Genomic DNA, 245540 nt, shown 5'->3' on the forward strand with positions numbered 1-245540 from the left:
CGTCACTCTATCCCATTCAAGCGTCCACCCCGTAGAGTAGCGCTAGCGTTACCGCCTACCACGCAGGGGGCCCGGGTTCGATTCCCGGCAGGGGAATGGGTGTTGTGTGTCCTTCACTACCATTTGTATCATCATCGACCCCATGTGCCGTCACCTGAAAAGGACTTGGAATACGGCGGCCGAACTCCCCCGAATGGGGCCTCCCGGCCAACAATGCCACACAATCATTTCCATTTTCATCCTATTCAAGCCTCTTCACCACTGCGTAACTACTGCAACCTCCACTCATTTGAATATGCTTACGGTAATCAGGTGTAGAATACTAGGGGGACTGGAGGCTGGCCAAACACAGCAGGTCGTAGCACGGGCCCTCCGTGTGCCACAAAGTGGGATCTCAACGATTAAGGCAGCAATTCCAACACACAAAAACCGTATCCAGGCGCTACAGTACGGGATGTCCACAGCGTATAACACCACAAGAATACCGATATCTCGTCATCAGTGCCCGCAGACGACCACGGAGTACTGCAGGTAGCCTTGATTGGGACCTTACTGCAGCCACTGGAACAGTTGTCTCCAGACACACAGTCTACACACGACTGAACAGACTTGGTTTATTCGCCCGGAGACCTGCAAGGTGCATTCCACTGTCCCCTGGTCACAGAAGAGCCCGTAAAGCCTGGTGTCAAGGACACAGTACATGGTCATTGGAACAGTGGTCCCAGGCTATATTCACAGACGAGTCCAGGTATAGTCTGAACAGTGATTCTCGACGGGTTTTCTTATGGCGTGAACCAGGAACCAGATACCAACCCCTCAATGTCCATGAAAGGAACCTGTATGGAGGTCGTGGTTAGATGGTGTGGGGTGGGATTACGATTGGTGCACGTACACCATTGCATGTCTTTGACAGAGGAACTGTAACAGGTCAGGTGTATCGGGACGTCATTTTGCACCAGTATGTCCGCCTTTTCAGGGGTGCAGTGGGTCCCACCTTCCTACTGATGGATGATAACGCACGGCCGCACAGAGCTGCCATCGTGTAGGAGTACCTTGAACAGAAGATGTCAGGCGAATGGAGTGGCGTGCCTGTTCTCCAGACCTAAACCCCAACGAGCACGTCTGGGATGCTCTCGGCCATTGCACGTCTTGAAACACCTAGGATACCTCAGGTGTTCCAACAGGCACTGGTGCAAGAATGGGAGTGTATACCCCAGCAGCTGCTCGACCACCTGATCCAGAGTATGCCAACCCCTTACACGGCCCGCGTACGTGTGTATGGTGACCATACCCCATATTGCTGTCGAGGTACACGCACAGGAAACAGTGGCATTTTGTAGCACATGTGTTTCGGGACGGTTTTCTCAAGTTATCTCCAATACCGTGGACTTACAGATCTGTGTCGTGTGTGTTCCCTATATGCCTATGCTCTTGGCGCCAGTTTTGTGTAGTGCCACGTTGTGTGGCACCACATCCTGCAATTATCCTTAATTTATGAGCATTAGTGTACATACATATTCCACAAGCCACGGTACAGTGCGTGATGGAGGATACCCTTTAGTAGAAGTAGTCATTTCCTTTTCTATTCCACTCGCAGACAGAGCGAGGGAAAAACGACCTTCTATATGCCTCCGTATGACCCCTAATTTCTCGTATCTTATCTTCGTAGTCCCTAAGCGAAATGTATGTTGACGGCAGTAGGATCGGTCTGCAGTCAGCTTCAATGCCGGATCTTTAACCTTCTCAGTAGCGTTCTTCGAAATTAACCTCTTCTTCCCTCCAGGGAGTTCCACTTGGCCTCCCGAAGCATATCCGTAATACTTGTATGCTGATCGAACCTACCGGTAACAAATCTAGCAGCTTGCCTCTGAATTGCTTCGATGTCTTATTTCAGTCCGTTCTGATGCGGATACCAAACATTCGAGCAGTACTCCAGAACAGGTCGCACTTGCATCCTACATACGGTCTTCTTTGCAGATGAACTACTCATTCCTAAAATTCTCCCAACAAACCGATGTCGACCATTCGCCTTCCCTGCTACAATCCTCACTTGCTCGCTCCATTTCATATCGCTTCGCAACATTACGACTAGATATTTAAACGTCGTAAGTGTATCAAGCATCCTACTAATGCTATATTCGGAGATTACGAGTTAGTTTTTTATACATAGCCGGCCGTTGTGGCCGAGCAGTTCTAGGCGCTTCAGTGGGGAACCGCGCTGCTGCTACGGATGTGTGTGATGGCCTTAGGTTAGTTAGGTTTAAGTAGTTCTAAGTCTATGGGACTGATGACCTCAGATGTTAAGTCCCATAGTGCTAAGAGCCATTTTAACCATTTTTTTCTATTCATACGCATTTTTCTAATGAAATTGTAAAATTCATCTATTACTTTTTGTACCTCATTGCCTACTTTAACTGCCTCAACATCGCCTCATTTAACTGGACTACATTGCGTCACCTGGCTTGACTTTGGATGATGTTCATTCTATAAGCTCTTTTCAAGACACTAACGGGAGGAGGAAATTAGTGTTTAACGTCCCGTCGACAACGAGGTCATTAGAGACGGAGCGCAAGCTCGGGTGAGGGAAGGATGGAGAAGGAAATCGGCCGTGCCCTTTCAAAGGAACCATCCCGGCATTTGCCTGAAGTGATTTAGGGAAATCACGGAAAACCTAAATCAGGATGGCCGGAGACGGGATTGAACCGTCGTCCTCCCGAATGCCAAGACACTAACGATTCCGCTCAACTGATGTTCCAAGTACTATACTATCCGATAATCTTAAAATGTCATCGACAAACTTCAGAATTGTTCTTTCTTCTTCTTAAACTTTAAATCCTATTCAAATTTCTATTTTCTTTCCTTCGCAACTTGCTCACTAAAGAGACTGCATAACATCACGGAGAAGCTACAACCCTGTCCCACCCACTTCTAAACCACTGCTTCTCTTTCCTGCTCTCCGACCGCCGTAAGTGTTGTCTGGCTTCTGTAGAAGCTACATCCAGAATTTCAAAGTTCTGGGGAAATAAATGCGTCGGAGTAAATTTTGCGGCAAAGCCGTAATAAATATGTATTGAACGATGCCAGAGTCATACAATTTCATGTTTAAATTTTTAGTTATCGACAGTGCTGGATCAGGAAAGTCGTGTTTATTGCACCAGTTCATATAACGTAAATTTAAGGACTAAAGTAGTCACACAATCTGTGTTGGGTTTGGATCAAAATTGGTGAATGTCGGAGTGAAGCTACAAATATGGGACACGTGCACGGTGCAGTTATTTTTACCTAGGGGGAAAGGAATAGACTGTCCAACGGACATCGTGGAGCCAAAATTGAGCTTGCAACGGGTTGGGATGCGTTGGATCTTCTCCACCTACGAGAATTTTTTAGTAGTAGCAAGTTGTTTTGAGTAGGGAGTATCTGCAGAAGCGAAACGTATAGAGCTCGAGGGGAGCGGAATTTTAATCAGTGGAACTAAGTGTAACATAATAGGACCAACCTTCCACCAACCTTCCACTTGCCAGCATCAGTTTTAGATGTCACACAATTGAATGTTACGCAGCCACAGCTGTACTGGTCAGAAGCCACTTTAGAGTTTTACCAAGGCACAATCTCATCTTGTTAAATCAAACTCTGTAGCCAGGTCTATTTAGGTCCGTAAACCAGTTCATTTTAGAGCAAGAGGGGCGCACGTCAGCCGAACAGTTTGTGCAACATTTCGCTCACTATAGGGAAAGGCAACGGCAAATAACAATCACTTTAGGCACCTGTGTGCCAAGTGTCATAGCAGCCTTAACTTTGTTATGTGTTGGTTTCTTTTTGATCAGGCGGAGAGGTTATTCCAAAAGGGAACCAAGGGCAGGCCAAGTACCAGTGGATTGGATACCGAGGGTGTGAGACGAGTAGGTAAGGGGTTGATAGAGCAGTGATCGTCCAGTAAGGAATTTTTACGTTTTGTTTTATGTCATGGTTTTAATAGGACACTAGACTACATTTGAGTTTTATAGTAGGAAGGAAATATGCCATAGGTTCAAAAATGGTTCAAATGGCTCTGAGCACTATGGGACTTAACATCTCAGGTCATCAGTCCCCTAGAACATAGAACTACTTAAACCTAACTAACCTAAGGACGTCACACACATCCACACGCTCGAGGCAGGATTCGAATATGCGACCGTAGCGGTCGCGCGGTTCCAGACTTTAGCGTCCAGAACCACTTGGCCACACCGACATGGGACTTAACATCTGAGGTCATCAGTCCCCTAGAACTAAGAACTACTTAAACCTAACTAAACTAATGATATCACACACACCCATGCCCAAAGCAGGATTCGAACCTGCAACCGTACCAGTAGCGCGATTCCAGACCGAAGCGCCTAGAACCGCTCGGCCACCGCGGCCGGCTATGCCATAGGTGCTAGTTAAGGGTAGACCCAGAGACCGGGTCAATCCAAAGAGGGGAATAACCACCGTTTAGGATACGGAAAGTTAGTTTTGTGTGATGTTCGGAGCACAAGTTACAGCCAGGTGTGGGCCGGATTGCACTGAGTTACGCATACCAGTAGTTGCGAAGGCGAATAAAAGCCACAGGGGCGTAGAACTGCCGGAGAAGGCACACCCAGCAGTTTGCATGGCGCAAGTCACAGGCAGAAGGGGACGACTGGCCAACCTAGCGTGTTGTAAGTGCGTGACTCGGAGCGACATGTTAGCACAACAGAGGCTCAAAGCTGCATATTAATAGGTGTGGGTTTCTAATGAGATCCATTCAAGTGTGGCAGCTCTCCTGGATGGCGGGGTGTAGCACACCACTGGGCTACACACAGCAACAAATGGGGCCCCTCGTCCCAGTCCACGCCGGGTCGCTGGTTCGACCCACTGACGCAGATGCGGGGTCCGCAGCCAGCCAGGCAGGCCACTCTTCGGCTCACTTCCACAGACAGTCGTATTGGCTCCCAACACACGCTGGAGACATCCTGAGGCGAGGGCCACAGATTCGGACACCGGATCACAGGCGCTCGTTGTCACCGCGTTCTGAGCTGTGCCGTCGAGAAGGGTACAGCTGGCCACCTGCAGCTCACACCGAGAGGTACTGAGTCGGCAGGGACGCAGACTGCTGAGCCATCTCCCGGCATCCTAACAATGACACAACTCCGCTGGCGTACAATGCCGGCTCGACACAGCACTGCATTATACGGGACGCTGGGAGTGCTTCCTCAGCATTGCGGGGCCCTGTGACACAGAGCAAAAGGAACAAGGGCACTGTAGCTAAAGAACAACAAATCACTTGGAAAGTTCTCGCCAAGATTTAATATGGCACCTCCTGGCTCCACCTACTACAGTACCTTTCCTTGAGTTTGTCATTTAATATGGTACATGGAACTGTGTATTGCTCTGAAGCTTGCTCGCTGCTTAATTTTCCTGATTTGACAACTTTCACCACATTTAGAAGAAATTTGGTTTGTTGTTAGATTTCCGTGTTGGTCCTAGAACCTTCTGGTATACTCACATGATCAGATTCACCCTATAAAAATGCAATTTTGTAATTAGGCTTCCATAGTGACTAATCAGTATTAACAATCAACAGTCATATGAAAGCAATAATACTGCAAGTTTATAAGTAATGGGCTACAGCAGAAGTTTTCGCACTGTATCATTGACTACATGAGAGTAGCACAAGAATTACACACCTACTGACAGTGCAATTTGCTGGTTGCGTGCACTCCAATATGCCATTGTTATTGATAGATTAGTCGAGAATTCATGACAATGGTCAGCTGCAATGTAATTGTTAAAATTCTATGCTCAATTATCCAAATGTGGGAAAACCAGTAAATGATTGGACTGACACAAACTGATCGGATTCACCTCATTTTATGGTATACATCTAGATATTTAGATACATAGTTTACACAATAATTAGTTTATAAGTACAGAAACATATTAAAAGGACATATACCTCCATTAAAAGGGAACATAAGCATACACGTAGAACATAATGTATAAAAAGCAGGAAAACAATACAAATGTAATATCTCCTACTTCTCTTCCTCGTTTATAAAATCCTGCACACTGTAGTAGCATTTGCTTTTCAAAATTTTCACTGTTGGGTTCTAGCTTGCAGTCCTTCAGCTTTAAAAGAATTTTATTGCTAAGCTTCAAAGCCATGTAATATGAAGTATTTTCAAATAATGATAGTCTGTTCAAGATAACATGTAATCTTGTTTGGGCTTTGTTTCATAAGCATGTGTAAATGAATTTCCCTCCAAAAGATGTGGGTTTTTTAACTCAAAGAGAAGTGTTTTGTACATAAACAGTGAAGGAATTGTCAGTAAGTCAAGGATTGCAAATAAAGGTTGACATGATTGTCTAGTGTTTGTTTCAGTCATATCTCCAATAGTTTTTTTCTGTAGCTTGAACACTCTGAGAAGGCTTCCTTTTTTAACTCCCCCAAAAATTATGCCATATCTTACAACTGATATAAAATATTCTTAATGCACAATTTTCTTAACAGCTAAGTCAGATATTTCATTTAGAACCCTCATTGTGCAAACAAAACTATTTAACTGTTTCAATAAGCAATCCATACAATCAGTCCATGACAAGTTTTTGTTTATGGTCACTCCCAAAAATTTAACAGATTCTGCAGTTATCAGTTCTCTGCCTTCATAACTTAACAGTTTGTTTGGTACTGAAGTGTACAATTTGTGTTTTTGCTGGGTTTATCTTGGTAGCATTATTATTTGCCCAATTTTCTAGTTCTTAAAGCTTCTGTTTCCTTTTCTGTGCTAATTCTTCAGTGTTTTTACAGCAGACTACTGCTGCTGAGTCATCTGCATACAGAATTGCATCTGAAGTTACCTTACCTGGCATGAATTTAAATAATATAAAAATAGTAATGGGCCTGGTATGGATCCCTGGGGTGCAGCTGCTTGTATTTCCTTCTGACTAGAGCAAGATTTTTCACTTTTATGTTGTATGAATACCCTCTGTTTCCTATTTTTGAGATACAACAGGAACCAACTTAAAGTTTTAAGATTTTTCATGGAAGCCATAAAAAGCTAATTTGAGGAGCAGCTGCTTATGGTTTACCATATCAAATGGCTTGGGTCACAGAAGATACCAGACATGCTCTCCTTGTTATCGAGGCATTTGCTTATTTTAGTGATTAGTTCATTAACAGCATGCACAGCACTTCGGTCCTTGCTAAACCCATACTGATAATTAAGAATAATGTTATGTTTTATTTATATTTTATAATTGGTTAAACACTAATTGCTCAATTATTTTAAAAATCGTTGGTAGTATTGATACTAAGTCAAAATTTCCTATCTTCTCTTGTCTGTCCTTTTTGTGGATATGTCAAACTTCCACATACTTCAGCCTGTCCAGAAAGCAGCCCTCATCAAATCATTGATTTATAATGAGATAGAGGTGGGGTAGTGAAGGGAGACGAAAATTTAATAGTCATGGGTGACTGGAATTCGAGAGTAGGAAAAAGGAGAGATGGAAACATAGTGGGTGAATATGGATTGGGGGAGAGAAATGAAAGAGCAAGCCGTCTGGTAGAATTTTGCACAGAGCATAAATTAATCATAGCTAACACTTGGTTCAAGAATCATAAAAGAAGGTTGTATACATGGAAGAATCCTGAAGATACTAGAAGGTATCAGATAGATCATATAATGGTAAGGCAGAGATTTAGGAATCAGGTTTTAAGTTGTAAGACATTTCCAGGGGCAGATGTGGACTCTGACCACAATCTATTGGTTATGAACTGTAGATTAAAAGTGAAGAAACTGCAAAAAGGTGGGAATTTAAGAAGCTGGGACCTGGATAAACTGAAAGAACCAGAGCTTGTACAGAGTTTTAAGGAGAGCATAAGAGAATAATTGACAGGAATGGGGGAAATAAATACAGTAGAATAAGAATGGGTAGCTCTGAGGGATGAAGTAGTGAAGGCAGCAGAGGATCAAATAGGTAAAAAGATGAGGGCTAGTAGAAATCCTTGGGTAACAGAAGAAATGTTGAATTTAATTGATGAAAGGAGAAAATATAAAAATGCATAAATGAAGCAGGCAAAAAGGAATACAAACGTCTCAAAAGTGAGATCGACAGGAAGTGCAAAATGGTTAAGCAGGGATGGCTAGAGGACAAATGTAAGGATGTAGAGGCTTATCTCACTAGAGGCAAGATAGATACTGCCTACAGGAAAATTAAAGAGACAGTTGGAGAAAAGAGAGCCACTTGTATGAATATTAAGAGCTCAGATGGAAACCCAGTCCTTAGCAAAGAAGAGAAAGCAGAAAGGTGGAAGGAGTATGTATATAGAGGGTCTATACAAGGGCAATGTACTTGTGGACAATATTATGGAAGTAGAAGAGGATGTAGATGAAGATTAGATGGGAGATACGATATTGCATGAAGTGTTGGACAGAGCACTGACAGACCCGAGTCGAAACAAGGCCCCAGGAGTGGACAACATTCCATTGGAACCACTGACGGCCTTGGGAGAGCCAGTCCTGACAAAACTCTATCATCTGGTGAGCGAGACATATGAGACATGTGTAATACCCTTAGACTTCAAGAAGAATATAATAATTCCAATGCCAAAGAAAGCAGGTGTTGACAGATGTGAAAATTACCGAACTATCAGTTTAAGTCACAGCTGCAAAATACTAACGCAAATTCTTTACAGACAAATGGAAAAACTGGTAGAAGCTGACCTTGGGGAAGATCAGTTTGGATTCCATAGAAATGTTGGAACATGTGAGGCAATACTGACCCTACGACTTATCTTAGAAAATAGATTAAGGAAACGCAAACCTACTTTTCTAGCATTTGTAGACTTAGAGAAAGCTTTTGACAATGTTGACTGCAATACTCTCTTTTAAATTCTGATGGTGGCAGGGGTAAAATACAGCAAGCAGAAGGCTATTTACAATTTGTACAGAAACCAGGATAATGGATTGTGGTCAGATTAAGTCAGGTGATGCTGAGGGAATTAGATTAGGAAATGAGACACTTAAAGTAGTAAAGGAGTTTTGCTATCTGGGGAGCAAAATAACTGATGATGGTCAAAGTAGAGAGGATATAAAATGTAGACTGCCAATGGCAAGGAAAGATTTTCTGAAGAAGAGAAATTTGTTAATATTGAGTATGGATTTAAGTGTCAGGAAGTCGTTTCTGAAAGTATCTGTATGGAGTGTAGCCATGTATGGAAGTGAAACATGGACGATAAATAGTTTGGACAAGAAGAGAATAGAACCTTTTGAAATGTGATGCTACAGAAGAATGCTGAAGATTAGAGGGGTAGATCACATAACTAATAAAGAGGTATTGAATAGGATTGAGGAGAAGAGGAGTTTGTGGCACAACTTGACAAGGAGAAGGGACCGGTTGGTAGGACGTGTTCTGAGGCATCAAGGGATCACAAATTTAGTATTGGAGTGCAGTGTGGAGGATAAAAATCGTAGAGGGCAACCAAGAGATGAATACACTAAGCAGATTCAGAAGGATGTAAGCTGCATTACGTACTGGGAGATGAAGAAGCTTGCACAGGGTAGAGTAGCATGGAGAGCTGCATCAAACCAGTCTCAGGACTGAAGACCACAACAACAACAACAGAGCTGGGGTGCAATATTATCACAACCTGCCTCCATTATTTTTGTTGGAACTACATCTTAGCCCACAGATCTGAGATTTTTTAGTGATTTTATAATGTTAGCCACTTCATAGCAGGATACATGAGTGAATTTGAATTCTAATAGTCTGTGTCGCATTATACTGCAACTTATGTGTGGAGGAGGGAGATCATCAATTTTGGTAGAATTTATGAAATAACTGTTCAGTTCTTCACAAATATGTCTGAAGTTTGTAATCTTTTCCCATCTATTTCTAATTTGATTAAAACTTTTTTTTCAGTGCCTATTTCAGTCCTGACAATCTGCCCTACAGCTTTTGATTTATTTGTGGCATCTGATAAGTATTTACTGTTTGCCAATTGTTTTGCCTGTTTAACTACTCTACCAAGTAATCTTTTGTATTTGTTTACACAGCTAACAAACTCTACTTCATGGTTTTTATTGTATCCATGTGCAGTTTCCACTTTCTAATATTAGAGATCCAGATGCCTTCAGTTATGCCTGAGTTCTTTTTGCAGTTTTGTCACCTGCTGTTATGAAGGGGAAGCATCCTTTGAAAATACTCAAGCATTCTGATACAAAAGCATTGTAGTTTGTTTACTGAGTAGCACTTGCTGAATGACCAGGACATTTCATTTAGTCTTGAGACAAATGTCTTCACATTGTGTTGGCTGAAGCTCCTGACTTGTTTCACTGGTACAGTTTCATCTAAATTTGGCAATGAGACAGAAAGGGCTGCAAGGTCAGATATACCTAATTCTACTTTTCTGTAGCACCACAATTGATGCTGCTCACTATATTATCTATACATGTTGGAAAAGACGCTGTTATTCTAGGGTACTTGCTAAAGTTTAATGTTAAGCCATTTGTAGATGACATGTCCTTCAGAGAAACAGTAAACCTGTCATCAGCTCTTACATTTATATTGAAGCGATCACAAATTATGACCTTTTTACATAACTTTTCTACCTGCAACCTACACAGCAAGGTCTCAAATTAGTCTAAAAATGCACATATAGCTGAATAGTCAGGGATATTGTATATAATAATAATTAATATGCCATAATCCATAAGTTTAGTGCAGCAGCTGTCAAATAATAGTTCCTCTTTCAAGCAATTAAAAGTCTGCCTGACTTCAAAGCTTAGCGATTCTTCTATTAGAATACATGATCCTCCAAAACTGTTTTTTCTACAAAAACTCACTGCTGAGTTGTAACCTGAAAGTGAGTTTTTCAAGTTTATATTTTCACTTTTAAGCCAGTACTCATTTAAGCATATAACTTTCACAGAACTTGTGTTCTCCAGAAATACTTCTAGTTCATACAATTCATTCATCATTCCTACTGATAGACTGCCTATGTTAAGTAAGAATCATTATGAAATTATTACAAACTAAATCAAGCAGAGAATCATTTAATTGGTCATTAAATGTGACACCTGAGTGGGTCTATAAATCTAAATTGCATTCCATTATTGTGTTTCTCATTGACTAAATTCCATGGGAATTAGCCCACTCTGTTAGATTCCCTGTGAATGATTGCCCAGCACAATAACAGACTTATTTCTACTTTCATTGACAAGAGAGATCTCTTAAAGAGCGTTGTTTATCTTAGAAGCTACCACACTTTTTCCATATTTGTTGAGATGCATTCTATGGTATGTGACATGTGATATTATCTAAAAACAACCAATTCACTTGCGAATGGATCCAATGGACACAAAATAAATAAATGATGAATTAAAATATGGAATAATGACATTGGTAATCACCAGACAGACTCATCTGACACATATCACATGAGAAACCAGCATCTATGTTATTTGTGTGCCTAATGCTTTATATGACACAGAGACTGTCATGAAAACAAAAATAATATGGTGCAAGCCACTTGACTTAGCAGCTAACTCACGAAATAAATGACACCCACATGGGAAAAGTGATAGTATCAAAACATGCTCACTTTTGGGCAAATACAATTAATCAATGAAAACTGAGCCTGCAACTACAATTAATCACCAAAGAATGAAAGACACACAAGTGCATTAAACAAATCAAATTGAATGACATATGGGCATAATAAATCTATGAAACTGAGACCCATCCTGGGTGTCAGGTTATGTAGTTATTACTTTACCAGGCCAGGCCTCAACATGAGAAATAAATTATGTACTATCTCTTTTGTCCAATTAGACATTTTAATGATAGCTGGGTGCCAGACCACGGAAACCAAAAACAATCAAAATAGTTCTTGGGGACATATTCCATGATAGAAAAGTGGTTAACAGGAAGCAACACACTAAAACAAGTAAATGCATTATTAATGTCAATAGTCTATAAACAAGGAAATTAAAAAAATGCAAGGTAAATCTCAATAGTCACGTGGTCAGTATAAGAGATCAACTATACGTTAATTATTCAAAGTGAGCCCCTGAAAACAGGTGCATGAAACTTCACAAATGAAACTTTCTGGTAGATTTAAACTATGTGTCATACTCAAACACATACACAGAACCTTGCTTACAGAAAACAGTACTGTTACCAACTACTTGATATGAGTAATGATACAAAAGTAGGAGATGGTACTGGACGGACTGAATCTCTGAGAAGGGGTCATGAGTCATGCCCTTATAGCTTAGACGGTAAGAGCATTGCCTACAAAAGGGTGGGGTTTCAGTTTAGGGTGCAGTCTAGTACACAGTTTTAAAATATCAGGAAGTTTCAAAACAGCACACATTCCACTACAGAGTAAAAGATTCATTCTGGCTATACTAAAATGTTTACCTGAGTGAGGTGCAGGACCTGTGAGACTATTGCAAGCTGTGTTTTCTGACTTGCTGAGATTATAATTATAATTATTATGGTCTCTATAGTTCAGATGGCATAAGAAGATTCCTGACAGTTGCAATGGGTTGAGCACAGCAATTTTTCATACCTGCCTGAGCATCACATAATTTTATTTTGTAAACATCTCTTTGGAAACATCTCAGTGTGATCACAGCTCTATGGAAAGCAGTTGATTGCACTTCGTGGCTGAATGCTGGCAACAGTGCTGCCAGCTGTCAGGGATCTTCTTACACCAACTTGACTATAGGCAAGGACCATCAGATGGTAAAGATGAATGGAGACTTCTCAGACAACTGTGCAGATGGATGATGACCAACTTGTCAGATAAAAGATAAGTGCTTCTGAATGCAGGCAATTTTAATAGTTTGATCTGCTAGCTTCTCTACTATTTGAGGCATCCATTCACATTATTTTGTGTCGTTGGTCTTAAGTCATGCAGTACTCCACCAATGGTTGAAGCTTAACCACTTGTTAAAACTTTTTACTTCATTCCAGTTTATCAGTGATTCTTTTACACCCCCAAAGTTTGTTATTTTTCATCCAGGCATTGAACAACCATCATATAAATTCTAGTACAGTGAACTTGGACTTGTCTGAGAACTGGCTTCAGTTACAGTCTTTAGTATCTGGTATCCTGATATCTGCTGCAATTAAATGCAGTTGTAAAAGTCTAGGGAGTGTAGCAGTCCTTACCTTCAGAAAATCATGGATGTGGCAGGTACTGGGAAAGGAAAATTATCTTATGAGCCTTGTCATAGACACATGTCCTGATATCTACTCACTATAAAAACAGTTGAAAGAAAATAAAGATTTAATTGTATTCAGAAGTTGTGAGTTTTGGAAGGAATATTGACAGATGATGATTGTATGGCTGTCTTGAAAGATTTATAGCTTTCTCAATGAAAGCTAACAGCACTCAACAAAACAGTCATCACATAATAGTAAGGGTTTTCTCCATGCATACTATTTTCTCAATGTCAAGCTGCATCGTACATTATGTTAAACGTGACATTGGGGAGACTGATTCTTAGGTATTTTAAAGGTCTGCCCTTTCTGTCAACAAAACCAATGCCACATGGTCTGAAAGTAATGTGTCTATTACCTTTGGTTCACTTTTGTTTTTCAACTGGTTCTTATTTCTTTATTTTTGAATAACTGTGCCTTGTGGTATATGTGCATCTTATCTTTCACGGTCTGTTAAGAGAAGGCCTAGTCTGCTGACATTTACTTCAATTGCCACAGTTGGTCCTTCGGGGGCAAGTAGTGACTTAGTCGCTGTTTACTACTGTCTAAGTCACTCAATTACATTTTCATTGGAATGTTATCTGTTTGTGCCACCTTTTGAAAATTATTGCAAAAGAAGTTGATAATGAAGGTAGCTCCAGTGCTTCAAATACCTTCTACATCCTAATCTATATAGCATGTATAATAACTTTAATATTGTGCTTCTTCCATTTGACAATGTAATTTGTTAATACAATAGAGGCGAAGCATATCCATTCCAGCTTCATGTGCAGACTGTACATGGAGGGCATTCACAAATAACAAAACAATATTCTAATGCCAAAATCGTTTATTCACATGTGTATCTTTTGTTGGCCATAGATTTGTTAACAGTGATTCAGAAGAGATTTAAAATTTTATCTCATCGCAAAGTACATGCCTCACTAGGAATCACTTTTCAATTTGACCTCAGTAAGTATTGACTTCAGTGTTCTTCCTGTTATAAAATTATGTGATTTCTGTAAACACAGAATACATGCTGTAGAAATGCTAAATAACATATATTTTCTTTAAAACTGAATTTTTAAGTGATTACAACATGATATCAGATTGACAGAAATATATATTCCTCTCTGTGGAAAAAAGAGAGGGATTTGAATGAAATGAGAGCTCTGAGAAATTAAAAAGAAGTGATACTCAGGCAAGGGAGGCACAAAGGAGCAGGATGGGATTTATATTTCTTCGGACTATGCATGGTCCACCAGAACATAGTAGTTAGTTACTAGTGGGAAACTTACAGGTTTTATCGATTATTGGTCTCATTTGTCATTTTATGTTCAAAATTTTTGAAAAATTCTAAAATCTTGTTATTAATGAACTGTTTCATTTTTAGAAACTTTGACGTTGTATATAAATACAAGTTGTCACTATAACAGAACAGGTCACCTCAGTCTATGCTTTGTATTGTACATACATAATAAAACTTTCAATGTTAACTGCCAGAATTCATTGCTAATGCTTTGCTCATATTGGTACAAAATTCACATACAAAGTAATGAAAGTATTAACTTGAGAAGTTAGAAGTTACAGGGGAAATAGTCAATAAGAATAAGACAAAATCACCCATGTGGTGGGAGAATAAAAGGGTTCTACACACATAAGTTGAAAAGTAATGCATAAAATGAAAACGGAGAGATTGAGCTTGACCCTTCTGCTTTTTCTCACTGATCATTTAGCTATTTAGCTATACTATGATCATTTTGCTGTGCACAGGGCATGTTTGAAATTGCTATACCACTCTGAACTGCCTTTAGATGTGAACAGCTGATTAAAGTGGTTTCTGTGGATAAAAAGTTAACACATACTTAATAGTTACAAGGGCAAGGTATCTGTTTATGGTAATGCTGATGATTGTAATACACAAAATTGCCTGGAATCATTCTAGATGTATCTATTGTAATGCTTACAGTATCTATTGGTTGTTGCAATAAGATAAAAATAACTGTACATGGATTCAGTCACAAAATATTATTGGATGAATATAAAATAAACAGAAAACTTTTACCTCTCACATGTTATCCATGGAAAATATGTTTGTTGGTGAATAATCGAGGCTTTAATTTACTACTCTCCTTTCCCTGCAACAATCAATGGCATGACAACAACAATTTCAATAAAGAAAGGCATGGCTGCTGTGGTCTTAATGGCCTGTTGTTCATTGTTTCATTAAGAGCAAATATCAAAGTTGTTCGTTTGAATGAACCTTGGATTAACAAAGGACAATATCAAAATCTTAAATAACCTTGGAAAAATCTATGTTGCCAGTAGATTTTTGTAGGAATAATGTATCATGAGGAGGAGCCTATATACTCATGGAAAGGTCAATGGAATACAAAGCCAGATACAATTCTGTTTCTCCTAATGAAAAATGTGTATTTGAAACTGCTTTGTAGAGTTATTGCAAAATGTAATTTTATATGTGTATAGACTTCTCAGTGCAGAAATAACAAAAATATTTTATAGAAATTTCAGAGCCTATTGCAGAAACTTAAAAAAAACTAAGAAAAACATCATAATAGCTGATTATTTCATCATAATTTAATTAGTGAAGCAAACAGCTTGACATAATTCATACATATGATTAAAAAATAAGGTTTCAATTTACTTGAGTAAATGAACGGCCAGTGACATGTATAGATAATACTGAGTGTTCAGAAAGTAACTATGCATTGCCATGTTGCAGTGTGCTAAGTAACGACTGATGATCATCATCTTGGACAGTTTCCAGCGTCTGTCCGGGTCTCTACGGAACTTTGACCTTTCCATTGTCTTCTGTCTTGCCACCATTGCTCTGTCTCGACCTTAGTCCAGTCTTCTCCTTTCTTCTGGACACATTCCTCTACTCCTTTCATCCATGTGTCTCTTGGTCTTCCTCTTGGTCTCTTTCCTTCCAGTTTCATCTCGTGTGTCCACCAGGGTATCCTCTTCTCCTCCATTCTCTTAACGTGTCCATACCATCTCAGCCTTGATTTCTCTACCTCCTGCTGTAATGGTTCCACCTTCATTAACTCTCTGATCCTCTCATCTCTTAACCTGTCTCTCTTTGTCACTCCAATGCTGTTTCTCAAGAATTTTGTCTCACTAGCACGTACTTTGCTTTTCTCTCTTCCTTTCATAACCCAGGTTTCTGATGCATATGTCAGGATTGGGACATAGTATGACTGGTATATAACCTTATATAACCTTTTTACTGATTTGTGGTATGCCCTCGCTCCATGTCAGCCTTCTGACACACTTTTGAACGGCTTTTGCCTTTCTGCCCCCCCCCCCCCCCCCCCCCCGCTCGTTTATTTCTCTGTCGTTTTTTTCCATTTTCCTGTATCAGACTCAGGCTTCCAAGGTACTTGAAACTCTCCACTCTCCTCAATCATTCCCCACCTATTGTTCCTCTCTCCTTCTTTTTTGTTGTGATAATCATAAGTAATTACTGATATGACTGTCAATTCTTAATACATTTACCATTGTTTAAGATACTTGAACCATGAGGTATGGGTTCACAGATCCAGTTTGATTGAAGGCCGTCATCTTGCGTGACATCATTGTGATTCAGGTCATCAAGCTGACAATCGAATAAAGAGTGTTTCTTGTGGATCATGTGTTCTGCAATGGGGACAAGTTTACCTCAGCAGTAGAAGCTGCATTTGCAACAAAGTTCCCAGGAGTGAAGATGCCTAACCACAATGCTACATGGAGCCTCATCACCAGCTTTTGAAAGACCAGAAGCATTCATAATGCTCCAAAATCAGGTAGGCCATCCACATCCATGTCCGAAGAGAAGTAGGTGGAGGTGCAAGACATGATGCTGCAAACTCTAAAGAAATCAGCTAGACGACTAGCTCAGCAGTCACATGTGTCCTTGGGTTCTGTTCACAAGATTCTCTGGATGTCACTGTCCATGTATCTGTACAAAATGTTGGTCATGCACGAACTGAGAGACCAAGATTGCAGAGCGCGTGTCTACTTTTGCAACTGGTTTCTGTCCTTCCTGCAGGACAATGGAGAGAGGATTCTTAACACATTTTACACAGATGAAGCATGGTTTCACCTCTCCGGGTATGAAAATAGCCAGAATAGTCATGTGTGGACTATGGAGAATTCGCTGAATTGAAGGTGACCCCACTGCATGGTCAAAACGTTGCTGTTTGGTGCGTCATGACTCATACACCCAACATTGGGCCAATCTTTCACGACATCATAAATTCAGAATGGTATTCCACCTGCATTCTGGAGCCCTTCCTAGGTGAATTGAATGAGGATGAAATAGGGAATGGCTTGTTCCAACAGCAGGGGGCAACTGCACATACCGCCCACAAGGCGATGAACTTTTTAAAGAACATCTTCGGTGACAGCGTCATCTCTCAAGGGTTCTGGCCTCTGCATTCACCGAACTTGGCTCCACTGGATTACGTTCTATGGCGTATGTTGAAGGGAAAGACCTATGAAGGCAATCTGCACACCATACAAGAAATCCAAGCTGCACTGACACATCACATTCAGAACATCACTCCCGATCTTCTCCACAATGTCTTCAAGAACACGCAGCAACATGTGCAATTGTGTCTTCAAGTTCAAGGGGATCACTACCAGCATCTCTTATAACTTCCATGACTTTAAGATGTCACATTATGAACTGCATAGTTACTTATTGAACATTCTATATGTTAACCAATTTTGCTTATAATAGGTCTTTTTGATTTAGAACTTTCTGATCATTGTGCCCTGTTTATGGAGTTGCCATAAGCAAAAAACTTGCTTAAGTAAACCTACACCAAATGACAGGTAAGCACAGCAAATACCAACTTATTCGATCATAGATCAAGTAAGGCAAAGTAGACTACAGACCAAAGTGTTCCATGGTCTGAAATTGTTTCTGGAATGCTTGCAAAACTTCCTGCCCTATTGTAATGAACCTGTCCCTCTTTCTGTACACCACAGAAAAGTAAGAAATGAAGTAAAATGAATAACTAAATATATAAACATCTTGCGCAAGATAATGACAGCTACAAAGGGAACTAAAACACAGCAAAGGTCCTGACTTTGTTATCTAAAATTACAAAAAAAGTATGTAAGAAAGTTGTAAATGCATCAAAAGAACTGGCAAATAGTGACTTACTCCATAATATTTCAGTTGACAGTCCTTCAGCCATCTTCTGGTCAGTGTTTTGCAGTGGAGGTTGCTAGTTCACATCAGTACCTTTATACAAAAAATACACGAGAAGACACATGGCCAGAGGCAGCCGCTACATGAGTGACCTTTCTCAAGCTATGCCCTCTTTTCGAATACTGCTACATCTATGGTGTGTGTGTAAAGTGATACTATGTGCTTGCTCTCTGTCGGAATGCACATTCACAGAGTTAAAATTCATATTTCAAAGTTAAATGTCAAAAATGTGTCACTGCTCATAAAATTTTTCTTTCTGAAGAAATTAAAGAAATCACCAGGTCCAAAACCTTATCCAGCTAAACCCGCCATCATGATTAATAATATCTTGTACTAAATGTACTTTTAGTCCTTAATAATTAAATCCCAGAAGGATCTCATTGAGGTCAATATTCCCATGGCCAAGTCATCTACATCTACATTTATACTCTGCAAGCCACCCAATGGTGTGTGGCAGAGGGCTCTTTACGTGCCACTGTCATTACCTCCCTTTCCTGTTCCAGTCGCGTAAGGTTCGCGGGAAGAACGACTGCCAGAAAGCCTCCGTGCATGCTCGAATCTCTCTAATTTTACATTCGTGATTTCCTCTGGAGGTATAAGTAGGGGGAAGCAGTACATTCTATACCTCATCCAGAAATGCACCCTCTCGAAACCTGGACAGAAAGCTACACTGCAATGCAGAGCGCCTCTCTTGCAGCGTCTGCCACTTGAGTTTGCTAAACATCTCCGTAACGCTATCAAGCTTACCAAATAACCCTGCGACAAAACGCACCGCTGTTCTTTGGATCTTCTCTATCTCCTGCATCAACCCGATCTGGTACGGATCCCACACTGATGAGCAATACTCAAGTATGGGTCGAACGAGTGTTTTGTAAGCCACCTCCTTTGTTGATGGACTACATTTTCTAAGGACTCTCCCAATGAATCTCAACCTGGTACCCGCCTTACCAACAATTAATTTTATATGATCACTCCACTTCAAATCGTTCTGCACGCACACTCCCAGATATTTTACAGAAGTAACTGCTACCAGTGTCTGTTCTGCTATCATATAATCATACAATAAAGGATCCTTCTTTCTATGTATGCATTTCTAACAATACATTACATTTGTCTATGTTAAGGGTCAGTTGCCACTACCTGCACCAAGTGCCTATCCGCTGCAGAACTTCCTGCATTTCGCTACAATTTTCTAATGCTGCAACTTCTCTGTATACTACAGCATCATCCGTGAAAAGCCGCATGGAACTTCCGACACTATCTACTAGGTCATTTCTATATATTGTGAAAAGCAATGGTCCCATAACACTCCCCTGTGGCACGCCAGAGGTTACTTTAACATCTGTAGACGTCTCTCCATAGAGAACAACATGCTGTGTTCTGTTTGTTAAAAACTCTTCAATCCAGCTACACAGCTGGTCTGATATTCCGTAGGCTCTTACTTTGTTTATCAGGCGACAGTGCGGAACTGTATCGAATACCTTCCGGAAGTCAAGGAAAATGGCATCTACCTTGGAGCCTGTATCTAATATTTTCTGGGTCTCAGGAACAAAGAAAGCGAGTTGGGTCTCACACGATCGCTGTTTCTTGAATCCATGTTGATTCCAACAGAGTAGATTCTGGGTTTCCAGAAACGACATGATACACGAGCAAAAAACATTTTCTAAAATTCTACAACAGATCAACGTCAGAGATATAGGTCTATAGTTTTGCACATCTGCTCAACGACTTTTCTTAAAAACTGGGACTACCTGTGCTCTTTTCCAGTCATTTGGAACCTTCAGTTCCTCTAGAGACTTGTGGACACGGCTGTATAGAATCGAATTGGTATCCCGTCAGGTCCAGTGGACTTTCCTTTGCTGACTGATTTCAGTTGCTTTTCTATTCCTTGGACACTTATTTCGATGTCAGCCATTTTTTCGTTTGTGTGAGGGTTTAGTGAAGGAACTGCTGTGCAGTCTTCCTCTGTGAAACAGCTTTGGAAAAAGGTGTTTAGTATTTCAGCTTTACATGTGTCATCCTCTGTTTCAAAGCCATTATCATCCTGGAGTGTCTGGATATGCTGTTTCGAGCCACTTACTGATTTGACGTAAGACCAGGACTTCCTAGGATTTTCTGTCAAGAATTTTACTTTCGAATTCACTGAATGCTTCACGCATAGCCCTCCTTACGCTAACTCTGAGCACTATGGAACTTAACATCTGTGGTCATCAGTGCTTACACTAACTTTGACATCGTTTAGCTTCTGTTTGTCTGAGAGGTTTTGGCTGTGTTTAAACTTGCAGTGATGCTCTCTTTGCTTTTGCAGTAGTTTCGTAACTTTGTTGTTGAACCACGGTGCGTTTTTCCCATCGCTCACAGTTTTACTTGGAACGTACCTGTTTAAACGCATTTTACTGAAATCTGCCTTATCTCCATGAGTCAGTTCTCTGTTTAATTGCTTGAGGTAATTTTCGGATAGTACACTCAGTATAATGTCACTCAATGCTCTGTCCCTACCACCCATCCTAAACATCTGAGTGTCCCAGTCTATATCTGGTAAATTGAAATCTACACCTAAGACTATAGCATGCCGAGGAAATTTATGTGAAATGTACTCCAGATTTTCTCTCAGTTGTTCTGCCACTAATGCTGCTGAGTCGGGAGATCCGTGGGATATCCTGTGGAGGTACAATGCTCGGCTATGGCTGACCTACTGGGCTGTGAAAGGTGAGTGTGGCTATCATTTTCAAAGCATCTTTCACATACTTTGCACATTGTCTGACTAATGAAGACTTTGCCACAATGAGAAGGTACTCTGTACATTCCTACCTTCCACAATCCCAGATCGTTCTTTGCTGTGCTCTTCTCAGAGCACAAGTCTTTGTACATGGGTAAAAATTTACTTTGACGTGATGTTTTTGTAAGATTTTTTCTAAGTTTGATTAAATATTGCCAACATATGGGAGAAACACCCTCGATTTAAACTGCTCCTTCTCTTCATCTTATGGGTGATCACTTTCTTCTTCCTTCTTCCTTAAAGCTGTGCTGATCTGACGTGGACAATATCCATTAACTTTGAACACTGACGGCAGGTGTTCCCACTTCTTTGCAAGGCTGTTTCCATCAGACACAACATGTACTCGGTGCACCAACATTCGAAGTGTACCAACAGTCTATGATGGTTGGTGGCAGCTAGACACCTGCAAATACAAGCCTGTATGTATGGGTTTATGGTAGATGGAATGCCACAATGATTCCTCCATTTTCCATCTGACCAAGACATCTTGGCGAACAGACCCCCTTCTCTATATCCATCATCAATTTGATGTTCTCGTGTATAGAATTCAGCTACTGAAAGAAAAACTTAACAGTTCTTCTTCACCACAGAACCACTCTACAAAAGCATAATTCCACAGATCAACAGAAAGCTAAAAGTTCTGCTGAACCAATGCCCTCGCCTCAAAGTCCCCCATAAAAAAACTTAGCTATCAGAGGAGAGAGGGGTATATCCATGAAAACACCATCAATTTTCTCAAAATATTCACTGTTGCATAAAACGTAGGGTGGGGAAAGGGCATAATGAAATATCACTGTTATATCAGCTTTGAACTTACTGCTGATAAGTGACAAAGAATCCTTGAGAGGTACCCTAGTGAGGAGTGAGACAACATTGAAGCTTACTAATAAGTCCAACTCATTGAATTAAAGTGCCTTCAGTCTTATAATAAAGTCACCAGAGATGTGAATATGATGTGAACCTTTCACTACATAATGTATCAGCCGCTTGGGATAGCCATGCGGTCTGAGGCGCCTTGCCATGGTTCATGCAGTGCTTGCCATTGGAGGTTCGAGTCCTCTCTCAGGCGTGGGTGTGTGTGTGTTGTCCTTAACATAAATTAGTTTAAGTTAGATGAAGTAGTGTGTAAGCCTAGAGACCAATGACCTCAGCAGTTTGGTCCCATAGGAACTTACCACTACCATAACAGAATGTCTCAGTAAAGACCCAAGATGTCTACCTAAGTCACACGTTGGAGTTTTTATACTGCTCCTAACAGGATGTAATGGAAGATCCTATTTATGTATTTTTGGAAGCCCATATAACCGTCGTGGAACAAAGGTGTGGGATCTTAAACATTTTGCAGCTTCTTAAAATCTTAATTGCCACACTTTTTGCAGCATCTGAATTCTATCCGTAAGAATATCAAATTTATGATGGAAGCAGAGACAGGCGGCTGTCTGCCATTTCTGGACATCTCAGTCAGACAGAACGTGGATGGATCATTGGGACATTCCATTAACTGTAAGCCCACACATGCAGACCTGTATTTGCAGGTCTCTAGCTCCCACCATCTGTCACAAACTATGGGCATCCTGCAAATGTTGGTGCCCAGGCACATAGTGTGTCTGATGGAGACAGCCTTGCAAAGGAGCTGGAACACCTCCAATCAACGTTAAAAGATAATGGATATTCTCCACATCAGATCAGCACAGATTTAAGGAAGAAGAAAGTGACCACCCATAAGAGCAAAAGGAGAAGGGCACTTTAAGTCCAGGGATTCCTCCAACACATAGGAAAAATTTCATCACAATTAGGAAGAATCTTACGAAAACATCACATCACAGTAATCTTTCTCCCACCTACAAACACCTGTGCTCTTCTTAGTTTGGCAAAGGGCATATGGGATTGTAGAAGGCTGGAATCAACAGAAAACCATGTCAATGTGGCAAAGCCTACATTGGTCAGGCAATGTGCACAGTGTGTGAAAGATTCATTGAGCATGATCACCACACTCACATATAGCAGCCCAGTAACTCACCCACACCCAAGAAGTGTATCTCCACAGGACACTCTGCCACACAGACCTTGGTCTCACCAAGATCCTTCTGGGATTCAGTTATTAAGGCATTGGTGCAAATGTGTTAGCAGAAGATGTTATTAATCATGATGGTAGCTTTCAACTGGATGTTGTGGGACCCATCGATATCTTTAATTTCTTCAGAAAGAAAAATTTTATGACCAATGACCCATCTACCGACATTTAATATTATTAATTTTTACACCTGAATTTTAACTCAGAAGTGTGCATTCCAACAGAGAGTGTGCATCTATTATCACATTATGCAGGTGCCATAGATGAATGCTCTTGCTCTATTCAAAGAGAGTGCATAACTTGACAGAGGTTGCTCACGTAGTGGCTGTCTTTGCACTGGTGTCTTCACACCTATTTTTGTTATAAAGATAGCAACATGAACTAGCAACCTCCACTGAAAAACACTCACATGTAGGTTGAATGGTTGTTAGCTGAAATATCATGACAGGAAGTTGACATTATCTGGCTGAAAACCTGAAACTTCATGGAATACTCTTTACAGCAGGAAAATTTCAAGAGCCAAATAATAGCTTAATTTTGGGTAGTGAATACAAGTTAAAGGCATTATAGCCAGTGATCAAAGCTGAAAGAGACACTACTCCCAAGGGCCATGATACTTCCAAAATTAAGATAGAGGACAAATATATTGTAAATCTTGCTCAAATTTCACAACTATTAATTTTTTTTTTAATCTAAAAAAAAGACATTAATGTGGAAAAATACATAGCTAAGGTAAATTTCTTTGACATTTAGGAATTTGAAGCAAAATTTTCAGTACATTCAGCAAAAGTACTGCAAAAGATGTAGAAAAATGCAATACTACCACTAAAAAGTAAAACATGAGCATGTGGGATGAATACCATCAAATGTGTTAAAAGCAGTATCTAAAATAATTGTGCAGCCACTGCCCACAATAGTTAACCAATCCTTTGCAGAAGGATGTTTTCCTGGTACTGTGCAGTATGCACTAGCTAAACCAATGTTCAAAAAAGGCACAAAAGAATGTTTGGGAAACTAACATCCAACCTATCTTCTTCTATCACTATAAAAAATATTTAAAAAGGCTGTTGCAACAAAAATTTGAATTTTCATACAAAAACTTAATATAATTTCAAAAAATCGATTTGGGTTTCATTAGAATATTACTCACAGACAGCACTTCTGATAAAGGTTGTTTGCTTTGCACACTTCTATTTTAGATTACATGGATTATAAAACTTTGAGTCTAGTTATTTCTAGTGCAAAGAGTATATTTAGATGAAAATTAAGTTATTAGTGCCACCCTAGTTGTTAATTTCCAAATAAAATGAATGTCTGTATTTAACAAGGCTTAGACTCTTATCTGGAAATGCAGTATCTCTACTAAATTGTGAGGCTTGCTGTTGACAACATCAACTCATTTAAAAGAAACAACAGCATCCATTTATGTCATGCAAGACAAGGGATGTTGGTTTGTTAGGGAGTAATATTCCAAGTTCAGTTTATTTAATCCACATATATTAAAATTTCTAAATTGTATCACATAAGATGATCCTCTCAAAGGAATATCAGAGGTAAATGTATGCCACCATCCTGTAACTTCCATGGAATACCCGAGGGCACAGAAAACGATTGTAATATTTTTTGGAGTTTTTAGTAAGAGTGAAGATAGAAGTTAATTTAACATGGGAGTTGATGTAAGAATTTTTTAGTGTGAGTTAGAATTTGTTAATATTTTGGTAGGGTGTTGTATAAAAGCAATATTTGTTCAACTCATAAACTCAAGTATATGCACATTTACATGAAACTGATATATGCGTACAGTGGTTTGCTCAGTATGGAAGTGAGGGTGTGTGTAAAAGATGCAAATGAGTAATTCTGATATTCAAGAGTTTTTTTGCACACTGAATTGTTGATTTAGTATTAAGTGGTGATATGTCACTAAGAGGTGATGAGAATTACATGTATACCATTGTGTTAGAAGTCTGAAATCAAAAACATTAGGTGTGATCATATAACAAGAAATTAAAAAATAAAACCAATTAAAAAGGCAAATCATCCCTTATGTACAATTCAACAAAGTGTGCAGCAGTGCAACATATATTTTCAATAAGTATACATAAGAGTTGAAGACTAATATTGATAAACGTAAGATTTTCAACCCTACATAACAGAAGACAAAGTAAACTCATTCTACGCCCTATAGGAAACTTCAAGTCTACTTAATTCTTTTGTGGCATTTGCAGTTCAGTGAAATGATTGGAAAATTAGGAAAACTCTTTTCATGGATTAATGTAAATAATTGCTTGAGTATATTATAACCACAATTCAATTAAATTAAGGATCAAGAAAGGATTTAAAATTGTTAACCTAATGCAGCTGTCAATGAGATGGTGAAACCTACATTTCCTTGTGTTTTCCCAAATCATTCTGGATGAACACCGGAATGGTACCTACTGATATGCTGTAACAGTTATTTTCCCTATTTCTAGCCTGTTATTAAGATGTGTAGTGTAGGATAAACTTGTATGATAAATATTTAACACTTTTATTACTATTATTATTGTCATATTTTCAGTTTGTTACTCTATTGTTATGTGTTTGGATACAGTTGATTTTACCATTAAATAATGTTCTGGAGAAGTAATATTGTATTCTATGATCTTATGTTTTTATATTCTATGATCACATGTCACTATAAACAGGAGCAATAGACAAAAAAGTAAAGTTAAAATTACTCATAGTTATCCCCACAAATCAACAAATTCAAGCATTCCAGCAATTTCTTTGCCTCTGTTTCCTATACAGAAAACAACATGGCCCCAATAATCATCATGGCCCAACAGAAATGCATAAAGCAGCTCTACACATACCCTCCCATATTTTAAACTCAGCTTGTGGTACCACTAACCCATCATTGAAGATTAACTTCTCTTCTTAATCACCATAAATGTAAAACAAAATCCATATATGTTGCTCAAACTATACCTTGAAGCATCTCCTTGTATGCTTTTCGGGCAGAATAACCACGGAATATTTTCTGCAAGAAAATCAAACAAATAAATACATAGGAAATGTTGACTGACACAAAAATTTTACTCAGGTCTTGAAGTAGCTTTTGACAGTGAAACTGTTTGACCAACCTGTATTAATATACAAGCTACATTGGCTTGCTCCCTTGTTATATTGTGTTTGTTTAAAAGATTATCTGTGGCAACATCTGAAAATGAAATATGTTATCTGTTATATTGTAGTTACTGGAACCAGAAATATTTGTATATTTTAAGAACTGAGGGAATATAAGACAAGAATGACTTTGTTACCTGTTTTCAGTTGTTTCACATACTTTCTTGCAGCATGTCCTCGATAAATGCGCTGGAAAAGAAATACTTTTTAACAGCTAGATAAAGTAGATGTAATACAATGATTCAGAAATATTAGTGAATAAAAAGAAAAAGGCATGTGAGAGAACTGTAGAATTTTTTTTAAAAATGTCTAGATAATACTGATGTTCAGGAGGATAAATTCCAGTTCCTGACCCAGAAAGAAACAAATAATAGGTTTGTGAGGGTGGGGAATGAGGAGCAGGTCATTCAGACTTTGGACTGAAGGGCACTGATCCATTGTGAGGAGAAGAGGTGACAAAGATTAAGTACTCACCAACCATCTTGTCTCCTTGTAATTTAACAGAAACTTTGAGACAGTCACTTAGTTGAGACAGTTCTACATGGAAACAACTGAAAATTATATTGAAAGGTTGTGAGCATTTCACTGTAGAATGTAGCATTTTTCTGCTAATCAATTATGGGTAGTGGAAAATCAGAATCATTAACAAATGAATTTTCAGTCTACTGGTTCATTTCTCAATAATTTTTATTGCTTTTAGATTTGATCCATTTCTCTTTTTCTTTCCAATGAAATCTTCCGATGCTTAAATTTTCTCAATTATGAACTGATTGATGTTTTCAAAACATTTTAGAAAAGACGTTACACATTATTTATCAAACACACTCAACTACTCTTATCTAGAAGCAGTCATATGTTTCAGTGGCTTGCTATTGTAACTGTTGAAGTTCGTGTTGAAAGCTTCCATTCCATTCTGATATAAAAGGACATCTCCACTTCAGCAGACGCTATGGTTAAAAACAAGCCAGTTCTATGTTTTAGACTGAATAAATGCATAAACAGAAATAGTTAATAATGAATATATTTTTGAATGAAAAACAAAACTGAAAGCTATTTATATTACTTTGCTATTACACTATTTAATTACTATCATCATACCATCTACCATGAAGCACATGAATAGGTCAATATATATCTGTTTCTTCAATTGGAAAGTCTATGTGTTACAGGATAATACGAGCACACAGGCATGGATATTAGACACTTCTGTGATCTGTTTTAAACTACATGTTTACAAAATAATGAAAAAAATGTGAACATTTTAAGTGGCCTTGCATCTTGCACAAAGCAAGCTGAGAAAAAATTATACAAACAAGAACCTCAAAGAAATAATACTTTGTGAGGTTAAAATAAAATTTGGACAGGGCATTAGATTTGCATCTGTTGGATAATTCAACAAGATCAAACTGGAATACTTCTTAACAGAGACCTTACAAAAAATGATATTAACCAAATGCCAAACTAAAGGCAATGGCTACTACTTTAAGAAAATCTACCAGAGTTAACGGTCACGATTGCTTGAGGTGTGCATCCTTGTGGGAATGTATGTGTGTTTTCATATCTTTTTTGAAGAAAGCTTTGGCCAAAAGCTTAGTGTGTAACAGCCTTTTTGTTGTACCTTTCTACAACTCCAAGAGTCATCTTTACAGTGACCAGGAATCTACCCTTCTCATAGGAGTTGATATTCCGACCTGGACTTTCCACTGTTTAACAGCCATTTGTATATAATAAAAGGCAAAAAAATCATTTTACTAGCATTAGAAACAGCAAGCTTATAGTGGAAGTATATGTTTCAATCTCTATGAAAACTCATTGCCAACCTACTGATACCTCTACTCTAAAAACAAGTTATCATAAAGAAATTTAAATACAAGAAATTTATTTGGCTACATAATTCTATTATAACTGCAAGTAAAATTATCTGAGTCTGGGAAATAAACCCAAAGAATAATAATACCAAGACTCCAGGAACATGGTAGTAGCAGTGTCAGTGACAGATATATGTTCAATTGCATGAAAATTAATTAACAGCATAACTCACATCTCCCCCCATGAACCATGGAGCTTGCCGTTGGTGGGGAGGCTTGCGTGCCTCAGCAATACAGATAGCCGTACCGTAGGTGCAACCACAACGGAGGGGTATCTGTTGAGAGGCCAGACAAACGTGTGGTTCCTGAAGAGGGGCAAAAGCCTTTTCAGTAGCTGCAAGGGCAACAGTCTGGATTATTGAATGATCTGGCCTTGCTGTGCTGGTACTGCAAACGGCTGAAAGCAAGGGGAAACTACAGCCGTAATTTTTCCCGAGGGCATGCAGCTTTACTGTATGATTAAATGATGATGGCGTCCTCTTGGGTAAAATATTCCGGAGATAAAATAGTCCCCCATTCGGATCTCCGTTGTTATAAGGAGAAAGAAAACTGGCGTTCTACGGATCGGAGCGTGGAATGTCTGATCCCTTAATCGGGCAGGTAGGTTAGAAAATTTAAAAAGGGAAATGGATAGGTTAAAGTTAGATATAGTGGGAATTAGTGAAGTTCGGTGGCAGGAGGAACAAGACTTCTGGTCTGGTGACTACAGGATTATAAATACAAAATCAAATAGGGGTAATGTAGGAGTCAGTTTAATAATGAATAGGAAAATAGGAATGCGGGTAAGCTACTACAAAAAGCATAGTGAATGCATTATTGTGGCCAAGATAGATATGAAGCCCACACCTACTACAGTAGTACAAGTTTATATGCCAATTAGCTCTGCAGATGATGGAGAAATTGAAGAAATGTATGATGAAATAAAAGAAATTATTCAGATAGTGAAGGGAGACGAAATTTCAATAGTCATGGGTGACTGGAATTCAAGTGTAGGAAAAGGGAGAGAAGGAAACATAGTAGGTGAATATGGATTGGGGCTAAGAAATGAAAGAGGAAGCCATCTGGTAGAATTTTGCACAGAGCACAACTTAATCATAGCTAACATTTGGTTTAAGAATCATGAAAGAAGGTTGTATACATGGAAGAACCCTGGAGATATTAAAAGGTATCAGATATATTATATAATGGTAAGACAGAGATTTAGGAAACAGGTTTTAAATTGTAAGACATTTCCAGGGGCAGATGTGGACTATGACCACAATCTATTGCTTATGACCTGTAGATTAAAACTGAAGACACTGCAAAAAGGTGGGAAATTAAGGAGATGGGACCTGGATAAACTGAAAGAACCAGAGGTTGTACAGAGTTTCAGGGAGAGCATAAGGGAACAATTGACAGGAATGGGGGAAAGAAATACAGTAGAAGAAGAATGGGTAGATTTGAGGGATGAAGTAATGAAGGCAGCAGAGGATCAAGTAGGTAAAAAGAAGAGGGCTAGAAGAAATCCTTGGGTAACAGAAGAAATATTGAATTTAATTGATGAAAGGGGAAAATATAAAAATGCAGTAAATGAAGCAGGCAAAAAGGAATACAAACGTCTCAAAAATGAGATTGACAGGAAGTGCAAAATGGCTAAGCAGGGATGGCTAGATGACAAATGTAAGGATGTAGAGTCTTATCTCACTAGGGGTAAGATAGATACTGCCTACAGGAAAATTAAAGAGACTTTTGGAGATAAGAGAACCACTTGTATGAATATCAAGAGCTCAGATGGAAACCCAGTTCTAAGCAAAGAAGGGAACGCAGAAAGGTGGAAGGAGTATATAGAGGATTTATACAATGGCAATGGGCTTGAGGACAATATTATGGAAATGGAAGAGGATGTAGATGAAGATGAAATAGGAGATACGATACTGCGTGAAGAGTTTGACTTAGCACTGAAAGACCTGAGTCGAAACAAGGCCCCGGAGTAGACAACATTCCATTGGAACTACTGACAGCCTTGGAGAGCCAGTCCTGACAAAACTCTACCATCTGCTGAGCAAGATGTTTGAAACAGGCGAAATACCCTCATACTTCAAGAAGAATATGATAATTCCAATGCCAAAGAAAGCAGGTGTTGACAGATGTGAAAATTACTGAACAGTCAGTTTAATAAGCCACAGCTGCAAAATACTAACACGAATTCTTTACAGATGAATGGAAAAACTAGTATAAGCCGACCTCGGGGAAGATCAGTTTGGATTCCGTAGAAACACTGGAACATATGAGGCAATACTGACCATACGACTTATCTTAGAATAAGGATTAAGGAAAGGCAAACCTACATTTCTAGCATTTGTCGACTTAGAGAAAGCTTTTGACAATGTTGACTGGAATACTCTCTTTCAAATTCTAAAGGTGGCAGGGGTAAAATACAGGGAGCGAAAGGCTATTTACAATTTGTACAGAAACCAGATGGCAGTTATAAGAGTCGAGGGACATGAAAGGGAAGCAGTGGTCAGGAAGGGAGTAAGACAGGGTTGTAGCCTCTCCCCGATGTTATTCAATCTGTATATTGAGCAAGCAGTAAAGGAAACAAAAGAAAAATTCGGAGTTGGTGTTAAAATCCACAGAGAAGAAATAAAAACTTTGAGGTTCGCCGATGACATCATAATTGTGTCAGAGACAGCAAAGGACTTGGAAGAGCAGTTGAATGGAATGGACAGTGTTTTGAAAGGAGGATATAAGATGAACATCAACAAAAGCAAAACGAGGATAATGGAATGTAGTCAAGTTAAGTCGGGTTATGTTGAGGGAATTAGATTAGGAAATGAGACAGTTAAAGTAGTAAAGGAGTTTTGCTATTTGGGGAGCAAAATAACTGATGATGGTCGAAGTAGAGAGGATATAAAATGTAGACTGGCTATGGCAAGGAAAGCGTTTCTGAAGAAGAGAAATTTGTTAACATTGAGTATAGATTTAAGTGTCAGGAAGTCATTTCTGAAAGTATTTTTATGGAGTATAGCCATGTATGGAAGTGAAACATGGACGATAAATAGTTTGGACAAGAAGAGAATAGAAGCTTTCGAAATGTGGTGCTACAGAAGAATGCTGAAAATTAGATGGGTAGATCACATAACTAATGGGGAAGTATTGAATAGGATTGGGGAGAAAAGAAGTTTGTGGCACAACTTGAGTAGAAGAAGGGATCGGTTGGTAGGACATGTTCTGAGGCATCAAGGGATCACCAATTTGGTATTGGAGGGCAGAGTGGAGGGTAAAAATCGTAGAGGGAGACCAAGAGATGAATACACTAAGCAGATTCAGAAGGATGTAGGTTGCAGTAGGTACTGGGAGATGAAGAAGCTTGCACAGGGTAGAGTACCATGGAGAGCTGCATCAAACCAGTCTCAGGACTGAAGACCGCAACAACAAACAACTCACATCTAAAAACTATTATCTACATTTTCTATCATCTGATTTTTCTCTTGTCAAACTTGTGATTGTGTCATTCATCACTATTTATATTCCTGTTCTTTTCAGTTAATATAAAAACATTTCTTTCTCCATTAATCATTGTATTATTCTAAATACTTTCAAATCCTCATCATGGAAGATTATCACCTTTAGTTACTGTAGTACATATCCAATATATGTTCCACTATGAATTGTGTGGATGGATTTTTGAAGCTGTAACACCATAAAAGGAACAGTCATAATGTGTATGTAAGAGTATAATATAGTCGATCTGCTATTACAATCACATCATATGTTATTGAAACTCCTGGTTCTTATAACTCTGTAGCAATGACATTGCTACAATATTTCAGTTAAGTAAACACCCTTAACCAACTAAACACTCCCAACATGAGGCGATGCATCAACTTTTAATAATTTTTGTGACTTTTTGTGGTTAGTCACTTGAACAGTTTCAGAGTTAATTTGTAAATTCTCCCATTCTGAACTTCACATTCCAAGGTCCTCCAACAATAAAATTGTCTCTTTAGCATAATTAGCTTCATCTTACTCATTAGTTGTTATAACTTCCACCATATATATCTTCCCGACAACTGCTTCATTAATCCATTTAAATTTCTCCTTAACTGTTACTTGTTCGATAAACACTGACTTCTATTCAATATTACACCATTCAGTGAATGATAAAAGTACTGTATCCTTGTCAGATTCCATCACAGGTTACAAAATTTCTCAGCCCCTAAATAGCTCCTACCTCTATTCACTCTAGGAAAAATCGTATTTCCTTCCAAGTTACTCTTTCCTTTAATTTTCTCTGTATTTCTGATATCTTCTTCACAAACATTTATTAGTTTTTCCCTCTTTTTTTAAAAAAATGTATTGCTTCAGAAATTAATTAAAATATCCTCAGAATTTTCTGATTACAATCATGAAAATCTGAATTATTTGAAGTGTAACAAAGCTCTAATTTCAAACACTTTTCTCAAATATTGTATGAGATTAGCCATTTGTTGTCTCTTGCTTCTTATACCTTGTGCATTAATAAGGTCACACAATAGAGATGCCTATACCATTTGCTAACTTTAGTCAAACTTTGGAAACTATTCTGAATAAAATGCTAAATTAATGCAAAGTATAGGGCAACAAGTGGATCATGACCTATGAAATGATCACATTGTGCTTCCTTATGAATCAAACTAATATAAAGTGTCAAGATTTTCAGTAGGATGAATCAATCACAATTGCATGAGGTTTCATTGAGCATTATTTTCTGGCAAAATGTCAAATGGCATTTTGATTATTTTTATGCAGGGTGTTTTGGTAAGAGCATAATAAAATGTAAGAAGACACAGAGACTGCTCCACTGAACAATTTGAGGTAGGGAACCTAGGGTAAGGAACCTAGAGTCAGAGAAGTCAGCTTGAGGAAATATGGAAGTAAACTTGTCTACCACTTTGTCTAGAATTATTGTTTTCCAGCTTATTTACAACTAACATGTGTGCGAATTTACACATACTTTGCTGTTTATTTGTATGTAAATTCTTTATTTCCTGCAAGGAAACAAGGAGGTACCCTTCATATCTTCTACCTGGCTGTCTGAATGGTCGCTTGTACTTGGGGTTTGCGCAAAGAATTTTACCTGAGTTGTTGGAGAACGTATCTTTGGCTGTTCATAAGAGGTTGGGGATACAACATGACGGTGCACCACCTCACATTAGTGTGGATATATGCAACCATGTCAGTGCCATATTTTCTTAAGATTACTTCTCCGACCCTCGGCTCCCTACCTCAAATTGTTCAGTGTCCTCCCTACCTCAAATTGTTCAGTGAAGTCTGTCCTGTTAAATTTTTGCACACTGTCACAGAAATATTCTGTATAAGCAGAGCTACAAGCTGATTTGTCCCCTCCGAGTTCCATGAGGTGGGTGGAGGGAGAGAACACAGTTGAGAACTGGCATGATCTATGGTGCTCCACCTCAAATGCCATGTGGAAATATCTCAGTGAGGAGTGCTTGCAACATATTGGGCTAGTAACAGGTCCCTTGTAGAGCTTATCTGACAGTCACAACATTTGTGTATGAGACTTTAGTTGGTTATAACTTTGATGCCTTCATTATGCAGACCAAATTCCTCTGGCCCTGTACAGCACTCAGGTCCATTCAAAGTCAGACATAGCCCAAACTTTGCCACCACCAATTTGTCTTTCCACCTGAGATCAGCATATCTCGTATGCTCCAAGCAGCACTGCAAAATGCAAATTTATGACTAGCCTATACACTGTAGCCTGCACTCAAACTAAAAGCTGTAAATGGCAGGTGTGCACAATCACACTGGGTACCTGGCTGTTACAACTATACCATAGGTGTCCTGCTGTAGTTGAATGATTGTTTTTATATCACGTTTCTTCAACATTTATCTGATCTTTGTTTTTAGTGGCTCCACATATGGTGGAACTGCCAATTGCGATATCTGGCTTATCTGTTTTGTTGCATCTGGTTTTAATGAATCTTGAAGTCTCATATCTCATCAAACTGAAAGAATATACTGAGGACTAATGCCTCGCAGCAGATTTTCAAGTGATGGATACTGGTCACAAAATATGTTTTATTATAGTTGGCAACCAGTTCCAGTATCACAATTCACAATATATACAAGTAAATGGAAATGCATCTCCTCCTTCATAATCCCACAAGTAAGGAGAATCACTCAGCTACTGAACACCATCATAGATCTGAACAGTGGCTGAATAAATGGTGACAGACGTATGATTAAAATGCAGTAGATTGGAAGAGAAATGTCTTTTGCATGCTGTACATGAAGGCTTTTTTGCATTTAACTTGTGCACATAGACACATTTCACCTTGCTTACAAGGCATCTTCAGTGGTGTCCTGAAAAATTACATGATTTCTTTTTCCATTTTCACATGCAGGTTATTGTTTGCACATGCAGGTTATAAATTTAAAAGAGTTCACCTAACTTTTTATAATAAAATGGAAAGGTACTTACGGAGCAGTATCTAATTCATTACTTATAAGCTCTGTCATGTGGCAAACTGGTTGAAAGTTTGTAGTTTTCCTTTTGGTCACCATTTTTGAAATATAGTGCTGTAACTGTCGTTTTTGTGTCAGGAGTGTCATTCATTTCTGTAATTTTACACACCTAGGAGAGAAAGGGAATTTGTGATCATCTAACTGGGACTTTTGTCTATTATATGATCACTTTGTGTTAACACTGGGTCATTACAGTACTCATATTCACTTGGGCATTTAGTACTAATTTCTTTTCAGCTTTTCTTTCTTTGTGATAATATTCTTGTAAGGTTAGGTGTTGTCTTTCAATATTCATTCTAACTGTTTTCATTTTCTCTCTTGTAGCAGATTTGTGATTAATTTCTCTTAAATGTTCTGCAGAATTTGAGGGCCTTGTCCCATATTTCCATTCTCTGATACGTTCTTTGTACTGGGTGTCAAATGTTCTGTTGGTTTGTACTAGATGTCTTCCATCACATGTGTTGTACTGTAGTAGACACATTGATGCTTTCTGGGGAGAGTAAAATGCTCTATGTTCGAACAGCTGGGGTTACTCAATCACATGGAAGTATCAACAGCCACCAGCTGGGAAGCATAAACATTCAACACCAAAAACATTACTCCTTCACGAAGACAGCAGCCTCAAAACTCTTGTGTGAGACTGCGAGTGGGCTCAGCAGAAAGAGATTAGAAGAGCACAGGCCAAATTGCCTTTGTTCCTCTTGTAACACTATGTATGACACAAGACCATGTAGCAGGAGTCTGACTAAGCAGTAAAGACATTGTGACAAATTCGGTAAGGAAATGTAGCATAACTGAAGACCACTGACAGCTCAAGACGAGCACAACTAATTCAATCATTACAGATTATATTGGAGATTGGAGCCTCCCCTTGACGACATAAATATTCCACACCTACTAGCTTAGAGCACTCAGCCAGTAAGATTGATGGTGTTCATGAGCCAACTGATGATGAGCAAGCAGAGATGCATATACAGCCAACCACTGATTTTTGTGATTTTGGTTTAGAGCAAACGGTACCTATACAACCCATTTTGGAACCTTACCCACTGCATGCACATGTAGCATGATGGTGGAATGATTGCAGCTCATCACATTTGCCAGTTCTCAAGTACACTGACATGGATTGTTTTCATCTTCGTTACACCCTGAAGGTCTTCCTCAAAGTGGAGAGTCACTAATGTCAAAACGATCCTCCTTAAAATAAGAAAACCATTTTCTTGTGTGCTCTATTCAATGGCATTATCCTCATACATGACACAAATGTTTCTGGCTGCCTCTGCTGATTTCATCCCTCTATTGAACTCAAACAGAAGACTATGTCAAAAATGTTCCAATTTCTTCACTTAACACTCCATTTTCTACCATCCACAGTTCCACTCACTATCTCTAAATGAAAAAAATGGCAGTATGTTAAATAAAAACAGTGGACTACAAGTGAAAAATGACAATTGATAAATAAACCCATAAGAACCAGAATACCAATATGCAAAACAAAAATCCTACGAACTTATACACCAATTTCATAACTAACATAAATGTTAGATGTCGAACTACATTTTTATATTTAGCTAGTAATGAAAGACAGCCTTTGAGCACATTTTCATGGGTTGCTGCTCTGGCTTGCGCAATGAACCTAGGTGATTACAAATTTACAACATGATTAGAGATGTGGCACAGCGAATATCAACCTGAAGCTCCATCTTGATGTTGCTGATAACTAAAGTCAACAGGGCTGGAATTTTATCAACATGGATACTGGTGTGTTAATGGTGATATGAGCCCTAGAAGATGGCTGAGCCATAAGACATGCCCTTTTTCTGTCATGAACAATGAATTACATCATGCTACAAGCAATTTTTCCCAGCATGCCTGCAAAGGTAATTCAGTCATGCTTTCTGGGGCTTTAAGCTACCGGGTTCGATTGACAGCAATGACGTGGAGGACTGGCTTCTATCTGCTACCACATAGGTTGGATAAGATCAATGTCACCTCTAAGCTCACTTTTATGAGCATCTACCAATGATGGGGCACTGTTTCCTAACTGCTGATGTTGCTCATATTTGCTGTACTGTCAAGTGGTAGTGAGACAGAAGATGATTACTTGAAATGTCATGAGATGCACACCAGTTACAACACTGACTTATGGCCATTTGTGCTCCTACTAACTCATCACCCAATGCTTGTTGCCCTGAGAATGCTATTTCAAATGCCCGAGCAATTTTAAAAATATCGCCAAGTGTTAGGTCTCATGATCAAAATGTCTTAGCGCTGATGAGAGGCCATGCAAATCTTGGAGCCACACTATGAGTTAGCTGACAGAAATGGTCAGTCAAGAAATCACAAATGAAAGACTAATAGATTTGATCAACATTCACAACTTATGAACTACATAATATGACTGACTACTTGAAGACAATAACAAAGTACTTTGACATTCAGGTCCTGGAATGTTACTTTCCTTGCAATGGAGCTGGAAACCACACAGGCAGATAATGAAAAGTTCTCAGATTTTCAGCTTGTTGGTAGTGTTTAATGACTGTGATGTTTCAAAGACTGTCACACTCATCACCTTCTGAAGAAGTATTGATATACTGTGGTTGTTGAAATAGTGTGCTCCATCCAGCATGTGGGTAGGGAGATGAGGCTGCAATGGTGGGGGAAGTGGGAACGACCGATGCGTCTTGTACACAGAACAGAGCTGGGCAGGCTCTGCTCATATTGCCATTAGTGTGAGATTCCATGCCAAACTGAGTACATATCCTTTGTCTCTAATGACCACATTTTCATTTATCCTTATTCTATGGAGTCCTTCATAATGCTCTCTCAATAGCTGGTTGCTCGTCACAGTACCTTGGTGTTCTGAAAGTCTTCATGCTATGCTCTGCTATCACTATTTGTGTGTGTGACCGAGTCATGCAGTACTGACGTGCTCCTCACTGAGATACAGCAACGCATTTGTCCAATGAACTAGTGACCACATTACAAGAGATGCTGTACAACCCAGACATGTCCAGAAAGTGTCTTTCACAGAGCCAAGATACTCTTTCATTTTAAGTGGTAGTCAAGAAACAGTTCTCATGTTGTATTTTTTCGAGCAGCCTCAAAATTTTGGCTGAGACTGATCCCAAATTAAGAAGGAAAATAAGTCTCTGATCTTCCTTCCCCTCTTCGGTTTGCTACGTCTTTCCTCTTCTTGAATGACCTACTAATCTGTTCTTCAGTGTACCTGTTTTTCCCAGAATATTTCTTTCAAGTGCAGTATATACCAGTGTGGTTAGCACTGTCTGCCATTACAATGAACAATGGCTACTCATTGCCTGGAGGTACATATCTATGTAGATTTTCTTTCTACATACTGTATGGTTTCTTCTTTTTTATCATGTCCAAGAAAGAAATACAAATGTTCTCCTCTATTTCCATAGTAAATGCAGTGTTTTGATGGATGTTGTTAAGGTGGTCAAGAAACTCGTCTAGTGCTGCCTACATTGCTTCCACACCATGAAAGTATTGTCAATATATTGGAAGAAGTGTTCATGGTTTTTTGAGTGGTTTGAATGGCCACATCCTCAGAGTGTACAATGCTGTGATCCCAGGGGCCAGTGCGGCTCCTATGACCACTCCGCACATTTGCTCACAAACTTCTCTGTTGCTCTTGAAGTAGGAGGTCATTAGTGCATGTTCAAAAACTTTAACTATTTGTAGCTTGAAACGTTGAGTAAGTAGCAATTGTTTGCTGATGCTGTTGAGTGCCTGTGGGATGATACAAGATGACTTAGACAAAATGTCTGGTTGGTGCGCTGAATGGCAGCTAGTTCTAAATGTGGAAAAATCAAAGTTAATAAGGATGAGTAGAAAGAACAAACCTGTAATGTTTGTATACAGTATTATTAGTGTCCTGCTGACACAGTCATTTAAATGTCTGGGCATAACACTGCAAAATTGCATAGCAATATGAAATGGAACGAGAAAGTGAGAACCGTGGAAGCGAATGTGAATGTTTGATTTTGGTTTATTGGGAAAATTTTAGGAAAGAGTGGTTCACCTGTAAAGGAGACCACATAAAGGATGCTGGTGAGATCTATTCTTGAATGCTGCTCAAGTGTTTGGAATCAGTATCAGCTTAGATTGAAGGAAGGCATCAAAGCAATTCAGAGACAGGCTGCTAGATTTGTTACTGGTAGGTTCAAACAACACAGGAACTCAAATGGGAACCCCTGGAGGGAAGGCGACATTCTTTTAGAGAAACACTAATGAGAAAATTTAATGTACCGGCATTTGAAGCTAGCTGCCACATGACGCTACACGCGCCAACATACATTGTGCACAGGAACACAAAGACAAGATAAGAGAAATTAATGCTTATACAGAGGCATACAGACAGACGTTTCTGCCTCACTCTATTTGCGAATGGAAGGAGAAAGGAAAGACTAGTACTGGTACAGGGTACCCTGTGCCATGCACCATACTGTGGCTTTGCAGAGTATTTATGTAGATGCAGAGAGAATTTTCAAGAGGTACTTTGGTGAACAGCAATGTAATAATAAAGCTCATGAGCATGTTGTCCTTTTGTAGTCACATGTCCTTAAGGGGAGATGTTGATGATATTGACCAAAAATGTCAATTTCCGATTTACTTTTTAGTTGCTAGTACAACTCATGGACAATAAGTTCCTAAAGTTTCATTGTTGAAATTGCATCTGAAGTGCCTGAAAATTAATTAAAAGTGTGACGCGGCCTCCCTGCCACACCCATGTTTTGAAGCAGCACTTCAGTACCAGCTCAGTGAACAATGATTCTGTGTATTACTCTCAACCAAATGTGTGCAGGATACATCTAGAAGGCTGTGATACATACTCTTTGGTTTTATAGATCATCTTTGGCTGATCCTGCACTTCTCAAAAAGAGTGTTTATGGTAAAACCCAAAATCCAAATGAGTCTCTAAATTCACTCATATGGAAACAATGCCCTAAAAACACATTTACATTTGCTACAGTTGTCAGAATAACAACTTATGATGCAGTTACTGTATTTAATGATGGGAATATCAGGAGGATGAAGGTATTAGATAGAATGGTCTTCAAGATAGGAAATTTTACTCAAGACCTATCCTGAGAAAAATAGATTTACATCGCGTCTCTGCAGCTGAAAAGTGAGTTGAAGACCTGGTAAAGGAAAGATGACAGACAATAAGAAACCAGAAGTGAAGCCTTGAAGGGAAAGACAATCCAGGGTACAAATGTGGTGCATTCTGAAGAAGTGAAATAAGGAAAAAAGTTAGGCTGAACTATAAACTGCATTTCCTGAAAAGTTTGTTTTTTAAAGTTTATGTCCCATTCCTCAGATTCTATGAATGTTAGAATTATGAAAATTTGTACACATATTTCTGTAACCCTAATAAACGCTGTCTCAAGAGCAAGCTGAGGTATGGGGTAAAGTGCTTGGAATTTTGCCTGGATTTAAAATTGTACTTGTGGAATTATAAATAAAAAATTATGAAAATTCTCCTATTTGACCTATTCCAAAAACCTCATGAGAGAAGCTTACAACATATAAAGAGATGAAACAGACAAATCTTTGTAGAAATCTCTTGAATACTTTCTGAGAAAAAGCAACATACATTATTTTTTGAAAATAAAAATTCAAATTTTATTAAAAAAGAATTTGAATATATATAATCAAAGGATTTTATATGTAAATGTGTTACTTTCATGTAAAGTGTGGTACAAAATTTCATTGCCATATCTCCAAAACTGTGGATTTGGTGCATTTTTGAAATAGTGTGTGTTTCTCATCAATGCCCCCCTTAAGTACTATCACAAAATTGGCTGAGTTCTTCATGTGGTGACTGCAGTGATTCACAATGGGTTTTAGAAGCATTGCCAGATATTTACTTAGTCCTTAATTGTGAGGTCTAATTGTGTCAATTACGGCCCACAGAAGCACACATTCCTTGTATAGTTTTGGAAGTTCGTCAAGGTGTGGTGCCACTTCTTCACTTTTTCTGGTAGATCCAAGCTTTCCAACAAAGCCACATTTTCATGATTGTTGTCAAGGTTGGATTCTTCCTGTAGCACTGAGCCAATTTTATGCTGGTAGTCATAAGTGCACATCAGTACATCTTTATCTACTAGAAGGATCATAGTGTCAGATTATTTCTCAGTGAATGGAGAGCCTCCAGTTCTGCCAAGTCATGTTCATTTTTAGGAGTTAGGACTTTTTGATGACACTGTCAGTTTCCCGCTTGCTCTCCTCTCTTCTTCCTTTGGCAGGCCTCAAATTGCTTCCTCCATGCCACTAACCATGTCTCATTTCAATTTGGTCTTCAGTACAGCTGTAATGTTAGCCCTTTTGTGAACGCCGAAGCTGTAACTGAATCCAGTACTTTCTCTGTCAGATTGACTATTGCATTACATTATTTACCTCCTTGTTGATCATCTGAGCTCCCAAGAGTCTGTTAAATTTTCTTAGCTGCTTTGCAGTAGTGCATCATTTCTGCACCTCACTGTTGGTGCAAGAATTGCAATCTGCCACCTCCCAAGTATGTGTTGGTAGTGCCATGGCCAAGCGGTAGTGACATGCAATCAGGGTACGTGCTTTCTTGTCCAACTCGTTCTGTATGATGAGAATGTGCTCCAACAGTGTAGCATAGTCTGTTCATCATAACAATGCGAGTCACTCTTCTTTCATTTAACTGGATGTCATAGTTCCACAAACCTCAAAAATATGTTCTCACTTTGACACCAATGCAGGAAAAGTAATGTGCTGAGTAGTTTTGCTTTCCTGATGAATTATTTCTGCACCTGCTTGAAGCTGTAGAGAAGCTGGTGAGAAGCTCTTGGGTTGCCAACCAGGTAGCAACCGTACATCAGGTATGTTGCCTATGACACACAGAGAAATCAGCAATAGCAGAGCACAGCACAGATAGCGCCAAGGTTCTATGCCGAAAAAAGGTCTGCAGTGGCAGCTTTAGAATGGAATCCATAGAAGAGAGGATTCATGAGAACTTGTCAATACGGATGAGAATACTCAGTTCAGCATGGACTCTCACGCTATCAGCATTACAATAAGACAATAAGAGCATGACCAGCACCGTCCTGCGTGCAAGACACTTCTGAAAGTTCAGACAGAGACTCTAGCACAGCCTCCAGCACTCCTACTACAATCACCACCACAAACAACATCCTCTCACTACCCACTGGCTACACAGTATCCTGTTGCCCAAAGCCAGGTGGGTGGCACAGGGGTAGAGGGTGGCACAGGGGTAGAGGGTGGCACATCAATAGCATAAATATTGAGACATCCACAATATCTTGACAAGTCACCAAGAGACTATGAGTACGAAACTCTACAAAATAGTGTTGTTCTTTAACACTGCCATTCAGCTGGAAACCTGAGAGGATTTTATCAATAAGTTTCATTTGCCTCCTCAAAACAGAAAAAGCCATCAGTGGAGGCACTGACAGTAGTGTTATATTTTTTATAAGAAGTTATAGCTATTCATGGGCTGCTGCTGTTGTTCTTGTAGTCACCATTGTTGTTGTTGTTGTTCCTGTTGTAATGGCTGATTTTGTTTTAAGGTTAACTACTGTTTCCACAAACTCATAAACTATAGATTCGACATTTGGCCTTGCAGGTGATCTGTGTCAGTGGCCTGGCAGGCAGACTGTGCCACACAGTAACCACATGAAAAACTAAGAGAATCATCAAGAAGATTTTTTTTTAATTTATTCTCCATGGACAAATACAAGGATCTGTTTTGGATGGTTAAATATTGATTATTTCTCCTTATAACATTGTGGGAAACAATTATATACAATAAGCCTACAGACAAAAAATTATGTTGCTTTTTTTTCTTTTGGTACATGTAAATACTATTTATACAAATGAAAGTATTCTACTCCTATGAGAGGAATTCCTTAACACTATAAAAACACTTATTGCTGAGGAACTCCTTCAAGGCAGTTTCAAAGCAGCTTCCACTTAAGCTTTTTAATTTTTTTGGAAGTTTGTTATAAAATTTGATCCCCATGTAATAGGGGCTCTTGTCTGCACTTTTTGTATAATTCTTTCCAGGCATGCATAACGATTAGCTTCATACAGAACATACTGACTTCAGTGCAGTGTACAGTCAGTTCTATACCCTGGCAGAGAATGTCTGTAATGTAGTTGCATCTTCTGCCTCCTTGCAGTACTGGTATCAACCCTAGACAGTCGGCTGTGGTGGCCGAGCGGTTCTAGGTGCTACAGTCTGGAACCGCATGCCCACTACAGTCACAGGTTCAAATTCTGCCTGGGGCATGGATGTGTGTGATGTCCTTAGGTTAGTTAGGTTTAAGTAGTTCTAGGTTCTAGTGGACTGATGACTTCAGAAGTTAAGTCCCATAGTGCTCAGAGCCCTTTGAACCAACCCTAGACAGTTGTAGTTAAAAAGCATTATTGGTAACAACTGTATTGCTTGCAGTGATACAAGACACAGTCTTGGTGCTCACGGTAAACCTTGCTACACTGGTGGCAGTAGTGGTGGTAATGTGTTAGAATAGTCTCACCATCTGTTGTTTGAAATGTGTCACCAATATCAGTAAATCTTTCACAGACATTTGGAACAATAATTATGTTCCTTTAAAGCTTACCAACAGGTCATTGTTGTCAAATCACAAATCTTTCAGCAATTTCCCAAGTTAGTACATGCTCTTCTTGTAGGGGGCTTAGTTCCCCACTAAAAGTCACAATACTTCAGACAGATATTTGCCCAGTTCATACATTGGATTAGCTGATGGTTTGCTATTAGACTTATGAGCATTCCTTCCTTATGTAATTTTGAAAGCCAGCACTGGCAGGGAGATACTGGCATCTTAGATTTAGTTGTTTTAGCCTTTTGGTGACAAGTTTTTTTCCCAAAAGACTTGGTCACAGCTGACATCACATCCTTCTGCATCCCTTGTATACTACTGGACCCTGCAGCATCATGCATAATTTTGAATGATATTGATATCTACATTTATACTCTGTAAGCCACCTTACGGTCTGTGTTAGAGAGTATTTTCTGTATCTTGGTCACTTCACCTTTTTCTTGCTCCAGTTGCAAATATTCACAAGAAGAATGATTGCTGGTAAGCCTCTGTGTGGGCTCAAACCTCTCTCATTTATCTTCATGGTCTTTTTGTGAGAAACAGATGGATGAAAGCAATATATTGGCTCACTGTTCTAGGAATGCATGCTCTCACAACTTTAACAGTAAACCAACAATGTCTGTTTTGTAATGTCTGCCACAGAAGTTCGTTGAGCATTTCTGTGATGGTTTCATGATTTCTAAATGACTCTCTAACAAAATGTTCTGCTCCTCTTTAGGTCTTCTCTATTTCCTGTATCAATCCTACCTGGTATGGATCACAAATGACAAACAACATTCTAGTATTGACACACAGCTCTTTTTGAAGGGCAACTGCAACTACACATGTCCATTTTCACAAAACTAAAAAAACTGAAACATTGTTCCTTAAAATAAAATATTATTCACCCAACAACTGCTGTGGTTTTCATTTTGTGAAAATTCAAGTACTGGTTGAATGAGTTTTCATTAGCTATTTCCTTTGTTGATGGACTACATTTCCTGAGGATTCTTCCCTTATATCTCAGTCTGGCATTTGCTTTACTCACAATCAAACTTATGTAGTTGTTCCACTTGAAACTATTCTGTATGCATACTCCTAGACATTTTATGAAAGTAACAGCTTCCAGTGGTTGTTCTGCAATTGTATAATCATACAAGAAAGGGTTTTCTGTCTATTCATTTGCAATATGTTACATGTGTTTATGTTGAAGGTAAACTGTCACTCTGTGCACCAAGTATCAATTCTCTGCAGATCTTCCTGCATTTTGCTACAATTTTCTAGCACTGCGGCTTCTCTGTTTACAACAGCTTCATCCAGGAAAAGCCTCATGGATTTTCCTACATTATTTTCTTAGTCATTTACATAGAAGCTGAGATGACAAAAGCAATGGAATAGCAGTATGTATGTATGCAGGTGGAGGTACACAAGGTATGAAATGGCAGTGTATTGGTGGAGCTGTCATTTGTACTCATATGTTTCATGTGAAAAGATTTCCACTATGATTATAGCCACATGATGGGAATTAACAGACTTTGAACACAGAATGGTATTTGGAGCTAGATTCTTGGGGCATTTCACTTCAGAGATCATTAGGGAATTCAATACTCTGAGATCCACAGCATCAAGAATGTGATGAGAATACCAAATTTCAACAATTACCTCTCACCATGGACAACCCAGAGGCCTTCATTTAATGACCAAGAGCAGCAGCATTTACACAGAGGTTTCAGTGCCAACAGCAAGCAACATTGTGTAAAATGACCATAAAATCACTGTGGGGTGTACAAGAAATATATCCATTAGAACAGTGGAGCAAAATTTGGCATTAATGTTCTATGGCAGCAGGCACAACCCAACTATCTTCTAAACAGCACAACATTACCTTCCATGCCTCTCCTAGGCTGATGATAATGTCAGTTGGACTCTACATGACTGGAAGATGGAGGCCTGGTCAGATTAGTCCCATTTCAGTTGGTAAGAGCTGATGGTCAGGTTTGACTATAGTGCACACCCCATGAAAGGCACTGTGAAAGCTGCTAGTGGCTCCATAATGATATGGGTTATGTTTACATGCAATGGATGAGGTCCTCTGGTCCAGCTGAACTGATCATTGACTGGAAATGTTATGTTTGGCTACTTGGAGACCATTTGCAGCCAGTAATTTTTATGGATGACAATGCACCATGTCACCTGGCCATAACTGTTTGCAACTGATTTGAAGAAAATTTTGGACAGTTCAAGAGAATGATTTGACTACTCATTGAACATTTATCAAGCTTACTCAAACGGTCAGTCCTTGTACAAAATCCTGCACCCACAACACTTCTGCCAATATCAGGAAGTATTTGATGACTTTTTTCACCTCAGTGTACTTCGAAAAGCAATGGTCATACAACACTGTCTTGGAACACACAAATAGTTAATTTATGTCTGAAAACTTCTCTCTGTTCAGAATGACATGCTGCATTCTGTTAGCTAACACTCCTCAATTCAATCACACAGTTGGTTTGAAATCTGTATGCTCACATTTTGTTCATTAGATGACAGCATGGAGGTGTACTGAAAGCTCTGAGGATACAGGGTACTTTTCCAGCTCAATATTATGTAAAAATCAACACCTATTTCTTTCAGGCACTGTTTATAATTTATATGTTTTACAGATATTTTGTTGATATGAGGTAATGCCGCACACTTTCTAAGCAAATTAGAAGTATTTTGAATATTTTTGAACCTGCTTAGGGTTATTAAAAAAATTACAAAGAAACTGATGCAATTTTTCTTCCCAAAATGCTTCCTCAAATTGACGCACGATTTAAACCAATGTTATACATTTGAAGGAGACCAAATTTTTACCAAATATGCATGACATTTTGGCTGAGACACTAGACCTATTAAATTCCACCTATTCTGTATATTACAAGAATAAAAAATATTGCATCTTAAATTTTAATTTTTATAATTTTTTCCTAATAAAAATGTTAATTTTACTATAATTTAGTTGATTCTGCAATAAAGCTTAGATCTACTACATAAGTATCGCTTATTGCAAGTTACAGAAAAAAAATTAGAGCAATTCTTTATAAACTTTGGGAAATATTTGTACCTGAATTCTGAAAAATACAACTTGAGGGAAACTGCAAATGAAGATATGAATCCAGTTAAACTATGCCTCAGAACATTTCTGAAGCATAGTCTTCATCCTGCAGCATTTCTTCACCTTCAAGGTTCCACTTCGTATTCCTTTTAGCACTTCTTGCTTCTTTGGTAACTTGAAGAGAGAATCTTTCAGCTTCATGCACCTGTTGTCTGTCACATGCAAGCAATTGATCTTCCACATTAGAGCCACATTTTATACCTAAATTTCTCAGGACTTCCTACCTTCCCATCACTCCATCATTGAAAACTGTCACTGCATCTAATACACCAACTTTTAATGTATTTCACCCTACAAAACCATTCTTGGGTAATCTTTCCCATATGCAATGGTTGAAACTTTCATTTGTATTCTTAGTAGCTTCCTCAATCTAGCACCCATCCTCTTTTGCACATGTCCACAACACTCCAGTCTTGTTACCACGGTACCACCATAAACATTGAACTCATTAATTTCGTTGAAAGCTTTTGAGTCCCCATCACCTAGATACTTTGTATATCTTATGTTATATAAATGGGCACTGACCTCTGAAATATTTTTAGAGCTCCATCACACTCCATACCTCCACTGCAGCCATCAAATTTCTTAGAAAACTGATGTTCAATATGTCCTTCAGTGTTACCATGGCATGTGTGGCAGTACTTAGTTAAGCGCTCAACATCAACAACTTTTCCTTTATCAGGAGAAGTAGCACTTAACAACAGCATTCAAGGAATGATGTCCTCAATGTTGCCATGTCTCATCAAGTGCAACAGCAATGTCCCTGGTTCCACAAATATTTACAGTTTCTTCTACTGCACATTTCATAGATGATTTAAACACAACCATCAAGGTACCTAGAAGTATTTTTATGTACTTGCTGAACCTAATGGAAGGAGGAGGAAGGTCATCAAACCACAAAATTTTTGCACAGACTTCTTTCCTTTTCCTATTGCAAGCATTGCATACACTAACTTCATATTCACATCATATGAATTATACACACTGTTCAAAGTCATTTTTGAGGTAGATTTATTGCACGATCTACACAGAACAACTAATTTTGACACTAAGCCCTTCTTCTGCTTTGTTGTTCAGTTATTTCCAGACAGCCTACATCGTCACATTGTTTACATTTCACCACTTCCTTTATCAAAGAAGGTAAGATGCCCACATCAACAACAAATTCATTGCAAACAGCTTCACTGTTAACACAAAAATTTGAATCACCAGGAGGTGTATCATCTGGGAGTTTCTGAACTGATACATATGTTACTTTCAACAGTGTGGCTTGCTTTGTTTGTGAACTGGTTACCACAGAGTTTCCTTTTGTTGAATTTCTTGATGTGTGACATAGTTCGTATTTATTGCACACTAAAGGATATGTACTTCCAGAAATATATGAAGCACTTGAGCAACAAACATTAAGTAACACGTGAACAAACTGCTTCAGCAAAACAAAAGTAAATACTAACGGTAAACACTAATGAAGATAATCATTTACAGACACTAGAAACCTACACTGTTAGCAACATATACAATGTATCATACTTATAATCACTTGAAACAGAAAGTTCACAGTTCTTTCCGAAATATTACTGATTTCTGTAACAGAAATAAAGGGGGGTATGGCGGCATACATGACTGTAACTTTAAATTTGGTATATATAGGTCATTTTTCATTTGAAACCCTATAATGTATACATCAATGTAATCAGGAAAGACTATAGAATTTAATAAAGTCATTAAAAAATTTCGATTTTTCCACCAATTATAAGTAACCTGCATCCCTGAGGAAGTCAAGGAACCCAGCACTGCTTGAGTGCCTGCATCTACTGCTGTATAAGGTCTACTACTTTCTAGGTTCCACACAACTGTTGTTTTGGAACCCATGATGATTCCTACAGAGGAGATTTTTGGTCTCCAGAAATTTTATAATACACAAGTGTAAAACATGTTACAAACTTCCACAATAAACCAGCATCAGAAATATAGACCTGTTGTTTTGTGCACCTGTTCATTGACCATTTTTGAAAATGGTAATGACCTGTCCTATTTCCAGATATTAGGAACACTTCACTCATCCAGAGACCTACTGTTCACTTCTGTTAGAAGAGGGCCAAGGTCTTCCACATACTCTATGTGGAATCACATTGATAACCCATCAGATCCAGTGCACTTTCCTCAGATAAAGGGTTCCAGTTGCTCAAACAATAACACTATTGTATGGTGTCTTTATCATCTTGTGGGGTGTGAAGTGCTCTTTGTTCTGTTACTGTAATGTTCATTTTTGGAACTTTTAAAATGTCGATGTTTTTACATACTTCCCACTATATTTCTTCAGCTGCTTCCATGGGAGATAATGAATGGCCTATTCCACCACCCGATGAGGTTCTTGTTTTTGCGCGTTTTTGTACAGCACTGATATTGTTTCTGTATCCAGTTCATGATCTGAGAGGTTTATTATGGTTTTGTGAACACAGAGATGTGAAATCAGCATTTGCATCACTGCACGTTTGCCATACTTATTTCACTGACTCAAATTATATTGCCTTTTATGCAGCTCACTGTCAGCAATGAAATGGTATGTACTGACTACCATGTCTCTGTTGAAAGTACATTACAGATGTGTATGTGAGTCAGATTCAGTGTTCTGACTGCTAGAGTTGAAGAACTGAATAAGAAGATATTGATTAGTGACTATCAAACAGATTCTAGGCCATATAAAATACCTTGGAGATAATTTACGTGAAACTGGGTCCAAAGGCACACCTTAGATAGTCCCTTACAATTACAATGACAAACAATAATATAAGAAATATAGATAACACATCCTTTGCAATGACCGTTTATAGTGAAAGCAAGGGTGACAAATATGTACCTGGGAAGTTTGAATAAGGAGTAATATGTTACAGTGACAGTGCACAACTCACACACACTATATTTACAGAGTAGATTCAACAAACAGACAATATGTCAATGAGCACATTGGATGTACAGTCACCAAAACAAAACTGTTTGATTATCTTGATAAGATTGGGTAAATTTGGTTGTGTCTGTGTATGTGCGGATGGATGTGTGTGTGTGTGTGTGTGTGTGTGTGTGTGTGTGTGTGTGTGTGTGTGTGTGTGTGTGTGTGTGGTGTGTGTGTGTGTATGCGAGTGTATACCTGTCCTTTTTTTCCCCTTAAGGTAAGTCTTTCCGCTCCCGGGATTGGAATGACTCCTTATCCTCTCCCTTAAAACCCACATTCTTTCTTCTTTCCCTCTTCTTCCCTCTTTCCTGAAGAAGCAATCGTTGGTTGCAAAAGCTTGAATTTTGTGTGTATGTTTATGTTTGTTTGCACACTCACTATAAAACTTACTTTTATTTGTCTGAAATATTGAAATATTGAGAGCTGGTATGTTGATAGACACAATACAAAATTTTATTGTGTCTATCAACATACCAGCGATCTCTCATTTGGTAAGTTACAGCATCTTCTTACTTTTATTTGTCTGAAATATTGAAATACCGAGGTGATCCTGCCCTGAATACACAAATAAAAGGAGAACTGTAGAGTTATGTGGTAGCCGTTTGGCAGCATTTGAGGCTAAAGATTTCCACTGAAGTGATTAGGGTGTGCATCAAATCAGTACCATTCTTTTTTTCAGTTTTTATTGTTTTTTGATGTTTATGAAGCATAACACAAATTCAGCCAAGGCATACTGAGCATGATCAAATGATCACACACAAAAGGGTATATATGACAGAGAGTCGTTTACTGTCATGATGTCTCTGCATATGTAAGCCACAAGAGATAGTGTGTAGGCACTCATCCTGTTAGACAGCTTCCATGCACATGAAACATTGGTCAATTGTGGCAATCAGCTTTACTGTGTCCAGAAGTGGATAAAGAAGTGGCACAAGACAGGGGTAACTGGCTTACTTAAAGGGTCACGCTGACGAAAGATGTCAACACCTCAGCTACACAACATGTTAGTTGACACCAGTATGGAAAGTCCGTTTTTAAACTCAAAAATAAGACCAATTTCCATGACTGCTTGTAAACCGTTCACAACCGCTTATGGGATGCTGGCGATTGAGCACATAGGACTGTTAATAAAGACGTCCACTCTGATAATTGCCGACTATATAAGGCTTGCCTTCACTGAATTCAATGTAGGCATGCCATCACTCACTGAGCTAAATATTGACTCATCTGAAAACATGATGCGGTGCCAGTCAAGGTCTACATTGAATTCAGTGAAGGCAAGCCTATACAGTCGGCGATTATCAGAGTGGACCTGGTCCACAGACCATGGGGAGCACATTACAATCCCCAGTATGTGATGCAACATTTGTTTGTTGGCCACATCTCATGCTCATGCTGGGGGTGGATGTCATCATACTGGGCAGGGGTACTGCACCAAATTTATGCTCACCTCATTGTAGATCAGTATGTGCATATCTTGAAACACATTATGGTACTGAGTGTGAAGATGGGTTATCCTAATGCAGTGATCCAGTTCCAGATGGACCACTCACCAATTAATATGAGTCAAATCATTCAGCAATGGTTTCCACAAAAGGCTAACAATGACCTCATTGACTGGCCTGTTTTCAGTGGAGGAGTTAGATCCCACAGAAAATTTGTGAGCCAAAATGAAGCATCATATAAACATATGAACAACTGTGGATCCTATGTTTGATACATGGGAGAGTCTCATGGGTGATGAGTCATATTTCCATAGGCTGACTGCATCCATGCCTCATCAGATGAGCCAGGTAGTCAGTGCCAGTTATGGGAAGACCTCATACTATACTCATTCCTGATATGACACTTCCCTCATTCAATATTGAATCACTTTATATTACAACATTTGATTAAATATATGTTTTTTAATTGGAAATCTACACAAAATCATTGTTCTTTACATTTTATTTATTGAACACTTAGTACATGTAAATTTGAAGAAAGCACAAATGCTTGAATTTGAATCAAAATAGAAATGTCCAAATATAAAACAGTCAGAAAAACCACTCAATAATATCCTCACTCAGTAACACTCTGATCCTTACTGCCTCTCCAATATATTCTGTGATTATTGTGCAAAAGGAGTGCACACAGGGTACACAAAAGCTCTTTTCCAAGTTAACATTCTTTAGGAATCCCAGGATAGCACTCCATTCACTGTGCCCATTTTTCTATGTTAGTCTTCAAAACAATGACCACTGAAAAATCTGCATTTAGTATCTTCTTCTTCAGATTGCATATCTGAAACATTTTCCTCAATTAAATTTGTACCTGTCTCCAAATGACTGGAAGATTATGCTTCTTATGTTTTTTCTCTTTTTCTTTTTCAAGGTTGAAACTCTCACTTCTGTCTCCTTTGAGTTTGCTACAGCTTCCTTCTCTTTGAATTGTTTCAAACATCCTTTGTATTGAGACAATGTTAGCTACTTACCTGATTCATAACATGCTGATTTTAGTAGAGCAGGTGGCTCTTGATGTGGTTTGCTGATTTTAGGAGTTGGCTTGATACCATTTGGGCTTACATTTACACTGTTGTTTCCATCTTAACTGTCAATCTCCTGGTCATTGTGTCTTAGTATGTGCCTAATACAAGGGAAGAATCACATTTTCCAGTGGCCATTTATGGTATTAACTACTGTTACTGGCCTCAAGCAGGCTGCTCCAAATAAACTCACAATCAAAAATTAGGTTACTTCCTGACCTTAGTAATTTGACCACCAGGTTTCTATTTCTTGGGGATAATGCATTTTAAATGATCCCATGAATTCCAATAAGAAGCTGCATGTTTTGCACTGAATGGCATGATAAACACATGTTGTGGACATGGTTTTCTCTTCCTCTTATCTATCATACAAATCTGTCAAAGCGCTTTGTAAAAAACAGAGTCTGAATCCAGCTACTCAAGTTCAAGCTGACTTACACTAAAATGAAATATCATGTCCTATTATGTGATACTGTCACATATCTGGATACCCATGGTGTTGCAAATTAGGAATAAGCTATCCTGTACTAGAAACGTAACCTCATAATTACAATGCTTGGTTTGGAGGACAATTTATTATAGCAAATGAAACAGTACTTTGTGAACAATATATTCATATGAATATCGTTCAGTAATGATAGTATCTTTTGGGTAAATTAAAGACAAGGTCATATCTTAACATAAATGGTCATTTTCTCAAACTAAATTCTAATTGCAGTATGGGAAAGAGTAGTGTATTCCATCAACTGACATCAGTAGTTCATATCTGCAGAACATCTAAATTATTGAGTTCCATTTTTCTCAAAAAGTATGGTGAAATAAACAGAATACTTTGAGACCAAAACTTGTGGGATCATCATCAAACAATTATTCTCTCTTATTCAGCTTGAAGTTAATGATTTTTATGGTAATGTGTGCTTCCCTTTCCTGTCTGCTACTGCTGTGAATACTTGCATTACATTAATACCTGTTTTATAGATCTTGAATACAACTTTTTTTTTTAAATTTTGTAGAATGTGTTAGTTTAATGTAAGGCTTCTTTACACGATATAATTAATCTCACTACTTTATATATGAAAATTCAATTGTGACCTAACTGTACATGCCGAGAGTACTTGATGTAAGACTTTAACAAACAATGGAAACTCCAGGTTGGAAAATCAACTTGTTGATATAGGACTTTACAAATGTCTGCTTGTGTCTGTATACGAGCGGAAGGATATGTGTGTGTGCGCGCGAGTGTATAACTGTCCTTTTTTCCCCCTAAGGTAAGTCTTTCCACTCCCGGGATTGGAATGACTCCTTACCCTCTCCCTTAAAACCCACATCCTTTTGTCTTTCCCTCTCCTTCCCTCTTTCCTGATGAAGCAACCGTGGGTTGTGAAAGCTTGAATTTTGTGTGTATGTTTATGTTTGTTTGCACACTCACTATAAAACTTACTTTTATTTGTCTGAAATATTGAAATATTGAGAGCTGGTATGTTGATAGACACAATACAAAATTTTATTGTGTCTATCAACATACCAGCGATCTCTCATTTGGTAAGTTACAGCATATTCTTACTTTTATTTGTCTGAAATATTGAAATACCGAGGTGATCCTGCCCTGAATACACAAATAAAAGGAGAATTTTGTGTGTGTGTTTGTGTTTGTTTGTGTGTCTATCAACATATCAACACTTCCGTTTGGTAAGTTACATCATCTTTTTAGACATATTTTTCCCAAGTGGAATGTTTCCCTCTATATAACATAACTTCTGCACAATTTCAGTGCAGTAATGTGTTCATTGTAAATGTGCGTGTGTGTAAGTACAATCTAAGTTCTGCACCATTTCTGTGCAGTAATGTGTTCATTGTAAATAAGTATTATACTAGCTGTATTGCATATTTATTACCTTATAAATAAATAAATAAACTTTTTAATTTTACATTCAGTGCATTAGTATTTGTAAAATGACTCTTTCATATAGTGTTCATTAAAATGATGATCATTCCACTTGGGACCTGTAGAATGGTACATTAGCTTATTTGTTTTAGTTGTACATATTTGTCATGTATTGTTGTTTTTCTGACATCTTGGAGGACCTCCTCACTACAGATCAAATGAAAGTAAATCTAATCTAATCTAATCTAAACTATGAGAAGAAGACATTGAATGGACAGTGAAGGCTCACGATCCTATGCACACAAGCTAATAACACGGCTCAATGGCAGCCTAATACGCTCATGGTGAACTGAATCTAGCATTTTTAGGTATGAAGGCCTTGCTGACCCAAAAATCTGGCATCAATACAAGTCAGGGTCACACGAAGGCCTTATAAAGTTGGAGCAGACATGCCCTGTTGGCTCCCCCAGACCTATGACTAACAAATTTTAGGATGTTTAAGGCCTTGAGACAACTCAGTTTCAGTTCTTTAAGGTGTGGCAGTCATGTTAACTTCTCATCAAAAGAAAGGCCCAGGTACCTCATCTTTTCCTTACAAGTGAGAACAGTGTCGCCCAATTTTAAAATGGGTAAATTAAACAGACAGCAGGAACAATTAAAGTCAGCACAAACTGTTTTATCCAATAAGAATTTAAAATGTGTTGTGTAAGACCATTCCTTCAACTGCCTGATCATCAGCTCTAATTCCTAAGTACCCTTTACATGGCTGGAGGATTCACAGAATATGGAGAAGTTTTCCACAACAAGGAACATAATATGGGACATCACACTGTGCATTTAAAACTTTTTATTGCAATGGCAAATGTCGTGACACTTAAAATCTCCTCTAAGGGACACCACTCTCCTGCTTAAAATGGTGAGGCAGGACATTCCAAACCTTGTACCTAAAATATCTGTCCAAGAGAAAGGATTGTACAAAGATGAGTAGATGTCCATGGAATCCTCACTGATAGAGCTGCAACAAAATATTATGCCTCCAGGTAGTATCGTAGGCCTTTTCCAAATTGAAGAAAACACCTATAAGTTGTTGCTTACAAATGAAAGCTTGTTGAATTCCTACTTCAAGCAGGGTCAGTTCATCGAGTGTGGAATGAGACCTCTGGACCCATACTTGAAGTGACTGAGTAGGGAACAGGATTTGAGGATCCACACCAGGCGCCAATTGACCACATGCAGCCACCATCTTTCATATGCAGCTTGTCAGGCTAATGCTATGATAACTACCAGGATCTGTCCGATCCCACCCTGGTATTAAAACTGAAATTAAAAAAGATTCTTTTGAGGAGTTGCGGAAGTCACCCATCATTCAAATTTCATTCAAGGCTGAAGGAGAACCTGCTTCGACTGTCGGTCTAAGTGTTTCAACATGCTGTAGGTTATCAGGTCATTTCCAGAGGATGTATCACAAGCTACTGACAATGCAGAATCCAGCCACCACAGAGAGAAAGGCTAGTGGTATTCTTCCATGTTGGTGGAAAGGAAGTCAAAATCAGCCTTCTCCTGTGTCTCCTGATATTGACAGAAAGTGGGATTCTGGCGAGAATCGGCCATAATGGACTTATATGCTTCATCCATTGTCTGAGCTATGTCTCTCAGTGATGTTACGAGAGACCCCTGTATTTGTACAGCTGCTATTGGTGGCCATGAGTTGCTCCTTGAGATCCTGCTGATGGCTTCCCATACTTACATGTGGATGTGAACCTGTTGATGGAGTTCAGGAATTCTTGCCAAGACCTCTGCTTACTCTCCTGAATTATTTGCCTCACCTTTGCACATGCCGTTCAAAAGTCTACAAGATTCTCCTCTGTGGGGCTTCAACTGAATCTGCACGTAGCCATCCTCCTATGCCTCACTGCAGAATGACACTCATCATTTCACCAAGGGACAGTTCATCTCCTAGGTGTTTCCACTGTCTTCGGGAGGGTGCATCAGTGGCACGGTGAATCACAGCTGTAATGTTATCCACTCAGTCCTGGATGCTGTCACACTGCTCAAGAACAGCTAACTGCTTGTAAAGCAAAGAGAATAGATGATGAGTGAAAAGCATCCTTGATGAACACTGCAACCCCACCTTTCACTCTGTCACCAATAAGGTTGTCTTTTCTGTAAAGATGATAGCCTACAAGTACATGCGTGTCAGTTTCTTTAAAAGTAGGTCATCCTTTTTGTAAAGCTGATAGCCTCCAAATACAGGCATGTCATTTCTTTAAAATGAGACACTTGAAGACAGAGGCTAAAGATTCTGTCCTGTACCAGGAGTCTCAGTTCCAGGAGTCTGTCCTGTATCCATTTACATTCCATCTGAGTATGGCAGCCACTTCTTGAGCATGGTCTTGATTTACCCTTGTCCTTGCACTGGCGTGGTGAGGTGCTTGTGGAGTGAGGTGGGGTGGATCTCCTCATCATCAGTCAGATGTGCTAGAATGAAGTCTGATGGCACCCAGGAAAACTTTCACCCCAAATGCTGAGAACCTTTCTCTGCTCTCTTTCCCAGCAACAATGAGGGGGAAATGGGGTGGTGAGTACCACTTTTCTCTGAAGGAAGAGGTGTTGAGAGGCACTTTGCTTTCAGGGTGCCTTCAGACTACTCACTGTGGAGGCATAACTGGTCTCTTCCATCATAGCAGCCTGTATCAGTATGTCTTTAACTTTACTTTGTCACATGCAGGTGCAAATACAGATGCTGTTGGTGGATATGGCTACACTGGATGCCATCTGCATCAAAGCATTGCCCTTAGGAACAGGTTTCTGCACCAAGGAAGCATGTTGTTCTTGTTGTAATCTTCAGTCCTGAGACTGGTTTGATGCGTCTCTCCATGCTACTCTAGTGTGTGTGTGTGTGTGTGTGTGTGTGTGTTTAGAGGTTTACAGGTGCTAAACAGCGTGGTCATCAGCGCCCAAGCAATGCTACTCTATCCTGTGCTAGCTTCTCCATCTCCCAGTACCTACTGCAACCCACATTCTTCTGAATCTGCTTGGTGTATTCATCTCTTGGTTTCCCTCTAGGATTTTTACCCTCCACATTGCCCTCCAATGCTGAATTGGTGATCCCTTGATGCCTCAGAACATGTCCTACCAATTGATCCCTTCTTCTAGTCAAGTTGTGCCACAACTTCTCCCCAATCCTATTCAATACCTCCTCATTAGTTATGTGATCTACCCATCATATTTTCAACATTCTTCTGTAGCACCACATTTCGAAAGCTTCTATTCTCTTCTTGTCCAAACAATTTATCATCCATGTTTCACTTCCATACATGGCTACACTCCATAAAAATACTTTCATAAATGACTTACTGACACTTAAATCTATACTTGATGTTAACAAATTTCTCTTCTTCAGAAACTCTTTCCTTGCCATTGCCAGTCTACATTTTATATCCTCTCTACTTCGACCATCATCAGTTATTTTGCTCCCCAAATAGCAAAACTCCTTTACTACTTTAACTGTCTCATTTCCTAATCTAATACCCTCAACATCACCCGACTTAACTTGACTACATTCCATTATCCTCGTTTTGCTTTTGTTGATGTTCGTCTTATATCCTCCTTTCAAGATGCTATCCATTCCGTTCAACTGCTCTTCGAAGTCCTTTGCTGTCTCTGACAGAATTGCAATGTCATCGACAAACCTCAAGGTTTTTATTTCTTTTCCTTGGATTTTAATACCTACTCCAAATTTTTCTTTTGTTTCCTTCACTGCTTGCTCAATATACAGATTGAATAGCATTGGGGAGAGGCTACAACCCTGTCCCACTCCCTTCCCAACCACTGCTTCCCTTTCATGCCCCTCAACTCTTATAACTGCCATTTGGTTTCTGTACAAATTGTAAATAGCCTTTTGCTCCCTGTATTTTACCCCTGCCACCTTTAGAATCTGAAAGAGAGTATTCTAGTCAACATTGTCAAAAGCTTTCTCTAACTCTACAAATGCTAGAAATGTAAGTTTGCCTTTCCTTAATCTAGCTTCCAGGAGAAGTCGTATGGTCAGTATTGCCTCACGTGTTCCAATATTTCTACGGAATCCAAACTGATCTTCCCTGAGGTTGGCTTCTACTAGTTTTTTCCATTCTTCTGTAAAGAATTTGCTTTAGTATTTTGCAGCCGTGACTTATTAAACAGATAGTTCAGTAATTTTCTCATCTGTCAACACCTGCTTTCTTTGGGATTGGAATTATTATATTCTTCTTGAAGTCTGAGGGTATTTAGCCTGTCTCATACAACTTGCTCACCAGATGGTAGAGTTTTGTCAGGACTGGCTCTCCCAAGGCTGTCAGTAGTTCTAATGGAATGTTATCTACTCCCGGGGCCTTGTTTCGACTCAGGTCTTTCAGTGCTATGTCAAACTCTTCATGCAGTATCATATCTCCCATTTCATCTTCATCTACATCCTCTCCCATTTCCATAATAGTGTCCTCAAATACATCGCCCTTGTACAGACCCTCTATATACTCCTTCCACCTTTCTGCTTTCCCTTCTTTGTGTAGGACTGGGTTTCCATGTGAGCTCCTGATATTCATAGAAATGGTTTTCTTTTCTCCAAAGGTCTCTTTAATTTTCCTGTAGGCAGTATCTATCTTACCCCTAGTGAGATAAGTCTCTACATCCTTACATTTGTACTCTAGCCATCCCTGCTTAGCCATTTTGCACTTCCTGTCAATCTCATTGTTGAGATGTTTGTATTCCTTTTTGCCTGCTTCATTTACTGCATTTTTATATTTTCTCCTTTCATCAATTAAATTCAATATTTCTTCTGTTACCCAAGGATTTCTACTAGCCATTGTCTTTTTACCTACTTGATCCTCTGATGCCTTCACTACTTCATCCCTCAAAGCTATCCATTCTTCTTCTACCATATTTATTTCCCCCATTCCTGTCAATTGTTCCCTTATGCTCTCCCTGAAACTCTGTACAACTTCTGGTTTAGTCAGTTTATCCAGGTCCCATCTCCTTAAATTCCCATCTTTTTGCAGTTTTTTCAGTTTTAATCTACAGTTCATAACCAATAGATTCTGGTCAGAGTCCACATGTCTTACAATTTAAAACCTGGTTCCTAAATCTCTGTCTTACCATTATTTAATCTATCTGAAACCTGTCAGTATCTCCCGGCTTCTTCCATGTATACAACCTTCTTTTATGATTCTTGAACCAAGTGTTAGCTATAATTAAGTTGTGCTCTGTGCAAAATTCTACAAGGGGGCTTCCTCTTTCATTTCTTAGCCCCAATCCATATTCACCTACTACGTTTCCTTCTCTCCCTTTTCCTACTACTGAATTCCAGTCACTCATGACTATTAAATTTTCGTTTCCCTTCACTCTCTGAATAATTTCTTTTTTTTCATTATACATTTCTTCAATTTCTTCGTCATCTGCAGAGCTAGTTGACATATAAACTTATACAAGTATACTGTAGTAGGTGAGGGCTTTGTGCCTATCTTGGCCACAATAATGCATTCACTATGCTGTTTGTAGTAGCTTACCCGCATTCCTATTTTTTTATTCATTATTAAACCTACTCCTGCATTACCCCTATTTGAATCCGTATTTATAACCCTGTATTCGCCTCACCAAAAGTCTTGTTCCTCCTGCCACCGAACTTCACTAAATCCCACTATATCCAACTTTAACCTATCCATTTCCCTTTTTAAATTTTCTAACCTACCTGCCCGATTAAGGAATCTGACATTCTACGCTCCGATCCGTAGAATGCCAGTTTTCTTTCTCCTGATAACGACGTCCTCTTGAGTTGTCCCTGCTCGGAGATCCGAATGGGGGACTATTTTACCTCCAGAATATTTTACCCAAGAGGACGCCATCATCATGAATCATACAGTAGAGCTGCATGCCCTTGGGAAAAATTACGCCTGTAGTTTTCCCTTGCTGTCAAACGTTCGCAGTACCTTCACAGCAAGGCCGTTTTGGTTAGTGTTACAAGGCCAGATCAGTCAATCATCCAACTGTTGCCCCTGGAACTATTGAAAAGGCTGCTGCCCCTCTTCAGGAACCATACATTTATCTGGCCTCTCAACAGATACCCCTCCATTGTGGTTGCACCTATGGTACGGCTATCTGTTTCGCTGAGGCACGCAAGCCTCCCCACCAACGGCAAGGTCCATGGTTATTTGGTTCTTGGGGGGGGGGGGGGGGGGGATGTTAATTATCCTCCACATATGCTGACACCTTTTATTTTCTGTTCATGGGGAGGGGGGGGGGGCAAGGAAGCACAAGAAGTGGCAAAGATAGGGGGTTTCATCACCTTGTATTCCTTTTTGGCTTCTGCATAGGAGATCTGCTTTGTCTTTTTTATTTCCTGAATTTTGTGTTCCTGTGCAAAAACAGGGCAGTATCGGCTCCAGAATGGGTGGCTCACTGAGCGGTTAATGTAGAAAGCTGGAGATGGACTGTCAGTACCAGCTTCATGGGCTGCCTTTCTACACTTCCGACAGGTTGCTTGGCCTCTGCAACTCAAAGTTGTAAGGTCAAAACGGCTGACATTCATAGGAGCACATAGAGTTAGGTACATGGGGCCTAACCCTAAGTCGGAGGAAACCTGCAGTGATGTGTTCAGGTAGTGCCAGAGAATTGAAAGTCATAACAAAGCTGGCAGACTTCTCAATTTCCCCATTATTCTTCCATTTCCTTTGCTCCACATCTATTATCCCCTGCGATGTCCATCCTTGTTTGAGTTCGCCAATGTCAATGTCGATAATATCACAGCAGGTGATCCCGCCTTTGCTAGAGTTAAAGAAGTTATGAAACTCAACAATGATGTCAAACTCACCAAATTTTTGTGGCTTCCTAAGTAGTTCCACCTGCTTTGCCCAGTTAGTCTCGACCAGAAAGGAACCATTTGACAACCCCTCAATACACTTTAGGGTACCAGCAAGCCCTTCTAATCCTTTATGAACATAGCAGGGGGACACTGTTCAAACATCCTCTCCTTCCACTTGATAACTACAAAAAATATTCTGACTCATGATTCCTTGAGCCCCATTACTAGCAACAAGTTGATTATCAAGAGGACTAGTGTCACTCATTCTTTTTTATGAATGGGCGTGAGTACTTCCAGGAAGTACACCATTCCCACTGGGAAGAGAAGAGGATTTCGAGTGTTCCATCTCAATCCCACAAGCAGCTAAGGAAATAAGGGTCCACTCAGACAGAGCCCCACATGCATGAGTAAGCCTTATACAACTGAGGTATTGAAGGTTCCCCAGAGGTTGCCCGCTAATTACTGTTCCACCTCAACAGCCATGCATCTCATCAACACCCAACACACCTTGAGACTGAGGGTTTTTTATAGAGTTTAATCTATCCTTGTGATCTAGGCAGTCAAGCCATGATCCCCATTCCCTGTGACACACAACGTTCCACTGCCACACCACACGGTGGTCGCTGAAGCATGCCCAGAGCTTATCGTGACAGAGGACTGGTGGCACTTACTAGTCCCCAGCTCAGGATCCCCAGGTCACCAAGCCCTTACTCACCAAATGAATGCTGAGTCCCTGAGGGGTCAAAAGTAGGAAACAATGGAACCACATTAAGTGTACAAATGCTAGACTACATTTAGGAGCAGTGGCTCTAACACAGGTTTATAAGCATGTAGACTTAAATGCGAAACTCAATAAACTGAAGGCTGAAAGAATTATACACATTGTTCTCCAACAAAATAATGTCATGAACAGGACAGGAATAGAACCACCTTCCTCCAACTGAGGCAGCAGATAGACTAAAAAATGCAGGCAAATAATCTGGCCACAGATGTTAAAGAATTGTGAGGCCTACTACATCAAGCCTACATAATAGATTTGAACCTCTGGATCCACACAATGTGTAACATATGGCCAAGTGGAATTTGAGCCCTGATTCCCATTCCCCCTCTCGTACTACATTCAAATACACTTCCCACAGTGGCCTTCAAAATTCTACAAATCAATGGAATGAGACATTCCTTTGTAATAGCTGAATTTAAACAAAAGGCAGAAGAAAATGGAGCTGATGTGTTGTGTAGCCATGAGCCATAGATGAAAAATGGGGAACTCACATATCTCTCTCTCTCACCTCCCCGCCCCCCCCCCCAAAGATTTCTTTCTATCCTTTCGAATCAGCAAATGCGAAAGCATTATTGCACTTACAAATAGATGTGTAACAGCCAACAAAAGCTCTGTAAGTGGTGCCTTGACACTAACTGTAGTCAGTTACTGGTTAGGTCTACATCTTGTTCACAACAGCATATGTTTTATTTAACATATATTCAACATCCTGGTCAATGCATAAAATGATGTTGGATGGTATGGCCTTACATTTTTCAAAATTGTGCACAATTAATTTCATTTGAGATTTATATAACCTTATATCTTTGGTATAGCTCTATTGTATGATTTCATTATTTGCACTTCTTATGGTCACCAGATCATCTGATGAGGGGCTATGTCTGAAATGCATCATGAGCAAACAATAAAGGATTCAGTACCATCTGGATCTGTATTATTTATGCAACTTACCAGCATAGTCTAGGAAAAGGGACAGACTTTAAGAAAGTCACCCAGATCCTATGATCCTTCTGCACCCATCTTGCTACCCTATGGCAGCTACTCCCGTGACTGACCCAGCTGCAAGATTTGTCCTATGCACCCTCCTACCACCACTTATAACAGCCCTGTGGCTGGCAAAACATTCTATCAAAGGAAGAGCCACCTGCAAAATGACATGTCTTACGCCAGCTATTATGGAAACATTGTTTGGCCTTCTACATTGGCATGACTACCACCAAATTATCAATTAGGATGCATGAGCATAGGCAGAGGGCATTTACTGACAACTGGCAATATCCTGTTACAGAGTATGCTTTACAACATGACAATCATGACCTCAGCACCTGTTTCACCACACACCAGTTTCTCAGAACTCCACAGGTGGGAACAAGCATTACAGCATGTCCTAGGTTCTCGCTACACACCTGGCCTTAATTTACGTTAATTTCTTCCATCTCAGAATTTCTTCACTGTAACCACTCTTTGCTTCACTCCATTTTAGTTTCCTACATCTTTCATTGTCTTACCTGTTTGTTTTTCATCTCCCCCCCCCCCCCAACTCTGTTACATACAATGCATTTAGCTTTTCATTCTTATTAACTCATGCATGATGTTTAAACAGTAGTCTCTTTCTATGTATTACCCTATCTTTCACCTTTAAGCTCTCAAGTTTCCAAATCTTGTCCGACACCATCCCCAACAATCAGTCTTTCTGTATCATCCTGTACGGTAAGTCTCCCCTGACTCACGGTTCTTGGTCACTTCCCCAAAATCTACCCCTTTTCCTAGATCTCTCCAGTCCTTTTCCTTCACTGCTCTTTCTTATCCTTGAACTCTTCTGCCTGAAGAAGGAATCACTGGCTCCGAAAGCTTGCCAACTACAACTGTCTTTTATGTGTGTGTTCTGCTGCCTCTTGGTGAGTAAATTTCTTTATATAGCAACCCACAAAAGTGCTCTCACTGTTTCAAATCTAACATCAGGACTAAATGTTTCAGAAAAATCAATTCCTGGCTTCTGACCAAACCCTTTGGCAACTAAACTTGTCTTGTAGCAGACAATGTCATTGTTATTATTCCATTTTGTTGCAAACACCCAGCAATGACCAGTAGGTTTCCTCACAGCTGCTAAATCAACTAATTTCCAGCCATAAAGTTTTTGATGTGAGTGAATTTCTTCATCCATTGTAGCTTTCCAATTTGCTACATCTCAAGACTTCAATGCTTCATCATTTTCCTTTGCAACTTACCTCAACATCTTCACTTTTGATTGCTCAGGTTCATGTTGATAATATATTGGCCTTCTAATCATTTCTCTTTTCCTCAATACTAGACATCCATTTGTATTTTCAGCTCCATTTGAAGAGCTGTTGTTTGCATCTCCAATGACTTTCACATGCTCATGATGATCAATACTGCAACACTTTCTACTAATATTTCCTCATCATTGACATTATATGGCGTTCTATTTTTAAAACCATCCACAGTCAAGACACAACTAACTTGTTTACATCACTCGTCAGTCGCGGTTGTAATGTTTCATCATTGAATTTTACATCTTGACTGACAATAACTGAATACCTGACTATAAGATACACATGATATTCACAGTTTTCATAGCGAACTATACAACTCTTCAAAGATTTAGCACTGAATGATTCATCTCTTTCTGTATTGGATTATCAGCAGAATCCAGATAATATGTCCTGTCCCAAATATTTTTGGATGACCAAAATGACTCTTCTTTCCCAAAAATAGTTCAGTTGATATTTTCCCTTTAACTCTTGTTGTCGCAGTTTGATTCAGAGCGTGAGTCACAGCAAGTACAACTTCACCCCACAATGCTATTGAAATATGCCTAGCTGACTGAAGACATGAATGTACCATCTCACAGATAACTGTTTCCAGCAACATCTATTTTGCTGTGGTGTATATTATGCCATCGGTATGTTGTTCTGTAAAATAACCATATTTTACCATCATTTTTGGTACTTTTATCAATACCTTTCTCTCCATCTTTTCTAACAGAAAATAAATTACAAGTAGCATCTGGACAGTACCACACATCTTTGAAATATTGCTCAGTCAACCTTTTTCTATTAAAAGTTTCATCGTCATTACAGTCACTTTCAAATGCTTTGATATGTACATTATTCCATTATTCTTAGTGCTGCCTTTTTTTTTGTTTGTGTATCAAAAGGATTGTTTAAACATAACAATCTTGACTATTTGTTGCATGATGTGTAGCACTACTACCAATAAACCACTCATCACACTATGATATATCAACATTTTATAGTAAATAAGATTTCTCATATAAAGTCTTTCCTGGAATTGCTTCTGATGATATTTTCAGAGCTGGCAACATTGCAGAATCAGAATGATTGCACTGCATTGCAGAATCACCATGGCTAGGACAGTTTCTGGATAAATTAATTTTACCTTTGCTTTAGAGCACATAAACCTGTTTTGCAGTCTTTTGAAATATGTCCATTTTTACCACAGGGAAAACAGTTCTTCACATCATGTTTGCTTGAATTTTGTCTTTCTTGAATACTAATCATTTCATTATTTTATTTTTGCCTCTTTGCTGTGTTGATACCCTTCCCTTGGGTTGCGAGAACATTGCAGTTTGTTTAATCTCCTACTTTTATTTGTAACTCATAATTCAGACACTTTCTTTGTAACTTATGCCATGTTTTCTCTTCTTGTGCAAATCATGCCAATTCACATAAATGTGATCCAATTCTATTGGCAATGTCTGAAGAAAATGTGGACACAAGACAGTTTCATCTATTGGTTTATTTAGCATAGACATCTTTGAACTTCTTCAAATTTTGCTAAATGACCTTGCATACCACTTGACCACTCTCATTCATTATGAAATTTCTGTCGCAACAAGTCAATATTTTCTGCAGATGGGCTACCAAAGATATGGTGTAACTTTTCCCAATATTTTCTGCAGATGGGCTACCAAAGGTCTGGTGTAACTTTTCCCGTACACCTTTTCCAGTTTCAAACGCAGCAATTCAAAATAATTGTTTCACGTCTAGTGACAAAAGAAGATGTTTGTTTGTCCTGAAATTAAATTTTGTTCAAGTAGCTAATTTGTCAACAAAACCTTCAACATTTACTTTTGGTTTGAGGAAATTACCACTGACCACATCATAAATTGCATAACATTGCAAAACAGCGTTCATAAGAATATGCCACATTGCCAAATTCTCTCCATCATTTACTTCTTCAGTCTGTTGTTTGTCTTGAGCCATGATGTTTCTTCTTATCCACAAATATCAATTTAAGTATTTCTCTTCTTCCCTGTCTTCTTTTAAACTTCCAAATATGTCGACTGACGTTATATGCTGTCTATAACCATGTGGTATAACTTCACAAGTTGTCTGCTTGAATTAGTTGTTTCTTAGATACTTTACTAATGTACTGTACATGTCCCAATAGTTCACCAAATTAATGTTTAGCAGAATCACAATATGTTACCACAGCAGGAATAAAATACCTAACTAATATGCTGCATAAACAAAGATTTATTCAGTTTTATAATAAGTACACTTTATATGCTTTGATAACTATACCATTTACTGAATAATAATAAGAAGAAAAAGACATAACCAAATTTTAAAAAATGGAAAAGCTTGAGGACACAATAATATTAATGTTAAAGTTTTCAAAAATAAATATAAGTACAAATTGTTTCATTCCAAACCAGAACACTGAATGATTCCTTAACACTTTGTACAATGTCTCCCACCTGGAAACTACTCAAAGCCATGCCAACTTGGCTTTAAGAAGGGGAAATGTAGAAACTGCAATATGAATTGATAATTTATTGTGGTCTGCATGGTTTGCCTGTGTGCATGAACTACAGGTACCCCAGTGTCTATACTGTAGCGGTGAGTCATAGAATGGTCAGCTGACAAACAAATAGTAATAAGGAGAACTACTAAAGTGTGCCAACATGAGTCACTTTGCAAGACAGTACCTTACCATTTAGTAAAAAAACTTCTATTGTGACAGTTGGAAGAAGATGAGCAAGTCATGGTGTGTTCATGTACACTGATAAAATCTTAGTTGAGGTATCAGAGAATTCTAAAGCAGAGCTGGAGTAAATGGATGCAGCACAGCAGTGCATTGACAAGAACTTAACCATAGCCCCACAGAAATCCACTTAAATTCTCCTTAAAGGTTAAATTTCATAGAATTCCTACAGATAAATTACAAAGCACCACCATTACCAACAAACAGTCACACAATAACTCCAACTGTACAAGAAGTGTACCTTCACACAACACATTCAGACAATTGCAGGCAAAGCAACCACCATTTTTAATAAAAATGCCCATGTTTCAACAGCTAACTACCAGCTACCACTGCATGCTGTGAGGACCAATCATGATGCCATTTTCATGTTAATCAGAGGCTTTACAACAAGTGCCTGGATGCACAGACTTCACTGAATGCAGAACAAGTAAAGACTGTGACGTGCACAGAAGGGTTTGTTCCTCAGATTCACAGGAGCCTTTTGCACCATGCCAACTAATGCTGTCCTCTTATCTTCAAAATCTATGAAATATATATTACAATAAGATACCATGCCGCCTCCTACAGGTTACATATAGAGGATTTTGCAGAAATCCAACAAATAGTAGACCAAAGGATAACAACTATGGCCAAAGTCCTGATCTAGAAAAAAGTACCTGGCTGAATGAATGTGACAACGTTAAAACAGGTTGAAGGGTCTCTCAGATTTTCCCTTATATTTAAGAACACTTAGCCTTTGGGGCATGTAAACCTCAGCCAGAGATGGAACATTACCTAACAGGATATGGCCCAAATTCAGTTGTACAGGTTCAACAGGAAAGACAGTGACATCTTTTGGTGTGGTCATATGGTACTTCTGACCACATTATCTTTAACTGATGCCTATAATTAAATCAGGGAACCCGAGTATCCAAACATTGTATAAAATTTTATGGATTTAAAAATGATGGACAATAACAGAAAATGTTGCTACCAAATTTTTTCATATGACATCAGCCTCATGTTCACACATCATCCAGATCCACCTTGACGATGGTGATGAGAAGGTGTTCACTGGAGGAAGGTGCATAACACGGGAAGTGTGGTACAGTGTCATAAACAGTTCTGATGCTTTCCTAAGACTATTTTCAAACACAAAAAGAAGATAAAATGATTATTACAGTAGAGACAGAACAGTAATATGCTCTGACACCATTTACATATCTTCATATGGTGATAGCATTCACTATAACTGATTCTTTTTGGTTATAGTCTTATTTAGGATCCATATCAAAATAGCATTTAGTATCAAATATTATTTGACTAGTATTCATTCTTATTTTTAAACAATCATTTTCACTAGTTTTAGTCATCAACATATAGTATGTCAACTATATTCTTACTGATTCATAAAACATTTAGAAAATTATAAAACATTTATTTTTTAACATTACTTAATAATTCTTATTAACTTTGTAATCTACCAAAACATGTTACAATAAACACGAGCTAATATAAAATAGAGCAAGTTAGTGTCATTTTTATTGGATTCCTAAGTTCTGCAAACTGATGTAGTACATTCCTGTCTTGACAGCATTGTAGAGAGCCCAGAGATCTAAGAATGTCAGCCTTTCTTATCTACAGCTTCTGCAGCAACTTGAAGCTGCATAGTATCTTTTCCCGTAACATTAGTCTGATAATTTTACTGACATTTCACCAGCAAGACTGGCTGGCATTGTCAATGTTTCATCCTTCATTGTTGGTAGTGAAATGGTGCTGAGCTTGCGGTCATACACTATATGTACCTGGCGCGACAATGTCTGAGGGCTTCTCCACCATCATTCCTGGTGCTGTTCTCCTCTTGCTACCTGCAATGGTCGTTTCCTGCAGAATGGGAAGCCAGGATCTCCCCCAACTGGTAATGTCACTTATTTTCTTATGATCCTGGTGTTGATTGAACATCCAGTCATTCCAAGATAAACTTGTATGTGCTAGGTATGTGGTATATTCCGACAATTGCAAGTGGGTCCCTTCCCTTCTTTCCTGATCTAAGACACTCTTTGATCTTCTTTGTCAGTTTGAAAATCATCTTTATGCTGCACTTGCACAATATATGGCCAGTTCTGTCTATCACTCTGGGAATGTATGGCACAAAGGCCATAACTGACATTTCTCTTCTTGATTTGTCATTTTGCCAAGTGTTTGGCTCTATTACGCTTCTAATATAACTTGTGGAGTACCCATTGCTTCTCAGAACACTTTCCAGGTGTAGAATTTCATGTCTGAGATGCTGCGGCTCACATATTCAATATGTATGCATTACAAGCGTAATAATCATGCGTCTTTTCTGGCTCGGGTGGTGGTTTGATAGTCTGTTCAGGTATTGGTCCATGTGTGTTGGTTTGTGATACATGCTGTGTCCCAGGTTTTTGGCAACTTTCATTGTGTGGAGCTGTGGTGACTTCCTAGATACTTGAAGAGCCTCCATGCCAATATAAAATTTACCATGGAAGTAGAAAAGCACAATAAACTTCCATTTCTAGACGTGCTGGTCGCAAGGGATGGTGAAAACCTGGGATGCAGTATGTAATAAAACCCGACACACACAGACCGATACCTGCACAAACTATCAAACCACCAACCGAGCCAGAAAAGGGGCATGATTAAGATGCTCATGTGTGCACGACGAATATCTGAGCCGCAGCATCTCAGACACGAAATTCAACACCTGTAAAGTGTTCTGAGGAGTAATGGGTACTCAACAAGTTATATTAGAAGTGTAACAGAGCCAAACACTGAGTGAAATGACAAATCAGGAAAAGAAATGTCAGGTATCACCTTTCTGCCATACATTCCTAGAGTGATGAACAGAATCGACTGTATATTGTGCAAACACGACACAAAGATGATTTTCAAACCAACGAAGAAGATCGGCAAAGGAGAAAAGGGGCCCACTTACAATGTCCGGAATATACCACACACCATGCACATGCGGAAAAGTTTATGTCAAAATGACTGGATGATCAATCAACACCACAATCAAACATTGCATGTTGGGGCAGGTGGAGAAATGCAGTGTGTGAGACCGACCCTGCAGTAATATTCAATGACACAGAAGTTCTGGCTGTAGAGAAGTACTATCACACCCGCTTGTTCAGAGAAGTTATTGAAATATAAAAACATGGGAATAGCCTCAACAAGAAAGGAGAAAGTCTTAAGGTACATGGACCCTGGCTTCACATGCTGCAGCGAATGACCATCATAGGTAGCAAGGGGAGAACTACACCGGAAATGGCCGTGGAGAAACCCTCAGACGTTGGCGCACCAGGTACATATAGTCTGTGGCCGCGAGCTTGGCTCCAGTTCACCACCAGCAATGGAGAGTGAAGGTTTGACAATGCCAGCCACTCATGCTGGAAAAACATCAGTAAAATGATCAGATGAATGTCAGCTGAAGAAACAAAGACAGAAGACAATAGGCAGTTTGTCAACAAGTGGCCACAAAAGAGTTAACAATTTTGCCTTTGAGATTATCTGCTTTTACTAAAAAAAGTGAGTTGAAGGAGTGTAAAGTTTTACCTCACTGATGACTGTCACTTACATCACCTTCTGGGAGAATTGTGTCAGGTTTGTCTTTATATTAGGTTTTCACCCCTTCCCAGTTACACAGGACAGATGGGTATGATGGAGGGAACACTCTCACGTCACAATGTAGTCAGATGGGCTCCACTCCATGTGCTGTCTGGAAGTCTCTTAGCTGTGAGTGCTTGCAATGTAATGTGGTAAGCATCAGATTGAAAGCAGAGTCTAGTTACTTCTTATATTCATGGCTTCCTTTATTAAGCTGTCCCAATAGCCACTGCCTCTGTTCAACACTCTGATCCATTCCTGACCAAACATATGGCTTGTTTAGTGACTGCTGATTTGCCATACCCCAGGTGGCAGCAGTGGGGAGAGGGTACCAGCCTAGAGTAGAAGAGAGGATTGTACAGCCAGTACCTGAAAAGGAGGAGGAGGAGGAGAAGTAGGTGGCTATCTCATTCCCCAAACTCATCAAGTGGGGCATGCACACCTTGGAGACGCAATAGTAAAAGAATTGGAAGCATGCAAGGCTGTTTGCATGGCACATGCTGAAGAAGCCAACCACTAGCTAAGGAAGTAGTATGCAGTGGCCATAGAGGAACTCACTGTCTTCTTCAGTGATATTTGGAAGCATACTGAAGGGTAGAAAAGCTGAGCTGGTGGAGATCCCCCACCATAGATCCCCTAGATGGTGCGGCGGTGGGAGGGGAAAGCTGCCACCACTGACAGAATCCAAGAGGAACAACACAGTGGATGATGAACTCCAGCAAACCTGGGCCTACTGCCACAGTCAGTCACCACTGACAAGAGCGCTGCACAGGGGCTCTCACAGCAGTACACAGGTCTGCCACACAAATATGTACTGACTTTCTTATAATGAACAGATGGTTATGACAGTGGTATAAAGCTGCTTGGCACCTACTACTAACCTAACCTAGCCTTGCATTCTCTGTTGCAGACTGCCAGAAATCCACTGCTTCTCTTACTCCCCATCCAGATTACTTTGGAGGTTTTTTTCCCATATCACTTGCCCTTGCTCTTTCTTCCCTCTGCCCTTAAAACCAACTACTCTGAAACCATTTTCATCCACTTTCTATCTCCAGATTGGCCCATATTAATGGGTAATCCTACCCAGCATATTGATGGCATCACAGAAGGAGAGAGGTACTGGCAGAAGTACAGCTATGAGAGCATTGTGCCTTCATAGTTCAGTTTTTAGAGCAATTGCCTGTGGAAGGCAAAGCTTCTTGGCTCCAGTTCTGGTCTGGGACATAGTTTTAATGTGCCATAAAGTTTCAAACCAGAACACACTCCACTGCAAGATAAAAATTCTGTGGAAGGAAAGGCCACTGATCTACAATATTACCAGTTTTTTGCACAAAATAACTTGTGATTAGGCTGCCAGAAGTAGTGACTCTCCCTGCAGAATCATTACACCATTTCTCTGAACAATTCTCAACGGTATCTAGCACAGCTTTCAGATAATGTGTTCACATTATTGGCTAGCTATTTTCACCTTACTGCCTGGACTAGCATCCACATTATTGTATTTGACTGCTGAGATGAGAGATGAATTTGTGGTATTTCTGTGTTAAATGTTTCACACAGGTTTGAGACAACAAACTCAATGCTTAAACCTATCAACAGTATGAACACTGCAACCTGTGTCCTGTTATTAAGAATCTGCGATAAAGGTTGAGTACATCACACAGTTTGTACAGAAATAACATATGCTCCGATTTTTTTCTGGTACAACATATGTGCTTCATGTTAATTAACCAGTCATCGAAGGTTTTGGCAAACACAAGTGCTGCAGGTAGGCAATCATATTTTAGATCAGTGCAATAAAACACCAACTTTAAAAGTACTGTTCAGTGTCCTATGAGTCAGACTCAGAAATTTAAAAGTTTATTATATACCTTGAGGCAAATGTTCACAATGAAAAACAATATTTTTAATTTTGGTACAAGTAAGTACTCAAATGGGACTATTCAGTAGTGGATGATTTGTGTATTTGCAGAACATCAATGTTAATAACCTAGAGTGACAAAGAAGAGGTGAACAGTATAAATAGTTGGAAACTGTTTTTGTGAAGACATGAGACACAGGAAAAGGAATGGAGTAAATTCTTCATTTTAGGCAAGAATGCATGTTTCATGTATTTTAAATGAGATCTTGGTTTGCAGCAGATAATACAAAATGAATTCATCATAACTTAAGAATGATAAGTATACTAATTTTCCTAACTATGAATTCAGTTGTAAAGACGTGGCTGTAGCTGTTAATGTAAATTAGCAGATTATGAATCTAGGCTCACCTGTATAGAAATAGCAGCAACTGAAGCCTGTGACAAAGTATGATGTGTTGCGTCAATAATTGACTGAATGACATCCAAAGGCTTGAGTGGGGGTTCTGACAACAAGACACAATTATAAATCAGTACACACATATTGTATGAGATGTATAATGTCTGTTGAAATAGTAAAGATCTCTTTTACCTGCTTCTACAGCAAAAGCTCGCCTGAACTTATATGCACGATATGCATGCTGTAAGTAAAGAGCATGTGTATGAGTGGTTTGCTCAAAGAAACTAACAGAAAATTCTTTTGTTGTTGAAAAATTTATAGATGGTTGCTTAATTACTGCCAGCATTAGGCTGTCAAACTACTGATGAAAGACAACTGTGTCTGAAAAAAGAAATTTTGTTTTTTATTTTTTGAATTAAGTGCTTTTTTCAGTACATTCATTTCTGAGCTGCAATAGAAAAGCAGTCATGTGGCTACCTTTTCAATTGGTGTCTATTAACAAATGAAGTCTTTTGCAGAATATCTTCTTGATTTTGTCACAGACAGCTGTAATTTACAAATTGAGGCAGAAATGTGACAGAAATCTGTTACTTTTATTCAGAACTTCCTACAGTCCACAATATCATCATTGGCAGCATTTACTTGAACCATAAACTACATTATTACAAGTATTAAACTAATTAAGAAGTTCCACATGGGAAAAATATATTAAAAATAAAGATTCCAAGACTTACCAAGCGGGAAAGCGCCGGCAGACAGGCACATGAACAAAACACACAAACACACACACAGAATTACAAGCTTTCGCAACTGGCAGTTGCTTCGTCAGGAAGGAAGGAAGGAGAGGGAAAAATGAAAGGGTGTGGGTTTTAAGGGAGAGGGTAAGGAGTCATCCCAATCCCGGGAGCGGAAAGACTTCCCTTAGGGGAAAAAAAGGACAGGTGTACACTCGCACACACACACACACCCATATCCATCTATCCATCCGCACATGTGCGGATGGATATGGGTGTGTGTGTGTGTGCGAGTGTACACCTGTCCTTTTTTTCCCCTAAGGGAAGTCTTTCCGCTCCCGGGATTGGGATGACTCCTTACCCTCTCCCTTAAAACCCACACCCTTTCATTTTTCCCTCTCCTTCCTTCCTTCCTGACGAAGCAACTGCCAGTTGCGAAAGCTTGTAATTCTGTGTGTGTGTTTGTGTGTTTTGTTCATGTGCCTGTCTGCCGGCGCTTTCCCGCTTGGTAAGTCTTGGAATCTTTATTTTTAATATAATTAAGAAGTTCTGTTCAAATAACTTGTAAGTAGGATTATTGTAAAGGGAGATGCATAACTCAGTCCTTAGTTTTGTTCACTTAAAAATTTCTAATAAGAAGGGAAATGCCTCTCCTGAAATACCAAATCATTATAGCCTCTCATGAAATATCAAAATATTAAAGACTTTTTCACTTGCTTGTTTTCTTTTAATGTGAGTTCAGTTGATTCCTTCAACAATAAATCAGGGGGACAGAATATTTTATTTAATTGCCTTCAGCTTGGACAATATACAAAGTTGGCTGATTTGTTATAGATCATTATTGTTATGTCATGCTTTGTATCCACTTGGGCTATATTTTTCTGCTATTGGATACAGATGCCTGCATCAACAAAATATGTGAAGAGTATATAAAAAGTTCTGTAATTCTGTATTGCTCACAAGCAGGGCAATGGATCACCAAGTTTCATAAGTTCGTATAAAACAGCAGCTATAATTTCATAGCTTGCATCCCCTTCTTGACAAAAACATTACACGATTACATTAACCCTGTGGTGCATGAATATCACTGCAGTGAACAACTTATAATGGTCAATTTTCTGGCATTTTCAATCAGTAATGAGGCTGCAAATGCATGCAGGACACAACACCAGTAGGGAGTGCCAACTGCAGTAAACTGTGTGCATTTGCAGCCTCAGGACTGATGGAAATGCCAAAGAAGCGACCATTAACAGCTGTCCACTGTTGTGGATGCTATGCACCACAGGGTTAAATTCAATATACACAGATGATTGCAAAAATACCTCAGGTTAAATTTAAGCACACTTATTGAAGCATCTAGAGGCAGTGGGGATAGAGTTTGGTTAGGATTTAGTGAATCTGTGTTGTGTCTGCTCCTATACTCACTGTTAGTCTTGTATCAAACCCTAAATAATGTACTTGTGTAGTCAACACTTGGATTTTGTTTCAAATTATAAGGGATGTTCCAAAAATTGGCTTCGTCATTGTTTTTGAAAGAGAAGATGGTGACATAAACCAATGCCACATGAATCCACACCCATTGCTGGTTCAGTGGCAGAAGAAGTGTTAGCGGATGAGTTATGTGCATGCTCAGAGTGCCAAAGACAGACAGTAAGCAGCTGACCAGTGTGTCCCACATTATTCAAGTACAAATCAGTGTATAGACAAGACTTGCACTGTCAATGTAGTCACCTATGAAATTGCGTGCTGTTATCCATTATGAATGGGCATATGGGAGTGGTGTGTCCATCAACCATGAATGCCTGCTGACCACGTATGGTGAAGAGCTAATTTCTCTTCAAATAGTTGGTTGTAGGTGCTGCATGTTTAGAGAAGGAAGGCGGTGTGTCGAGGATGACAGTCGAAAAGGGCATCCCTCCACAGCCACCAATGAAAACAACATTGCTAGAGTACAAGACAGTGTTGGGGACAGGCATATCACAATGTTACATGTGGCCTCCACACTGTATGTAAGTCATGCTCAGACCCATCAATTGCTCCATGATGTGCTGTGTTACCAAAAAGTATCTGCAGGATGAGTGCCGAGAAACCTGACCCCAGATCACAACAAGGGAACCAGCCTCACATACAGTACACATGAGAGGAAAATCTGTTCCTGTTCAGAATCACCATAGGTGATGCGACAAGGGTACACCACATTATCCCAGAGATCAAGGTCACCTCAATGAGATGGAAGCATCCCCTGGTCCACCCATGAGGAAAAAATTCAGTGTGTCAGCCCACACAGGAAACATTATGGCCAATGTGTTCTGGGATGTGAAAGGTGTGCTTCTTCTGGATTTTCTCCAGCAGAGGACCATCAAATCAATGCATAATGCTGCTGCAATATCCTCACCAAATTCAGGCCCACCATTTGATGAAAGAGACCAGGGCTCTTGAGTGAATGTCTTCTTCTCTTGAACAACAACACAAAATCACAAGCAGCTAGGCTCACACAGGATCAGATTCTTCTCTTTGGAAGGGAGAGATTGGATCACCCAGCCTACAGCCACAATCTTGCCCCATCGAACTTCCACCTCTTCTTGCATTCAAAGCCACACTCTCAGGACATCACTTCCAAACCAATTCTCAGTTGGTGCAGGCTGTGTGACAATTCCTTGTATCACAGGGCACCTAGTTTTTTCCAGAGTGGTTTTTTCAAACAGAATGCATGCTATGAAAAATGTCTCAATATCAGTGACAAGTATTTCAAAAAATAGTGTAAGATACATACTTCATGATGCCATGGTGAATTTGTTTCTGGCAAATAAAGTTTTCATGTGAAAAACAATGATAAAACTACTTTTGGGACATCCCACAGAAAATTCTTTAATGGTGATACCACTAGGTGAATTCACTTGAGTAAATGTAGCAAATATTCATACCACACTAACTGGTACTTGAACATACCTACAGCACCTGTGAAAGTCATGTGAGAAATGTTATTGGTTGGTATGACATCAGGATTCTTCTCTGGTTTGAGTACACATATTATACTGCCTGGTTTTAGAGGTTTAATACTATAATGTTCAGTACAAGACAGCAAAGTTGAATGTGAAAACAAATTGAAAAAGTTTCTTCTTTAAGGATTCTTCTATTCTGTTTAAAAAATGTAATGTACAAAAGTGGTGGGTAGGAGTTACTAATTCACATTAGCATTAAAAAAAATAGAAAGGAAAAAGCTATTTATAAATGGTACACATGTGGTCATTGTAACGTAAAATGTAATGTAATGTAATGTAATTGTAATGTAAAATGACTTACTCCATGTTATTACAATTAATAATGTGAATTATCCATGGAACATGAAACTAAGTAACTATAATAATTACATGGTAAATAACAGTGTTCTCTGTAAGGAAGGAACGAATGCCTGTTGTACAGAATATTGTTTAGGCCAGCAGTGGTATTCCTGTGAAGATGAGAGTTTTCTACACTTCAGACCTCAACAATAGCTGTAGAGGGTTATGACTTGGATGCTCTATACTTGAAGAATATTTGTCCACAGACCACGTATGCTTCTCTAGCATGTGTTCCATAACAGAAATTGTGATTGGCATGTAGATGCAACTAGACGTTACTCCAGATGTCTCTTCAGATTCTTCCACACATTAGACATTTTAATATCATTTGTTACATTGTGGTGTCGATGGATTAGCATGACACAAAGAAATCTTGGGACAAGGTGATCCACTTACGATCCCTAGATATAGAGCTGACAACACAGAAACCTCCAAACTGCCTACCACATTACAACATGTTGAAAGTTTCCTGCAATGGCTCATTGATGCAGTGCTGCATTAGTCAGCAATGCACGCCATTGTTGCCAGCGGCAGCAAAACATTACTCATATGCATAGATCCAGATGAGGGCATGCATCTGCATCTACTCTAGCTTGCTGAATAATAATGAGTTTTCACGAGCTCCAACTATCTTGCTGCATCAATCCTTACCTCTAATGGACTCCTGTCTCCCTCACAATGATGTTTAAGGTAAAACAGCCAGTTGGGAGAGCAACTACACCATCCTAATTGACCTAAGAAATGGGCCTCCCCCTTTCCCCCTGCCTCTTAGTTATGGACAGGTGTTGCTGCACCATTACAACTGGTGACAGAGGTGGGATGGCACAAAAGGAGACAGAGTCTGTCATCACTTCTTAGCATTATTACAACTTGTTTCAGAATAGTTGGAGGATGCCACTGACATTTCAACTGAGTGAGAGTGTTAGCAGAGTGGCAGGTGTATGGATTATGCAGTTGACGATTGGAGCCATGGGCAGCAGCTCCAGCAATGTAGTTACAAGTAAATGGCAGTTCATTGGTACCTTGTTTCCATTGTTCCTGGATCTGTATGTGTTGTCTTTCCCCTTTTCTTGTAGAACTACATAATAGCTAATATGTTAGGAATTAAGGCATGTGTATGTTGGGGAAATACAGGTGAGTGTAAATAGTAGACACTGTAGGTGTAATGTATTAAAATAAGATTGTCATGAAAGTTATAAATTTAAGAGTCCTCCAGGGATTTACACTAATAGATTCATGGTTTAACATCTACAGAGGGCCTGAGATGTGTGTAAAGCTGTTTCTCTTCCTTTCCATTTCTGCACTTCACTTCTGCTTCTATGTGTGATCCTTTTCTCTAGTTAGGTAGGTAAAATCTGTGATACAGCACTGACAGAAGAATAATTATGTAAATAAAAATGAATTTTTAGTATTCCACATTTTTAAATCAGACTAAAAAGTATAAAATAATTTCTCCTAGCACCATACATATTCATAACACTACCTGGAAAGTTCTGAAAATTTTTGATTGTGGATTTTCAATAGTTATGAAAATTCCTGTACGTTTTAAAAGGATAAACATGGGACACATGAACTACACAGTTGATGTGTGAATCATTCTCTTCCTTACTATTAGAGAACTTCCTAACATATACATGAAAAGTTCACCTCTTTACCATTATCTACTGCATGTTCCCCACATTTTTTTTATTTTGAATCTTAAAAGTATATTCATAGCAGCAATGAAAAACTGACCATAACATGTTTTCAGAACTATGTGTATGAGATTAGGAATCTGTATAGGGCTATGAGAAATTAGTTTATACTTTTTAGTCAGATCTAAAAATGTGACACACTGAAAATTCTTTTTAATGTAAGCAATTATTGCTTAACTTCAGCACATGTTAGCCAGTCTGGAAACGTTCCCCTGATAAGAGATTGATTACACAAATAACTTAAGATAGAACTCAACTTGCATGAGCACTCTTTGATTAACTTCTCTGATATATTTTCATACCCACTGGAATACTTATATTTTAAGGATTTTATGATGGATGCCACTTCTTCGGGAGACATGAGTGTCATTTCCATTTTACAGAAGTTATTATTTTTAAAGACTGGTCTCCGATACTCCACTGCACTGTTCACCAAATCTGGATCTGTCAGTAACAGAAATGAAGTACTTGTTTAAGAGGTTCGCAACACTACATGCACTTATTGCCAGAGTCTCATTTATTCTTTAGAGTTATTTGTTCCTCTTCCTTTCTGGCCCCACCTGTCTCTGACATCATTATATCCCATACCATTTTTATTTTATTGCCTGATGTAATTATCAGGACAACAAAGAAATTTTGCATGAAGTAGTGAGTGGAACACGTAAAAACTGGACCCAAGCTCGAACAGTGTGGACAAAAGGAAACATAGGAGTCATCATACAAATGTATAAGCTATCCTAGCCTCTGTTCACAGCATGTATACATGCTTTTCAGACCCGCTAATGAGTAGCTTTTCAGACCAGCTAATGAGTAGAACTATAAAAACTATAGGGAGACATGTCATTTCTGAATGTGTCTTGAGTGTCTGTTCTACTTAGCTTTCATTAGAGAAGCACCACAGTACACTGACAGACCGAATTTTTCTGAAGAGGAAAGGTATGTTGAGATGTGGATGGAATACTGTGATGTCAAGGAATTTTGGGACACAGTGATCCACTTACCATAGTGATGGAATGCAGCTGATGACACAGTGAGCTGCAAATCACCCCAACATGTAATGTCAACATGTGGCAAGACTCCAATAACAACTCATCAATCCAGCATTGTGTTAATTGACTGTGCATTGCCGCCAGCAGCAGCCCGTCACTGAGGCATTATCTGTACATATCAATTCAGCCGCTAGGCATGTTTGAGCTGGTGCTTAGTGGCCTTCATTTACTCGTTATTTTACTGAGTATTTAGTAACACCCCTCCCTTCAACTATATTTATTCATATAGCATACATTATGAGAATGAGCACTTCCTTTACCATGATGTTTTACAAGTGATGATATACCCCCACCTACCCCCCTTCTCTTTCACGAATTTGCATTTGTCTTTTAATATTTGCAGTTTCTCCATTACAGTGTGTCCTTTTACAGTACTCCTTCATGTCATGGGTCAAGTTAATATGTCAGTACGGGGCCACTTACAGACTGATAATATTTCCTTGAAGCACTTTTGCTATGACACTCACTGTAGTTACAGTAGGTGATTCATACACAAATGCTTCTCATTCATTTTTATGATATTGTAAATAGTATGCTATGCTCACCTGAGCCTGTGAGCTCTTTATTAGCCGTATGGCACACTTTTTTTCGTACCCCCTCCCCTTTATACTTCATAGTGAATATTTTGGTTCTAGTAATGAATATGTACTTGTGATATCACACATACTGCTCACTGCAACCAGCACATGGCACTATAGTGTGTTTAAAATTAGTTGCGACTTTTGACAGTTCAGCACAAAAGGAGCGGAAGAAAACCGTAGTTGCCAGCGTGAACTGAAAGCATCAGCAACTTACTGTGCGAACAGCAAGCCACACAAGATGACCGATCTGCGATTTTTCTCAGATGACTGTAAAGAAACTATGAGCTAAAAACATCTGATTCTCACACATCTTGTATGTTAATTCATCAGCTTCATAATAAACTGCATATCATTTCATTAATGCTCTTAGTTATTGTGATATTTCGATATTACTGCAAGAAATTCGTAAAGTTTGCGGTGAAAAATAAAGTTCGCTATTAATTTACATTTCTTGCATGTTAGGTCGTACGCTGCCTCATATGAAATGTAGAAACATGCTGAATTACTGTTTGAACTTGGAGTCTCAAGAGAATGGAATGTATGTACACCACTCATGAAAGCATGCATCAGCAAAAAATCCAGAAAGAAATGTTTATAAATCCCACTTATCAAATAAACTGTTCGAGGTATCGAAACAAGATTTTGGCAAATGGTAGCAGCACACAAAAAGTAGAGTATTTTGCCATGCTGTAAATATGCAAAACTTTCATATCTGCCACAATAATCAGAAATATACTTTATTCTGAGAATGGGCTGTTTTGTAAACTACTGACCTGACTTTCCATAATTTACTAGTTTCATAACACACTACTTCATGATTTGTTGCGTTTTCAACTGCGTTAGAATGTTAATGAGATCAATATTTGTTATGCTCTGTTATAAGAAAAGCAAATTTTAGCTTGGCTGTAAGAGAAGTTCTGTGTTAGTCAAATCTCACCACAGTTCTTGTGAATCAATCTCTCCTCAACTACCTTCTTGGTATGGCTAACAGCTCAAGACCTATCCTGTGATGCAATGTTTCAAATGGCTTCTTTTTTCAGCATTTTAGCCTCACTGAGTGTATTCTCAGTCGGATTTAAATTAGCATGACATGGACTAAGTCTGATTAAACTATGTCCTTTAGCATCAGCCAGTTTGTCAACCTGGTACTGTGGGGTTTTTGGCTTGTGCAGCACTTCAAGTTCCATTAACTTCGCCTTATACATGCTACATTCAACTTCATGCAGTGGAACAGTTCTTCGTAGCTAGAGCGAAATATCCATTTTTATCCACTGCATTGTTGTAGCTTTATCCATCACAACAGAGTGGTATGGCACAATGCCCATTATTATTGTCAAATCTGGACAAATATTTTGCAGGAGAACATTCTATGGCTTTGATAGACTGTGTTCCTGACTGTCCACTTTCGTTGTGAATCTCATGGTTTCAGACATGGTGCACTACTTTTATTAATTATTTATTAATTTAATGTGAAAATAGTCCATCACAACTTCTGATGTTGTATAAGTGCAACTTTTTCAAAACTTTTGTTATATTTTCCCACTGTCAAAATTACACAGAAGCAGGTAGTCCATTTTCTAATACTATTATAGTATTAATTAGTTTTTTAATGCGGGCCTTCTCTGGAGGATAGGATACTCAATTATTCATTATTGGCATTGAAAGTTTTATCGTGGAGTAACAAGAAAATTTCTTGAGAAGTTAAAGAAATAAGTTGAATCAAATGATTTTGCAAACCTGAAGAGGTTTAAATAAAAATGGTTTCTTTCCCAGCATATTTGTAATTTTACTTTGAGTTCAAAATTTATAAGATCATCATTAAAGAATTACTCTCTCTTACTTAATTTCATCTTAATGTTTTTTCTGCTGCTTCTGTTTTCCCATTTTGTCTGCTACTTCTGTGAATAGTTTCATGCATACAGACTTTGTCTTCTGCAACTTAATTTGCACCTGATTGTGTTTTAAATTGAGAGTGATAGTGAATTTTAGTGTTCCAGAACAAAAGGGCAAAAAGTTTGCTGTTGAGCCTTGGCACTTACATTTGAGGGCATAGTTTGAAAAATACACTCCTGGAAATGGAAAAAAGAACACATTGACACCGGTGTGTCAGACCCACCATACTTGCTCCGGACACTGTGAGAGGGTTGTACAAGCAATGATCACACGCACAGCACAGCGGACACACCAGGAACTGCAGTGTTGGCCGTCGAATGGCGCTAGCTGCGCAGCATTTGTGCACCACCGCCGTCAGTGTCAGCCAGTTTGCCGTGGCATACGGAGCTCCATCGCAGTCTTTAACACTGCTAGCATGCCGCGACAGCGTGGACGTGAACCGTATGTGCAGTTGACGGACTTTGAGTGAGGGCGTATAGTGGGCATGCGGGAGGCTGGGTGGACGTACTGCCGAATTGCTCAACACGTGGGGCGTGAGGTCTCCACAGTACATTGATGTTGTCGCCAGTGGTCGGCGGAAGGTGCACGTGCCCGTCGACCTGGGACCGGACTGCAGCGACACACGGATGCACGCCAAGACCGTAGGATCCTACGCAGTGCCGTAGGGGACCACACCGCCACTTCCCAGCAAATTCGGGACACTGTTGCTCCTGGGGTATTGGCGAGGACCATTCGCAACTGTCTCCATGAAGCTGGGCTACGGTCCCGCACACCGTTAGGCCGTCTTCCGCCCACGCCCCAACATCGCAGCCTGCCTCCAGTGGTGTCGTGACAGGTGTGAATGGAGGGACGAATGGAGACATGTCGTTTTCAGCGATGAGAGTCGCTTCTGCCTTGGTGCCAATGACGGTCGTATGCGTGTTTGGCGCCGTGCAGGTGAGCGCCACAATCAGGACTGCATACGACCGAGGCACACAGGGCCAACACCCGGCATCATGGTGTGGGGAGCGATCTCCTAGACTGGCCGTACACCTCTGGTGATCGTCGAGGGGACACTGAATAGTGCACGAGACATCCAAACCGTCATCAAACCCATCGTTCTACCATTCCTAGACGGCAAGGGAACTTGCTGTTCCAACAGGACAATGCACATCCGCATGTATCCCGTGCCACTCAACGTGCTCTAGAAGGTGTAAGTCAACTACCCTGGCCAGCAAGATCTCCAGATCTGTCCCCCATTGAGCATGTTTGGGACTGGATGAAGCGTCGTCTCACGCGGTCTGCACGTCCAGCACGAACGCTGGTCCAACTGAGGTGCCAGGTGGAAATGGCATGGCAAGCTGTTCCCCAGGACTACATCCAGCATCTCTACGATCGTCTCCATGGGAGAATAGCAGCCTGCATTGCTGCGAAAGGTGGATATACACTGTACTAGTGCCGACATTGTGCATGCTCTGTTGCCTGTGTCTATGTGCCTGTGGTTCTGTCAGTGTGATCATGTGATGTATCTGACCCCAGGAATGTGTCAATAAAGTTTCCCCTTCCTGGGACAATGAATTCACGGTGTTCTTATTTCAATTTCCAGGAGTGTGTATATCATTACCAGTTTCATTCATTGCATAGAACTGAATAATTATATGATTAGTTACTGTTTTCAGTATCTGAAATACAAGCTTCATAAAAGGTAAAATTTTACTAGACACCTGATCTAAAATAACTTACAACTAAAAACAATAACATTCTCTAACGTCTATAAAGTGTGTACCCTTAAAGTGACAAGGAATAATTCTGATTAAAATTTTGTGATTTCTGTGACACTGTTTTTGTTACCTTGTACTACAACACCAGTGTTGTGCTCATCTTGACAAGAGAAGCTATCACAGAATGGCCATTGGCACCTATCATGATGGGGACAGAAAAATCACTGGGCAGTTGGCAGACCAGTCTCTGAGTGACAACCGGTTACTTTGGCTGTGAGCTACTTGCACAGCAACAATAACACCTCTGTCTGACTACATTTAGCGCTGCCTGTTAAATCACTGCATGTCTCATGATCACTGTCAACATATTGTACTTACATTTATAATGTTTAATTGTACACAGTGTGTGCTGCTGGTATGATAATAATAATATGTTGCCACTATAACCCAACATGGGCAGCAATAGGGATGAAACTGTTGCCAGAGCCTGTGATGAAGTTGTACATTCTGAGAATGACCAATATGTAACTTAGCCATTTTCCATGTGAATAGTTTTGTTTTCTCAACTGTGAAAGTATGAGTTAAACATTTTTGCATGATGGGTGCTGAGACTCAGTATGTATATATTCCCCACATTTTTGCTTGTAACAAATTTGAAAATTAACATCAAAAGTAAATTTACCATTCAAACTTTTCAATAATTTTATTTCTGTTTCTGATTATTTGTTGTTTACAGAAGACTGACATAGCCTAGGATTAATAACCAAAAGTTTCATTTCTAGGTTTTTGAGAAACATAGAGAAGTTCATTTTCCATGGAACATCACTTGGATTTTTTCCATATTTTCTTCCTGATTATTAATATTTTGTTTTCTTATTTTACTCCCATTTTTGTGAAAATACATGTTGTAACTAGCTGAGTTCAATAAACAACTAAGAAAGTAAGACAGTCATTGTGCAATTCGGTAGTTAACTTCTGGAGCCTGACAGACACCATGGGGTACCAGTTTTGTAACAAAATTGTGTGATACTAGTTAAGGATTAGGCAAAAAAAGGGTCACAAGGGCTCTCAATTTATCATTTGAAAAGTCAGCTGAAAAATTCATATTATAATTTATTTATAGAGTAAGTGATGTGATACTTACCTGAATGGACATGGCTGCTTGCTGTGCTTCATTCCAGCTGTGCCCTGTTCTCAACAGCAATGCCTCAATGATAGGGCTACGATACACGTCATATTTCTCAGTATCTGTTGGAGAGACATGTATGTCTTAACATGCACAGATAACAGTTCTTTTGTTAATTTTATGGAGAAAGGAATAGAAACACATACCAAATGGAAGTAACGATTTTCGAGACTTGTAACCACGGAATGCAGCCTGTAGATGTGACAAAAGAAGAAAATATGTTAAATAGTGACTTTGTTATATTTACTTCATTTAACAAGATTATAGTACAAGGTTTTAGTATTTTTCTCCTCTAAAACCAATCACTTTGCTCTGTAGATATAATGATGGAAGTGGAATGTGCATTGAGGAACAATGGTCACTCTGAATGAGTTTTGAAAGACAGACTTTGTGTAGCACTAACTTTTTATAACCACAAATTATGGCTCCCAGTGACTAACTGATGATACAACCTGTGACTGAATCCATTGGTGCAGACTGTTTTCTTACATGAAGAAAGAAGTGTGAGTTTTCATTTGATATGGATCACAGTGTCTGCTGTGCCAAGGAGGAGTCACATAACACCTATAGCACAATTAAGTGACACAGAGAGTTAAAAATAGTTGTAATGTGGCTCTGCCTGCTTATTCAGTGAAAGCTAGAGTTAGGGGGTTCATGATATGTCAGTGAACGTTGAGTCATCTTGACAAAAATGACAAAGACTAGCAGGTAAAAGAGAGCCATAATACCACATCTCCTGTTTGTAAGTCTGGACCAACAAAAAACAATCACAAACTTGAAATGAGTTTATTTTCCCATGGACATCTTGAGATATTATCCTTGTCGCCTATTCATAAGCAACAATGTGAATAGTGCATCAAGAAGGACTGCATGCAGTACTGACTGTAGCTCAGTGCTGTTCAACAATGAGAGTTGTTTCTGTCTTATACAAAGGTGACAATTATATTCAAGTTAACAAATATACTAGTGGAGGGGAAAACATATTGTGTGCTCATACAAGCCCTTAGGTCAAATAACAAGATTTATGGTACAGGACATAATAAACCAAACATGCTGATCACCTCCAATAGCTACCCAAGGAAAAACTACAAGTGACTTATAAAATATATACAATGTCATTAGCCCGAAGCTCTGATGATAGTGCAAAAGCCATCAGCCTCATTAAACATGTGTCTGACATATTTGCGTCTTGCTTGACTTTTGGATGGCACAGTAACTGACTATCACTCACTATGCCAAAATGCACAAGATGTTCAAAGACACAAATCATCTTCATATACCAAATTATTCCATCTTATTTGATGTGTTGGTGATCCTAGATACAAAATCATTTATATGACAGAACATGTCAAATTGGCTGCATGCATGTTATTCAAACTGGAAATATTAGCTGAGGAGTCTACTGTATCTGTCTCAATCATCACAAATAAAAATTCTGGTTAATGACTAGACTCTGTATTTTAATCAAACTAAGCAGGTAAATTCCTACCATATGTTCATCAAATTATTTCCAACAACGTGTAGCAACATTTGATAAGCAAACACAATGTGAAAATCCATGCTACTAGAGATATCTTTCATGAAGCACATACCGGGAGATCAAAAAGTCAGTATAAATTTGAAAACTTAATAAACCACGGAATAATGTAGATAGAGAGGTAAAAATTGACACACGTGATTGGAATGACATGGGGTTTTATTAGAACCAAAAAAAAAAAAAAAAAAAACAAAGTTCACGAAATGTCCAACACATGGGCATTGTTTGGTGATGGTCATGTGTTGAACCACTACTTTCGTCATGCTTGACCTCCTACGTCCCCAGACCTCAGTCCGTGCGATTATTGGCTTTGGGGTACCTGGAGTTGCAAGTGTATTGGTTAGGTTAGTGTTGTTTAACGTCCCGTCAACAATGAGGTCATTAGAGACGGAGCACAAGCTCGGGTTAGGAAAGGATGGGGAAGGAAATCGGCCATGCCCTTTCAAAGGAACCATCCTGGCATTTGCCTGAAACGATTTAGGGAAATCACGGAAAACCTAAATCAGGATGGCTGGAGACGGGATTGAACCGTCGTCCTCCCGAATGCGAGTCCAGTGTGCTAACCACTGCGCCACCTCGGTCAGGCAAGTGTATTGTGATCAACCGACATCTCTAGGGATGCTGAGAGACAACATCCGATGCCAGTGCCTCACCATAACTTCGGACATGCTTTACAGTGCTGTTCGCAACATTATTCCTTGACTACAGCTATTGTTGAGGAATGATGGTGGACATATTGAGCATTTCCTGTAAAGAACATCATCTTTGCTTTCTCTTACTTTGTTATGCTAATTATTGCAATTCTGATTAGAAGAAGCGCCATCTGTCAGACATTTTTTGAACTTTTGTATTTTTTTTGGTTCTAATAAAACCCCATGTCATTCCAAGCTTGTGTGTCAATTTGTACCTCTCTATCTACATTATTCCGTGATTTATTCAGTTTTCAAATTTATACTGAGTTTTGGATCACTCGGTATAAGATCAATTCTAAAATGAGAAAAAACACCACAAGCCACAATCTGATAAAAAATATGAGTACTGATTTACAACTATCAAAATTCAAGAGCTCAGATGTCAATTTAAGGCAACAGATCAGAGAAACCAAAAATTCTGAAACATATTATCACAAACAAAAACTGATAAATAACAAGTGTCTTTTAGCTACAAACTATGCTACTGGAAACAGATAATGATAGACTATTATAACTCATTGCACGTAAGTGATCAGTGTGTTGGACTCCCACATTGGAGGTCCAGAGTTCACCCCTGATGCTATCAGGGATTTTTCTTTGGTGGAAGGACAGAAATATGGTCCACCAAGCCTCGTAAGGCTGTTTTAGTAAGAAGTACGTACACCACCAAAATGACGCCATAGGGCATGTGATAAGATAGCAGCTGGCTGACATCATGTAGTCCTCCAGGCTTGTTCTGGATTTATTAGTTTATTTGCAGTATACTCTTTAGTCCAAAGCTGACTTTGATGAATAAAGTGATTGTCTAGCACATTAGAGTGATATACAGGGTGTTACAAAAAGGTACGGCCAAACTTTCAGGAAACATTCCTCACACACAAAGGAAGAAAATATGTTATGTGGACATGTGTCCAGAAACGCTTACTTTCCATGTTAGAGCTCATTTTATTACTTCTCTTCAAATCACATTAATCATGGAATGGAAACACACAGCAACAGAACGTACCAGCGTGACTTCAAACACTTTGTTAACAAGAAATGTTCAAAATGTCCACCGTTAGCGAGGATACATGCATCCACCCTCCGTCGCATGGAATCTCTGATGCACTGATGCAGCCCTGGAGAATGGTGTATTGTATCATAGCCATCCACAATATGAGCATGAAGAGTCTCTACATTTGGTTCCGTAGACAAGAGCTTTCAAATGCCCCCATAAATGAAAGTCAAGAGGATTGAGGTCAGAAGAGCGTGGAGGCCATGGAATTGGTCCGCCTCTACCAATCCATCGGTCACTGAATCTGTTGTTGAGAAGCGTACGAACACTTCGACTGAAATATGCAGGAGCTCCATCATGTATGAACCACATGTTGTGCCGTACCTGTAAAGGCACATGTTCTAGCAGCACAGGTAGAGTATCTCGTATGAAATTATGATAATGTGCTCCATTGAGTGTAGGTGGAAGAAACTAAAATGAGCTCTAACATGGAAATTAAGCCTTTCTGGACACATGTCCACATAACATCTTTTCTTTATTTGTGTATGAGAAATGTTTCCTGGAAGTTTGGCCGTACCTTTTGTAACACCCTGTATGCAGCAGTGGTCAGTGTGCACTGAGTGTTCCTGCAGTGGATTGTGCAGTAATTGTACACAGAATACACAGGTGTCCATGTCTGAGCAAGTCATGCAATTCTGGCCAAAAATGATGCATTTCTTTACACTGACACCAGAAAAACAGAAGAGACAGAATATGAGGTCTGGCTAAAAATAACTGGATTAGGGATAAAACATTCTTTATTTTCACTTCTTCATAAATTGTACATAACCTCTTCAAAATACTCTATTCCACAATCTTTCAATTCCACAATCTTTATACAGCTCCAAGTGAATTTTACACAGCTGAAAGCAATGTTTGAAGTTATCTTTTGAAAGCATGTACATGGTCTCCATCGTATCCCACATTTAACAGAACACTAATGCAGTATGTACAGGGGGGCTGTCCTGATAAAAAATCCGCGACACTGTTTTTCCACAACTCAGGTCACTTTCTTCTTACCTGTTCTGGCTAATATGCCTTCAGGCTCCCAATTCTTGTACGGACATTGAAAAACACAACCATTTAATTTTGACATTCTAGCCTTTTTCAGTTTTGGTAAATTGGGGCTCTTCTGGTGCACTGATTGGCACTCAGTTTCTGGCTCATAAGTGAAAAAACATGCTATATGTTACGTCAGATGGCCACTTGTAACGACTTCTGCACCACTTGTTACCAACAGACACAGGGGCTGCACCAAAGACTGAGACGGCATGGAGTTTTACAATTATTTATTGAACTTTCTTTACAATTTCTCCCACGTCATAGCTGCCCAGCCCTGCAGATCCCTCTGCCTGGAAGCTGCTGTGTAGATTCCCCATCAATGCGTGCAACGCGCGCTGCTCATCGCCCTCGGAGCCTCAGGTCACCAGTGCTCTGCTGAAGTCAGGATGCTCTGTAGTTGAGATAAACTCATCGCCGCTCAGCAGCCACTTTGGCGTGAGGTCAGCTGCCAATGTCTGCTGCACCGGCAGCTGGGAAGCCGTCAGTCGTGATGTCCGCAAGGTCCCATCATGGACGGACCACACGGTGTGGCCGGGTTGCCGTGAAGTCCGGGCGGCAGTCCCCAACGGCACCTGTGACCAAGACTGCACTGCGACTTGTCCTGCTAGAAGTTCTCGCTGTAGTTAGTCAGCCATGGTGCCGACCAAACTCGGGCTGAAGTTGACATCTGGCGGTGAACAGATGACTCCTGGGGGCTGGGACAGACTTCCGGAATCATCACCTACGAAGATTGAACATTCGGACATGGACCACATCCATCCTCAGATCCGAACGGCTTCCTAATGGCTTCTGTCTGTTGCCGCCTGCACTCCACTATTTATATCAGGCAGGAGGACGTTTTTTAACCTTGGTGGCAGCTTCTTGTTATTACTCTAGCAGTATATTGTAGCATAACTTAGCATGCTGGCCTCACTTCTCCTTACTCAGCACTCTCCAGGCTTCGCTTGGCGCTCAGTCTGTGTGCGTCCTTGCGTCAGCCGGTTGGTAATCTGCTACTGTCAGCAATGCTATCTGTGATACGCTTACTTCACAATGCTGCTATTGCCGGCTGCCTCTGTTTTGCCGTTCTCCACTGCGTGAAGCAACGCTTACTACATGTGGCCGCAACACTGCCTCCCCCTAAAAATTTAATTTGTCCTCGAATTTACACTATATATTAACTCTAGTTCTATCCTATATTCTACTTCTTCCCTAAATACCTCCAGGTTGCCCTGACTCATGCCCTACTGGTAATCCATTCTACAGGAATCTCGTGGAGTGGTCTTGCAGTAACATGCTGAATCCTCCATTTTAATAAGACATATACCACACCGATAAATACAGTCAACACAGTAATAGTACTGGTTGAAATACCAATGGTCAAGATGCTACATTTCCGCCTGCTATTGTACTCCTCCACATGCCTTAATAATTGCTGCAATCAAATTTGACATTTCTCCGAATTTACTAGTTTATCTATCGTTTGCAATAGTATAGCATCCAAGCTGCTCCCAGAATGAGATTTTCACTCTGCAGCAGGGGGTGCTCTTAACCGTGAAAGGCAAAGATCCCGAGTTCGAGTCTCAGTCCAGTACACAGTTTTAATCTACCAGGAAGTTTCATATCAGCGCAAACTTCAGTCACTTACACAGTTGCCTCATCAGATCAGGTGTGAAATTAGTACCTTGATCTGAGATTAAGGACTGAGGTATCCCATACCTGAGTAACCAATTATTAACTAGAGCTTGTGCCACCATACTTGCTTTCTGATCTGGTAATGCATCGATGACTAAATACCTAGAAAAGTGGTCAATCACTGTTAACACATACTTATTCCCTGCTGCACTCCTATTAAGTGGACCAAACACATCGATTCTGATTTGTTGGAAAGGTCTGTCTGCCTCTGATCATCTTTGAAGCTGAATCTTTTGATGGCTCAAGTCCACAGGCTATGCGCATGTCACACAATTCCTGACATACTCGTCCACGTCTTGATATCGTGTCCTCCACCAAAACTTTCCACTCTCAGCCTATTCATAGCTCTTCTCCTGCCATGTCCTGAAAGAAAATGGTCATGCACCTGTTCCAAAACTTCAGATCTTAACACTGCTGGTACGACGACACGTGGGCCGCATTTTCTCGACCTGCAAAGTAACCCGTCCTGTAATAGGAACTGTGGTTGCTTTCTGAACAATTGGCGATCACTATCCATGGCTTATACCCTTTTCCACTCATCTTCAGTCACCCCTGTTACTTGTAATACTGTCACTTTCCTGCTCAATGTGTCAGCATTGGCATGTTTCACACCTGGCTTGTGTATTACCTCATAATCGAACTCACTGACTTTCAGTGCCCGTCTCACTAGCCTACTCACTGGGCCTTTCAGACCTAATAACCATTTCAGAGCTAAATGATCCATCACAACCTTAAACCTTCTAGCGTACAGATAACATTGAAAGTACAAAATCCTGTATATCACCTCTAACAATTGCTTCTCTGCCATGGAGTAATTTTGTTCCACCTTGTTAAGTTGACATGACGCGAACGCAATCGGATGTTCTTTGCCATCAATTTCTTGCACAAGTACAACCCCAAGTGCATGATTAGATGTGAAACTTCCTGGCAGATTAAAACTGAGTGCCCGACCGAGACTCGAACTCGCCACCTTTGCCTTTCGCGGGCAAGTGCTCCACCAACTGAGCTACCGAAGCACGACTCAGGCCCGGTACTCACAGCTTTACTTCTGCCAGTACCTAGTTTCCTACCTTCCAAACTTTACAGATGCTCTCCTGCGAACCTTGCAGAACTAGCACTCCTGAAAGAAAGGATATTGCGGAGACATGGCTTAGCCACAGCCTGGGGGATGTTTCCAGAATGAGATTTTCACTCTTCAGCGGAGTGTGTGCTGATATGAAATTTCCTGGCAGATTAAAACTGTGTGCCTGACCAAGACTGGAACTCGGGACCTTTGCCTTTCGCGGGCAAGTGCTCTACCAACTGAGCTACCGAAGCACGACTCACACCCGGTACTCACAGCTTTACTTCTGCCAGTACCTCGTTTCCTACCTTCCAAACTTTACAGAAGCTCTTCTGTGAACCTTGCAGAACTAGCACTCCTGAAAGAAAGGATATTGAGGAGACATGGCTTAGCCACAGCCTGGGGGATGTTTCCAGAATGAGATTTTCACTCTGCAGCGGAGTGTGCGCTGATATGAAACTTCCTGGCAGATTAAAACTGTGTGCCCGACCGAGACTCGAACATGCCGCCTTTGTCTTTTGCGGGCAAGTGCTCTACCAACTGAGCTACCGAAGCATGACTCACGCCCGGTACTCACAGCTTTACTTCTGCCAGTACCTCGTCTCCTACCTTCCAAACTTTACAGAAGCTCTCCTGCGAACCTTGCAGAACTAGCACTCCTGAAAGAAAGGATATTGCGGAGACATGGCTTAGCCACAGCCTGGGGAATGTATCCAGAATGAGATTTTCACTCTGCAACGGAGTGTGCGCTGATATGAAACTTCCTGGCAGATTAAAACTGTGTGCCCGACCGAGACTCGAACTCGGGACCTTTGCCTTTCGCGGGCAAGTGCTCTACCAACTGAGCTAACGAAGCACGACTCACGCCCGGTATTCACAGCTTTACTTCTGCCAGTACCTAGTTTCCTACCTTCCAAACTTTACAGAAGCTCTCCTGCGAACCTTGCAGAACTAGCACTCCTGAAAGAAAGGATATTGCGGAGACATGGCTTAGCCACAGCCTGGGGAATGTATCCAGAATGAGATTTTCACTCTGCAGTGGAGTGTGCGCTGATATGAAACTTCCTGGCAGATTAAAACTGTGTGCCCGACCGAGACTCGAACACGCCGCCTTTGTCTTTCGCGGGCAAGTGCTCTACCAACTGAGCTACCGAAGCACGACTCAGGCCCCGTACTCACAGCATTACTTCTGCCAGTACCTAGTTTCCTACCTCCCTAACTTTACAGAAGCTCTCCTGCGAACCTTGCAGAACTAGCACTCCTGAAAGAAAGGATATTGCGGAGACATGGCTTAGCCACAGCCTGGGGGATGTTTCCAGAGTGAGATTTTCACTCTGAAGCGGAGTGTGCACTGATGCGCTGATATGAAACTTCCTGGCAGATTAAAACTGTGTGCCCGACCAAGACTCGAACTTGGGACCTTTGCCTTTCGCGGGCAAGTGCTCTACCAACTGAGCTACCGAAGCACGACTCACGACCGGTACTCACAGCTTTACTTCTGCCAGTACCTCGTATCCTACCTTCCAAACTTTACAGAAGCTCTCTGTAAAGTTTGGAAGGTAGGAGACGAGGTACTGGCAGAAGTAAAGCTCTGAGTACCGGGCGTGAGTCGTGCTTCGGTAGCTCAGTTGGTAGAGCACTTGCCCGCGAAAGACAAAGGTCCCGAGTTCGAGTCTCGGTCGGGCACACAGTTTTAATCTGCCAGGAAGTTTCATATCAGAGCACACTCCGCTGCAGAGTGAAAATCTCATTCTGTCATTAGATGTGTCACATTGTAGTATAAACTCCTTCGAAAAGTCTGGAAACTTCAAAACTGGATCTGATGTCAGTATCCGTTTCAACTCTTGAAATGCTTTCTCCCACTCTGGAGTCCACTGGAAGGTAACACCTTTTCTTAGCAACTTAGTAAGTGGCTTCGCTATTTCTGTGAACCCTTGTACGAATTTTCAATAATAGCTCACAAGACCAATATACGATTGCAGTTGTTTAACCGTTTCTGCAACCGCAGTTGTTTAACCGTTTGTGCAACCGGAAAATCTCGTACTGCAGAAGTGACACGAGGATCTGTCCGTACCCCATCCTGATTGATAACATGCCTGAGATAATTTACTTGCGCTTGTACAAAATGGCATTTATCCAAACTTAATGTTAGCCGTGCTGCCTCTAATCTTTTAAACACCTCCTCTAACCATTCCACATGCTGCTTTATATCTCTTGAAAAAACTATAATGTCATCTAGATACACCATGCATTTTTCGGTTTCAGCCCGCAAAGGACTCGGAAAAGTACTATAGGAGACTGACATACACGTACTATGTATACAAGAGCCATTTTCCAGAAACGAGGCATACCGAGCGAGGTGGCGCAGTGGTTAGCACACTGGACTCGCATTCGGGAGGACGACGGTTCAATCCCGTCTCCAGCCATCCTGATTTAGGTTTTCCGTGATTTCCCTAAATCGTTTCAGGCAAATGCCAGGATGGTTCCTTTGAAAGGGCATGGCCGATTTCCTTCCCCATCCTTTCCTAACCCGAGCTTGCGCTCCGTCTCTAATGACCTCGTTGTCGACGGGACGTTAAACAACACTAACCTAACCAATACACTTGCAACTCCAGGTACCCCAAAGCCAATAATCGCACGGACTGAGGTCTGGGGACCTGGGAGGTCAAGCATGACGAAAGTAGTGGCTCAGCACGCGACCATCATCAAACGATGCCCATGAGTCGGGAAACCTCTGAAATGTTGCTGGAGCGTTTTTTAGTCCAAACAGCATTTTTTTTTAATACTTGAAGTGACCACAATGCGTCGAAAATGCTGTTTTTGGTCTGTCCTCTGGACATACTTCATACTGGTGATAACCGCTTCGCAAATCCATAGTGGAGAAAAATTTACACTGCCCTAGGTTTTCTAATGTTTCTGTGGTAGTTGGAATCGGATATACGTCCGCCACTGTCCGTTCATTGAAATGTCCGTAATTGCAACAAAAGCAAAATTTTTTCGACCCATTCAATGTCTTCTTTGGGACTAGGACCACGCTAGTAGACCAAAGACTATTACTGGGCTGGATTATCCCATCTTCCAGTTGTTACTCTATTAATTGCTCTACTATTCGTTGTAATTGTTTCGGTAGTCTGTATGGCTTACGATACACTGGAGCATGATTCCCTGTCAGAATGCGATGCTCTGTTATCGATGTAGCAGGTAATGTACCCTGTGCTTTAAACAATGCTTTATACTTTAGTAATAATGCTTCCATACCCGAACGATCATTTCCTCTCAAATGATTTACCTTGTCACAAAGTGGAGACCTGCTGACAGTTTGCTTTACATTATAGTCTAGCCTCGAACTATCGATGTCCTCTTCATCCATTAACTCTACTGTGGCTATTACTAATCCCTTTGGCAGATCAACATCATCCTGCCTGAAGTTATCTAAACTCACCGGAACCAGAAACTGCCCATTTATGTCTGTTACCCGTGATACACTCCTACAAATAAAGCAATGCTTTTCGTCTAAAACCTCATTACTCGGTAGAGGCTCTACCAAGAATAACCCCTGCAGTGGCACATTGACATCCACCGGTACCCAGATCAACTTCCCTGTACCTGTTTGTACTTTGTGACACGAAATCACCTTTAATGCACTTGTACGCAGTATAGTTGGTATCGCCTTAGCTATCGGTGCACCTTGCTACTTTGAAACATTTGCAACAGCTGTACCCATTGAGAACAAGTTCCCATCGAGTTCCAGCGTATGTTGCAGAAGGTCAATTTTGGTGTGAAGTTTAATCAGAAAGTCCAACCCAAGTATCACTGAAAATCCCTGTCCCACAGTTGACAACACCTCCATTTGCTCGCGGAACCACACATTCCCTATCTTAAACTTGAGCTGTGCTGTCCCTAGTGGGTCTAATTTTTTATCACCTACTGTATGCAATCTGTATCCCAGAGCTTCCAATCCTTTCTTGCCCACGAGGTCCACACTGACAACTGATGCATGCGCTCCAGTATCCGCTAAAACTCTTCGCCATTTACTTTTTATCCAAACCATCAAACTACAATCTGCCTCTTCCTGCACTCTCCAAGTACCTCTTTTTACTGGGAATACCTCCCGATGGCAGGAACACTCCCTTTTTCGTTTAACAGTTTTTTACCTGCTGTATCATTACCCTGTTTTTTGGCTTTACACTGCTGTGCCTTATGCCCCATTTTCTGACAACTGAAACACTGTGGTTCCCGACATTGTCCCTTAAAATGACCTTGCATTCCACAACAGCAACACTCTTTGGAAAATGAAAAAAATTTTCTTGTCATTGAGCCTTCTAGTGGCGCTATCCACTTCCTGCAAATGTGTAGCTACACGCAATGCTGGTGCTAAGTCACTTGGTTTTTCCATCCGTATTCGGCGTGAATTCCGGCGAGACCCATCGCAAAAATGCGTCTAAAGCTCTATTCTCTGCTTCTTTCAATAGAACTTCATTTGCACTCACATCTTGCGTTAACTCATACGTGTGCGCATTCGTTTTCCTAATTCTGTCTGAAAATTCTTCTACCATTTCACCCGTTTTTTTGCATCATCCTCCCCTATGTTTCCTAAACCTTTGCAATAATCCCTCAGCCAACTCTGTGAACGTAGTAGCATTCTTTAACCTTTCATGGTGTCTTTGTGTCACCTACTAACTGTAACTTTGCCATTTGCAAACACATTTCATCCGACCAGCCACACATTCTTGCCGTACTACGTATGTCACCAATGAAAACAATCAGATCCTCTGATGTTTTATCCGAGAATGAAGGTATCAAATTAGCCACTGAACAATCTGCCACACCAGAAAAGACAGTACCCTTGCATTCTACACTATCATTTCCCGAACCTGATTGAGTATTTTGCAACAACTGTTGCTCCAACCTCTGCATGTGCTGCTTTTGCAACTTATTTTCTTCAATCAGTTTCTTAACTTGCTCTGTCAATGCAACTATGGCATCACCTGTCCCGGTTGCACGTGTCTCTGGCATTTTCTGTGTGGTATACCTCACCTCACAAAAATAAAACTGTATTACCCAGAAGCAAGTTAATTCCTAGCACGTCTAATGGCAAGCCATCTAGACTTACCACATTGCCCCGTTACATGACCATAAAAACCACACACATCACAAGTGCTTGGTACAAATTTATCGCAAGGAGCGATGTGACCTGTTAATCCACACACTACACATTTAGATGGTATTAAGTTAACATGACTATCATCCCCATAAAACTGCGGTAAGTCTACAGGGCTGCTAGGCCTTTCAGATGACACTCTCACATCCCTTAACATTACCCTCGACATGTCTAGCTACACAGAAAACATAGAGAGAAGGCAGTTGCTGGGCTCATCCTATTTGGTGTTTCTCGGTTGCTCTGTACAGTGCTAGTCAAAGTCGTGGTGTGGGTGCGCCTGACACCACTTGGCCATTTGTTATGACTTCTGCACCACTTGTTACCAGTAGACACAGTGGCTGCACCAAAAACTGAGATGGTGTGGAGTTTTACAATTATTTATTGAAATTTCTTTATAATATCTCCCTCATCATCGCTGCCCAACGCTGCGGTTCTCTCCGCCTGGCTGCTGCTGTGTAGATTCTCCTACAATGCACGCAACAAGCGCCGCTGATTGCCCTCAGAGCCTCAGGCCACCAGTGCTCCGCTGAAGTCAGGATGCCCTGTGGTTGAGATAAACTCGTTGCCGCTCAGCAGCCACACTGCCGTGAGGTCAGCTGCCAATGCCTGCTGCACCGGCGGCTGGGAAGTCATCGGTTGCGATGTCTGCAAGGTTCCATCATGCATGGACCACGCAGCGTGGCTGGGTTGTCGTGAAGTCCAGACATCAGTCCCTGGCAGCGCCTGTGACCAAGACCGCACTGCGGCTGGCCCTGCCGGAAGTTCTCGCTTTAGTTAGCCAGACATGGTGCTGACCGATTTCGGGGAGAGCTCCAAAGCTGAAGTTGACATCTGGCGGTGAACGGATGACTTCTGCAAGCTGGAACAGACTTCCAGAATCATCACCTACGAAGACCGAACATTCGGACACGGACAGCATCCGCCCTCAGATGTGAACTGCTTCCTACTGGCTTCTGTCCATTGCTGCCTGTGCTCCACTATTTATATCCGGCAGGAGGACGTTTTTTACCCTCGGTGGCAGCTTCTTGTTATTACTCTCACAGTATATTGTAGCGTAACTTAGCGTGCTGGCATCACTTCTCCTTACTCAGGACTCTCCAGGCTTTTCTTGGTGCTGTGTGAGTCCTTGCGTCAGCTGGTTGGTAGTCTGCTACTGTCAGCAATGCTATCTGTGCTGCACTTACTTCGCAATGCCGCGATCGCTGACTGCTTCTGTTTTGCCATTCTCCACTGCTTGAAGCAACGCTTACTACATGTCACAGCAACATATATCAAATTATTACATTTCACAAAATTTTGGGTACTTTTTGATGGTTTTCCCAGAGCCAGTGCAGATATTCATTCAAGAGTCTCTCTGTTCGGGCAACAGGTTCTTGGGCACTGTATTTGAACAAATTTTTCTCATGTGAAAATGCCTATGTAAAATCTGCTGTACTGTTTCTTTATCTATTCTTGCAAGATCAACAACCTCGCAAATTCTCAACTGATGGTCTTTTTGTATTAACCTTTCACAATTACAAGGACCGAGCGACCTGGCTGCCCAGCCAGCTGGCGTGAGGAAACGCAGTGTGCGCCTGGCCGGTGGGTCGCGGATTCAGCCCTGTGGTCACTGTAGGCTATGGCCACTGCAGGCTTCCCACACATTCCGTCATACATAGAACCATTGTTTGGTAATATTCTTCCTAAAAACAGGATACCCTGTATGGTCACAGTGGTTATACTTTCTGATAACCATGAAAGAGAGTTTCGAAACTAACCAAGACTTCCAGTTATATGTTTATTATGGGCTGAAAAACAGTTGATTTGGAAAAATGATGGAAACTTTTTAAATAGTAATCCCTGTAACTTGAGACTAATACCATCAATGTATGTATCTAAAACATATTAAAATCTCAATAACATTGAACAAATGTGTTGCAAGACAGATAGTTTTAAAGTGAGTAGTGTATAGCAAAAACGCCCAAATCTTGGACAATTCTTGTTTCTATCTAAAATAAAAAATAATTATAGAAATTTAAAACCAAATTTGACTCAGAGTTAAACAAAGAATATATGTGGATAAGTCATTTTGTGATAGGCTCACAGATTCATTTGTAATTAAAGCCTAAGTCGATTCTCCACAGTAAGAAATAGGATAGTAAATGTCTACCTTCTTCCTGATTGCTGTTTACTTTTACAGGTCAGCACGTACAGTACAGTTTACCTTAGTGGTTTCCCATCCTCATTTTTGACGCAGCCTTGGGACTGCCACTGGCTAACTTAAAAATCATTTTTTCTTACTTTCATTTACTTTTTTACTTTTGTTTTTTACTTTCTTTTACTTGAGACATACACAGTTACTAAAACATCAAAATATTTCTTTAGTGTGTGAAGTTTTTCAAAACATGGCATCATGCAGAGAGCCACATCACACTTTTTGCATCTTATGTGTGTCAGTTTTCATTGTGAATGAGCAGTGTGTACTACACAGCATCTCTGGGAAATCTCCTTTTTCTCCATTGTTATGAGGAATACTAGATAATGTCCTTCTTTATTCTGCAGTTGGAAAGGGGTTTCTTCTTTGGCTGTGTGTGGGATCACACTTTTATATGTTATGACTATGAAATTTGTCAAGAAACTGATGGATTGTCTACAATTGGTATTTCATTAGTTGTATCTTCTGTTGTTTTTGAATTTCAAAAATAGTTTTTGCATTAAGTGTACACAAGTCAGTCAAATGAAACAATACTTTCTTGTCCACATCATTGTTTTTTGGATGCACTTTACAGAAGACAACAGCATGTCTGTCTTATCACCTGCACCCATTGACTTATTATAGATGGCAAGACAGGTAAGGTTTAATTTGTTTTGGCCTGTTCTATGTTCTTTTTTCTCTGTCTCCACAAACTCTGGTCCATTTATGATGGAAATCATCCAAACTTCTTTCTTCTCCATCCATTTTAGTATCACTAATGTTCCACAGGACTTGAACTGTATTTCCCCATTTTTCAGCTTGTCTGGCAACAGTGGTAGATGTTTCCTGTTTTTGCGTACTGTTCCAATGGTGTCTGTACATTTATTATGGAGCCACAGGAATAATTCAGGGCTTACATATCAATTGTCTAAATAAATGATACGATCTTTGTTGAGGCATGGCAATAACAAACTCACAACAACATCACCTGATTTTCCCTAATCAGCATTTCCATATTCTATTTCCGTGGTGGCACCAACATAGACAACAGAATCCGAAATATAACTGGTTTGTATGTCACAAAGGACAACAATTTTAATGCCAAAATGGGTACATTTATTTGGTATGTACTGCTTAAATCAGAGCCTACCTTTGAAGAGCAGCACACTTTCATTGATCATTAGGTGTTCAAAGGGGACTACTGCTTCGTGGAATTTATTTTTTATATAATCTACAATGAGATGTATTTTTAGAAGAATATCTTGGGATGCCATGTAATTGTCACTGAAGTGCAATAAATGCAGGATCAGCTTATACCAGTTTCCGGCCATTATGATATAAAATATTGGTGTTTGAAGCAAAGAATCCTTCAACTATTATTCATTCACTTCTAACTTTTTACTTCTATGCATAAGCAAAGAACACGCTAGGAGACAATAAAATTCTGCTGGCTCTGTATGCTTACAGTGTGCTAATCTCCTGGGTACTGTCGTCATTTTTTCAGTAATAAATTTATAATAATGACTGATCTGTGTACAGATGGCAAAAACAAGATAAAAAAATCTAAATGACAAGCTGAATCATCAAAGTCTGCTTTTAACCCACTAAATGTGTTCACATAATGGTGTCATTTAATCACTGGGTGATTCTCCATCCAGTCATACTTTCTTTTTCCTGATGAAGTTTCACTTACTTTATCTTCTTTTCTGTCTTCAGATGAAGAATCTTCTGTTCATGATGTTGAAGATTCAGAAATACATCCAGACGCATCCAACTCTTTGTCGGAAGAAAGCTCTGCAGTATCAATACAATCTTTGTTGCTACTATTCATAAGAATATCCATGATTTCCTCGTTCCAATAAATTGTGTTCCAACATGGCAAAGGCTACACAAGCAAACGCTGTCGTCCCACTAGGAGTGAAAAGAGGACTGGCCCAATGTTAGACTCATAAGCAGAAAGGGCCCAGGAGAGGTGAAATCTAAAGTGCTTTCCTACATCACAAAGAAGACCAGATAACGACACTGTTGTCAGAAATGTGGACAACAGCAAGTAGCCATTCTATTGTGTACATTTACCTGCTCCTGATGTTGGGCATATATCAATGCCATCAGCCATCTGGACTTACCGCCTGCCGGACAAACATGAATGCCCATAGCCATCTGGACTTTCTGCCCTCTGGGTGTACATCTATGCCCATAGCTGTCTGGGTTTTCTACCTGCTGAGCATACATGTATGGCCGTAGCTGTGAAAGGGTTAAACTACCAAATTTTTCAATGTTTTTGTCAATTTTTGATGTAGAGGACCACTCTGGATGTGACTCATCTTCAATTTCCACTCATACCTCTTGGGGCTCCTTAAACATCTCAAAAACTGGAGTGCTTGAAAGAGATTCATCACCATGCACTTGTTTCAAGAAGGAATGTGCCTCTGTTCTGGAACTTCCGAGTTTTATCAAAAATTTCATTTTAAAGTACTGAGTATTTCTTCAATGGGCTGCAGAGACATGAACAGATAGTGGAAATGGAGAATAGAGATGTCTTGTGACTCATCAGTGTAGCTTTTGATGCAGATACCCACACTGTTTATGTACTAAGGTAAAAATAACAGCAGCAGTTGCATTTTCTACTTGTGGATCTTCTGACTGTCAGCCATAGTCAAAGCTTTCAGCAAGTGTAGTCAGTGAGTGATTGTGGGTCAGAGAGTGGCGGTAACAATTCAGACAATCTGAAAATTTGGAGAGAATAAATCACTATAGATAGACTATGGATGACAAGAAATCAGTCATTAATTCTGAATGCACTGAACAGATTAAGGTTGAGGCAAAGCCAGAGTTTAATAATATAAAATTGAACTTTGGTAATAAAATTAGGACTATTAAATAAGCAATTGTCAATAAATTTGGAAATCTGAAATAAGATTCTGGGAAAGTTAAACTATATTTTGGGAAAATAAAAACAGAGCTTGACAATAAATTTAATTATGTTGGAGCTAAATTCAGGAAATGAAATTAGATATTAGTCATAAAACAGGGGAGGTTTGAGGTAAATTTAGTCAACTGGAGAACTGTCTCAATGATAGAGTAACTGAAGTGGAGAGGGAATCATCAACAAAAGTGGAAGCTGTAGAAAGTGATCTTTGGGAACGAATTGAGGCACAGAAATGAAATGTGCAAAATGTGAAAAGGAGACCAAATCATCAATGAAATTGTGAAACAGATGCATACCTTAATTTAAGAGTAAGAGAGAAGCAGGAATAAAAACAGAGAAAAATAGATGAATAGCGACTTGAGGGTATTATGTACGACTTTGTACACAACGATACAGAGAGGTGGGTTACAGAGTGATGCAGCAACTGTCATCGTAGAAAAGCTGGAAAAGAGCAGCAATGACTAGCAAACAAGTTAACACGAGAAACATCTCTCCAAGCATACGAAGACTCATTACAAATAATGCAGCAAAAACCAGAATCCACATATCTCAGTGTCAATGAAGATCATAGTTTTGTGGCTCCAACCGCAAGTGGGCTGAGTGGCTGCCTCCAGACATTCTGTATTGCAGCAGCAGAGGCTGCTCATAGTACAGAGCTGCTGGAGGTGTGGCTCAGTGGACATGCACAGCTGAGCCCACCAGATCCCTTGCAACCCCAATAGGCATAAGATGGAAACTTGCCATTCTGCTACCAACCTTTATATGCATGGGATGGTACCAAGACATGACACCACAGATGGAAGCCATAAATGTTCTTGCTGTTTGTCAAGCAGGTGTTGTAACAGGATATACCACGGGGAAGAGGTCATGCACAACACCATTATATTGGGAAAGTATGTAGTAAGCTGTATATTTCTTGGCAGCATGCAAAGATAATTTTATTGTGGGAATAAGGTATGCAAATATATTTAGTAAGTGACAGTTTGATTGAGTTTTTAAATGGTGCAAGCTGCTGAGATGGAAAAGAGAGTATTTGGGAATTTTGTCAGGATGAGATTAAACGGTAATTCATTAGGATGGGTGGTTAAGAGTGTTGGCAGTGGTTTCTGTTGTGTAGCAAAATTAAGGGGGCTTGGAAAATTGGGGAATTGGGTGTTGAACAGAGAATGGTATATATTTCAAGGACATATACAACAGTTTTGAAGAGACACACCCTTAGATAGCAATACTTGTGTAATTCTTATAGAAAAAGAATGAAAGGTGAATAGTGAAATTTAAGGTGGCTTGGAAACTTGGGGAATTGGGTGTTGAACAGAAAATGGTATATATTTCAAGCACATATAGAACAGTTTTGAAGAGACACGCCCTTAGATACCAATACTTGTGTAATTCTTACAGAAAAAGAATGACGGGAGGATAGCGAGGTAGATCTGTTGAAGAAAACAGAATACAATGGCAAATGACATACTCATAGTTGCAGGGAATGGAATATCTACATCTACATAAATACTTTGCAATACCACTTTGATGTGTATGATAGAAGGTATCTTATATGGTCTCACATGTTAAATTTTCTTCATTCCAAGTGCATATAGTGTACAGTTGTTGTTGTGACCTTCAGTGCTGAGACTGGTTTGATGCAGCTCTCCATGCTACTCTATCCTGTGCAAGCCTCTTCATCTCCCACTACCTACTGCAGCCTACATCCTTCTGAACCTGCTTAGTGTATTCATCTCTTGGTCTCCCTCTACGATTTTTACCCGCCACACTGCCCTCCAATACTAAAATGATGATTCCTCGATGTCTCAGAACATGTCCTACCAACCGATCCCTTCTTCTAGTCAAGTTGTGCCACAAGCTCCTCTTCTCCCCAATTCTATTCAATACCTCCTTATTAGTCATGCGATCTACCCATCTAATCTTCAGCATTCGTCTGTAGCACCACATTTCGAAAGCTTCTATTCTCTTCTTGTCCAAAGTACTTATCGTCCATGTTTCACTTCCATACATGGCTCCACTTCCATACAAATACTTTCAGAAACGACTTCCTGACATTTAAATCTATACTCGATGTTAACAAATTTTTCTTCTTCAGAAATGCTTTCCTTGCCATTGCCAGTCAACATTTTATATCCTCTCTACTTCAACCATCAAATAGCCTTTCGCTCCCTATATTTTACCCCTGCCACCTCCAGAATTTGAAAGAGAGTATTCCAGTCAACAATGTCAAAAGCTTTCTCTAATTCTACAAATGCTAGAGACATAGGTTTGCCCTTCCTTAGTCTGGCTTCTAAGATAAGTCGTAGGGTCAGTATTGCCTCACGTGTTCCAACATTTCTACGGAATCCAAACTGATCTTCCCCGAGGTCGGCTTCTACTAGTTTTTCCATTTGTCTGTAAAGGATTCGTTGTAGTATTTTGCAGCTGTGACTTATTATACTGATAGTTTGGTAATTTTCACATCTGTCAACAACTTATGTGATCATCCCATGTCAAATATCTATAATTTCTTACAATCATATGTTTGTATGACTTGACTGATTCTAGTTGTGAATCACTGATGTTGTTGTTGGGCTATTATCACATTTTTGTTTATGTTTCAGTGCAGTAAATTTAGTGAAACTTGTTTACATGTTCTTTTCGCTTTCCAGAAATTTATGTAGAGTGTACCCTTTCTTATTTAATTCATATTTCTGGAACAGAGTAATAATTTTAAATTGTTTGCCCAAATAGTTTGTTTACTTACAGCTGTGTATTAGCCAAATTTTAGCAAATGTGTTTTTTTTGGTAATTTAATTAACTTATTTCTACTACAGAATTATTGTTATCATAAGTGACAAACTGTCCAACTTACCACAGAACTGTTAGTACTGGGGTATGGTGTGATGGACACTGTTTTTTTTTTTCCATTCGGGTGACAGTAGTGGCATGGGAATTGGGAAGGTAAATGAGGCTTTCTAATGGTTTTGTAGGATATGTAATAGGGATAGAAACATAGTGGAACATGAGTGGAAAACATCTGTGATTCAGGCCGAATTAGATAAGGCTAGGTTAAGGAGGGAAAAGGGTAAAGATAGGTGGGAAATGGCAATAAACTGTCAACTACAAATATGAGGTAGTCAGTAAAGATAAAGCAAATTTTGCTTTAGGTATTTCTCTTGGTAGAGGTGTGGGTCAGCTTTTACAGGATGAACTAGGATCAGAATACCAGGTTACTATATCTTTTTCTTTTAATCTGTTGCTGGTCCACAGTAGGTGACAAAGGATTTAGGATCACTTTGTGAAGACCACACCATGGAAGAGACCATGATTACAGCAGGTAGGCTTGGCAATAACATTAATAGATATCCTGTATACAATATAAAGTGTGACTTGGTAAAGATTACATGGGCATTGAGGTAAACTAATATTGAGTTCATGGCAGCAGTACCGCAGAAATGTGTAAATGGCAAAACTGAAGTTTACAGATGGCACAAAACTAGTGGCGAACAGTGTCTGAGCGTGAAAAGATTTACCATAAAATCAAATTTTGGCAATAGTCTGACATGCATGGGAATGAGGCAAACCAAGTAGGGTGAGCTTGGCAATGGTACCTTGCAGATGCATATTCCAGAGTCTGAGTCTGAGCTCAAGCTCAATTCAAGCTCCCCACAGGTGTATACTTGTTAATTTGGTAGTGTTCATATTGTTTTTGTTTTCTCATGTCTACAATGTACATGACACCCTGCTGGTCACGAAGACAGCATTCTGTTTTGTTTTGGACATGCATCCATTGGTTTCCAACAATCATACAATACACTCATATCAATGAGAGGTGTATACCCTCCAGGACAGTGTTCAAGTTGAACTATATGCACTAACACCATTTACTGCAGTTACATGTCCATGAATGCATAGACATTTATGAACAGATCTTATTTAAAAGTTGGTCATTTACTGATATGTCTCAAATAAATGTATTTATGACAAATGTGCTCTTTATCTGTTCTCATACCACAGCCTTCTTGAACATAGCACACAGGTGTGGCAGAAAAACCAGCTTACTGGCATGTTCCCACTTCACTGGTGACTCTGACATGATCTTTAAACTAGCACTTGCTGACAAACTTCCATTATTATAGTGACATTTAACTGCAACTGGACTAAAGCTTACATCCTCATGTATGAACCATGCCTTGTTGGTGGACAAATTACCAAGTTTTCTGTATGAACATTTTTCTCGTGTATGCTACACTTGTGAACATTGTAGTGTTATCTTTTGTGTTCCCTAGTGCCAACAGCATTGGCTCTGGAGAACTTTACCCTTTGAACAAACAATTGTGTTCTTTCCCCATAGTTCTATGTGGATGCTTTTTGAATTTTGGAGGTTCAATTTTCTGTGTTTCATGGTATTTTTGGTGTGTGGTTTTCCCTGGCATGAGAACTTAGTTCATAAGCTAGATGGCAATCTTAGAGGAACTGCAAAAGGCAGTAAAAGAACTGTTAGCATGCAGTGAGGCACTGGAAAGTGAGTTACAGACACACCCCACACCATGCAGGGATTCCGCCCTCCCGATGCTGGCTGCAGAAAACATCCACACAAAAAGCTGCCACAATGATGCCTGCTACTGTTACTGGAGTGATAACAAGAACAGGATGGGTGTTAGGTAGGCTGATGCCTTTTTAGCCATTTATGTGACAGTCATGAAAATATATTTAAGATTTTTTGATTTTTTCCCCCTGGGGACTATTTCACTTTGGTTCTGTGGAAGTTGCACGAGTGTATTTGTTCTTCTTTGTAAATATTTACTGTGTATTTCTTTTTCTCCATAGGTTCTAAATCCATGAGGATCTTCTCACTATGGATCTGCTGGAGTAAAAAGAACATATAATCTAATGATAAGATACCACATTTTTGTTTTGTACATAATTTTGTATTTCTGTACATTTTAAGCAAGTTGCTAATATTTGCACCAGTTTGGAATATTTCTGCAGGTTCCTTGACTTTAATTAATCATAAATAACTGCACTATCCATAATAAACTCTGAGTTTGCTAGTAATATTGTCTGGCAGGTCATTAACATAAAACATGAACAACAAGAGGCTCAAGCACTTCTTTGGTGCATATCTTAGGATACTTCTACATCCTTTAAAAGTAAACAATGGAAAATCCAGGATGGAATGTAACAATATTACAAAAAGGAAAGTTACCACTCACCATATAGTGGAGATGCTGAGTCACAGATAGGCACAACAAAAGGACTGTCACAAATAAAGCTTTAGGCCCATAAGGCCTTCGTCAAAAATAGATCTCTCTCTCTCTCTCTCTCTCTCACACACACACACACACACAAATGTAAGTCACACACATGACAGTCGTGTGTGTGTGTGTGTGAGTTGCATTTCCATGAATGTGTGTGTGTGTGTTTGTCATCTCATTTTAAATATTTAGTTTGACAGTCTACATATCAAATTGTCACAAATGATTATAAGTTTTGATCTGTTAATGATCATCTTCAGATTTACAAACAAAAACAAAACATTAATATGTATGTAAAAGACAGGTAGCTACTTACCATAAAGATGACATGTCAAGTTTAAGTCAGACACAATTAAAAGACATTTACAAATGCTTTCAGCCACAGCCTTCACCAGTAACCAGAGACACTCATAATTCAAACACACAAGCAAGCACACCTCATGCACACATGACTGCCAACTCCAGCATCTCATTCTGGAATGCAGTGATCACATGGGATACAAGCAGCAGTCTGGAGGGGGAAGGGATGGTAGTTGACGGGTAGGGAGAGAGGTAAATGCTGTGTGGTTTAGTTTGCCGGGACTAGACTGCCAACAGGTGCATCATCAAGAGCTAGTGGGGAAGGGAAGTGAGGGAAAAATGAGGAAAAAAGGAGAGAGCAAGGAAAGATAGGTGGTTGCAATGGAAGAGGACTGCAAATAAAGGGGGTGGGAGATGAGAATTAGGTGGAGATGATAGGATGGAAGGGATGGAAAGTGTTGGGTGGAGGGTGTGGGAAGAGTATACTACCATAAGTTGAGGCCAGGATAATTACAATAGTGGAGAATGTGTTGTAAGAATAACACCCATCTGCCCAGTTCAGAAAAAGGTAGTAGTGGAGGGAAGGACCCAGATGGCTTGGATAGTGAAGTAACCATTGAAATCAAGTGTGTTCTGTGCAGCTGCATCTAGTGCCACATGGTGGTCTACTTTGCTCTTGGCCACAGTTTAGTGGAGAGCTGGTTGGCAGTCAAACCACTATAAAAAATTGTGCAATGATTGCAGAAAAGCTCGCCATAGCACAGACTAATTGCACAGATTGTTGATGCAGCATCTAATGACAGCTATAATTATATTATTTCCATTGGTCCCATTTCATCCCTCATCCTGACATCAACCTAAACCATCCCCTCCCTCCCCTCTCTTCACTTATCGCAAACACACACACACACACACACACACACACACACACACACACACACTCTCTCTCTCTCTCTCTCTCTCCATCGTTACCTGACTGCTCTCACAACTATCAACACCTATTTTGCCCATTTCTGTGTCTTTCCTATGGCCTTTACATCATTCCTCCTCCCACAATGCACCCTTGCTCCACCTTTCTGCTCCAGTTCACAAAAGTATCCTTTTCCCTGTCTAAAACCCAGTCCCACATCCTGTTTTTCAAATGCATGCTAAAGTGTGGAATCCCTAACTGTAAAGATTCCTTTCTCTGGATCCCACCCCTCCTTTCACAGTGACCTACACCTTTCCAAATACCAAAAATCCCTGGCTCTCGCAAATCTGGTACTGCAAAAACACATATCCATGGTACAGGCATCCCAGAACCACTTCTGTTTCATCCACAAGACACTGCTACTCTGTAACCCTTATGCCATATGTCACATCTCTGAAACTGAATCCCTTGCTCTCAGGCACCTGGAGGATCATTCCAACACCACCTGACCTTTTCAACTTGCCACATCCCTCAATTCCTACCAACTCCAAAGCCAAAACATTCCTGTAACACTGTTGTTAAACTTCCCATCAAAACTCTCAGAAGGTTCAGTGATATCCTAAGGCTTCACCTTTAGTCCTACACCAAAATATAACCATGCTGGACTTGTCAAAGACTTACTCTCCTTCTCCCGATCTCTGCATTGGAAGCACTTCTTTGCTGCCAATCATTCCAATCAAAACCATCATAATTCTGACACTGAACCTTATCTTTTCAACCATGATCCTTCAACCCTCCTCCCCCTCTGCCTTACAACCTGCTTGCACCCTCCAGGAATGCCTTACCTCCAACTCAGCCTCACCATCCTTTCCCAGGTTCCTCAGACATAAACTTCTCAGTAGTAGAAAGAACAGTCATAACAACCTCAAAATAAGTCCTGACCTAATCATCCTACCTGCAGACAAAGGTTCCATTGCTGCTGTTATTAATCACAGTGACTACCTGGCAGAAAGCATCAACCAATTATCTGAATCCTCTGCCTATGATCTCTGCCAGAGTTATCCCATCTCAAAAGTCTAACACAAGCTCCAATCCCCGCTTAAAGCTTTAGGCCCTTTTCAGAACACCACCTCTAAATCCATATCCCTCCTCACCCCATAACATCCCTCACACTCTCCTTCTACATGATCCCCAAACTCCACAGACCTAACAATCCTGAATGTCCCATTGTGGCTGGGTATGGTGCCCCCACTGAAAGAATTTCAGTCCTCATTGACCAAAACCTCCAACCTGGAATCTAGCCTCCCACATCAAAGAAACCAACTAATTCCTACACCAAATCTCCACCATCCTCACCCATTTACCTTCTGGATCCCTACTAGTCACTGTTGATGCCAGCTCCCTATACACCCTCGTGCTCATGGTCTTACAGCTATTGGACATTATCTTTCCCAGCGCCCTTCGGACTCCAAACCCAGTACCTCAATCATCATATACCTTACTAACATTACTTAACTCACAACTACTTCTCATTTGAAGGGAAAGTATATAACCAAATCCACGTCACAGCCATGGGCACCTGCATGGCACCCTCCTATGCCAACCTTTTCATGGGCCATTTAGAGAAGATCTATTAGCCTCCCTAAACACCAAATCCCTAGTCTGTTTCAGGTTCATTAATGATATCTTCATGATCTGGACTCAGGGCCAAGACATCCTATCTTCACTCCTTCACAACCTCAACATCTTCTCTCCTACCCACTTAACATGGTCCTCCTCAACCCAGTGTGTCACCTTCCTAGATGTTGACCTCCTCCTCTCTGATGGCTCCTTCCACACATATGTCCACATTAAACACACCAACCACCAACAGTACTTGCATTTTGACAGCTGTCATCCCTTTCACACTAGAAAATAACTCTCACACAGCCTGGCCACCAGGGTACAGTGTATCTGCAGTGACAAAAACCCCCTTGCTCAGTACGCTGAGGGTCTCACCAAGGCCTTCACAGGTAGGCACTAACCCTCATACCTAGTCCGAAAACAGATCTCCCCTCAAACTCCCAATCCTCCAACCACCCCCAAGAAAAACCACAAAGGAGTGTTCTCTTCATTTGCCAGTACCACTCTGGACTGGAACAACTGAACCACATCCTTCACCAGGCCTCTGATTACCTATCATCATGCCCAAAATGAGACACATCCTACTACATCCCAAAGTGGTGTTCCATCACCCACCCAACCTCCACAACATCCTGGTCCATCCCTATGCCACTCCCAATCCCAAACATTTTCCACAAGGATCATATCCCTGTGGAGGACCCAGGTGCAAAACCTCAATCCACACACCCAGCACTTCCTATTCTACTCCTGTCACAGGTTTATCCTAACCTATCAGGGCCTGGACCACCTGTGAAAGCAGCCATGTCATTTACCAGCTCTGCTGAAATCATTGCACAACTTTTTATACTGGTATGACTACCAACCAGCTGCCCATAAGGATGAACGACCACCACCAAACTGTGCCCAAGAGCAAAGTAAACCACCCTGTAGCATAACATGCAGCTGAACTTGATTTCAATGGCTGCTTCACTACACGAGCCATCTGGATCCTTCCCTCCAGCACCAGCTTTTATGAACTGTACAGATGGGAATTTTCCTTAAAACGCATACTCCACTCCTGCATTTATCCTGGCCTCAGCCTATGGTAACATACTGTCCCCACACCCTCCATCCAACAATTTCCACCCCCTTTGTCCTATCATCTCCCCCCCCCCCCCCCTATTATCATCTTCCACATTGTTCATTTGCAGCCCTTTGCCAACATAATCCCCTGTCTTTCCCCACTCCTCTCCTTTTTTGCTCCTTTTTTTCCCCACCTCCCAGCCCTACAACCTCCCGATGCTGCACCTCTTGGCAGTGTAGTCTCTGCAGACTCCACCACACAGCATTTGTCTCTCTCCCCACCCATAAACTACCATCCCTTCCCCCTCCAGATAGCTGCTTGTATCCAATGTGAGCACTGCATTCCAGAACAAGGTGCTGGAGTTGGCAGTCATGTGTGCATGAGGTGAGGTGTACTTGCTTGTGTGTGAGAATGGTGTGTGTGTCTCTGTTTACTAATGAAGGCTGTGGCTGAGAGCTTTACGCAAGTGTCTTTTAATTATGTTTCTATGCAACTTGACAAGTCTTCTTTAGGGTAAGTAGCAATCTGGCTTTTCCTACACTGCTGCTATTCCTACCTGGAGTTTCCGTTGTGTACATTAATAAGTATCTGTCGGAATGGATAACGTAGATTTAAAATATTTAAAGTTTAAATTTTTGGGAAGTATAAATTATTCCTGATTGGTCAAAAGTTGAGAAAAGTCAAAATATTTATAAAAGAATTCAGTTACAATCTAAAAAACAATAGGAATATCTCTAAGTCATACTTTCAGACTTGTAACAACATTTAGCAATGTGTCTAAAATATTAATAATCCCACTGTGTGTCATTCAGATACATTTGAGGAACAATGGGTTGAGTGAGTAGAGTTTTTTGTGTGTGTAGGGGGGGGGGGGGGGAGGGGGGAAAGGTGGTACGGCATGTAGGGGAGTGATTACGCAGCTTATAATGTGCAGTATTACAACAAAGATATTGTCCAAAGCCTGTAATAAATTAACTTTAAAGTGATTGATGTGCAAATATTCATACATGAGACATCTTGCTTAAAACTGGTATATTGCTCTTGATCACTGAATGCATGATGTTGTCAGGTGTCCATTCTGTTGGAATACACTGGCCTCAGTCAGCATGCACCTGCACTGCCACACTGCTAAGATTGTCTACTGACTGAGGCTGTAGCTAACAAAGAGAATTTCTGCTAACTGGGTCTTATGAATATGATGTAAAAATTCTTGAAGTACGCAGAACTGTTAACAATACTGGATACTGAGTATTTTAGATTGTCCTTGAAAGTGATGTACACAAGTTTCAAGTTCTTCCAGAATGTACAAAAATGTGGCTAGGGCACAAAGTAAAAAATTTTGAGATGTATCTCTATCAATTCTACCATAGCAGTTAGCTGAATCTACATATCACTCTAATTACAGCAAACACAGCAGTCTAAGGAGGTAGATGTGATTAAGGTAATGCAATAGTGTGCAGATTGAGCCCAGTTAACAACAGTAGGAATACAGTGTGCACACAATTATCAAGAATAAGATATGGGTTTTAATAAGAGGTCTCACATTTGAATATTTGGTTCACTAATCCAAATAGCTTATCTCTTTTAAAATAGTTTTAGAACATACTTCAGACAATATCTCTGTCAAGTTTTAATAACGCACATATTTAGTTGTTGAGCCACTTCACCTCTAACTTTTTCACAGCATCAATCATCCATGATATGAGCTGTATAAGACAGAGTGGTCTGTCTGTTGTAGGCCTTTTGAAGCATCTGTGTTGGTTATACACACCCAGAAACTCATTATAGCAACAGTTTACTGACCACCAGCTTGTGATGATGAGATATTCTGAGAAAAACTCTCTGAATTAATCTTACAGACTACCATATATAAGCAATATAAAACATTTATCACAGTAGACATTAATATAGGTGTAAGAGCAAAGAGAAAAACTGTGGTACTCTTCCTAAATATCTTAAGATCAATGAATTACTACTGCTTAAATGGAAAACTGACCAGAATGGAAGCATGCCTTGACAATATAATTAGCAATGTGTGTGGAATGAAGTAGAGTGCAATACCATCGAATTAGGACTATCTGACCATGATGGCATATGGCTCAAAATTGGAAATATGACATTTGATGATACCAGGATGCTAACTACATATAGAGCTCTTAAGAAAGAGAATATTGAAACAATGAGAAATTAACTGAGTAGAATAGAATGGGCTCGGTTTCTAACCATCAACAAAGATATAAATGAAGGTTTTTCTGTGTTCATATCCAATATAAAAAGTACATTAGACAGTAACTGGCCTCTTGTTTCTAAGAGATGTAACCCTACCATATGCATAAACCACAATATACAAAAAAGGGGTACACTTCACACCTCAATAAAATCAGAATCCTTTTACTCATGCTGAAGGACAAAATTGAAGGCAGTCAAGAAAACACGAATAGATATATAAACTTAAGAAAAAATATAAATCTGAAATTAAAGCAGCAAAAATGAAAGCTAATGAAGAGTATACTTTAAATTCTAAAGACCAATGTAAGGTTGCCTGGAACATAGTTAAAACTGAGATAAACATGGGAAAGGAAGAAAGATAAACATGGGAAAGGAAGAACTCAGTAAATCCAATTAACTGTAACACTCTCAACGAACACTTCATAAATTCAGTAAATGCCCATGTACCAAAAAGTGACAATTTAGCTGATGCAGAAGCTTTTCTTCTGCAATCTCAGAATAAAGCAGATAAAAGATTTAACTGGAGTAGAATAACTGATACAGATATAAATAACTCTGTAAACAAGCTGCAAAACTCTAGAACATACTGTGGATTCAGTAACTTTGTAATAAAGACTATAATTAAGGAAAATAAAACTCCTGTACTCTATCTTGCAAATAAAATCCTTGATGATGGCATTTTCCCTGATTGCCTTAAAATTATGGTTACACTCCCCATATGCAAAAAGGGTGACAGAGAAATGCCAGATAACTATAGAAAAATATCAATTGTCCCTATACTGCCCAAAATCATAGAGAGCTGTTCACACTACAGACTTACATGTATTTTGAGAGCAATAAATTACTTAATGACAGCCAGTACGGATTTAGAACTTATCAGTCAACTATAAATGCTATTGAAAGCCAGGAAACAGTAATCCACAATGCTTTTGAAAGGAAACTGAGCACCTGTGCAACACTCATAGACTTAAGCAAAGCATTTGATTCAGTTTCACATGAGTAATTGTTAAAAACTTATAATATTATGGTATTGCAGACAAACCACTTAATTTGATTAAATCATACCTAAATAACAGGCACCAGTTAGTATATGTGAACAGGTCAGAACTAATGAAAATTAAGAGAGAGGAATTCCACAAGGCTCTGTTCTTGGACCCTTCCTCTTTATTGTCTATCTTAATGACTTCTCAAACTCTAAGGGGCATTTATACGAAACCCAGTTACTAGTGTAAAGTAGCAGTAATGATTTTATTAACTCAAAAATGTAGTTATACACAACACACATACTCAAAACAAGTCACCACAACAGTTGGCACATTTATCTCATTGCAATACTAGCCAGCCAATTCAATTCTTGAAGAAGCTAGTAGACTGCTGTCAGATCCACGCCTGTACCCTCCCCTCCCTGTCACACACTTCGTTATCCATTGTAAATCAATCTCCATGAATAGCCTGTTTTAGAGGTCCAAACACATGAAAGTCACATGGTGAAAGGTTGTGACTGTGTGGTGGATGTTCCAGCATTTCCCACCAAAACTGCTAGAATGTCGTCTTCACCACATTGACCATGTGTGGGTGGGCATTATCATGCAGGAGGATAACGTCATTGGACAACATGTCTCCGTGTTTCAACTTGATGGTTCATCTAAAGTCCTGTAAAGTGCCTTGAGAACGCTGGGCATTGATGGTGGTTAACTGTTCCAGGAACTCTACATCTACATCTACATCCATACTCCACAAGCCACCTGACGGTGTGTGGCGGAGGGTACCCTGAGTACCTCTATCGGTTCTCCCTTCGGTTCCAGTCTCGTATTGTACGTGGAAAGAAGGATTGTCGGTATGCTTCTGTGTGGGCTCTAATCTCTTTGGTTTTATCCTCATGGTCTCTTCCTGAGATATATGTAGGAGGGAGCAATATACTGCTTGACTCTTCGGTGAAGGTATGTTCTCGAAACTTTAACAAAAGCCCGTACCGAGCTACTGAGCGCCTCTCCTGCAGAGTCTTAGACTGGAGTTTATCTATCATCTCCGTAACGCTTTCGCGATTACTAAATGATCCTGTAACGAAGCGCGCTGCTCTCTGTTGGATCTTCTCTATCTCTTCTATCAACCCTATCTGGTGCGGATCCCACACTGCTGAGCAGTATTCAAGCAGTGGGCGAACAAGCGTACTGTAACCTACTTCCTTTGTTGTCGGATTGCATTGCCTTAGGATTCTTCCAATGAATCTCAGTCTGGCATCTGCTTTACCGACGATCAACTTTATATGATCATTCCATTTTAAATCACTCCTAATGCGTACTCCCAGATAATTTATGGAATTAACTGCTTCCAGTTGCTGACCTGCTATTTTGTAGCTAAATGATAAGGGACCTACCTTTCTATGTATTCGCATCACATTACACTTCTCTACATTGAGATTCAATTGCCATTCCATGCACCATGTGTCAATTCGCTGTAGATCCTCCTGCATTTCAGTACAATTTTCCATTGTTGCAACCTCTCGATACACCACAGCATCTTTCTATGTATTCGCATCACATTACACTTCTCTACATTGAGATTCAATTGCCATTCCATGCACCATGTGTCAATTCGCTGTAGATCCTCCTGCATTTCAGTACAATTTTCCATTGTTGCAACCTCTCGATACACCACAGCATCATCTGCAAAAAGCCTCAGTGAACTTCCGATGTCATCCACCAGGTCATTTATGTATATCGTGTATAGCAATGGTCCTATGACACTCCCCAGTGGCACACCTGAAATCACTCTTACTTCGGAAGACTTCTCTCCATTGAGAATGACATGCTGCGTTCTGTTATCTAGGAACTCCCCAATCCAATCACACAATTGATCTGATAGTCCGTATGCTCTTACTTTGTTCATTAAACGACTGTGGGGAACTGTGACAAACGCCTTGCGGAAGTCAAGAAACACGGCACCTACCTGTGAACCCGTGTCTAAGGCCCTCTGAGTCTCGTGGACGAATAGCGCGAGCTGGGTTTCACACGACCGTCTTTTTCGAAACCCATGCTGATTCCTACAGAGTAGATTTCGTCTCCAGAAAAGACATTATACTCGAACATAATACGTGTTCCAAAATTCTACAACTGATCGACGTTATAGATATAGGTCTATAGTTCTGCACATCTGTTCGACGTCCCTTTATGAAAACGGGGATGACCTGTGCCCTTTTCCAATGCTTTGGAATGCTTTGCTCTTCTAGAGACCTACGGTACACCGCTATAAGAAGGGGGTCAAGTTCTTTCGCATACTCTGTGTAAAATCGAACTGGTATCCCATCAGGACCAGCGGCCTTTCCTCTTTTGAGCGATTTTAATTGTTTCTCTATCCCTCTGTCGTCTATTTCGATATCTACCATTTTGTCAACTGTGCGACAATCTAGAGAAGGAAGCACAGTGCAGTCTTCCTCTGTGAAACAGCTTTGGAAGAAGACATTTAGTATTTCGGCCTTTAGTCTGTCATCCTCTGTTTCAGTACCATTTTGGTCACAGAATGTCTGGACATTTTGTTTTGATCCACCTACCGCTTTGACATAGGACCAACATTTCTTAGGATTTTCTGCCAAGTCAGTACATAGAACTTTACTTTCGAATTCATTGAAAGCCTCTCACATAGCCCTCCTCACACTACATTTCGCTTCGCGTAATTTTTGTTTGTCTGCAAGGCTTTGGTTATGTTTATGTTTGCTGTGAAGTTCCCTTTGCTTCCGCAGCAGTTTTCTAACTCGGTTGTTGTACCACGGTGGCTCTTTTCCATCTCTTACGATCTTGCTTGGCACATACTCATCTAACACATATTGTACGATGGTTTTGGACATTGTCCACTGATCCTCAACACTATCTGTACTTGAGACAAAACTTTTGTGTTGAGCCGTCAGGTACTCTGTAATCTGCTTTTTGTCACTTTTGCTCAACAAGCAGTGGGTCCTTGTGGTACAAAAAGAAGGACATCATGACCTTAGCAGAATTAGTGTGCACGACCTTTGATTTCTTTGGAGGTGGTGAAATCACGTTTCCACTGCTTGCTCTGATGCTTGCTTTCTGGTTCAAAATGGTGATACCATGTTTCGTCACCTGTGACAATACGCAACAGAAAGCTGTATTCCTCCTCATGATAACGTTGCAGATGACTCAAAGACAGGGCCATTTGAGTATTGCGCTGTTCAGCGTGGGGAACCCACTGCACACAAATTGTTAGAAAGTTCAAGTGTTAATGCATTATGGTGCAGGCAGGACCCATGCTAATACCTAGTAACCAATGGATCATGTCCATGGTGATTCTACGGTTGTCCAAGACTAAAGCATTCACTTCCGCAACCTTTTCCGGTGTGATGACATGATGAGCCTGTCCAGGATGAGCATCATTTTCCAGTGACTCAACCCCGTCAAGGAATTGTTTTCGCCATTCCACAACACTTGAACAATGCAAACTGTACTCACTGTACACAGCCTTCATCCATCGATACATCTCATGACCTCCTGCTTACTTGCCTGCATGTTTGGTAGTGGAAGATAACTTATGTGACAACCTTCTCTTCAGTGTGAAACAACACTGCCGCTATGCAACATCAAACGGAGTGCATGCGTCAGTCTCTCTACCAATAGATTGCACCACCATACCCATTATGTTGTACCACATTATGTGTCAGGCAAAGGTAGAAGCACTGATAAAGTTTCATTTGAATGAACCTCATATACAACCTGCAAAAATGTCTTATATGCTGATAATATCACCATGATCTCCACAGGTGAGAGAATGTAATAGGTGGTAAACAAAAATAATCAACTTTTTGAAAAATGTAATTCCAATCCCAAAGAAAGCAGGTGCTGACAGATGTGAAAATTACCAAACAATCAGTTTAATAAGTCACAGCTGCAAAATACTAATGCGAATTCTTTCCAGATGAATGGAAAACTAGTAGAAGCCGACCTCGGGGAAGATCAGTTTGGATTCCGTAGAAATACTAGAACACGTGAGGCAATAGTGACCTTACGACTTATCTTAGAAGGAAGATTAAGGAAAGGCAAACCTACGTTTCCAGACTTTTGTAGACTTAGAGAAAGCTTTTGACAATGTTGACTGGAATACTCTCTTTCAAATTCTAAAGGTGGCAGGGGTAAAATACAGGGAGCGAAAGGCTATTTACAATTTGCACAGAAACCAGATGGCAGTTGTAAGAGTCGAGGGGCATGTAAGGGAAGCAGTGTTTGGGAAGGGAGTGAGACAGGGTTGTAGCCTCTCCCCGATGTTATTCAATCTGTATGTTGAACAAGCAGTAAAGGAAACAAAAGAAAACTTCGGAGTAGGTATTAAAATTCATGGAGAACAAATAAAAACTTTGAGATTCGCCGATGACACTGTAATTCTGTCAGAGACAGAAAAGGACTTGGAAGAACAGTTGAATGGAATGGATTGTGTCTTGAAAGGAGGATATACGATGAACGTCAACAAAAGCAAAACGAGGATAATGGAATGTAGTCAAATTAAGTCGGGTGATGCTGAGGGAATTAGATTAGGAAATGAGACATTTAAAGTAGTAAAGGAGTTTTGCTATTTGGGGAGTAAAATAACTGATGATGGTCGAAGTAGAGAGGATATAAAATGAAGACTGGCAATGGCAAGGAAAGCGTTTCTGAAGAAGAGAAATTTGTTAACATAAAGTATAAACTTAAGTGTCAGGAAGTCGTTTCTGAAAGTATTTGTATGGAGTGTAGTCATGTATGGAAGGGAAACATGGACGATAAATAGTTTGGACGAGAAGAGAATAGAAGCTTTCGAAATGTGGTGCTACAGAAGAATGCTGAAGATTAGATGGGTAGATCACATAACTTATGAGGAGGTATTGAATAGAATTGGGGAGAAGAGAAGTTTGTGGCTCAACTTGACCAGAAGAAGGGATTGATTGGTAGGACATGTTTTGAGGCATCAAGGGATCACCAATTTAGTATTGGAGAGCAGCGTGGAGGGTAAAAATCGTAGAGGGAGACCAAGAGATGAATACACTAAGCAGATTCAGAAGGATGTAGGTTGCAGTAGGTACTGGGAGATAAAGAAGCTTGCACAGGATAGAGTAGCATGGAGAGCTGCATCAAACCAGTCTCAGGACTGAAGACCACAACAACAACAACAGGGTGTGGTGCATTGCTAACCAGTTATGTATAAACAATACAAAAATGGAGGACATTTATTTTAATCTGGAGGCACAGAAAGATGAGAATCACAATGTCAAGCTATTGGGCCTAAAAAAACACCAAAGGCTCTCATGGGATGACTATACAAGCTATCTGAAAGGCAAACTTGTGTACATGATATTCCTGCAATATAAAGTAAGATATTCTGTCAGTAAAAGTTTATCAATGCTCTGCTACTATGCATTCTCTCAGTCACAGCTACAATATGGGATTCTGTAATGGGGTAATTCAACAGGCACAAACTGTGTATTCAAATGGAAAAAAAAATCAATTAGTTGTATACAAGGATTGGGTCCAAGAGAAACCTGTAAGAAGCACTTCAGCCTATTAGACATAACGACCTTCCCAAGTCTCCACATGTATAACTGCTTCATATACGTAAAAGAAAGAATACAACAATTTACACAAAGAATGAATTTACATTTGAATAGCACTATAAACAACTGCATGCTTGATATGCCATATTCTAGGCTGTCACTAACACACAACAGTCACAAACACCTAAGTCCAAAGGTACATAATAAACTGCCACAATCAGCCAAACCCTCACCCTTTTTAAATTAAAGGAGATATTAGACACATGGTTTAAAAATAAAGCAGACTTCTCAATTGAAGAATATCTTGGAAATAATCAGGAAGGAATGTATAAACGATGAAATAATGTATCTATCATCAACTAATTGTGTAAAACTATATAATTAATTCTTGAAAGTAAACTATATAACAATTATTACTGAAATCTTCTGATTAGTAAGAAGTTTATGTATTGAAGTGTATATGTAAAATGATGATGGCCGTAAAATGCAATAATTACTAACTGCTAAAAATATGTATGTCTATATATGCATAACGTATAATGTAAAAATTAATAAGTGCTATACTGTTGTGAATATGTAAAATGTATTTTGATCAAGCCAACTGCATGGTAAACATGCTGAATGGCTAATAAATACATATATAAACATATGAACTATTAGGGGCTATCAAAAAGTTTCTGTTTGAAAGCTGTACAGTCCAGGTATGGTATGTGAATCGTGCAAAATCACCATGAGCATTGAGGAAATCTTACTGAAGAACCTGGATGAAGATACCAATTTGGTACAACACTGTGTCCTAATGTTTGAAGAAATCTGTAACTGCTTGTTGCACGTCCTTACTCTACAGGAATCATTGACACTTCAAAGCCTTTTGTAAGGGATCAAAGTCATGAAAGCTGCATGACTAGAGGTCAGGACAGGAGAGCAGATGCTCGAGTGTCTCCCACTTGAGTTGGCATAGCTTCTTTGTTATGGAGACATTCCTTATCATCACACAGCAGCAAGGATCCTCTAGATTTCCAGAAGGCTTTTGACACTGTTCCTCACAAGAGACTTCTAATAAAATTTCATGCCTACAGAGTAGCACTTCAGTTATGTAACTTAACTCACGATTTCCTGACAGAAAGATCACAGTATATAGTAATCAATAGGAAATGGTCAAATAAAACAGACATGATATCTGGAATTCCTCAAGGAAGTGGTATAGGTCCTCTGCTGTTCCTAATCTGTATAAACAATTTAGGAGACAATCTGAGCACTCCTCTTAGACTATTTGCAAATTATCCTCTCATCTATCATGTAGTAAGTTCATTAGAAGACAAAAATTGCAAAATGATTTACAGACAATATCTCCATGGTACAAAAAGTGGCAATCGTCTCTGAATAAGGAAAAGTGTGAGGCCATCCACACGAGTAAGAGAAGAAATAAGCTAAGTTTCATTTACATGATAAATCACACATAGGCTGTGAATTCAACTAAGTACTTAGAGATTACAATTACAAACAACTTAAACTGGAACGATCACATAGATAACATTGTGGTAAAGACAAACTAAAGACTGTGTTGTTTCACTGGCAGAACCCTTAGACGATGCAACAGATCTACTAAAGAGACTGCCTACACTATGCTTTTTGTAAAAATAATGCTATGCAGTGTGGGATCCTTACTAGACAGGCTTGATGGAGGACATTGAAAAAGACCAAAGAAGTGCAGCCTGTTTTGTATTATCATGAAATATGGGAGTGAGTGACATGGATACGATAAGTGTGTTAGAGTGGCAATCACTAAAACAAAGGCATTTGTCACAGTGGTGAGATCTTTTCACAAAATTTCAGTCATCAACTTTCTTTTGCAAACGTGTAAATTTCTTACTGTCACCAACCTACACAGGGAGAAATGATCACTTAATAAAATAAGAGAAATCAGAGCTCATACAGAAGTATTTAAGTGTTCATTTTTCCCATGTGCAGTTCAAGATGGAATGGTGGAGAAATAGTGTGAAGGTGGTTTGAAGAACCCTGTCAGGCACTTAAGTGTGAACTGCGGAGTAGTGATGTAGACATAGATGAATCTTGGCGCACCATTCCATAAATGGTAGTTTTCAACAGACATGCTGCCCCATACACATTCTTCATTATCCAGTGGATGTCTGCCAGTGTTTCTCCTTCAGTGGCAAAGAAAAAAAAAAAAACAAGGTACATTGGTCCTGTTTGGATGTATTTGGTAATAAAAGCACCATAATTTATTTTCCTCATTTACTCACACTTGCTAGAAAGAGACGAAAGTCGCACTAATCCTTTCCCCATATACAGGGTGTTTCAAAAATGACCGGTATATTTGAAACAGTAATAAAAACTAAATGAGCAGCGATAGAAATACACCGTTTGTTGCAATATGCTTGGGACAACAGTACATTTTCAGGCGGACAAACTTTCGAAATTACAGTAGTTACAATTTTCAACAACAGACGGCACTGCAAGTGATGTGAAAGATATAGAAGACAATGCAGTCTGTGGGTGCGCCATTCTGTACGTCGTCTTTCTGCTTTAAGCATGTGCTGTTCACAACGTGCAAGTGTGCTGTGGACAACATGGTTTATTCCTTAGAACAGAGGATTTTTCTGGTGTTGGAATTCCACCGCCTAGAACACAGTGTTATTGCAACAAGATGAAGTTTTCAACGGAGGTTTAATGTAACCAAAGGACCGAAAAGCGATACAATAAAGGATCTGTTTGAAAAATTTCAACGGACTGGGAACGTGACGGATGAACATGCTGGAAAGGTAGGGTGACTGCGTACGGCAACCACAGAGGGCAACGCGCAGCTAGTGCAGCAGGTGATCCAACAGCGGCCTTGGGTTTCCATTCGCCGTGTTCCAGCTGCGGTCCAAATGATGCCAACGTCCACGTATAGTCTCATGCACCAGAGTTTACACCTCTATCCATACAAAATTCAAACGCAGCAATCCCTCAGCGCCGCTACCATTGCTGCACGAGAGACATCCGCTAACGATATAGTGCACAGGATTGATGACGGCGATATGCATGTAGGCAGCATTTGGTTTACTGACGAAGCTTATTTTTACCTGGACGACTTCGTCAATAAACAGAACTGGCGCATATGGGAAACCGAAAAGCCCCATGTTGCAGTCCCATTGTCCCTGCACCCTCAAAAAGTACTGGTCTGGGCCGCCATTTCTTCCAAAGGAATCATTGGCCCATTTTTCAGATCCGAAACGATTATTCCATTACGCTATCTTGACATTCTTCGTGAACTTGTGGCGGTACAAACTGCCTTAGACGACACTGCGAACACCTCGTGGTTTATGCAAGATGGTGCCCGGCCACATCGCACGGCCAACGTCTTTAATTTCCTGAATGAATATTTCGATGATCGTGTGACTGCTTTGGGCTATCCCAAACATACAGGAGGCGGCGTGGATTGGCCTCCCTATTCGCCAGACATGAACCCCTGTGACTTCTTTCTGTGGGGACACTTGAAAGACTAGGTGTACCGCCAGAATCCAGAAACAATTGAACAGCTGAAGCAGTACGTCTCATCTGCATGTGAAGCCATTCCGCCAGACACGTTGTCATAGGTTTCGGGTAATTTAAATCAGAGACTACGCCATATTATTGCTACTCATGGTGGATATGTGGAAAATATCGAACTATAGAGTTTCCCAGACCGCAGCGCCATCTGTTGTTGACAATTGTAACTACTGTAATTTCGAAAGTTTGTCTGCCTGAAAATGTACTGTTGTCCCAAGAATATTGCAACAAACGGTGTATTTCTATCGCTGCTCATTTAGTTTGTATTGCCGTTTCAAATATACCGGTCATTTTTGAAACACCCTGTATCAGTGCTTATATACCAATTTTGGAGTCACACAACATTGCATTTTGCTACAGGAACGCCAACAAAAGCAAACTTTTTGACTGTACTTACAGTAATATGTTGGACACCACTGAATGCTGTTAAATATCTGGTAAGGAGCTATTTGTCTATTTTACAACTTGTGATTAATCAATCATATTTTTTAAAACTTAAACTATAAATATACTAAATCTATGTTCCCTACTCAAATAGGTATTTATTAACATTTTATTTAGAAACCTAAAGATCTACAAATTAATTAACTGACCAACACTTGTAAACATTTGCTAAATTTGCAGCTCAAACTGCTACAAAATCAATATTTTAAACAAGTATACAGTTTCAATATCTCTCACAATAAAATGTCATTTAGTATTGCTTCTACTTCGGTCAGTGACAGAACATACAAGATAATATACTGCAGCCTGCTTGACAAGAAATCCTCAACCTAATCACAAACTTTGTTTGATACTCTAAATAACCAAACTTGTTAAGAGACACTGGAGCAGTACTGTGTCAAATGCTTTCCACAAATCAAGGAACACTGCATCTACCTGATTTCCTTGTTCCATGGGGTCAGGATGTTATGTAAAAAAAGCATCAGTTGGATTTTGCACTATATTTGGTATCTCAGATGCTGGAGGGTACAGGAAGAGTATTAGGTTGAAAAGGAAATCGATAGGAAAAAACATGCTAGTACATAACAGAGAGAAAGTGAAGAAAATGGCGAGATACACGTTCATGGAGCAGATAAAAAGACAGTATTAGATTTTTTTTACTTACATTTATAATTTTGTTTTTGCTTGGTTATTTATTTTGCATAAGTGTAACTCTGTCCTCAGGCTCTTTCGCACTGGCATGCCTGAATAAAATATTCTTGGTTTTCAAGCTGCATTGCTTCAAATGAAACACTCAAGCTTTTGAGTCCTGTCTCAGGACTGGCATGGTGTTACGCTTACCCAGGCTCAGTAGCCACATCTGGAACCTTCCAAGGAGGGTCTCAACAACAGGTGCATTGGAAGGTGTATCCACAATTTGCAAATACATTGCATGTATCTGAAAGCATTTGCAATTCTCCCTTGCTGTAATATTTTCTCTGAACATGCGTCACAAATGCTCCAATTCAGACTGTAGATGTTCATCTTCAGAAATAGTCTTTGCTCTGTGTAGTAATGTGTTCAAGAACTCTTCCTTGTGAATAGGGTAGCATAAACTATTTGCGTCCAAGCATTAGTCAATGTCCCTGTCTTTCCTGTACACAGAATTACCATGTCAGCCTTCTGAATTCGACTCAACTAAAACATCCAAGAATAGTATCTTGCCACCTTTCCCCATCTCAACAGTACGTTTCATGTGTGGTGGATGGACAATGCACATGTTATAAATTGAGCAATTACAGTGCATTTTCACCTTGTGACCATATCAGGAAGCTGTTGTCATGTAGGAAGAGAGACAGACACAATGTTACAGAGTATATAAATTGCTCATTAAAGAGCTCAATGAGGAGGTTCACAATGACTGGAGACAGTGGGAATCCAATCACTGTATCACCTGTCATCCCATAAATTGCATCACATTATCTAGGAAGTACATTGTTGCTAGGACATGGGAGAACAATTTGATGATCCTAGGTGGAAAGTATTGGGACAAAAGATCCAACATACCTTTGAATTGCTTCAATGTCTTTCTTTAATCAAATCTGGTGGGGATACCAAACACTCAAAAATGGTTCACAACGGTGTTCTATACATTGCTTCCTTTGTAGGTGAGTTTAAGTTTCCTAAAGTTTTCCCAATAAACTGAAATTGACCATTCACCTTTCCCTACTACATCGCATATCACTTCACAACATTATGAATAGACATTTAATCACTGTGACTGTGTCAAGCAGCACACTACTAATACTGTATTCGAATATAAAGGGACTGTTTTCTCACTCATCAGCATTAAGTTACGTTTTTCTATATCTCAAGCTATCTTAGAAATTTTGTCTAAGTCATCCTGTATTATCCTACAGTTACTCAAAAACAACAACTCATAAACCGTAGATGCAGACTGCTGCTTATTCTGCCCATCAGATCACTTATATAGAGTATAAGAGCGGTCTTATCACACTTAACTGGGGCAGTGCAAACAGTACCCTTGTCTCCGCTGAACACTTGCCACAGAGGACTTTCTACAGCATCCTATTACTTAAGAAGTCTTTGAGGCATTCACATACCTGGAAACCCAATCTGTATGCTCAGACCTTCATTAACAGTCTGAAGTGTGAGAGTATGTCAAATCCTTTCCAGAAAACTAGGAATATGGAATCTGCTTATTTCCCTTCGTCCATGGTTTGCAGGATATCATGACAGAAAAGAGAAAGCTAAGTTTTGTACAACTGATGCTTTCTAAATTTGTGCTGATTTGTGGACAGAAGCTTTTCTGTCTCAAGGGAATTTATTATATTTGGCGTGAGAATATGTTAAAGAACTTTACAGCGAACCAAAGTTAGGGATATTGGTCTGTAAATCTGCAAGTCTGTTCTTTTGCCTGTCTTAGATACAGAAGTCATGTGTTCTTTTTTCTAGTAACTTGGGACTTTAAGCTGGACGAGAGATTCACAATAAATGTAAGTTAAGTAAGGGGCCAGTGCCATAGAGTACCTTCTGTAAGGCTGAATTGGTCTTTCATCCAGACCTGGTGACTTATTTGTCTTCAACTCTTTCAATTGCTTCCCTATGCCTTGGATGCCTACTGATATGACCCCCATAAGGGAGTCTGTGGTATGGTCAAATGATGGTATGTTTTTACAATCCTCCTGTGTGAATATTTTCTTAAACACAAAAATTTAAAACTACATATTTGTTATTGCTGTCTTCTAAAGCCACACCAGACTGGTCAACTAGTGACTAGGTAGCAGTCATTGACCTGCTTAGTGATAACATGTAGGACCAAAATTTTCTCCAATTCTTGGCAAGTCCTTTTGCTAAGGTATGATGGTGGAAGTTGTTGTATACTTAAAACTTCAATCCCTTTACATACTCATGCATAAGTTTTAGCTGTCATCATTTGCACGCTCCTATTTTAACCGAGAGTGCATCTGTCTCTGTTCCATCAGCATTTTCTGAATTTTGATATTAAACACTGACTCTTCTCCATCCTTAATCCACTCCTTGGCACATGTGCCTAGAGGGCACAATTTACTATCATTTTAAACTTTTCCCATAATTCCTTTATATCTGTCATAATCGAAGTGAATCATGTCCATTCACTGCCTAAGTGGGATGCTAACAACTGCTAATGTGCTCTTCTAGTGAAAATACTCTTCTAGTATTCTTGAGTAGTTTATTAATTTTAGTAAATGTCATTATAATCACTAATCCCTATCTCCATACTGACACTGCCGGTAAGGTCAGGTCTTTTTGTAGCTACAAGGCCTAAAAGTATTTCCAGTATGTGTGAGCTGTCAAACTAGCTGCTAAGACAGTTTTCAGAAAATGTGTTCAAAACTACTTCACAAGACTGTTTGTAAATACTGTTGTGACAATGCAACGACATTTAACAGTGCCGCCATGATAGGCTGAGTGCGGGAGTGCCACCTAGCTAAGAACGGTGCCGGCCACATGTCACGGCACGGCAGTCAAATACGAGATACCGAGTTATCATGTAACCAGCTATTGTTCCTAAGTGAGAGTGTTTGAATATCCACGCAATTATTGGTGATTAACGGTTATAACACTTTTTGGCGATAAGGATGGGATATTTTCACTGCGTTGAGGATTTGTGTGTTCGTGACAGGGCAGACATGGAACAGCTTATGCAAGTGCTCATTGAACAACAAACACAGCTACCATGCCTTGTGCCTTCGTCTGTCTGTTCATGATGGTGAGCGTGAGAGCGCCACCTACCTATGAACGGCGCCCGCCGCATGTCACAGCACGGCAGTCAAATATGAGATACCGAGTTATCATGTAACCAGCTATTGCTCCTAAGTGAGAGTGTTTGAATATCCACGCAATTATTGGTGATTAACGGTTATAACAAATACCATCTGCAATGAATCTACAGATGTCCCAGTCTTTACTCACTAGGTTAAAGTCACCTCCAAATAATACTGCATGTGCACTATTGAGCACATATTTTCTCTGAATGTTTCTAAAACTGTCATTGCAGAATCGGGCTGTCAGTAAAAACTGCCAGTAATTACCTTGATTTTGCCTAGACTTGTTCCTCACATTCAGATAACTTCACAGTTAGAATCAATTTTAACCATGATGGACACAATATTTTTGTCAGCTCTAACAAACACTCCCCCTCTTACAGCACCCAGTTTGTCTTTCCTGCAGTGTCATCAATGATTGAGCATGATGCACAGCATTTCACAATAAAGAATCAGGCGGTGTTCAACTTATGGCTGATAGACAACCGGCACCACAACCTCTTAACAGCACAAGCACGACCACCCCTAAGCAACTTCTGTAGTGCAAAGTCATGTTGCATTCTTGCATAGTGTCTGGACTCACCACTTGAAACTATGGGCATATACAGATTTGAAGTGATAGTTTTGTGTGATTGTGGTAGGGACTTGGTACACAATTCTATCTTACAGTGTTTGTATTCATTTCTTGTGTGAACTTCAATTGAGAGATTAAACTTTTCTTTCCACTCACTCCTCCAGTTTTTGTTCTTCTGCACTTCCCAGATACATTAAATTAGTGGCGACAGAGGCTGGTCAATGGTTTTAATTTCGGTTTTGGTTTCACTGGTCATCCCTTGTCTCTGGTCAGGTGTCTCATTGCTTCTGATGAAGAGGTCACTGTGCATTTCTTTTCTTCTCTTGTTTTGTCAAATGTCATTGGAAGATATCAATTCATTTCTTTGCTTTTGTCTTTCTTGTTTCTTCTCTCTTTTCCACCACACAGCAGTTCCCCAACTTCAGGAAACTGTGTCACTCAAGACCTTTTTCAGTCTCAATTGATGCAATTCCCTCAACCGATGCATAAGTTGACATTTCCATTGGATGGCTGGCAGTTACTGCAACAAGCCTTGCATCAGTGCTCTACCCAGCCTGATGACAGTGGCAGCTGACATTGATTGGCCCCACCATTCTGCAATTTAGACACTGCAGTGGAAGAATGGGATGAATACAAATGGCAGCTGTTTCAACACTTAGTGGCCCACAACATTTCAGGTGATGTTCAGCACTTTTATTTCTTGTCTTGAGTTATTGTTGATATCTTGCATATCTGCATTAAGCTGTTTTCCCTTACTCAGCCATAATCAGTTCCTTTCTTGGATGTCATTAATGTTCTTGATAAGTATTTTACCCTCAGATGTTGGTTGTCTCTGCTCGTTATAAGTTTTTTTGCACAAAATGCCAACCTTCCCACTCATACCAACAATGGCTCATGAAGTTATGTGATATGACCTGCACATGCAAATTTGTCTGTCCTTGTGGTAAGTGACATGCTAACACTATGTCCCGGGGCACAGTTGTTCTAATTAATACTTATTCCTGACTTTATGTAGAGGTTTACAAGCTCTCAGACCCTTCCCTTGAGAATGCCATTCGTACAATTGAGGCACAAGAATTATTTGACACCACTGAGTTGGAGATGTCACCACCCATGGTTTCTGCCCTTGAAACTCATTTGTTCCTTCCACACAGGCCTTATGTATCTACTTGGCATAATAAACAACCCAAGTCACATCCATGGCAGCTGTGCCCACTGGCAAGTTGCAATCATGGCCTCATTGCTACATTTATCATGATAGTGATGCCTGTCATTTTCACCGGGCCAAATGTTTATTTTACAAGTAAGTTGGCCACATTCAAGAAGTTTGCTCCAAGAAATTGCATGGGCAGTCTGTCCCTCTGTCAACTTACAGCTCAGAGGCAATGGACGTAAATCAGGTCAACGGTGACAATGCTGTGTTCCTGCACTAGTCAGTTTCTGACAAATTGTCCCTGGTTAAAAACTGATATAGTGTCTCCACTGCACTGGGATCAACTCCAGTTGTGTCACCCCAGCATCCCTCCATGCTCATATGGGCAGCAAAAAAAAGCTGTTTATTCGGTTGCATATCTGGAACCTGATTCTACAACTGCAGCTGGATACTGTGGCTTCTGGTTTGATTAATAGAGGCATGTTCGAGAATCTCAGTTCTCCATGGCCTCCAACATAGGTCCTTACTGCATACAATGGGGATCGCATTGCTGTCCAGGGCACCTGCTCTTTTCTGAAGCAATACCAATCTACTTCTAAGAGAGTTCCGGTCATGGTGCTCCATCCCATTACAGTCCCAACATTTTTGGCCTTAATACCTTTGAAATTCTTGGTCTTCAGATCTCAGATAATGTGGCCATGATTAACTCTTACAACAACATCATAGAGCTCTGTGACAAATTTCACCAGCTTTTTGATGACTCTCTGGGTAGGGCTAAAGGTTTTATTGATCATTCTACCTTGAAGGATATGGCCCAGCTGAGGTTCATCAAAGCTCAGGAAGTTTCTTACACTATTCGGGACATGATTGCAGCACAACTGCATCATATGTAGGACCTGGGGATTCTTATGCCCATTTCTGCTAGTCAATGGGCTTCCCCCCCCCCCCCCCCCCCCCCATAACTGTCAGGGAACCCATTGGCCGCCTTTGCCTGTGTGCTGATTTTAAAATCTGCTGTATGGAATAAGACATTGAATGCAAGATCATGAGCTGCAAGGATTTTTTTGAGAACTTGTCTGCTCCTCCTCATCACTTTTCCAACTGGTCCTGACTGGATGGCCCCTGGCAGTCAATTCATATCAATTTCGCTGGACCATTTTTAGGTTTGCTGTGGCTTTTCATAGTGGATGACTTTTCCAAATTTCCTTTTGTGGTCTCTCTGACTTCCACAATGCCAGCCAGCATGATCCGGGCCTTGGCGACTATTTTCTGCCAAGAAGGGTTATCTGCCACCCTTGTATTGGATAACAGACCCTTGTATTGGATAACAGTCCACAATTCACCTCCACTGAATTTGTATCATTTTGCAAGGCTTTGGATTCACTCACATCTGCTCAGTGCTTTTTTCACCACACTCCAGTGGGGATGCAGAAAGGTTCATGCTAACTTTCAAGTCCCCAAATGACAAAGCTGTGGCTGTTCCACTCCGAGGAAAATGCGCTGCTCCTGTTCCTTTCCTCCTACTGTATGATGCCTCAGGGAGATAAGTCCCCTGCTAAACTTCTCCATGGCAGACTCACCAGACAATTCTGCATCTCCTCCATCCTCCATGCTCCCCCCCCCCCCCTTTCAATGCCCCCCCCCCCAAATTTAGAACCAATGACAGGGTGAAATTTCTGGTTTTTCTTGGGGGTCATTCATGGGCACCTGGGATTGTGATCTGCTCTGCGAGTAGGGCTACATATGTTATTTATGATGCAAAGCGGCACCATCAGCACTAGCACCTAAATCAGCTGTGCCCTTCCACTGATTCCTACCCTTTTGCTAACTCCTTGGTTAAAGAGCAGGCAGAGACAGGAACCACACCTCCTGGTGGTTCCCCACAATGTATGTTATCCTGCCGTCCTGGTAATCCCAGCAGATCTTCAGTGTCATTGCCATCACCACCTTGGGGGGGGGGGGGCTGCACCATCTCTGTTGCAGGCTCCGCTCCTTCCACTGCTGCCACTGCCACCCCTGCTGCTGCAGCCCTCAGTGGTGCTTCTTCCAACGTCACCAACAGTGGTACTACTGCCAGTTCAGTCGCTGGCTCCGCTTTCACCTCCCCTGCGGGCATCTGGTGCATACCGGTCACAGGTCCTCCTCCAAGTTCTCTGGAGATCCACACAGTGGGGTGCAGGCCTGGGGAATAAATGCCTGGACTGCCAACAGCACCCTGCCTCCAGTCCAGACCTTTTCCCCATTACTGCTGTGTCCATGCACACTACACCACCACAGTGCATCAATCACAGCACCTTGGTGGACAGTGTTTTGTGACCAGGAATTAGATGGCATTCAGTTCACAGCTGATAGAAGTAGGCACCACAGCTGCTTAGCAGCGCATGCATGACCACTGCCAAGTCAATTCCACAGTAACCTCAGCAATGTCTGCCAGCATATATACAGAAAATAGAAACCTACTGACTACATGCCAATCACACCATGTCAAGTCACCATGGGCCCACTAGCAGCCTGCATACTCCTGCACCTGTGGACTAGTTAAAAGCGAATACCCCACCATGAACAGCAGTGCAAAGTCAGACTGCAGTTTCATTAAGTGTTTGGACTCATCATTTGAAACAACAGACATATACAGGCTTGGAGTGGCAGTGTTGTATGATTGTGACAGGGACTCACTGTATAAAACTGTCTGATTGTGTTTGTATTCAGGTCTTGTGTGGACTTCAATTCAGAGATTAAATTTGTTTTTACACCCATGATTCCATCTTTATTGTTCTGCAGTTCCCGGATACAACATTTTCAATATACATTCATTGCATTTATATAGGGCTGCTGTTCTTTTCTTTGCATGAATACCAGCAGCACGATACCACAAAGTCTCAAAGTCTCAAAAAGCTTGTGACGTAGCAAGGTGGGATATCTCCACCTGCTATGATTACATTCCTTAAATATTTTTTTCTTGTTTTCTGCCCATTCTATATTTAATGCATATACCGTATGTTTACAAAACAGATAAACTCATATACATACAGTACTTCCTTTAACTACATTACTCACAGTACAGTTTACATGAGTAGTATACTCACAACTTTTTTCCATAAGAACTGGATTAAGACAGAAAAATAAACTGACTTTTACTATTTACTCTCACCTTGATGAAACTCATAAAAGAGACGGGGAGGGGGGGAGGAGGGGGGGTAGGCCGTGCCCCCCTAGCTCTCAGAGAAAGGAAAAAATATAGTGTTGTCTGGAGTTTTTCTTCAGAATAAAAAGATTTGAAAGTTGCTATTTAAGCAGTGTTGGTAATGAAACTTTACTACTGTTACTTAAAATCATCTTTCATCTACCAAACTATTAAAAATACTTCATACTCCCCAGTTTGGCCCCCCTATAAGCTATTGTACGAGTGCTCTTGGATCTTGGGGAAATGTATGAAAGCATCTCCACAAGTAAAGGAGGACTGCTCATCAATAAACCAAAAACAGAACATACGCAAGTAGACAGAACTAAATATGTACAGGAGCACATCACCATTAACTGAGACAAGTTTAAGTCTGTTGACCAGTTCAAGTAACTGGTAAATTGGTACAGTTGTAGCAAGCAAATACCCATAGATGCAAACCAAAGAATCTCTGCCCGGCCTGAGACTCTGTATGCTCTAAGAGATACATTCAAGTCTAAAACTATATCACATTCTGCAAAAATGGAGATCTACAATGGTGTTGTATGCCCTCATTGTTCTCTGTGGTTCAAAAAGCTGGATGCTAACTAAAAGGAAGACACAAAAGCTTCTAACATTTGAAAGATAGGCAATGAGAACAATCTGCAGCCCAGTGAGAGACACAGGTACTTGGAGAGCTAGAAAGAATAATGAAATTTATGGGATCATGAACCAGATCAACATTTTACAATTTCGAAAGAGAAGATGGTTCCAAGAGACAGGTTATGTAATACATCACGTAACCCACATGCCGGAAATCCATCATCCCAATCAAAGCTTTCATTGCTCACATTACAATAATAACTCACTAAGGCAGACCAAGAAACACATAAAGAAAGATGCAGAAGCTCTGAATGTAGTCAATTGGAAGGAAACAACAACAGATAGAATGCAATGGAGACTGATCGTTGATGCAACACTTATGACTGCTGGATAGTGACAATAGTACTTTTTGTTCAAGTGAAAACATTTTATTTCAAAAAAATACTTGTAATATACTAAACCTGTAAACCAAATGCATGTCAAAATTGTATGCTTTAAGACTCAAACAGCTTATTTGAAAGCCCTCATTCTCCTCTTTCATGTAAACATTTTATTTTTTTGAAAACTTTATATTTCAAAACTTATTTACATTCAAAATTTTTATGTTCCTGAATATTCTAATCCACAAATGTAATTATTTCCAAAATCCAGAGTTACATTTTAGTAGCCTTGATTTTACTAAAATAATATTTTAGTTTGTTAGATATTCCAATCAGAAAATTTCACTTTCTGAAAAAAGTCTTGGCAAACTGCACATTAAAATTTTCCTCTCGCAAAGTAGTACCTATCATTTTCTCATTATACATTTTTCAGTTAAGTAAATCTATGTATTTTTGTTTTTTCTGTCTTTTACATTATTATCTTGAACTTAACAATCATGTATTTTATCATTTTGTAGTTTCTATGATATGCGCATCTATAAATAGGTGTTTATGCACGAAGCAGCAGTCAGTCCATGCCTGGCAACTGAAATGCAAACTTCTTTGTCAGTCAGTTAGGGCTCATCAGTTAAAATGTGAACATTGATGTCAGTCATTTTCATTCGTGAACACGTCGCTTCTGCTAAATGGTGTAGCTTATTGATCTGTACTAAAATATTGATGCCCCTACATTTTACAAAGCTGATTATTGAAACTGTACTTAGTGTCAATAAATATGAAGAGAATGAAAAATAAGAAAGTAAGTTCTGCAGTGTTGTGTACATTATTCAATACCTGTTCACTAATTCCAATAATTGCAGGAAGATGATTAAAAAAGAAATTCTATAAGACTAATGCTGAAAAGACCAGGTCCATAATTGTAGAGTATCTCTGGATCATGGCATTTTGTACATGGACATTATTCGAACAACATACTTACAGTGCTCAAATTTTCCCAGTTTGAGAATGTGCTGCGACAACAAAGAATTACAGCTTGTGAGCTTCCAATGTCACATAGTTGTCACCTACTTTACACTTAAATATATATACATACGCGTGATGCACATGCCCACAGGTGAAGTGGTCAAGATCTCACGTTTTAACAAGGTTTAGATTAGATTAGATTAGTTTTTCACTCCATAGATCCATGCTGAGAAGATCCTCGTGGATGTGGAACACGTCAATTTAAAAAAAATAAAAATAAAAAAAAAATTAAAAAAAAAATTTAAAGCCGATATAACAAAACTAATAGTATGAATATATCAATACACCATTTGTTTCCATTAAAAAATTCGTCAATGGAGTAGAAGGAGTTGGCCACTAGTAAGTCTTTCAGGCTCCTTTTAAACTGGTCTTTATTTGTAACTAATTTTTTTTATGTTTGCTGGCAAATTATTGAAGATGAGTGTTCCTGAGTAGTGGACCCCTTTTTAAACTAAAAAAAAGTGCTTTTAAGTCCTTGTGCAGATCATTTTTGTTCCTGGTATTGTATGTATGAACTGAGCAGTTTGTTGGAAAAAGAGATATATTATTTAGGACAAATTCATTAAGGAGTAAATATACTGAGAGACAGTAGTTAGCATACCCAAGTCCTTTAAGAGGTTTCTACAGAATGTCCGTGAATTTACTCCACAAATAATACGTATTACATGCTTTTGGGCTCTGAAAACTTTTGTTTGACTTGAAGAGTTACCCCAAAATATTATACTGTATGACATTATGGAATGAAAGTAGGCAAAGTATGCAAGCTTTTTCATTTTTATGTCACCTATGTCTGCTAACACTTGAATTGAAAATACAGATTTGTTAAGGCGTTTCTGCAGTTCTGTGGTGGGCTCCTCCCAACTGAATGCATATGCTGGGTGGAAACCTCTTACAGGTTCTGAATTGCATATAGTGAGTCTTTTTGAAGTTTAATGTCAGTGAGTTGGCTTTAAACCATTTATTAATATCCATGTAAATATAATTAGCAGATTTTTCTAGAACTACACTTGACATACTATTTATTGCAATACTTGTGTAATCTGCAAACAAAACAAACTCTGCTTCTGGCAGTGTAACTGATGAGAGATCATTAATGTACACAAGAAAAAGCAATGGCCCTAAGATGGATCCTTGTGAGACACCACATGTAATTTCTTCCCTTTCTGATGATGACTGATGACTTAATTCATTAGTCCCTTGCATTGACACCCTTTGATCCTGTTAGCGAGGTATGACTTGAACCGTTTTGCAGCACTGCCCATGACACCTGCAGCTGCATGCCAATTTACTCCACAAATAATATGTATTGCACGCTTTTGGGCTCTGAAAACTTTTGTTTGGCTTGAAGAGCCCGTGACACCATAAAATTCTAATTTATTTAAAAGGATGTTGTGGTTCACACAATTTAATGCCTTTGACACATCAGAGAACATACCTGCTGCTTGTAACTTGTTATTTAATGAATTAAGTACATTTTCACTGTAGGTGTAAATAGCCTTCTCGATATCAGAACCCTTCAGAAATCTAAACTGTGTTCTTGATAATATGTTATTTGTGGTCAGATGGTTGAGAAGCTGCCTGTACATTACTTTTTCTAATTTTTTTCTTCATTCTACTTCATTCATTATCATTTAGAAGAACACTATGGCCAGTACACATACTATCTGTCTCACATGCAGAATGAAATAAACAAAAAGGTGAAATAATTAATTTCAGATACCAATTAAACCAAAAAAAATGCTGCAGCAGTACATTAAGATTCTAGTGTGGAGATTCTAGATAAAATTCAAGAACTAAAATAAATTACTATTAGCTGATTGACATGGAGCACACAGAAACAGAGACTTAACTAGCTTTTGAACTACCCAAGCCAATGTACAATGGAAAATCGAGGATGGAATGTAACAATATTACGAAAAGGAAAGTAGCCACTCACCATATGTGGTGAGTGGTAACTTTTCTTTTCATAACACTGTTACAACCCAATGCACACAACACACACACACACACACACACACACACACACACACACGTTCAAATGGCTCTGAGCACTATGGGACTTAACTTCTGAGGTCGTCAGTCCCCTAGAACTTAGAACTACTTAAATCTAACTAACCTAAGGATATCACACACACCCATGCCCGAGGCAGGATTCGAACCTGCGACCATAGCGGTCGCGCGGTTCCAGATTGTAGTGCCTAGAACTGCTTGGCCACCCCGGCTGACACACACACACACACACACACACATATATATAAGCTCACTAAGAACCATACATGTGCACGTGGTTGCTGTTGAGTTCATTGAATGTCTGTGTAAATGTGACAAAAAGTACTTAAGACTAGAAAAAGAGTGGTATTTAACTATTCCTGTGTTCTATTACATATATCAATGCCTCCACATCAATCAACTGCAGAAAATACTCATTGCCTTTCCTCAGTTTTACTCACTGTTACTACCTTGGAGTTATCATTTTTATTTAGTAGTTTAGAAACTGAAAATAGTAAGGAGAATTTTGAGCAAATAAATGACATACCTGAATTACAGTAGCTGCTTTCTTTCTTGAGTCAACATGTGTATGATGTGCAGCAACATCTGAAAAAGGATATTCTGAATGTCAACACTCTTTGGCTTGCAAAGTAATAAGAAAGAGTTGAAGAAAGAGCTGGTTTACATTTTGTTGTGATATTGTATGAGGCTACATAAATTTCTTATCTGTAGCTTACCTATGGACTTCACACGTTGTCTTTCCTTGTACCCTCTGTATGCAGACTGAAAATGACAGAAAACAATTTTTGTAAGGAAACTTAATATATATGCTACACATGTCATAATATCTTAAGTTTACTACAGTGCCTATTAGTTAATGATGAGAATAATTACCAAGCATGTGTTTGACATGTACTGGAACCAGTCATTATTCGCTGTTACCATTAGTAAACAGCACAATATATACCAAGTATTTACAATGCGATCCATTGAGGATCAACTGACAACATTATTTCTTTTACATGCAAACGATTTATAGTTTGTAAGACACAAATAAAATGGTTGTGCATATTTATACAAAGAATGTTTTTAATCAGAAAGTTAATATGAATATTGCTAATTTCATTATTTTTAAAAAAAAGTAGTTAATTATCGGAAGAAAGTTAAGTGATGCATTGATAGTGGTATGTGTTATGTTGTTGCTGTGCATATTAGCTGAAAATATTGTAATTTGACTATTGAAGTAAAAAGAATGAAGAACTGAACCGAACACCTTCCACTTTTCAATTAACATAAATCATACAATAAAATGAACCAAACAACTTCTTTCACTTTGCAGAAATAATTCATACTCTGCAATTTACTGTGCCAAGATCTACAACAGGCTATAATGGAAATGACCACAAAAAATAATAATAAGTTAAATGTAATTAGACACCAATATTATGAAAAGGAAAGTTGCTACTCACCATATAGTGCAGATGATGAGTTGCAGCTAGGCACACCAAAATGACTGTCACAATACGCTGAGTGTGGCTTCAGCTGCCAGAGGCTGCAGTCATATGTGTGTGTGTGTGTGTGTGTGTGTGTGTGTGTGTGTGTGTGTGTGTGTGTGTGTGTGATCTACTTTCAACAAAAGCTTTGTTGGCTGAAAGCTTATCTTATGACAGTCTTTTCGTTGTGCCTATCTGTGACTCAGCATGTCCGCTATATGGTGAGTAGCAACTTTACTTTTCATAATATTGTTATATTCCATCCTGGATTTTCCATTGTTTGGTAGACACCAATATTCATGTTGTTGTTGTGGTCTTCAGTCCTGAGACTGGTTTGATGCAGCTCTCCATGCTACTCTATCCTGTGCAAGCTTCTTCATCTCCCAATACTTACTGCAACCTACATCCTTCTGAATCTGCTTAGTGTATTCATCTCTTGGTCTCCCTCTACGATTTTTACCCTCCACGCTGCCCTCCAATGCTAAATTTGTGATCCCTTGATGCCTCAAAACATGTCCTACCAACCGCTCCCTTCTTTTCGTCAACTTGTGCCACAAACTTCTCTTCTCCCCAATTCTATTCAATACCTCCTCATTAGTTATGTGATCTATCCATCTAATCTTCAGCATTCTTCTGTAGCACCACATTTCGAAAGCTTCTATTCTCTTCTTGTCCAAACTAGTTATTGTCCATGTTTCACTTCCATACAAGGCTACACTACATACAAATACTTTCAGAAGCGACTTCCTGACACTTAAATCTATACTCGATGTTAACAAATTTCTCTTCTTCAGAAATGATTTCCTTGCCATTGCCAGTCTACATTTTATATCCTCTCTACTTTGACCATCATCAGTTATTTTACTCCCTAAATAGCAAAACTCCTTTACTACTTTAAGTGGCTCATTTCCTAATCTAATACCCTCAGCATCATCTGACTTAATTCGACTACATTCCATTATCCTCATTTTGCTTTTGTTGTTGTTCATCTTATGTCCTCCTTTCAAGACACTGTCCATTCCGTTCAACTGCTCTTCCAAGTCCTTTGCTGTCTCTGACAGAATTACAATGTCATCGGCGAACCTCAAAGTTTTTATTTCTTCTCCATGAATTTTAATACCTACTCCGAAGTTTTCTTTTGTTTCCTTTACTGCTTGTTCAACATACAGATTGAATAACATCGGGGAGAGGCTACAACCCTGTCTCACTCCCTTCCCAAACACTGCTTCCCTTCCATGCCCCTCGACTCTTACAACTGCCATCTGGTTTCTGTAAAATTGTAAATAGCCTTATGCTCCCTGTATTTTACCCCTGCCACCTTCAGAATTTGAAAGAGAGTATTCCAGATAACATTGTCAAAAGCTTTCTCTAAGTCTACAAATGCTAGAAATGTAGCTTTGTCTTTTCTTAATCTTTCTTCTAAGACAAGTCTTCAGGTTAGTATTGCCTCACGTGTTCCAACATTTCTATGGAATCCAAACTGATCTTCCCCGAAGTCCGCTTCTACCAGTTTTTCCATTCGTCTGTAAAGAATTCGCGTTAGTATTTTGCAGCTGTGACTTACTAAACTGATAGTTCGGTAATTTTCACATCTGTCAACACCTGTATTCTTTGGGATTGGAATTATTATATTCTTCCTGAAGTCTGAGGGTATTTCGCCTGTCTCATACATCTTACTCACCAGATGGTAGAGTTTTGTCATGACTGGCTCTCCCAAGGCCGTCAGTAGTTCTAATGGAATGTTGTCTACTCCCGAGGCCTTGTTTCGACTCAGGTCTGTCAGTGCCCGGTCAAACTCTTCACGCACTATCTTATCTCCCATTTCATCTTCATCTACATCCTCTTCCCTTTCCATAATATTGTCCTCAAGTACATCGCCCATGTATAAACCCTCTATATACTCCTTCCACCTTTCCGCCTTCCCTTCTTTGCTTAGAACTGGGTTTCCATCTGAGCTCTTGATATTCATACAAGTGGTTCTCTTCTCTCCAAAGGTCTCTTTAATTTTCCTGTAGGCAGTATCTATCTTACCCCTAGTGAGATAAGCCTCTACATCCTTACATTTGTCCTCTAGCCATCCCTGCTTAGCCATTTTGCATTTCCTGTCGATCTCATTTTTGAGACGTTTGTATTCCTTTTTGCCTGCTTCGTTTACTGCGTTTTTATATTTTCTCCTTTCATCAATTAAATTCAATATTTCTTCATTTACCAAGGATTTCTACTAGCCCTCGTCTTTTTACGTATTTTATCCTCTGCTGCCTTCACTACTTCATCCCTCAAAGCTACCCATTCTTCTTCTACTGTATTTCTTAACCCCATTCCTTTCAATTGTTCCCTTATGCTCTCCCTGAAACACTCTACAACCTCTGGTTCTTTCAGTCTATCCAGGTCCCTTCTCCTTAATTTAGCACCTTTTTGTAGTTTCTTCAGTTTTAATCTACAGTTCATAACCAATAGATTGTGGTCAGAGTCCACATCTGCCCCTGGAAATGTCTTACAATTTAAAACTTGATTCCTAAATCTCTGTCTTACCATTATGTAATCTATCTGATACCTTTTAGTATCTCCAGGATTCTTCCATGTATACAACCTTCTTTTATGATTCTTGAACCAAGCATTAGCTATGATTAAGTTATGCTCTGTGCAAAATTCTACCAGACGGCTTCCTCTTCCATTTCTTCTCTCCAATCCATATTCACCTACTATGTTTCCTTCTCTCCCTTTTCCTACTGACGAATTCCAGTCACCCGTGACTATTAAATTTTCGTCTCCCTTCACTACCTGAATAATTTCTTTTATCTCATCATACATTTCATCAATTTCTTCATCATCTGCAGAGCTAGTTGGCATATAAACTTGTACTACTGTAGTAGGTGTGGGCTTCGTATCTATCTTGGCCACAATAATGCGTTCACTATGCTGTTTGTAGTAGCTTACCCTCATTCCAATTTTCCTATTCATTATTAAACCTACTCCTGCATTACCCCTATTTGATTTTGTGTTTATAACCCTGTACTCATCTGACCAGAAGTCTTGTTCCTCCTGCCACCGAACTTCACTAATTCCCACTATATCTAACTTTAACCTATCCATTTCCCTTTTTAAATTTTCTAACCTACCTGCCCGATTAAGGGATCTGACATTCCACACTCCGATCCGTAGAACGCCAGTTTTCTTTCTCCTGATAACGACGTCCTCTTGAGTAGTCCCCGCCCGGAGATCCGAATGGGGGACTATTTTACCTCTGGAATATTTTACCCAAGAGGACGCCATCATCATTTAACCACACAGTAAAGCTGCATGCCCTCGGGAAAAATTACGGCTGTAGTTTCCCCTTGTTTCAGCCGTTCGCAGTACCAGCACAGCAAGGCCATTTTGGTTAATGTTACAAGGCCAGATCAGTCAATCATCCAGACTGTTGCCCCTGCAACTAAAGAAAAGGCTGCTGCCCCTTTTCAGGAACCACACATTTGTCTGGCCTCTCAACAGATACCCCTCCGTTGTGGTTGCACCTACGGTATGGCCATCTGTATCGCTGAGGTACGCAAGCCTCCCCACCAACGGCAAGGTCCATGGTTCATGGTGGGGACCAATATTCATATTTAAATCAATATAGGAATTCTAATCATGATCTCTCAATGCAATGTTGAATCTAAGTTATTAAACTTTTTACCAGGGTCTAACATTTTATATGCATCAACACCATTTACTATATTAACACAAAGTTCCCATGAATTGTTTTTGAACCATTCAAAAATTTATTTCTGATGCTTTTCCCACCAGTCAGCTTCCAAATGTTTACAAAATTTGGATAATCTTACCCACAAAATATTGTTTTTGCAAAATTTAGATGTTTACCAGTTTTCTGCAGTAACCAGTAATGTTGAACACATATTTACTAATGATAATTCAAGTATCTCCTTTTCACTTTCCTCAACTACAAAGACTATACTTCAAAACAAGAAAACAGTTTACCTCTTCCTCAGCATCAACTACTTCACTCACATCATGAGCTTCTAATATGCTACATGAATTAGTTACATTCTCCTGTATGCTACTCATGTCAGAATTGCTTTAGAATGACCTAACTTTTCTCATACACAAAGGTATCTTTAAAGATATTAATATCATGTCTAAATTATTCACTTCTGCTGGTTCATCTGTTTCTTCATCTCACTTAAATGTTTTGGCTAATTCTCCCACATCTGATATGTCTTCATCCTCCTGTTTCTTTGATTTTAATTTTTGTTATCATGTTTTAATTCTTTTCTTGTTCATATGCAAAATGATGAAAAAGTATTAAGCACTGCACTGTTTAAAACACTGTTTATCTTCATGTACTCAAGTGCATTTGTTGTTGTTGCTTCCATATTGTGAGTCCTTCATTCCATTACTTCCACATTTTCCAGTCCCAGTCATTTTTAAATATTTTTATTGATTTTGTTCCTGGATTTCTGCATTCAATTCATTCATATCACATTAAAATCCTGGCTGATTCCACCATATCCTTACATAATCTTCCTTTGAACAAAAATAAAACTGAATATTAGAAATTTGTCCGCAAACCTCATTTTCACGCAGTGAAACTGTTTGTGTAAATGCTTTCTAAATTCTTAAAAAGCCATCCCTCTCAATATATACCAAGGTCTCACTGACGCCTTTGCAGATCGTAATTACCTTCCAAACCTTGTACAAAAGCAGATCTTCTATGCCTTATCTTTCCAGTCACCCAGCACCTCCCAAACTCCCACCATCCAGCCAGAGAGCAGCATTCGCCTCGTGACTCAATACCACCCAGGACTGGAGCAACTGAATTACATTGTCGGCCAAGTTTATGGCTACCTCTCGCCATGCCCTGAAATGAGAAATGTTGCACCCACTGTTCTTCACACACCTCTCACAGTGGTATTCCGCTGTCCACCGAACCTAAGCAATATCCTCGTCTGTCCCAACACAGCCCCTGCTGCCAACTCCTTGCCTCATGGCTCATATCCCTGTTACAGACCTAGATGCAAGACCTGTCCCACATATCCTAACACCACCACCTACTCCAATCTGGTCACAAACCTCACCTATCCCATTAAAAGCAGAGCCACCTGTGAAACCAGTCTTGCGATCTACAAGCTAAGCTTCGAACCCCTATGCTGCATTCTACATGGGCATGACAACTAACAAGCTGTCTGTTCGCATGCATGGGCACCAATAAACTGTGGGCAAGAAACAACTGGACCACCCTGTTACTCAGCATTTCACCCAATACCATGTTCTTCATTTCAGTGACTGCTTCACAGCCTGTGCCATCTGGATCCTTCCCACCAACACTCGCTTCTCTGAATTGCACAGGCTGGAACTCTCCCTGTGATATATCCTATGTTCCCATAACCCCCCTTTGTAAGTCATTCTCCTTCCCTACCAAGCCCCTTCCCTGTTTCCATTCCAGCACTACACAGTCCTCATTCCACCAATGCACTTAGTCTTTTCACTTCTTTCCTTTTCACTGGCCCCCTCCCTCTCCCCCGCCCTCTGTCTAACCTCCTGACTGCACCTATCTGCCTTACTCTCCACCTCATCCCTGCGCACTTGCAGCAGCACTTCATTGTCCCCACCTCTACCCTGCTGTGGTAGAAGGCAGCCATGCACAAAAACTAACAACCATCATATTGCGAGGGAAAGTGAGGCCATCTAGTGATAAATAGCATAGTAGGTGACTGAAAAGACAGAATGTTAACACATGATAAGTACATAACATATAACTGAAAAGAAGATGATTAAATGGAAATTGTCAGGATATAAAAATAAGGTGAAAATTATGTACTTGGGCATAAATCATGAGAGTTCCAGGCCATCTGTTAAAAATTATATAAATGATAAAATTTTAAAAATATGCAAACTATCAGTGTGTTAATCTTGGCAAGTTGGATAAAAATAAAAGAAACATAATGATATCAAGTATCTACAAAGTAAAAATTGTATCAGTTAGGTGACTAAAACTAAAGGGATACAAACAAAGACATAATGAAGCTCAGTTACAGATATCCATCTGTCTAAATCCTGTGCAGTTACAGACATCAATCTATCCAAATCTTATGCAATAAAGTGCTGTGTGGGGCAACTAGGATGTTCTACAAGTTTCTCAACTTACAAAAAATGATTCTTTCAACATCAGCTATCATTACTTTTAATAATATTTGTGTTAAGTACAGTGTCATTCTCAATTTTATCAAACAATTGTTCAACCAACATAAGTTCACCACATTATGTACATCAGCTGATAAAAACAGCAATTACGAAAGAAATGAAATTTTTATACTCTAAGACAGACTTTTTAAATAAGGATGCTTACATTGCCCATTTGAGACAGGGAAAAGAACTTAATTCTTTTAATTTTGACTGAGCACCCTTGAATATTCCACATATAACTGATCTTTTAAAAAATAGTATTACCTTTTCCCATGAGAAGATGCTTGAGATGTTATGGGTGAGGTTTGACGAATCCATAGAAATTCTGAAATGCAGCTTCTGGCTCTATAAAAGGTTGCAAACCATAGTAGTATTGATTTTAATTATGATGAAATGGGCTTATTAAAGACAAACCCATCCTCTTACACCAGTACAGTATTTGACCATAAGGCAGTTACCTTGCTTGCAGTTTACATAACTGCCACTTTAGAGAAAGTTGCATGCAATGCCTCAACTAAAAACTGTATCACTCTTTAGCTTAATATAGCTATTACCCACGAAATTTAAAGAAAAAAGAAAACAGAAATTTTTAACCCCCTCCTCTAAAAAAATCCTCTTGTGCCTATGAACCTTAGGACAGCCGCCTTATGTGGCATGCATAAGATCTGTAAGTGTTGTTCCCCTCTGAGACTGATAGTTAATGCAATCGATTCCATGATTACCTTTTAGCTAAAGAGTTAAACAGTTTCCTAAGCAGCCAATATTATTTTTCCACTTCTTATACTGTGAAAAGTAGAATGAATTCATCAAACTTTTAAATCAGTCTACTATCTTCCATGACACTTACTTAGCTGGCTTTTATGTCACCAATACACATACAAACATCCTGACAAAGACAGGGATCACCATTATAAAATCCAATTAAAGCTACATGTTAACTTAGAGCTACAGGTAACTGATGTATTTCTGACTCTCTTAATGATGGTTCTAGACCACAATTACTTTAAATTTAATAATGTCATCTAGAAACAGAAATAAGGGCTGGTCGTGGGATCCCCATTAGCTAGCACTATTGACAATATTTTCATCAGCATACTGAATACCAATTCTTTCAATCTTTTCCCCATTATCTCTACAATGTTGTTTGCTATAAATATTACAGTGATGGCATTTTACTTCTCTAGATTAGTATTAAAGAAAAGTACAGCATTTCCACCAAGATCTGAACACAATGAGCCTAATATCCAATTTACTTTAGAGTGCTACAATGATTTTACATTATCATTTTCAGATTTAAAAATCATTTTGCAAAACTAGAGGATTACCTATCACATTTTTAGGAAAGAGACTATGACTGACAGTATAATTCACAGATCATTGAATCAATCAGAAATTTGAGGTGGCTGCATTACATGCAACGGTCCTACATGATACCCAAAAACTCCTAGGTGAACAGGAATATAAATATGAACTTGAAAGTATCGAGTATGTTGTAAGTTCTAGTAGTTGCCCAATCTGGGCTGTGAATACCCTTTTCCAGTAAATGCATCATAAAGGACTTCATAGTAAACATCATGGGATTACCTTGACACCCATCAATGTAGACATTGCATGTAATTCATACAGTAAAATTTCCTATTGAAGTACTATCAAACAATGGAAAAATCCAGGATGGCATGTAACAATATCTCCACTGTATGGTGAGTAGCATCTATACTTTTCATACTATTTTAGATAAGGTTGGCCAATGGCTTAAAAAATCTGGTGTCACAGAAGCATTTTTTATACCAAACAGAACTGGTTTTCAATATTTGCACTACGAAGCTAAGATCCACAACTGCTGTAATTCATAAGGCTTTTATCAAATTAAGTGTAATGATCACCAATGCCTTTACGTTGGTAGAAGTGGCACACTTTTAACATCTGATTCAAGGAACATCATCAGAACCTTAATACTACTAAGTTCTCTTTATCTAGTAATCTCAAAATTAAAGGACACTCTATTGGTGATATAAATACCATTGAGTATTCTTCAGTGTTACCATAACTTTTTGAAAAGCATCACACCAAGCTGATATGACATGGACATACAAAAACTGCCACAGTATCTGCAAAAATGCATCAACAGAAATCATGATTATGTCAAAAAATAGTTAAATGTTCATTCTGTAAACTGACGTAAACCATTGTAGAAATAAACAGGTCTATGTACTTATAAAAAAGTAGGAGATCCTGCTTTTGAGATTACCCTCATACATTATACTGAAGTATTTAGGAGACAATGATGTGGAAGATTATAGTGTCAGGGTTAGGGAACCTTATTCTGATGATTGTCATGTTTGTCTGTATCATATAGTATGTGTTGCATCAGGGAATAAAATAAAACTTTGTAATGTCATTATTGTAGCTCTGATAGCTATAAGAAAAACAGATTGATTACATCTGATAGTTTTGAGATAGAACGTATCTTAGAAAAATGGAAGTGGAAGAAGCTGTACTGTTATGATGTTGCTCACTAATATTTTGTGCCACAAGTGTGTTTGTTGCAACAAATCTAGACTTCTTAAAAGAAAGTTGTATAAAGGCGGCATGGGGTGTCATTAAAACTGTAAAAGATATCCAGGATAGGAAACGGTATGGGGAATTTCAGTATCTAATGCAATATTAAAATTTTTGACTGTTTTCCATTATTATGAAAAGATCATAATTTTGGTGAAATTTAATGTTCTGAAAAACATTTTTATGGAATGATGAAAAGCTGTGATATCAAACCTTTATATAAATAGTCATGAAGATAAAAAAATTTATATTCTACTAATTTTTTGTGTTTAGTTAATAGCTATCTTATCAAGTTGACTTATGTCTTTTTGAAACAAGTAATGCTGTGCAGTGAGCTGGACTCAACAACGTTCATGTACTTATCTTTTTTAACTGTTGGAGTTGCTGACTCATTATTGATGGCTATATTTGTTATATTGTTTAATGTCTCTTTGAAAATGATATTATTTTGAGTTTTATGGCTTATAATTGTATGTATGGAGTAATTATATTTCTTATGTGAGGGACATAAGGTTTAGTTTATGGACACTACTTTCAAGTTGAATGGAATACTGGGAATAATGAAAGTGATATAAAAATTTTCTTAATCTTAATTCACAGTAAGAACACACTCCCACTGTATGCTTTGAATAACCAAATGGAGCTAACACACAGCAGTATTCTAAGTAATTTTGATTGTTTAAAAACTGGAATGTAATTCCTTGGATCCTATGATTTTTGTAATCCAACTTATACAATGAGCTATCCAGATAACAGTCACATCTTGCTTTTACTATGTAGTTTGGTTTCTAGATATAGTGCTCTACTATTAAGGCACTCCCCAACCTTCAGAGTTCAATATCACACCGCACCTACCACATGTTGTAGTCTTCCATGCTGTAGATAGCATTAGTTCTTCCTACTTGCTGAAAGGCTAATTCATTCAGGGACAAGGAAAGCATCAAGAGCTCAGCCATTTTTTAAACAATCTGGTTATTACGGTGCACAGTCTCCACTATTTGCAGTTACCTAACATGCTGTTCGTTTTAGTACTGGAGAAGTCCCTCCCTCCTTTCCAAGGAAATGTAGTACACTTCAAGCCAAACTGATGTTCACTGTTTGCTGTCTTCAATGCCTTATAATTGTAATGGCCAACACTGCAGATACCTTCAAAAATATTGGGCTTAATATTAGCAGATACCAGTACTTTTTACTTAAAGTAATTCATATACAAATTGGCCACAAGAGGCAACAGAGGGCTCCACATAGCAAAACCATCAATTTGTTATTAAAATTGTTTTTAAGTAAAAAGTATTTTAAGATGAGGGCATGATGATGAAATACAGTTACAATCTATTTATCTGAATGTTTCATAGCAAGAGTTCAAATGAAAAGGTATAAAATGTTGTAACAACCAAACTGGTTGAAATATGCGTACACCACTTTGGGATAGTGTAGTGAGACATTTAGGGACATGGATGTAGTGTCATCACCTCTCCCTAGAAAATTCAAATCTGTGCCCTTAGCAGGCAATGTCATGCTCACAGTCTTTATCGACATCCAAGGTCTGATCCTCATTGAATCTCTTGGTCATGGACAAACCATTAAGTGACATGTTCTGTGAGACACTCCACAACCTAAGTAAGTCCATCAGCAGTGAATGACATGGAATGCTCATGAAAGGGGTGAGTATGCTCCACAATAACACGTATTCACATGTCCTCAAGTTTACACACTGTGTAATGGCCAAGTTCAAGTGAGAGCAACATGAGCATCCACCCTGCAGCCTTGAAATGTTGCCCTGTGATTTCCAAGCGTCTGGTCCACAAAAACGTGCTTCAACTCAGATAATGAACTGAATGTTATAGTGAAGGCAGTCTCCTGTCACAACCATAGGAATTCTGGAAACAGGAAATCCTTCAGCTCATGAAATAGTGGGATAATCATGCTCAGGCCTCTGATGTTTACTTTTGAATAAATAAAGACTTCAGTTATACCTACAGCCTTTGTTTCAAACTCTTTCTTTTGAACACCATTAATACTATCATACTATCAAAGAGGAGAATGCTATGATGGAGGCTTTTGTAAATAATGATAAATCACAACTGGAAAGTTCATCTTAATTGTTGAGTCTAAGATATTTCAGCATGCTGATAAATTCAGCTAATTTCAAATGTAGTGAAAGACACTTCCCAAAAAGAAGTCTCAAAAGCAAGGCTAAATGCTTGGTAATAAGATACACTAGAGACCCAATATATCCACAAAGACATGTTCTTCTTGCATATGGAGGCTTACAGACAGTCCTCATTCAGTATGTTAATAGAATAGAAAAGAAAATCAATAATATTGGAATGATGTATTGATAGAGACAATAACAAACACAAACACAGACACAAAATTCAAGCTTTTGCAACCCACAGTTGCTTTATCAGGAAAGAGGGAAGGAGAGGGAAAGATGAAAGGATTTCGGTTTTAAGGGAGAGTGTAAGGAGTCATTCCAATCCCGGGAGCGGAAAGACTTACCTTAGGGGGAAAAAAGGACAGGTACACACTCGCACACACACACACACACACACACACACACACACACACACACACACACATATATCCATACACACATATACAGACACAGGCAGACATATGTAAATGCAAAGAGGTTGGGCAGAGATGTCAGTCGAGGCGGAAGTACAGAGGCAAAGATGTTTTTGAATGACAGGTGAGGTACGAGGGGCGGCAACTTGAAATTAGCGGACGTTGAGGCCTGGTGGGTAACAGGAAGAGAGAATACAGGGTGATTCAAAAAGAATACCACAACTTTAAAAATGTGTATTTAATGAAAGAAACATAATATAACCTTCTGTTATACATCATTACAAAGAGTATTTAAAAAGGTTTTTTTTCACTCAAAAACAAGTTCAGATATGTTCAATATGGCCCCCTCCAGACACTCAAGCAATATCAACCCGATACTCCAACTCTTTCCACACTCTCTGTAGCATATCAGGCGTAACAGTTTGGATAGTTGCTGTTATTTCTCGTTTCAAATCGTCAATGGTGGCTGGGAGAGGTGGCCGAAACACCATATCCTTAACATACCCCCATAAGAAAAAATCGCAGGGGGTAAGATCAGGGCTTCTTGGAGGCCAGTGATGTAGTGCTCTGTCACGGGCTGCCTGGTGGCCGATCCATCGCCTCGGGTAGTTGACGTTCAGGTAGTTATGGACAGATAAGTGCCAATGTGGTGGCGCTCCATCCTGCTGAAATATAAATTGTTGTGCTTCTTGTTCGAGCTGAGGGAACAGCCAATTCTCTAACATCTCCAGATACTGTAGTCCAGTTACAGTAGCACCTTCGAAGAAAAAGTGACCAAAAACTTTATTGGCTGAAATGGCACAGAAAACTTTCACCTTAGGCGAGTCACGTTCATACTGAGTTGTTTCCCGCGGATTCTCAGTGCCCCATATACAGACACTGTGACGGTTGACTTTCCCGTTAGTGTGGAAAGTTGCTTCATCACTAAACACAATCTTTGAAACGAAAGATTTATCTGTTTCCATTTGAGCAAGGATAAAATCACAGAAATCGATTCTTTCAATCTTATCAGCTGCAGACAGTGCTTGAACCAATTTCAGATGATAAGGTTTCATAACTAACCTTTTTCGTAGGACTCTCCATACAGCTGACTGTGGAATTTGCAGCTCTCTGCTAGCTCTGCGAGTCGATTTTCCTGGGCTGCGAACAAATGCTTGCTGGATGCGTGCTACATTTTCATCACTCGTTCTCGGCCGTCCATAACTTTTCCCTTTGCACAAACACCCATTCTCTGTAAACTGTTTATACCAACGTTTAATACACCACCAATCAGGAAGTTTAACACCATACTTCGTTCAAAATGCACGCTGAAAAACTGTCGTCGATTCACTTCTGCCATACTCAATAACACAAAAAGCTTTCTGTTGAGCGGTAACCATCTTAGCATCAACTGACGCTGACGCCTAGTCAACAGTGCCTCAAGCGAACAAATGTACAACTAAATGAAACTTTATAGCTCCCTTAATTCGCCCACAGATAGTGCGTAGCTCTGCCTTTTGTCGTTGCAGAGTTTTAAATTCCTAAAGTTGTGGTATTCTTTTTGAATCACCCTGTATATTGAAGGGCAAGTTCCCATATCCGGAGTTCTGATAGGATGGTGTCAGTGGGAAGTATCCAGATAACCCGGACGGTGTACCACTATGCCAAGATGTGCTGGCCATGCACCAAGGCATGTTCAGCCACAGGGTGATCCTCATTACTAACAAACACTGTCTGCCTGTGCCTGTTCATGCGAATGGATAGTTTGTTGTTGGTCATTCCCACATAGAAGGCTTCACGGGTGCGTTCACACGTGGCTCTGCCTTTGATCGTGTACACCTTCCGGGTTACAAGACTGGAGTAGGTGGTGGTGGGAGGATGCATGGGACAGGTTTCACACGGGGGTGGTTACAAGGGTTCCAGATTCAACCAAACAGCCCTCGTCAAAGATTTACTGTCCTACACTCATAGTCTCTGCTGGAAATATCACTTTGCCATGAAGAAAAATAATCCTAATCCTACTCCTAATGATCCAACTCCTCAAGACACTATCCAAATTGAACCCTGCCTGGAAGAGTTCTGTCCTCTGTCACAGTGGGACCCACCTCCTCTTCCTCAAAATCACCCTCTCCAAACCTTCCAGGAATTTCTCACTTCCAGGCTTGCCACTCAATCTTTCTTGAAAAACCTTAATCCTACTCCCAACATCACCACAGCTAAAGCCCAGGCTATCCATGATCTGAGGGCTGACCAATCCATCATCATTCTTCCGCTGACAAGGGTTCCATGACCATGGTACTTGATCGTCGGGAGTATGTGGCTGAGGGACTGCGTCAGCTTTTAGACAACACTACATACAAAGTTTGCCAAGGTAATCCTATTCCTGATGTCCAGGTGGAGCTTCAAGGAATCCTCAGAAACCCTAGGCCCCCTACAAAACCTTTCACCTGACTCCATCAACCTCCTGACCCCACCGACACCACACACCCCTACCTTCTGCCTACTTCCTAAAATTCACAAACCCAAACATCCCAGCCACCCCACTGTAGCTGGTTACCCTGCCCCCACAGAACGTATCTCTGCCTGTGTAGGTCAACACCTTCAACCCATTACATGCAGTCTCCCATCCATCATTAAAGACACCAACCACTTTCTCGGACATCTGGAATCCTTACCCAGTCTGTTACCCCTGGAGACCATCCTTGTAACCATTGATGCCACTTCCTTACACACAAATATCCCGCACATCCAGGGCCTCACTGCAATGGAGCACTTCCTTTCAGCTGATCACCTGCTACCCTTCCCAAAACCTCTTTCCTTATTACCTTACCCAGCTTCACCCTAACCCACAACTTCTTCTCTTTTGAAGGCCAGACATACCAAAAATTAAAGGGAACAGCCATGGGTGTTGGGCCAGGGATGGCCCCCTCATACGCCAACCTATTTATGGGTCACTTAAAGAAAGCCTTCTTGGTTACCCAAGCCCGCCAACCCAAAGTTTGGTACAGATTTGTTGATGACATCTTCATGATCTGGACTCACAGTGAAGAAGAACTCCAGAATATCCTCTCCAACCTCAGTTCCTTTGGCTCCATCAGATTCACCTGGTCCTGCTCCAAATCCCATGCCACTTTCCTTGACGTTGACCTCCATCTGTCCAATGGCCAGCTTCACCCATCCGTCCACATCAAACCCACTAACAAGCAACAGTACCTCCATTATGACAGCTGCTACAGCTTAGGTCTTCATGGCAAAAGAAATCTGCTCCAGTCCTGAATCCCTGAACCATTACACCAATAGCCTGAAAACAGCTTTTGCATTCTGCAACTACCCTCCTGACTTGGTACAGAAACAAATAGCTAGAGCCACTTCCTCATCCCCTCAAACCCAGAACCTCCCACAGAAGAACCCCAAAAGTGCCCCACTTGTGACAGGATACTTTCTGGGGTTGGATCAGACTCTGATTGTAGCTCTCCAGCAGGGATACAACTTCCTCAAATCCTGCCCTGAAATGAGATCCATCCTTCATGAAATCCTCCCCACTCCACCAAGAGTGTCTTTCCACCGTCCGCCTAACCTTTGTAACCTCTTGGTTCATCCATATGAAATCCCCAAACCACCTTCCCTACCCTCTGGCTCCTACCCTTGTAACTGTCCTCGGTGTAAAACCTGTCCCATGCACCCTCCCACCACCACCTACTCCAGTCCTGTAACCCGGAAGGTGTAGATGATCAAAGGCAGAGCCACGTGTGAAAGCACCCACGTGATTTACCAACTGACATGCCTACACTGTTAAGCTTTCTATGTGGGAATGACCAGCAACAAATTGTCCATTCGCATGAACAGACACAGGCAGACAGTGTTTGTTGGTAATGAGGATCACCCTGTGGCTAAACATGCCTTGGTGCATGGCCAGCACATCTTGGCACACTGTTACACCATCCGGGTTATCTGGATACTTCCCACTGACACCAACCTATCACAACTCCGGAGATGGGAACTTGCCCTTCAATATATTCTCTCTTCCCGTTACCCACCAGGCCTCAACCTCCGCTAATTTCAAGTTGCCGCCCCCCGTACCTCACCTGTCATTCAACATCTTTTTGCCTTTGTACTTCCGCCTTGACTGAAATCTCTGCCAAACCTCTTTGCATTTATATATGTTTTCCTGTGTCTGTATATGTGCTGATGGATATGTGCATGTGTGCAAGTGTATACCTGTCCTTTTTTCCACTAAGGTAATTCCTTCACTCCCAGGTTTGGAATGATTCCTTACCCTCTCCCTTAAAACCCACATCCTTTTGTCTTTCACTCTCCTTCCCTCTTTCCTGATGAAGCAACCTTGGGTTGCAAAAGCTTAAAATCTGTGTGTGTCTTTGTGTTTTTTTATTGTGTCTATTAACAGACCAACACTTTCTCGTTTGTAAGTTACAGCATCTTTGTTTGTTTTACGACAGTGTCTTGAGGGACAAAGAAAGCATTCAAGATCAAAGTTGTCTTTCAGACCATTTGGTTATTGGGATCCCTATTAATCTCACAATATGTGAAATCACCTAGCAGGCTGTGCATTTTAGTATTTGTGAGCTGATGATAGCTGGAATAGATAGAGTTCTTGCCATGTGCACGATGTTTAGCCCTTTAGTAAGGCCAATAATATAGCCCCCTCAAACTCTTTGTCCATCAGATCGATAACATAAAGTGACATAACTTCCATTTATTGCTGTGAAACCATCACAATTCAGTGGAACTTTACAGTAAGCCTAGTTGTCGTAGTTCCATAAATCCAATCAGACTTAGCTCAGGTGGAACCATCAGTCTAATTCCAAAACTACAAATGTAAAAGTATTAACACTTTTCAAGACAAACAGCAAAATTGTAGTGTGGCCCTATGCCAATGAGGAACTTCTTCATTTCTTGGAGTACCATAATTCCACCCATGAAAACATCCAAGGAGATGGAAAATGATGTATGCCTCCCTTTTTCAGATGTTTTACTTCATTTCAATACTAACAACAAGAAAGGATTCCATAATATATGATTACAAAATCAGCAGTGAACGTCTTAAGTACATCACAACATATAAGTAATTAGGGTTAATACTAAGAAGTAATATGAAATGGGATGATCATGTAAAATTACTGTTAAGAAGGGGAAATGGAAGACTTAACACTGTTGAACGTGTTCTGGAAAAATGCAACACACTGTAAAGAAAATCATATACAATACACTATTGCCACAAATTCCAAATTTGGAACAAATTCAGACATGCTGCTATGATTGTAAAAGGTCAGTATATGCCATAAGAAAGTTAACAGGAATACTCATTCAACTTAAATGAGACTCCTTGGAAGAAAAATGATATAGTTCTCACATAACACTGTACAGTAAGAGAACCCATATTCAAAGAAGACTGTGTGACTGTTATTCTGCCACCAAACATGTCTTGCAAAGGCATCCTAAGCATACAATTAAAGAGATTAAGGAACATGCAGAGGTGTACAGATAGTCCTTATTCAATATGGTAATTGAATAGAAAAGAAAATCAATAATATTGGAATCATGTACCCTATGGTATGCACTATGCAGCGGCTTGCAGAGTATTTATGTAGATATAGACAACTGGCAACACAGAATCTACTGCAAGCTGACACACATGAACTTGTATCTGCAAGCAAACACCTGTTATCACACTCTGTAGACATGTACTGTCACCAATACTCTTGTTCATTCTATTGCGAACAATGACCAGGCTTTTATGTGGCTTTTATGTGAAGGCTTTTATGTGGGGCAAACAGGAAGGTCGTTTTTTACCCACTTTCGTGAGCACACAAGTGCCCACAATAAGTTCGCTTTGGGTGACCATCTGTGGGACTCGAACCATAAAATTACTGATATGCAACAAGGAATGAAAATCTTCCATAAAGCACCTAAAGGAAGCAAACTCAACATTTTGGAAAACATCGAAATTTACAAAAACAGAAAGAGGTTTCCAAGCAAATTGCTGAACGACCAATTAGAATCGGAGCACCTTAATTTCTTTGACATATTTGATGTGGTGCTCTAGAGATCCAGTGCGGCCTATTCACAAACTATAATGGGTGTTCTGTATCTGTTATGCTCGGAAAACCACCAATAGAGTATTGATAACGTCATTTATTGGTCATTTTTTTCTCTCTTTTTTTTCTCTGTTTCTCCTTTTTTGCTCGTTTCGTAGGGCTGGCCTGCCATGTTATGGTACATGCTTGTTATAAGGTCTAATGTGTAGTTGGTCAGCCTCACCAGTAAATCTTGGCTTGATTACCTTTGCCCATCAAATGTGTCTTCATTACGTTTCTGTATTTAAAAAATAAAAAGTATGTTATCGTAATAGTGTTTTCCATTACTTCCCATTTGGTGAGTTGAATGGACAGAATGGGTTCCATGCCAAAGGGAGCGCACGTGGAGTGGCTGTGCATCTTGGTGCATATGTCGGTTTTTTTCTCCCCTGTTCCCCGCACCCCCTCAGTTTGTTTCTGACCTGCCCTTCCTTAATTTCATGTGCCTATGTGGGTTTTCATATTTGGTCTATGTTACGTTCATAATGAGTGTATAGATGGTGAGAGCCTTTTTAGCATGTTAGTACTTTTTTAGCATTTAAAATACCTAAGACCATAGTGCCCAGACAGGTAAAGCCGAACATATAGGTTTCATCACTTGTAACATTGCATCTAAGTCGTGTTATGAACAGCTTTCTATGGGTAAATTCCTGACTTCCAGATATGAATAAGGGTACATTAATATGCAGTTAATTTGTCATTTTTTCATTTTTTTCCTCTTTTTGTGGAGCATGGCCTGCCAAACTTTATAGTATATATAGTATGCATAGCAGGTATAATATGCACAGTAAGTGTTCTTTGCATGGGTGTTTGATTAGCAATATTAGTAAAGTTGTATTGTCATGGTAATGAGTGGTTATACCATGGAACTGTGTGTGCACTGCTGGGACAGCACTATCTAGTGGCCGGTTGTGAACCACTAGACTCACAGCAGGCAAACCGGCACAGAAGAGGGCACTGTGATGCCAACCGTTATTAGTTGTGCTGTGGTCATGTGTCAAATAGTTTTATCTTGTGATTTCAGTTTTATATATTTGATGGAATAGAACGACCATAAGAGCAGTTGTTTTTTAATTTTTATTTCTGCGACAATAATTTTATATCAGCTGGTCTGCCTCATGTATCATTATATCCAAATGATTTATACATATTAAGTTACATTCGGGTATGTATGTGGTACTGTACTAATAGTAATGTATTAGTGTAACTCGTGTAAGCCCTCCCTCAAACCTCTCATGTTATATCTTGACAGTTCCGATGATGGCACCTTTAGTGTGTTGAAAGCGGTCATCTAGTAAACAATATTTAAGCGATTTTGGCTTTAGAATTCTTTCTACAACACAGTGATCGCCCCACAACACACTATGTGTTCAATGCAATATACCTAAAAAGTGTTGCACCCATGTATTTGTATGAACTGATTGATTACTTATGTCATTCACTGATGCTTTAGTTACAGGATACTATTTCTTTCTTTCGTGAGTTGTACAGTTTTTCATTTTTCAACAATTAAAGTATGTTTCCAAAATTTGCACCACATGAAAAACTAATCTGACAGAGTATCTGTATATTAGAATAATGGAACTCCTGGATAGAATAATACATAAAATAAGTGAAATGCAACCACTCCTTTATAGCAGACTGGTGCGTTGAGAATAGACACATGTAACAGAAAACCGTATTCACATCCGCTTTTGAGATTCAGTCTTTTTCTAGCAATAATACACACATCCACATATAAAGCCACATGGACACTCGAAAATACACTCTCGCAGGCATGGCACTTGCTATTGCTAGAGAAAGAACAAGAGCTCAAAAAACAGTTTGAAATCTGTTATATATTGCATCTGGCTATGCCCCACACATCAATCCACTATAGGTGAATGGTTGTCTTTTTTGAATATCTGTACCATATTTTCCAAATATTATTTCATAACACAGGTGCATATGATGCATAAGTATATGCACATGACATTTCAAACACTATGGGGAAGAAACTAGCAACATAACTCGAACATGAAACTGAACATAAACACATTACTCTCATACCTTTCCATACAAGAATTTTAGTCTCTGTTCTACATGGCATGGTCCATCAAGGCATGTTGCAAATTGATATGTGCCTGGAGATGTAGAGAAACGTGGTCACTGCTGCCTGATGGACCCATACCTGAATCCTGTGAACCTGTGGAACTCTTCTGTGATAGTTTCACAAAGTTCGGCCAAATTGCATATGTGATGTTGGTAAACTTTGTCTTTTAAAATACCCAATAAGAAAAAGTCAGGCACTGTCAGGCTGCCATTCCACAGATCCACATCAACCATCAATGGTTCAGGTACATTTTGTTCAGCCACTGCCACACTGCTGTGGCAAAGTGTGGCAGTGTGCCATCTTGCTGTCACCATCGGTCGTTTATGTTGTCATGCACACAGTAAAGGACACACAGTGTCTGTAAGCAATTTATGGTGACTTTCCCTCGTAATAGTATCATCAAAAAAGAATGGGCCAGTCATCCTACCATAAGACACACCATCCCCAAAACACGACATCAGGAGTTCTGTCCTGCATATAGACGTTTATATTACGGTTTTATTGTATCCCGTACTTGCAACTGTGTCAGCTCACACTTCCTAAACATGAAATTTGGCCTCATCTGTCCAAATGATGTGTTCTGCGAAACCTGGGTTTTCCTACAGCATTCAAGCTATTTTTCTGCAGATTCCAAGCACTATCTGGACCATTGTCATTAAAATCATTTATCAGATGAGAACGATATGGTTTCAGTTTCAGATTCTCAATTATTCTCTGCAGTGTTGTGCACGAAATGTTCAACTCTCTGGATATAAGGCTTTGAGATTTTGGCTTCTCCAAACTCGGCTAACATAACTGTTTGTTACAGAATACAAATGCACACACCTCACATGCTGTTCCAGAGATGAATATTCATCCATGCTGTCTGGCATACATTAACAGTTTTAAGCCCAGTGACCATTATCTCCACCCTCAGGTTACACAGTATTGTCATATCGAAAATCTTTATCCAGAGTCACACGTTCCACATCATTACGAAAGAATCGTGTTCATGATCCATGGAACAAGTAATATAACTAACTAGCTAACTAACTATATCACAGTCAGTCAAATGTCACATACATAATTAAAGGCCAGTGTGTAGATAACTACATCATCTGAAAAAAAGTTTGAGGCTGCTATTAATTTGTTTGCAAAGTCATTAATGTACAACATGAGCAGAAAAGTGTCTCATCACACTTCCATGGTGAACAACTGAAGTTACATCTACATCCGTCAATTAATCTCCAACCAAGATAAAATGCTGCAGCTTTCCTGAATCCAGTCACATATTTTGCTTCATGTCTCATATGATCATACTTTTGATAATACATGTAGATATGATGCACAGTCAAACACTTTTTGGAAATTGAGAAAAATGCCATCTACCTGACTGATTTTATCTATAGCTTTCAGGATTTCAGATGGGAAAAGTGTAATTTGGGTTTCACATGATCAATGTATTGGAAAGCCATGCTGGTTAGGATAGAGGAGGCCATTCTGTTCAAGATACCTCGTCATGTTTGAGCTCAGACTGTGGAATTCAAGGATATTAGATAGTAGTTTCATGGACCATTTCTATTGCTCTTCTTGTAGGCAGGTGTGACCTGTACACTCTTCCAACTACTGGGCATTTATTTTTCATTTGAGGGATCTACAGTAGATTACAGTTAAAAGAGGGGCTAACTCTACCACAAATTCAGTATAGAATTGTATGCATTTAATCAGGCCCTGGAGCTTTGTCCGATTTTGAAGATTTAATCCGTTTTGCAACAACACTGACACTAATAACCATTTCATTCATCTTTTTAGTGGTAGAAATTAAATTGGTTTTCCTCTGTAAAGGAACATTTGAAAACTGAGTTCAATACCTCTGTTTTTTCTTTTCCGTCTTCAATTTCGGTACCTGTCTCTTCCAAGAGTATCTGGGCACTAATTTTGGTATCACATATATCCTTTATATACAGCTAGAATTCCTATGGGTTCCTTGATGCATTTTGATAATACTCTGTTATGACTGTCGCTGAAGGTTACACACACTGCCCTCTTATCACCCAAACGTATTTGGTTCAAGATCTCTCTATCTATAGCCCTACACTTTACACCTATTATGCAGTAGTTTCCTTTTCTTTAGAAGTTTATTTACAGTGACTGTAGACTGACACTCCCATCATGAACTGTTCTACTGCTTACATATCTATCATGTGCATGTCAATTTTTCTTCTACACCTTTGATATAGTTCTTCTATGTGCTTCTCTGAAAAGCTGAATGTGTGAGTTTCTTATAGAGAAATGACACTACCATCTCTTTATATAGAGAACCATTCCTGATTGTCTGAGCAAATAGTTGTAATTCATGTGTGTTCAAACCAACTGTCATCAGGATAACCATCAGTGATGATATGAATTAGCAAACCATTAATCATGGGAACTGGAACTTCTTGTATGTCATGCTTTGCACCACAAAAGGGAAAGAAGGGTTACTGCATCCAAAGTATGGTTTACATAACTACAGTGCAGAAGAAAAGAAACTTTAGAGTATGATCTGGAAAAAGCTACTTTCTTCATTACATGAACATAATACTGAGACACAGTTTGTAAAATATGTCATAAAAGTTTATTAAAAACAAAGATTCCAAGACTTACCAAGCGGGAAAGCGCCGGCAGACAGGCACATGAACAAAACACACAAACACACACACAGAATTGCTAGCTTTCGCAACCGATGGTTGCTTCTTCAGGAAGGAGAGGGAAAGACGAAAGGATGTGGGTTTTAAGGGAGAGGGTAAGGAGTCATTCCAATCCCGGGAGCGGAAAGACTTCCCTTAGGGGAAAAAAAGGACAGATGTACACTCGCACACACACACACATATCCATCCGCACATACACAGACACAAGCAGACATATTTAAAGGCAAAGAGTAAGGGCAGAGATGTCAGTCGAAGCGGAAGCACAGAGGCAAAGAAGTTGTTGAAAGACAGGAGAGGTATGAGCGGCTGCAACTTGAAATTAGTGGAGGTTGAGGCCTGGCGGATATCGAGAAGAGAGGATATACTGAAGGGCGAGTTCCCATCTCCGGAGTTCGGATAGGTTGGTGTTGGTGGGAAGTATCCAGATAACTCGGATGGTGTAACACTGTGCCAATATGTGCTGGCCGTGCATCAAGGCATGTTTAGCCACAGGGTGATCCTCATTACCAACAAACACTGTCTGTCTGTGTCCATTCATGCGAATGGACAGTTTGTTGCTGGTCATTCCCACATAGAAAGCGTCACAGTGCAGGCAGGTCAGTTGGTAAATCACGTGGGTGCTTTCACATGTGGCTCTCCCTTTGATCGTGTACACCTTCCGGGTTACAGGACTGGAGTAGGTGGTGGTGGGAGGGTGCATAGGACAGGTTTTACACCGGGGGCGGTTGCAAGAGTAGGAGCCGGAGGGTAGGGAAGGTGGTTTGGGGATTTCATAGGGATGAACCAAGAGGTTACTAAGGTTAGGTGGACGGCGGAAAGACACTCTTGGTGGAGTGGGGAGGATTTCATGCAGGATTGATCTCATTTCGGGGCAGGATTTTAGGAAGTCGTATCCCTGCTGGAGAGCCACATTCAAGGTCTGATCCAGTCCCGGGAAGTATTCTGTCACAAGTGGGGCACTTTTGGGGTTCTTCTGTGAGAGGTTCTGGGTTTGAGGGGATGAGGAAGTGGCTCTGGTTATCTGCTTCTGTACCAGGTTGGGAGGGTAGTTGCGGGATGCGAAAGCTGTTTTCAGGTTGTTGGTGTAATGGTCGAGGGATTCAGGACTGGAGCAGATTCGTTTGCCACGAAGGCCTAGGCTGTAGGGAAGGGACCGTTTGATATGGAATGGGTGGCAGCTGTCATAATGGAGGTACTGTTGCTTGTTGGTGGGTTTGATGTGGACGGATGTGTGCAGCTGGCCATTGGACAGATGGAGGTCAACGTCTAGGAAAGTGGCATGGGATTTGGAGTAGGACCAGGTGAATCTGATGGAACCAAAGGAGTTGAGGTTGGAGAGGAAATTCTGGAGTTGTTCTTCACTGTGAGTCCAGATCATGAAGATGTCATCAATAAATCTGTACCAAACTTTGGTTTGGCAGGCTTGGGTAACCAAGAAGGCTTCCTCTAAGCGGCCCATAAATAGGTTGGCATACGAGGGGGCCATCCTGGTACCCATGGCTGTTCCCTTTAATTGTTGGTATGTCTGGCCTTCAAAAGTGAAGAAGTTGTGGGTCAGGCTGAAGCTGGCTAAGGTGACGAGGAAAGAGGTTTTAGGTAGGGTGGCAGGTGATAGGCGTGAAAGGAAGTGCTCCATTGCAGCGAGGCCCTGGACATGCGGGATATTCGTGTATTGGGAAGTGGCATCAATGGTTACAAGGATGGTTTCCGGGGGTAACAGACCGGGTACGGATTCCAGGCGTTCGAGAAAGTGGTTGGTGTCTTTGATGAAGGATGGGAGACTGCATGTAATGGGTTGAAGGTGTTGATCTACGTAGGCAGAGATACGTTCTGTGGGGGCTTGGTAACCAGCTACAATGGGGCGGCCAGGATGTTTGGGTTTGTGAATTTTAGGAAGTAGGTAGAAGGTAGGAGTGCGAGGTGTCGGTGGGGTGAGGAGTTTGATGGAGTCAGGTGAAAGGTTTTGTAGGGGGCCTAAGGTTCTGAGGATTCCTTGAAGCTCCGCCTGGACATCAGGAATGGGATTACCTTGGCAAACTTTGTATGTAGAGTTGTCTGAAAGCTGACGCAGTCCCTCAGCCACATACTCCCGACGATCAAGTACCACGGTCGTGGAATCCTTGTCAGCCGGAAGAATGATGATGGATCGGTCAGCTTTCAGATCACGGATAGCCTGGGCTTTAGCTGTGGTGATGTTGGGAGTAGGATTAAGGTTTTTCAAGAATGATTGAGAGGCAAGGCTGGAAGTGAGAAATTCCTGGAAGGTTTGGAGAGGGTGATTTTGAGGAAGATGAGGTGGGTCCCGCTGTGATGGAGGACGGAACTGTTGCAGGCAGGTTTCAATTTGGATAGTGTCTTGGGGAGTTGGATCATTAGGAGTGGGATCAGGATTGTTTTTCTTCGTGGCAAAGTGATATTTCCAGCAGAGACTACGAGTGTAGGACAGTAAATCTTTGACAAGGACAGTTTGGTTGAACCTGGGAGTGGGGCTGAAGGTGAGGCCTTTGGATAGGACAGAGGTTTCGGATTGGGAGAGGGGTTTGGAGGAAAGGTTAACTACTGAATTGGGGTGTTGTGGTTCCAGATTGTGTTGACTAGAATTTTGAGGTGTTGGGGGGAGTGGAGCTGGAAGTGGGAGATTGAGTAGATGGGAGAGACTGGGTCTGTGTGCAATGAGAGGAGGTTGAGGTTTGTTGGAAAGGTTGTGGGGGGTGAGTGAGTTGCCTTTCCGGAGGTGGGAAACCAGGAGATTGGATAGTTTTTTGAGGTGGAGGGTGGCATGTTGTTCTAATTTGCGGTTGGCCTGTAGGAGGATGCTATGTACAGCCGGTGTGGATGTGGGAGAGGAAAGATTGAGGACTTTGATTTGGGATAGGAGTTGACGGGTGTGTTCATTGGCCGAGTCGATGTATAGGTGAAGGATTAGGTGGGTGAGGGCTATGGATTGTGCTGTTTGGAACTGGTATAAGGACTGATGGAAAGAAGGATTGCAGCCAGAGATGGGAACTTTAAGTGCGAGGCCTTTGGGAGTAATGCCAAATGTCAGACAAGCCTGAGTGAATAAAATATGGGAGCGTAATCTGGCTAGGGTGAAGGCATGTTTGCGGAGGGAATGTAAAAAAGTTTGTCAGAGATGTGAGAATGATTTCTATTTTCAACAATACCATCACTGTACTAAATTTTCAGTCCAGGAATGAATGTATGAAGCTGTTCTTCTCCTTCACTCTCCATTATTAAATTGTTATTGCAAAATGTTATATATAAATGACATGTCTCCTTCTAATTTCTCTAAGCGATTCTTTTTTCAATGAAAACAATATTTTCTTTGGTGAAGATCAGTGCAAATTGTGATCAATATTGAATCTAGCTCCAGAACTCCAAGTATAAGTCCATCTTCACTCTTATACATACAGGATTATAACATAATCTATAAATTATTCCTGTACCAATAAAATGGAAACTATTAGATTTTTTATATGAATATTTATCTGTCTTGGTAGTACAATAATAGACTCTGACCTGAATAACTACGGCTGCATGATGAGCATCTTCAATGCGCAACCCTTTCCTTTCAAGCATTGCAGCAAATTGTACATCTCTGTCCAAGAGTTGTGACACTATTTGAGCAGCAGCTACAAATGAAGAATAAAAATTAACAACTGAGGGAACAACTATAACTGTAAAACAAATTACAATGTCTTAAGAATCAACAATTATTTAACAAATGGTTTTCTTAAGAGTATAATACATTCATTAATTTAAGACAATTCATAAATTCAATCTTGGACATTCAGGGGTACAAGATGAATCAAGATATTAATTTACATAGATAAGCATCTATCAGAAATTGTTTCTGTAAGCTGCCTGAACATTTTACTGGCATCAATCTGTTATAAACTTTTTATGCTTACAAAAGCTACATATACAATGATGTAATTAGCAGAAAACTGCTAGGAGGAAGAAAACAAATTTTCTAATGGTTCAGTATAGGCTGCCATGTTTCTTCATCCATTCTGCAAAATCAGTGTGAAGTACATGACAGTTGATATTTATCACTGCACCACATATTAGGGTTTCTTACCAGTCCAGGCTTGCTCCTTACAAGAAACATATGTAGTAGGCAGGTATATTCCCAGATTCTTCCTTTATTTTTGTTTTTGAAACTTTGTAAGCAGGAGTTCACAAGATAGTTCGTGTCTGTCTTGAAGTAACTAATTGTTCAGGATTTGTAATATTTCTGCGACATTACCTCACGAGTCAAACAAACCCGTGACCATTTGTACTGCCCTTCCTTGTATTTATCCAACATCTTCTTTTGGCTCGACTTAGTACTGATTTGTATATATGCCTGGAGGTCTCGTTCAACAAGCAGAGAGGGTGTTCAGGTAGCCACTGAGGGAACAAATATAACCAACTGCAAACTATGGCATACACTGGAGCAAATGATGTCTGTCATCTCAGGTCCGAAATCATGTTAGGATAATTCCAGTAACTGGCAGAAATGATTGAGAAGACCAGCCTTGCTCATAGAGTTTGAACAAAACTCTCTGGACTTCTATCCATCAAATACAGATAATGAAAACTGCAGGAGACACTGAAGTATTAGCGTAAGATCCAAAGACACGGCCATCCTAAATGAAATGATTAAAATCCTTGTAACAAGCTGCTGAACCATTTGCAAATATGTGCTGGAGTTTGAAGTAGCCCTAAAAAGCTGTGGCACTAAGATGATGCTACGTATAGACAGCTGGAAATAATTCAAAATTAGCATCAGTGAGACTGTTCAGGTAAGTCTACGTTTATGTTGAAAGAACAGGTTAATGATAACTGCACCTGGTGTATTTGCCACAGCAGATAAGAGACTCAAATCCATAGAGATAGAAGCTGAAGGTGCATACAAAATAGTTTGGGCAAGACTAAGTATCAAGAGTGGGCATAAACCTGTAATGGCTACCAGGTGTTATTGAAAACTTCGAGGTAATTTCAGATCACTGGTACATATGTTTGCCAATCATAATGCCATCATCAGAGGACACTTTAATCATCCAATGATCAATTGGAATTTTTATGGTTTTATAAGTTGCAGACATTAAAAGACATCTTGTGAAACATTACTAGCTGCCTTCTCTAAAAACTTCCTAGAACAGATCCGTCAAAGGCCCACTCATGATCAAAATACATTGGAAATGTACCATAAATATTTCTGTTCAATAGTAGATGACAGTACATCTTCCCTTTAATAAACCCACCAATACCATTTATTTTTAACTATGTTTCTTTGAAATATGCATATTTTAGGTTCACAAGGGGAACTAATGAGATCAATTTGCTGTTTGAAAATAAGTGCACTACGTTTCACTATCAGTGCCACAGATATCTCACACCAGGGCTGTGGCTCTTTGATCTGCAATAGTGACAGCACTGTCGTGTCAACTCCACACAGTACCCTCTTCCCCTCTCCCCTGCACACAGCACTAAAGGTAGAGACAATTGTGGCTCTGGTGTGGTGCGAGTGCGAGTGGAAGCTGGACATGATCAGCTATGCCATTGGTGGCTGCTGTGCAGGGCACAGTTGGATTGCTTGTCAGTGTCTATGATGTGGTGGAGATGGTGTGTACTTGACATAGAACCAGGTCACAATGGGCAGCGAGACTGTGATTCAGGTAAAGCAGATGGAATTAATGTGTGTTGCTGTGATGCTGATTTTGCAACAGGTGAAGGGAGCAAAGTCAATGGCTTCACAGGTGTTGATGGCTGGCAGGGAGTCTGAGATGATGCAGAGAAGCTGAGGAAGTTGTCCAAAGACAGATGCGATGATGGGTCACGTAACTGATATGAGGTGGCAGCTGATAGGAGTGTGTGAGTGCTAGATGGATGGCATCGTGGCCATGCCCTGAACGTCATGCTGTCGATACTGACATCATCATCAACAATTTTAGTACTAAGGTCCTCAGGTTGGAAGTCATGAACAGTGATAGTCATCACTGCTGGTGCATGGAGGGAGCTCAAGGTTGTTTTGTGTCACGGCGATGGTCATCATTGTCAAGTGGAGGAGTGTCTGCATTCTCATCATCTGTGTCAGCGAGACCCTGGAGTAGCCACACTGGCTCAAGTTTGTGGAGAGATACCACAGTCATTTTGCATATGAGAATGATATCGTAGGTCTGAAACCCTCTTTTGATGATGGGAAGTGGTCCTTTATCAGGAGGCTGTAATGATGGACAAATGGTGTCGACACACAGCATCACACATGCATGATGCGATAGTGTTTTGTGAACAAATGTTTTTGGTGTAGTATGTGCTATTGGGGGTGGAATTTGTGAATTCCAAATGTGCTGTTTCACTTGCTGCACTAGAACTGGCAGTTCGGATGGAACAGGTGTAGTTGTTGACAGGTAAAGTCTGCCAGAAGGGTGAGAGTTTCTCCATGTAGTATTTCCACCAGGAAGGCCTGTAGGGCTTCCTTAAAAGCTGTGCGAGTGCTGAGCAAAACTCTGGGTAGTACCTCCATCCAGCTGTCTCTGTGACACATGAATGCAGTCTTAAGAGATCAGTGCCAGTGTTCCACAAGCCCATTACTCTCTGGATGGTACATCATCATCTAATTTCTTCTGGCACCATAGAGGTGACAGAGGGCATCAAAGAAGGCCATTTCAAATTGGCATCCATAATGGTGATTGTTTCAGTGTAACCGATGCACACACCCAAGCGTCAATGAAGGCTCGGACAGTAGATTCTACTGTGATATCTTTTATGGGTACTGCCTGAACTGAGCAAGAGACACATTTGATGATTGGCAATACACATTTGAAGTCATCTGATTTGGAAAGGGGCCCGACTAGATCCAAACATACACTAAGTGATCAAAAGTATTCAGACATCTGCCTGAAAATGACTTACATGTTCGCTGCGCCATCCGTAGGTAGTGCTGGAATTCAGTATGGTGTTGGCCCATCCTTAGCTTTGATAACAGCTTCCACTCTCACAGGCATACGTTCAATCAGGTGCTGAAAGCTTTCTTGGGGAATGGCAACCCATTATTCACAGATTGCTGCACTGAGGAGAGGTACTGATGTCGGTCAGTGAGGCCTGGCATGAAGTTGGCATTCCAAAACATCCCAAAGGTGTTCTATAGGAGTCAGGTCAGGACTCTGTGCTGGCAAGTCCATTACAGGGATGCTATTGTCATGTAACCACTCCGCCATAGGCCATGCATTATGAACAGGTGCTTGATCACATTGAAAGATGCAATCGCCATCCCCGAATTGCTCTTCAACAATGGGAAACAAGAAATACTAAAAACATAAATGCAGGCCTGTGTTGTGATAGTGCCATGCAAAACAACAAGAGTTGCAAGCTCTCTCCATGAAAAACACGACCACACCATAACAGCACCGCCTCCGAATTTTACGGGTGGCACTACACACACTGGCAGATGACGTTCAACGGGAATTCACCGTATCCACGGCCTGCCACCGGATTGCCACATTTTGTACCATGATTCACTGCTCCACACAACATTTTTCCATTATTCAATCATCCACTGTTTACACCCCTTACACCAACAGGGTGTATACGTGGACAAGGAAAAATAAATTCCCAGATATCTCGTTCTTTTTCCAAGCTACGTGACAGTAGGTTCTCCATAGATTTTTCCCTTGGAACTGTAAAGCTTATCAATCCTTTGATGTTATTGTTTTATGCATTGGCATAGAACTTCCTGGGGGAAAAAAAAGATGGAGGAGAGAATTTTTGGAAATATGTTTGATGAAAAAAAGGAGAAAAGTTTTGGAAAAACATTTGACGTGCAGCAACATATACGCTGAACATTTTCATATTATGAAAGTACAAATTCAAATTGTACCAGACAACGTGTCGGTTTCCAGAGTGTTGAAATCGCGATTCCGATGGCCTTTTGTAAACCAGTTGTATCTCGTGCCATGTGATCTCGCCAGCCATTGACAGCAGATATTCAGCGCATAGGACATGTGCTATAGTCAGCAAATAGCAAGATCACTGTCACGTAGCACAAACACACAAAGAGTATACATTAATATAGTATAGCTACAAGAAAATCTAAGCTTTCACATGTAATATTGGTCTCTAATGGAAGCTTTCGAAATGTGGTGCTGCAGAAGAATGCTGAAAATTAAATGGGTAGATCACATAACTAATGAGGAAGTATTGAATAGGATTGGGGAGAAGAGAAGTTTGTGGCACAACTTGACCAGAAGAAGGAATCGGTTGGTAGGACATGTTCTGAGGGATCAAGGGATCACCAATTTAGTATTGGATCGTAGATGGAGACCAAGAAATGAATACACTAAGCAGATTCAGAAGGATGTAGGTTGCAGTAGGTACTGGGAGATGAAGAAGCTTGCGCAAGACAGAGTAGCATGGAGAGCTGCATCAAACCAGTCTCAGGACTGAAGACCACAACAACATTGGTCTTTAAGATTAACAGGCTACAAGAGAAGCTAAGATCTCACATGTATTATTGATCTTGTTTTGTGTGTTATATTTTGAGACACATCACACAAATGTGCCAGAAAATTTAAAATAACGACAGAAATTTCTGGTCTTCTGGGCTCGAAAACTTGTAAGTGGCTGGTCCTCAAAATGTTCAGTTTTAAACACTCTGTGATTTAAGAAATTCATCCCAATTTCTCACACGTAACTTAATTAGTCTTGCATAAAAAGAAATTTGCTTTGAAAGTAACACTTTTCGAACCAGCATTCGCAATACTATCTGGAAACTGTTAGAAAAGTTTAGATTTAGCATTTGAAAGTTGTAAATGCCAGTTGTAAATGGCGCATTTCCTTTGCCACTAAAGCTTTTTTTTCCCCCTCTCATTCATATTTTATTGCTGCAGTATCATTCTCCAGTAGCAGGATGCAGTAACATTCTTTGCTAGAGAAACAATTCTTACCAGTCAAAATTACAAACATTTAACTGAAAGCTAAAACAATGAAAAATTCCTGGGTTTTTCCTCCCTGTCCCGGGTCATATACACCCTGATGAAGCAAGGTGTCATTTGGCATTTACCAGTGTGATGTGAGGCTTATGAGCAGCCGCTCAACCATGAAATCCAAGTTTTCTTACCTTCTGCCTAACTGGCATAGTACTTGCAATGGATTCTGATGCAGTTTGGAATTCCTGTGTGATGGTCTGGATAAATGTCTGCCTATTACACATAACAACCCTCTTCAACTGTGGACGGTCTCTGTCAGTCAACAGACGAGGTCGGCTTGTACGCTTTTGTGCTGTACGTCTCCCTTCATGTTTCCAGTTCCCTGTCACATCGGAAACAGTGAACCTAAGGATGTTTAAGAGTGTGGAAATCTCAAGTACAGATGTGTGACACAAGTGACAACCAATCACCTCACCACTTTTGACGTCTGTGAGTTCTGCGGAATGCCCCATTCTGCACTCTCACGATGTCTAATAACTACTGAGGTCGCTGATGTTGAGTATCTGGTAGTAGGTGGCAGCAAAATGCATCTAAAACAAAAAACTTATGTTTTTGGTGGTGTTCAGATACTTTTGATCATATAGTGTAAATGTTGGAATTGGGTGTCTGTGGTATCTCAATGACACCGAGGGCCAGTTGTGCATAATGCCCAACCATACAGCTTTGGCAAGGAAGCAGGTCTGTGCTCAGGTGTGATAGTTGCATTTCATATTAGGCCTCACAAATTGCTAATCAGTTGTAGTGTTGGCCATTCACCCAAGTGGGCCAGGTTGTGAATTTGTTCGATAGTGTGATGTGTGAGGATGCTGGGATGAGGGGTCTCACCCTATTTTGTGAGACATCGGACAGTATGCAGACATCAGTGCCTGACATAGAAAGCTGCTTGATGCATAAGATTGATGTATTGCTGTCGATAAAGTCTGAGATCAATCGGTCAAGTGCTTGGTCATGAGTGAGGGCAAAATATTCCACGTGGAATGAAACGGTGTTAATATATGAGAGGCAGTCTACAACAGTATTTATCAGCTACATGCAAATGTCAAACATCGGTTGTATATTGATAGATTAAATCCAGGTGTCGGAAGCATCAGAGGTTCATGTCCTTCAATAGGTTGGCTGTGTATCACATTTGCCAGTGGTTTATGGCCTATGTATGTCACTACCTGTCTGCCTTTGATGTCCTTCCAGAAGTATCATACTGCTTCATACATGGCAAAGATTTTACAGTGGAAAGTGGACCACTTTGACTGTGAGGTTGAACATTTTTTTGAGAAAAACTAAGGGTTTGTATATCATGCTCTATGACTTAATGAAGGACTGCATCGGCAGCCATACTGCTTCCATTCATCGGTAGCGGGACATCTGGGAAGAAGCAAATAAGTACCACTGCTTTTATGAGGTCATCCTTTTCTCAGTCGAATTCGGTTTTCATATGCGATGTCCATACCAGTTTCTTCTCACCATATACGTTGATCTAGTGAGAAAATCAATTATTGGGCTTTAAATGTCCACTGATTGTGTTAATTGATGACTGTAAAAATTGAGAATTCCAAGGAAACATGACAAATAATGATATGTTTGTGGAGGTTGCTGCTGTTGGATGAATTCAGTCTGTTCTAGAGTGAGTTTAATGCCATCAGCATTTAGAGTGTGTCCGAAGAAGGTTACTTCTGATAGCCTAATTTGCAATTTTTCTTCATTTATGATGATCCCTGCGTCTCAGAAGGCAGCAAAAACTAGTTCGAAGTCACACTGCTTTCTCCAACTTTGTGGCAACTACAGAGTGCTCAACAAAGATGTTGAGCACTCTGTAGTTGCCACTAAGTCAGAGAATGCCACCCTTTTTGGAATGAGTTTTATGGGTGCATCCAAGAGCTGTCACAGAGATACACAACTCCTTACTGAAGGAGGTAATTGATCACCACCCCAGCTGCTTGCAGTAGAGCAGAAGCTACGCTGTGTGCCTAGTGGTCCATTGACGGGCTGTAGGTAGTGAGAAGGCAGGGCACTGTGTCACTGCAAATGGAGTGTTAGCAATTGTTTATGCATGACATGGAGAGAGTGGAATGTGGGGTGACTAGACTGAGAGGTGAGGCCTTAGGTGCTAGACTAACCTGTGTTTGCACCGGTGGTGCATCTCCTTGATGGCAATGCACCATGAATCCATCATGTGGGTAGGCAACTACAAATGTCTTGTGCTGCTTGAACATGTGCATGAGTTCTCGTGAAACACTGTTAAGACAAAGACGCAAGTTTTCATTATTGTGCAGAGATGCATTTTGAGATTCTGCTGATTCATTGTCATAATTTTGTCAGTGACTACCACACATTCTTGAATAGTAATAGTTGGCATTGTTAATTGAACCAGTGGACCCCAGAGGGTGTTCAATGGTGGAGGTGAAACCAGGGCAAAAACTTCACAGATGCAGCATTGAGTCACATGGTGTATGAGAGCTGCTTATTTGAGGTCAGGTGAGAGATGGAAATGTCCAAGAAAGTCCTCTACTTACACCAGTTTGTTTATGTTGGTAGCAAGGAAAGTCCATGAGCAGTGGAGATTTTCACTCAGTTGTGACACACCAGCAACCATTCCTGTACTAAGAGTACATTGTCAATGGCGAGTCAGAGATGAACATATGATGTACCTTTTAACTCTGTGAACATCACCTTTCGGACTGTAATAATATCAGAACCAGGGTATATGAGAAATTATGTTCCCAAGTTGTGATCGATGGTATACAGTCGGCCATGTGACAGCTTATCCATCATTGATGATGTGTGACCAACTCGGTACATGTGAAGGTGCCTTGAGGGCCAATGTGCCTAATTTGGGGCATGCTTGGCATTTGGAAACTAGCAGGGAAGTTGGAAGCTGTGCACAGGGTCACCTAATTATGCATGATACCACAACAGCTGTCTAGTAGTGGCAATGGGGTGGGGTGTCTTAGTGTCGTGGTTTTCAGCACACTGACAAGTGTTGGTATGGTGTCTTTGAGTATGGTGCCAATGCTGTAGGACCATAAGTAGTCTCTCCATTAGTGCAATTTTTCAGTCTAGCACCTCTGCATAGTGCAGATTCATGAAACTTAATATCAAGAGACCAAAGCATATTGTTTGGCATGTGGTTTTTGTCTAGAAAAATTTGTAGTTAGCACAACTATGACAGAGTTTCATGTTTCAACTGTTCAGTGTATATGACCTGCCAAAACTGTTGTTTTAGGGTGCATGCCAGTCATTGTAGTGAAGCAGACTTAGCTGTAGCATATTTATCAAGCACAGGGGCCGTGAAAATGTTGCTAAGGTTGTCAGCATATTCATCCAGGTGGTAAATCAATGTAGAGTATTTAGAACCATTGTCCAGTATTTTCAGTGATGTGAGCATGCATTCTGCTGACGCAAACAATAGGTTTGATTGCACAGGGCAAAATGGAGAAAGTTTAGGTTGGTTAGAGAGTCTGTAGTGTCCAGCTGTGATTCTCCGAGAAACAACTGTGAAAGTGTCCTGCAGCACTCTCGGCATAGATGTAGAACATGTAATGGCATCTGGTAGATGAGAAGACAAGTGTCATACAGTGTCCAGTACAGAGCAGTGTGCAGCTTGCAACTGGTCAGAATGTCTGAAAATCAAGAATCAAGTCCACGAAGTAACACGATTGGTGCTGGATTTCGTATGAAGTTGAATAGTAATAACACTGTCACATGATGGCAGCCATTGTTGCAGCACAGCAGTTATAGAGAGCTTGGGTCTGCATTGTTGCACACATGAACATGGGTCCTGTTTGTTGATTAAAGCACTCACTCCACTGACAGCAGATATATTGAGGCAGTGACCTCATATGGAACAGTTGATGTGTACATTGTAACAGAAGATGGCTGCATTGTTCCCATTACTGCAATGGAGAACAAAGCAAGTGAATTTCCATCCATTGTGGTTGCAGTGGTAGATGCATATGGGGCCACCTGCACTGCCACCCACACCGCTAGGGACATAAAATTAATCATTTAAGGAAGAGAACCACAATTGTAAGTTTTTCATATCATAAGATGGCACTGTCATGTATATGTGTATAATCAGTTTAAATGAAACTTTCTTAAACTGTGCATGTGACTTTATTAGTTTATATTATGGTAAGGTAGCTCAAGATATCTTTAGCAGCCCCTCCTTGAGGTTTTCCTGTACCCGCCACTGTGTGGTTGACACGTTAGTCGTGTTTCACCAATGTGGTAGATCTCCACTATGTATACAGGAAAATACAGTTTCAAGCTAAAAATACTTTATTGCTAGAGAGAAACATACAGCACATTTCCTTGATACAAAACTCTGAACCAAACTGTCTCTGACTCTCAGTCTGACAGATATCACAAACCATGACTGTGGCTCTTTGGCTGTGATGCCCATGGCACTCTCATCCTCACACATTTAATGTTACCGAGGCATCAACAACTTCATCACAAAATTATGTTTAAGAATATATAACTGTTTTATATCTATAATTTTTTAATGTTCTAGATATCATTTTGTTAGTAAATGTTGGCACAGGCATGTAGTAAATATGCATCACTGGTGCTTTGCATCATAGGTGTCTAATATCTTTGTTTTTCTTTAGTTAGAAACTGAGTCTTTGTAGGTGATTGTTGTGAATGGACAAAGTTTAATTTTATTAGATGAACTGATGGTGACCAAAATCATTTGTAGCATAAATGCCAACCTTTGTGAAGTATCATTTTTTGGAAGAAACACTAATCCATCAGTAATGAGATCAGTGATTATTTTAAAAGTGACATTTTATACCCAGTTAGTTGAACGTTAATAATTTGAAGTGGATACATGGTTATGTTGACACCATAAACGTACTGCTACAATTTAGTTTGAATTTCCTTCAGCGTTGTTTCGCAACACTGACAGAAAATGTTTATATGTCTGATAGAGCAGACAAAGAAATGTAACATTAAAACTTAAACTTCACCATTTCATAAAATTCATATTACGGTAATCCAACTGTGGGGACAGTGTAAGTAACAGAATAGGTAAACATATAACAAAGAGTGCAATACTGAACACATAACAATATCTGATACTAACTCTCAATGCATATGTGAACTTACATGAGTTAATGAGCAAACACGGTAATGATATTAGTTGACGAAATTAATGGAAATGTGGTACCTGAAACTAAATGATAATACAATAGTGCAAAATAACAATGAAATGTTGTTTCTACCCAAAAACAAATGTAGAAATTTGTATTTACAAAACTGGTACACAGAAATCTGAATGTAATATGATGAGCACAGCAGTTTGGTTCCATAGGCTCTTACCACAAACAAACATCTAACCATACAACACTTTCCTTGTTCACTTCAGCATGCACTTTAATATGTTACTGAACACTAATGTAGACATAATTAATAAAAAAAACTAATATGATTATTATAAGGCTAATGTTAGCCTGTAGAGTATGAGTGTTATGTTCAGTGATGTAGGAGTTGTTGTGGATAAGGTGGTGTTCCATTGTCATTATAAAATAATGGAAAATTTCTATGAAATAGTGCCAAAATTTATAAAGTAAAAAGGTTATTAGTCAGCATGTTTTTTGTAATGGTTTTGTTCAAGTTTTCAGACAGATTTATGATGGAAGATATCTTAGGTGAACAGTGTATTACATTACAAAGATATGGAGAAAAATGAGTATTGGGTAATAGTAACACAATTTTAGTTTTAAAAAAAGGGAAAACTGCTGCCAGACATTACCTGAGTTGACAGACCATCATGTGGACTATGCACCACCAATTAAGAATATTAATTAGGTACTGGATAAATTATTTTAAATGTGTTTGAATGAGCACTACAGATATGGCATATTCTGAATTCTTGATTAAGGTTTATTGTAAAGAAATGTCTGATAAAATTCATGGTTTCATGGTCGAAGGCCATTACATTAATATTCATGAGATTTTTGAGATGTAGGAATCTCTTGTAAATGTATATATGACAACCAGAACGCATTTCACTATAACAGGAATTTCAAACAATTTAAGTGTCTGAAGGATGACATGTTCACTACATGGTTACAGAGACAATTGAATACACTTGAAAGATAAATCTGCAGTTGGAAAAGTGCTTTGGAGAAAGTATAAGAAAACCAAAGGAAGCATGTAAAACATGCAAGAAATTAATTGTGACTCATTTCTGGGATTCCAAATAGATCAATATTGATCATTGTGAAAAAAGTTAAATACCTGCACCCTTCCCACCCCTCACTGACCTCTCTAGACCCTATTACTCAACTTAGGTCACATGTGAATGTGACTTTTTCCTTTCCTTATTTCAAAAAGGTTATCAATCCTGTGAGTGGCTGTTATGTAGCAAATGAAATAAATGTCATTTCTGAGAAAATAAAAGTCTCATGGAGATACTGTTGAGACACTAATTTCGACTTTTTTTAAAAAAAGTGCTTTTTATGTAATTTAGCATTTAAGTATGTATTGCTAAGTGCATAGAAGCTATTTATTTAACTACAATAATGGAAAACACTGAAATCATTTAGAAATCCAGAAATTAAAAATTGCCATACCTAAACAATTGTCACGTGTTCGTAGAAGAGCAGAACAGTAGTCTGCAATGAAGCCATAAATGTTGCTGGGTTGTTCTCGTAAAACCTGTTAAGCCAGAAAGAAAAGCAAACATACAGCTTGAATACATATGCATTTGCATACAGACTTGTAATATACACTTATAACTCAAGTTATACAATGTAAAAGTGTTATCAGAGTCATTTCTCCTTCCTTAAAAACAGAAAGACAGAAACATATGGATGAGGCATTACAAACAAGTTTAACTGCTAGTACACTGAAAACATATATAACCTAAATGAGCAAAATAAGGGTGGGGGCTGCACACATCTGTGTTTAATGTGTAACTGCCTGTAGTTTCATTGTTGATCCTTAAGAGAATCATAGCTGGTGATGAAACATGAGTCTACATTTATGATGTTGGTACCAAGGTTTAATCTTCACAACAGGTTGGAGAGGTTCTTCCCCCCCCCCCCCCCCCCCCCCAAAAAAAAAAAAAAAAAAAAAAAAAATGTCAGATCAGGTCAAAGCCATACTGACAGTTTTCTTTGATTTTGAAGGATTAGTTTATCATGAATTATTGCCACAGGGACAAAAGTAGACAATGGTACTATCAGGATATGTTGCGATACCTGTCAGAAATGCCCTGAAATGTGGCTTGACAATTCATGGCTCTTGCATCACGATAACACACCCACACACTAGCCCCTGTTGGGGCATGACTATTGCACAAGAAACAAAATCACTGTGCTGCCTCATCCTCCATCCTCTCCAGACCTGGCCCCTGCAGACCTTCTTTTCATTTCCAGAGTTGAAAATCCCATTGAAAGGATGAAGATTTGCAACAATAGATGAGATAAAAAAATTCACAGATAGAATTTTGCATGATAGAGCAAGAGGCATACCAAGACTGCTTCTGAGAGTAGAAATGACGTTGGAAGTGATGTATGAATTGTGGAAGAGAGTATTTTGAAGGAGACCATACACAATAAATAAAATACAAGTGTAGAAAAATTTTGTGGATAAAGTTCCAGAACTTTTGAACAGACCTGATATTGTTTATTTGGATTTCTTCCTGTTATATCTGCCTTTTGGAGCACAGGAAGAATGACTGCTCAAATGCATCTGTGTGCACAGTAATTAGTGTAATCTTGCCTTCCTAATCCCTACACAAGTGATATGAAGGGGGCTAAAGAATATCTCTGGATTCTCCATTTAAGATAGGTCCATGACACTTTGTAATTTGGCTTTTGTGGGATAGTTGGCATTTGTGTTCAAAAATCTGCCACTTTAGGTTTTCCATCATCTCCATGAGATTCATCCATGGGTCAAACAAACCTGTGACAATTCATGCTGCACCTCTTTGTATACATTCATTATACCCTTTTAAGACCAGTGTAAAATGAGTCACACACATTTAAACAGCATTTTGCTTTAGGTTACACATATGTTTTGTAAGCAGTCTGCATTTTAGGCTGCATTTTCGCAGTATGCTACCAATTAATTCATATTTGCCAACTGCTTTACCTACGATTCAACCTATTTGACCATTCCATTTCATATCCCTGCAAATTTTTGCACCCATGAATTTGTATGAGTTGATGGATTTCAAGTTGTTACTCATTGATAATTTAGTCAAGCGATATTATGTTTAAGGGATTTTGTAAAGTGTACTGTTTTTCTTTTCCAAACATTTAAAATAAGTTGCAAATATACGTACAACTTTAAATCAAGATCTGACTGAATATTTGTGAAGCTTTTTTCATATAGCGCTCCATTACTGATAAGTGCATCATCTGTAAAAACTCTGAGGGTAGTATGACATCAACTGGAAGCGTCCCCAACACATTTCCTTTGGGCAAGGCAGAAGCTAGTTCTACATATGTCAATGACTCTCAATCCAAGATAACAAACTGCATCTTCCACTTTAGGAGGTCCTCAGTTCAGTCATAAAACTTATTTGCTTCCCATATGATCAAACTTTTGTTAATTAGTTAGTTAGTTTCGTGTTCAATGGATCATTTGCACAATAAATCATAATTATGTGGAATGAGTCATTTTACATTCATATTGCAAATTAATTTTTTAAATATGGCTACAGACTGAACATTCATTAGGTTATTTATTTTTTATTGCTAAATCTACAGAAGTGAAAGAGTAATTCCTATCCACTATCTTTTACATTTTATAATAATAGAGAATAGAAGGAACTCTCAATGAAAATTTCTGGCCGACACTTGCAATCACTGGATAAGTTATCAATAATTTTAGCTCTGACATCATGCAACATTTTTTGTGCTAAAGGTAACTTTAATGTGGAATAACGAATATACTCCATCTTTCTGTATTTGCAGTTATGAATGTCACTGTTCCTTTTGAACTGCAATGGATTATTTACAACAACCTTCATGAGAGAATAAATATGTTTTGAAGCAGTAGTATGTCTCCTTAAACATATGTCTACAAAACAATAGAGAGCAGATACCACACATTTTTGAGCAATTAAAACTTTGTCACTTAAAGATGAGTCTTATTCTATAAGACATTATTAAATGAAAATACAACTTACTGATTTCTTTCTTCCCAAGATTTGCAGTGATTCTAAGTACAAGTGTAGCTGATATAAGCTGTTTTAGGAAATCCAAAATGTTATTCTTTTCAGTTCAAATTCTCATCAATATGGTCAGTTAAGAATTTTGAAGTTTCAAGCCTACATATTGCTGTGTTGGCATAAAAGCCAACACTGTGTTACTAGAGGAGGCTGAAATGCATGCATTTTAGCTCACGCAGGCTGGCGTGAGGAGGAAAGAACTATACTGACGTGAGGTCTGGAACATGACAGAGAAGGAGAATTCAGAAAGCAGACATAATTAGTTTGATACTTAACTTCAATCCATTAATGATGAACGTTGCTCTTGACGGAACATGATTCACAATATTATCTGTTAGTAACTGAATATGGCGCCTTGCTAGGTCGTAGCAAATAACATAGCTGAAGGCTATGCTAAATTGTCGTCTCTGCAAATGAGAGAGTAGGTAGGCGTAAACCAACACTAGCAAAGTCAGCTGTACAACTGGGGCGAGTGCTAGAGAGCCTCTCTAGACTAGACCTGCTGTGTGGCTGTGCTCGGTCTGCAATCACTGATAGAGGCAACACGCGGGTCCGACGTATACTAACGGACTGTGGCCGATTTAAAGGCTACCACCTAGCAAGTGTGGTGTCTGGCGGTGACACCACACATATTATTTACTCAGCATTGCAGAAAACCAGTCAAAGATACTTTTAAGAATATTGTTTCCATTTATTCTGTTGCTGTATGTATGGTTTGATTAATTACAATTCTAGTGTCACCTGCAAAAAGAACTAATTATGTTCGTTGCATATTAGATGGAAGATTGTTTTCCCAATATGAGGAACAATAATGGACCTGAGATTGAGTTTTGGCGAACCCCATAAATGATTTTTCATCATCCAATATTGTGTTGAGAAGCTCAATAACTTCCTTCACCAGGCCTTCAACGACCTCTCATCATGCCCTGAGGCAAGGGATATCTTACCCAGGATCCTATCCACATCACCAAAGATAATGTTTCACTACCCACCCAACTGACAGAATATCCTTGTGCATCACTATTCCTATCCTGTTTCCAATCCTGCACCCCATGGGTCATTCCCTCGTGGTCCACTACAGTGCAAGACCTGTCTCGTACAGGCACCCAACACCTCTTACCCCAGTTCATAGGCACTTCCTACTCCATAACAGCAAGGGCCTTGTGCGAAAGCAGCCATGTTACATATCAGCTATGCTGCTATTAATGAGTGACATTGTATGTGGACATGGCAAGAAACCGAAGTTCCTACTCGCATGAATGGCCACTACCAAATTATGACAAACTGCAACCTTGACCATCCACTGTGCACCTTCAGGTGGGAATTGTCACTTTAGCATATCATCCACTCTCACAATCTTGCTTACCTAAACCTCCATTAACCTGTTTCCCACTGCCACATATTACTTTTTGCCATCTCTCTTCTGTCCCTATGTCTCATTCCCTGTCCAGATCATGTGCAGCCTCCTCCTACCACCCCCTCCCCCCACGTGCATGTGACCATATTCTCTCTCTCTCTCTTTCTTCCACTCACTCCCACCTTTTTCCATATCTTTTATCTTTTCTTTCCTTGCCTCCCTCTTCATCTCCATTCTGGTCTCCTATCCTCCTCTTCGTCCCCCTCCATCCTCCCTCCGTCTACTTCTTATATTCTTGGCCCTTTGAATTGGGGGCAGGATTGGGAGTAGGATTGGAACAGGGATGAGCAAGAATATTGTGTAGATTGAGTGAGTGGTGGAACACTGCTTTGTGTGATGTGGATTGGAATCTGGGTAAGACGTCTCTCACCTTGGGGCATGATGAGAGGTAGTCAAAGCCCTGTTAAAGGAAGTTGTTTAAATTTTCAAGGTCAGGGTGATACTAGGTGATCAGAGGAGTACTGGCGGTGGTGTGTTTAACTGGCGTCAGAGGAGGATATGGCATGGGAGATTGGGAGATCTGTTTGTGGATGAGCTGGGATCCACCCCCATGCAAGCATACTCTCTCTCTCCCTCTTCCTCCCCCCCCCCCCCCTCATCTTTTCCAGCATTCTTCGCTCACCCTTTCTCTTTCCCTCCCTGTCTTCACCTTCAACTCCACTCCTTTCTATTTCTTTCAACTCCCTCTTGCCCTCCCTGTCTCTAACTCTTATATGCTCTACCCTCTGAACTCTTTTCATCTTATACCTGGGGGACACTGCAGAAGCCTCCACAAAGATTGCATTTACCACTTGAACAACAAGCAATCGGGTGTCCCCTGGAAACGACCTAGTCGGCCAATCCTGCAAATACCGGAGCACCAAAACCAAAGATGACAAAACAACTCTCCGAAGAGACTCAAAAAAGGCCTTTATCAAGACAACTTCCTGCAATATTGATGGCTTATCTGTAAATAAAGAAATTTTATTATCTGACATGTGCCATCGAAACAACTGTGATGTTTTAGTGTTACAAGAAACACACAGGGCACCAACTAGCCATTGACCAAAAATACACGGCATGAAATTAGTTCTTGAGAGACCACACGAAAGGTACTGAAGTGCTATATTTGTGAAACCAAACTTAGACATATGCTCCTGTTCTCTGACCTGCGAAGAAAATATAGAAATTTTAACTATTGAGCTACATTCATGTACTGAAACATCCGTGTACAAACCACCCAGTGCGAGGTTCAAATTTACGGAGCCTGGAAATTTCCATTCAAAAAACATTAAAGTTGTAGGAGGAGATTTTAACTGTCACGGTCTCGCATGGGGTTATAGAGACAAATGACGATGGCGAAATGCTGGAGATCTGGGCAGACCAGGCTAAACTGAAATTGATACATGACCCAAAGTTGCCTGCATCATTTAACAGCGGAAGATGGAAACTAGGATATAATCCAGATAACATCTTTGTCTCCGAAAAGGTATCCCTGCAAACTGTAAAGCAAATCGAGGACCCAATTCCAAGATCGCAACACAGAGCAATAACTTGCTGCATTACTGCAGTAATCAAATCAGATGTAATGCCCTTTAAGAGACGCTTCAATTTCAAAAAACCTCATTGGGAACTTTTCACAGAGGACCTTGATAAGGAGATCTTGGAAATTAAACCAGAGATACAATCATGTGAAACTTTTATAGACCTTGTCAAGAAAATCTCTCGACGGCGCATACCTAGAGGGTGCCGCACCCAGTATATTGCTGGACTCAATGGTAGCAGCAAGGAAACTCTGAAAAAGTATGAAGAACTGTACAATAAGGACCCCTTCTCAGAGGAAATGATCCAGGCAGGTGAGGAACTGATGTATGGTATCTCCCAAGCGAGAAAGGAAAAGTGGTGTAACCTCCTACAAGAGACGGACATGAAGCACAGCAGTAGGAAGGCATGGAAACTGGTCAAAAGTCTCAACAATGACCCAAGAGAACCACAACCAAATTACAGTGAAGTTACATCTGATCAGATAGCTCACCAACTACTCTTGAACAGAAAAACTAAAAGGAAGATCAGGAATGGCAAAATTAAAAGAAAACTGAACGAGGAGATTAGCTTCCTAGCTCGCCCGTTCTTCATTCAGGAGCTACAAGATGCCATCAACGATTTGAAAAACAATAAGGCCGCTGGCCTCGATGATCTGAGACCTGAGCAAATTAATCATTTTGGACCGGGAGTACAAGCATGGATCCTAGAGCTAATGAATCACTGTATTACAACAATGCAAATTCCTAAACTGTGGAGGAAAGCTCGGGTTATTGCGTTACTAAAACCATGGAAAGACCCAGCTGAAGCTAAAAATTTTTGGCCTGTCTCATGCTTTGTCATTTATTTAAAGTGCTGGAGCGAATGATCCTCAAACGCATAGCTGATTATGTGGACAAAGCCCTCATTAACGAACAAGCTGGATTTTGACCAGGAAAATCATGCTGTGGCCAAATCCTTAATCTCACACAGTACATCGAAGATGGCTATCAGAGAGGAGAAGTAACTGGGGTCGCATTCCTGGATCTCAGTGCTGCATATGACACAGTTAACCATACGTTTCTTACCCAGAAAGTGTATAATGTCACTAAGGACTACACCCTTTCTATGTTCGAGAAATGCATGCTACAGAACTGACGCTACTATGTAACCTTACAATCTAAAAACAGCCGACGGAGGACACAGAAAAATGGACTTGCACAGGGTAGTGTCTTGGCTCCAATATTATTTAACATCTATACCAATGATCTTCCCATCAGCCACCAGACACGAATGTTCATATATGCTGATGATGTAGCAGTGGCCACACAGGATAAAACCTTTGAACAAGTGGAGGAGAATCTCACAGGAGCCTTAACAGAACTTGCTACCTATTACGAAGGCAATAATCGCAAACCAAACCCTAGTAAATCTCAAGTACCCGCCTTCCATCTTAGGAACAAACAAGCCACATGGAAACTCCGAGTCATGTGCCAAGGGGAAGATCTGAAACATACAAACAGCCCAAAATACCTGGGAGTAACATTGGACAGAGCACTTACTTTTAAGCAGCACTGTCACAACACTAAAAAAAAGGTCTGTGCCAGGAACAACACACTGCGGAAGCTAACAGGTTCATCGTGGGGAGCTCAACCACATGTTTTGCGCACCATGGGTCTGGTGCTGAGTATCTCAGCAGCGGAATTTGCGGCGCCAGTTTGGAGGAACTCTGCTCATACTAAGCAAGTTGACGTCGCCGTAAACGAAAGTGTACGTATTGCCACAGGATGCCTCAAACCAACTCCCACAGACATCATTTATCCCATCATAGGCATAGCACCACCCACTATCCGCAGACAAGTAGCTGCCGAGATCGAAAGATCAAAACAAATGAATGATCCTCGACACCCGTTGCATATGCACCAAAAACGTGTCCGGCTGAAATCCCGCAGGAGTTTCATTGAAACTACTGAAGAGCTCGCCACCAAGCCAGTCGCAAGGCGGCTATCTCTTTGGGAAGAAATGGTGCCACACTCCACAATGGAACTACTTGAGGAGGGATCTGCAGGATTTCAACTACCTTTTACAACTTGGAGGTCATTAAACCGGCGGCGTATTGGAGTAACTGGGTGCAAATCAAACCTATTTAAATGGGGTTACAGTGATAGCCATAGGTGTGAATGCGGCGCAATACAGGACTTGGACCACCTACTGATTTGCCCAGATATGTCTATAACATGCACTAAAGATGATATTTTGAAAGTCAGTGACAAAGCAAACTACATTGCTAATTACTGGGAAGGGAAGATATAATTGGTGCATCCGGATACGGAAGAAGAAGAAGAATCTTATACCTGCCTCACACTATCCTAACCTTGGCATCCTTCACTACACCCTCCCCTCCTTCATTTATCCAATCAGCTGTCCTTGCAATCGATAATAACCAACAGTCAGTCTCACTGTGGTCACAAGAGTGAGTGTGTGGGTGTCTGTGTGTGTGAATGTGAATTGTGTACTATTGCAAGAGAAAGGGCAAGAGCTTGAAAGCTAGTGTAAATACTATACTCTATACTATAAACATTGCTCAGCTGTAGGTGAAGGGTTGCCTTTACATTATTTTGCGTGGTATGATAAATATAAATTTTGTGCTATGTTGCAGTACATTGATGATGATAATAATAATAGAGGGGAGGAGGGCAGGAAGAGATTGCAGGGGAAGAAAGATCTACACTGTATGCAGAGTGGCATGGGGAGAGCAATGATGTAGAGAGAGTAAATTCTGCCTCTTTGATGTAGTGTTCTTAACAAAACTGAAAAGAAGAAATAATAAATGCTTCATTGTTTTATAAAGAACTAATTATAACTTAAATCATGTTACACATTGTCCCAACACAAATATAGGTTCTAAAATGTAGTCACTGAGTACAGTGTTATTCTTTCTATGAGTGAGTTGAGATCAGTGCCAATAAGAGACTATGTTCTTCTTTATCACCAGTCCTAGTACAACAAATTGTAAAATAAATCACTGGTGTCTTCATGTACTTCACTATGATTTTTGCACAATATGAATGTGGTGTACATAATGGCAGACAGTAGTGTACGCTCTACTTGTATCTACATCTACATGTACATGGTTAGTGCTGACTACAATATTTTTCATCACAGAGGTTGGAAAAAATGTATTATGTACTCAGTTTAACTTAATTGATTTTAGAGGGGACTCTGGGATGCAGAGGGACAAAGTCTGCCTTGCAATACTCTACCAGAGGTGAAGTGAGCTACTTTGGGAGCAGACCACACCTTCCTCGTGCATTGTAGGCATGATACATGTGTTGTTTGTTTGCAATGAGCATTCATGAAAACAGAAGTGATACAAGGAGGAAACAAATGCCTCAATATTTTGTCTGATCATAATTGAAATAGCAATCATTTTGCTTAGTGGCATACTGAATAATGATAGTGACAGTTAACAAGTTAGTTCTGTAAATTCCTTCATAAAGAGATCTAGAACAGGTCAAGTTGCACATTAACAGGCAGAGGCAACCACTTCCACTTACTTCTGCACTCACAGACTAACAACAGATTATAACCAACACTGTCCCAAAAATTTAAGTGAACAAGATGTCACTTCATTGTGTAGAGAGAGCACAGCATCATTGAGTCCACTGTTTCCTTGAGTCCAAATCTTAAGGGCCAAACAGTAGGTGCAATTTTAACAGATACTTTTCGACTTTGAGAGCCAAAAAACTGTGGTATTGTTGTATCCTGTGACTAATACTTGTAAGTGTGAGTGCGCCAAGTGTGGTATCACTACCTGTGCATGTTTGAATCAGACACCAGAAGTATATCAGAGTGGGCCAGCTGCCGGAAGCCTCCTCTAGGAGGCATGCATGCAGCAAGGGTTCCGCCACATCATCTGTTGGCAACTCAAGCATACATATGCTCTAACTGATTCTATTGTATGTCCTTCCAGTGAATTATTCTCATCAGTGTACTGTGTCTTGTTGCATGGAGATCTATAAGAGTCTGTTTCCTGTTCTTGTTCAGTGCTTCACAAATAAAGCCAAGTTGTGTTAGTTGGTCCAGTCTGGTGTATTGCTTGGTTAGTACAGGTATGTATTAAAATTTATGGTGTAAAATAATCTCACGTGTGTTTAGAAACAATAATAGTAATTTCTCTATATTTTACCAGCTCTGTTTGTGTGTTTATAATGCACTCCACATCTTGCATTATGTGTGCATCCCATCACTCCTGTTTGATGCCTTACTGGAGCATGTATTTCATTTTACATCTCTGCCCTGTTATCTGGGAAGATGTGATATTTTTTTGCACTAAGTAATACCTTTTTTGTACATTTATTTATATGCAGGCAATGCCTAAAATTATGAAGAAAAATCCTAATGGAACCAACATCCTTGGTGGAATTTACAACTCAGAACCCAATTCTCCTAATGAATCTGTAAATGCAGAAATTGCATGTAATGCAAGTGTTGCAGCTAAAGCAGGGATCCCAACCTCATTTGAAGTTTCAAAGATAGGAGATGAGGTACTGGCAGAAGTGGAGCTGTGGGGACAGGTTGTGAGTTGTGCTTGGCTAGTTGAGATGATAGATCACTTGTCCTCGAAAGGCAAAGGTCCCGAGTTAGAGTGTCGGCCGGCACACAATTTTAATCTGCCAGGAAGTCACATTTGAGAAAAGTACTCTGATACCAATTTTGACTACACCAGACAAAAGAAGGAAGAAAACTGCATCAGTGTTGACAGACCAGGAAACCATACAAACTTTGAAAGAAATGAGACAGGAAAGGATTAAAAACAAAAAAGTCCTCCAATCATCAAATGGGGGAGAAAAGAAAAATCAACTTCTGAACACAATGACTGTCTTGTGTAAAAGAAACTACTACAGAAAATGGACCATAACTGGTCTAGATACAATGCACTCAATGTAAGAAGTGGCTTCTTAAAACATACACAGACATAGCACATAAGTGTAATGACTATGCTGTAAAACAGTAAATATCAACTGTAGAGTGATCAGTAAGGGCAATGCAAACTTTTATTTTGTATTACTTGACAATAAGATACATAGAAAAATTGCCAATGTTATCAAATTTATTTTGCTAGCTTACCCACTACCTCAGGGTGTGATGCCTGGTAGTCCCACCTGTGAAAAGTAGATTACTATGGGATATGTTAGTTATGATTTTATAAATTGGTTTACAGCTAGAGGAACCTTGCCAAACACGTGTGATGAATTTCATTTTGTAAATCTCAAAATTCTTGCCATGATTTCATACAGAAACAATGAATATGGCATTCTCCCCAGATGGGCTATATCATAATTACTTCTAAAACACACAAATGCTTACATTTGTACAGCTGCACAAGCAGTAAAACTAAAATTCTAACATAACTATTACTTGTGCAAGAGCTTTGTGATCACTTCAATATCAAAATTTTGTGATGGTTTAAGAAACACCATATCATTTCTTATTGCAAAGTTCCTGCAAACTGCATTACTTAACAGCTAAAAGTGACAAGTAGCAAATATAAAACAATATAGGTTGACATTCTTCAGCTTTAATTAGTTCAAAACTCTGAAGTTCAGATACTAAGATTAAATACATACATGGTACAGGTGTAATGATTTCTTAGCTTCACTGACTGAAATCTGTTGAACTGAAGTACAGGGTGGGGTATGGAAAACTGGCCCAGAGAACTAGAATGCTTATTGTCGGCCACCAATTATCATTAATTGTTCAGAAGCTGTTGCTTGTATTACATGTTTTGTTATTTCTTTATTGTCTAATTACTATATGTTTATCAAATTGCTGTTGTATCTGCTCATGGTGGGTAACAATTTGTGCATAGTTGGCAAGCAGTCAAACCCGAGAAGATTGTATGTGCATGACCCTGTATCAGGATAATGTGCTTAGAAAGGGCATGGACCATGCAAACCAAATTTCCAATGCTGTATTACTACAGGAGGCAAAAATATGTACCATTTTAATTAAAGAGTTCAGCTGTTGATAGACATTTATGTGTCAGAGTATTTTAGTGTGTGAGTAGTTATTTACTATCTCTTAAATTTACGCAAACTTCTATTCTGAAATATGATAAACGCAAAGATTTGAGTTGATGCATATTGCACTCTATAAGAAGTTGAAATAGTTGACAACAGTTCACCTCTCGTGATATATCACTTGCGAGTTCTTTGAGACCTTGAGGGACAGGAAACACAAGTTTTGCCTCATGAGCCTGAAGTGTGACATCCATTCTCTTCAGTCAAAAATATGAGCTCTTTTCTTATCTGAAAAATGAGATGAAATATTAGTTTCATAATCATGCAGTGCCCTAGAAACATAGATCACTATATGCACTAGAACATTTTTGACAAACACTTCTGCCTGGCTTAAGTTCTCTCTGAAGGTACACTTTGTTCACCAAAATCATTTAATTACATTTTTGTTAAATGATTAGTGACAAGCAGGGATAGAAATTGCTTTAACAGAAAATCCACAAATGATCTAACAAATATTGGCAAACCAAGTACTGGTGCTTTAATGAAATAATGAACTGTTTTATCCAAAATTTAGTCTTCTTCCACCCCACCTCCTCCCTACTGCACAGAACAAGGTGAAAATTCTCATCCACACTTCATGAGTATCTTTGCATGATACATGACATATTAGGAAATAATTCCTGGAGAGCAGAGAAGTATAGATTCATATGTTACTTTGCACATAGAGGAAGTGTTGAGCAGTGGAAAGGCACATTCAAAAGTAGATTGAAGGATAAGCTATTGTCATAAGTCCTTCAACACACACACACACACACACACACACACACACACACACACACACACGATAAATGTTGTCTTTGGCTGCTGGGCCCAACTGAGAACTGAGGAGAGTAGCTATCTTGCACAGCTTGAATGAGGCGGAAGGGGGGAAGGGGCCTACAGAGGAGGTACGGGGCACAGAAGGGGTTGGAGAAGATGCAGTAGTACTGCTTGTGGGAGTGTGCCGTAGCATATATGGTGTGGCTGGAGTGGTAGCAAGGAAGTTGACAGAGACAAGTGGAGGGCAGGGACTAGTGAAGAGGTTTATGGAAATGAAGAATATGCATAGCTAAACTCATGACATCAGGCTCATCTATGAGATTGCTCCTCACATTGCTGTGAAGATAGTATCAATCTCTAAGCAATACAAGAAGCCTTAGATGAATTCTTCCATATGCACAATTCAGAGCTTCAAGATTTGCTCATCAATGACACATAGTGAGATGAATATATAACCCCTCAAATAGTCACACCACACATGGTGCAGTCAATTTCTAAATTATTCTGAGCAAGATGTTACTCGTGCAGCAATTTTTCAGTGTAAATGTCTATTTAACCTTTCCAATATTTTTGCTGTGCCTTTTTTAAGCAAATATTTCTAAAAGACAGAGATACAGAACAGCTATACACACATTAACAGTGTAAAAATGGAAAACTGCAGATTGCACAGCACACAATATGACAGTCAAAATACTTTTGGACTTTTCCATGAAAAATTAAGATAATGTTGATTATGAAATATGAGCTCCTCACTCCACCCACACAAAATAGAAAAATTTAACAGTATTTCTACAGGTGTGTTATGTACAAGAGAACATCAATCAGAAGTCACAGAAATTAAGCAGGTGCATCTACAAGTTAGAAAACATTAATGTAACCATAAGGAAAGGCAAAATGACTGTAACACAGAAATAAACTACAGGTCAAATGCATGGACCCAAATGAGTACTACACTGAACAACTACTTAACTATAGTACTTCAGTAACAGACATGGAAAACACATGACAGCAGTTCATACAGAATACAGGTCCTAATAAGAAATGTATTAATCTTTATCAAGCAATTAGAAGTAACAGTAATTACACTAGGTAGCTTTAACTGAAAAGTTATTTTGTGTACAGAGTTTAATATTGATTTCATCTCATACAGTACTGATAAAGTGACTGTTGCTCCATAGTGTGTTATTCCCAGTATGATATGATTATTCATATCATGTTAGATTCTATAAAATAAAGTTGTTCTGCCACATCTAGTAAAAATGTTGTGATTATCAATACATAAATCTTAACAACAATGTGAAAAGGATAGACTGCTACACATCTCATAAAAAGGCAAACAGGTGCATTGAAAAAGGACTACTGAACAATATTAAGGTATCTAACCACATCCTTCGTCAGATGGGATATTGTTGCAACTAGCAGCCCTCTTTTCTATCTCTGCCACAACTCTGCACACTCCCACAGGCATTACTAGCATCTTCCTGTCACTACCCTGGTATCCCTCAAAAAACTTCCTGCCACACTTCTCTGCTGTTGTCAACTCAATTACCCATCCCAAGAGAGATTGATGCTCCCATCAGCAGCCTTACTGCCCTGAGACACCAGTAGCCACATGCATCTCAGTTCTGCATGTATGAATGTGTCTGTGTATTGTCTATGTCTGACAAATGGCTTTGTCTGATACTTTTTGTGTACTTGTCCAGTCTGCCAGAAGCGATATGTCGCTAGTTGTGTATCATAAGAGTCATCGTTACTCCTCCCAGGGGTTATTTGAGATTTCTTAATCCAAACCCCTAGTAACGAGGCATTGGCTACGTTAAGAGAGTCATAGTTACTCGTTCCAATTGCTCACCCAGTCTGCCATTTTTACTTACTGCTCCCATCAGCAGCCTTACTGCCCTGAGACACCAGTAGCCACATGCATCTCAGTTCTGCATGTATGAATGTGTCTGTGTATTGTCTATGTCTGACAAATGGCTTTGTCTGATAGCTGCATAGTATCCAATAGTCTTTTTTTAGTGTACTTGTCTACCACTCAAAACTGTATTGTGAGTAGCAATCTATGATTTCTCCATTGTTTTATATATTAATCTTTATATACAATACAGGATCTGTAATCAGACTGTCCTCTGTTAAATATAATTATTCCATTTTAGTACTGAAATAGGCAAAACTTTCTTGAGTAGTATATTTAAAGTTGTGTATGTAACACCAAACTTCTGTCACAGGATGTATTTCTTTCATCCCTACTATTCAAAGTTTAATTTATAGGTAACGGCTTGCAATAAAATGGTCTTGCCACAGTGGTAACACCAGTTCCGATCAGATCACCAAATTTAAGTGCTGTTGGGTTGGGCTAGCACTTGGATGGGTGACCATCTGGTCTCCCAAGCACTGTTGGCAAGTGGGGTGCACTCATCCCTTGTGGAGCAAACTGAGGAGCTACTTGATAGAGAAGTAGTGGCTCCAGTCTCATAAACAAACATACGGCCGGGAAGCAGTGTGCTGACCACATGCCCCTCCATATCTGCATCCAGTGATACCTGTGGGCTGAGGATGACACAGCGGCCAGTCAGTACCATTGGGCATCATGGCCTGTTTGGATGGAGTTTATATTAGTTTTAATAACAATAATACAAATATTATGCTCAGGAATATTTTATTTGAAGAAATATTCAAAAGTTTGGATTCAGCAAATCTACAAGCTCATAAAATTTCAGTCAGGCTTCTAATTACTTCCCTTAGGATTGACATACTTGTTTAAAAGCCCTCATTTTCTTCCTGGTAAACAATATTTTTTGTCTTCTTCCAAAGTTATGTAATTTAGGAACTGGACATGTCTGAAAGAACAGACACCATATTCATATAGTTAAGGCTAACCGGCCATTGACCTTCTTCTATGCACATGCATTGCCCCAACTCTTACGGGACTGAGTCAGATTGTCTGTCGTGATTAATGAGTGTAATGGGCAGGGGCACTACGAAAGTAGTTTGTGGACATTAAGTTGGGAATGGGGGTCTCACAAGGAATGAGCAAGGGATAAATCCCAGCAGTTGTACTGTCCTCTGTGCCCTAGGTGGCTTAGATGGATAGAACGTCTGCCATGTAAGCAGGAGATCCCGGGATCAAGTCCCAGCTGGGGCACACATGTTCAACTGTCCCCATTGATATATATCAACCCTGTCATCAGCTTGGGGTCTTTATTTAATTATCATTTCATTCTTGAAAGCTGCCCAATAGTATCTGTTCTTTTGGACATGTCTGAAAGAACAGATACCATCTTCATATAATTTAAAAGTAGTTGGTCAGCCTCTGAAGGAAATTTAAAGTATGTTCAAAAACTACTCCAAGAACTACAGTAAGTATCAGCGTCAAAAACTTTCTTTAATGCTAGTTGTAAAATTCCATCTAATACAACAGTAGAAAGAGTTCCTAGGGATAGGAATTTACATCCAGTAGATTTTGCTCAACACAGCAAAGACCAAGTTTCATCTATGATGTGACTACTATAGCCAGGAATTCTTACTACTACTTCACAATATATAGTCTTTACTCTTGCATGAAGTTGGCTGTAGATAACCTACTACAATTCAAAAGGAACAATACCAGAAAGAAAAATGGCATTCATTATTTTACATTAAAGTTGTCTTTAGCACAAAAAGTAGTGCATAAACTGCAATAACTTATCCACTGATATAAAATGCCTGACAGACAGCAAAATAAATTTTGGAAATAAACTGAAAAACTTTCTCCTTGACAACTTTTTATAACCCATAGAAGAATTTCTATTACTATAATGTGGAAAAAGTGGTGGATACGAGTTACTAACTTATATCGTTTTATTTAACACACACACACACACACACACACACACACACACACACACACACACACACACACACACACATACATTTATGCACGTAAATTCAACTCTCACACATGGCCTGGCCACTGTCACTGGCTCCTAAGGCCAGGCTGCGAGCAGTTGCGCATGATAGAAGAATCAACCTGGGCAGTGGTGGTAAGGAGGAGGCTGAGAGGCAGAGGGATAGCAAGGTAGGGGTGGTGGAGCAAAGGATGGTGAAGTGCTGCTAATCGGAACATACAGAGATGAGGTGGTGGGAAAGGGTGGGGTAACTAGGTGCTGTCAGGTGGTTATATAGAGTGCGGGGGAGTGAGGGTGGGGGGAACAAAAAGGAGAGAAGTAAAAATATAGTGGATTTGTCAGTGGAATAGAAGGCATTCACATTCTCCGCCATAGTTTCAACTACCTTTCAATGTGTCCTGAAATGAGAAAAGTCCTACCCACTATCATCTCACCTCTTCCAGAGTGGTATTCTACCACCCATCAGATGTGCACAGTATCCTTGTACACCCCTAGATATCCCTGCTCCCATCCCCTGGCCTCATGCCTCATATCACTGTAACAGATCTAAATGGAAGACCTATCCCATAAATCCTCCAACCACCACCTACTCTAGTCCATTCACAAACATCACCTATCCCGTCAAAGGCAGGACTCTTGTGTAAGGAGTCATGTGTTCTACAAGGTAAATTGCAACCACTGTGCTGCATTCTACATGAGCATGACAATCAACAAGCGGTCTGTCTGTGGCCACTGATAATCTGTGGTCAAGAAAAAGATGGACCATCTAGTAGCTGAGCACACTGCCCAACACATCATTCTTCATTTTAATGACTGCTTCACAGTCTCTGCCTTCTGGCTCCTTCCTACCACCACCTGCAAGTGCGCACATGGGAACTCAACCACTAATATATCCTACATTCCCATAACCTCCTGCCCCACACTTCATTATTCATTACCCTTACCCATCTATCCCATTCCCTGTCCCCAGACTGTGGTGCACAGTCTTATATTCCACCAATGCACTCACAGTATTTTTACTTCTCTCCTCCTTTGCTCCCGCCCCCTCCCCCACCTCTCCACACTCTGTCTAACCTCCCAACTGCCAACTGTACCTAATGCCCTACCCTCTCTCCAACTTATCCCTATATGCTCCCACTACACAAGCAGTACTCTACTGTCCCCCACTGCTTCCCTGCCATCACTCCTCCTCACAGTCTCTTCCTTACACCCAAAACCCAGATTGCTTCTCCCAGCAATTGCAGTTGATCATAGTCTGGATCTTCAGCAGCGAGAGACAGTAGGCATATGTGTGTGAGTTAAATTTGTGTGAATATGTGTATGTGCTGTCTAATCCAGAAGAAGGCGTTTCGCCTAAATGCTAACTTTTTCAGTAGTCTTTTTGTTGTGGCTGTCTGAGACTCGACATTTCCACTATATGGTGAGTAGCACTCTATCCTTTTCATAATATTGTCATTATTCTATACGGGATTTCCCATTGTTTAACAATAATATAAAAAACATAATTGTTCATATGTGGCCACCTTTACAAATTAATTTCCTATGTGATTGCAAAATGACTCATTCCACAGAATTATGATTTATTCAGCAAATCATCCCTGGAACATAAAATTAATTGACTAATTACATTGAAAATTCATCATCATCATCGGCATCAGTATTATCATCATTCTGCACAATTTGCTGCCACTGGCAGGGTCTGCTTGAAGCACAAGGCTTCCTATCTATTGCAGTCTTCCCACCAACTCTCTCACTACTCTGGGCCAGTCTTCTCTCCTGAATCTCTCTTCTGTTCACTTAAGCAACTTGTCTGTTGGCTTTCTTGAAAATTATGTATATGGAAAGATTTCTTGAAGAGGAAGCATTATCCTGGGCTAATCAAATATATGGTCAAAATTTAACTTATGAAGAATAAGAAGGCAATTTTTTAAACAAACTTTTATCTGAATCAGAACAGGCAAAAATAAAGAGCGAATTTTTAAACAGGCTATTGCTGTATCCTGCGACTACTGCGTGTGAGTGTGAGAACACTGATTATGGTGTAACCATGCATTTGCGCTTGAATCGGCAACCACTATATTAGCCCGGGCTGGCTGCTAGAGTCTGCCTGTGGGAGGTGTGTGCAAGGCAACTTCTCCACTGCACTGTCTGCTGGTGACGTACACATATACAGGGCAATTCGTGAAGATATGCAAATATTTTAATGTTATTCTGCAAGTAAAACTAAGGAAAAAAGGTTCATATAAACATAGGTCCGCAAATGTTTACTTATGGAGATACGGCTATTAAAAGATTTTGCCTGAAATTTAGCAACTTCTCTAATCTGAAGAAATTGCAAAACTGATGAGGTTAAAGTAAAACATGATTTCCATTTATTTTGTTGTTATTGATCTAGCAAATCTAATAAAACATGTCCCAGATGTGTATATGCAGTAGTTTTCCAGAACATCTAGAGAAGCAAAGAAGCAATTTTGTAAAATATTTAATTTATTAACTACTTGGCCCAATTTGTTTTTTAAATTCTGGACAAGTGCACAAAGTTTTCAATAAATGTTTCAGAGAATTTAATTTTGGAAAAATGATGGTAATAATTTTAACTGAAACTGAAAGAATGTGTCAGATAATTTGCGTTTATTAATACCATAGCGCACGTGAAATCACGTTAAACCAGAAAAAGCAAAGCTCAGAGTTAAGAAAATTGTATGGTGTATATATAATTTCTAAATGCATTTACTCCTACATTCACAAGAAATGTTCAAAAATGTCTCCGCCGAGTTTACTGCATTTAGCTGCACATGGATGAACAGATTTAATGATATGAACATTTCTACATTCTTAATGGAAAGTAAACAAATTTACTTGTATAATAATTTTTGCTTCTCTGTCATTAGCACTGGAGTCACACAGTTTATGTCGATATCCATATCCTGAGCAACCTCTGGTGAGTGACACACAGAGGTACTGTGGCCAGCAGCTTAGGGCATACTGTACAAAACAGAAGGCACAAGACAGAAACAGAAAACGCTGATACTGGCACTGTGGCGGCTGGTATGGCTGTTCTCAGCTCAGCACTGGACCTGTATGTTTACTGCCACCACTGTCCCTCCTTATGTAAGCTATCTGTTATTCTAGTGGGCACATCTTGTGACACTACTGCCTGAAAAACTTCAAAAGATTGTGCTATTTGCAAAACTTGTGCTAACAGGGGGTTTTCACAGAGTAAAGCCTTCGCACCGCTATGACATGTGTTCATTTGCAATACTATTTGAGCATTAAACTGCATATGTGATCAAAAGTAAGAGCTGCCAGTTCTTATAAAGGGACAAGCTGACACAGTAATTGATACACCTTAGATGGAATCCACAGGAAGAAGAAGTCTGCATAAATTCAAGTCTGTCACAATGAAAGCCAAAAAATGCTGTCTGTGTCTTTCTCATAAATGTCCCAATACTCAGCTGAATATGAGACAGAGGGAAAGTGGGTGGATGTCCCAAATGAAAAAGTCTGTTGTGGATTCTTTTCCAGATGATGCCCTTCTCCATTTTCTGAGCACCTATCACCTAATGCCTTCACACCTATGGGGGAACAGAATCTGGCTGAGTTGCTTCACAGCCAGCAGCCACAAATGGTTCTCCACCTTCAGCAGTCTGCACTGCACCTCCTGCAGTTGGGTTTGTACACCCACATTGCACCAGGGTTGCTAGTGTGGGCACAAGGATTGTTCACTGGCCCAATTGGATACCGGCTACTGTTGCCTGCCACCGAGGATGCTGTTTTTGTGACGTCCATATGGCAGATGGGCCACTTAGGTCAGTTGTGCCTCACTCACCACCAGAAGCTATCAGTTCATGGGTGCAGCCCCCATCACTGCAGCTCCCCCCTCCCCTGCCGCCCTCTGCCTCGAACCCTTCATCGTCTGCTGTGCAGACTCCCCTGTCCCCTTGGCATCCTCCTTCCTGTGTGGAACCCTGGAGTTCCTGCTTCCCAGTGCCAGTCCACATCTGGTCTTGGGTTCACAGCCACAACCTACTGGTCCAATTGATCCCTCTCCTCTGGATCCCTCACTGCCATCACATCAGCTGTCATCGTTGGTGTATCCAGCACCATCTCCTCCACACTGGGACCTGCCTGCTGATGATAATGGAGATATAACGATGGCTTCCTTCTCTCCAGTGCTGTCATAGAGCACATAGAGCACCACTTGGGCCCACCGCCCTGCACTTTCCAGCCCTATGCTCTGGGCCCCCTCCGTCCGCACTGGCTGATGCCACTGCAGATCCAATGGATGTGTCTCTCATCGGGCCGCCTTTGCCTCCTCCATTGCCTGGCTGCACACTTCACATGATGAAGAGGTGTGCTGTATCCTGCAACTAGTACATGTGAGTGTGAGTGCACCAAGTGTAGTGTCACTGCATGTGTGTATTTGAGTCAGCCTTCAACTGTATCAGCACCAGCTAGCCACTGGAGGCCACCTGTGGGAGGTGTATATGTGGTGAGGTCTCCACCTTCCCACCTGCTGGTGATGTGCACATACATACGCATAGAGAAGCACTAACTGACCCTCTTTTATGTCCTTCCAGTGTACTGTTCACATAAGTGTACTGTGTCTTATTACAAGGGGATCCACAAGAGTATGTTTTCTGTAACTGTTCAGAGGTGCATGAATAAAGCTGTATTTGTGTTACTTGGACCGGTCTCACTTGTTACCTGGTTACTACAGCTATGTTACAGAGAACAAGAAGAGGAAATGAAAGATGTTTTCAAAATATGTTAGTTTCATGTTCTCTGGATGATTTGTATACAGTGAATCTTACTATGAGGAATAAATCACTTCACATTCACATTACATATTTGTATGTAGACATTAATGTGATGAATGACAGCTTGTTTGGAGGTGACGGAGTCCCACCTCTAACTGACAAACCAGGGACTCCTAAGATACGACTTGGCAAACAAATGGTAATGAGATGGGGAGCTATTAATATCAATGGGGGCTACCCTGGGAAGAAGGTAGAGCTGGCAGAGGCTGCAAGTAAGATGGGGCTGGACGTTTTAGCTGTTAGTGACATTCGGGTAAGGGGTGAGAAAGAAGAGGAAGTGGGAGAATACAAGGTCTACCTGTCAGGAGTCAAAGCAGGAATAGCACAATGGGGTGCAGGGATTTACATCAGGAAAGAAATGGAACCCAGCGTAGTTGCAGTAAGGTATGTAAACGAACGCCTGATGTGGATAGATTTGACAGTGTCTAGCAAGAAAATTAGGATTGTGCCAGTATATTCACATTGTGAAGGGACAGATCAAGATAAGATGGATAGTTTTTATGAGGCACTAACTGATGTAGTTGTTAGAGAAAAGGACAAGGACAGTGTTCTGCTCATGGGTGATTTTAATGCCAGGATTGGAAATCGAACAGAAGGGTATGAAAAGGTTATGGGTAAATTTGGAGAGGATATGGAGGCCAACAGGAATGGGAAACAACTATTGGATTTCTGTGCCAGTATGGGCTTAGTAATCACAAATTCCTTTTTTAAACATAAGAACATTCACCGGTATACCTGGGTAGGCTGGGGAACCAGATCTGTCATTGACTATATAATAACCTATCAGGAATTCAGGAAGGCTGTGAGGGACACACGTGTATTCAGGGGATTCTTTGATGACACTGATCATTATTTAATCTGCAGTGAAATTGGGATTGTGAGGCCGGAAGTGCAGGAGGTCAGGTCCATATGTAGGAGGATAAGAGTGGAGAAACTTCAGCATAAGGAAATCAGGCTCAAGTACATAACAGCAATTTCAGAAAGGTACCAGTTAGTTGAATGTAGTCAATTACAGTCATTGGAAAAGGAATGGACAAGGTACAGGGACACAGTACTAGAAGTGGCTGAAGAATGTCTTGGAACAGTAGTGTGTAAAAGTAGGATGAAGCAAACAGCTTGGTGAAATGACACAGTCAAGGCAGCCTATAAAAGGAAAAAGAAGGCATATCAAAAATGGCTACATACTAGAACTCAGATAGACAGAGAAAGTTATGTTGAAGAAAGAAACAAAGCCAAACAGATAATTGCAGCATCCAAGAAGAAATCTTGGGAAGACTTTGAAAACAGGTCGGAGACTATGGGTCAAGCTGCTGGGAAACCATTTTGGAGTGTAATTAGCAGTCTTCGAAAGGGAGGTAAGAAGGAAATGACAAGTATTTTGGACAGGTCAGGAAAACTGCTGGTGAATCCTGTGGATGCCTTGGGCAGATGGAGGGAATATTTTGAAGAGTTGCTCAATGTAGGTGAAAATACGATCAGCAATGTTTCAGATTTCGAGGTAGAATGGGATAGGAATGAGGATGGAAATAAAATCACATTTGAGGAAGTGGAGAAAATGGTCAATAGATTGCAGTGCAATAAAGCAGCTGGGGTGGATGAAATTAAGTCGGAACTCATCAAATACAGTGGAACGTTGGGTCTTAAATGGCTACACAGGATAATTGAAATGGCCTGGGAGTCGGGACAGGTTCCATCAGACTGGACAAAAGCAGTAATCACACCACTCTTTAAACATGGAAACAGAAAAGATTGTAACAACTACAGAGGTATCTCTTTAATCACCGTTGTGGGTAAAATCTTCTCAGGTATTGTTGAAAGGAAAGTGCGAGTATTAGTTGAGGACCAATTGGATGAAAATCAGTGTGGGTTTAGGCCTCTTAGAAGTTGTTAGGACCAGATCTTTAGCTTACGGCAAATAATGTAGAACTGTTATGAGTGGAACAGGGAACTGCATCTATGCTTTATAGACCTAGAAAAGGCATATGACCGGGTTCTTAGGAGGAAGTTATTGTCTGTTCTACGATATTATGGAATAGGAGGCAAACTTTTGCAAGCAATTGAAGGTCTTTACATGGATAGTCAGGCAGCAGTTAGAGTTGACAGTAAATTGAGTTCATGGTTCAGAGTAGTTTTAGGGGTAAGACAAGGCTGCAACCTGTCTCCACTGTTGTGCATATTATTTATGGATCATATGTTGAAAACAATAGACTGGCTGGGTGAGATCAAGATATGTGAACACAAAATAAGCAGTCTTGCATATGCGGATGACTTAGTTGTGATGGCAGATTCGATTGAAAGTTTGCACAGTAATATTTCAGAGCTAGATCAGAAATGTAAGGACTATAGTATGAAGATTAGCATCTCCAAAACGAAAGTAATGTCAGTGGGAAAGAAATAGAAACGGATTGAGTGCCAAATAGGAGGAACAAAGTTAGAACAGGTGGACAGTTTCAAGTACTTAGGATGCATATTCTCACAGGATGGCAACATAGTGAAAGAACTGGAAGCGAGGTGTAGCAAAGCTAATGTAGTGAGCGCTCAGCTACGATCTTCTCTCTTCTGCAAGAAGGAAGTCAGTACCAAGACTAAGTTATCTGTGCACCGTTCAATCTTTCGACCAACTTTGTTGTATGGGAGCGAAAGCTGGGTGGATTCAGGTTACCTTATCAACAAGGTTGAGGTTACGGATATAAAAGTAGCTAGGACGATTGCAGGTTCTAGTAGATGCGAACAATGGCAGGAGGGTGTCCACAATGAGGAAATCAAAGAAAAACTGGGAATGAACTCTATAGGTGTAGCAGTCAGGATGAACAGGCTTAGATGGTGGGGTCATGTTACACGCATGGGAGAAGCAAGGTTACCCAAGAGACTCATGGGTTCAGCAGTAGAGGCTAGGAGGAGTCGGGGCAGACCAAGGAGAAGGTACCTGGATTCGGTTAAGAATGATTTTGAAGTAATAGGTTTAACATCACAAGAGGCACCAATGTTAGCACTGAATAGGGGATCATGGAGGAATTTTGTAAGGGGGCTATGCTCCAGACTGAACGCTGAAAGGCATAATCAGTCTTACATGATGATGATGATGATGATGATGATAGTAGGGAAGACACATGGCCAATTCTAGTTTTTTGGAAGGGCTTTAGGAAAGTACAGCTCATTTGTACAAACGCTACTGCAACACATTCTTGAGTAATACTCAAGTGTTTGGGATCCCCACCAGGTCAGATTGAAGGACAATATTGAGGCAATTCAGAGGCAGGCTATTAGATTTGTTACTAGTAGGCTTTATCAATAATGAGTTGTAGTGTTATCTGAAAAGCAAGGTGCCACAGCAAAGTTGGTACCTCACAATGCAACCACAAGGCAAGATGATTGTTGTAAGTCACATCAACGAATGAACAACAACAGTGTAGCCATGCCCAGACATGGTCCACTATGTCATCACAATTGATCTTCTACTTATGGCATAACACAATACAGCTCAGTCTAGTGAGCGATCAATGGTTAAGACGACAGCATCTTCTTCTATGAAGCCAGTTGTGTGATCAATGTGTTAAGCAGAACTCAATGTGAAAGTTGTTGTTTACTGTAATCTGAGTGAGAGACCTGAATTTTGTCTTTATCAAGTGACATGTTAATGTTTAGAGACATTTGTAAATACTCATGATATTCACTTGGAAACTGATTGCACAGGGTTAGGTAATTCTTCTTATCTATGTTATAAGAAAGTGAACTAATATCTTTTGTGTTATAGCAGTCACTCATTCTACTTACGGAGCACAATATAGAACCACCATTGTGCTGATGATTGTATTTTCGTCCAGTACAACAAATGATCCCAAGGCTGCTCGTTATATAGTCTTGACTCACCTGCTTGCAAATGTTGATGTGTGCATGTTCACGTGCCTTAGCCACCTAGGGTTTGCCTTGTCTCTAATTCTATTTTTCTGTGTAGCCTATCAAGTGTTCAACCATGTTGAGCTGCCACAGAAAATGTCTCTAAACAAAGTAGTTCAGTTTGAAGTGCAGTAGATTGACTGTTTGCTGCTCAGTGATCAACAAATGACAGCCTTCCTCTCCAGCAAGCTGCATCACCACCAGTTGCTGCACCTCAGTTTTGACTGTTCAGTAGTATGGAAGAGGGATGGTTGGAGTATTGGGATCAGTTGAAGACCCACTTCACCACATACAACACTGTAGTTAAGACCTGCAAAACATTTTTTTTCTTTTAACAGTCGGAACTGATGTGTACCAACTGTCTTTAAAACTGTGCCCCAATTCTTATCCCAAGACTAGTAGTTACAAAGAACTTGTTTGGCTGCTGATTGAATATTATAGCAGTTAGGTGCATGTGGCAGCAGCAAGGTTTAATTTTTTTTTACTCAAGCAGCAGCTTAACATCAGAAGAGGCACCAATGTTAGCACTAAATAGGGGATCATGGAGGAATTTTATAAAGGGGACTATGCTCCAGACTGAACGATGAAGGGCATAACCAGTCTTAAATGATGATGATGATGAAGCAGCAGCCAGCACAAACTTTCAAACAGTGGGTTGTCAACCTCAGAGGGCTAACAAGATATTTTAGTTTTAAGTGTTCTTGGGGACTGAGTTATAGTGATGTTATGTTGTGTTATGTGGTGCAATCATGCATAATGAGTCCGACACATGTATTAGTGCTACTGTTCTCAAATTTATCTAACAAATAGTTCTGTACTGCAGAATCTCAAACTATCATGGCTGCAACTGAAGTTGATTTTGAGGCTCCATGTATTTCTGTTGTTCAAGGTGCACATGATACTCAGTCTCAAGTTAATGCTAGTGTACAAGTGGGTAAAAATATGGCTCAGACAAGCAGCAAACATAGAGATAAAAACTTCCACTCACGTAGTACATAACATGCACTATGGAGCTCTGTGACGAAGTCTTGTTCTCAGTGCTTTCAGAATCATGACAAAAGAGCTTATCCGTGTTGACGCAAAATGTTTCCAGTGTGAAAGCAAGGTCATATTCAATGTGTTTACATGGCAAACCAGGTATAAGCAATAGCTGATGCTACATAGGTGCAAGGCCACAGTACAGTTACCTACAATTGCATTCTGTATAGGCAAGGTCATTAAAGCCAGCGCTAGAACTTTTCTGCTGCAGTACGCAGACAGGAAAACAAACTTTTTGCTCATGTAAGAGTGGCTCGAAGGACATTTAAATTGAAATCAGTCACTAGTGCATCTGTTTTACTTATATAAAGGCATATATGAAAGAAGCAGTAGGGCACATTTACTGCTGCCTACTTCTAATTTGACGGCATAGAAAGTACATTAAGTTCCAGTACTTTGTGTGTTCAGTTTGCCAGTAACTTTTTGTGGAGTTACAAAATATGTATTGTTCCATGTGCTCAGTTCTAGAAACAGTGCAAACATTTTTGGTTGGATTTGTTTGTCAACCTGTGCATACGAGAAAATGTGTTACAACTCAGTGTTGCAGTGCCTCACACTAATGTTTCTGATTGTTGGGGAACTGTTTGAACTAGGTTTACAAAAGGTTTATGATTTTGAAGTTCACATTACTTTTAAAGACAATGCACAATCACAGTCTTCTAGTGCAAGGCCTATCCCTCATGCAGTATGTGAGAAACTTGCTCAGGAATTGAAAAGGCGGAAAGACAACGGGATTACCCAAACTGTTTCTGCAAGTCAATGGATATTGCCCCTAATTCTCAAAAAGCCATCAGATGGTTTACATCTGTGTGCTGCTTTTAAAGCAACAGTAAATGCACAAACTGTCATGAATTATTTTCCTCTCCCACAACCGGAAGAATTAATGGATGGGCCGGGACAGGTGCGATTCTTTTCAAAGACTGATTTACATGAGGCATACTTACAATTACCACTGGACAAGAAGCCCAAGTGATACCTTGTGATAAATGTTCTTGTAGTCTTGTTCCAGTTTCAATTAATATTGTTCCAAAGTGTTTCAACTCCTGCTATTTTTCAGCCGTTCCTGGAACAGTTAACAGCAAAACCCCTTCTCATACCAACTATTTGGACACTATTGTGTATGTGAGTTGTACGCTTGATGAACATTTGATAAATTTAGACTGCTTGTTTCAAGTTCTTTCAGAGGCCGGATTAAAATGCAACAAGGGAAAGTGGTCCTTCTTCCCAGAAGAACTTGACTATTCGGGACATGTACAAATGCCCAGGGAATTAATCCTGCTACTTCTTACTTGTCTATGATAAAAAAAAAATCTGCTTATGCCCTGTAACATTAAGGAGCTTGAAGCTGTCAGGGGGATACTTACATATTACATCAAATTTGTGAAAAATGCTGTGCAAATTACTACTCCACTGAATCCTCATTTTGTGCGGTCCCCTTAATGTCAGGACACATTTCAGCAATTAAAGGATGAATTATTAAGTTGTCGTTGTTTGATTCATTTTAATCCAGCTAAGCCTGTTAGTGTTTCTGTGGGTGCATCTTCTTGCAGGATTAGATGTTTGCCTTGAAAACTCTTAACAAAGCACACTGCAAAAAGAGGCACTAACCATTGTCTATGGTGTTACCAAGTTCCACCAGTATGTGCATGTTCAAAAGTTCTATGTGATAACTAGGCTTTAACAGTCTTGTTCAATCCTTGCAAGCCTATTATATATTGGACAGTGCAAAAATTGCAACACCGGGCTCTAATATTATCTAATAATAAGTTGTTGTACTGGCCCACTGCCCAACATTTGAATGGTGACTTGCTGTCTCCATTACCAATTGGTACCAACACAGCATTTGATTCATCAGAGGAATATGTTGTCAAACTGATACTCGTGATTGGAAAGTCTTTACAGTTTTGCTCCCAATTTTCAATGTATTGACACAGCCTCTTTGGGTTGTTTTGCAATATGTGTGGAACAGGGGGTCATGTAGTTAGAAGACAAAACCCATCCAGTGGCGCACTCCTACTTCTTGCATTGTCACACACTAACAGCAGTCAGGTATTCTGCTGGTATATATAGATTATGACAATGCGTTTGTTGTGATCCCTCACTTCCTACAGTGGGAAGTTTTGGTTTTATTGCATCAAAGCACTGGAACATAGTTCACATGAAGCAACTCGCCTGACGTCATTATATTTGGCAGGGCGCGGATACTCAAATTGAGTGAATGACCTCTCATTGCCAAGTGTGTGCAGAATGTCAATCAGCTCCACTGCAACAATGTTATGAATGGTCTTGTCCATCCAGACCATGACAATACATCCATATTGGTTTCATGAGTCTGTTGCTGATGACACAATGGTTGTTCATGCTAGGGACGAACAGTCTAGAGACATACAGTACATATCCTTTTGTTGTCCCCATGACATCTGCCACTACTACAAGTATGATATCGCCTTTGTCTGCTATTTTTTGCCTTGAACAGTGCACCACAATTCACATCGGATGATTTTTATCAATTTTGTACCACCAACAGCATCCACTGTGTGACTACTGCATCTTTTCACCTTCAGTCTAACAATGAAGCAGAAAAGTCCATTACAAAGTTCAAAGGTCACATGGAAAAACTCTGTTCCTCCCACACACGGGTGCAAACATTAAAAAATTTTTTGTCCTCATACCGCTCCTTGTCACATGGCATGAAGTTACCAGCAGAATTATTACATGGTCATAGCCAACATACCCTGTTGCATCTTCTGCGGCTGCTTCAGTAATGTCTCATTCCACCAGGTCAGGCAAAGTTTCAGCTGTGGTTTTTTGCAACAACCAGCATTGGGAGCATGGCGTCATTACAAAAGCCACTGGATGTTCTTTTCATGTCATACAAGGTTTCACAGAGCTGCATCAGCATCGCTAGAACAAGCTGTAGCACTCTTCCAAGTATGTCAGAGATTATGCAGCAGAATTTTTTCTCACAAACACAACATGCCACTGAGGTCCACACCAACAGTCTCTTCCATCTGCCAGTCAGGGCCACCAACCTCCACAGTGATGCCAATGGAGGTTGATCACCGATGACATTACAAATGTTGGCATCTGTCCTGCAACCTAAACTGATATCCATCGATGTGACACCTTAGAGGATCCCATTGTTGTTCGTCCAACCACAGCAGCTGTCTCTCTGGATGTGAGCATGCACCTTGTTACTGGATTTTCAGCTGGTATTCCCAGCCATTCACAAGGTGGACGGTGGGGTGCGGGCAGGGAACTGCCATCAGGTAAGGGTTACACTCCCTATCTCCTCATCTGCACATGCATTCACTCCTCTCCCCAAAAATAATCATGTGCTACTGCTCTATATGGTGGTGGTGCAGAGGTTTGAGGGGGGGGGGGGGGGTGGGGGAGGAGGAATGTAGTGTCTTCCAAAGAGCTAGGCATCAAAACAAGGTTAATACTTCACAATGTAACCACACAAGATGATAGCACTGCAAGCCGCATCAATAAATGAGTGACAATGATGTACCCACAACCAGAACAATTCCACTACGTTGCCACAATGGATCTTCTACCTACAGCCAAGCACAGTACTTTTCAGTCCAGTCTGCAATCATCCACTAAGATGACAACATCTTCTTCTAGCAGCCCAGCTGTGTGATCAATGTATAAGGCAGAAATCAATTTGAGAGCTAATTTTAAGAGTACTCTGAGTGAGAGACTTGTATTTTGTCTGTATCAAGTGATACACTAATGTTCAGAGATAGTTGTGAACATACATGACATTCTTGCAGAAATGGATTGTATAAACTTAGGTATTTTTTCTTTTCTATGTTAAAATAAAGTTCAGTAATATTTTACGTGTTACTGTATCCACTTAGTCTCTACCCAGAGAAAAATAAAGAACCCACAATTCTACCAACTAATGTATTTTCATCCGGCACATCATGGGAGTTACGGAGATGCTTTGTGAACTCAAATGGAAATCCCTAGAGGAATGATGATGTTCTTTTTGTGAAGAATTATTGGGAAAATATAGTGAAGCAGCAATTGAAGTTGACTGCAGAATGATTCTACTGCTGCCAACAAATGTACTATGAAGATAAGAGAAATTAGGTAAGGACACGTATCATGCAAAACCAAAACAAGCAGATGCCTTAAAATAAAATGAGACTACCTGAAAATACACCCTAGAGTTGGCATATGGACCAGATGCATCAACTGCCATATTTTTGAACTATGTACTTGAATTGGACAAGATAGCATAATGAACTAAAATGCCAAATTTTGATGTTGGGAGTTCATAACAATGAGGTTGGAATTAAGATTAGAGAGACAATAATAATCAAGAAAGAAAAGAGGGAAATAATCTGAAGTTCTGTCAGATAAAAGGGCTCCCAGGTGGAAATAATTTTAATCGGGAAATGAATGGTAACAGAGATCATTAAGGGAGAAACAAAAATTGATTTGTAAATTATCAGTCACACCATCAGTTGAGAATAGATATAAGAGGAAATGAGAACGTAATTTAATGCTCATGCTACTGCCAGTCCACAATAGAAGAGCAAAAGAGGAATTTAATATATGGTCCACTCACTGCAATAGCAAAACAAACTTGTGATTAAAGTTGAAAGACAAAAAAGTACATCATGCAAGCAGGATTATTACTGATAACAGATCCTGCAAGGGTTTTCAGGATAGATTCTATAACGCATCAAAGAACTGAAGAATCAAAACATAAATCAGTGAAACTTCACTTATTGGGAGTAACGGGTGCGTTCCAGTACAAATTACAGGAAATTCAAATTACAGATCATTTCAATTCTTTTTTATTTTTATTTTATTTTATATTTTTAACAGTTATCGGAAGCTATAATTGGCAATGTAACATACAGTGCATGTAATGATTAAATAAAAACTATACGAACTTCAAATTATGTGAAATACTTTACAGCATAAGTTAAATGCAGCTAATATCAACACAACAAACAAGGCATACTGACATGAATGAAGACTTGACAAAAAGTTGATGAGTCAGTTCGCCAAAACAGGCGCTGCACTACTGATGAGCAGCATCAGAAATTTCTGGAAGTTTTGAGATCATCGTTACTGACAAATTTCACTAAAAAAGATGTATGTGAAATGGATGCTGAAACTTTTGACAGAAGAACACAGAACAAAGCAAAAAACACTTTCTTTATCTATTTTGGACCTCTATCACAAGGTTGGTGATAAGTTCTTGAGTCAAACTGTGACGAGTGATGAAATATGGATTGAACACTTCACACCAGAGAATAAATGTCAATCAAGAGAGTGGCATCATTCAAACTCCCTGACAATCCACAAAGATTCAAACAGTAATCTTCAACATGGAAAATCATGGTCACAGTTTTTTTGAGACCAGAAAGGCATTCTTCTCCTACACTTTTTGCCAGGACGAATGACAATAAATGCTAAGAGCTACTGTGAAACATTATTAAAGCTTAGGCACACTATTGAAAATCGCTGGTGGGGACCGCTCCCTACTGGCGTTGTTATGCTTCACAGCAATGCTCAGCCTCACGTTGTGGCAAGAACAAAAACACAACTGGATATGTTTGATTGGGAATTGCTTGATAATACATAGTACAACCCTGACTTTTGTCTGTTGCCAAAACTGAAGGAACGTTTTGGCAGAAAGGGCCTGAAAAATGATGGCATGTTGAGAAAAACTATTACCAACTGGTTTTCTGGTCAGGCAGCAGTTATCTTTGATGCTTGGATCCTAAAGCTGGTGCCACAATTTGACAAATGTTTAAATGTTCATGGTGACTATGTTGGAAAGTGAGAAAACTTTCATATTGTAGTTTGTGATACAATTTACATTCATAAATAAAGTTTCTCTTACTCCATTACAAATCGGTTCTTACTTCAAAAATGACTCTCATACTATACAGTGTTGTTCTGCAAGTGGATCCCTTGTTGAATTGTTCCCTCAGCTGTCACATGCCATGGTGTCTCACCTGCAAGAAGTTGCTGAGTGCTGTGTTTGAGAGAGAATCAATTTAGCTGGCTATTGAAGTGGTTTTGTCCCTCTTGCTATGCATCAGGAGCCGATTCAGAACACTCACATTTCATCTGTCACTCAATTAGATCTGTCACATTAGATCTGCACCCAATTAACCTTTCATGGAACTCAGTTGCTGCGAATTATCTTCTTTATATGAAGGTCCTCCAAAGCAGTTTCTCTGTAGAACCCTTTGTAGTCCTGGAAAGACTTAATCTCTTTTCCTTTGCAGCCGTTATTGGTGGAAGGAAAAATTACATCTAGTCTAATCATGAAATGATGTCAACATTTCGTCATTGACTGTCTTCTATTTGTTTCAGTGGATGTACAGATCAGCAGATGTACCTCGGAGCAGATACAGTATAAATTAAATACAATAATACAATGTCGGCCTTGAAGGATTGACAAGAAGTAAGTCACATTTCAATTTTAGAGATATCTTTGTTTGTTGTTTTTATTCTTGGGGAAGGTATCTGCTCCTTGACAGTTGAGACATTGCCAAGCTGCGATGTCAAAACATAAAAGGTCACGCCCGCAGTAGGTGAAGACGTTCACTCGCTGCTGTACCTTATCAATTACTCAAACTGCACACTTCTCTGTACAACTTAGCACAAAAGTGAAACTGTTGTGATCTTGTTGACTGTTTATTTGATGACTTTGTGTGCATTTAGTTATGTTGATGCCTTGGACTGGTCTGTATTTGTCTTCAGTATTTTTGTTGTGTACACTATTAAATAGGTGGCTGCAGTGGCCGAGTGGTTCTAGGCACTTCAGTCCGGAACTACGCGGCTGCTACGGTCGCAGGTTCAAATCCTGCCTCGGACATGGATGTGTGTGATGTCCTTAGGTTAGTCAGATTTAAGTAGTTCTAAGTTTAGTGGACTGATGACCTCAGCTGTTAAGTCCCACAGTGCTTAGAGCCATTTGAACCACTATTAAATGTGCGTAGGAGAATGGCTGTATATTTATGACAGTCATTGCCATGAGTTGTTCAGTTTGATTTGCAAGTGCTGTTGTGTATTGTTTGGTTTGAAGGTATAATGTCCATGCCGCTTGTGTTGGGTGAGCCTTTCATACTCTGGTTAACTATCTTTATTGTATAGACGGGTGCATATTTTATTGAGTTGTGCTTTTGAGTTATGCGTAAGGGACAATGGGAAGCATACTGGTGGATGCTTGTGTCTTAATGTTAGTTTTGATCAGCCCAGTGCCTTTTTAGTTATAAAGAGGCTAAGTTTCTGCTAGACAGTGAAAACAAAGATAAAGCTATTGCTAGTGCAGATTATTATAAGAGGGTTACCACTGATTCATTGAGTATTATATGATGATAAATGCCTACTGGCATAGTTGTGATGTTAACAGCAAGCACTCTAGCTTAAGTATTTTGGGTATAACTTAGAGAGTATCTACTACTGTCTACCAATGTTTAGTGAATTTTAGTACTAACTGGATAGAGGGAAGTGTCTGTTACATATGTAGCTACTTCCTTGTAAACAGGGTTCCTTAATCTTAGCATGTGATCCCTTCTCAACCCATATTTTTTGAGGCCAGTAATTCTGAAGTATTTATTCCATGATTCTTTAGAGTATTTTCATCCAAGTTGATAATGTATTTGAGGGGATGTTTGTGCTTAGTGGTTTTAAAAGTTGTCAGCCAGTGGTGTTAGTTGAAGTGAGGTCACTTTGGTTACACAAATGTCTATTTCATAGTTTCCACTTTCCACTGATCTTCTATTATCAGCTGTAGAGGGGTGTGCATCATCGTTGCTACCTGCACCATGCTGGTTGAGATGGACAGCTTCTCACATCTGGCACCTAGCTCACTCCAAGGATGTCTGGTGTTTCAAACTGGTATCAGATTGCAAGACTTGTTTATGAAATTTGGACCGCGAAAAAATATGTTTCAGCACAGCCTCTCTCAGCTGTAAACAACCCAGTGCTCCACTGCTTAAGCATATTACCTGGTACACTTGTTGTAGATCTGTCATTTCCTTCCACTCCCTTGTCAATATTATATTTCTGTCTTTTAATAAATGTGACCCTCTTTTCTGACTGTCCTCGAACTGTTAGAATAAGTTTGTATTTCTAGTTTTTGGTGGCTAGTCTTTTCTTCTCTTATCATCCTAGTGTGTGCTTTCTTATTGCAACTGTAAGCCTCATGATTGGCCTGTTATTTATCTTTCTGATAATTTTCATCAAGCACGATCATTTCGTCTCTTTTTTTATATTGATTTTTTTTATTTACCACTAATAATTTGGCACACTTTACAAGCTACATTGATGTGATGTCTTAATACATCACAGAGATTTCCAGCTCCTTTTTAAACAGTCCTCTATATTTATCTGCAATTAGCAGATATTCTAGTCTACAAAATTACAACATTTGATTTGCCGAAATTCAGCCACTATATTGTCCTGATCTTTAATATCATCTTGTTGTTCTGTGGTTTGTGCAAAATGGTCTGTAAACAATAGTATTTGTGGTGTCACCGCCAGACGCCACACTTGCTAGGTGGTAGCCTTTAAATCGGTCACAAGTGGTTCTGAGACTGGCTGTGCTTTTTAATGGCCTTGAAAATGTTAACCATGTCACAACAATCAGCACAATTCCAAATGGATTTATCATTTACAAAAAAGATGACATGATCAACAAATCACCTTCTGTGTATTAGGGCATTGTGTGAGCCACTCACTACTGTTGTAAAGTTGTGTATTGAAATGTCATATGTGAGATTCACCTTAAATGTGATGCATAATTCAGGTGTGGATCTACTCTGCTGTTTTATGTTCCCCTTCTATTGGAAACTGCACACAACAAACTCACACGGGAGAATCTCACAGACTGCACAGTCACACTGCTGCTGCCCTGCTTCAATTTCATTTTTTCTTCACTCAGCACTGCAGTACATACCGACCTCGGTTTGTTAACTTACTGCCAACTGCAGTACACCCATGTGATGTTTATTTTCAACTGTTAAGGCTCTTTTGAGATAACATCCAAAAATGTAACACGTGAGGAATTAATAATTTGCCTCACCCATGAGCATGTTTTCCACCAGAAAGGAAAATACAAAATTTGGTCATTATAGCATCATACCAAGGCCCACAACTACCAGAGCACAGGCTCTGGTGACTTTGCACAGCCCTTAGTTTGACTGTAAGTACACATAGTGAGTGCAAATTTTCAAAGGTTTCTGAGACTTATGAGAAATCAGCAGGACTGATGCAGAAATGAAAGAAACAGCTGTCTTTGACTTACTGAAGTAAACCTTGAATGATATAGACCAAGATTAATTAAAATGTGGGCTGTTCTACAACCTGTTTAAATCATCTGATCTGATCAATCATGATATAGGCCTAATGCTCACGAAATTATAGAAATATGATATCCATGGAATTGCCAAGATCTGACAATATCTATTCAATGCATACTGGATCAAAATAAGTAAACTACTAACAACTACTACTACTACTGTCACTGATTTAATCCATATCTTTCTGGTAGGTAAGGGGTAGTAGAAAAATGCCATGAAAATGAAAGATAGGTGTTCTTATTCATTTTATAAATGATTTGCTCTACTATAAAACTAGTCAACAGCAGAGCCAGCATTGTTTGGCAGATGACACTAGCATTCTAATCAAAGGACACAATGAAGCTGATTGGATAATTTAGAGGAATATTCGATATTAGTCGTCAGCTTTGAAGAGAGACATGGGAAGCATACGACAAAGTTCATAATCAACTTGGCGACTATGCCTAGATCATCATATCACTGGAAATTGTTTCATGCTGGCTAAGTTACAAACCAGTCTGTCATCACAACCTGGTTACCTTCTTTCACATTTGTTGGCTGTCACCTTCAAACGTAACCTAGAGCTCGGGCTACACTACAGACTGGTGTGCAACCACACCAAGGTACTTTGCTTTCACATTCACTAGCTTTGCCAACTCACAGCCAAACTGTCTTCTTAACTTAACGTTATCCTCAGGTTACAATACAGATCTGTCGGTCAGCACAACCATGTTTTTTTCTTTCACTTTCATTGACTTTGGTGTAAAGTTCCTTATCGCCACTCTCTGCACCAATGTCCTGGTTTAAGTACTAAATCTCTCTGCAGTGCCTCATAAGTGAGTTTATGTAACACTGTTGATGGTGATCCATCTGTAGGATCAGGGCATTAAGCTTTGTGACCCTCTTGGTGCTTTTTGCAAGGAGTAGGCACCCAGTTTCACCCACTCCCTTCTCTCATCATCACCATCATCAAACAACACACACACACACACACACACACACACACACACACACACTACACACACACACACACACATGACAAATTACTGCTACACCACTGATAAAAGCAGACAAGTAGTGTCAAATATTCCTCTTGGCACAGCTGACCTATTGTAGGTCTGTGACAAGAAATGAAGCAGGAAGATGGTTTAGAGACAACTGCATGATGGTAACTAAGACGAAAACAGGACTGATGAGCTTTCGAGGTATGCGAACAAAAGCCAGAAGCAAAATAACTCCAGAATTAGAGGCTGTAGACATGAAGAACACCTCACATGACGTTTCTAGTTGAGTTTAATTTGATCATTTAAGATGCAAAGAAAAAAAAAAAACATATTGAACAAAAGATTTAGTACATATCATAATGTCTTACGATTGCTTGTGGGCTTTTGTACTAGTACACTGAAACAGTATTTACTATTCATATGTCCAGTCAACTTTCTATTACGCACAGTGCTTGCTGACAGCCATTCGAAATGTAATTTCTTTGGTTGTTCTTGAAGAAGAAATAGCAACGGAGAAAATGTGACTGTAAGCATTTTTTAGATCTCCATTGCTTTTTATATTAGGAATAAAAGTTGTTGCTTAACCATTTCTTCGTTATGTTAGTAATAAATAAAAGGCGATCCACCAAGGAGTCTACCCAGCGAGGGGCCAGGGGGCGGAATCTGCTTACCTAGAGAAAAAAAATCTTCACAGACTGAATCATACCTCGCCTCGCCCAACGACCATGCGTATCAATTCAATCGAGTTAGTGTACATTATAAACGAGAAGAAATCCAGAACACGTGATGGATACTGACTAATAACCAATACCCATTCACCGTGAAACCTCACAACCATTACGAAACTAATACGATATGAACTGTTCGTCGTCACTAATTCGGATCCTGGGTAAGATTATTAGTTTACAGGTACGTGAAATTTACGTTATTAACATCTAATTTTCAATAGACAAACTGGAAATTAAAAATACAGATTTTAATAAATTTTTGTTACATAAGAACTCATGAATTGCCATCGATAATTATGATTTTGTAAGGCTACATTCTACCCATTCTTTCTCATCACAAGTTCTTAGCAATTTATTCAGTTTGTTTTTCACAACTCACAGAGCCTTGAACTGTCTTAAAACTTGTCCTGCGTAGAAAGAGTACTTTTCGCTATGTTGTTAATTTAACGTACAGAATACGTTATCAAACCAAAGAATAGGTGACCCACCTGTTATTGTTGTCTTGTTACTCCTGTTATCAACTGTTGATGCTCGTATCTCGTACTTGTCTGTGAGACAAGTTATGGAGTTTTGTGGTCGTCTGGATACCTATTACACAAATGGGGAAACACTGCAATACTGAAGTACGTTTGCGCATCATACGCACTACACTAAGAGCTTGCATCAAACAATAAGTTACATATCCTACATTAGACCAACGTAGTTGGTTGAAAATGAAACTTTTATTTCCTGCATTATACAAACTGTTACTACGATCAGGTTATTATAGCAAAAAGTGAAGCATCATTTTCATCATCTATTAGAGGTATCGGTACACATAAGAAGAACTATCCAACATCAACCGTAGTTTGTTACTTCTCCACAGCTACCGAAGCACGTTGTAGACGCGGTTTTAGCACGCTTGTCGAAGCTGAAAAGCGTTGATGAAGTGAAGTGCTGCACAATGACAGTTATTTACATTCGTTGATTAGTCATCAGTCGCCACTTAGGTGTTTTACATTAAAATGAAACGGAATACCTACATTACCTGCGTAGAGTAAAACATGACTGTTTGTTATAACAAGGAAACACTATTGACAGGGAAAAGCCTTTACCTGTTGCAAAGTTTGAGGTATCTCTAAGATTACATCCGAAACTGTTTTGTCATTAACATTTTCTTTATTTACTCGAAAAGCAAGTTCACATATGAAAGGAATACTAGGACAGCTCACATATAGTGCCGGTACTATTATGAATAAGATCATCTATAAAGTCCAAATATAGGCGTCGGCAGAAATGTATCCAGGAGGGCGCAAGCACAATTGCGCTCTACTAAAACTACGGTTCGGTACTCTACGTGTAGGGCGTAGTAAATGGTAGCAGTGCCGGTAGTATTGGTAACATTGGTGAGGAAAGAAACATGAATGTGCAACAGAGAAACTGGGAACCGACGAGTCCTGTTTGTTTGGTTGTTTATTTTGCACTTAATTAGAACCGCACATCATTCAGTGTTAGTCAACTGTGTATTTTATATCCTTACACATAAGAAGAACTATCGGCCGCCAATGCTGATTATTAACAGGTGTTTCGAACCCGGGACAGAGGACAAAAAAAAAAAAAAAACCTGGTTCAAATGGCTCTGAGCACTATGGGACTTAACTGCTGCGGTCATCAGTCCACTAGAACTTAGAACTACTTAAACCTAACTAACCTAAGGACGTCACACACATCCATGCCAGAGGCAGGGTTCGAACCTGCGACCGTAGCGGTCGCGCGGTTCCAGACTGTAGAGCCTAGAACCGCTCGGTCTCTCTGGCCGGCGGACCGAGGACATTTCGAGTAGTAATCGAAACCGCTACCCCTAGACCACAGGGATATAAACCACACAAATATGTAAGAGATGATACTAATGCCGCATGGTACAAAATACAGGTCAAAACACTATTGCAGAAGCAACGAAATAAGCATAACAAATTTAAAGAACGAAAAAACCCCTAATTGACGAAATTTCACAGAATTTAGAAATTAAGCGCGACCTTCAATGTGAGATACTTTCAAAGAGTTTCCACAACGACACTGTCTCGAAATGAGTTAGAAAACCCAAAGGGATTCTGGTTGGATGTAAAGTTCACCAGTGGCAGGACGCAATCAATACCTTCCCTGTGTGACAACAATGGTGATTTCATAGACGACAGCATCAGCAAAACATGGTTACTAAACACGGTTTTCCGAAATTCATTCACAAAAGAAAACGATGTAAATATTCCACAATTCACATCAAGAACTGCCAACAGGAGTATCTTAGAAGTAGACATCCTTGGCGTAGCAGAAGTGGTTTGAAACACTTAGGAAAGGCAAGGCTTCCATGTTGGATAACAAGTTCCTTTTAGAGTATTTTGAGACAGTAGCTCCATACCTAGCAATTATGTACAATTCCTAACTCGTGGATAGATCCGTATCCAAAGGTTGGTAAGTTGTACAAGTCACACCAATACGCAAGAAAGGAAATAGGAGCTATCCGCTAAATTACAGACAATATCACTAACATCGATTTGCAGTAGGATTTTGGAACGTATATTGTGCTCGAACGTTATGAACCATCTCGAAGAAAACGATTTGTTGACAAATAGCCAACACGGATTTAGAAAATATCGTTCTTGTGAAACACAACTCTATTTTCACGAAGGAATAAGTGCTATCAACAGGGGACGTCAAATTTATTCCATAGTTCTAGATTTCCATAATATTTTTGACACCGTTCTTCATAAACGACATCTTATTTAATTGCATGCCTATGGGGTATCATCTCAATTGTGCGACTCGATTCGTGATTTCCTACTTAAAAGGCCCAGTTTGTAATAACTGACAGAAAATCATCGAGCAAAACAGAAGTAATATCTGGTGTTCCCCAAGAAAGTGTTATAGGCCCTCTGTTGTTCTTGATGTACACAAACGATTTAGGAGACAATCTGAGCAGTTCTCTTAGAGTGTTTACAAATGATGCTCTCATTTACCGTTCATGTAACTGTAAATTGATTTAGACAAGATATCTGCGTGGTGCAAAATAGTGGCAATTGATTCTAAATCACGAGAAGCCTGAAGTTATCCAAAGGGGCACTACAAAGAATTCGCCAAATTTCAGTTACACGATAAATCACACAAATCTAAAGATCGTAAAATCAACTAAATACTTAGGTATTACTATCACGAATAACTTAAATTGGAACGATCATATAGACATTGTTGTGGGGAAAGCAAGCCAAAGACTGCTACTTATTGTCGGAACTCTTAGAAAATGTAACAGGTTTACGAATGGCTCTGCTTACACTACGCTTGTCCGCACTCTTCTAAAGCACTGTGCGGTGTGGGATCCTGGGACTAATGGAGGATACACGGGCGATTCTAGAAGCCGGTCAGGATGGGGGGGGGGGGGGTCTAATGAGGAAGGGAGGGGGTTTGGGGGAACGGAATATCGCGTAACAGAAGGAGACTTGGGGTCCTCAAATGGTTCAAATGGCTCTAAGCGCTATGGGACTTACCGTCTGAGGTCATCAGTCCCATAGACTTAGACCTAATTAAACCTAACTAACCTAAGGACATCCATGCCGGAGGCAGGATTCGAACCTGCGTCCATAGCAGCGGCACAGTTCCGGACTGAAGCACCTAGCACCGCTCAGCCTGGGATCTTCCACCGACAAATTGGTAAAATTTGATGTTGCTTAAAGTAACTGTTTTGGTAACTGTTCAGGGTAAAAAATGTGTATTAATAAATAATAAGACGCCCCTTTTAAGTTAAATTATATTTATTGGTTTAGATAGTAAGCTATTTGCCGCTCTTATTCTTTTGTTAAAATGTGTTTTAAATATATTGCAACCTATATTGCTATATAATTATAAAAAATGATTGAATCTGTTGGAGTAATATCTTCGCTGATTTCTGAAGTCATTTTATCCAGTGTAATATGATACTCCATTGGGGACAGGGGGGGGGGGGGCTATAGCCGCCAACCCTCCCTCCCCTCCCCTTGCCACCGCTCCTGGGGGAACATCGAAAAATTCAGAGAAGAGCAGCTCATTTTGTATTATCGCGAAGTAGGAGAGCTAGCGCCACCGATATGATACACTGAGGTAGCAGCCATTGAAACAAAGGCGTTTTTTGATGCAACACGACCTGCTCATGAAATTTCAGTCACCAGCTTTCTCCGCACAGCGTGAAAATGTTTTGTTGGCGTCGGCGTCCATCTACGTAGGGAGAAATAATCATCATCATAAAACAAGGGACGTCAGAGCTCGCACGGGAAGATTTAAGTGTTCGTTTTTCCCGCGCGTTGTTTGAGAGTGGAGGTAGAAAAGTAGCTCAAAGGTGATTCGAAGAACTCTCTGCCAGGCATTTAACTGTGAATTGCAAAGTAATCATATAGATGTAGATGTGGATGTACAAGCAATAGGACACTCGTCTGGAGGTGTAAACGCTGTATTCAGTGTTGCCAGTTACAAAGCACAATTTCCCCTATTTTTCATTTGAAATCCTTCTAAATCTTGCCAAAATCCCCTAAACAGATTATTAAATTAAATGGTTATAATATCAAGTTGCTATTTTTTGAGTTGAGGGCTTCAGTCCCTTTAAAAAACCTGTAACACTTTAGACAGCGTAATTGTGAATTGTAATTCTTTCAGAAAATGCGCGATTTGTCTCAGCGTTTAGATTGTTACAAAGAACTTGCAGGTGTATGGAGTTTTAGAAAGAAATTTTACAGCGTTTAACAGCATCTTTCAACTGTTTGTGCTACATTTTAGAAAAGCTCCATACAGAATAAGTAAGATTCCACTCACAAATTTTGAATTTTCCAGTACTCAGTCAAGGTGATTTTCCCGCAAGAAGTATGGAATTTCACGCTTTTGAGTAGGACATACGCTCGCTCTGAAGAGGTGGAATAATACCTGTGACAATACCCAAGATATATAACACACATATGCAGTATAAGCGGCAAAAAACTGTCACGTTAGCAACGACTACCAGTAATGCGTAAATTTCAGTAAATAATTATAAAACAAGAGAACTGCTTGGTTACATTCCTTCTGAGAGATCTGAGGTGTTTCGAGAATCGTTCCAAGAGAACGCACCAAATTCCGATCATGCACTACTCATCCAGCAATGATTTTAAAAATATTTTAAATTACTCTTTACATAGATCAAAAAGGAAGATGGTAGTCTATAGAAATCTCCAAGGTCTTCCAGAGCTTCTTTGCTCAATTCTATTCGTTTGTGGCCGTACATAGATATGTTGAACTTCTTCAGCATTTAGGAGGGTGGTTCAAAGCGAATACAGCATACTTTTTTCCCTATTTAAATAAGATCTGGTGGTTAGCAAAGCATTTACTAACTTTTTAGAGGCCTTCTCCCGAGTTTGTTTTTCATGCACGGAAATACTCATAATGCACGTTCAGCTGTAGCATTTGATAAGGACAGTGTTAATAACCTAGCTATAATACTGCCAATATTCCAAAATCGGTTATTGCCAGTTGCATGTGTCTCTTTCAAAACCTTTGTCCGAAAACCTACAGTGTCTGAAACGTTTTCCCACTGCTTTCTTGGCACAGCGTAACATTTTGAGATTACGCCATTATTTGTACTTCCAAAGCTGGAGACAAGTTGAAGAATATCTGCCCTTTACTGTGAAATTGCATTGGAAGGGCGAAGTATAATCATCTTTTTCAGAACTGTTATATTTTCTAACATTCGCTTTTGAAATTCCCTAGAAAATTCTTTCAGAAACTTCATTGCTCTGTCATATACATCGGAACGGTTCTTCTGGTTTAAGAACATGTGTCATAGATTGAAATTCATAACCCAAGTACAAGACTGAAGTATGCATTAGCTGACTTTCGAAACGAGAATTTGGGACTACGTCATCCTTTGACTTTTTTAACAAGTCGTTCTGAGCAGAGACCTGAAGAACAGAAAGACTTCTTCCAAGACTTACTTAGCCTCAATAATCTCATTTTGAAAAAAAAGCAAATTAATTCTGCGTATGGATTTTAATTCATTTCTGAGAAACATCAGTCGAATTTTGTATGCTGGACAATCCATTATCTTGTTAAGTTCGGCCATGTAGCATTTATCGTCCCTTTTGGCGAGAGAAAATAACAACTTCAATTCTTACCATTGCTCAAAAGTTGTATTAATAGCAGAATATCAGTGTGTACTGGAGAGGCCTCTTTTCAGGATTGCAATTATTATTCATAGTTTTATACAACTTTTTTGTTGGTTCAGGCTCTTTGGGCTATAAAAAACCATTTGTATGTTTCTCTAATAAGGGATTAACAATCAGCGTGTGAAGACTGTTGCAGATTTCTCTGTACAAAGATGAAGAGAATGACAAACGCACTTAACACTATTAACTCAGAAACTATTTGTTTCAGAAAAGCAATTGCAGAGCTAAGGCTTCCTACTATTATACTTGCACCATCCACCGCAGTTTCTAGTAAATTATCCACTTTAAGACTATCACTTTCCAATTCCAGATTTAGTACATTGTAAGTGGTGTGAGCAACATAAGTAGTTCATTGAAAAATGCGATAAATGTATTTATAAACCGTTTCTTCAAATCAGAAAGGTACCTAAGCAAAAGTCAAAGCTGCTTTGAGTCATTACAGCTATGCTCGTCATAAATAATTAAGAATATGTAGAATTTTTTATTTCTGGGATTAATTCCTCTTCCACACTAGCACTGATTATATTATTAATGATCATGGTACATTTTGTTTGATGAATTTTTAGACGCTGCAAAGAAGTTGAACGTCCTAATATTGCCAGCAGTTCTCCTAGATAATTTACACTGATAGTGGAGGTGTGTTGGACAACATAAAAAGCAACTTTTAATTCTGCCCTTTTAACATGGTTATTGATTTCTAGAGGGTTTTCTTTGGCATGATTTTGCTATTTTTCTAATTTTACGCTTTTGTTCGTGTTTTTTTTTGTACGATATAGCAAATCGATTTTATGAGCTTTAGGCGTTAGAATGGCAATATTTGCAAAAGGCTCTACATTTTTGATGGGGCAATGAGAGGCGAGCCAATCTGTAATCAACGTGGTTGAGCTGGGGGAAGTCTTATCAGTTACTAATTAATAGAAATCCCTTTATTACATGCATTAAATAGACAGAGGGCAGTATTTAGTATTTATTTTCACCGATAAAATATTACATTAAAACTCGGCATGTTGCATGACATAGTCATACATTCATTACTAAAGCGTTGTGCGCAAAAATACCAATTTTTAATATTCTACACTTCATAGTTTACTAACAAGACAGTGGCTTCTGCATGACGTACTAAGACGTAAGTAAACCATACCACATAGGCTACAGGAGCTGCTATATACACATCGTCACTGCTCAGATGGTAACGTAAAATCAAACAGGAGACAAGTGTATCTTTTAGCAAAGTATCTGATTCCCAAATCTTTGTGTATGTCTGGAAACACATGTTCTCTAGATGCCATACTCACTTATTATGTACTCAAGAGCCAAAGAAACTGGTACACCTGGCTAATTTCGTGCAGCACCCCCGCGAGCACGCCGAAGTACCGCAACACTACGTGGCATGGACTCGACTAATGCCTGAAGTAGTGCTGGAGGGAACAGACACCATTAATCTTGCAGGGCTGTCAATAAATAAGTAAGGGTACGAGAGGCTGGAGATCTCTTCTGAACAGCACGTTGCAAGGCATCCCAGATATGCTCAATAATGCCCATGTTTGGGGAGTTTTTTTTTTTTTTTTTTTTTTTTTTAACTCAGAAGTGTTTAGACTCAGAAGACTGTTTCTGGAACCACTCTGTAGAAATTCTGGACATGTGGGGTGTAGGATTGGTCAGTTGGAATTGCCCAAGTTCGTTGGAAAGCACGATGGACATGAATGGATGCAGGTGATCAGACAGGATGCTTACGTACGTGTCACCTGTCAGAGTCGTATCTAGACGTATCAGGGGTCCCATATCTCAGCAACTGCACACATCTACAACAGCCTCTGTTGACATGCATGGATTCATGAGTTTGTCTCCATACCTGCACACGTCCATCCGCTTGATACAATTTGAAACGAGACTTGTCCGACCAGGCAACATGTTTCCGGTCATCAACAGTCCAATGTCGGTGCTGACGGGCCCAGGCAATGCGTAAAGCTTTGTGTCGTGCAGTCTTCAAGGGTACACGAGTGGGCCTTCGGCTCCGAAAGCCCATATCTATGATGTTTCGTTGTATGCTTCGCACTGAAACCTGCAGCAGTTTGTGGAAGGGTTGCACTTCTGTCACGCTGAACAATTCTCTTGAGTCGTCGTTGGTCCCGTTCTTGCAGGATCTTTTTCCGGCAGCAGCGATGTCAGAGAGTGGATGTTTTACGGGATTACTGATATTCACGGTACACTCGTGAAATGGTCGTACGGGAAAATCCCCATTTCACCGCTCCTTCGGAGGAACTGTGTTCCATCATTCGTGCGCCGAGTATAACACTACTTACTTAAATCTTGATAACCTGCCATTTTATCAGCAATAACCGATCTAACAACTGCTCCAGACACTTGTTGTCTCATAAAGGTGTTGCCGACGTCAGTGCCGTGTTCTGCCTGTTTACATATATCTGCATTTGAATATACATACCTATACCAGTTTCTTTGGCGCTTAAGTGTATATATACTTAGACTTGAACCGTCCTCAAACATCAGTTCACAAACCTCACTGTACCGTTAGACTGCTGCTAAGTCGCCTGATCCATTCTCTCTCTGGAGTCTCCGGCTAATCGTTCCTCAATTCAAGAACAGTTTAAGCTGTGAAAGCGGTCGTAAAGGGGGGCTGCCAATGAAAAATCTAGAAACAGCTATGGCTAAATAATTTTCAATTGACGTATTCGAGAATCCCATAAAAATTCCTCACAAAACCCGCATACCCCTACACTTGCCCCTGAAGCACTTGTTTCCTTAAATTCCCTCCTAAGATAGCTGATTCACCCTAAATTGCCACTGGCTTTATTGCAAGCGCAACGAAGGCTTCTTTAGGAGTCTGTTTTGACCAATGGAAAATCACTGAGGCAATAGCAGCACGGCTGGTGAATGTGCGGGCACGGAGAGTGTCTTTCATTGTTGGAAAAAGCCAAAAGTCACTAGGAGCCAGGTCAGGTGAGTAGGGAGCATGAGGAATCACTTCAAAGTTGTTATCACGAAGAAACTGTTGCGTAACGTTTGCTCGATGTGCGGGTGCATTGTCTTGGTGAAACAGCACACGCGCAGCCCTTCCCGGTCGTTTTTGTTGCACTGCAGGAAGGAATTTGTTCTTCAAAACATTTTCGTAGGATGCACCTGTTACCGTAGTGCCCTTTGGAACGCAATGGGTAAGGATTACGCCCTCGCTGTCCCAGAACATGGACACCATCATTTTTTCAGCACTGGCGGTTACCCGAATTTTATTTGGTGGCGGTGAATCTGTGTGCTTCCATTGAGCTGACTGGCGCTTTGTTTCTGGATTGAAAAATGGCATCCACGTCTCATCCATTGTCACAACCGACGAAAAGAAAGTCCCATTAATGCTGTCGTTGTGCGTCAACATTGCTTGGCAACATACCACATGGGCAGCCGTGTGGTCGTCCGTCAGCATTCGTGGCACCCACCTGGATGACACTTTTCGCATTTTCAGGTCGTCATGCAGGATTGCGTGCACAGAACACACAGAAATACCAACTCTGGAGGCGATCTGTTCAACAGTCATTCGGCGATCCCCCAAAACAATTCTCTCCACTTTCTCTACCATGTCGTCAGACCGGCTTGTGCGAGCCCGAGGTTGTTTCGGTTTGTTGTCACACGATGTTCTGCCTTCATTAAACTGTCGCACTCACGAACGCACTTTCGACACATCCATAACTCCATCACCACATGTCTCCTTCAACTGTCGATGACTTTCAATTGGTTTCACACCACGCAAATTCAGAAAACGAATGATTGCACGCTGTTCAAGTAAGGAAAACGTCGCCATTTTAAGTATTTAAACCAGTTCTCATTGTCGCCACTGGCGGTAAAATTCCATCTGCCGTACGGTGCTGCCATCTCTGGGACGTATTGACAATGAACGCGGCCTCATTTTAAAACAATGCGCATGTTTATATCTCTTTCCAGTCCGGAGAAAAAAAATCGGAGGCCTTAGAACTTGAATGCACCTTGTACTTAAACCTAACTAACCTATGGACATCACACACACCCATGCCCGAGACAGGATTCGAACCTGCGCCTACAACCCCTCAGCCACTCCGACCGGCCTCTTCGTTTGGAAGATACAATGTCTCTCTGTAGACTAGCTCTTTGGCTGAAGAATAGATGTTGAGTTCATAAGTGGTTTGCAAGCCAAGGACCACAATAGAAAGAGCTGATGTGTAGGTAGTGTTGTATCACATGAGCGCCACAGAGCGACTCAGCATTCAATCGTGCCATTGCTAGTGCGATGACAACTGGTGGTCTTGTGAAGTTGTCTGAACAAATCCGAGTCAAATTGCTGACTGCACTCAGTAGTGATATGCATAGGGCAATAAAATCTCTCTAAGCATGTTGATGCAAATGTAGAGACCAATATTTCAGCAATAATGTTGTCGATGGGACCGCCTCTGGCCAATGGGTGAAGCAGTCTACCATGGTCAATAAATAATGATGACTATTTGATGGAAGAAACAGTCCCACTACATAAAGGCGAACATTTATTAAATGTGTGGTTACATACATTCACGAATCAGAGCACGCATATGGCGAAACATTCTACACCAACACTATTGGCATTGGAGGATGTTTGTGACTATCTTCGACAGTCTTTTTCTGTCCCCAGCCAAACAAAACGTTAAGACATCAGATGAAAGGTGGGATAGATTCCTGGATGGCACATGTTGTGGATGTTGTTGAAAATTTCTCTTCTGCATACTAATGAAAGAAATGGATGAGGTCTTATTCATAAGACGTCGCAATGCAGCCTGCCATCTCCTCCCGGAATGTCGATGAGTTGCAATTATTATGCTGGTGTAAGATCCTTGAGGAACGATCAGGGCTCTTTGTCATCTTCTTGTGCCTAGGCCAGTGTCGAAAAGTCAATAGGGATCATCACGGTGCTGACACATGAAATAAAGTCAGCCACCACATTTTCAATACTCGAAATGTGCTTGATGTTAGTGCTGAATAGCTGAGTTGGTTCTATTGGCGAGGAGAGCAGTTGACGCTGTCCGCTTAAATTCGTAGGTCAACGGTTTATGGTCCATGAAGATTGTAAATGCTTGTTCTGCAGTCTGCGGTCGAAAGTATTTAACAGCGTCATATATGGCAAGGAGCTTGCGGCCGTAGGCACACCACTCCTTCTGCGGTGTGGGCAGTTTGTGAGAGAAGTACGCCAGTGGTTGCTATGAGCCTTCTGACCACTGTTGTAGTGCCACGCCCATAGCCGTTTGGCTTGCGTCCACTACTAATGCTTAGGGGCGTGTTGAGCTTCGGATGTGCAAGGAGCGTTGCGTCGGTCATGCTATGTTTTGCGGCCTCGAATGCGGAGCCACAGTTCACTGCGCTGGGGAACTGCTTTTCACTTCAGGTCCTGCTAGCGCTGCAGTCAGTGTTTCCTGCAATTCTGCTGCACGAGATAGGTGACGACGATAAAGTTTAGCATGCCTAGGAGCAGCTACAATTTCTTGATTGTAGTTGGTCCAAGCAGCTGCAGAATTGCCTTGACCTTCTACGTTTTAGGCAGAGAGCACACAGAGGAAATTCTGTGTCCCAAGGAGGTAACCCTAGGTTCCTTGAAAACGCACTTAAGGTGGGTTTACACTTATGTAACTTTCCGTGAATACTATGCTTTTGAATTGTGCACTTGGGCCACCGTATATAGGCGGAGAAATTTCCCCATACCAGACGGGTGATACGTACCTCTCCTTGTGTGTAGAGTAAGCACAGCCACACGACAACTGGCCGCGAGGAGCACAGGTGCAACCGCACCTTTAGTGATGTTCAGCGCGACTCCATAGTGCTCAGAAAGCTTAAATATTTCCTACAGATAATGTCCATGTTGTTCTGATGTGGGTGAAAACGTGATCATATCAGCCAGGTACGCGAAATAGAATAGAAGGCCTTGAAGAACACAGTCAATTGACCTTTGCCGGTTCTGCACTACGTTTCATAATCCAAGTGTCAGACACATGATTTCAAATAGCCTGAATTGGGTTATTATTGTGGTCTTCTGAACGTTATCTTCCGTCACTGGTATCTGCGTATACGCTCTATGACTGTCCAATACACTAAATATCATTGTACCATGTAATGTACACTCCTGGAAACTGAAATAAGAACACCGTGAATTCATTGTCCCAGGAAGGGCAAACTTTATTGACACATTCCTGGGGTCAGATACATCACATGATCACACTGACAGAACCACATGCACATAGACACAGGCAACAGAGCATGCACAATGTCGGCACTAGTACAGTGTATATCCACCTTTCGCAGCAATACAGACTGCTATTCTCCCATGGAGACGATCGTAGAGATGCTGGATGTAGTCCTGTGGAACGGCTTGCCATGCCATTTCCACCTGGCGCCTCAGTTGGACCAGCGTTCGTGCTGGACTTGCACACCGCGTGAGACGACGCTTCATCCAGTCCCAAACATGCTCAATGGGGGACAGATCCGGAGATCTTGCTGGCCAGGGTAGTTGACTTACACCTTCTAGAGCACGTTGGGTGGCACGGGATACATGCGGACGTGCATTGTTCTGTTGGAACAGCAAGTTCCCTTGCCGGTCTAGGAATGGTAGAACGATGGGTTCGATGACGGTTTGGATGTACCGTGCACTATTCAGTGTCCCCTCGACGATCACTAGAGGTGTACGGCCAGTGTAGGAGATCGCTCCCCACACCATGATGCCGGGTGTTGGCCCTGTGTGCCTCGGTCGTATGCAGTCCTGATTGTGGCGCTCACCTGCACGGCGCCAAACACGCATACGACCATCATTGGCACCAAGGCAGAAGCGACTCTCATCGCTGAAGACGACACGTCTCCATTCGTCCCTCCATTCACGCCTGTCGCGACACCACTGGAGGCGGGCTGCACGATGTTGGGGCGTGAGCGGAAGACGGCCTAACGGTGTGCGGGACCGTAGCCCAGCTTCATGGAGACGGTTGCGAATGGTTCTCGCCGATACCCCAGGAGCAACAGTGTCCCTAGTTTGCTGGGAAGTGGCGGTGCGGTCCCCTACGGCACTGCGTAGGATCCTACGGTCTTGGCGTGCATCCGTGCGTCGCTGCGGTCCGGTCCCAGGTCGACAGGCACGTACACCTTCCGCCGACCACTGGCGACAACATCGATGTACTGTGGAGACCTCACGCCCCACGTGTTGAGCAATTCGGCGGTACGTCCACCCGGCCTCCCGGATGCCCACTATACGCCCTCGCTCAAAGTCCGTCAACTGCACATACGGTTCACGTCCACGCTGTCGCGGCATGCTACCAGTGTTAAAGACTGCGATGGAGCTCCGTATGCCACGGCAAACTGGCTGACACTGACGGCGGTGGTGCACAAATGCTGCGCAGCTAGCGCCATTCGACGGCCAACACCACGGTTCCTGGTGTGTCCGCTGTGCCGTGCGTGTGATCATTGTTTGTACAGCCCTCTCGCAGTGTCCGGAGCAAGTATGGTGGGTCTGACACACCGGTGTCAATGTGTTCTTTTTTCCATTTCCAGGAGTGTATATTAATAATCCTATAACTGTCGCACAGAATAATGGTCGGCCACTGTTCTCACATTAAGTGAATGATAATCTCCACAGAGGCGACAGGCTCCACCCTTCTTAGACACCACGTGTAAGGTGGAGGATCACAGACTGCTCGGTGGTTTGATAATGTCCTCTCATTGCATGGTGAGCAAAGTGCCAAACTCTCCCTTAGCAACAGCGGGATGGTCTGCTGCCAAATGTGTAGATCTGCATTGCACTGGTGGTCTGTCCGTCACTTCAATACAGTGTATTGTATTTGCGGTATTTGCTTAGATGCGCCTGGTGGTCTGGTCAAATCCAGAAACTGATTTAGTTCAGAAGAGTACTCACCCTTTTGTACCTGCATCAGCTTCACACTGTGGATGGCTACACCATGATGAAGCCCAATGGCAGTTAATCCGATAAAGCTGTTGATCGACTGAGCGTGCACCATACACGGCTTAAGGTTGTGTAATGTGCCAAGAGATCTGCATCAATTATGGCTTCCGTGACGTCTGTAACAGTAAAGTCCCAGGTGAATAGGTGCCGTGATCCTAAGTACAAGTCCCTCCTCTGGTTGCCGGAAGCCGCAATTGTCGAATTGCGAGCAGCCAATAGACAGAAGGCAGTTGGTGGTCTGCAGCAGTGCTTTGGAGACGATGGTAGGTTTGAAACAGTGTCGAACAGGAATTTCAGACGAGAACTTCCGTCGCTGATGAACAGGTGACGAGATGGTGATGGGCAGTCGTTTGCACCTATGACCAACCACCACTCGCATTTGAGTGAAATCATGGCGCTCCACTGACACCAATACATTGGCTGTTCTCCCTGAGAAGACGTAGCGTTACTAGCAGACCGGGACCTCGAATGTCTGCGATATCGCCCTCTGTTGTTGCCCAGATGTTACAACAGGACGCCGACCTACGTGAATAACATTTGTTCCACATTTGCCGCGAGCGATTCGTAATCGGCGCCAGCTGCTGTCGCGGAGGCTGTCGTGCTACTGCACTGTGCTGCGACTGCGCTCATCTTGGTCAGGTCGATTGCTTCCTGTATTCAGTATGCGAGTCCGCCACGGCGTCCAATGAATGTCAAATTCGTCTGAGATGGCATTATTACCTTTAGTTGTGGCGGTAATCTGCTGCTGCACAGAGTACACAGTCTGGTACGGTGACTGTATCCACCTTGCTACGCAGATGCTTTAGGTATTGCGATGGCTTAGGATCTCCAATATCCTCTTGTGCAAGAACTTGGCATAGTCTACTCTCCTGTGAAACAGCGACTCGCTGTATCAGTTCTGTCTTGAGCTTCTCGTAGGAATTCTTCTTCAGTGTCACAGCGATCATGTCTTGCACGTCAGCCACGAAACCGCGTTCCAATTGGCTCACTATGAGGCCAAACTTTTTTGTGTCAGACGTGATTCTGGCGTAGCAGAAACTTGCCTCCACCTGTGCGAACCACAGGACTGGCTCAAAATGAAGACAGGCAGACCGCTAGTCTTGACACTGTTGTTTTTTGCGACATTCCATAAATTCGATAGAAATCAGTTAAGGTTCAGTTCCTTCAAGTTCCGGATCACGTCGAGCTCACCATCTGTCGGATTCGCTAGATTTCGGCTGACCTACTTTTGCTTGGACTGGTTCGTAACCAGAACTAGCAATCAAACACTCCTCTGGAGGTATAACAGCTTTGTGATGGATGCGTCATCTACCGACACACTTGCTAATCGATAGAACAGAGATGTTCATACTCTAATGCACTTACCGCTTGCAGAAAACTGAATTGCTTCTCAAAAGGCAACCATCAGAAGCACAGTTAACAGTTAACCCGCAAGGAGCTAACCAGACATGATAAATTCACAAAAACAAGCAATAAAAGAAATGCGTAGAATAAGCATTCTCTTGGGTACGTCATGTGACACTGCAAACCAACACAAAGCGAACACTTAATTCTGTACTAGCGAGTGACGACACTCTTGTCAGACACTATATTATTTTCTGCTCAGTAGAACTTTCTTCATTATAATCAAAAACAGGAATATTCTGTTGTTATTGATAAATGAGAAAGTTGTTTACGAACAAATTGGAAGGAACACACAGATAATGTTGTGGGGAATGCTAAATAAAGACTACGTTTTATTGGCAGGACACTTAGAAAATGTAACAGACCTACTAAGGAGACTGCCTACACTGCGCTTGTCCAGCCTCTTTTAGAATACTGCTGCGTGATTTGGGATCCTTACCAGATAAGATTGACGGAGTACATCGAAAAAGTTCAAAGAAGGGCAGCACGTTTTATGTTTCGCGAAATAGGGGAGAGAGTGTCACTGAAATGATACCGGATTTGGGATGGACATCATCAAAACAAAGGTGTTTTTCGTTGCGGCGGTATCTTCTCACGAAATTCCAATCATTAACTTTCTCCTCCGAATGCGAAAATATTTTGTTGACACTGACCTTCATAGGGAGAAACGATCACCATGATAAAATAAGGAAAATCAGAGCTCGTACGGAAAGATATAGATGTTCATTCTTTCCGCGCCCTATACGAGATTGGAATAATAGAGAATTGTGAAAGTGGTACAACGAACCCTCTGCCAGGCACTTAAGCGTGACTTGCATGGTATCCATGTAGATGTAGACGTAGAACAGAAAAATGTTTTAGGTAAGTTCGATGAAGTATTCAATCGATGTTTGATATATTTTTGTTTTGTGTTTTTCTTATTTTACACCTTTTTTGATGAGGAAATTGCTTTTTCTACAGCTATATGATAAATCCGTAGTGTTTTCTTTACGTTTACTACAACATTTCTCTGTTTCACGTTACAAATCAACAATTTTCGAATAAGACCTCAATTAAACATTGACAAGTTCAATTTTGCTATAAATACTATTTTTAAGTAACAAACTAGAGGATGACTGTGTAGAACAAAAATGTTCCGTAGGGTACGCACCTCTTTAATTATCCTCACTCAGTTTGTAGACGGTTTACCACTTCCGGTTTTTAGGGGAGTCTACTAAGACGCTGATCACATACGCGAAGAGAGCGATAGTTATGAAGTAACGATTAATAGATATGCAACACACCTATTGTACAGGAAACGAGGGCTCGACTTTAACTGACCGAAGGTAACAGAAAACTACCGTAGCCTGTGCTTACTTGCGACAGTCTACTGTAGCCTAATGGTAGTTTTACAACTCTAGGGGCACGATTTAGAAACTTGTGATTTTTTATGCAACTGATTCGGTGAGTTTGGAAACATGTCATACTCAAGGAAATAACTTTCTACCTCTAAATCTACGTCTGTACTCTGCAAACTATTGTGAAGTACATGGTAGATAGTACATCCCATTGCATCAATTAAGAGGGTCTTCCCGTTCCATTCACACATGGAGGATGGAGAGAATGAAATGCTTCATTGTGTCCTCACGATCCCTAAGTGAGCTGTAAGTAGCGGTTGTAGTATATTTCTAGTCATTTAAAATTGGTTCTTAAAACTTTATAAGTAGGCTTTTCAGTACAGTTTATGTCTATCGTCAAGAGTCAGTCAGTTCAGTTTCTTCAGCATCTCTGTGACATACTCCCATGTGTGAAACAAACCTATGACCATTCGTGCTGCCCCTCTCTATATACTGAAACATCCCCTTAGAAAATTATGTTTTACTGTGCTGGTTGTGAAACAAACCTATGACCATTCGTGCTGCCCCTCTTTATATACTGAAACATCCCCTTAGAAAATTATGTTTTACTGTGCTGGCAAACCTCTGCATTATTTGATTTTCAAACAGCTGAGCAAAACTAAACGTACTCAGACATTTCTCTCTTTACTTATTCTTATCAACTCTAAACTGACACAGAATATTTTTAGCGCAACGCAGTCTGACTTTCAATAATCCCTACAAAAGAATGGCCCTGACTAACAATAACCTATACCTTTCATGAATCACTTACCTCACAAAAATCTTCGTTACTGGAAACACTGCAATTCAACGAGCGCCAATACTGCCAACTAAATTAAAGATCCTAACTACTGAAGGCACTAACTACTGATAGGCATAGTTACCAAATGAAAGACTTTGATAGAGAAAAAACAATGTACACTCCTGGAAATGGAAAAAAGAACACATTGACACCGGTGTGTCGGACCCACCATACTTGCTCCGGACACTGCGAGAGGGCTGTACAAGCAATGATCACACGCACGGCACAGCGGACACACCAGGAACCGCGGTGTTGGCCGTCGAATGGCGCTAGCTGCGCAGCATTTGTGCACCGCCGCCGTCAGTGTCAGCCAGTTTGCCGTGGCATACGGAGCTCCATCGCAGTCTTTAACATTGGTAGCATGCCGCGACAGCGTGGACGTGAACCGTATGTGCAGTTGACGGACTTTGAGCGAGGGCGTACAGTGGGCATGCGGGAGGCCGGGTGGACGTACCGCCGAATTGCTCAACACGTGGGGCGTGAGGTTTCCACAGTACATCAATGTTGTCGCCAGTGGTCGGCGGAAGGTGCACGTGCTCGTCGACCTGGGACCGGACCGCAGCGACGCACGGATGCACGCCAAGACCATAGGATCCTACGCAGTGCCGTAGGGGACCGCACCGCCACTTCCCAGCAAATTAGGGGCACTGTTGCTCCTGGGGTATCGGCGAGGACCATTCGCAACCGTCTCCATGAAGCTGGGCTACGGTCCCGCACACCGTTAGGCCGTCTTCCGCTCACGTCCCAACATTGTGCAGCCCGCCTCCAGTGGTGTCGCGACAGGCGTGAATGAAGGGACGAATGGAGACGTGTCCTCTTCAGCGATGAGAGTCGCTTCTGCCTTGGTGCCAATGATGGTCGTATGCGTGTTTGGCGCCGTGTAGGTGAGCGCCACAATCAGGACTGCATATGACCGAGGCACACAGGGCCAACACCCGGCATCATGGTGTGGGGAGCGATCTCCTACACTGGCCGAACACCTCTGGTGATCGTCGAGGGGACACTGAATAGTGCACGGTACATCCAAACCGTCATCGAACCCATCGTTCTACCATTCCTAGACCGGCAAGGGAACTTGCTGTTGCAACAGGACAATGCACGTCCGCATGTATCCCATGCCACCCAACGTGCTCTGGAAGGTGTAAGTCAACTACCCTGGTCAGCAAGATCTCCGGATCTGTCCCCCATTGAGCATGTTTGGGACTGGATGAAGCGTCGTCTCACGCGGTCTGCACGTCCAGCACGAACGCTGGTCCAAATGAGGCGCCAGGTGGAAATGGCATGGCAAGCCGTTCCACAGGACTACATCCAGCATCTCTACGATCGTCTCCATGGGAGAATAGCAGCCTGCATTGCTGCGAAAGGTGGATATACACTGTACTAGTGCCGACATTGTGCATGCTGTGTTGCCTGCGTCTATGTGCCTGTGGTTCTGTCAGTGTGATCATGTGATGTATCTGACCCCAGGAATGTGTCAATAAAGTTTCCCCTTCCTGGGACAATGAATTCACGGTGTTCTTATTTCAATTTCCAGGAGTGTATTTACCTTAATAGAGTTCAGAACCAATAATATATATATATATATATATATATATATATATATATATATATATATATATATATATCAGTTCATGACATCCAGTCCTACAAATTTCGTTTTCTGACGGACACACGTCCAGATCGTCTGCTCTCAAAACTCCACCATCTCTCTCCCCACATCCACCACTGCTGACGACTCACCTCCAACTGCACAACGCTACGCGCTGTTCACATCCAACTGCCCAACACTACAATAGCAAATTTTCCAACAATGCAAACCAGCTACAGACTGCACACAGCACAGTCAGTGATTTTCATACAGAGCGCTACGTGGCGTTACCAACATAAAAACCTAAACATCTTACTTACATAGCTCCCATGCTCTGCACAAAAAATTTTACAAATTGTTTTGGGCATTGGTCAATACATATTTGTTAAAAAAAATTTATATTATCGCTAACAAATATATCAAATGCACACACTTATCGATACAATGTTGGTCAGGATAGCCCTCATACACTCCTGGAAATGGAAAAAAGAACACATTGACACCGGTGTGTCAGACCCACCATACTTGCTCCGGACACTGCGAGAGGGCTGTACAAGCAATGATCACACGCACGGCGCAGCGGACACACCAGGAACCGCGGTGTTGGCCGTCGAATGGCGCTAGCTGCGCAGCATTTGTGCACCGCCGCCGTCAGTGTCAGCCAGTTTGCCGTGGCATACGGAGCTCCATCGCAGTCTTTAACATTGGTAGCATGCCGCGACAGCGTGGACGTGAACCGTATGTGCAGTTGACGGACTTTGAGCGAGGGCGTATAGTGGGCATCCGGGAGGCCGGGTGGACGTACCGCCGAATTGCTCAACACGTGGGGCGTGAGGTCTCCACAGTACATCGATGTTGTCGCCAGTGGTCGGCGGAAGGTGCACGTGCCCGTCGACCTGGGACCAGACCGCAGCAACGCACGGATGCACGCCAAGACCGTAGGATCCTACGCAGTGCCGTAGGGGACCGCACCGCCACTTCCCAGCAAATTAGGGACACTGTTGCTCCTGGGCTATCGGCGAGGACCATTCGCAACCGTCTCCATGAAGCTGGGCTACGGTCCCGCACACCGTTCGGCCGTCTTCCGCTCACGCCCCAACATCGTGCAGCCCGCCACCAGTGGTGTCGCGATAGGCGTGAATGGAGGGACGATTGGAGACGTGTCGTCTTCAGCGATGAGAGTCGCTTCTGCCTTGGTGCCAATGATGGTCGTATGCGTGTTTGGCGCCGTGCAGGTGAGCGCCACAATCAGGACTGCATACGACCGAGGCACACAGGGCCAACACCCGGCAGAATGGTGTGGGGAGCGATCTCCTACACTGGCCGTACACCTCTGGTGATCGTCGAGGGGACACTGAATAGTGCACGGTACATCCAAACCGTCATCGAACCCATCGTTCTACCATTCCTAGACCGGCAAGGGAACTTGCTGTTCCAACAGGACGATGCACGTCCGCATGTATCCCGTGCCACCCAACGTGCTCTAGAAGGTGTAAGTCAACTACCCTGGCCAGCAAGATCTCCGGATCTGTCCCCCATTGAGCATGTTTGGGACTGGATGAAGCGTCGTCTCACGCGGTCTGCACGTCCAGCACGAACGCTGGTCCAACTGAGGCGCCAGGTGGAAATGGCATGGCAAGCCGTTCCACGGGACTACATCCAGCATCTCTACGATCGTCTCCATGGGAGAATAGCAGCCTGCATTGCTGCGAAAGGTGGATATACACTGTACTAGTGCCGACATTGTGCATGCTCTGTTGCCTGTGTCTATGTGCCTGTGGTTCTGTCAGTGTGATCATGTGATGTATCTGACCACAGGAATGTGTCAATAAAGTTTCCCCTTCCTGGGACAATGAATTCACGGTGTTCTTATTTCAATTTCCAGGAGTGTATATCTCGGTTTTGTTCTGAGGGTTGCAGGCATTGCGGTCTGTTGTATGTGTAGCTTTTGTCGGCGTCGATAACGCTAACAGCCCAACCATGTGTGTTTTGGGGAATGCATTGTACAGAAGACACTGCAGCCAGATCGGTGGGAGGCTTTTCCAGTATCTGTAGTCACTTTATGCGGAGGGCTTCCTGTTTTCCAAGCAGCAGGAGTTTGAAAAAACGATCAGGAGAGTTCTCTGGAATTTCGTTGTTGTTCCAGGGGAAAGCAGTCACTAGGAGAAATACGTTTAACAGATTGCAGGATGTGCCCTTAACGAACTCTGACATCAAACAGTGATAGATAAAGCTCTCAGTTGCAGACTTACAGGTAATACACTTATTAAACTCCTCTCTGTCCGACATCAGAATCTCATCAGTTGAATATATTTCCCACAAAAAAATAAATATAGTATGTTACACCTGAGCCTTTTCCCTCCAGCTTTTAGGTGTAGGGATGAGTTTGTATGAATCTGCCACTAGTTTTGAGTCGTATTTCGAAATTTTTTCTGAGCAAGATAACACCAGTTGTATGGCATCGTCAATTCTTGAGCCGTATTACGATTTTAGGCAGTCCTTGTGTAGTGATATGCATGTAGTTGTGTAATAAGGCCCAGTCTTTATGATTAATATGATTACCGATCTTTACTTCAGTTTCCAACCAAAATAAATAAAGGACATTAACCAATATTCCTCTCTAGCAGTTGCGCTATTTTCATGTGTTGGGGAGTGCACTTTGGCTTTCTCTCCAGAAGGACCAGGGTTCAAGACCCAGAAAGGGAACTGCCATTTTTAATTTCCTGCCAGTTCGAGGGTAGGAGGTGGGGTGGGACGTCAGCACAGCCCTGGGACAAAGAAATTCCCACTAAATAGAGATATTCCCACCCAAATTCGAAATTCCAGCTAAAATTCGTAATTTCCACCTATAGAGTAAGTGGTGAAGAGGAAGGGGGAAGAGTGGGGACGGGGGGGTGAGAGGATCAATTTGCAGGCTGACAAAAACCTATGTCATCATCCAGAGTTTGGGGTGGGCGTGGTTGGGGTAATTAAATGATTAAGTTAATTAATTTACGTATCAATTTGATATCAAAAGTGTCCCAGCACCCCTAGTACCCTACTACTCTTCTTACACTCATTTACGCTTCGTACAGCTTTTGTTTGTCAGCTAGTTTTTACTTGTCTTGAGTCCGAGGTGAAGTTTACATAGCAGTTTTCTAACACAGGTATTGAACTATGTTGGGTCTTTCCCATCCTTTAAGACCTTACCCACAACATATTTGTCTACGGCATACTATATGATTCTTTCCAATTTTTTCTGTTTGTTTTCTACGTCTTCGTCCTTATCACCTAATATTTGATGCTTACTTCTCAGATACCCTGAATTATTTATCCTGGCATTCTTGTTAAGCAAAATATCTTTTGCCTTTCTTAACATTCTTTGTCAGACCCGTTTTCATAGATGCTATCTCAGCCTTATGATGGCTGAAACCTGCCTCTACTTTAATTGATTCGATAAGTTCAGGTTGTGTGTTGTCATGAGGTATAAGAAGTCACCCTCATAGGTTGGTTCTCTAATTATCTACTCAAAATAACTTTAGGACAAGACATCCAGAACAACGCCACACAAATCCCTGTCTCTGGCGCCAGTTTTGATAGCATTCCACTCCCAATCTATATCTGGCAAGTTGAAGTCACCTCCATTACAACGGCATGATTAGGAAAATACCTAACTATATTCTTCAAGTTTTGTCTGAAGCACTCTACCCCTAGAGCTCCCGACCCAGGCGGTCTATAAAAGTATCCGATTACCATTTTTGACCGATCTTTGATACTTAACTTCACCAAGATTAATTCACAATGAGGACCCGTGGTACTTAACTTCACTAAGATTAATTCACAATTAGGACCAGTGATACCTTCGCTAGATTTTATCGACTTCTTTATGGCAATAAACACGTCGCCACCATTCTGGACTAGCCTATCCTGACGATAAATATTCCAGTCTGCACTTCGGATTTTGTTGTCATTAACGCCTGGTTTTAACTAACATCCTATTACTAATGCTATCTCTGCATTATAACCTTTAGTAAGCGGTATTAATTCTGGGACATTTCCTTGGATGCTCCTGCACTTTACTAAAATCATGTTAACCTTTTGCATCTCCTATGCATATGCGACGACGAACGTTCTCTGACGACATTGTGGCTAATTTTTCAGGCAAATCGTCTTTGATCCCAAAGAAGTGTTTCTCTAACTGAGAAAACGCCCATGTGGACGCCACACGTACTCCGCTACCCTTGGAGCTGCTTCCTGCTTGTAGTGCACTCGTGACCTATTAAGGAACCCCACAATTATGCACCCGACAGCGGAGGTCGAGAAATTCGCACCCGATATCGTCGGACAGCCGTCTGAGTCTCTGGTTTAGACCTTCCACTCTGCTAGAGACCAGATGACCGCGACCAGCCCTGGGTTCGATGTTACAAAAAGACTACTTAGCCCGCTCCCCGCGTGCGATGCTCACTGCCTTCACCAAATCAGCCACGGATTTTTTTTTTTGTGGTCTTAGGGCGCACAACTACAGTGGCCATTAGCGGCCAGACTAAATTATGAATGAACTGCGAGGCACAATGTTAAAACAGCAACTAAAAAGCACAACACTATAAAAGGCACATTAATAGGCAAAGGATTAAAAGAAATCAGCATAATCAAATGGCTTTAGACAGGTTTGTCAAGTGGATAAAGCGAAGAACGCGAGCAGCTGCTCCTGGGGCATCCGCTAAAATGGCATCCAGAGTACATGGCAGGCCAAGATCAACGCGCAGTGTATTAAAATTCGGACTCAGCCAAGGATGCCCTCAGAAACCACGTGGCAGGCATCGTTCGTGCCGACATGTGCGACTATATGCAGCCGGTTGCACCCAGTGCTCTCGATAGCCGGCGGCTGGGCCTCTTCCACATCACGCACGAAATCCCCTGGCAAACACACCGCATGCACAATGGCATTCTTTCCCTCCTTGCTACTATTTCCTTGAGGGGCTCCATCACCCGCCTAACATTGGAGCTCCCAATGACAAGCATACCTACCCTCTGCACTTGTCTTCACTGAACAGGTAAATCGATCTCCAAGATCTGTGACCAGAATACCTAAGGAACCTCTAAAGACAGGTTCTGAACAGAATTTATTCTTAGGAGGCACATCAGCTTCTGCTTATAATGATGTCCTAACAGATACGTTCGTCGTACATCCCACGTTGATCTCTGTAGTTATTTCAGGCAGTTTTGCTTGTCTGTTAGCAATGCCAACTCTGCGCGAACACCGCTGCTCTCGGTCGTTAAGTGAATGTCGTCGGCCACTGCGTTGTCGGTAGCTAGAGGTAATGCAAGAAATCTGGTATTCTTGGCGCACTCTTGACACTCGTAACAGAGGAATCCCTAACGATTTCCGAAATGGAAGGTCCCATGCGTCTACATTCAACTACCATTCCGCTTTCAAAGTCTGTTAATTCCCGTCGTGCGATCATAATCACGTTGGAAACCATTTCACGTATATCACCTGAGTACAAATGGCAGCTCCGCCAGTGTACTGCCCTTTTATACCTTGTGTGTGCGATACTACCACCACCTGTATATGTGCATATCGCTATCCTAAGGGTTGTCATCTCAGTGCGTGCTAGGCGTTCATACTTTTGTCTGAGACATATCGCTCCAGGAATAAGTTAAAATCAGTTCCAATCCTATGGCTCTCACCAAGTTTTTCGAGACGTCTTTTTGGTTGTAAAGCGAATGCCGGAAGTAGAAGTCCCCTCTCGCATGATTGCTGTTGGAGCTCCCTTTGCTCGAGTTAAATGTAAATGTCATGTGACTAGAGTCTCCCGTCGGGTAGACCGTTCGTCGGGTGCAAGTCTTTCGATTTGACGCCACTTCGGGGACTTTCGCGTCGATGGGGATGAAATAATGATGATTAAGACAACACAACACCCAGTCCCTGAGCGAAAAAAAATCTCCAACCCAGCCGGGAATCGAACCCGGCCCTTAGGATTGACATTCTGTCCCGCTGACCACTTTCTTTTTTTAATCTCATTTTCTTCGCTTTCGTTCGTTGCATCTGCTCGGAGCGGACGTCTTAAGACATCCGTTTAAGTTCGTTGTTGATTGATTAACTCAGTTTTTTTTTTATTACAGAGGGCTGCTAACCCTCTGACCGAACACGCTGAGTTACCGTGCCGGCGTGCTGAGCTACCGTGCCGACATAACAGAGCCTTTTTCCCAGGTCAACACGTTACCACAGAGCTAGAGAAGAGGTATTAACAATGTTCAAATGTGTGTTAAATCTTATGGGACTTAACTGCTAAGGCCATTAGTCCCTAAGCTTACACACTACTTAACTTAAGGACAAACACACACACGCATGCCCGAGGGAGGTCTCCTACTTCCGCCGGGATCAGCCGCACAGTCCATGACTGCATCGCTTAGACCGCGCGGCTACCACTCAGCTGCCGGGAGCGGACTTTGCTCGGGTTAACTTAGTATCGGCTGTAAAATCACACATACATTATCGCCGATCTTGCGAAGTAGTTCGCGCTATCACATATGTAACTTAAAAACAATTCCGACAGCCTACGCAAGAGAGAGATATGTTAGACCTTTTACTACAAACAGATCCAATATTTGGAAAAGTATGACAAAAGACATAGAGATGAGCTATCATGATGTCATTGCATGAATGACGGTCACCGAAGACAATAAAAACACGTAGTAATCTTGGGAGAAATGATAGTCACTACGCACTTACTTAAGAGCAAATTGAGAACATTCAGTTCAAATAATATATATTCAGAATATCCCTGACTAAAGCAGAAACTCATTTCAGAGTGCGATCTAGATAAATGCGCGCCAGTTAAGATAATAATAGACAGCAGATGGGGAACACCATTGGGAGGATGTTCTGAAAACAGATATTGCCACACACTCACAACACAAGCAGACGTTGGGAAACTGGTAGAGAAAACTTAACGACAACTCGTGCATCCATACGAATAGCCATATGTGAAGCCATACAGGAAGTCTCACAGCCATATCACAGCGAAAAATCTATAAGAAAATTCTGTGAGGCTCTATTCCCTGTCGAAGTCAATCTATGGATCCAAATGTTTCATGCAGACTGTTGCAAAAAGTCCGATGTTTAAATTAATATAATATTCAGAACTATTAAATTCATCATGCGAAATATATTTGCACATGAGGGTACTAAATAACATCTTGTTTAACATCCGCACACACTCACAAATGAAAAGATCACTCTGGAAATTGAAAGAAAAATACTTTTCAAAACGAAAAGGCTGTAGGCACTGAAGGATTTCAATGAGATTATGCTGCAGAATTAGCCCACTTCCTACTGCTCTATATCACAAGGATCCATCACGCATTTCACCATCCAGCGTCATTGGAGAAGATGAGAGATTATTCCTGACAAAAAGAGTGCGAAAGAATGGTTGTACAGAATTAGCAGACTCTGTTACTAAAGTCCGTCTGTTGGAGGATCCCTTAGCGCATCCTGAGTTCGAACATAACTACGTTCCCGGATGAAAAGAATGCGCTGTCAGATAATTAGCACACACGTTTCGCATGGCAGTGCAAAATCGTAAAGTGACGTCAGGTAGATTTTGTGCAAGATAACTTGCCCTGCGCATAAATACATCATCGTTCTCAGCGCTTTAGGTTAGGTTAGGTTAGGTCACATTTCTTCTATTCAAAAGGGGCAACTGTCTCAGTCTGCTGTAGCCTACTGAGCTACGAGCTTTGTGTGAATTAATTTTTTACTGCAAACTGTGTCGTGGCTGGTAACTTGCTCAGTGCACTGCAGAAATGGAGGCATGTACACGCTAATTGCTGTGATATCTTCCCCAGACGACTTTGAAGAAATTATTAAGCAAAAATAATTTATTCTCTCACATCTCGTAGCGTCGTTTGTCGGCTTCATGATGAATTGCTTTATCATTTCGTCAATGGCCACAGTTATTGTTATACTTCGATATTAAGTATCAGACTGCACAAAATTCGAATACTTTGCAGCGATAAATGTATGTTGATGTTAATTTGCACTTAGTGCATGTTAGGTCATACATTGCTGCATACAGAAAGTGGCCACCATACTGAATTTTTCCTTAAACATGAGACGAGATCTACATTTATCTCCTGTCTGGAGATAATGAATTTACATTGTGGACTCCTAGACGACGGGCGCATCTCCTGTGATCTACAGTTAGCGTATTTCATTAGTTATCAAAACGTACGAAGCGTCGGGTTCAAAACCCGCCTCTGCTTAAATTTTGATTAACAATCAGCAGCACTTGTGGCCGAAGACTTCCGGTATAAGACGTCAACTCATTCTGCCAACAGCCTTTTCATAGACAACGGAGGAGCGGGCAGAGGTTCAGGTCACTGTCTTGTCCTTTGGGTGGGAAACTGCCCCAGAAGGCGAAGAATCAGCAGTTATCAGCGGCATGATAATGTAGAAGGCAACCACTGCATTAAGAAGTATAACGTGTATCTACAGGAAATGTGGCCCGTAAATGAAAAAGTGTCTTGATGAACTCCGCACTGGCAAAAGATTCCGGGACGTGGCGTGGAATGTCAGAAGCTTGAATGTGGTAGGGAAGCTAGAAAATCTGAAAACGGAAATGCAAAAGATCGATCTAGATATAATATGGGTCAGTGAACTGAAATGGAAAGAAAAAAAGGATTGCTGGTCAGATGAGTATAGGGTAATATCAACAGCAACAGAAAATGATATAACAGATGTAGGATTCTTTATGAATAGGAAGGTAGGGCAGAGGGTGTGTTACTGTGAACAGTTCAGTGATGGGGTTGTTCTGATCAGAATCGACAGCAGACCAACACCGACAATGATTAAAAATGAAGAGAGAGAGAAAGTATATGATGACATTGAAAGGGTAATACAGTATGTAAAGGGGAAAGAAAATCTAATAGTCATGTTGACTGCAATGCAATTGTAGGGGAAGGGCTCGAAGAAAAGGTTAAAGGAGAATATGGGCTTGAGACGAGGAATGATAGAGGAGAAAACTAGTTGAGTTCTGCAATAAATTTCAGCTAGTAATAGCGAATATTTTGTTCAAGAATCGCAAGAGAATACCGGGTGATATGAAAAGATTTCAGTTGGATTGGATTACATCACGGTCAGGCAGAGATTCCGAAATCAAATAATGGCGTACCGATGTTCAGATGTGTGTGTATTCCTAAGGGACCAAACTGCTTAGGTCATCGGTCCCTAGACTTACGAACTACGGAAACTAACTTATGCTAAGAACAACTAAGAACAACACTCACACGCGTGCCCGAGGGAGGACTCAAACCTCCAGCGGGAAGGTAAGGCGTACCCAGGAACAGATTTAGACTCAGATCACAAGGTAATAGTGACGAAGAATAGGCTGAAGTTGAAGAGATTAGTCAGGAAGAATCAATATGCAAAGAAATGGAATACGGAAGCACTAAGGAATGACGAAATACGCTTGAAGTTCTCTAAGGCTGTGCAAGAAAAAATAGCCCAGTAGGTATGGCAGTTGAAGAGGAATGGATATCTCTAAAAAGGACAATCACAGAAGTTGGAAAGAAAAACAAAGGTACATAGAAGGTAAATGCGAAGAACCCATGTGTAACAGAAGAAATACTTCAGTTGGTCGATGAAAGAAGAAAGTAAAAAAAATGTTCTGAGAAACTCAGGAATACAGAAATACAAGTCGCTGACGAATGAAATCAACAGGAAGTGCAGCAAAATTAAGACGAAATGGTTGCATGAAAAATGCGAAGATATCGAAAAAGGAATGATTTCCGAAGGACTGACTCAGCATATAGGAAAGTCAAAACAACCTTCGGTGAAATTAAAAGCAAGGGTGGTAACATTTGGAGTGTAACAACTGTTAAATGTAGAGGAGAGAGCAGATAGGTGGAAAGAGTAAATTGAAGGCCTCTGTGAGGGGGAAGATTTGTCTGATGTGATAGAAGAAGAAACAGGAGTCAATTTTGAAGAGATAGGGGATCCAGTATTAGAATCAGAATTTAAGAGAGCTTTGGAGGACTTAAGATCAATTATGATAAAATGGTTCAAATGACACTGAGCACTATGGGACTTAACATCTGTGGTCATCAGTCCCCTAGAACTTAGAACTACTTAAACCTAACTAACCTAAGGACATCACACACAACCATGCCCGAGGCAGGATTCGAACCTGCGACCGTAGCAGTCGCGCGGTTCCGGACTAAGCGCCTAGAACCGCTAGACCACCGTGGCCGGCAAGTATGACAGAAGGGACAGCTAACATTCCATCAGAATTTCTAAAACCCTTGGGAGAAGTGGCAATAAAACGACTATTTACGTTGGTGTGGTGTAGAATGTCGCGAAAATATCATCCACACAATTCCGAAGATTGCAAGAGCTGACAAATGCGTGAATTATCCACAATCAGCTTAACAGCTCATGCGTCCAAGTTGCTGACAAGAAAAATATACAGAAGAATGGAAAAGAAAACTGAGGATTTGCTTTAGAAAAGCTAAAGGTATCAGAAAGGCAATTCTGACGTTGAGAGTGACAATGGAAGCAGGACTAAAGAAAAATTAAGACACTTTTATAGGATTTGTCGACCTGGGAACAGCGTTCGACAATGTAAAATGGTGTAAGGTGTTCGAAACTCTGAAAAGAATTGGTGTAAGCTTTATGCACAGACGAGTAATGTACAATATGTACAAGACCCAAGAGGGAATAATAAAAGTGGACGACAAGAACGAAGCGCTCGGATTAAAGACGGTGTAAGAGAGGGGTGTAGTCTTCCCCCTTATTGTTTAATCTGTACATCGAAAAATCAATGAAAAAAAAATATAGGTTTAGGAGTGGAATTAAAATTCGAGATGAAAGATATTAATAATACGGTTCGATGATGACATTGTAATCCTGAGTGAAAGTCAAGAAGAATTACATGATATGCTGAATGGAATGAACAATCTAATGAGTACAAAATATGGACTGAGAGTAAATCGAAGAAAGACGAAAGTAACGAGAAGTAGCAGAAATGAGAACAGCGAGAAACTTAAACATTGGGATTGAAGGTCACGAAGTAGATGAAGTTTTCGGAGTTCTGCTACCTACGTTACACAATAACCAATGACGGGCGGTGTAAGGAGGACATCATAAGCGGACTTGCAATGGCAAAAAGAGCATTTCTGGCCAAGAGAAGTCTACTAATATCAAACATAGGTCTTAATTTGTGGAAGAAATTTATGTGAATACACGCCTGGAGTACATCATTGTTTGGTAGTGAAACACGAAATGTGGGAAAATAGGAACAGAAGAGAATCGAAGCGTTTGAGACATGGTCCTACAGACGAATGTTGAAAATTAGCTGGACTGATAAGGTAAGGAATGTGAAGGTTCTGCACAGAATCGGAGAGGAGCAGACTGTGTGGAAATCACTAACAAGGAGAAGGGACAGGATGATAGGACATCTGTTAAGACATGAGGGAATGACTTCCATGGTACTAGAGGGAGCTGTAGAGGGCAAAAATTGTAAAGGAAGATTGGAATACAACCTGTAAATAATTGAGGATGTAGGTTACAAGTGCTACTCTGAGATGAAGAGGTTGACACACGAGAGAGGAGAGAAATGCTATAATGATAATACACACACCTTTCTTATCTAATGTGCTATATGAGCGACAATAGATGTATTCAAAGAAATAATGTAATTACTTAATGGGCCATTGGCAGCTCGTGATATCACAACATAAGTGAGTTAACTGCACGTTTACTTTTATACTGAGCACGACTTTTCATAAGCTATTGACCTGACTTTTTTCAGTTGCTGGTAAATGGCGGACTGGTCCAGGATTCTGTGAGTTCACATTGAGTAAACCCCGCTGTATTTTGACAAAAGAAGGTAATTTAACATGGAAACAAGAGAAAGAATGAAAGAGTTACAAGTTAGTCAAAAATAAATGACTCTTACTGTTGGAAGTTTAGAGTAATCTGGTAACCTATTGTGTTTCAACAAGAAAGACTTCACTTGTCGAATTATGGGTCCTACTGGCATTACCTGTTAATACGATTGTTTGCAGACATTTTAACTTTTGACTACAAGTTCTGCTTGTGAGTAACCTTCAGCTCTTGAACTGCACCCCCCCCCCCCCCCGCCCCCCCCCCCCTACAATTTGGTTGCTGCCTGCAGCAGACTCCCCACCAATGTCGTTGTCCACTCACCTATTATGCTGTCTGTGCAGGTACAGTCAAGTGATTTTGAATACACTGTACCCTGCGTAAGGAAGTGGGCTTGTTTGCAACATGATTAAATATTCATATGGTCAGTATTACATCGTCTGGAGCACCACAGGCTCTTAATATTCCGACCATTGTTGCAGCTACCACCGGCCGTAGCGGCCGAGCGGTTCTAGGGGTTACAGTTAGGAACTGCACGACCGCCACGGTCGCAGGTTCGAATCCTGCCTCAGGCATGGATGTGTATGATGTTCTTAGGTTAGTTAGGATTAAGTAGTTCTCTGTTCCATGGGACTGATGACCACAGCAGTTTAAGTCCCATAGTGCTCAGAGCCAAATTAACCATTTTTTTTCGTTGCAGCTACACTCCTGGAAATGGAAAAAAGAACACATTGACACCGGTGTGTCAGACCCACCATACTTGCTCCGGACACTGCGAGAGGGCTGTACAAGCAATGATCACACGCACGGCACAGCGGACACACCAGGAACCGCGGTGTTGGCCGTCGAATGGCGCTAGCTGCGCAGCATTTGTGCACCGCCGCCGTCAGTGTCAGCCAGTTTGCCGTGGCATACGGAGCTCCATCGCAGTCTTTAACACTGGTAGCATGCCGCGACAGCGTGGATGTGAACTGTATGTGCAGTTGACGGACTTTGAGCGAGGGCGTATAGTGGGCATCCGGGAGGCCGGGTGGACGTACCGCCGAATTGCTCAACACGTGGGGCGTGAGGTCTCCACAGTACATCGATGTTGTCGCCAGTGGTCGGCGGAAGGTGCACGTGCCCGTCGACCTGGGACCGGACCGCAGCGACGCACGGATGCACGCCAAGACCGTAGGATGCTACGCAGTGCCGTAGGGGACCGCACCGCCACTTCCCAGCAAATTAGGGACACTGTTGCTCCTGGGGTATCGGCGAGGACCATTCGCAACCGTCTCCATGAAGCTGGGCTACGGTCCCGCACACCGTTAGGCCGTCTTCCGCTCACGCCCCAACATCGTGCAGTCCGCCTCCAGTGGTGTCGCGACAGGCGTGAATGGAGGGACGAATGGAGACGTGTCGTCTTCAGCGATGAGAGTCGCTTCTGCCTTGGTGCCAATGATGGTCGTATGCGTGTTTGGCGCCGTGCAGGTGAGAGCCACAATCAGGACTCCATACGACCGAGGCACACAGGGCCAACACCCAGCATCATGGTGTGGGGAGCGATCTCCTACACTGGCCG

The 245540-nt window shown here is 40.5% G+C and overlaps 1 protein-coding gene across 1 annotated transcript; it reads right to left on the reverse strand.

The window, feature by feature from the left end:
• Positions 1-14038: 14038 nt before the first annotated feature.
• On the reverse strand, positions 14039-213451 carry LOC126341556 (abnormal spindle-like microcephaly-associated protein homolog). Its single transcript, XM_050001783.1, has 15 exons — positions 213293-213451; positions 187453-187576; positions 175740-175824; positions 163712-163824; positions 137292-137337; positions 137102-137160; positions 84793-84838; positions 84605-84708; positions 72661-72709; positions 72480-72574; positions 26583-26634; positions 26403-26479; positions 26248-26299; positions 15272-15344; positions 14039-14225 (listed from the first exon to the last, which is right to left on the reverse strand). Exons 2-14 carry the CDS (start codon positions 187540-187542, stop codon positions 15331-15333), a joined length of 882 nt encoding a protein of 293 aa, XP_049857740.1. The 5' UTR covers positions 187543-187576; positions 213293-213451; the 3' UTR covers positions 14039-14225; positions 15272-15330.
• Positions 213452-245540: the final 32089 nt, after the last annotated feature.

The sequence above is a fragment of the Schistocerca gregaria genome, chromosome 1 (assembly GCF_023897955.1).
Source record: "Schistocerca gregaria isolate iqSchGreg1 chromosome 1, iqSchGreg1.2, whole genome shotgun sequence".
NCBI lineage: Eukaryota > Metazoa > Arthropoda > Insecta > Orthoptera > Acrididae > Schistocerca > Schistocerca gregaria.

What these genes read in the sequence shown, in the direction of transcription:
- LOC126341556 (XM_050001783.1), bottom strand. Translation starts at nt 187,542, where the DNA reads ATGGATGTCACACTTCAGGCTCATGAGGCAAAACTTGTGTTTCCTGTC. An exon ending in ACAACGTGTGAAGTCCATAG is followed by an intron (nt 137,161 to 137,291) that starts GTAAGCTACAGA and finishes ATCCTTTTTCAG; the next exon opens with ATGTTGCTGCACATCATACA. An exon ending in AAAATCGTTACTTCCATTTG is followed by an intron (nt 84,709 to 84,792) that starts GTATGTGTTTCT and finishes TCTCTCCAACAG; the next exon opens with ATACTGAGAAATATGACGTG.